This window comes from Bos mutus, chromosome 10 (genome assembly GCF_027580195.1).
Source record: "Bos mutus isolate GX-2022 chromosome 10, NWIPB_WYAK_1.1, whole genome shotgun sequence".
NCBI lineage: Eukaryota > Metazoa > Chordata > Mammalia > Artiodactyla > Bovidae > Bos > Bos mutus.
The window spans coordinates 31,438,855-31,697,359 of NC_091626.1; the positions used below are offsets into that span (position 1 = coordinate 31,438,855).

The window sequence follows — 258,505 nt, forward strand, 5'->3', positions numbered from 1 at the left end:
TATCACTAACATTGTTCAGGATTGCTAACACATGTTGATAATAGAAAGCAGACTGAATTTGTTTGTTTTATTATTGTTTAAAGTGTGCTACAATGTATCCCTTATTGCCTGTACACGGGATGGATGGATCCCCCTGTCTGTTCCACCCCAGTGCCCCACTGCTCAGATGAGCGCCAGGGGTAATTGCAGCCCCTGACCATTAGCAGATCAACCTATGAATCTTGCCTTCAAAATCTTACAAGGAAAGGATGGGTGAGAGAACTCACAAAGTAGAGGCCTACAACCAGGTTATAAACCTGTTTTCCCCCAGTCTATAATGTTAAAAACAAACGAACAAACATAAAAACAAAACCTAAGGTCTCTCTGGTCAAAGATATGCTTTTTCCAATAGTCATTTGCGGATATGAGAGTTGGACCATAAGGAAGGCTGAGTGCTGAAAAATTGATACTTTCAAATTGTGGTGCTGGAGAAGACTCTTGAGAGTCCCTTGGTCAGCAAGGAGAGCAAAGCAGTCAATTCTAAAGGAAATCAACCCAGAATATTCATTGAACGGACTGATGCTGAAGCTGAAGTCCCAATACTTTGGCCACCTGATGCAAAAAGCCAACTCACTGAAAAAGACCCTAATGCTGGGAAGGATTGAAGGCAGGAGGAAAAGGGGATGGCAGAAGATGAGATGGTTGGATGGCATCATCAACACACTGGACATGAGTTTGAGAAAACTCCAGGAGACAGTGAAGGACAGGGAAGCCTGGTGCACTGCAGTCTTTGGGGTTGCAAAGACTCAAACACAACAACAATGTTAAAGGAAAAAAGACTCCCAACAGAGTTAGTCAGTCAAAGTTGCTTAGTTATGTCCGACTCTTTACCACCCCATGGACTATACAGCCCATGGAATTCTCCAGGCCAGAGTACTGAAGTGGGTAGACTTTCCCTTCTCCAGGCAATCTTCCCAACCCAGGGATCAAACCTAGGTCTCCTGCATGAGGGCTTCCCTGGTGGCTCAACAGGTAAAGAATCCTCCTACAATGCAGGAGACCTGGGTTCGATCTCTGTGTTGGGAAGATCCCCTGGAGAAGGGAAAGGCTACCCACTCCAGTATTCTGGCCTGGAAAAGTCCATGAACTATCCATGGAGTCTCAAAGAATCAGACAAGACTGAGCAGCTTTCACTTTCACAAACAGTACTTCAATGTCTTCTCGTAGTGCATGTGCTTATAACTGGTCAGAGTCCCTACCACGCCCCGTTTTATACCCTGTCTAATTTGCCCACATAAAGTCATCTGCCCAGCCCTTGTATTCCATGACTGATTCTAGAGCTGTCCCAGTAGTAACCAAAATGTTTCCCAGTTAGTTTTATAAGATTTTCTCTGTCCTTGTTCACCCTCATTGATCATAGCTCATAGGCCTCTTCTTAACCCTTTAGCTCCACACTTCAGAGTTCCTCTTTCCTCTTGTTTAAACCTGGTGGTTTTCTTCCCTTACACCTCATTTCATGACTGCCACTCTGCTTCAGGAGGAAGGCACTTAGGCAGCCACTAAGTGTCCCTTCTGGAGCATGAATCAGGCAACTGCCTCCCTGTGAGTGGGAACCTTGGTCTTCAGCTTCATCTGCAACACTCAGAGAAGCCAACGATGCATGGTGAGCACACACTCAGCCTCCCCAGAGTCCAGCAAAGGGCTGTCTCCCCTGGTTGGAAGGCGGGGAAATAGGGGGAAAACCACTTCCAAGCTCTGAATATACATGCCAAGTCCTATCCATGGTTGATTTAACTGAGTATCATGCAAAACACATTCCTAGCCAAACTATTCCCCACCGACTTGAACGATTAATTTCAGCTAGTGGTGTGCTGGAGATTTGTTGTTGTTTAGTTGCCAAGTCATGCCCAACTCATTGTGACCCCATGAACTGCGGCATACCAGGGTTCCCTATCCACCACCATCTCTTGAAGTTCGCCCGACTTCATGTCCATTGAATCTGTTATGCCATCCAACCATCACATCCTCTGTCGCCCTCTTCTTTGTGGAAGGTGCTAGAGCTGGCCTGTGCCAGTTCCTGAGAAGCTATTGCTAAGCACTCTGGAATTTTACCAGCAAGTAGGTACCTTGAAATCATCCCAGACAGAAGTACTTACACACAGGAAATTGGCAAATGTTGACCAGCAAATCACTGCTTTTAGCCCATCCCAGCCTTTCCTTTGCACTCAGACAAGGACTAGAAACTCTCAGCTCTGTTTGGTTTATTTCCCTGACTGATGCTTTAAGAGAGACTGTAGAGTATAGTTAGGAGGTGAGACACACCACCTGGGTTCAAGTCTACCTCCCGCCTGTGTGACCTTGAGCACCCCGTGTGATCTCTGTGCTTCACTGTTCCCGTCTCCAGGGTCAAAGTAGTATTAGCACCTTCTTACAAGACTTCCATGGGCTTAAACAAGTCAATACATGTAAAGTACCCAGAGCAGTGCTGGCGCATAAAAGGCACTCCACAAATATTAGCTATTATTCTCAAACTGAAATATCCTTTAGTTCTCTTATTTCGGCTGTGTAGGTAGAAGATGCAAATATCTAGTAACCAATTTAAGCCCTGCACAGCTTGCTGAATATAAATGTCACTAATACATCACTCTTTCAGATAGGTGTATATCAAATCAACTTCTGTCCTCTTCCTGTCAAAATAAAAATAGCAATGACACATGGTTAAAAAGCCTATTAATAAATTACTCTAAAATATGGGTATTGGTTTTACATCTCCATACCAGAATTAGAAAAGTCTCCTCTGTTTTTTTTTTTAATTCCGCTTTTTTTAATGTCATTTTTTTAAGATGCACTGTATTTTTCACATGTTAATAATTATGGAATCAAGATAGGTGTTTGAACTGTTGTGTACCTATGATGTGACCATGTTTCTTTCCCCCTCAATAAAAGCAGTTATTAAAGTGATGATGGAGCTTATAATCAGTGGTGTCTGAGAATCTGGGAAATGCAGTAATAATAGTCAATGGCAGAGTTAGGACAGGACCCAGAGCTCTGGCCTCCATGTCTTCATGTCGTGTCCCCAAAGACACAGTGTTCCAGGGATGAGGTCTGTCATGTGTGTGGCTGCGGAGGCCACTTGTCCCTGCCCTTAGGCTCTTCTTGGTGGGGGCTTGGCCCTAGCTGGGACTTTTCTAAGTGTGCAAAGATTCATCCTCATTCTTCAATTAAAAACATCGTGCACCCTCCCAGGGGCTGGATTCTGCCTGCCAGCGAGGAACAGACTAAGACAACATGAAAGCAAAGAGGAAGTAGGAACAAGGCTTCAGAATAAGGGGCAGGCCCAGCTGCACCTGGCAGAAAACACACACACACACACGCACGCACACACACGCACGCACACGGCACAGGTGTCCGGTTCTGAGTCACCCCCTTCCTGATTTCACATGCTTGGTCTGCGCGCCACACTTTCTCTGTAATTTCAGTTTCATCCACCTGGTTTCCTCCCCAAGCAGCTTGTGGAGTTTAAGAAGAAGAAATCAACAGTCAACTCCAAGGGCCATGAGAGTCATTCTGGCTGTGGCGAATCTCACGTCACTCCACCCCAGCCCACCCACCACTGCCCCTTCCCAGCTCTGGTGGCATGAACAGCCATAACATTCACCACTCAGCATTCCTCTCACAGGGAGTAGGCCCAGCTGGAGGCCCCAGCTGCTGATCCCCAGAATCTACGCCCACACTCACTCTGAGACCACACTCCCCAGGCCTACTTCCAGCTGATGCTTAGTATGGAGGTGGGGGTGCTCCCCCCAGGTCCCCAGAAGTCCTCCAACGGGCGTCTTTGGCTCGAGGACTCCCGTCCACCTGCCTGAACCTTCAGAGCTGCAGTACTGAGACTCTTCCTACCTGTACAGTAAAAAATCTAACCCCAAAGAGGTCTGGGCTTTGCCCTTGGCTCCCAGGAGATAATCTCCATTTGCCTGGGGCCTTGAGTGACAGTGTGACTTACAGTGAGGGCAGGCCACAGAGAGAACCGTAGTATGATTTAGGGCGGGGCTTTGGGTCATGCGATACCGGTCGACCTGACAACTGAGAACAACTACACGGACAATCAATCAATCATGCCTACGTGACGGAGCCCCAGTAAAATCTCTGAATACCAGAGTTTCCCTGGTTTGTAATACTTCATGAAAACTGTTACACGTCAATGCAAGGACAGTAGCACACCCTGGCTCCACGGGGAGAAGACCATGGACGTTCAGAGTCTGGCACTGCCCTGGACTGCATTCTATGTACTTGTTCCCTTGCTGACTTTACTCTGTATCCTTTCCCCATAATAAACTGTAAACACCAGTATGATAGCTTTCAGTGAGCTGCATGAATCCTTCTAGCACATTATTGAAATGTGAGGGTGGTCTTGGGAGCGTTTAAACCTGCAGCTGGCGTCTGAAATGAGAGCAGTCTTGTGGCCACTGTTTCCTCTAAACGTCACTGTTGCCCTAAGTCTTTTTACTGCCCATCCCTTTCCTTCCCAGGGGCCAGATCTGCATTGGAGCCCAAGTTCACCTCCTCCCTGGGCTCGCACGCAGGCATTTCCCCACCAGAATCTCTTTTGTGTTCCATCCCATCTTGATATCTCTTTATCAGGGGACCTGAATGAACACAGGTGGTCCGTGAGCCACCAGCACTAGAAATGCAGAATCCTGAACCCTATCTCAGGCTTGCTGAGCCACACTCTCAGAGGTGGGGCTGGCAGGGCCACCTGGGGGTGAGCTGCCCACATGAGCCAGGGGCCACTGGCCTGGAAGAAGGCCAGTTCCTGACAGCTGCTGCTGTGAAGACTCAGAGAAAAGTCTACCACCTGTGGGAAGTGAGCTTCTGACGCACCAGCAGGCTGCGGCCCTCGGTGTAACACTAAGTTCTCAGCAGCAGGTAGGATGAGTCCTGTGGTAACCCCAGGGGTGGGGTGAGTGCGATGAGTGTGGGAGCTGGCCCCACATGTTAGGCCCCTCCACTCCTTATCTGACACATCAGCCCATCACCCTCACACTCAGCCTGCTCTTCAGGAACCCACACTTCAGAACATCTCCCTGCAGCACCTGCCACCACATCCTTTTCCACCAAGATTCTGGGGCCCCAGCTCCTCTCTAGGGCTTCTTGTAGGCCTGCATCATAAAAACTCAATCAAATAACAAACTCAGGCCACTTCTTCTTTGCATTTCCTCATACAGATCTCCATTTTTCACAACACTTCCATTTATTCCACAAATATTATAGAACACTTAGTTCATACCAAATACCTACTAGAATAAATGAGCCGTAACCCTCAGGTGGAATCAGCCCAGATACAAGGGACCAAAGAACCACAGATCTTGAGACTACAAGGTATTAGATCTCATAACAAGAATAATAAGGTGGTCAGATTAGTCACCTAGATATTGTCCTAGAAATAAACTACCGTGAAATCCAACATGTGAAGGCACTGCTATTGTGATTAAGGCGTCTCCAAAACTCCCCTGGGAGCTTGGTTGGTGTGAGTCAGTGCTCCTGACCTTGATGACCACATCTCCAATCCCTTCCTCCAAGACCTGAACCTAGATGGACAAGGACCATAGCCTAGCTTTTCATCTCTTTCGATTAGGGACCTTGTTAAGAATATGATGAAAGTTGTGGGCCCCTTTCTCCACAAGTAGCATCATACATGCAGACTTGTGTATACATTCCAGACAGTTCCATTCCCAGCTCACAGATTTAGCTTCCAGGATGTTTATCACAGCATTACTAGTATTAGCAATTAAAAGAAAAAACTGTCTCTCTACTCACAACATTTCTGACTCCAAATGTGTTTGGAGACCAGATATTTTTTATTGTGTCACAGTAATAAAAACATGATAAATGACCTAAATGTCTAATAATAGGATTAAAGTACAGAATGCACATATAATAATGTATTCAGAAGCCATTAATATATTTTTAAAATAACCTTGCTGACATGGTAAAGCTAACACATACTGCTTATCCTGTGACAGTCAAGATATAAGTTCTTTAATTATATTAACTCATGTGATTCATACCAATACTGTATCAGGTATATATATATATTTACTATGTCTGAAATTGTTTCTAACAAGATTTGCAGCTGTATACACATATTTTTATACACATTTTTTGTTGCATTGGGTCTTGTTGCTGTGCATGGGCTCTCTCCAGTCGCAGTGAGCAGGGACTATTCTTCATTGCCATTCGAGGGCTTCTCGTTGTGGTACCGTCTCTTGTTGTGGAGCACAGGCTCTAGACATACAGGCTTCAGTAGCTGTAGCACGCCAGCTCAGTAGTCACAGCTCCCAGGCGGCTCCCAGATTCTAGAGCACAGGCTCAATCATTGTGGCGCACAGGCTTAGTTGCTTCATGATGACTAGAGATTCTCTGTGATATTTTTAATATATGTCCTTTGTTCTTTTTCCAAAAAAATTCTTTTTCTTTCAAGAGTTGGAAGTTAAATCCTCTCCCCTTGAGTATGGACTTGACTTAGTGATTTTCTTCTAACAAATAAGAGTGTGGTGGAAGGGACAGGCTGTGACTTTCAAGACTAGGTCATAAATGATACTGCAGCCTCCTCTTTGCTCTTCCTCTTGGATCACTTGTTCGGGCAGAAGCCAGTTGCCATGCTGCGAAGATACTCAAGCAGTCCTACAGAGAATCCATGTGCGGGGGAACTAAGGCCTCCAGCCAACAGACTGGTGAGTGAGTCACCTTGGAATCAGATCCTCCAGCCCTAGGTTAATCTCATTCATATGGTTCCAACCTTATGAGAGCTCCTGAGCCAGAACCGCTCAACTAAGCTGCTCCCAAATTCCTGACCCATAAAAACGGCAAAATGATGAACATCTTTTGTTTTAAACCACTAAGTTTTGGGGTAATCTATTATGCAGCAACAGATGAGTAATACATCCCTAAAATGTTAGTCACAGTGAGATTATGGGAATTTTCAACTTTTTGTTTTACCTGTTTCTTCAAATAGTTCTTCAATGAACCTATATTAGTTGTATATCTAAACAAGCACACATAAAATAACATATTAAAAAGACTGCTGCTGCTGCTACGTCACTTCAGTCATGTCCAACTCCTAGCGACCTCATGGACTGCAGCCTACCAGACTCCTCCGTCCATGGGATTTTCCAGGCAAGAGTACTGGAGTGGGGTGCCATTGCCTTAAAAGACTAGAAAGAATAAACAAAAGGACAGCCACCCACCATCGTGGGTTACGGATATCCATCAATTACAACCACTTTGTGATGTTTGACTTGAAACTTCTGAATCACCTTCTGCAATGTGTGTTCACAGGGGATGAATCTGTGAGAGGAGACTTTGTGACTCTGCAGGCAAGTTTCTGAGGAGAGCAGGTCAGCCTGCACTCCTTTCTGACTCCTGACAGAGTAGGGCAGGCTGGAAAGAGCCCTGGATCTGTGCCCAAGAGAACTAAGATCTCGTCTTCTATGTGGCTTCAGGAAAGTCACAAAGTCAGTAGGTCCATTTTCTCGTCTGTCAAAGGAATGTTGCTTATAACAACAGGAATTTATTTCTCACAGTTCTGGAAACTGGAAACCCAAGATCAGAATGCCAGCATGGTCAGGTTCTGGTGAGGGCCCACTTCTTGGTTCATAGCTGGTACCTTCTCACTATGTCCTTGCACAGTAGAAAGGGCCAGGGATGTCTCTGGAGTCTCTGATAAGAGCACAAATCCTGTTCATGAGGGTTCCACCCTCATGATCTGAGCACCTCCCAAAAGCCCCACCTCCTCATACAGTACCATCATTTGGGGGTTAAGGATTTCAATATACGATTTTTGGCAAGACAGAAACATTCATATCATAGCATTTATATAATATGTACGACTCTATGCAATTATAAAATAGAAACATACTTCCCTACAAGAATGATTCTTGCAACATATGGTCTTGTGAATGTAATACCATGAACTAACAATTCTTGTTTTTAAACTTGTTTAATTAATGCTGAAGTATTTTGAAATAAATTATAGATATTATGATATTTTTACTCCCAAATACTCTCTTTAAAAAGAACATTTTCCTGCATAATTGCCTGACATTTTGGCCAACCAGACATCAAGAAAATTCATCCAATAAAATTTCAGAAATGACTGCCTTCCCCTCGCATACACCTTGCTTGTAAGCCTAGGTTATCTGGATCCTATAATTTAATGGCAATTACAGTTGATTGAGGGCTTGATTGACAGGCTTTTTGCAAATGAATTGAAATGGACCAGTCGAAATGGAGAAATATCCATACCTAGCAACTTGCAATAAAATAGGTTTCTACCCATCTACAAGTGAGGGAGGATCCAGCCTGGAGAGGTTATACAAGAAACAGAAGGGAGCCAGAAAGAGAATTCCAGTCTCTGCCAACCTGGCATACCAGGAGGGCTGCTGGCTCTCTTTCCCAAATCAAGGCCAGAGCAACTAGAGAGGAAAACAGGGATTCCAGGAATCAACAACAACAACAACAATAGCAGCAAGGCATGAGAAGCCCCCAGGGGGATGGCTCAGACAAGGGCCTGGCCTGCGCAGTTTCCTGTACACAGCACCAGACAGGCAGCCAGTGCTCCTGGGGGATGTGTGCTCCCAAACGGGACACTGTCACTCCTGCAGAAGGAAAACAGCAACCCACACACGCTACTACATGAAGCAGAAGGATTAGAACATGAGCAAACAGACCAACATTCAAAACAAGACTCAAGTAGAATGAAACATAGAAGATAAAAGTGATATTAACCAAGAAGTTCAAAGAACCAGTAAAAATGTTGCTGCTGCTAAGTCACTTCAGTCGTGTCTGACTCTGTGCGACCCCAGAGACGGAAAGCCGGCTCCCCCGTCCCTGTGATTCTCCAGGCAAGAACACTGGAGTGGGTTGCCATTTCCTTCTCCAATGCATGAAAGTGAAAAGGGAAAGTGAAGTCGCTCAGTCGTGTCGGACTCCTAGCGACCCCATGGACTGCAGCCTACCAGGCTCCTCCGTCCATGGGATTTTCCAGGCAAGAGTACTGGAGTGGGGTGCCATTGCATGTTAGGTGTGTGCTAAGTCGCTACAGTCAAGTCTGATTCTTTGCGACCCCATGGACGGAAGCCTGCCAGGCTTCTCTGTCCTTGGGATTCTCCAGACAAGAATAATGGAGTGGGTTGCCATGCCCTCCTCCAGGGGATCAAGCAATCAGTGTTGGATATGAAAGCTCTATTATTAAATAATGGCCACAGGTCCGGGGTGGGGTTGAAATAAGACCCAAGGACCAAGCCAAAGAGAAAATCAAGTATTAACAGACCTGGACAGGCAGATAGTGGGGCTGATTCACAACCTCCAATCCTTCCCCCACCCCAGTCTGGGTTTGCCGTGAGAGCTTTCTCATTAAAGGGCTTGATGGAGAAGCTGGCACCCCCAGGCTCCAGCGCCTTGCTCTGTGGTGCTTGCTTTCATCAGACCTGCACCTTCGAGGTCCCTCTCCCTTCCCATGGGGCCTTTTGGCCTAGCAACTCCAGGTGAAATTTCTCTTTTCTGATGCCCTACATGCGGGACTGGCTACACAATCTGCAGATCCCAGTGCAAAGTGAAAATGCAAAGCCGCTTGTCAAAAAAAAGTATTATGAATTTCAAGATGGCAACAACAGAACGTTAAACCAATGGTGTGGCTGTTCTGAGGGTGGGTCTGTGTGCAACTGCTCAGATTGCGTGATCACACACTCTACTCAGCCCACAGGGCCTGGGGACTCTGGGGCCTGCCCATCTCCACCCTTGCAGCTGGGGATGCATAAATTCCACTTTGTCAACATCGCCCCTGCCTCCCAGGTCATGTCTCCTTGCAGCATTCAGGCCAAACCTTACCAGAAATGTTGTCTTTTCTCACCAGCGTCTTCCCATCAGATGAATAACCTCAGAGCAGCAGTTTCTTTGGGAATCTCTTGGGGCCCTGAATTGCTCACAGGCAAGCACTCAGACCCACTCAACCCTCAGCCCCCAGCAACAGCGGTAGTGGGCTGCCAGCAACCGTTCTTGGGGGATCTCATTACTAAAAAGAAAAAAGAGAAAAAATTAGGATTCATCTCTTCCCCTAGGGCTATCAGTTCATAAAACTGCATTATCAAAAAATACCACTAGACTTAGAAAAATTTTGGGTCAGGCTAGGAAATTTTATTTATCTGCTGATGAATGATGAGGTAGTTCAGAGTCCTGAAAGCCCATGATAAAAACCTAAGGGTTCTGGCACTTTGTGGGTTCTGATTTGGGCAGATGTGAAAGCCTGTGTGCTGAGGGGAAAGGGAGGGTAAAATTTTTATGCAACACAAAGTTTAGCCATTTTAAAGTGTACATTCAGTGGCATTACCTACATTCACGCTGTTGTGCAACATCACCATTATCCTTTTCCAGAACTTTGTCATCATCCCAAACTGAAATTCCCACTAAACAATCATTTCACATTCCCTCTGCCCCCGGCCCTTGGGCATCTCTATTCTACTGATGGTCTCTATGAATTGTCTGTTCTGGGTATCTCACGTAAGTAGAATCACACAATATTTCTCCTTTTGTGTCAGGCTTATTTCACTTAGCATAATGTTTTCACTTATCATACATGCTGTGGCATGCATTAGAATTTCACTCCTCTTTATGAGTAAATAATATTTCATTGTATGTATGCATCCCATTTTTTTTTTATTCTTTCATCTGTTGATGGACAGGTGGGTTGTTTCTACATTTTGGCTATTGTGAATAATAAATAATATGTGAATATTAGTATACAAACATATGTTCAAGTCCTGGCTTTTGATTTCTTTGGGTATATACCTAGAAGTGGAATTGCTGGATCATATAGTATTTCTGTGTTTAACTTTTTAAAGAATCACCAAATTATTTTCCACCACACCTCCATTAGTTTATATTCCCATCAGCACAAGGGTTCCAATTTCTCCACATCCTCATTGACACATTATCTTCGGAGTTTTTGTTTTGTTTTGTTGTTTGTGTCTATAATAGATGTCCTAATGAGTGTAAAGTAGTATCACATTGTGGTTTTGATTTGCATTTCTCTAGTTACTGACATTAGCATTTTTTTATGTGCTTATGGTGGAGAAGGCAATGGCACCCCACTCCAGTACTCTTGCCTGGAAAATCCCATGGACAGAGGAGCCTGGTAGGCTGCAGTCCATGGGGTCGAGAAGAGTCGGACACGACTGAGCGACTTCACTTTCACTTTTCCCTTTCATGCATTGGAGAAGGAAATGGCAACCCACTCCAGTGTTCTTGCCTGGAGAATCCCAGGGACAGGGGAGCCTGGTGGGCCGCCGTCTATGGGGTTGCACAGAGTCGGACACGACTGAAGCGACTTAGCAGATGTGCTTATGGGCCATTTACCATTTCTGAATTGCACTTTTGTTGTTGCATTTTCAAAGTTTTTTATATATTCTGGATATTAGTCCTTTATCAAATATATGAGTTGAAAATATCTTCTTGCATTTTGTGGACTCCTTTTTCATCCTTTTGTTAGTGCCCTTCGATACATATAGTGGGGAGGTTTTTGAAGAAATAATACTCACATAGCAGACTACTTATGCCTAAAAAGGACGCAAGACATTTTGCATTGGCCTGCCCACCTCAGATCTACTCTCCAGCCTTTTCCACCCTGTGTCTGTCACCAGCACTGGCTTCTAGGTGCAGCTACGTTTGATTCCCTTGCCCTCTGATTTCCCAATTGGTTAGGTCAACAGGAGATACCATCAGGAGACCTGCAGGACCACATGTTGGCTGTGCCTCTACCAAAGGTGACAGCTCCTGTTGGGCGGCTCTGCTGTCTCTAGGTCTGAAGCTGGCTCACCCTCTTCCACCTTAAGGCCTTCCAGCTTCAGGTGCAGGAATGACTCCCTACCACTCCCTACTATGACTCCCTACTAGCTCACAGATACTGGACCATGCATATTAGTTTTCCTTAACCCTGTGTAGGGGAAGAAAGCCTCCTCGGGGACCCTCTCAGGGTGACTCTGAAAATTAAATTGACAAAGACAGATGAAGAGAAAAAGCATAGAAATTTTATTAAATTTTTACATGTACCTGGGAGTCATCACAAGAGGATCAAGACCTAAAGAAGTGAATAGAGCAGGAAGCTTTTATAACCTTTTAGATCAAGAAACAGTAAATTTGTCAAGATTTAACAAAGCATAGGGATTTGAGCTTGGAGTAGTAAATAGTGAAGAAGTAACTGGGAAGTAAGGGCTAGTTTAACAAGAGTTTTGGTACAGATTTCTTGGCCCCAGTTCCCATCTCTAGTGATAAAAATATTCCTCCTGGTACATGAAGAGTACCTTTCACATAGGACTTCAAAATGCTAAGGTGCCATATTTTAGGGTAGCTTGTCCTGAACCCCATCACCTGCCCACAGCTTTATAAGCAGCTCCTTTGTTAAACTCTCCTCAGTAACTCCATTTGAACATTTCCTGTTGGAACACTGACTGATAGAAATGAAAACACTTTGGAGACAGGAAGACCAGTGTTCAAGACTTGGCTTTACTGCTCAATAACCAGCAAAGAACCTTGCCTGGAGAATCCCAAGGACAGAGAAGCCTGATGGGCTTCCATCCATGGAGTCACAAAGAGTCAGACATGACTAAAGCAACTTAGCACACACCTAACATTTTTACTGGTTCTTTCCTGGGCAGGTTCAACTGTCTGAGCCTCCTCTTCTCCAGCTGGCAGGCGGAGGTAACGATCCCTACCAAATAGGGCTGTTGGGAGGATGGAATGAAAGAGCAAACGTGAATGCCCAGCATACAGTATATGCTCAGCAAATGTTAATTCCCTTTCTTTTGCTGGGCAAAGCTGCTCCTTGTCCACTCTCCCAGCCTCCTTCTGCTTCCCAGTTCTGCTGCCCTTACTTAAAGCTCCTATCTTGGTGCTTCACCACTGGTCTGGTCAGTCCTCTAGGTCTCTTCCCTGTCACCTAAATAGCCCCACAAACATCCTTACAGACACTGTTTAAAACAGCATACTCAATTGTGCCATTACTTTAGAAGTCTTCCTGCCTAATGAAGTGGGTGGGAACATGTTACCCAAAAATTCATCCCATTCCTTTACTCATGCAAATATGACAGTCCCAGGTAAGAAACGTGCATAACTCTGTTAAAATTTCCAACTCCATTAAGTGTATGTAAAGCCAAGAAGAAATGCTCAGGACACTTGGCTAGTAGTAATTCTCCCATAATCTGGCCTGTAACAACTTCTGAAATCCTGCCAGATCTGTGCTAGGGTGGTAGGAGGCAGCACAGGACTGAGAATGTGGCCTCTGGAGTCAGTCTACCTGGGTTAAATGCCAGCACCTCCATTCACTAGCTGTGTGACTTAGGCAAAGAACTAAATCACTCTGATCCTTCGTTACCTCACCTATGAAATCAACGGTATTCATGCCAACCTCATAGGGATGGGGTGGTAATTACATAAATAACCCACTATAATAATAAAGTGCTTAGTACAGTTCCAAGTACATGAGTCACACTCAATAAAATTTAGCTAATATTTCAATTCTATGCCACATTAGTGTACTTAGAAGGATTCACAGTGTACAGTGAAGGCAGGCACTACCAGCAAATGTTTTATCATACTGGTCTTAAAATAAGGTTCTTTTTGTTGTAAAAGTAATGACTATTCATAGTGTAAAGTTTGGAAACTGAAAACGTATACAGAAAAAAAACAAAAGTCACCTGTAATCTTACATATGAATATAACCACAGATTCTTTTCAGTGATTTTCCTTCAGGATCTATATACATTTATTTTCTTTCATGTGTATTTGTATTTACAGTTGGGTAGTTTTATAGACCAAGAATTTTTATACTGATTTATCACTGCCGTGACCTTTTCCCCATGTTATTGATCTTCTAAACCATGATTTTTAACTTAAACTCTATATTGGTTTAGTTGTACATACATCTTTAAAATCACGTACTGCATAAAACAACACACTAAGGTAGAAATATGACTTTCTTCCGCTCTTACATTTCATGACATAATGTATTCAAAATCTTCCCATGTCTCTTTCACATTAGCATCTCTATCTTCCCCAGAGCCACTTTTTGAGTCATCTCACCATTTTCTGGAGTACATTACCTTCTCTTCCATCCAAATTGTTTGAGTTATAGCACTTTTTGGATCTACTTTCTGTCACTGGAAATTTTATCCTAAACCACAAGTAGGACAGTTAGTTCCACCTAAAACAGTTCTGCTTTTCTTTTGAAATACAATGCTAAATAATAGAAGTTAGGTTTTTCACGTGCCATGTAATCTCTACAACATACTTATAATTGTTTTGTTTTGTTTCTTCGAATGTTACATTTCTAACAAGTATTATATGGACACAACAGTCAAAAAGAAAGGTGATTTTTAACTGATAAATGATTTTCCTTCTTAAGATAGAATATACTTAATCTGTCCCCTATTAATGGATAGTTAGATTGTTTTCCTTCTTTCATGGAGTTTATTTTCAAAATGGCTTGAAGAAGAACTTGGGGAGAGAGAAAAAAAAATCAAGATATACTTCAAGAGATAACCTCTATTTTTGACTGTTCTTCGCAGCATCCCTCTGACCTCCTCCTACCTCCTTTAGAACTAATGTTCTTTGACTCTCACTAGTGCTCGGGTGGCTGAAGCCCCAGGCCCAGGCATTGTTCAAGGTCATGGAAAGAGTGGATATGGGGCAGGGCAATAGTTTATCAAGCAGCTCTGCTCAACTCCAAATCCCCAGGAGCTGCCAGCAGCAGGGACACAGCCCAGCAGGCAGTTGCTCAAGCCTATACTTCCCCAAGTTTCTTCAGGCCAGTGTCCCACCCCTTTGCCCCTTCATCATGTTATACAAATCAAGGTCGCAGGCCTCCAGGGAGTCACCAACTAAAGGCAAGTCAGGACTGAAAAGAGAAAGAGACTAGAGCAGGGATAGTCAGCAGGGATAACCAGAGGCCTCTGGCCAATGATGTGCCACCTGGGATTGGAATATCCCAACACACAAATACACCACTGACAGGGGACAGTCAGGGACACTGACAGTTGCTAATTTGGGGTCTGGGGATGCATAGAAGAAAACAGATCATTTCTTTCCTAAAAATTCTGCCTAATATCTCCAGAATCTACACAGCCACATACCTAGTGGCACGGTGAGTTTTTCATGGTGATTGAGCAGTTAGAATGTTCAGAACCAAGTGAGAGTTCAGAAGCAGCTGAGAAAGTTGGGTTCTGCCCAGAGGCGTGCTGGTAAAGGTTTAACAGCAGGCTGTCTTGTGTGTGGAGTTTGGGGAGCAGGAGCCACGGTCAGTGGCATTTGCCATTTTCTATGGTGTGCATACTCCCATCTTGGCCAGTTTCAAGCTGACCAACACGATGTCACTGAATACAGAGTTGTAAAGAGATATGCATTATGTAGTGTCTCCACCATACAGATACAATAGACAGAAATAACTTCAAGAGCAAGGATAAAAGTATATATAGTAAAATAGTTAAGATGTGATCCTTTATGTATTTATTACCATTGCTTTTAATGTAACTTGTTTAATTGTAAGCTTACATAATTAACGTTTAATAATAAGTGTTTGATGGCTTGCAAAATTTCTGAAAATCGATCAGCTTTCATTAGCTTGTACCAGACAGCACACCATTTTGCCTGTCACTGGTGTTTCTTAGTCCCCACTTCACTGTAGACTTGGGAGAGCAGCCTTGGGCAGAGTTAAAAAGCCATGTTGAATTTGAATGGCATTTGGACTGTTCCCTCATATTCCTATTTCTCTGATGACATAACCTGTGTTAGTCAGGATTCTCCAGAGAAACAAAAACAATGGGATATACATAGATGACAGACAGAAAGAGTGAGAGAGAGTCGGGGGGGAGATAAGAGGAGATTTATCAAAAGAATTAGCTCACATAGTGATGGAGGCTAAGAAAACCCCACAATCCACTGTCTCCAAGCCAGAGAACCAGGAAAGCCAGTGATATAAGACAGTCCAAGTTCAAAGACTTGAGAATCAGGGTGGCCAAAGGTATAATCCCCAGTCCTAGGCTAAAGGTTTTAGAGTCAGTGGTCACTGCTAAAAGTTCCAGAGTACAAAGACCCAAGAACCTGGAGCTCTGATGTCAAGGGCAGGAGAAAATGGACATTCCAGATCAGGAAGAGAGTCAGAATTCACCCTTCCTTGGCCTTCTTGCTCATTCAGTTCCTCAACAGATTGGATGACGCCTGCCCAACGAGGTGCAGGCAGAGCCTCTTCACTCAATCTGCTCAATAAAATGCTAATCTCTCCAAGAAACACCCTCACAGACACACAGAAATAATGTTTACCAGCTATTTGGGCATTCCTTTATCCAGTCAAGTTGACACATAAAATTGACTGTCATACAACAAAACTCCTCTTTAAAATTTGTTTTAAGTATAAAATATAGCATATATACAAATAAAACTGCATAGACCATAATATAATGAGAATTTGCTAATTATACAGTTTGCAAAGATAAAACATTGCAAACTCACCTGAAGTTTTCTGTGTATCCTCCTCATTATATCCCCCTCCCTCTTCCTCAGAGGGGACACTGTCCTGAATTTGGTGATGAACATTCCCAGGTTTATCGTCATCATTTTAGTACATAGTATACATATGTACATGTGGATATACAGGTGTGTATACATATGTGTATATAGTATTGTTTCTAGTTTCTTTTTACAGATAGGAAAACAGAACTCAAAGTCCAACTTGCTTGAATAAAAATATATTTTATTAACTTTTTTCTTAAGTGTCTGAAGAAAAGAACTCACTCAAAACAGGCTTAGAGAGGGAGGAGGGAGGAGGGTTCAGGATGGGGAACACATGTATACCTGTGGCGGATTCATTTCAATATATGGCAAAACCAATACAATATTGTAAAGTTAAAAAAAAAATAAAAAACAGGCTTAGAGTGAAAAAATGAAAGTGAAAGTCACGCAATCGTGTCTGACTCTTTGCTACTCCATGGACTGTAGCCTGCCAGGCTCCTCTGTCCATGGAATTCTCCAGGCCAGGATACTGGAGTGTGTAGCCGTTTTCTTCTCCAGGGGATCTTCCTAACCCAGGGATCGAACCCAGGTCTCCCGCATTGCAGGTGAATTCTTTACCGACTGAGCCACCAGGGAAGCTTTATTTCTAGCCTAAGGACAATTTAGAATAGTAGGTGCACAACCGCCCATTTCTGGACTGGAATAAATGCTAACAAGCAAAGGGAAGTCTTCTTTAAGACTTTCAGATGATGGCCTGTCTTCTGTTTCCCTATGAATGCCATCAGCAGCAGACCATGGTTGTCACTAAAGATTTCACCTTCTGGCTTTTCATGATCATTCTTTATAAATGCCATTATGAAGACATCTTATTCATGATGCTTTACTAATAGCATTTTTTTGTCCAAGAGGTGAGAGTTTACAGTATTTCTATCTCATCCCTTTTAAAAAATGACAAATATTGACAAACATCAAGGCAGGAAGATGTTATTAACAAAGACTGTTGTAAGCTGAAAATCACAAGATGGAGATTTGTGATTCTTTATCGAACCTGATTATAAAAGTTTTTATCGAGCACTGTCAGATTCTAAGCTGGAGAGAGACTTCAGATTTATAACTTGGACCTAAATGGGCAATAACAGATATAAAATCTTGGAATTTAATATCACCTTTGAAAATGTTAAATTGAGAGTTTGAGCAGTTTTCACGTTATGAGCTGGCACACTGTAGAAAGCAGGGCTGTATTGATTTCTGATAGAAGAGGCCATCTCTCAAACAGATTTGAGCCTTTTCTTATTCCGTTTCATTCTAAAGACACATTTTAAGTGATGTCCTCTTCATTCCCATTTAGTGTATGTGACTTAATTGAAGAAGAAAGAAAACAGCTTTTCAGAGAAAGACCTCTTCCTGAGAGCCAGTTGGGGTCACTGCAGGGGTGGAGAATATAACTAAAACATCTGCTCAGTGACATGAAGTTCACATTGTAGATTTTTTTTCCCAAAATGTTCTAGTTCGAAGCAGATTCAAATCCGTGTCCTTGGGCTGTTTTTGCAGTAGAGTGCCAAGAGGAAAGGGGTCCTTTGTGTCACCCCTTCATTTTTTCACCACTCATCCCTGCCTGGAGAGGCCTCCTGGCCACCTCTGCCTGCCTCTCTTACTTGCCTCTCTGAAAATGCCATGCTCTCAACTCAAGGTCTTGGGGAAGGGAGTGCCCCAACTATCCCTGGCCTGGTGAGCAGTGAAGGACAAGGTCTGGGAACATGATTATCGGAGTGGAAGCTCACTTTAGCATCAACTATGCATGTTATGGGATAGATAACCAAGGTGACCTTTATGCTCAGGATTCCAGTCCAGTGGTGTCTGTGTAGAGACCCAACTCTGGTTGGCGAAAAAGTTACCCTAAGCGGTCTTAGTGTAGCCTGTGATCAAAGGGTGTTGGAAAGGAACCTCTACCCCCAGATATCCTCTGTGTTAGTTTTCTGATTCTAATATAAATAACACAAATTTAGTGGCTTAAAACAGCACCAACTTATTCTCTTACAGTTCTGGAGGTCAGAGTCTGAAATGGGTCACATGGGGCTAAAATCAAAGGTCATGCTGCTTCTGGAGGTTGTAGGCAAGAAGCTCTGCCTTTCCTGGATTCTAGAGGCCGCCTGAATTTCTTGGTTTGTGGACCCTTCCCTTCTGTCTTTCAAGTGCATCAATCCCACCTCTCGTCTCTCAGCTCGTGACCCTCTAGCCTCCTTTATACATGGATGCTTGTAATTCCATTGGCTGTACATGGATAAGCCGAGCTGATCACCACAGTTCATGATCCTTAGTTTAATCCATCTGCAAAGTCCCTGTTCCCATATTGTTGTTGTTCAGTCACTATGTCACATTCAGCTCTTTGCGACCCCATGGACTGCAGCACACCAGGCTACTCTGTCCTTCACTATCTCCCTATGTTTGCTCAAACTCACATCCACTGAGTCAGTGATGCCATCCAACCACCTCATCCTCTGTCGCCTCTTTCTCCTCCTGTCCTCAATCTTTCCTAGCATCAGACTCTTTTCCAATGAGTCGGCTCTTCACATACGTGGCCAAAATATTGGAATATTCAGCTTCAGCATCAGTCTTTTCAATGAATGTTCATGGTTGATATCCTTTAGGATTGATTGGTTTGATCTCCTTGCTGTCCAAGGGACTCACAAGAGTCTTTTCCAGCACCACAGTTTGAAAGCATGAATTCTTCAGCATTCAACCTTCTTTACGGTCCAGCTCTCACATCCATACATGACTACTGGAAAAACCATAGCTTTGACTATATGGGCCTTTGTTGGTAAAATCATGTCTCTGCTTTTTAATATGCTATCTAGGTTTGTCATAGCTTTCCTTCCAAGGAGCAAGCATCTTTTAATTTCGCAGCTGCAGTCACTGTCTGCAGTGATTTTGGAGCCCAAGAAAATAAAATCTGTCAGTGTTTCCAGTTCTCCCCCATCTATTTGCCATGAAGTGATGGGACAGGATGCCATTAGCTTTTTGAACGTTCTCATTTAAGGCAACACATTCTGGAGAATGGGATGTGTACATCTTTGAGAGACCATCTTCAGTCCACCACACCTCCCTACTGCTTCCCTGGTAGCTCAGCTGGTAAAGAATCTGCCTGCAATGCAGGAGACCTGGGTTCAATCCCCTGGGATTGGGAAGATCCCCTGGAGAAGGGAATGGCTACTGACTCCAGTATTCTTGGGCTTCCCTGGTGGTTCAGATGGTAAGAAATCCACCCGCAATGTGGGAGACCTTGATTCTATTCCTGGGTTGGGAAGATCCCCTGGAGAAGGGGAAGGATTACCCACTCCAGTATTCTTACGTGGAAAATTTCATGGACAGAGGAGCCTGGCAGGCTACAACCCATGGGATGACAAAGAGTCAGACATGACTTTCACTTTCTTTCATGCCACTTGAGAGACATTGCTTTGGGTCTTAAATTTCATTTAAGAATCTCTTTTAAAACACAGACACTCCTGGTAAAGGTGATGCCAAGAGTACTGGAGAAAGCCCTGGCCTGCTCTTGAGTTCCCTCTGCTCTTAATTCTGCTATCCAATAAGGCTGAATTACATTGGCTTATGGAAGCTCCCACCCTGGCCCTAAAAACCATGAGACAATGAAGAAAATAAGATGATAAGATTATATGAGTGAATTCATCCCTAAACTGATCAGATAGAGATGCCCAGAGTCACCTTAAAGAAAGAAAATGAGCAGGAAGCCCCCTGTGTAGCCAGATCCAAGGAATTACCCTGAAATGTCTCAAGTAGAAGCAAAGTGGTCTGACAAAGAAGCATGGGAATGAAGAGGCACAACACTCACAGGCCTTGTGCCAGGCTCACTGTCCACCCATCAAGATCCACTCTCTGCCTTCTCTGCCTCACTCTGTGATCTAAAAAGCTGGTCTTTGTCCAGCCTTTTGTCTTCCAGTTGTGTTCAGCCAACTGGAGGCCATGTGTGGGGTCAGAAGGCCACAGGAGACATGGGCAGGAGTGTTTCTTCTCCCAGTTCCCTCCCCACGAGACTGTTTTGGCAGGGACTCTCTTCCTTCATCAAAGGCCATGGATCATGTGGAAATGCTCCCCTTAGAGCTGCAGGTAAAGCTCTCTCCAGGTTCTGGTAACTGCTTCCAAACAGGAAGCAGTGGAAAACACCACTGGAGGCAGTCATTACTTCCAGAGTTGCCAGACTGGAGACAGACTAGGGGTGATTCATCATCGCTTGTTGGTTTTGAAATATGCTTGAAAAGAACAGTCCCTTCTTCAAACTCTCAAATTACTATTCCCTTTTGAGAATGCTGTTTAGTATTTTCTTCCTAGACCTTGTCTGATACCTGCCTTGTCCTACCACTGCCCTTTCTGATAAGAGGATGTGCCTAGCCATTGTGCCTCAGACTTTCACACTCAATGCCTTTGAGCTCTGGTCATTCTGTAGTCTCCCCTGTGCAGTTCTAGGAGACTTGAACAACCAGCCAGTCTCTTGATTCTCCATGAAGCTTCTCACCCTATTCGAGAGAAGGCACTGGTCAGGCTAAAGTCAGCTTAGCAGGTTTGTGTCTTATTATACATTAATAAATTGGCTTTTTTGGAGGGGGTTATAGTTCTCTTTGAGCTATGTTACTATAAGTCATCATTGCTGCATCCAATCAAATTTGGGGCATAAGAAGAAAGAGTGTCTGAACTGTTAAAGCTGGAAACAGACCACGCCAGACCACAGGGAATGCACAAAGGTCAGTGCCACCTTGCAAGGCCTCCTGGTAGCCAGGCCCTCCTCCAGGCGTCTCCTGTGATGTCTGTCTCAGCACACACTTGCTTTTAGAGTTCTACAGCCTTTAATATCCTCCCGGAGTTCACTGCTAACAGTGTATGATCCTCCCACAGACTGTTATCAGCTAACACCTTGCAGGGATTATGACAGCTGGCTCAGAGCAGGAACACATAGAAATGGGACATGGCTCAAAGCCTGGAGTGGGGAAGGAGGCAGGAGGGGAGAGGAGGGGTGAACTTGAGGCAGGATGAAGCTGACAATAAAGGGGTGGTCAATTTGACTCATGTTACTCTTTTGCAGCTGTTCCCTGGAGCTCTTGATCCCTGTTCCCTCTGTCGGTCCAGGTGTTAACCTTGGCTCTGCCACTAACTACCTGTGCAATCCTTATCTTCTTCAGATAATGGTTTCTTCAACTGAAAACAGAACGATGAAAATCCATGAGTCTATTCTACACATATTTAATGTTACATTCAAGTATTTTTCTTTTTTTTTTAATTTTATTTTCTTTTTAAACTTTACATAATTGTATTAGTTTTGCCAAATATCAAAATGAATCCGCCACAGGTATACATGTGTTCCCCATCCTGAACCCTCCTCCCTCCTCCCTCCCCATACCATCCCTCTGGGTCGTCCCAGTGCACTAGCCCCAAGCATCCAGTATCGTGCATCGAACCTGGACTGGCATCTCGTTTCATACATGGTATTTTACATGTTTCAATGACATTCTCCCAAATCTTCCCACCCTCTCCCTCTCCCATAGAGTCCATAAGACTGTTCTATACATCAGTGTCTCTTTTGCTGTCTCATACACAGGGTTATTGTTACCATCTTTCTAAATTCCATATATATGCGTTATTTTACTGTATTGGTGTTTTTCCTTCTGGCTTACTTCACTCTGTATAATAGGCTCCAGTTTCATCCACCTCATTAGAACTGATGCAAATGTTTTCTTTTTAATGGCTGAGTAATACTCCATTGTGTATCCATACCATAGCTTTCTTATCCATTCATCTGCTGATGGACATCTAGGTTGCTTCCATGTCCTGGCTATTATAAACAGTGCTGCGATGAACATTGGGGTACACGTGTCTCTTTCCCTTCTGGTTTCCTCAGTGTGTATGCCCAGCAGTGGGATTGCTGGATCATAAGGCAGTTCTATTTCCAGTTTTTTAAGGAATCTCCACACTGTTCTCCATAGTGGCTGTACTAGTTTGCATTCCCACCAACAGTGTAAGAGGGTTCCCTTTTCTCCACACCCTCTCCAGCATTTACATTCAAGTATTTTTCTAAATGTATATCCGAATAGCATCTTGTTGGGAAGTAGAGATTCAGTTTGATGTGGGTTATTTAGACTTCAGGTTTAGAGCACAGGTGGTCAAATGAATTCAGGCTTGGAACCCAGTTCCACTACTTACTGGGTGACCCTGAGAAAGTTATTTAATCTCTCTGATCCTTAAGTTCTTCATCTCTAAAGCAAGAAAATGCTTCCCAGCTTGCACAACTGTGAGGGTTATATGAGGTAATGTCTATGCATCCTGGATATAAGCCAGGATCTCACACCCCCCAGAGTCTGCACAGAGTTACAGTTGAAGACATTTCTAAAACCAAATGTAATTTATAAAGTATTCTAATCTCACTAGCAGCACTCAAAGAACATAAAAGGGGATCCAATTCACTTGAAGAACATAAAAGGGGATTCAATTTATGAACCACAGCAACATTTCTTAAAATAATATTTTCCTCTTCTGTCCAATTCCCCTACCTCTCACCCACTACTACTCCAGAATCTCAACTCTAGAAATCTCCCAAAATTCTCCATAACACTAGACTTCACAGATTTGGCAAAACAAAACAAACAAGAGAAAGGGATGCCCAGTTAAACTTGAATTTCCGATACACAACAAATCCCTTTTTCAGTACAGGGATTTCCCATGCAATATTTGGGACATCAGTTCAGTTCAGTCGCTCAGTTGTGTCTGACTCTTTGCTACCCCATGAATCACAGCACGCCAGGCCTCCCTGTCCATCACCAACTCCCGGAGTTCACTCAAACTCACGTCCATCGAGTCAGTGATGCCATCCAGCCATCTCAACCTCTGTCGTCCCCTTCTCCTCCTGCCCCCAATCCTTTCCAGCATCAGGTCTTTTCCAATGAGTCAACTCTTCGCAGGAGGTGGCCAAAGTACTGGAGTTTTAGCTTCAGCATCAGTCCATCCAATGAACACCCAGGACTGATCTCCTTTAGAATGGACTGGTTGGATCTCCTTGCAGTCCAAGTGACTCTCAAGAGTCTTCTCCAACACCACAGTTCAAAAGCATCAATTCTTCAGTGCTCAGCTTTCTTCACAGTCCAACTCTCACATCCATACATGACCCCTGGAAAAACCATGGCCTTGTCTAGATGGACCTTTGTTGGCAAAGTAATGTCTCTCCTTTTTAATATGCTATCTAGGTTGGTCATAACTTTCCTTCCAAGGAATAAGCATCTTTTAATGTCATGGCTACAATCACTGCAATCAGCAGTGATTTTGGAGCCCCCAAAAATGAAGTCTGACACTGTTTCCACTGTTTCCCCATCTATTTCCCATGAAGTGATGGGACCAGATGCCATGATCTTATTTTTCTGAATGTTGAGCTTTAAGCCAACTTTTTCACTCTCCACTTTTACTTTCATCAAGAGGCTTTTTAGTTCCTCTTCACTTTCTGTCATAAGGGTGATGTCATCTGCATATCTGAGGTTATTGATATTTCTCCCGGCAATCTTGATTCCAGCTTGTGCTTCTTCCAGCCCAGCGTTTCTCATGATGTACTCTGCATATAAGATAAATAAGCAGGGTGACAATATACAGCCTTGATGGACTCCTTTTCCTATTTGGAACCAGTCTGTTGTTCCATGTCCAGTTCTAACTGGTGCTTCCTGACCTGCATACAGATTTCTCAAGAGGCAGTTCAGGTGGTCTGGTATTCCCATCTCTTTCAGAATTTTCCACAGTTTATTGTGATCCACACAGTCAAAGGCTTTGGCATAGTCAATAAAGCAGAAATAAATGTTTTTCTGGAACTCTCTTGCTTTTTCCATGATCCAGCGGATGTTGGCAATTTGATCTCTGGTTCCTCTGCCTTTTCTAAAACCAGCTTGAACATCTGGAAGTTCACAGTTCACATATTGCTGAAACCTGGCTTAGAGAATTTGGAGCATTATTTTACTAGCATGTGAGATGGTGCAATTGTGTGGTAGTTTGAGCATTCTTTGGCGTTGCCTTTCTTTGGAATTGGAATGAAAACTGACCTTTTCCAGTCCTGTGGCCACTGCTGAGTTTTCCAAATTTGCTGGCATATTGAGTGCAGCACTTTCACAGCATCATCTTTCAGGGTTTGAAATAGCTCAACTGGAATTCCATCACCTCCACTAGCTTTGTTTGTAGTGATGCTTTCTAAGGCCCACTTGACTTCACATTCCAGGATGTCTGGCTCTAGGTGAGTGATCACAATTATAGTCAAAGATTATTTGTTATTTACCTGAAATTAAAATTTAACTGGAGTCCTGTATTTATATAGCAACCCCACCTAACACCCAACCCACAAAGGTGTTTTTTTTTTTTTTCTGCTGCTTTTCATTCCTCCCATCCCATGTTTGTTGCATAGGTTTGTCACGGTTAAAGCTAACAATTCCTAGAAAATAAAAATAGAATGTGAGTAATAAAGTCTAAAATTTTCCCCCCTTCTCCTTGGTGCTTCATTGAGTTTCCCTTGCTCAGAAGGTGCTGTGTGCAGAGGCCTCACACTCAGCACTTGAGGCCAGAATTCGCGGTGTGACATGGCTGCTCTGACACCTCAGCTCCACCTACCGTGTACGGAAGCCGCGCAACTGACACTTCAAGATGACGGCGCAGGCTGTGCGCAGACGCTGCTTCCACACTACAAGCTGTAACCTGAGCCGCCCAGCTGCACGGAATCCCGGGAGAACTTGGCTCCCTCCATACTGATGAGCAGCCCTGCCCAGGGTCTTTGGGGACAGCACGTGTGGTCTAGGGCAGCGCGACCTTTTGGCACCAGGGACCAAAGGTTTCATGCAAGAATTTTTCCGCAGACCAAGGCAGGCAGGGCAGATGGTTTCAGGATGATTCGAACACATTTCATTTATTGTGCACTTTATTTCCATTATTATTACATCCTCCACCTCAGATCCTCAGGCATTAGATCCTGGATCGTGAGGACCCCTGGTCTAGAGCTCAAGGTTATGCTGCTCCATTCTTGGATTGGAGAATAAGGCTTTCCTTCACTTCTGAACTGAACTCAGTCTGTTCTGTTGGCTCCAGTGACACGGGGCAGAGGGAATCCTTATTGGGTCCCGACTTGAAAAGGTCAGCAACAGGTTGTCTTAACTCGCTGTTTCTCTTCCTTCATTTTTTTTTTCCTTCTACACTTTACCCAGTAGCAGCCTTCTCCATGGAGCTGACCCAACAAGAAGCATCCTTTCCTTTCCCTCCTGCCTCTCCTGTCCTCCTTCTCCATATCCACTCCCCTGATTCTATGCCTCCCAAAGCTCAGTAGCCAGGAGAACCCTGAGAAGGCAGGAGAGTTCGCAGCTAATGAGCAAAGACTAAATTTTGGGGGGGTTAGGAAGTGAAGGCATCGCTCTCACACATGTCTAAGTAAGGTCCTTAACCCAGGGTCTGGAAGTATAGTAAGCACAGAACAAACACCTGCCCTTACTCCTGCCCTTCCTCGTTACTATTACTAGGTGGACAAACAGTCCCATCCACCCAGCCCAAATCCATGGCCTTGTTCTCTTTAGCAAAGGTCCCCAGTCTCCAGGATCTAACGCCAGGTGATCTAGGCGGAACTAACGTAATAATAGTAGAAATAAAGTTCACAATAAACGTGATGTGCCTGAATCATCCTGAAACCATCTCCACACCTGCCCCAGTCGATGGAAAAAACTATCTTCCATGAAAACGGTCCCTGGTGCCAAAACCTTTGTGGACCACTGCTTTATAGAACACTCCAGGGAGCTTAAAAGCCTCAAGGAGGCCTGTGCACCAAACTGGCCCCACAGATATATCGGTGATGATCCCAAGCCCCTGAGGACTGGATCCATACCAGCTCACAGTCTCTCCACTTCAGGAACGGTCTCTGTTCCACTGCTTGGAAGCCCCAGGTAATCGTTGCACCACTCTGCTCACAGGGTCACGTGACCCACTCTGCTGGCCACCCAGGAAGTTCAAGATTTCCAAAGCACCCAAGGAGCCAAGGGACCCCTCCTGGGACAGGGACCTCAGTTCTCTTTCCAGATGCTGAAGCCCCATTGCTGCTGACGGCAGTGATACCGCTCCATTCGGGGCCACCTCAGGGAGTTAAATTCCCATTATGAAAACAAAGCCCACTGAACTGGAAGAGAGTTGGTCCTGAGCGCCAGCAAGAGCCTTGCCTCATTCCCAAAGGGGTGCTGGGTCCATTAAAGCCTTTCACAGCTGATTGCCCACCTGTTCTTCATTTTCCACTTCACTAGGTGCACTAAACAGTGTCCTGGGGAGAAGGACCCAGCAGAACAAACCAACAAAATTGAGCATTTCCCCCTCAATCCTCTTTGAGGCAGACCCTTCAGGCTGACTGGATGAGAAGATGCAGCTTCATTTCTCTTTCCTTCTAAGATTGGGAATTCAATCTGGGACAGATCAGACCCAGGGCTTAAGAAAAAAATAAATGCCACCACATTCATTTCCCCTTATAACTACCAAGGGATTGCCCTACTGTTCTTTCTTCCTATATCATGGCTACTTTCCAAAACACGTACATTAAAAAAAAAAAAGAAGAAGGAAAAAAAGGCTTAAAAAAAAAAAACTGAGCTGCATGGGACACATTCTAATTTCAATTCATTTCAGCAAACATATGCTCTGAGGAACCAACCCAACTTGGGGGATGCAAACTAGGATAAAGCCAGCACCCACCCTCCTGATACCCACTGTTCTGTGAGACTCAGATGTAAGTGGAACAAAGCAGGCTGACCCCACATCACAGGGAGGACCTGTGTGTGCACCGGGAAGTGAGTGGGGACAGGGAGCAGATGAGAGCTGGATTTAAGGCCCCAAAATAGGAGCAGTGGTGTTGTGTTTCTGCTCTGTTAGTTTTGTGTGGTTTTGTTTTCTTTTGTCTTACTTTCTCTTCCCCATCTCTTTTGTCATCAAGCCCACCCGCCTGGCTGTGAGGATGGCTGAGCCTGAACTTCATAATCCTCCACACTCCTCAACATTCCTTCCACCTCTGACTCCAGAAAACAGACCATTTTATCTACCTGTTCCTATAGGTCACTCTGTCCATAAGAGGTGTAATATGCAACATACATATATATTTTTAGTTGAGTATTTACTGTGGTAAGCACGGAGAAAGTGGCTCTGGAAAACAGCCATGAGCAAAACAGCTAGACTCCACCTTCATGGAGCTTACAGAGAGAGCAGTTGCTGCACATAGAGTCAGGGTTTTAAACACACACACTTTGGAGTTGAAAAGAGTTGGGTTGCCTTATCTTGCATAAGACAGCAGGCCAACGCAATTCTCTGACTCAGTTTACTGATGTATAAAATGGGGACAATAATACCCAACTCAATGGCTTGTTATGAGGTTTAAACAAGATGTGCATAAGCACTCGGTGTATGTCAGCATTTACTACTAGTGTTTGTGGGGCTACTATCGTAACACATATTTCAGCACCAAAACAGTAATGCTGACAACATTATTGTGCTTTGCTGTTCTCAAATCGTTTCACATGTGTCTGTTTCATTTCTCCAAGAACATCATAAGTTTCTTGAGGGCATGACAGCACTCAGCATACAGTAAATATTCAACAAAGAGCTGTTGGTTTTAGGTTGCAGGAGAATGTGGAATTTTTCTGCAAAACCTCTGAAGTTTCCATTTTAGGCAAGAGCAAAGGGGTGTCAGAGAATCTCCATGGCTGAAATGCCAAATGCACGCGTTTGCTCAGCGAACAGGGCAGAAGGAAAGATCAAGTGAATTCCAATTGGGCTGTGACAGCCTCCTGTGACAGATAGCCTGCGGAGCAGAGGAGAACACAGCTGAATAAACCCGGGCACAGGGAGAAATGAGTGCAGCCAGGAGGAGGCTCGGCAGGATGAAGGATAGTGGGCCAGTGTGAGGCTGGAGAGGAAGCCTCATTACTTCCCAAAGAGACACAGGGGCTGCTCTTCAGGTGAAGTGGTGCTCAGGAAATTCCAGAACCTGGATGCATGATCCAATGAGACAGCTACTGATTGGCAACCACCAACTCAGAGGGAGGGAGGGAGGTGATAATAAATGCATAATTGAGCAATAGGATGCTTCTTTTCAACACCCACCCCCACCAACCTCCACCTCGGAGACCCGGGTTCCACCAGAGAGAGAAACCTGTGTGATACCAAGAGACTGGCAAATGTTTCTTTTCTGGGAGATCCCAGAGGTGCCTGGCAGATAAAACCAGGAAAATTAATGTTTACCCCTGACTATTTGAGTTCTGAGAATCAGAAACCTATTGGTTGGCCCAAAAGTTCATTTGGGTTTTTCCATAACACCTTGTGAAAAACTTGAAAGAATCTTTTGGCCAATCCAGTATGATACAGTGCTATAAGGGGCTTCTCTGGTGGCTCAGAGGTTAAGTAACCCACCTGGCAATACAGGAGAAGCAGGTTCGATCCCTGAGTCAGGATGATTCCCTGGAGAAGAAAATGGCAAACCACTCCAGTATTCTTAATTGGGAAAGCCCATGGACAGAGAAGCCTGGCGGGTGACAGACCATGCGGTCACAAAGAGTCAGACGTGACTTAGCAACTAAACAGCAACAACATAAGGGGATTATCTAGGCCTGTCCCTTCACTTTATTAGGTAGAAAACTAGTCGAGAGAAGTCAAGTGACCTGCTTCAGGCTGGGAAGTATTAGCTGGGAATCGTAGCTCCAACTGCCTGGGTCTGGGTTCATTGCTTGTTCTTTAGGCAAATTTATCCACAATTAGCAACATTTCTGTGTCTCGTGGCTGGAGTCTCAGCAGCACCTTGACCTTCATTCAAGCTAGAGTGGCTTCACCATGGTGCTTTCCTTTCCCCAAATTCTCCTCCAGCCTGGGTTACACGATTGCTTTGCCTTATTTCCTCCCTCCTGGTTCTAACCACACATCTTTCAAAGTGGGAGAAACCTTAGTGATGAGCCAACATTCCTTCCTTCACAGAGCAGAAGCCTCAGTCCAGCGTAGCTCTTGTGATTAACACTGTCATTATCATTACTATTATTGTTTGGGCACCAACGGCTAGCTAGGCCCAGGCAGTGACAGGCCAGCGACTGAGCTGGTCCCCCCAACCAGGCACTTAGAGCCCCTCTGTCCCCTGGCAGACCGTGCAGGCCTCCTGCAAGCCTCCCACAGCCAAAAACAGGAAGGAAATAAACAAACCAGTTGATGCTGGCCTGAGCTGAGTCATAGACTCAGACGGCAGAGTCTGAAGGAAGGTGCCTGGATTGTCTGGGCTTTGTGAGCAAACAACTCTGAGGCTGTAGGAAGATCTCTCCCTGCCCCTCCTGGTGACAGAGCCCCGCAGGTGATCCTCAGGGCCCAGGGTAAGCTGGGGCTCCTCAAACTGGCATTTTATTGCTGATTCTAAAAACTGCCCGTCATTGCCAATCCCTGTTTTATGTCTTTTAATTGTTTTTAACTCATGTGCTCTTTGCTCTGAGGTGGTTGGAACACCAAGGGCAGCACTTCATAAAATAAACAGATAACGAGCTGTGTTTGCTTTCCTGCAGGGTGGAGATGAAGCAAGCAGGATTCGGGGAGAGGAGACACAGAGGGAAGGCTTCTGAGGGTTTGCAGGCACAGGGCCTTCCCCTGGCAGGACCTTCCTTCCCTTGTTCTCCCTATAGTGTCATGCTGGGCTTCCAAGCACCAGCAGGAGCCAGAAAATTGGAGGACAGGAAGTTGCAGGAGTCATTTGGAAGCATCTATGGGCTTTGCCACTGCCTAGCCAACCAGGCAGAGCCAGTGTGAGAAGATGAGAGAAAAGGACTGTGTCTTTGTGGAATTTCAGAGAATGTAGGAGAGGAGACATAGAATTAAAAAGAAAAATCTAGGCCAGCAATTCCACTCCTTGGTATATATATCTGGAAAATAAAATTACTGATTCAAAAAGATACATGGATCCCAATGTTCATAGCAACACTATTTACAATAGGCAAGGTATGGAAGCCACCTAAATGCCCATCAACAAACGAATAAAGAAGATGTGGTATGGCAATTACTCAGGCATTAAAAAGAATGAAATGCTGCCTAGCAATGTATTGATAGATGAACCTAGAGAACATTATGCTTAGGGAAATAAGTCAGAGAAAGACAGATACTGTGTGATATCACTTACATGCGGAATGTAAAAAATAATACAAATAAATATATATAACAAAGCAGAAGCAGACTTACAGATACAGAAAACAAACTACTGGTTATCAGAGTGGAGAGAGAAGGAGAGAGGGACAAATTAAGGGTATGGGATTAAGAGATACAAATTCCTATGTATAAAATAAATATATAGATAGCAACAAGGATATATTATATAGCACAGAGAATTCCAGCCACTATCTTGTAATAACTTTTAAAGGAGTATAATCTGTAAAAATACTGAATCATTATGCTGTACACCTGAAATTAATACAGTATTGTAAATCGACTGAAATTCAATTTTTTTTAAATAAAGAAAAAGAATAATCTAGAATATCTTCCCCAACTCCAACTGAAAGGCCAAAACCAACCAGGAGTTGCTGACAGCCTCCACGTGTTCCTTGCAAAGGGGCCACTTCGGCCTGGTGACTGAGACAGAGCAGGTCTGGATTGCAGTCCCCTGCTCCACTACTTACTTGATGTGTCACTTCAGGCCAGTGGCTTTACTGTTCAGAGCTTTAGTTTCTTCATGTGAAAAGAAGAGAAGAGAAAAGCAAAGGAGAAAAGGAAAGATATAAGCATCTGAATGCAGAGTTCCAAAGAATAGCAAGAAGAGATAAGAAAGCCTTCTTCAGCGACCAATGCAAAGAAATAGAGGAAAACAACAGAATGGGAAAGACTAGAGATCTCTTCAAGAAAATTAGAGATACCAAGGGAACACTTCATGCAAAGATGGGCACAATAAAGGACAGAAATGGTATGGACCTAACAGAAGCAGAAGATATTAAGAAGAGATGGCAAGAATACACAGAAGAACTGTACAAAAAAGATCTTCATGACCCAGATAATCATGATAGTGTGATCACTAACCTAGAGCCAGACATCCTGGAATGTGAAGTCAAGTGGGCCTTAGAAAGCATCACTACAAACAAAGCTAGTGGAGGTGATGGATTCCAGTTGAGCTATTTCAAATCCTGAAAGATGATGCTGTGAAAGTGCTGCACTCAATATGCCAGCAAATTTGAAAAACTCAACAGTGGCCAGAGGACTGGAAAAGGTCAGTTTTCATTCCAATCCCAAAGAAAGGCAATGCCAAAGAATGCTCAAACTACCACACAATTGCACTCATCTCACACACTAGTAAAGTAATGCTCAAAATTCTCCAAGCCAGGCTTCAGCAATATGTGAACTGTGAACTTCCTGATGTTCAAGCTGGTTTTAGAAAAGGCAGAGGAACCAGAGATCAAATTGCCAACATCCGCTGGATCATCAAAAAAGCCAGAGAGTTCCAGAAAAACATCTATTTCTGCTTTATTGACTATGCCAAAGCCTTTGACTGTGTGGATCACAATAAACTGTGGAAAATTCTGAAAGAGATGGGAATACCAGACCACCTGATCTGCCTCTTGAGAAACCTGTATGCAGGTCAGGAAGCAACAGTTAGAACTGGACATGGAACAACAGACTGGTTCCAAATAGGAAAAGGAGTCCATCAAGGCTGTATATTGTCACCCTGCTTATTTATCTTACATGCAGAGTACATCATGAGAAACGCTGGGCTGGAAGAAGCACAAGCTGGAATCAAGATTGCTGGGAGAAATATCAATAACCTCAGATATGCAGATGACATCACCCTTATGACAGAAAGTGAAGAGGAACTAAAAAGCCTCTTGATGAAAGTGAAAGTGGAGAGTGAAAAAGTTGGCTTAAAGCTCAACATTCAGAAAACAAAGATCATGGCATCCCGGTCCCACCACTTCATGGGAAATAGATGGGGAAACAGTGGAAACAGGGTCAGACTTTATTTTGGGGGGCTCCAAAATCACAGCAGATGCTGACTGCAGCCATGAAATTAAAAGACGCTCACTCCTAGGAAGGAAAGTTATGACCAACCTAGATAGCATATTCAAAAGCAGAGACATTACTTTGCCAACAAAGGTCCGTCTAGTCCAGGCTATGGTTTTTGAGCGCCGAAGAATTGATGCCTTTGAACTGTGGTGTTGGAGAAGACTCTTGAGAGTCCCTTGGACTGCAAGGAGATCCAACCAGTCCATTCTGAAGGAGATCAGCCCTGGGATTTCTTTGGAAGGAATGATGCTGAAGCTGAAACTCCAGTACTTTGGCCACCTCATGGGAAGAGTTGACTCATTGGAAAAGACTCTGATGCTGGGAGGGATTGGGGGCAGGAGGAGAAGGGGACGACAGAGGATGAGATGGCTGGATGACATCATTGACTCGGTGGACGTGAGTCTGGGTGAGCTCCGGGAGTTGGTGATGGACAGGGAGGCCTGGCGTGCTGCGATTCATGGGGTCGCAAAGAGTTGGACACAACTGAGCGACTGGACTGAACTGAAAGAGGGTGTGTGTGTGTGTGTGTCTGTGTGTGTGCGTGTGCGTGAGTCACTCAGTTGTGTCCAACTCTTTGTGACTTCATGAACTGTAGCCCACCAGGCTCCTCTGTCCATGGCATTCTCCAGATAAGAACATTGGAGTGGGTAGACACTCCCTCCTCCAGGGGATCTTCCCAACCCAGGGATCAAACCCGAGTCTCCTGCAAAGCAGATTCTTTACCATCTGAGCTACCAGGGAACCCCCAAGATAAAAATACCTTATTCATATCATTGTTGGAAAAAGCAAAAGAAGACGGATAATCCAAGTAAAGTGCTTACTTTGCCTAATGTGGGCAAGTGGCAAACACTAAATATTAGTTATTATTGTTATTATGTATTTAGTGCTGTATTAGGCAATCATAGGAGAAGCAAAAAGAGCCAAAATAGTCCCTGTCACTGATAAATATATTCTCCAACATCCCATTCTGTCTCCTCTCTGCCCACCAAACCTGATTTATGCTCAGAAGCACCTCCAGGCAGTGCAGGGAGCCTGGATTTGTGCCCCAGCTCTGCTACTCTCCAGCCCTATGCCTCTGCACACATCACCTAACTTCTCTAAACCTCAGTGTCCTCTTCTGTAAAACGGAAATAATTATCAGGATTTTGCAACTTCATAAGATCATCATGAGGTTCAAATGCAATTATGTGAGAATATGCTGCAAAAGCTGTAAAATACTGCAAAAATAAAAAGTTATGATTCTACCCAACCTTATAGGTTTCACTCAGATGCCACCTTCTCCCACCTTTCTTATGAATGAAGTCCAACTCAAACTGTCTTAAGTGGGGATAAAAAGGATTTTCCTAGCTTTCACAACTAAAAAATTCTGGAGTAGCTGGCTCTGGTTTCCAAAAGATGACATTTTCAAAAATCTGATTCTTTCCTTCTCTTAGCTCTGCTTTCCTCTGTGTTACCTTTACTCTCAGGTAGGCTTTTCCTTTGAGCCTGTGACAAAGACAGCCACAAGCTGTCTGGACTTGCAATCTATCAACTTCACAACCCAAGTAGAAACCGTCCACCCATTTCTTGAATGTTTCAGCAAAAGTCCCAGAATTGAGTCTCTGGGGCCTGACCCATGTCCCATACTTGTCGGTGGCCCTTTTGCCTGTGGCCAGGAGAATATGTGTGCATTCTCAGTCACTCAGTCATGTCCTTTGCAACACTATGGACTGTAGCCCTCCAGGCTCCTCTGTCCAGGGGATTCTCCCAGCAAGAATACTAGAGTGGATTGCCATTTCCTCCCCCAGGGGATCTTCCTGACCCAGGAACTGAACTCACATCTCTTAAGTCTCCTGCCAGGAGAACAGAATATGCTAATTGGCCAAACATGGGTCATGTGCCAGGTGATGAGGTTATTCCACCCCCAACCACATAAACAATGGATGGAGGTGGTTCCTTAGAAGCAAAGCAGGGTGCTGTTTCTAACAGAAGAGAGAAGGAGACTCTGGACAACACATGTCCACCACACACAGATATACTCTTATATTTTCTGGTAGGACATAGGGAAAAGAAATGAGAGCCAGACAAGAAGTCACAAAGAGCAACCAAATATTTGCTTGGTGGTATGTGGTTGAATCAGCAGTTTCTTTCCCTGGAAAACTCTGCCTAGTAATATGACTTCAGGGAAATGAAGGTGCTGGCCATTTCAGGAAAGGAACCCTCCTCTTGCTGGGAAACACAATGGTGAATGATAGAGGGAAACAGAATCCTACTTCTTGGTTCCTTAAAGCAAGACAGCATTTAATAGTGCATGAATGCATGCTCAACTATTTCGGTCGTGTCCGACTCTTTGGGACCCTATGGACTGTAGCCTGCCAAGATCCTCTGTCCTTGGGATTCTCCAGGCAAGAATACTGGAGTGGCTTGCCATGCTCTTCGCCAGGGGACCTTCCTGACCCAGGGATCGAACCTGAGTCTCCTGCATTACAGGTATATTCTTTACCGACTGAGCCACCAGGAAAGCCCTTTAATAAATAGTATTTGATGATAAAGTTTTGGCAAGACCACTCAATAACCATGATGCTGACTCTAATTCTTATTTCACTTGAGAATCTGCATAAGTCCAGATTTCTGGCTGCTATAAATAGGGGTCATGTTGCGGGCAGGCTGCCTGAGGCAGGTTCTGTGTGCAAGAAGGCAAATCCTGGGTGGGTATCCCTTAAAAAACACAGTTATTTCAGTCTAAGCCACAACATCATTGCAATCCAATTCCATTTCCCTTAGGGACCTGGCAGACTTCCTACCATCCTATCACTACTTCCACCTCCTAAATAAAACTTCTTTTACTGTTTTATCATATTAGAAAAGCTATATACACATTTATTCAGGAAACTCAAATAGAAGCATAAGGTCCCCATATCCTACTCAATCTTGTTGCAAACCTTCATGTCCTTTTCCAGGCATATATAGATACAGTACATAAGATTTTTAAGTGAGATCAAATTGCTTCATAATATATACTGGGAATACCTCTCTATGCTTATGATACCCTTACATAGCATCAATTTTAATAAATTCATGCTTTTAATTATATGAATGGCTTCCCTGGTGGCTCAGAGGTTAAGGCATCTGTCTGGAATGTGGGATACCTGGGTTCGATCCCTGGGTCAGGAAGATCCCCTGGAGAAGGAAATGGCAACCCACTCCAATACTCTTGCCTGGAGAATCCCATGAAGGGAGGAGCCTGGTAGACTACAGTCCATGGGGTCGCAAAGAGTCGGATATGACTGAGTGACTTCACTTTCACTTTCACCATAAATTACTTTTGTGGTCCCCTACTGTTGGACAGCTAGATTATTTACAAATGTTACTATTATGGTATTCTCTGGAGACATTTAAAAGTAAAATGAATGTACCCCTGGATAATGGGGCTACAGTAGGGAGCTATAATAGTCAAACAGGATAGAAAACATGGGACCCAGTAAAGTAGAGGAACTATAAGAAAAAAAGAGCTGTTCTCAGAAAAATGTTATTCCTATCTGACATCACGTAGACCACAGCTGGAATCCTGGAGTTTTTCTGGGCTTCGCTCCCGGCTCAGTGGAATTTTTTATCTGAATGACATAAAGGTTTATCCATCTGGGATCCGTTGTTTCCATGCGGTAATGGTGGATTGGTCACTAATTCCATTAGCTTTGATTGTATATGCTTTAGTTAACTAACTAGATAATAAATCACCCCCAAAATTACTGGCTTAAATCGACCATCTTATTTGCTTATGGTACTCTAAGTCAGCCAACAGGGCTCTGTTAGGTGGTTGTCCTGCTCTATATGCCATTGGCTGGAGTCACTCATCTGGCTTCCTTTACTTGGTGACTGGGCAGGTAGGGCTAAAACAATCACTCACATGAGTAGCACCTCAGCACTTTACCCCATGGCCTCTCCTCTCTCCCCATGGTTAGCTCAGGCTTCCTAACAGCATGGAAGTCTCAGGGAAGCCAGACTTCTTACATTTCGAGGGCACTCTGTTTGTCAAAGCCAGTCTTAGGCTCAGTCTAGATTAAAAGAGGACACAGACTCTACTCTCGATGAGAGAAGAGACAAAGAATTTGCATCCATCTTTAACCTACCATAGTAAACATGATGAAAACAAAAGGTCATAGGGTTTATCTGTCAGGAAGAAGAAATGGACCATTATGATGTTGCAAATTGCCAAGTCCCAAGTGCAGATTCAAGAGGCTAAAAGAGTTTAGCCCAGGGAGACTTCCCTGGTGGTTCAGGGGCTAAGACTCTGCACTCCCAGTGCAGGGGGCCTGGGTTTGATCCCTGATCAGGGAGCTAGATCCTACATGCCACAACTAAGCATTTTCATGCAGCAACTAAAGAGTCTGTGAATTACAACTAAGACTCAGTGTAGCCAAATAAATAAAAGGTACTATTTTTTTTAACTTTAAAAGAAGAGTTTGCCCCAGTTCTGAGCAATAAACCAAAGAGACTATTACCAGGGTGGACTGTGGGAAATGAAATCCCTGGCAGAACTCACACTCAAGAGACAACACACTCATCCTGACCCACGGCGCCACCCACAGTGCTGGAGCCTTCTCCAGCACAATCACTGGGTCTTGGATTTAGCTTACTTGTTCCCGGACTCCAGCAAGGCACCTGCTTCTCCTTTTGCAGATCCCTGCTCATTCCTGAAGTATAGTTACTCATTCCTTAAATATAGTAATGTGAGTTCTGAGATCTTAGTGAGAAACTTTCTTGTTGAAATTACAAATACTGGTTCTGAAAGTGTAGATACGCTTCCTTAGATTAGCAAAATAAAAGAAGGTATAAGTTGTCCCATGAAAATAATGAATTTCCTATGTAACAATATTTTTTAAAATAATATTTTTCCATATGGGAGCCTTGAAAAAACTAAAATTCCCCTCAGGTCATTCGGTCCTAGAGATCCAAGTGAATCAACCAGATGGAAGGAGCCTGGCTCTCCCCATAACATTTATTGGGATGGAACAGGGAGTTTCTTGGTCACTCCCACCTCCATCTCAGAGTTAGTTTTACAGTTTCTTACAGGTCTGTCTAGTGCTGGTCTAAATTTTATATCAAGTCATTTATTGCCTGATCCCCACTTGATTGATAAAAAATGCTGCTACTTGGTGTACAGTAACTCTGAAACAAAGCCAGCCATTTGAGGTTAGTATGTGAACAAATGGGCCACACAATGGCAAGAAGTTGGAGCCTCTATAATTTATGCACAATCTTGGGCCCAGCCATGGAGGTCTAGCTTCTCTGCAGAAACATACAGACTGTGGCCTCTTTAAAAAGGTCTTACACATAGTGTCTTTACTTTTCACTCTAAATGGATCAGATTAGAGCTGACCAGCTCTTTAATATTTAAAGTTTCTTTTTCACAGTCCAGCCTGAAGCTTTGTGCCTATGTGATTTGTATAACTCATATCTGGCTGATGGTAGATTGAGACAAATATCATCTTTTCAGAACTTAAAATGACTCCATTTTTTTCCCTTCCCTGTGCCTCCCTCCCACCACAAGGCAGTGTTCTAAGAGCTAGGAGACGGACAGATGCCCACTTCCAGGGGCATCTATCTCTACCATCTACCCTACTTCCTCTCTACCCACTTCCATCTCTACCCCACCCATTCCTTAGGCTTTAGATTCTCTAGTTATTGTCCCTGGACCTCTGGGAAGAAATCAAGACATTATTTCATTTGATCAGGATCATTTAGAAACAGCAGAACCACTTTCTGCTCCACTGCCGCTCACAGTATTGAGATGAGTAAATTAAAGTAAATGGCTATTAGAGAAAGCAGGGGAGTGAATGTCAATGCAGCCCATGGATGACCTTCCTTTGGTGTCTTCCCACATCATGACCATTGTGTAGACACTGGGGTATGTGCTTTGGGACTTGTATGCCAGGTTTTGGCCCTGGATACAAGCTCTGGATGGGCTGGACCAAACGTAGGAAGATGGAGCACGAGGCCTCATGTGGTCCTCCCGTCCACTTTGCCACCTTCTAAGCCCAAAGCTAGCAGGTTTCTACACACTGAGCTTCCTTCCATGGCCTCAGGGGAAGAAAGTGCCCCCTTTTGTGGAGAGATGTTCTGTCCCTCATAGAAAGGGCCCCTTTACCAGTTATCAGGGTGTTCAGAAAGATTCTACAAAATAAGAGGAAAGAGATGGGAGGGGTGAGGAGGCATGAAAGAGAGAGAGAAAGAACAAGGATTCATTTCTGGGCTTTCTCACATCATAGGCTGGCTGTCAGCTCTCACTGAGCTGGGTCAGAACATCCCGCCCAGGCCACACCCTCAGAAATCTGAAAGGAGTCATCAAGGGGCCTTTGACTTTATTCCCTAGCCTGGTCTGGGCATTGTAAAATGACTTTCTCCTGGCTTCATGTTTGGCCTCTGGTGACACCCTGAGGGAGACGTTGCCTTTTCCTCAGTCACACACATGCGCGTCACACACCCTCCCTCATTATGGCAAGATTCCCCTGCTTTGTGCAGGAGCTGTGAGGACTAAACACTATCAGTGGGGGAAATGGGGGCAAGGAGAATGGGAGGAAAATTACTTAAAAGGACTTGCAGTCTGAAGATGGGCTATTTTTTCATCTTTATTTTGAAATCATTTCAGACTTAGAGAAAAGTCCTTTTTACAGAAAATCCAGGGAATTCCTGTAAACCACCTCATTTGCTTATTGTTTTCTATCATCTATCCATTTATCTTACATATTTTTTCCTGAACTGGTTGAAAGTAAGTTACAGATATGATGCCGTTTTATCTCTAAAGACTTGAGTGTGAGATTCCCAGAGGAGAAAATGGACACTTTCTTTTATGACATCAATACATGATCAAAATCAGGAAATTATTTTGATACAATACTAGTACCTAACCTACACATCTGTTCCAAACTTCATCAGTTTTCCTAGCAATGTTCTTTACAGCAGTAAACAAAAAAGTATTGGATCCAGAATCCAATCCAAGATCCCCTGTTGTCAGGTCTCTGCAAGTTTTTTCCAATTAGGTTAGTTCGTCGGTTTTTGTCTTTCATGACATTGACATTTTTGAAGAATAAAAGCCGCTTATTGAATAGACTGTCCCTTACTTTTAGACCTTCTGATGTTCCTTCACAATTAGATTCAGGCTGCGCAGTTTTGGCTGGAGTACCACGGAGGGGATACTGTGCCCTTCTTAGCGCATCACATCCGGAGAGGCACGATACTGATTTGTCCCTTGTGATGCTAACTTGGACTGTTTGTTTTAGGCGGGGACTGTCAAGCCTCTCCACTGCGACGTTACTGTATTTCTTTTTGAAATCAATGCATATTTTATGAGAAGGAACTTTGAGATTGTATAAAAATACTGCTTTTCATCAAATTTTTACCCACTGGCTTATACCTCCATTGATAGCTCTTGCCTGAACCAATTACTACTATGAAGGTTGCCAAATGGCAATTTGGCCAGTGGGAGAGACTTCCAGCTCTCTCCTTTGTCCTTTTGACATGTCCAGGCAGGGCTATTTTTGAGAGAGGATGTTCCAGAACTTGTCCAGAATATTCCTCCAAACTATGAAAATTTCAATATCAATCAGGAATCTCGTTTTTAACATTATGACAAAATACACATTACGAACCAATGAATTTTAGAGTGCCAATGGAATAACAAAATGTTTGTTAAAGTGCATTGAATTGTCTCTCTCTGTACCAGACTCATATTTTAAGTCAAGGCTTGACTCCTCCCATCTCCCGGGCAGTCCGTGTCACACTGGACCTACTGAGGAAATAGCAGAGGAGACAGAAGGGGCAGGGAAGTGGGGGAAAGAGAATGCCAGGTGGAGAGGTGAAGGAAAGGAAAAGAGAAGGAACGAGGCAGACTCCTCCCCTCCTCCATTCAGACCAGCCTTGTACCAACAGCCTCCTCACGTGCCCATCCATACTGACTCCTCCAGGAAGTCAGCCCTCTGCTGCCACGGGGATTCGTGTTGGCAAGATGCAGGATATTTTGTCAGAGGTTAGAAACAGTCACCTTCATCTCACAAAAGGCACTGGGAGACAATCTGGGTTGCAATGGAAGCAACTCAGGTTCCTTCACTACAGAAATACACTGGAAGGGATGGAGGGGAGAAAACACCGGATCAGTGATGTCCCCATCTCTCTCCTCACTGGGACTCCCACCACAGGCTGGAGGTGCTTCTGGCAGAACTGAGTGCTGGGGAAAGCCAGCAATAAATCAGCTCTGTCTTTACTAGCCGGGGGTTGCTATGGCAATAGGAATACACTGTAGGGTTTAAGAGATGTAATTTTCTGTGATTCACTGTATATTTTTAGCCATTTTTCTTCCTGTATTATCTCCCTGTGGCAATTGCCTATTAATGCTGGTCCACACCAAGATTGGACTAAATGGTCCCTTCTCAGAAGTGATGAAAGTCCTGGAGACCAGTAAGTACCGGGGAGTTATGGCCCTTAGACCAAGGGAAACCTAGGAGACAGCCAGACTGGTTAAGGAGCTGGGTTAATAGGCATGGGTCATGCTATGTCTAAGGAAGAATCATGGAGAATGAAGGACCCCAGAAATGCGGCGCTGGGTGGCTTGGAATGGGAAACTGAGTCGCAGTACTCACGGTAGTCAGGGTGCTTGCAAGGTGTCAAGGGTAAACCTTTACCAGCCAGGAACAAAAACCCTGAGGAGGGAAGCTAGGACCCCTAGGGAAGCTAGCAAGTTCTGGACATGGAACTATAAAAGCATACCAGTCTTCTGTCAGACTAGCTCAAGCCTTACTACTGCGTGTCATTCTTTCCTTCTCTCCTTCCTTTAACGTTCTCACTCTCTCACCAAAAACTATGGAGGAGCGACTGAGAGGAGCTGGAAAACTCTACTGGTCTACTTGGCTATCTGTTAATAGTTATATGAGGAGTCCTTTCATTTCAGGCAACAAAAATCCAACCTAAACTGTTGAAGCAAAATGAGAACTTACTGTCTCTATATCAAAAAGTTCCGGGCATTGAGCTAGCTTCAGGCACAGCTGTCCTCATGGAGCCAGATGACATCATCAACATCTGGGCTCTCTGTCACACCAAGTTCTTCTGATGTTTTGGTGTTTTGGCTGGAATAACATAAAACTCAGCTAATAGAGCCTTCAAGGAAGTGTGGTTTGTTTTTGTCATATGAGAAATCTGGAGATAGGTTTATTTTTCTCATCTAGTAAGTAGCCCAGAATAGGCATAAATGACATCACCAAGCAACAGTTCAGTAATATCATCAGGAGCTCAGCCTCTTTCTTCATTTCTATTCCACCATCTTTAGAGTCATAGGAGGACAATTTCAGTTCCAGACATTCAAGGCAGAAAGAAGAGACTGTACCTAATTCTTTTATCCAGAGAACAGCAAGAGGAGCACAGCCTGGTCAGGAAATGCCTCGGCTCTTGGGCTTCCAATCAGCCTGGCCAAGACTTTCTTGGAGCTGAGCTCCAGCCTAAGGTTCTTTCTACCCAAATCCTCTTTCCTGTCCTCTCTCCTTCGGCAAGTCTCAGGCCTGCCTTGTTGCCTGAAGGCTCTTCTCACCAACCTCTGCTCCCCTGCCATTTATTCTTCAAAGGTGTCCTGCCAGGACTTCCCTGATGGTCCAGTGGTTAAGACTCCATGCTCCCAATGCAGGCGGTCCACGCTCACTCCCTGGTCAGGGAACTAGATCCCACATGCTGTAACTAAGATCCAGCACAGCAAAATAAATAAATCAATGTTTGTTTGTTTAAAAAAAAAAGGTGTCCTCCCCAATACATCTATTGCATACTTCATTCTATCCTGGTGTCTGTTTCTCAAAGGACCCAAAATGACATGCCTCTTGTGCCTGCTTTGACTCACTGTACGGACTATACCACAGGTATGCATGTTTCCAAAGATTCTTGAGTGTTAAAACAAGCAAGCAATGAAAAGAATAATTCAAAGTTAGGAGTGGGGCAGATCAAATGTAGACCAATGAGGGGGGCTGTTGACCTGACACTCAAAAAGTGAAGCCTCCTTCTCTGAGCAAGTTTCTGAATAGAAAGAAGACAACAGCCACTGCTGATCTTAAAGGAAACTGCTGCATTGCCTGTATTGGAGGTGAGTGGGAGTCTGAAACTTGCCAGGAGTCACACTGCAGGGCTACAGATAGATTCTAATCATTCTAATTTTCATCCAGAAACTTTCAACACTACTTAAGCGAGGAATTGATTCTTTATAGAAAGAGCAAAGACTGCCACTTAACTCAGCCCAAGGGAGAAAATAATCAATTACGTGAAATACACTGGCTTTTGACAAGGCTCTCCAAAGGATTGGTCATGGGATTACCCTTGCTGCCCCCAGGAGCATGCGCCACAACCACCCCAGCCCACCCCCCTCACCCACTGCCTTCAGGCTTATCCAGTGATGGCTAACTGGTAGTACAGGTGGATGCAGCCTACAAACATGTTTGACTTGGTTCCCACAGTGTTTTGTTTTGTGTTGCTTTTTATAAAACTTAATTCATGTCCGTCAGATGGCATCATCGATTCAATGGACATGAGTCTGAGCAAACTTCGAGAGATAGTAAAGGACAGGGAATCCTGGCAGACTGCAGTCCACGGGGTCACAAAGAGTCTGACACAACTTAGCAACTGAACAACAACATCAGTTGACAAGATTTATCAATTGGGATATTGCACATAAAAATCTGGAGTCCCTGCTTCTCTTGAAAAATCAGATGATCTGGTTATACTCATTCTGCACATCTATTCCTGCGTCAGAAAGGGCCAGAATCCCCACTGTTTCTATCTTATTACACCTGTTGGCCCTGAAGTCTTTTGAGCTTATGGTGCCAGGGTTAAACTGCTCAGGACAGGAAACCTCCTTGATTTTGAGCACTCAGGTTCAGATCATGAGGCCTGGAGAGCACTGGGCTGAAGTTAGCTGTGAGTTCCTTAAGAAAAATGAGTTACTAAGCAAATCAATAGGTAATAAACCACTTATTACCTGCAAAACAGCCTAAGTACTTTATAAGTCTCCTCCCGTTTCACACCAACCTTGATTTTCACACCAAGTCAAGCCCCAGAGTTATCCCCAAGTACAGGAAAACTTCATGACCTGTCCAAAGTTAGAGAGTCCATAAGCAACACAGTCAGAATGTGAAGCCCAGACGCTGACTTCAGAGCCCACACATGTATCCACTACACTGTGATGCTTCCACCTGCCTCACAGGGTTGTCCGTGAGAAGTATACAAGATGGTGTAGGCCAGGTGCTTTTTGTAAACTTTAAAGTGCCAGAGCAGTATTCACTATTATCCATCACTTGCTCACTGCAATTTTTTTTCAAAATTGGTATTTCACCTAAAATTCACCCAGTCAGTTGGGCCCCTTTCTGTTTCTTTCAAATTATGATTTTTCGTTTAAAGAGAATCAGGAGCTATAGGTCAAACATCATTAGTCCTATAGTGCCCTCTACTGACCACAGCCAGGAAAATTGTGAAATTCTAACAGGTGATAGTGACTCCTTGGACCCCTTGAACAAATGTTTCCAGAGCATGTACTTTGCCTCAGGCACTGTGCTAGCTGCCATGTGGCCTAGAGAGACTAGGAACAGAGGACACAGGAGGTCCCTTTCCAGCCAAGCCTTCCCTCTGTGATTTAGGGATAGGAAAAGGAACGCCAAGGTCAAGGGTGACCCCATGTCCCATTGTAACATCATAGAGAGAAGCTCAGAGTCAGACATCACTGTCAGTGTCTCCCTTAAAAGGCCAAAGCAAGCCCAAAACCATGAGGTAAATGGTGCCCCTATCCAGGGGAATGCAGGTAAACCAATTCTCTGGCAGGGAGAAACTCTGATTTGTAGTGTTTGTCCATTTTCATGGTGGAAATACTCCCCCAAGACCAATGTCAAGCTGTTATCAACATGATGATTCACAAGATTCTTGAAAACAGAACAACTGGCCTCTTGAAAGCTGGAAGGAGCTGACTCCAACACACCACTTCTTTTATCTCTCGAAAAAACAGGCCTTCTCATCTTCCTTCCCAATCAACTGGACTTGAGAATTTTTCCAGCTGGTCCACACTGATGAGCGGGGATACACCAGCCTCTCACCCCAGCGAGGCTGACATCCAACAGAGAAGGAGGACTGCCAGCTGCAGTGTTCCCTGAGCACCCTCTGATGGCTCTGCCAATGGTCGCAATTTACCTTCCCTCTTTCCAGCTCTGAAAGAGAATCTGCTTCACCCTCCACCTCCCTGTCTTCATCTCTAAACTCCCTGCCTCAGCCTGGAGGCCTCTACTCCATCAGAGGGCATCTCCTGGCTCCTAGAGGAGCCCAGGACTAGGGTGTAAAGAGGCTGGCCAACCCTGGATCTTGTGCCTCTCACTTTGTCCAACACAAGGAAGAAGCCCTGCCTTGGGCCCAGGAAAGGAGGAAAGTATGGGGCCATGGGTGACTGCAGGCAGCAGTTCCCTAAATGTCTCCAACTAGAGTGGTGAGCTGGGCAGAGCAAAACCCAGCTGCTCGGAGCTCCAGAGGACCAATACCCTGAGGGCATGTTTTATACTCAGCTCAGAAATCATCACCAAATGAAACCAGAAGAATGATGGCCCCAGTTCTCCAAAGAGCAGCCGCCAATCTTCACCTCCCATGAGATTAGCATTTCCCTCTGCAGCCTTTCAATCCTCTCATCCCAAAATTCTGGAATCCTAATGGATGAGGGAACCTATTAAGAAGGCCAGGTTCCACTCTGGCTTGTACGTGTCCTTGAGAAAGTTTTTAAACCTCCTGAGGCTTGTGTTCTGAAGCTGAAATAGAAATCATCATCAGAGAGTGCTGTTGAGAGGATTAAATTAGAATGTATGTGAGAAGGACTTTACAAATCAGAGTGTTCTATAAATGTTTGTTATTTTTCTACCTGAGAGAGGTAGTTATGTGGGTTTTTTCCTCTCCTTATTAAACAAACACATATTCTCTACGGGAATTCTGAAAAAAAAAATTTAAGCATTAAAAAAAATTTCAAATCACCTACAATGAACCACCATGCACATTTGGTGTTTTCCCCAAGTCTTTTTTTTCTACGTGGATATAGATACACCATTGTTAAAAGAAAGGATGCAGATATTTATGACTCAAGGGTAGTGATCTCTCCCTTCTCCAGCCCACAGGCCTGACAGCAGTGTTTCTCTCCACCCCTACAAAGGGAAAGAAGGCAATTAGTCTCTCACTAGAAACAGGGCTTGCTGGGATCCCAAATAAGGAGACCTCGGAAACTGAACCTGTTCTTCCTGATAGAGGCTTTCAAACTTTTTGCCCTGCAAGCCATTTTGGAAAGACCACATGCCCTTAGGGGTCTCCTTGCCTGCTTACCCTGATTTGTAAAATCAATTTTTAAAAATTATCCACTGTACACAGGTTTGATCCCTGGTCTGGGAAGATTCCACATGATGAAGAACAACTAAGCCTGTGCTCCATGACTGTTGAGCCCGGGAGCCACAGCTACTGAAGCTGGACTGCCCTGGAACCCGCGCTCTGCAACAGGAGAAGCTACCACAATGAGAAGCTCGTGTACTGCAATGAAGAGTAGCCCCTGTTCACCGCGGCTAGAGGAAGTCCATGTGCAACAACGAAGACCCAGTGCAGCCAAAAATAGATAACTAACTAACGAATGAATAAAATAATGTATAGAACAGGGAACGCTACTTTAGTGCTCTGTGCTGACCTAAATGGGAAGGAAATCCAAAAAAGAGGGGATATATGTGTATGTATAGCTGATTCCCCTTTCCACACAGAAGAGATTAACACAACATTGTAAGGCAACTAGACTCCAATAAAAAAAATTTTTTTAAGCTTTTTTTTTTAAATTGGGAAGCCTTTCACCTAGTAAAGCATATACTGCTGCAGCTCTGCTGTTCAAATGCTCGTTCTTGGGCGCTTTTCAATGTGGAACTGAATTTGCTGTAGGAAATACTTTTGAAAACCTCACACGTTTTTCTGTGGCTGGCCCATGAATCACCAGAGGAACCCATGTAGAACATCAATGCAAATCTGTTCCGCTGGGTCCTCTCTCGGTATCAGACAAAATGTCATGTTTTCCTCAACATTACCAAGATCCTATCCCTCACTTCTGCCCTAAAACAGGTATTTCTCTGGCTGTCAGAAGCAACCTGGGTCTTTCCCTCTCCGTTATGATAATGCTCAGGGCCTTCTGAGTCACCTCACCCTGACTTCTCCAACATTACACTGAGAAAACCAAAGTGTTAGTCCTTCAGTCGTGTCCAGCTCTTTGCAACCCTGAACTGTATAGACTGTAGCCCACCAGGCTCCTCTGTCCATGGAATTCTCCAAGCACACTGGAGTAGGTTGCCATTTCCTCCTCCAGGGGAGCTTCCCGACCCAGGGAGGGAACCTGGGCCTCCTGCATTTCAGGCAGATTCCTAACCATATGAGCCACCAGGGAAGCCCCACAATCCACTTGGGAGCAGGAGGTAACTTCAGGTCTCCGAACCCTTAGGAGGGACCTCAGATGCTTACACAACTTAAATGCACTGAGACGAAGGAATATGTCCTAAGAGCCACGTCCCAAATGCCACTTCTCTGTGGTGTGCAGGTACCAGGAGAGCTTATGACTAAGTATTTCCAGATGTTTCAGGCTAGATAGTGTGAAATCCAGGGCAGGCACTCTTCCCTTGAGTGCCTATGACAAGCCCAGCAGCCTCTTGCTACTGCTCCTCTCCAGACACACATAAATGCAAGGAGCAAAGGACACCTCCTCCACTGGTCCTTTCTGCTGCTGCCACAACAAAAGTCTTGGTGATTTCTGTCTCCTAAGAAAATGTGTAGCCCCACCCAGAGCACAGGTCCTGCCATATTCCTTCAGGGTCCCTGTGTATGAGAGGTCCCCTAGCGTCCATGGTAAAAACCTGGGCTCTGGACCTAGGCATGAATCCTGTCTCCACCACTTCCCAGGGAGTTTGGCCTCAGGAGAGGGTCTCTACCTTGTGAGCTTGAAGAAGGGGTTGTGAGTATGTCCCGCGGTCATTCGTGAAAGACTGCTTTGCAGGAAATGGTGATGAGAGATACAGGGTTCCTGAAACAGGCAGCTCGACACTTCACTCCCAAGCACAGCTGCAGCAGTAGGAGCCTCTGGGCAGGCTCAGCAAGGGTGGTCTCACTGCTCTCACATGCCTGTTGCACCTGCCTGTCTCCACTGAACTTTCACAGTCCCCCCGCAATCCTCTAAAGTCAGCACCAACCAATCAGGACTTTCCTCTTCTCTCCAGTTGAGCTGTGCTTCTGAGTGGGTAACCCCAAGGCCTTTCCCACCTCTTAACCAGGACTCCCTTCCTCAGCAGGTAAAGGTAAAGGTGGGCTTTCTCCAGCTCTCAGGAAAGCACATCACCTATTTATGATCTCCTCTTTGTAGGCTCACTTCCCAGCGCCCAAGGACAGCAATTCTCTGATTCCAGTCCAGGGTTCCAGAACTACTGCAAAGCAGGGTTCTCCAGCTCCCCCTCTACCCACCAGCTTGTCCACAGCCTCGCTTCCAGGGGCAGGAGTCAATGTAGACGTGGGAGCTCCAAGCCCTAACACCATCCAGATAGCTTCATCTGGTCTTCAGCTCTCACCACCAGAACATGGGACACTTTCCATGATCCTGACTCTCTTCACTGCAAGACTCAGATGTCACCTGTCACTGAGGCCACCCCTGAAAAAGCACACCCCCCACCATCCCCTGTCCCCCATTTCCTGTTGAACGCCAAGCCTAATTTTCCATGTGGAGAAGTTTTAGAAAAGCACTTCTCCTCCCAAATTCTCTCAAGATGTGACTCAGACAGCGTCTCCCTGCCAACTTCTCAGAGTCCTTCCTAACTCTCAGGAAGCCAGACTTCCGGCCCCTCCCCCAGCCCTGGGAGCAGCCGGAGCCCTGTGGGTGCAGTCAGATCGCGATGGGAACCAGCCATCACATCTCTGGTGGGTTCACATCTGTGGGGCCAGCACAGCAGTTACAGCAAAGCACTCTCCAAACATTCTGATCTGATAAATGGGGAGCTCCGTGGGCCCGTGGAACAGTCACTAAAGTTAAGTTCTTGTTGGTTTCCCCACCCTAAACAGTCTCTTTCCCCCGATACAGACAGTCCCGCAGGCCTGCTGACAGGAAAGCTGCGGAACCAAGGGAAGCAGCTTCTGACTGGAAAAGTGAAAGGAGCCAAAAGCCAAAAGGCTCAGATTACTTGTAGGGGCTGGTCTGGGAGGCCCTCGTCCAAGCTCTCAGCTCAGAGGAGATGACAAAGAGACTGAAGACAAGGAAGGTGAAATCGAACCTGTCCTGGCAGTTGCTGATCCAGTCGCCACCGCAAGGAGGAAGTCACTGCTGCGTGTGCTTCTGAAACTTCCAGCCAAGACCCAGAATCGCAGAGTGGGGCCACAGCTTCTAGGCCAGCCAACAGGCAGCTGGGAACCATGGGCGTCAGCAGGCTGCCCTGGAGTGGGAGGCAGGGCCCCTGCACCTCAGGGCTGCCGGCAGCACCTGGAGGACGAAAGACATTGGTAAGAAGGACCAGGAGGCCCATCTGCTGCTGGGTTTGCCTGGACAGCTGAGCCAAGTTGAGGACTCCCACTCACATGGCCTGGTGGGTTTAAGGGAGAGGAAGGAGAAGGGGGTTTAACCTGGAGACGGACAGAGAGAGGGCAGGGAAGTGGGGGAGGGATGGGGAAAGGATGGAGGAGAGAAGGGAAGAGATGGGAGGGGACCCGGAAGGCAGTGCCTATTTTTAGTGGAGGGGAATATTTTCCCAGTGTAACCCACCACACAGCTGCCCATCATGTTCACACAGTTATCCTTAAAAGCTGTACAGGAGAAAGTCATTTTTTTCACATGGCCTGGTAGTTAAAGGTCGGGGATCTGGAGTTAGTCATATAGATTCCAATCCATGCTCCACTTCTTCTCCCAGGGGTTGACCAGGATAAACGTCTTAACTTCTCTAAACCTCCATTTCCTCATCTATAAAATGATGACAGTAGTCCCTACCTTTAGGGTTGTTGTAAGAATTAAGTCAGGTAATGTTTATAAAACATTTAACACAGTGCCTGGTACCTCGAAAACTTTCCCTTGCTACTATTGTCACAAGTGGTAGACGAGCATCTGGATAAACAAGGTTTCCCGAAGCAAAACCTTGTGGAAGATGCATGTCTAGCCCCAGGATCTCAAAGATACAAAAAAAAAAAAAACAAATTTCACAATAGCCAGTGGTAGGGTGCTAATGGTTCCATCTGTAGTGTTCGGTGGCTGTGGCTCGATCTATGAAGTGTGTAGGCAGATTCGTTGTAGACATGCTCCACCGTGACAACAGCAGACGATTTGATTTCCCTATTTCTTGTTTCTTTTTCTTATACAAAATTGTATCTGCCTCCCTCCAAGATGGGGTTTGCAAGGCCTGGGGACCTTTTAATTCACAAGGAGGGCCAACAGAAGCAGGAAGAGCACTGACCAGCATGGCCCAGTGCCCCCAACCTGTTCCTGACTGTACCTTGGGCTCTAAGCCTTCCTGGTCCTCCACAGAGTGTGCATGGAAGGTGTGGAGAGGCCACGACACAGTCCACATCTCAGGACATAACCAGTGGTGTCAGGAAAAGGACGAAGTGTAGCCAGCTTGAGGCCAACATTTTAGCTCAGTTTTCACAAGGTCACCTAATCTTTAAATCGGAGAGGATGGCAGGTGCTTGAGCTATCCAGGTGTGATCCTTGCTCCATGGCATGAGCTCAGAGGTGCTGCAAACCACGGCTCTCAAATCTCCCTTCTACACCCCTGTCCCAACACCTGACATCTAGACCAAGAAGGTCATTCCTTGAGTCACAGGGTTGGCAAACAGGTGTTATTGCAAGTGCCAACTCCAAGTTATTGACATTAGATTTTGTTTCAGAAAGATTCTCAGGCCTTTTCTGGTCTCAGCGGGATGTTTCCAATCAATTAGCAGTGTCTGCAATGGACACTGGAAAAGAAGTGCCAATGGTTTTGCACAGAATTACTGTCCTTAAAAAACACTTTGTTTTTATATTTACAGAGCAACTATATGGCCAGTAGAGAATGCGTGAACTTGTAATGACTAACAACCGTATCAGGGCCTTGAGGGCATAGGAGGCAGAACAGGGACTTTATTACTGTTATTATCATTCTAACTTTTATCTTACATTGCAATATAGCTGATTAACAATGTTGTGATAGTTTCAGGTGGACAGCAAAGGGACTCAGCCATACGTATACATGTATCCATTCTTCCCCAAACTCCCCTCCTATCCAGGCTGCCACATGACATTGAGCAGAATTTCCTGTGCTATACAGTAAGTCCTTGTTGGCTATCCATTTTAAATATAGCAGTGTGTACATATCCATCCCAAACTCCCTAACTATCCCTTCCCTCCACCCCCACCCCCATAACAATAAATTCATTCTTTAAGTCTGTGAGTCTATTTCTGTTGTGTAAAGTTCATTTGTATCATTTATTTTTAGATTCTGCATATAAGGGATATCATATGATATTTCTCTTTCTCTGACTTACTTCACTCAGTGTGACAATCTCTAGGTTCATTATTACTGCAAATGGCATTATTTCATTCTTTTTTATGGCTGAGTAATATTCCATTGTATATATGTACCACAACTTCCCTATCCATTCTTCTGCTGATCGACATTTAGGTTGTTTCCATGTCTTGGCTATTGTAAATGGTGCTGCAATGAACACTGGAGTGCATGTATCCTTTCAGACCATGTTTTTCTCCAGATATGTGCCCAGGGGTGGGATTGTAGGGTCATGCTGCTGCTGCTGCTGAGTCACTTCAGTCATGTCTGACTCTGTGCGACCCCATAGATGGCAGCCCACCGGGCTCCCCCGTCCCTGGGATTCTCCAGGCAAGAACACTGGAGTGGGTTGCCATGTCCTTCTCCAATGCATGAAAGTGAAAAGTGAAAGTGAAGTCACTCAGTCGTGTCTGACTCTTAGCGACCCCATGGACTGCAGCCCACCAGGCTCCTCCGTCCATGGGATTTTCCAGGCAAGAGTACTGGAGTGGGGTGCCATTGCCGTCTCCTTGTAGGGTCATATGATGGCTCTATTTGTAGTTTTTTAAGGGATCTCCATACTTTTCTCCATAGTGGCTGTACCAATTTACATTCCTACCAACAGTGTAGGAGGGTTCCCTTCTCTCCACACACTCTCCAGCATTTATTGTGTGTAGATTTTTTGATGATAGCCAATTTGACTGATATGAGGTGATATTTCATTGTAGTTTTTTAAAACGCTTTGTTTAGACATGATTTTCTTTTGGGAGGGCGGATATAACACTGAGTCTTCATCGCTCTGTGTGTGCTTTCTCTAGTTGCAGGCAGTGGGGACTATCATTCCTCTGTGGTCCATGGGCTTCATTATGGTGGCTTCTCTTGTGGAACATAGGCTCTAGGCACAAAAGCTTCAGAAGCTGCAACATATGGGCTCAGTAGTTTTGGCTCCTGGGCTCTAGAGCATGGGCTCAGTGGTTGTAGCATGCAGGCTTATTTACTCCATGGCATGTAGAATCTTTCAAGACCAGGGATTGAACTCACGTCCCTGCATTGGCAGGCAGATTCTTATCCACTGAGCCACCAGAGAAGTTCCCTCATTGTAGTTTTGATTGGCATTTCTCTATTAGTGATGTTGCATATCTTTTCACGTGCCTCTTGGCCATCTGTTTGTCTTGTTTGGAGAAATGTCTAAGAACACGGACTTTCTTAGAGGGGATTTAAGAATGGTATGCTGCCTGAGACCTGGTATTCATGGTTGAGGAGGACAAGCCCAGATAGGGGCACAAAAGGAAAGCTGGGATGACTATGGAGCAGTAACAGACCTTGGGTTTCTTGGGAAGGGACCAAAACATAGGTAACCACCTCCAAATGGGTCACCAAGGCAAATTCTAGCATAGCCCTTTGAGTTCCACCCTCCTGCCAGTCTAGGGCACCCCATACCCTCTGCCCAGAGAGAAGCATCCGATTCTAACTCCAGTGTAAGTAGCAGCTACCAGGTACCTACCTCTATGTTCCAGTGGCAAGCTTGGTGCCTTCACACACACTGTATACATTTAACCCACTCCCATGTGGTAGGATTTTCCAAATTCCACAGTATTATATGTTATTGATCTATTTATTATAAACATATCATGTTCTCATAGTTTTTTTTTTAATCAAATAGTACAGAAGGGTCTGAAATGAAAAGTAAGCCCAAGTCCTACTGTTCAGAGATAACTACTATTTAAAGTCTCTTTTTGGACACCCATGATTGTAACAGCATTATTCTCAATGTTCAAAAGGTGGAAGCAACACAAGTGTCCATCAACAAACGTGTGGATAAACAAAATGTGGCATGTTTGTACGGTGGAATATTATTAGATGATAAAAAGGAATGAAATGCTGACACATGCCACAGCATGGATCGACCTTGAAGATATTATGCTAAGTGAAATAAAACAGACACAAAAGAATGTGTCCTTATATGAGCCCACTTATATAAGCTCATCTAGAATAGGCAAATCCATAGAGATGGAAAGAAAGGTGGTTACCAGAAGCAGGGGGAGGGGCAGAAGGGGGCACTACTGATTAATGGGTGCAGAGCTTCAGTCTGTGATGATGGAAATATTCTGGAGATAATGGCTGTTCAACATTGTGAAAGTACTTCATGTAACTAAACTGAGTACTTAAAAACATTAAAATGGTTAATTTATGTGTATTTTACCACAATTTAAAACAACAACCAAAAAATGCTATTCTGTACTTTTCCAGGAGGAAGTAAAGGTAATCTTGCTTTGCACAGCAGCACAGGACCATAAACATAACCATGCAAGCTGACGCCATTCAAACTGACCTAAATAGTCAAAGGGAAGAATGAGGATTGTTCCATGACCTTTAAATTTGTTGTCAAAATTAAAACCCTCTTACTGTCAGTTATAAAGGTAGAGGGAAAAATAGTAACTCTATTATTTATATAATACATTGTTATTTAAAACATTAGGAATTTTGAGAGTGTGTTCTATTTCTTGGTTTAAGAAAAAACTTATCAAGAGTAGTTTGAACAGTGCTTGCCTTCTTTTTCTCTTCACATAATTCGCAATACAGGGCAAGCATCATTTACATGCCTTAGTGAATTTTCATGCTCCTTTGGATCTTTTCAACATTTATCCACTGAACTTTCAATGCTGTGAAATCGCTCTAAGGTTTTCTCTAATGTCAGATGTTTTTCAATATCACTTTTTCTGGGACATCCTCCTCCTTTTTGTCACAACCACTTTCCTCATTTATACCTTCACCAAATTCCTTTGTCCATACATCTAGTCTCAGTAATGGCAGGCGTGTCAACATTCCTGTGGCCACCTATTTTTTTTTTCCTACCTTCATTTACATTAGATTCAAATCCTGCAAGGTTATTTGCACAGTGGAGTAAAAGTTACTGCCATACTGCACAGAATCCAAAGCAGAAGTAAATGCTCCATTTCAACTATGACCAGCTTTCTGTTCCTAGTGCAATTTAAATGACAAGATGTTGAAGGAATTTGAGCCTGTATTTATATTCACTGGACTTTTTCAATACAATTTGCATCATGGCTATCCATTTAGATCTTACATCTTTGCTCTGATGTTGCCATTTTTCAGATCTTTTGGTCACACACAGTTCTACTTCCAGTCTTATCACTTTTCATTTATTTGCTGCACTTACATCTTTGTTGGACAGTCCTCTTTTTTGATTAACCATCTGTAAAATGGCATGTGGGTTTATCGCTGGAAGACAAAGAAGCCATATAATCAAGTGCTTTGCTGTCTGTGCGTGAACCCAATACAGGTGTGTAGTTACCAATACCCACTAGGCTTTAAAATAAGTGGCACAACTAGTCATTCTCTGATCGTGGTGTGTATCTGGTGTTTATGTAGTGATTTGTGGACTGAAGAGCTAGCAGCAAATTTGTACTTTATGCAGTTATATTTAATATACAATGGTAACTGAAATATGATCTGTGTTACTAGGGGACTAGTGTTTCTTAAAATGTGACAACAAGATTGTACATACTGGGGCTATGCAAAGCAAGGACTGCCTGTAGTAACAATGGGTGTTTGACAATTTGTTATATATCAGGTCTTATTCAGGGCTTCCCTGATGGCTCAGATGGTAAAGAATCTGCCTGCAATGTGGGAGAGCTGGGTTCGATCCCTGGGTTGGGAAGATCCCCTGGAGGAGGGCATGGCAACCTACTCTAGTGTTCTTGCCTGGAGAATCCCCAGGGACAGAGGAGCCTGGTAGGCTAATCTCCTAACTCCCACTATTAGTTCCCACTTTACAAAGGAGGAAACTGAGTCACAAAGAGATTTAATAGGACCAAGGTCACACAGCTGGCAGTGGTGTTTTAAGTTTATATGCTGTACTTCCTTTGGTAGAGATAAGGAAGAGTGATTTGGGCTAGGGCTGTCGTGTGGCTCATAAAAGGGGCTGTGTGTAGGCTAGTCCATCACAGCTGCCCCTCCCTCCCAATCTACTTGGGAAGATTATCGTTCCAACATGAGTGCCTTTCACCACCTACCCTGCTCACCGAGGAAGACACATGCACCTTTGTCTCTTCATTTTTCTCCATTTCTTTTGGAATCGGTAATACATTCACGTAAGCACAAATTCAAAAGGTACAAAGGACTGCATCATCCTCTCTCATCCTCTCCTTCAGCCATGACTTTCCTCCCCAGAGACAACAAAGGATACCAGTTCCTTCTCCCTCCACTCCAAAACTATCCCAGAATGTCTCACACCACCTGCCCCTCATTTCCTGTATCTACTAAGACTAAAGTTTGGACAGGACCAGAATCCTGGGTTCAGAGAAGGCGATGGGACCCCACTCCAGTACTCTTGCCTGGAAAATCCCATGGACGGAGGAGCCTGGTAGGCTGCAGTCCATGGGGTCACGAAGAGTCGGACACGACTGGGCGACTTCACTTTCACTTTTTACTTTCATGCATTGGAGAAGGAAATGGCAACCCACTCCAGTGTTCTTGCCTGGACAATCCCAGGAACGGGGGAGCCTGGTGGGCTGCCGTCTATGGGGTCGTACAGAGTCGGACACGAATGAAGCGACTTAGCAGCAGCAGCAGCAGCAGAATCCTGGGTTACAGAAAATCTTGGAATACAAAAAGTAATAAAGGCACTAAAATTCTTTAAAAATTATTTTGGATTTGTGTGTTTCCATGGAGTTGAGAACCATTTGGATACCATGAATAAAGAGTCTGTCTGCTTTGGAATCTGAGAAGGGAGGAGCAGAGAAGGACCGAGAACTCCTGGTAGGATGAATGGGCCCACGGGAGTGCTCGGAGAGGGCCCTGACTCCCGAGGGGAGGAGGGGGAGGCAGGGGGGGCCCTACCCTACCTCGAAGTCTGCCAATCGCTCATGTTCCGAGAGGGCTCCACATGCAGGCTGTGAATCTCACACAGTCTATTTTTAAAAGGATTTAAAGGGCAAAGAAAAGAATATCTTCATTTACTATGCTGGCTTTTTCAGGATAATACTGATTTCAATGGCTTCCCTGGTGGCTCAGTGGTAAAGAATCCACCTGTCAATGCAGGAGACATGGGTTCGATCCTTGGGTCTGGAAGATCCCCTGGAGAAGGAAATGGCAACCCACTCCAGTATTCTTGCCTGGAGAAGTCCATGGACAGAGGAGTCTGGCAGGCTACAGTCCATGGCGTTGCAAGTCAGCTCGACTTAGGGACTAAACAACAATAAAATTGATTGCAAATATTCTATCGTGATGTCCCCTTGAGGTACCACAAATGTTTTAGAAATTCCAACTTTGCAGTCTCTAAACCATACCTTCAAAACTGCCTCTCTCCTCTAAATGTCTTACCTTCTGCAGCACAGAAGCCTTTCTTTGAACATATATTTCAAATTTTCAGCTCAGATAATAAGGTAATCATAGAATATTTGAACAGAAGGAATTGGCAATTTAAAGGCAAAAGGAGGAATAGTCAATGTAAAAACAGACCCTAGCCCATCTTTATAGAGAGGCTGTTTAGTGTAGCACTGACAAGCATGGTTGCTGGAGCCAGTCCATCTGGGTTTAAATCCCAGCTTTGATGCTTACTGATTGTGTGTCCTGGACACAGTGATTAACCTCTCTGTGCTTCAGTTTCCTCATGTAGTAAAATGAGGGGATTGGTACTTATTTCTGAGGGGCTTTGAAAGGATTAAGTATGTTAATACAGGACAGTGCCAAGGGCAGTGGAGAAGGCAATGGCACCCCACTCCAGTACTCTTGCCTGGAAAATCCCATGGACGGAGGAGCCTGGTGGGCTGCAGTCCATGGGGTTGCGAAGAGTCAGACATGACTGAGTGACTTCACTTTCACTTTTCACTTTCATGCATTAGAAAAGGAAATGGCAACACATTCCAGTATTCTTGCTTGGAGAATCCCAGGGACGGGGGAGCCTGGTGGGCTGCCATCTATGGGGTCTCAGAGTCAGACACGACTGAAGTGACTTAGCAGCAGCAGCAGCAGCAGCGCAGGGGAGAGTATCAGGCTCTATGGATCTGGCTTTGCCACTGGGCCTTCACCCTGGGCTAATCTCTTTCCATGCTTGAAGTCATGTAACCCTCACACCAGCCCTCAGTATTTCTGATCAGCATTTGAGGAAACAGACCCACAGAAGCTGAGTCGCCCAAGTCACCCCCCTCAGAATAGAGAACAGAGAATTCAATACCAGCCCCCAGATGCAAGCTTTTGCCCCCACACTGTACACTATTATGAACATAGCGGGTGTACTGCAAGAGAGATGTTTTTAAGTAGACCAAGGCCCTGCATCTCTGCAGCCTTGCATTTCACTGCCTGCTCACCTGGTGTTGCTCAAAACCACTTTGGTTGCCTCAATTTGGTTGCATCTCAGTATCAGCTGCCGATCAGTCCATGTCCACCTGACCCCACTGAAACTGTCATCACATGGGAGAGTCAGAGGAAGGCCTTCTGATAGAACAGCATCTTCCAGCCACCTGAGGTCTGGGGGAATGAGCTTCTGAGGCTATCCTATTCTCTCTCCAGCACCATCTCCGGAAAATACTATGACAAAATATACCCACATCAGCTTCCAGGAGGGCGATGGCAATGTGGGAGGAAGAAAAGGCTGTGGGAATGTAGGATAGCTTGGTAAATGCTTTGAAGTCTTCGGAAATTCTTATTGTCCCTGTTTTGGGCCACCTTTCACTAATTAATCAATATGCCTGATTAACTGGGATCAAATTCAGGTGAGTTATTAAAACACACATATACAGTTCTCACACAGGCACTTGATGACTGTTGATAAGAATACTCATTGGACAATAAGGTAAACAGGATAACATAAAGACCACCAGACTTGGAATGGCCCAAACGAATTTAATGAATGGGCTGCATGTGGCTATATTGATGGCTAGGGGCTGTGTGACTTTGGGGAAGCCACGTAACATCTCTGTGCCTGAGAGCCTCATTTGAAAGGAAAGGGTTTGGCCAGCCTGTCTCTTTTAGCTCATCTTTTTCTACTCAGCCCAATCCAACCAACTGTTTGAATGTCTCTTACATGCCTGCCAGATAATGCTCCTCAAAGCACCCTGTTTTCCCTCCATGACATTTCTCACAACATATAATTATGTACTTGTTTTCATGTTTAATAACTGTCTACCCAGCCAGACAAATCAAGAAACATGTCTGACTCAATCACGGCACCTTGCACACTGCCTGGCACATGTGCCTGAGTCAGCTAATGAATGAAACATGGGGAAGGCTAGTCACTCTATTCACTAGGACATAACATGATATTTACTAGAGCAAGTATGTGAAGAGTCTGAAAGTGCAGAGGGCCAGTGATTAAATGTAAGAGAGGGTAGAATTGAAAAAGATTTCCTAGAGTTTTGTTTTAGCTGCTCTGGGTCCCACAAAATCCCTAGGCAGATGTGTATGAGTTTGTGGAGTGTGGGAGGATTAATAACTGGGAGGATGGAAAGGGGGAATCTTGTGTATTGATTATCAAGGAGAAACATCCTTGGTGGTCTAGTGGCTAAGACTCCGTGCTCCCAGTGCAGAGGGCCTGGGTTTGATCCCTGGGCAGGGAACTATTCATAGATTCCCCCAAGCCGGAACTAAAGCTCTTGCATCCCTCAACTAAAAGCCAGTACAGCCAAATAAATAAATAATTTTTTTAAATAAAAGAGTATCAAGAAAAGGCAGGAAATATAAAAATACATGTTTGGGGGAAACTTTAAGCCATCTGATATTTCTGGAGCATAGAGTGGGAGGCAAGAAAAAGCAAGGATAAAGAAAAAGCAGCAGCACTGATGACCAGGTTACCAGAGGAGACAGAGAGCGAGGATCTGTAAGTGGGGTTTCACAAGCCCGGGGCCACATCTTGCTCTGAAGCAGGTGGTAAGGAGGGAAAGACGGGAGAAGGAGCGGCTGAACTCTGAGGGGGAACAGCTCTGAATCTATCCCTATGTGCCTTTGACACAGAGGTCAGCAAACTTTTTCTATAAAAGGCCAGATAGCAAATCTTTTTGGCTTTGTTGACCACAAGGTCTCTGTTACAACTACTCAAGTCTGCATAGGCAAGGCAAAAGCAGCTACATATAATACTTAAGGGGTTCCCTGGTGGCTCAGATGGTAAAGAATCTGCCTGTGATGTGGGAGACCTGGGTTCGATCCCTGAGTTGGGAAAATTCCCCTGGAGGAGGGAATAGCTACCTACTCCAGTATTCTGGCCTGGAGAATTCCATGGACACGGGAGCTTGGCCCGATACAAGTATATGGGGTCACAAAGAGTCAGACACGACTGAGTGACTTTCATTTTCATAATACTTAAAGGATGTGTCTGTGTTCCAAATACATTTTACATATGGACACAGAAATTCGACAGATTTGAGAGATACTTCAATGATAGAGCCTAACCATGGCTGCTCGTGGAGCTTGAAGGGGAAGACAAATCCCAAGTTTCTAGGCTGAGTGTGAATGGCTTCTGTAGCCTCAATGAAACAGCAGGCAAGTCAGCCCAGAGATTTAGGTAGGAGACTCAGACTGGCTACTTGTCCCCTCTGGAATTGATACACTGCTACACAATGACAAGGGTGAGGTAGATGTGTTTTTTTGTTTTTTAATGGTTATTCTTTCAAGTCATTTTTACTTGTCCTAAAACAGCTGTTTATTGTGCTAGCTACCAAAAGTTTCAAGAATCTGACCACCAATCTCAAGATTTTCCTCAAAGCATTATGTTCTCCAGCATTTATTGAGTGACTGCTATATGTAACAATTGGAGAAGGAAATGGCAACCCACTCCAGTGTTCTTGCCTGGAGAATCCCAGGGACCGGGGAGCCTGGCGGGCTGCTGTCTCTGGGGTCGCACAGAGTCGGACACGACTGAAGTGACTTAGCTAGCTTAGCTATACGTAAGAACTTGAGGATAAAATGAGGCATGAAAGAGACGACCTCAGTCCTCGATCTAGGAGGGTTTTGTGTATGGGCTCAGTTGCATCCGACTCTTGATGGCTCCATGGACTGTAGCCCACCAGACCCCTCTGCCTGTGGAATTTTTCAGGCAAGAATGTTGGAGTGGGGTGCTATTTCCTACTCCAGGGGATCTTCCCACCCATGAACCCAGAGCTGTTGTCTCTTGCATCTCCTGCACTGGCAGGTGGGTTCTTTACCACCTGGGAAGCCCCAACCTTGGAGGTAAAACATTTCAAATCAAAGGAATAACATTAGATATCATGCCATCAATCCCCTTCACTATTTCACATCTCCTGTTAGGAAAAGTGATTTATCTTAGGTTACTATAATTAACAAAATATCTAAGCAGCTTCAGTACCTTCTGGATATGGACATTTAAGAGTAAGACAAAAAAAAAAAGAGTAAGACAAGTTTTACTATTCAGCAAAGGCCAGTAGAAATTCATTTTCTTAGACATGACTGACTTAGACATGACTGACTTTCTTAGACATGACTAGGTTGGGCTAGACAAGCACAGACCTGGGTTTAAATCAGAGTTCTGGCACTTACTGGCTGTGTAATTGTACATAAGTGTAACTTCTCCAAGCCTCAATTTGTAAAACAGGGGATAATGACCTGGTAGAATCTATTAAGTGAGATAGTACATGAGAGTGGCTTGGCAGAATGTCTGATATTTGACGAGTGTTCAATAAATAGTGACTGATATAAAGCTGGACTCTGTGGGAGAAGGCGAGGATGGGATGATTTGAGAGATATAGCATGGAAACATGTATATTACCATATGTGAAATAGATGACCAGTCCAAGTATGATGCATGAAAAAAGGCACTCAAAGCTGGTGCGCTGGGACAACCCAGAGGGATGGGATGGGGAGGGAGGTGGGAGGGGGGCTGGGATGGGGGGACACATATACACCCATGGCTGATTCATGTCAATGTATGGCAAAAACCATCACAATATTGTAAAGTAATTAGCCACCAATTAAAATAAATAAATAGTGACTTGTCAGTCAGTCCTGATTTGCTGAATGTTGTCAGCTGGTCAGGTGAGATAAATAATGGTCATTGCTTGTCATCCCATGTTCTCCATCACTCAATTCTGATCAAAGCCAGGTTGGCTGGGCAGAAGCAGCTCTGTTCCTCCTTGCTTTGAATTTTTTTTTTTTTTTTCTGGAAAAGATGCATTATATATTTTTTACTTGTTAAGAGTATGTCTTGGCCTATGGCCAGTTTCTCCCCCAAGTCACATGGGAGTTGAGGTATGAAGTAGAAACCACAACTTGAGTTAAGATCTATCACCATCCTTTGCTGCTGGTTTTTGTCACTAGTGATTAATAGTGATAAATTCAGGCAGCACAAGACCACAGTTAGATTTACTTCTAGCATAGGGAAATGCACGCAGTGAAAAATGGACTATTAAGTATCCTCAGATGATTTTTACATATTTTCACCATGTTCCCCGTACAGCATCAGTCATACTATGGGAAACCCAAGTGTGGGCCATCTGGCTGTTTCCAAGCCTTCCAGCTGGCTCTGGTCACTTGCATGGTTGGAAACCAAAAATGTCCGCATGCTCCCAGTGGGACTGTGTTCTCACGGCCACCTCTGGTCCAATTTCTTGTTTATGCTGAAATGTGAGTCTCCTCCTAGCCCTGCCTCCCGACTACTGTTTTGTTCCCTCCCCTGGCATGGACTCAAACAAGGAAATCAGTCCCTTTAGAATTTAATTTGCCAAGGCAACTGCTGACCCAACAGTTGGGTGTGGAGTGAAGGTGCGGAGTCGTTTCTTTTCAGAAAGTAGAAGTGATTGGGCTGCACCAGACCTGGCTTCACAGGGTCGGACTAAGGAGGCCCCACAGGCACCTGTGCTCAGAAGGGCCTGAGCTTCGGGTTTCATGCTTCGTGCTCACTGTCTTGAAATCCTTAAAAATTTTATCTCTGAATTTGTGCTTTTGTAAGTGAAGTCTGACAGGTCAACAGAGTATGTGTCTGGGACTCACACTCAGCCCTCTTGTCAACACCCTGCCTTCAAGGGGCAGGTTGTCTTGAAGGGGGGTATTGCACCCTCATCCCCTTGAACTACCTCCCACCTTTGCCTGGGACTCCAACCCCGCTTTCCCACCCTCAACCTATGACTTACCCAGAGCAGCTTGCCTGTCCAGGGCAGGTTGGGATGGCTGGCCAGTGGGAACTGGACTAGTCTGGTCTGACTCCCCCACCGTGGCTTGGGCAGGGCATTTAGCCTGGGGGCTGGTGGCAGAGGGAGCCTGCAGATGGTGGGCGGCATGCGCATGCCCAGAGCCAAATCCCAGGTGCCTACAAGGATCTGCCCTTGTGGAGTCCTTATGCCTGAGGGAACAGGAATTAAATAAATTAAAACCAGCATGACAGCGAGAAACACTGCAGTTGAAAGAAAAAAGCTTTATATTTTAGTGTCTCTAATGGCACCTTTTGCTGCATGTTGAACATTTTCATTTTGCAACGGGCTCCACAAATTATAAAGTCTGTGCCCAGCCCCAAACCCCAAGTTGTCCTCACTCTACTATGCGGAATTATTTTAACACTCTCTTTGTTTCCTTTTTCCACCTTCCAAATCGAGTTCTGGAACCTAATTTTGCATGGCTAAATGACCTAGAAAATGTTTTATGAAACAACAAAAAAAAATTTCCCTCTGAGAGAAATTCTTTTTCTAAGTAGCTGGATTTCCCCACCCTTGCCCCAATTGTGTATGTATAAATCCCCAATTACTTCTCATCAGTATTTACCAAGTCATGTTCCATGGAACATTAGTACCACAAAAGAGCCCTCTAAAGAACAAGAGAGAGAGAGAAAACATTCCAGGGACAATAAGTTTAGAAAACACCAAAGACTTTGCTTCTCTCTCCCTCAGCTCTTTTTTTTTCCTTTCCTTTTCTTTTTTTGGTAGAGTTGTTTGTCACATTAGCTTATTAAAGAACATTTGATTTTATTTAAAATAACATTTCCTGATTTGTCAATGGAACTCATTTCTTGGGGAAGAGCTACTAACTGCCTAATTTGCAAGAATTTCCTTAGAGCAGGCAAATTTTTTCTTAAAAGGGCCATTAGTAAATATTTCAAGCTTTGAGGGCCATTTCTTCTCTGTGCAACCATTTACTTCTGCAACGATAGACAATACATAACTGAATGAGCATGGCTGTGTGCCAATAAAACTTTATTTGTGGACACTGAGATTTGAACTTCCTATCATTTTCACAAGTTACAAAGCATTCTTTTGACTTTTATCCGCCATTTAAAAATGCAAAAACCATTCTTAGCTCAAGGGCCAAACAAAAACAGGAGGTGTGGGTGGTTCTTGGCCAGGGGGCAGTAGTTTGCCAATTCTTGACTTAGAGGAAGACCAAGAAAGAAAGTTACTTGTGAACACAAGTTGGGTACAGTTTCTCTATCTTAACAGTTATAGATTCTGAATTTTTTTTCTTATTGAGCATTTTATATTTGGGCTATTTTTTTTTTTTAATGTTATTGCCAGTTGTGGTTCGGATGGTTCCAGTTCCAAATACAGTCAGCTCCTGGTAAATACTTAATTACCTCCTGTCTGCTACTGTCTCTCAGCACACACCCTCTGGTCCAAGCTGGTTAGCTATCTGAAACACTTGCCTTCTGCCTCTTAAATTCACTCTTCATTCTGGAGCCACTCTCATCTTGTCAAGGATGGTGTCCAGATGCAGCAGAAGTCATGTTCCTTGAACTCCTCCCATTCGCACATTTTAAGATATGTATACTTCCCTGGAGCCCAACCAGAGCCAAGGAACTGAACCGCAAAGCAGACACCCACATGCTTTACAGAGTAACTCACTCATTCCCAGTCTTCTCATAATTACACCCACAGACACATGTTCTTGACTTCATGACATGTCCCATTCTCCCTTAGAGATACATGGGCACATCTATTTTTGAAATAAGGGTGAATTAACATTATTTTCTGAGAGGTTCATAATTAAGATTATCCCCTAAGATTACCGAAGGTAACCTTGGAGCTGCAAAAACTCAGTTTGAAATCACATTGCATGACATACACTTTGAAGTTCTAAATACATTTATGTTTTGTCTCCCTTTTAAAATTCCTTTACAGTGGGTATGTGATGGGAATAGAATCAAAGAAGAAATTATAGAGCAGCATATGTGGGCAATGATGAAAAGGAAAGATGCATGTGATTACTTCAGTGTTCATGTGACCACTTGTCTCTATTTTAGAAACAAACAGAAACTGAACGACAAAAAGTCACCTGTGAGTTTGAGAAACTCTATCAATTCCTAGAGGACAAGGGGGAAAGCCTTCTGTCCCAACCGAGGGAGATCAACAAAGCCGTTTTAAGAAACAAACATGAAAATATGAACAATGTCTTAAATGAGAAGTCACTCCTCAACTACCATAGTCAATAAAGTCTTAAGGGTGGGATGTATTGGAGGACTGAGAATCAGGATGGTGAAGCAGGTGGGTGGGTAGCCAGTGACACTCATCCTTGGGCAGCTCCAACCATGTGGTTTGGAAGATATATGAGGAAAGCCATCAAAGCAATACTCCAGGAGGAAAACCACTGGTATCATTCATGGCTAAAAGCTCCCTAAAGACTCAGGTCTCGCTCTAAGGAAGGGGAAGTTGATTATCTGACTCTCTGATTATCTTTGACATAACACTCTTAGGATAATTACCCCTGCAGCAGTCAGAGTCAGTGGCTGGGCATCAGGTGGCCAGTCTTCTTGGCCATGCCACAGACTTGCTGGGTGAGCTTGAATTTGCTTCTCCAAGTTCTACTTCTGCCACAATCATTACAAGCACATCAAGGCTTTAGAGTCCAGTGGCTGAGAACAAGGGCCCTGAAGCCAGACCACATTTGAATCCTGTCTTTCACCTGCAAGCTGGGAGACCTGCTTCACATTCCTTAACACCTATCTCTGTGATGAGTTTCCTCTTCTTGACAAATGTTACTTAGTGAATGTTAGTCATTATTGGGAAGTTTAAGAAATGTCCTGAACCCCTCTTAGCCCTGCCTCAGGGATGGAGAGGGAGCCAGGTCTAGCCCAGATGGCAGTGAAGATCTAGGGATTTGGGGAATGATAGCTGAGAACCCTCATCTGATGCAATGAGACACTGACAGTAAGGAGAAGACAATGTGCTTTTTGAGGACTGATGATGCTCTTCGTGTGTGGAACTATGTGCATGTAACAGCTCCATGAAGGCTATTATTCTGATTCTTATTAGCTCCATTTTGCAGATGGGTAAACTAAGACTTGGGCTTCCCAGATTCTTTACCACTAGGTGGCGCTAGTGGTAAAGAATCTGCCTGACAATGCAGGTGATGCAAGAGACACAGGTTCAATCCCTAGGTCAGGAAGATCCCCTGGAGTAGGAAATGGCAACCCACTCCAGTACTCTTGCCTGGAAAATTCCATAGACAGAGGATCCTGGTGGGCTACAGTCCATGGGGTCGCAAAGAGTCAAACATGACGGAGCGACTGAATAAACTAGAGATAGGGCAAGTTGTTCAACATCCCAGGCCTAGTAAAGGACAGAGCAAATATTCCAAGTCAGGTTCCTTGGCTCTAAAGTGCATAAACACTGCACAAGCTAAGGATCAAAATGCCAGGAGATGGGAAGTTATTGCCCGATGGGTACAGAAATGTTTGGGTGATGAAAATGTTCTGGAAATAGTGGTGATGGTTACACAACACTGTGAAGGTAGTGAAGGCCACTGACTTGCACACTTAAAAATGCATACAATGATAAATTATCAGTTACGTAGATTTTACACACACATGCATGAAAAATGCCAAGAGAGAGGTTTGAAGGGCCTTACAAACTCCCTGAGGTCAAAGACAGTTATGGAAATCAGGGACCAACCTAGGAGTCAGTGATTGAGAAAAGCAAAAACTAGAATGTACTATTGTCTCTCCCTTGCAAAGAAGATAGTTTATAAAACTCTGGAGCAATAATAAACTTGAGTTTATTCCTTGAAGAAAGCATTTTGCACCTTTGGAAGCCCACAAACTCAAACACACCACTTTTATGAGCCATTCCTAGGGCTTCACGGAGAAACCGTATCGTAAAAGCCAGAGAACCATCAAGGGGGAGAAACCCTAACTTGTAAATGAATAAAAACTGAATCAATATAATAATGGCCATGTCTGTTGGACAATATTTCTTTCTTATATGATTAAGACTTAGAATACAAAATGTTCTTGCCAAGTAATGAATGAATTTAAATAAATGTGTGAAAGAGCCAGGAAAATAGAACAGATGACACCTCTGTAAATCCCACAAGAGAGATTTACAATAAGCAGGTTATTTCCAGTCATAAAACAGCCTATAAAACAAAAGCACAGAATGGATGCTGGTCTGCTTTGTTAAGGAAGCTGTGGATTATCTAGGAAGTCAGGAGCCTCATGCAGGGCTGACTTGGGCTGGCATCTGGGGATTACCTGAGTCCTCTGTTTTCTTTACAGAATAGCAGGCATGTCTTAAACAGGCATGTAAAGGCAGGTGGGCCAAAGGGGGAAAACACTGTATCATCAGATGTCTTGCTTTTGCTTCTTTATCCAGAGAATAAAATGGTCTGAGGATGAACAATTAGCCTGGCAGGCTCTGACATAACAACACCACTCCCACCCCTGCCCATTTCCTTTCTCTACAAGGCATTTGGGTGGATCCCATAGAAGCTGGGAATGGCCATTTTTTTCTATTGGGTTAGTGGCTCCAATTGAATACGGTGGTCATTAGCAGTTGCTGGAGGCCTGGGAGTTGATAAGAAGGCGGTTCCCTGAATTCCTTGTAGACTTGGGTCCACATAGCAGAGAACTCTGGCCACTTTCTCCTTACCGGCCTCTTCTCTGGTGATGCAGAGCATACGGGAGGGCAAGGTCTTGGAGAAGACTCTGTCTGCACAGAAGAGGAAGGTCCTGATAGGAGCTGGTTATTCCTGGCAGCACTGCCCTTGCACCTGGTCATGTGAAAAGTCCCCTCTCTGGCCCTCCCTCGGGGCCAAAGTCATATTTTCACAAACACACACCCAAGCCCCAGGCCCCTCTTCTAGACAACAGTCCCAGAATTTCCTGCCCAAATAGCCCTGAGCTTACTTCCAGGGCCTGCATTGTCCTCTTTTCTGGGTAATGCTCGCAAAACCCAAGGGTGGCCAAGGGTGACGTATGCATGCAGCTCAGACATGCAGCCTGGGGTGTTCACACATGTGTGCACAGGCCCCTCAGAGTTCAGAGCAGAGCCATGACAGGAAGAGAAGGGGGTGGCAGGGGTGGGGGTAGCAGGGGCGAGGCAGGCACTCCCTGGACTGCGTGTCCCTGGGCAGAAGTCCAAGAATTCTCAATTTGAACTTAACCTTTTAGGTTATTATGAAAGTAAATGTATCAAGGTAGGAAGATCCACTTATTAGGCAGTTCCCTGTTTGAGGTATGACTTCTGAAGCCGTAGATCTATGACGTGTGGGCCTCCGTTTGTCCCCTCATCCCAGGCCTTGCAAATGTGAGGGGCAGGCTTGTCCCCAGGTTGCATCCCTCTCTCCCAGATGCCACTTTTGGGGAAGACAGTGTACAGTTTGCCCTTCTCTTGATTATTCCTGAGAAATAAATCAATTCATCCTTGCAAAAAAAACCTCTGTTTATTCCTAGGAGTGAAAACATTTAAGGTTAAACCATTAGTCTTCAAGTTAACTAGCTGGGCGAAAGAAACGATGCGTTCTCCAGGCGGGGTGAGCTCAGTGACCTCCCGCGCGAGTTCAAATGTGATGAGAGGTCCTGCTTCCCCCTGGGCCGTCACGGTTGTTCTACAAGCGGAGGAGGGAAGCAGGCTTCTCCCTGCAGCTGGAGAGTAGCCCTTCCTTAGTGTAGAGGGAAGCACCTGTTGGCTGGGAGCTCAAAGCCTTTCCCTTTTTCTGTCCCTAAAGAACCTGTCAACTGCCCTGGAGGAGACGGGAATAGCTCATGATAAGCCCGGTGATAACAAGCCCGGTGAGGCATCTGAACGGGCATCAGCCGGTGTGACTTATGGCAGGGAGAGGAGATAATACGTCTGGCAAACCCTGGAGACTGAGACAGGTTTGTTAACAGTCAACTTCCCTGAGTGTGCAGAGGGGCACCAGGAAGGGCCTCTGTTCACATTCCTGGTCATCTTAACGCGTTTCAACACACTTAAAGAAAGCATCTAGGTAGGGTTATTGACATTCACATGAAGAGGGAGGAATCAGGCCTGGGAGAAGGGAACAGTGAGGCGGGGAGCTCGGAGCAGTGGGTCTGGGCAAGCTGTTAGGCCAAGCTTGACCAGCGGCCTCAGGATGTCAGTAAAGCTTAAGCCTAAAGAACGCCAGCTCCTGAGCACACAGCCCAGTGCTGGGAGAGGGGCCAATAAGCAGGGAAGGGGGCATTTGCCCAACCTGAAGCTTGAGCGCCTCCTTAAACTCTATGCCTTTGGCATCTCGTTTACCTTGCCCTATCCAGGCCCAGCAGGTGTTTGGGGGCCTGTGTTGACTACATACTCACCAGCAACTGGGTCACATCTGGGTCTTCCAACTTTTCCCTATCTTGAGAGAGGAAGAGTAAGGCCCTCCACAGATATGGCGTGAGCCTTGCCCAAGCCCGGGGCAGGCAGGCTCCCCTTTCTTAGCAGAGATGTAGGGAGGCATCCCCCAAGCCATAGCTTCTCTGGGTTCCAGGCGGCTTCCCCAGAAGCTTTCCTCTTCCCTGCCTTCAGTATCCTGCCCAGCACTCCCTCTGGTCTCCCTGGCGATGTGACCCTAGACCCAGAAACTGCCAACCGTTACCTCCAAGCAGTAGGTAACATGAGCAGAATAAACACGGGCGAAATTAGCTGTGCCTTCCAACCCAGAGAGACTCTCCTTTCTCTGTGCCCTGGGCCCTGTGGGATTTTAGCAGGCAGGCACCGTGGGCCTGTGTGGCTACCGGGGCCTTGGTGTGGTCAAAGAATCTGGGAAGAAGAAAAAGGGGCTTACACCAAAACCCGAAAAAGACATCTGGGCTGTAAGGATCTACCAAAGTCACTATCAGTCTTTCACCCACCTCTGCAGTGACATCTTAAAAGACCCAGGAAGGTTCTAGTGTCTTCGGACTATGAACAGGGTCATGTGTCATTCCACAGTGTGGAGATTTGACTTCCATTTTGTCTTCTCAGCATGTTTACTGAAAAAATCTTTTTTTCTGGCTGCCCTCAAAAGAGGCCAGTACAACCCTTCGTCCCTAATAGGAAGCCCTTTCTGAGCATGTGTCTTTCCAAGAAATTCAGGATGTAGGGCAGAAACAGTTGGGAGCTGCTCCTCTAGCCGTCTTTGCTGATAGAAGCAGAGCATGGGACTTCAGCTGCTCGGTTTGTGTGGTCGACTACATAGTAGAAGTAAAATGAACAGGATAGCCTGAACCATGCGCTTTATCCTATTTTAGTGTGGTAGTCAAATTTTCAGAGCTCACACTTTCCTTCCATTTCTGTCTTTATCAAATGCCTTTAAAACTCCACTTCAGAGTCTCAGATAAAACCCAGCTCACCTGCTCTAAAGACTCTCCTCCACGCAGTAGTGAGGAGAACAGGTGAAGATAATTGTGTAGCCACAGAAAAGCCTTTACAACAAGGGCATTATCAGTAATCATATTTAATACATACATGTTATTTCCATAGTAAGAAGTAATGGGAGGACAAAAATTATAACTCTAAACATTCTGGCTACTGTCTAAAATATATTTCAGATAGACCTTGCAGCACGAGTGTACACCTCACAATAAAGGTTTTTCCTTCTCAGTTTCAGCATATGTGCAGCTGATGTGTTCAGTGTGGCTTTTTTAAGGACTGGCAAAATTAGAGGGACTACTTCTCCCTCTGGTCCAGATGGTGCTTCCATTTCCATTTATAGCAGTAAGGAAATTATAGAGACTTAAAGACAAAGAATGACCAAAAAAATCTTACTTTGCCTTCATTCCCTGTTAAATGCAGTCCCAAGCAATATCCACATTGTTCCCTATCTTCCGCCTGATGGTGGGATTCTTCCATCATCTGAATGATCTTTGACCCCCAAACTGGGCAGCTCACTGGGACTGGGGGTGGAAGACAGAGGGGCCGGCCCATATCCGTCGTGGGGCTTCTGTCAATGAGGGAAGATGATCTGCCTCTTGTTTAATACATTCCTCAGTGCAGAAACGGTCCTCCCACAGCACGATCCTGTCAAAATGCTCACACCCTGTTGGGACCTGAGAGGATGTGAGTCCTATTCTAACATATAAAGCATGTGTGATTTCTAAACAGAGAGTTACTTTAACAGGAAATGTGTGGACTTTGTTCTCTTTATGGCAACTATCAGCCTATTTTCTGGGAAGGGTGTTCAGATCTTGGAGTTCCACTGTTAATCCTAATAGATAAGCACCGCAATGCCAAATGTGAAGAAGACTCTGAAGTCTGACCAGACTAATGGGTTCCAGTCCTGACTCTGCCGCTTTGGAACTGTGAGATTTGGGGTACATCGCTCAGCCTCTAGGTGGCTCAGTGGTAAAGAATCCGCCTGCCAATGCAGGAGATTCAGGAGACACAGGTTCGATTCCTGGGTCGGAAAGATCCCCCTGGAGTCAGAAATGGCAACCCACTCCAGTATTCTTGCCTGGAAAATTCCATGGACAGGGGACCCTGGCAGGTTACAGTCCATGGGATGACAAAGAGTCGGACACAACTGAGCAGGCATGCATGCTCAACCTCTCTGTGCCTCAGCTTTATGGGGCTGATGATAGTCTTGCCTCAGAAGGCTGGTAGAAGGCTTACATGAGTTACTACTCATGGAATACTTAAGTACTTAGTAAGTAAAAGAGTTTGTGAAATAAATATGTAGTTATAAGTTGATTCATCTTATATGCCTACCATGATGAACATAAAATCATTTCTTAGTGGTATTAGGAGGTCTCAGGTCCCACAAGGGTCTTGCATGAAAGAAGCTCAAAGATTGATATTGAGCTGAGGCTCCACCTGAAGTACAAAATAAATTTCCCCCTTGGGTTAGCCCTATCCCAGGATAGCCCGAACCATGCACTTTTTTTCTATTTTAGTGTGGTAGTAACATTTTCAGAGCTCATACTTCCACGTCTGTCTTTATCAAGTGCCTTTTAAACTCCACTTCAATCTCTCAAATAAAACCCAACTCACCTGCTCTAAAGACTCTCCTCCACGCAGTAGTGAGAACAGGTGAAGCTAACTGTGTAGCCAAGAAAGCCTTAATAAGAAGCACATTATCAATAATCATATTTAATACGTACATGTTATTTTCATAGTAAGAAGTAACAAGAGGGAAAAAATTATGACTCTAAAGGTTCTGGATACTGTCTAAAGTATATTCCGGATAGACTGTGCAGCGCGAGTGTACCACCTCATAATAAAGGTTTTTCTTTCTCAGTTTCAACATATGTGCAGCTGATATGTTCAACGTGGCTTTTTTAAGGACTGGCAAAATGAGACGCACTACTCTGGTCCAGAGAGTAATTCTATTACAAACAGAATTACTTTAATCAAAGGAGTTTAAACTACTTACATATATTTTTAATTTTTTATTGGCGTATAATTGCTTTAAAATGTTGTGTTGGTTTCTGCTGTACAACAGTATGAATCAGCTATAAGTACACATATATCCTCTCCTTCTAGAGCCTCACTCCCACCCATCCCCATCCCATCCTCTAGGTCATCATAGAGCACTGCCTTAAGTTCCCCACGTTACACAGCAGCTTCCACTGTCTATTTTACACTTGGTAGTGTATGTATCGGAGAAGGCAATGGCACCCCACTCCAGTACTCTTGCCTGGAAAGTCCCATGGACGGAGGAGCCTGGTAGGCTGCAGTCCATGGAGTCACGAAGAGTCAGACACGACTGAGCGACTTCACTTTCCCTTTTCACTTTCATGCATTGGAGAAGGAAACGGCAACCCACTCCAGTGTTCTTGCCTGGAGAATCCCAGGGATCGGGGAGCTGGTGGGGCTGCCGTCTCTGGGGTCGCACAGAGTCGGACACAACTGAAGCGACTTAGCAGCAGTGTATGTATGTCAATGCTCTTCTCCCAATTTGTCCCACCCTCCCCTTCCCAGCCTGCAGGCACAATTTTTAAAAATAATTTATTGAGGTGGAATTCACTCAATTGTTTTTTTTAATCTTTAAACCACCTAATTGAGAGACTAGCCAGAAAGATGACCTCAAGCTTTCACCTGCTACAAAGCTACTCCCAAGTCTCCGCAACACGTGCCCTCCAGGCGAGATTTCACCACCTCACTTGGGAAGTGAGAATGACCTTACCCGTGCTGTAAATGTACTAATTCATACTGTGCGAATGGTATGTTCACTATGTGGTTATTATCGGGTTGTGAAACTATAATAGGCAGATTTTACAAGACCCTTCCTTGGTGTAGGGACTCGAGTGAATCATCACAGAATGTTTCCAAAGTAGGCAGAGCCAAAGATTTAAGTAGGAAGGGCTTAAAGATGTCCAACAGCATTGCCTGAGAGCTCAGCTGTGAGCTAGGTCTGCCCCTGTACTATCTTGGGCTAGGAAAGAGTAAGAGGCATCCAGAGATTCCAGCAGGTTGAGTTTTAAGGAGCTGAGATTCGCTCCTGCATGGAACAAGATGTATTTTCTGCACCAGCTTCCCTGGAGTAGGAAACGAGATGGCACCCAGAGAACACACAGCTAAGAGGCAGGCACGGGGAACTGGGAGGATCAGAAGCCAGACCAGATGCCCGCAAAGTTATGCTAGGACTTTAAGAGTTATTGTGAAATTATCTCAAGAGCAGGGAAACAGGGATATGTACAGATCTTTGATCTTTTCACAGAATTCTTTAGAATAAGAAACCAGATGTAAGTGGCTTAACTGTTTTTACATTGTACTGTCAGGCATTGTTTTCTTTACATATTCCCTAGGGTTTTCATAAAATGACTTATTTTTATTTACCTGTGACTGTGCTGTGTGTTTGTTGCTGCACAGTAGCTTTCTCTAGTCGCAGCCATCAGGGGTACTCTCTAGTTATGGGTGCAGGTTTCTCATTGCTGTGGCTTCTTGTTGCAAGGGCACTTGGGTGCATGGGCTTCAGTATTGCAGCTCACGGGCTCTAGAGTGTGAGCTCAGTAGTTATGGCACACAGGTTTAGTTGATCCACAGCATGTGGGATCTTCCTGACCAGGGATTGAACCCGTGTCCCCTGCAATGCAAGGTGGACTCTTAATCACTGGACCACCAAGTGAAAGTGAAAATGTTAGTCACTCAGTCATGTCCAGCTCTTTGCAATCCCCAGGACTGTAGCCCTGGTGGGGACAGGGGAGCCTCTGTCTATAGAATTCTCCAGGCAAGAATACTAGAGTGGGTAGCCATTCCCTCTTCCAGAGGATCTTCCTGACCCAGGGATAGAACCTGGGTCTCCCACATTGCAGGCAGATTCTTTACCATCTGAGGCACCAGGGAAGCCCCACCAGACCACAAGGGAAGTCCTATAAGCTAACTTTTGTTCACATTAACTCTTTTAACTCTATTAAGAGTGTTTTGCCAGGTGGGACTAGTGGTACTCAACCCTTCTGCCAATGCAGGAGATATAAGAGAAGTAGGTTCAGGCAGATCCCCTGGAAGAGGGCATGGCAACCCACTGCAGTATTCTTGCCTGGAAAGTCCCATGGACAGAGGAGTCTGGTGGGCTATAGTCCTTGGGGTTGCAAAGAGTTAGACATGACTGAAGCAACTTAGCACGCACATCCATGTTTTCATTGGAGTGAATGGGGGGTATGTTTTAGCCCTAGGTCCCTGAACAGTGGGGAAGTGAAGTGAAGTCGCTCAGACACGTCCGGGAAGTCACCAGGGAACAGTGGGGAAGGAGGAATCAAAAATGAGAGAAGTTGAAGGAAATAAAAAAACTCAGGAAAGAAAACTGCCTATCATGTCAGCTAAGCATCTCCCTCAGCTCCCCACTTGGCTCAGATCTCTGAACCAGGTACCCACTTCCCCACTCTCAGAAAACAGCCTTCCATCGGCTTCCCATGACCCTCTCTTCTTCAAAATCTATCACACAGCCAAGACCTTTCTAGTTGTGCCCTGTTCCATCTCCCCAAGTCCTCTATATCAGTCTTTCTTCTTTCTTATGTCCTCATTCTTTTTTATAGTTGCAGCTTGCCTCTAAATTTATATCTCCTCTTGCTAGATGTATTCTAGACCATATATGTAATTTTTATATTGTCCTGTTCATTTTGAGGTTCCTTGAAGACGAATGGTTTCTCTCTCCTTTTTAAGTCTCTACCATATTATTTATATTAAACAATTCTTCAAAAATAAAATATCTTTATTGTGTGTTTTTAATGATTCGCTCTAAGAAAAATCCAAACAGTAAAGGAGAAAATTCATAATTTCATCCCAAAGAGATAGTATTTTTAACATTTTGGAATATATCCTTCACTGCACCTGGTCTTTGTGTGTATAAAAATTGATGAGAAGAGGATATTCTATTCTATTTTGCAACTTTCTCCTTTTATTTTTGTGTCATAGAGATGCACTTCATTCCTCTGAATAGCAATATAATATTCCAAGGCATGGGCTTCCCTGGTGGCTCAGTGGTAAAGAACACATCTGCCAATTCAGGAGACATGGGTTTAATCTTTGGGTTGGGAAATTCCCTGGAGAAGAAAATGACAACCCACTGCAGGATTCTTGCCCGGGAAATCCCATGGACAGAGGAGCCTGGCAGGCTACAGTCCATGTGGTCACAAAAGAGTCAGACATGACCTAGCAACTAAACAACAACAATTCCAAGGCATAGATGTTTCTTATTACTGATCCATCATAGATATTTAGGTTGGTCCAAAAGGACTTTAACATTATAAGAAAGATGTCAAGGATGAGTCTCTTACTACAAGCTTGAATTTCGGGATAGATGATGGTAGCACCAATTAAGATGGAGAATACTAGAGAAGTAGCAGGATAAATAGTTGTTTCTTCTCCCTGATTATTTCTCTTCACAATAACCATCAAAATCAAGAACCAGCATCAATACATTATTACTACTGAATCTTCACGCTTTATTCAAGTTTCACTAATTATACCAATATCATCCTTTATAGAAAAAGAATTCAACCCAGGCTCATGCATAGTATTTAATTGTCATGTGTCTTCAACTTGTTTCAATATGAAATAGTTCCCTAGTTCTTTCTGGTCTTTAAAAGCCTGGAAACTTTTGAAGATTATAGGCCAGTTGTTTTCTAGACATTCCTTTTTGAGGGTTTGTTGTTTCCTCATAATGAAGTTTAGTTTATGCATCTTTGTCAGGAATATCACAGAAGAGCTGCTGTGTGCTTCTCATTATATTCTATCAAGAGGTGCTTGATATTGATTTGTCCCATTCCTTGTGATGTTAACCTTGATCATCTGTTAGATGGCATCTGCCCGCTTTCCCACCACAGTCACACTTTTTTTTCTTTTGTAATTATCAAATATTTGTTGGGAGGTACTGTGGAATTATGTAAATATTCATTCCTCATTCATCTTTTACCCACTATTACACATTCTTTTGTGCTTTTTGACTGCATTATTATTATTATTATTATGGTTGCCAGTGTGATTTTCTAATTCTGTCATCATTTCATATTCATTCATTAGCATCCCATGGTTAAAAAAAAAGCCTTTCTCCTCTCTCCATTTATTATTCATTTATTTCAGTATAAGCGCATCAACTCTCATTTTATTAAGTGGGGTATAGTCTATAACTTATTATTTACCTTGATGCTCAAATTATCCCAGATTTGGAAAGTGGCGGTTCCTCAAACTGGCTTCTCTGTTCTTTTAACATATTTCTATTATTCTTCTATAATTTCCTAAACTTCTGACACAGAAAGAATTCTAGGCTTATCTTGTACTTTCTTTGACCCAGCCCTGAAATCAGCCATTGCTTTAAAGCACCCTTGTTTCTTTTGTGGAAAATGATATTTAGAAGCCAAGATCTGGGTACTGCTGTCAATGCTATTAGAATGCTGCTCCTCTCTGAATTTCTGAGTATAGAGTTAAGGAGATCTATATATCTTTATCTTAGCTTCTATTTTCTGATAGGGTGACATCTGTTCTTAATCATTCTTGATACATTTAGTTGATCAAAGCCCCTCTATGTAACCAGTCATCTGTTGCCATCACACCCCTGCTCAGATGCCCTCATCACATCACCTGGCCCACCTTCACCCCTACACTGGCACAGAGGCCCTTCTCACTCAGTTTATATCCTGACAACCCTGTTGAGCCATCACCAACCCTCCATTCATAGATTATGCTTCACTACACTTGGGTTCCTATATCTATGACAGGCCACTGAAACATCCACTACCCACACTCCACTGGTACATACTTTGTTTTGGCCCAAGCTAATAGACCAAAATTATTCAGAAGGAAGGAAGGAGATAGGGCGAATTTCCTCCTGATTATTTTTCAATTAAAAAAATAATGCAAATATCATTAAAGATAGAGACTGAGGAATTTTTTTTTAAAGAATAGAAATGGAGGAGACATGACAACTAAATGCAGTGTAGAATCCTAGACCAGAAAAAAGGCCATTATTTGGCAAGTGGTAAAATTTGAATGGCTTCCCTGATGGCTCAGTGGTAAAGAATTCGCCTGCCAATGAAGGAGACCTGGGTTCAGTCCCTGGGTCGGGAAGATTCCCTGGAGGAGGACATGGCAACCCACTCCAGTATTCTTTTCTGGAGAATACCATGGACAGAGGAGCCTGGAAGGCCACAGTCCATGGGGTCGCAAAAGAGTTGGAATAACTTAATGACTAAACAACAACAAAAATTTTAATAAAATCTATAAATTCATTAGTAACATTTTATCAGTGTTAATTTCCTAGTTTTGATCATTATACTATAACTATGCAAAATGTTAACACTGGGGAATCTAGGTGAAAGGTATATGGGACCCCTCTGTATTATTATTGTACTACTAATATTTTTCATAGCTATAAAATTATTTTTAAAATAGAAATTTTAAAGTACAGTTGACCCTTGAACAAACTGGGGTGTTAATCCATGTATAACTTAGAGTTGGCCCTCTGTATCCACAGTGCCTCCACATTCACGGAGTCATACAACCATGGACTATGCAGTACTGTGGTATTTACTATTGAAAAATATTTGCATGTAATGCAAATGGATTGAGGCAGTTCACACCCATGTTGTTCAATGGTCAAAGGTATTATATTCTTTTTAGAAAAAAATTAAATGATATAGAAGTATTCAAACCAAAAAATAAGAAATAGTACACAAATTTACCCAGAAAATAAGGTTTTACACAAATTTTACCAGAAAATTTACACAAATTTACCCAGATTTTACACAAATTTTACACAAATTTACCCAGAAAATAGAAGAGGAGAGAATAGTTCTCCCCTCACTATCCTGATGCCAAAATCAGAAAAAGACACCACAATTTGAAAAAAAAAAAAAAAAAACTATGGACCAATATCCTTATTTCTTCTAAATGTGACAATTCTTAATAAATGTTAACAAACCAAATCCAAAAATTTTTTAAAAGCATAATACATCATGACCAAGTAGCGTTTATCCCTGGAATGCAAAGTTGGTTTAACTTTTAAAGAAATTGACAATGTAGTTCCCCATGTCAGCAGACTAAAAAGAAAAACCATGTGATCATCTCAAAAGATGATCAAAAGGCAAAAAACACTTGCCAAAATCCAGCATCTTTTTATGATTAAGAACACTGAGATAACTAGAATAGAACTTTCAAACTGATAAAAACATCATATTTAGTGGTAAAAAACTGAACATTTTCCCTCTGAAATTGGGGACATGGCAAAATGTCTCTTCTTACTCCTTCTATACAACACTGAACTGGTGCTCACTGCCAGTGCAATAAGGCAAGAAGTAAAAGGCATACATTTTGAAAAAAAATAAAAATACTATTATCTACATAGAAAATCCCAAAGAATTCACAAAACAGCAAAGAGAACAAATAAGTGAGTTTAATAAACTCACAGAATGCAAGGTCCATGTGCAAAAATCATATCTTAACATACTAACAATAAATAACTAAAATTGTAATTTTAAAAGTAACATTTAAGCATAAAAACCGTGAAGTTCTTAGGAGTAAGTCTGATAAAACATGCAAGATCTCACATTGCAAACTAAAATATTACTAAGAAAAATTAAAAACCTAAATTACTAGAAATATATACCATGTTCATGAATCAGAAGACTCAATATTGTTCAAATGTCAGTTCTCCCTAAATTAACCTAAAGGTTCAAAGCAATCTCCATCAAAATTCCAGCAGGCTTATTTTAGAAACTTGACAAGCTGATTCAAAGACTTATGTGGAACTTCAAAGGACACAAGATAGCCAGAAAAAGAAAAATAAGATTGGTGGACTCACGTTACCATATTTCAATTTTTTATGAGTCTACTGTAATCAAGACAGGGTGATTTTGACATCTGGATAGACGTATAGTTCAATGGAATAGAAGAGAGAGTTCAGAAACAGACTCACACATGTAAGTCAATTGACTATGGACAAAGCTGACAGAGTAGTCCAGTGGAGAAAAGATAGTCTTTTCAACAAATAGTAATGCTATAACAATTGGACATACATGTACCCAAAAAAATGCACTTTAACTCTTACCTTTTTTGCCTCTTCATACTGTTCACAGGGTTTTCTCAAGGTAAGAATGCTAAAGTGGTTTTACCATATATAAAAATTAACTCAATAGGCAAATCTGTAAAGACAAAAAATAGATTAGTGGTTCCCTAGAGTTGAGGGGGTGGGAGGGGAAATATGAAGTCACTACCAGAGAATTTGAGGTTTCTTTTTGGTTTTATGAAAACGTTCAAAATTAGATTGTGGGGATGCTTGCACAATTTTAAACATGCTAAAAACCAGACTTATACACTTTAAGTGGATTAAATGTGTATCATGTGAATTATATCTAAAGCTGTTTAAAAATCAACTCAAAATGAATCATAGACCTAAATGTAAGAGGTAGAAGTATAAAGTGCTAAAAGAAAATGTGAGAAAAATCTTTGTCACCTTGGGTTGGGCACAGGTTTCTTAAATATGACACAAAAAGGAAAAACTATTAATACATAAAAAATAAATTACATTTCATCAAAATGAAAATGCTTTGCTGTTCAAAAGACACTGTTCAGAAAAATGAAAAGATGAGTCACATACTGTGAGAAAATATTTGCAAAAATACATCTCTGATACAGAACTTATATCCAAAATATGTTAAGAAATCTTATAGATCAATATTAGAAAGAAAACCCAGTTTTTTAAATGGATGAAAAGCTTGAAGACACATCACCAGAAATAGTATACAGATGGCCAATAAGTACATGAAAAGATGTTCAATATTATTAGTCATTAGGGAAATACAAATTAAAACCATAATGAGATAACACTATCTGCCTTCTAAAATGACTCAGATCCCAAAATCTGCCAATATCTAAAGCTGTTGAAGAGGTGGAGTGGCTAGGGTACCCGTGGTGGGAATGCAAAATGGTATGGCCACTTTAGAAAACAGTCAGGCAGTTTCTTATAAAAATTAATCACATATTTAACACATGACCCTACAAACCTCCTAGGTATTTACCCAAGCGAAAACTTACATCTACACAATGACTTATACAAAAATGTGTACAACAGCTTGACTTATGATTACAAAAAGCAGAGAACAAGCCACATTGGTAAATGAACAAACTAAGGTACAGAGGAATACTACTCAGCAAAGAAATGGAAAAACTACTATAAGCAACCACATAGAAAACACTATGCTGCATGAAAGAAACCAGGCATGGAAAGCTACCGCTCACTATATGATTCCATCCATTAAGATTCTAGAAAAAGCTGAGCAATAAGGACAGAAATCAGATCAGCAGTCACCTGGGGCTGGGAGTAAGCGCAGGAGATTTGCTACAAAAGGGCAGAAGAGAATCTCTGGGGGCAATGGAAATAGTCTACATAATTATTGTGATGATGCTTACATGACTATGTACATTTGTTGAAATTCATCTAGCCATGCACTTTTAAAAGAGTGATTTTACCATAGTATATGTATAAGTATAATTACTATATAATTATATGCTAATTTTACTTAAATCTGACTTTTAAAAAATCATATTGTAATAAATGCCAAAGAATATTGGGGGTGAGTGGAAGCAATGCATTCTCTTTAGAAAAATTCAAGTAATCTCAAAGTATACATGATAAAAAAATGAAAATTCCCTCTCTGCCTTCTTCCATCCCATTTCTTTTGTTTGTGTATATTGCTCTTTTTTAAAGATTTTTTTGACATGGACCATTTTTAAAGTCTTTACTGAATTTGTTACAATATTGTTTCTGTTTCATGTTTCGGTTTTTCGGCTAAAAGGCATGTGGAATCTTAGCTCCCCAAACAGGGATTAAACCCTGCATTGGAAAGCAAAGTCATAACCACTGAACTGCCAGAGAAATCCCAACAGTTTGTGTATATTTTTCAGATATTTTTATGCATACTCATATTTGTAAAAATGCGTAAATGTGATACCATGTTATGCATTGTTTTGTAATCTGCTTCACACGTGTCACTTTTCATTGCTGTTTACCAGGACATAAAAATCTCCCATCTCCCACCTCAGCACACCTTGCTGACAAGGATACAGCAGGCTTTCCGTAACTGTTGTTGATCATCTCCATAATCGTGAGTCAACTTGCCAGAGAGGGTCGGCCTGACCGACAAGAGGAACAGACTTATTCCAGCAGCTGTCAGTGTCCAGAGGACACTATGTTCCTTGGACCTATTACCAAACCAGCCAGGTCAGTTTCTCCTCCTATTTCAAAGCAAATTTCCTCTCATACTTCTTGAATGGCCACGGCATTTGGCCTGTAACTATGCTGCAGGGGTGGGGGAAGAAGGGACTCTGGCCTAGAAGAAAATTTTCCTATAAACACAGAACATCATCATTCCTCATGATTTATTTTGATCAGTGTGCTTAGAGCTTAAACAACTCAATTGATCTTTGAGAGACTTGTTCGAAGTCAAATAAGCCACTGGCAGTGATGGGAAAAAAACAGAGTGAGAAGGCCGTGCTGACTGCAGCCAGCAGACTGGCCATGCCAGCACTACTATCCCTACCAAGCCCAGAGGGAAATGCCAGAGGCTCAGGGTTTGCTGTTGGCGGTTGGAAGAGACGGCTGCATTTTGGAAAAGCATAGGACAGCTTAGGCAATGTTTTCTCCACTTACCCTAAGAAAGAGAACCTGAGTTCTCTGGACACATGACTGTCTACTTCACAGCCTGAACCTCTCAGACGACTGCCCTTCATTCCCTGAATACCCTTCACCTCCTTGGTAGTCAAGTGCATAGCAACTTCAGACTGTACTGATCACAGAAGGGTCCCACAAAGGAGTTTGCAAACCAGCATTCTCCAACTCACTGTGCTACCAACTAGAAAGGACAGGGAGCTTATGTATCAATAACTCAGTAGAGGTAGCAGCAACTGTGCTGAGCTTGATTAAAAGGAGTGGTTTGGGGTCATTTCCAAAGTTTCCTTCCATTCTAAAGTTCTCTATTATGGTCCCAGCCAAGGCAGCAGTGCTGTGCTTAAGAGCATGCATTTCAGCATCAGAGGGGCTTCCCAGGTGGCCTGTGCGCTTATGTGTGCTTAGTCGCTCAGTTGGTCCGACTCTGCGACCCCATGGATTGTAGCCCACTAGGCTCCACTGTCCATGGGGATTCTCCAGGCAAGAATACAGGAGTGGGTTGCCATGCCCTCCTCCAGGGGATCTTCCCACACCAGGGATCAAACCCATGTCTTCCGCATTGCGGGTGGATTCTTTACTGTCTGAGCCACCAGGGAAGCCCCAGGTGGCATAATGGTAAAGAATCCGCCAGTCAATGCACGAGACTCAACAGACGCAGGTTCAATCCCTGGGTCAGGAAGATATACTGGAGGAGGAAATGGCAACCCACTCCAATATTCTTGCCTGGAAAATCCCATGGGCAGAGGAACCTGATGGGCTACAGTCCATGGAGTCGCAGAGTCGGACCAACTGAGCAAGCACACATGCATACAGGCCATCAGAGAGGCTTGGGTTCAGACCCTGGCTCAGCCCTTTATCAGCTAAGTGATGCTGGGCAAGAGACTTGACCTTGCTCAGCCTGTTTCTTCATCTTCACTGGGCTATTGGGAGGCTTCTGTGACACAATGCAGGACTCAGTACAGCACCTGGCACAGCAAAAATGCTCAGTACTGTGGCTGCTAGTTGCTCAGTGGTGTCCGACTCTTTGCAACCAACCCCATGGACCATAGCCCTCCAGGCTCCTCTGTCCATGGGGATTCTCCAGGCAAGAATGTTGGAGTGGGTCACCATGCCCTGTGGCTACCATCATTATTACTATTTTAAAACGTCTCTTTCTGGGAAAACACAAAGTTTTTCTAAAAACCAGGATCCTTCTTTTTGAAACTGAGTAGAATAAAAGAGGATGTGGCAATCTGAAGGTTCAGCTGGTTCTTTTTAGTTTTTACTTTAAAAGGTCAGAAGAATAGCCATAAGGAACAATCCTCAGAGGTAATTACTGAAGGAAAGTGAGAGGGGAGGTCAAATGACCACTCAAGGTCGCAAAGCTAATTAATTGGCCAATCTGCTCTTAATCTCAGATTTCTCCTGTGTTCCAATCAAGCATCCTATTTGAGCACCACACTGCCTAACTCCAACTGTGCTCTGAGATACCTTGGTATTAAAAGTATCACTCTGAGTCTCTGGGCTGTATTAGTATTAAGCTACCCTGGTGGTTCAGTGGTAAAGAATCCTCCTGCAATGCAGAAGACACATGCAGGAGAGGCAGACTCAATCCCTGGGTCAGGAAGATTCCTTGGTGCAGGAAATGGCAACCCACTCTAGCACTCTTGCCTGGGAAATCCTGGCAGGCTACAGTCTGTGCGGCTGCAAAGAGTAGGACACTACTTGGTGACTGAAAAACGATAACAATAACCATTTAGTAAGCACTTGCGATTTGCCTGGCACTGTACTTGAATTCAGTCCTGTTCATTCAGTCCTTAAAGCACCCCATGTATAAGCATCACTTCCCTAATTTATGACAGAGAAATTCAGGCACAGAAAGGTTAATCATGTTGCCCGAGGTCCCACAGCCAGTAAGTGGCAGAGTCGGAATTCTGGCAGTGATGTAATTCAGTGGATCCAAGGGAATCAGAATGCAACAGAGTCCCTGTCAGCTCTAAATCACACCATATGGATCTGAGGAGTTAGGATTCTAAGGCACTCTGAGGCACCTAACATTTGCAGCACAAGATAAGCTCCCTAAAACTGTCTCTTTGTGCCTCTGTGTGGTGTTGGGAATGACCCACATCAAAGCAAGAGCTGGCGAGAAAGAACCCGACCCGTGCTTGGCAGCAGACTCTCAGCCTGACCTTCTCAAACTAGAAGAGAAAGGTCATTCCATTGGACTTCCCCACATTCAATGGCAGGAGGCTTTCTTCCTAGAATATTCTCCAAATCTTCTCCAAAGACACAATGTGCAGCTTACAGCATGATTCAGAGGAAGCCAGTAAGTCTGAGAGTTGGGAGTACAGCCTGGGAGGGTAGACTCGTGGGTTTGGACTGAAGGAACAGCAGCGGAGCTCAGGGTTAGCTGGCAGAAAGTTTCATATCTGCCCATGTTCCAACCTGGTGTCTGTGTGCAAAGAAATGCAGAAGGTACAATCTGAGAAGCATTAATAACTGGTAGTAACTCTCAGCAGCTAAGAGGCTAGCACAGGGGAGCAGTTAAAAGGGTACAGTGTCTGGAATTCAGCATACTTGGATTTTATTGCCTGTGAGGTCTCTTATGAGCTGGGTTGTAATTGGTATGTCATTACCTTCTCTGGGCCTCATGTCCTCACGTGTAAGGTGGGATTGTAACAGCAGTCATTGTGAAAATGCATGTAAAACAGGAAGCCCAATGCCCAGGACATGGAAAGTGCTCAACAGTTGTCTGTCCATATTAACTGGGATTCGAAATAAACACTCTCCTTTGCAGAATTGCTCCAAATACTCAGTCAACCTTCTCAGCTAATTTCTGTGGCCTCTGTTTGCTAGTTTGGCAAACAGATTTAGAGTTGTCTCTGAAAATTCCTCCCAATACTGGGAAACTTACTTTATACTTGCCTTTAAAAGGGATGTATAGAATTTTGATTTTTCAAAATATTGTCACACAAACTCATATATTGCTCCTGGGGATGCCAAATAGTACAGTCACTTTGAAAAACAGTCTGACAGTCTCTTATAAAATTAAACATACCCTTACCATACGACCCAGCAATTCCACTCTTAGGTACTTATCCAAGAGAAATGAAAACTTATGTTCACACAAAAACCTGTATGCAAATGTTTATAGTGGCTCTATTCCTAATTGTCAAAAACTGGAAACAACCCACATGTCCTTCAGCTGGTAAACAAACCAGCATATCCATCAATGGAATACCACCTCACGGTAACAAGAACAGACTAGCAACATATGCAATAACTTGGATGAATCCCAAATGCAAAGCGAAAGAAGCTAGACACAAAAGGCAACATACTGTATGATGCTGTTTCTGTGATATTCTGAAACAGGTAAAATTATAGATATAGAAAATAGATCAGTCGTGGCTTTCAAAGGCTCGAGGTCATGGGGGTCTGTTGACTAGAAAGGCACAGAAGAACTTGGGGGAATGGCAGAACAGTCCTGTACTTGATTGGATTGTGGTGATAGGGTGCATGATGGTCTGCATTTGTCAAACTGGCAGAAATGTACACTAAAAAGTGAATTTTACCTTATATAAATTATACCTCAATTCTTAAAAAACAAAAGAGAATATTGGCACATGCATAATCTCATTTTATCTGCATAGCTCCATCCCCTAAGGCAGGTTCTCTCCTGTTTGCTCTGGGACAGAGGCTTGTAGAAGCCCTGGAGCTCCATTAGAATCAGGACCACCCCTTCACTTAGCTGCATCCACTCTGATTGTGGGGGACTCTGGGGTAATAGCCCCTACAGTCACTTCTTTCTCCCATCTTCCTTTTTCCATAAATATCTAATGTTTTGAGCCATCCTTTTAAAGAACACCAAGAATTAATCAATTTATTTGTTAATTAAATGTTTGGCGGTGGCTATTTAAATTCCACAAAGCTTCAGAGAGATATATTCCTTCCATGGTCCCCAGTTTTGTCACAGGCAGGAGACAAAGGACATCTCTTTGAAGAAACCACGTGCCCTGGGGCATACATGTTCCTCTAATGTAAAAGGAACTTGGAGTTGGTAGGCAAAATGTTCTTGCCACAGTCAGCAAGAAGCTGGATCAAAGTTGCAAAATCTGTCATATTGATAGTCATGATTTCCAAATTGCCTTGAGGAGTACATTTTTATTTTGAAGAGCCTCACAATGAACACTCTGACTGAATTGTTATTTAAAATAAAAGCTGTTGTCCCATTCAACCTCAAACATCTCCATAAAAGATCTGTAATTTCTGTTTGTTTACTCTTTTGAAATTGGGCTTTGATTATATGATCAAACATATGAGAAATATTATTCCATTATATTAAAATTTCTCTTACCTAATATGAAAAATATTATTCCATTATACTAAAATTTCTCCTACCTAGTAAACTATTGTATTCATATACCATACCAGTAGCCAAAGTGATCAGTGTAACAACTTCCATGAACAAATACCAACGTCTAAAAGGAAACTAACCCTAACAAACAAAACATCCTCTGCAGGCCCTTAAGAAAGCTGTGAACAGATGCCTTTGCTTTTCTGACAAAGGAGTCAAATTAGTTCAAGGACTACAAGTAAGGCACAGGCTAAACACAGATTGGCCCTTGACATAATCTCCTCCTCTCCATCCTGACCCCTAAGTCCTCAGAATTGTTGAAACACATTTTGAGAAGAATTCAGAGCAGGGCATTATTAGCAGGGACTGCCCTGCCAAGCACCATGTGTGGAGCAAAACCCAAACAAATAACCTCTTTGTTTTCTATCAGCCCCAGGGGTTCAGGTCAGGTAGGGAAGCTCTACTTAGCTTTCTGGCAAAGAAGAAACCATTTTCATAATTCTTTCTCCAGATACTTCTAAGAATGAATTAACATTTACCGATGGATTCTGTGGTGTTGGAGAAGACTCTTGAGAGTCCCTTGGACTGCAAGGAGATCATACGAGTCCATCCTAAAGGAAATCAGTACTAAATATTCATTGGAAGGACTGATGCTGAAGCTGAAACTCCAATACTTTGGCCACCTGAAGCGAAGAACTGACGCATTGGAAAAGACCCTGATGCTGGAAAAGATTGAAGGCAGGAGTAGAAGGGGATGACAGAGGATGAGATGGTTGGATGGCATCACGGACTTGAAGGACATGAGTTTGAGTAAGCTCCAGGAGTTGGTGATGGACAGGGAAGCCTGGTGTGCTGCAGTCCATGGGGTCGCAAAGAGTCAGACATGACTGAGTGACTGAACTGACTGACTGATGGAGTCTATAATGTATGATGACCTTGAAATAAACTATTCTTAGGTTCAGGCCCACACTATTTATTGTGTACTTGCCACAGGCCAGCTACCATGCTAGACGCCAGGGATATGATTAAGAGCAAAATAGGCATGGTCCCTGACCTCACAGAGTTTATGGTCTAGTGGGGTGATAATCCATAAACAAGTAAGTAAACATCAAATAAAAACAGATGGTGATTGTCTTAGTCGATTCATGCTGCTCTAACAAAATACCACAGACTGGATGGTTTATAACCACAGACCTCTATTGTTCATGGTTCTGGAGGCTGAAAGTTCAAGGTACTGAACAGTCTATTCTATTCTGCAGAGAGAAAAAAATATAGTAGGAATACTATGGCTCTGTGCTTCCTCTTTTATTACCCTCTAGAGGAGGAGTGAGTCATCAGCTTGGAGAACAAGAGAAGAAACTGATTGCCTGTGGCTCACTCCATTCCCACTAATCCAGCTCTGGAAAATCCAGGAGGACTTCCTGGAGGAGGTGATGGCAAAGTCCCAAAGGATGAGAAGAAAAGGAGAATAAGTGGGAATGGTTTGGGGGAAATACCAGAATGTAGAAATTCCTAGAGGCAAAAGAAAACATGGTCATTTGGGGGAAAGGCAAAAAGTTCTGCACAGTTGGAGTATAGAGGGTAAGAGATTAGGAGCTAAGAGATAACACTGGCAAAAAAGCCAGATCATGAAGAGCATTATGTGCCAAACTATGGAATGTAAACCTTATCCTGAGCGCATTGAGAGGGATTGTTGGCTCAGTCTCTCAATCGTGTCTGACTCTTTGTGACCCATGAACTATAGCCTGCCAGGCTCCTCTGTCCATGGGATTTTCCAGGCAAGAATACTGGAGTGGGTTGCCCTTTCCTTCTCCAGTGGATCTTCCCTACCCAGGGATCGAACCTGGGTATCTCACATGGCAGACTGACTCTTTACCGTCTGAGCCACCAGAGAGAGATAGAAAGGTTTAATGAAGAGAGTGAAGATATACCATTCCTAGATCAAACTGGCTGGAGGGCAGAAAACAGAAGAAGGATTGCAATTCTTCCACGCTCTCTGAAAAGGTGAGAAAAGGAGGAAAGGGTGCTTTGCTGCGCTGTGTCATCTTCCTTTGGCCCTCCACATCAAACTGTCCTGGGCCCCAGCTCTGAGCTCCTGTCAGAGGGCCCTCTGCATGCAGCCCTTGTCCCAGCTCCAATAACAGCTCCTTCCCTCTCCCCTGCAGGCCAAGGGGTGGCCACAGAGTCCCCACAGTACTGTGCGATTCCTTGCAGTTTCTTTACACCCTGCCCACATATTTGTAAGCAACTTTGTTATTAATAACCCCTCAAACGATCCTAATTTGAGTATGCCAGCTGGTTCCTGCTGGTATCTCTGTGGCTACACCCTCCCTCTCCCCTGCAAATAAAGAGAAAGCAAGCATAAGAGGCGTGGAAAAGGAGGAGGTCTCCTCCTCAAGATGACGGCTTGAGAAGTTTGCTGCTTGGGCAAGATAACCGACTTACTGAGATAGCGGTTGTCTTTTAATAGCCCTACTGTTTGGGTGAGAATGATGCTGCTCACTTAAAAGGAAAGAAAAAGAAAAATCTCCGGAAACCTCACCTCCCAGAGGCAAATGCTACTAACATTTTTGCTCAATATTCTTCTACCTATTTCTCTGTACGTACATACTCAGACAGATATATGCAACTTTATATAAATGAATTTTACTCCAAATGCTGAGCCAAACCTACTTTTTCTCATTCATAAGCCTCAGGTTTTGAGTTGCCTGTGGGTGATTCCGAGTAGACCTGTTGGGAAACAAACTGAATATAATAATCTAGAGTTCAAGTCTTGGGGCTGCCATCAGAGAGAAGACAGCCATGAAAGCCTCAGGAGGCAGAGGATCCTGTCAGGCAGAGAGTAGGAGGGGAAGAGGTGGGAGCCACCACAGAGCCACTGGAACTCAGACACTGACAGGGCAGGAAGAACCAAAGGATACAGAGAAGGAGCAGCTAAGGAGGTAAGAGGAAGCTGGAGAGTTCTTGGCCTTTGAGAAATAGGGGCGGTCCACAGTGAAGAAGGTGACTGTCAGCTCAAAGGAGGTAAGGGATTTGGATCTACCAATAAAAAGGTGGCTGGTAGCCTGGAAAAGAGTGCTTTTAGGTGGGAACTCCCGGGCAGTACCATGGTTAGGACTCGGTACTTTCACAGCCAGGGCCCAAGTTCGATCCCCAGTTGGGGAAGTAAGATCCAGCAAGGAGCACAGTGTGGCAAAAAACAAGAGAGAAAGAGTGACTTTAGTCAAGTGGTAGAGTGGAAGCCAAATTGAAAAGAGCTGAGGAGAAAATGGAGGTGATCTACTCCCCAATTTGCTGTCCCCTTCCCCACTCATCAGAGCTTTTCCAGACCCTATTGAGTTTGAAACTCTGTAAATTCACCTGAGTGTACTGTTACAGTTCAGATCTGATTTGGTAGGTCTGGAGTGGGCTCTATATTTCTAATAAGTTCCCTGGTGATGTGGATAGCACTGAACCAAACTTGAAGTAGCAAGGAGTTAGATTGGGCTGCCGAGTCAGCGTCAAGGCCCAGGCTTGATGAGTGCCTTACCAGACACTCACGTGTACAGAGATAAAAATGAATTCTTAGGGTCTTACATTATTATCCACACCAGAAAAATACTAAAAAGGAAAACAAGAGGAAATTTCTGCACTCCTATGTCTGGTTCTTTCCTGTATATGTGCCATGCTCATGAAAGTCCCTCCATTTGGGTCACTTAAAACTTACTAGGATTTTGTAGTTATTATTTCTATTTTAAATGCATTAGGCCCCAGAACATGCTAAAATCGCAATCTTTTGAAATTTGTTACTATTTGCTTCACAGCTCAAAATACGATGAATTTTTGTAAATGCTCCGTGAGTGCTTAAAAAGAACATATTCTGTAATTGGGTTCAAGGCTTTATGTCTACTAGGTCAAACTTAATAACTGGGTTTGACAGGTCTTCATAATCTATCAATTACTAAAATGAAATCTGTTAAAATTACCATTCTCTCTCTACCTGGAAAGTCTTTCCTCCTCACCACTCCAACTGGCCCAGTCTTCCATCCAACAACTGGGGATTCATGGTGACCAAAATCAGGTCTCTGCAGAACCAGTCCTTCCCCTCCTGGAGCTGACAGTCTAAGAAGGTTTATCTGGTCAACAATACCTCAGTTGTTGTTGTTCAGTCACTCAGTCGTGTTTGACTCTTTGCAACCCCATGGACAGCATGCCAGGCTTCCCTGTCTTCACCATCTCCTGGACTTTGTTCAAATTCATGTTCATTGAGTCAATGATGCCATTCAACCATTTCATCCTCTGTTGTCCCCTTCTCCTCCTGCCTTCAGTCTTTCCCAGCATCAGGATCTTTTCCAATGAATCGACTCTTCGCATCAGGTGGCCAAAGTACTGGAGCTTCAGCTTCAGCTTCAGTCCTTCCAATGAATATTCAGGGTTCATTTGCTTTAAAATTGACTGGTTTGATCTCTTTGCTATCCAAAGGACCCTCAAGAGTCTTCTCCAGCACCACAGTTTCAAAGCATCAATTCTTCAGCACTCAGCCTTCTTTAGGGTCCAACTCTCACAGCTGTACAAGACTGCTGGGAAAACCATAGCTTTGACTATACCAACTTTTGTTGGCAAAGTGATGTCTCTGCTTTTTAATACACTGTCTAGGTGTGTCATCTCTTTTCTTCCAAGGAGCAAGCATCTTTCAATTTCATGGCTGCAGTCACCGTCTGCAGTGATTTTGGAGCCAAGAAAATAAACTCTGTCACTGTTTTCTTTTTTTCCCCATCTATTTGCCATGAAGTGATAGGACCGGATGCCATGATCTTAGTTTTTGAATGTTGAGTTTTAAGCCAGCTTTTTCACTCTCCTCTTTCACCTTCATCAAGAGCTCTTTAGTTGCTCTTCACTTTCTGCCATAAGGGTGGTGTCATCTGCATATCTGGGGTTATTGATATTTCTCCTGGCAATCTTGATTTGCTTCATCCAGCCTGGCATTTCCCATGATGTATTCTGCATACAAGTTAAATAAGCAGGGTAACGATATACAGTTCTGATGTACTCCTTTCCCAGTTTTGAACCAATCCAGTTTTTCCATGTCCAGTTCTAATTGTTGCTTCTTGACCTGCATATAGGTTTCTCAGGAGGAGGTCAGGTGGTCTGGTATTCCCATCTCTTGAAGAATTTTCCACAGTTTGCTGTGATTCACACAGTCAAAGGCTTTGGTGGTGTAGTCAATAAAGCAGATGTTTTTCTGGAAGTCTCTTGCTTTTTCAATGATCCAACGGATGTTGGCAATTTGATCTCTGGTTCCTCTGCCTTTTCTAAATCCAGCTTGAACATCTGGAAGTTCATGGTTCATGTACTGTTGAAGCATGGCTTGGAGGATCTTGAGTATTACTTTGCTACTGTGTGCTGCTGCTGCTGCTACTAAGTCGCTTCAGTTGTGTCTGACTCTTCGAGAACCCATGGACTGCAGCCTATCAGGCTCCTCTGTCCATGGGATTTTCCAGGCTAGAGTACTGGAGTGGGTTGCCATTGCCTTCTCTGGCTAGCGTGTGAGATGAGTGCAATTGTGTGGTAGTTTGAGCATTCTTTGGCATTGCCCTTCTTTGGGATTGGAAAGAAAACTGGTCTTTTCCAGTCCTGTGGCCACTGCTGAGTTCTCCAAATTTGCTGGCATATTGAGTGCAGCACTTTCACAGCATCATCTTTTAAAATTTGAAATAACTCAACTGGAATTCCATCACCTCCACTAGCTTTGTTCGTAGTGATGCTTCCTAAGGCCCACTTCACTTCGCCTTTCAGGATGTCTGGCTCTAGGTGAGTGATCACACCATCATGGTTATCTGGTTCGTGAAGATCTTTTTTATATAGTTCTTCTGTGTATCCTTGCCACTTCTTCTTAATATCTTCTGTTTCTGTTAGGTCCATACTGTTTCTGCATGAAATGTTTCATTGGTATCTCTAAATTTCTTGAAGCCATCTCTTGTCTTTTCCATTCTTTCCTCCCTCCTCTGAGTTCTTACATCACTCACTGCCTGTGTAGCTAATGTAACACTCAGATAGTCTGTCTTCTTTGCAATGATTTGTGTTCATAATTTATTCCAGCTTTTAAATTCTAGGTAAGCCAAGATTATCCTGTGTTCTATACAACTGCTTTATTGAACTATAATTATTGACAAACCATAAGATTCACTCTTGTAAAGTATAAGATTCATCAGAAGAACATCTTATTTATCTCGGCATCCTCTGTGGCAGTGGTCCTCTATCTTGGTTGCATGTTGGAATTACCTGCAGATTTTTTTTTTTTAAAGAAACCCATTCTACCTGGTTCTCACCCCCAAGAGGTTCTGACTTAATTAATTTGGAGTGTGGCCCAGGCATCAGAATTTGTAAAACCCCAGAGTGATTTTAACTTGTAGCCTGGGTTGCCTTATAGTGCTTTGCACATAACTGTCACTCAATAATTGTAATCATGAATTAGTCCTAGGTTCCAGCTAATTAACTCGTCCAAGAACTACCTACCTTCCCTGTGTCCCTCTAGTCAAGCAGCTCTTATAATGATCTGTCTATCTCCTCCACTTGGTGTGAAAGGAAGACTGAGACAAAAGTATTTAGAAAAGATAAGTTTATTTGCAAAGATGTGCAGACTTCAAATACAACCAATATTTAAAGGAAAAATGTAAAGATTACCATGTTTACATTTATCTCTTAGGCATAGATAGTATGCTTAAATGGGGAGATATGTCACAAATGACATATTTCCAAATTTCCATATTCAAAAGTCAGGAATAAAATGGTTCTCATTGTAGATTCAGTAGCTGATAGGGAAAACTCAAGATTTCATTCATTTCAGACACCAGACATAAGAGTAGTTTGGTAAGGGTCTTAGGCTTGAAAGCGTCTTGCTCTTCTTTGTATTTTTTCCTCCTGTGGGATTTAATGTACACTTTTTTTTTTTAAGTCCTCTAGATACATTTTTATTTCCAAGGCAGTAATGTAACCATCTTATTTTAATTTTCAGTTGTCTCCATTGATGACATTAGACCACAAAGAATTTTTACTTAATCTTTCTTTCCACACTGCGTAAAAATAATCCTAAGATACAATGAAGACAGCTTTATCACAAAATCTATTTCCAAACTGTTTTCGACAATTTAAACATTCTAAGGTTTTTAAATTAAGGATTTATTGTAAAGGTACACTGTTAAAATTACAGCAGGGCAGTCTCACTTTTGCTTCCACAAGTGTGAGCGTCATGAAGACAGTGTCTGTTCTAGTGTTACACTTTATGTCGCTTCCGTGCTGGCACATGTTGGATGTTCAATAAATATTAGTGAAATAGATACGATCACACCTCATGCCACAATACTTAAATAAGATTTTAACTAGATAGGGAGCTGCATCAGTTTCCCCTTTTGGTACTTTTAGCAATTCTTAATTATGGTACTCTGAACTAGGGCACTCCTTAAACTTCTTACTCTACAACAAATTTAGAAGGCGCTTTTATTTCCATGTAAACGGTTGCTGAGGGTCGGGTGTCTGAAAGGATGACCCTCAAGTAAGGAGCAAGATGGTCAGTCCCGGATGAATGGACACTAGATTCTCGTGACTGGGAGAGGTTCCTCAGCGAGGCCGGTGGTCGGTCATTTTGCCAGGCCTGTGACATCATTTAATACCTGCCACTGACACCTCCCCACTGCCAGATCCCAAGGGTCTGCGTGGGCAATCGGAGCCGCGCCCCCTAATTCGCTGCTGTAGCATCCCCCAGCAGGAGGGTCACGCCCCAGGGCGCAACGCAGAGCGACTCAGTCATCCAGAAGACAGAGTAAAACCAGTCGCACCAAGGAGAGGCAGCGGTATTTAGGCAGCTGGCTACTTCTCCAGAGCCTCCACCCTGTCCCCTGGGCCCGGCGCCCGGCGCTCAGCCTGTGCCGGGCTCCAGGAGCCCCAGCTCCCTCCACGTGTCCTGTCTTCCCAGCAGCCACCTCTGCCGCCTCGGGAGGAAAATCTCCTGACAACTCGCGGTCTACGGACTACGACTCCCAGCAGGCACCGCGCCGCTTCTCTCTCCGCCCCCTCCACGGGGCACGCAGGCGCTCTGGGCTCCGTCAACAAGCCGGGCTGGCGAAGACTGGGGACAGTGCCTTCTGGGATTTGTAGTTTTTTTTTAGTTAGTTGTGCCGTAAGTCAAAGGGACAAGAACTACAAGTCTCGGCGGCCCCAGCGTGACGAGCTCGGTCACGTGGCAGGGGGCCGACCGGGCGTGCGTGCCGCCGTTGATCCGGTGCTGCAGTGAGGAGGTGGTTCTCGCCCGTGTTGTGTGTGTGTGTGTGTGAGTGAGAGAGCGAGTGAGTGAGTGAGTGAGTGAGTGTGTGTGGGGGGGGACTCGGCTTGTTGTTGTCGGTGACTTCCCCCTCCCCTCCACCCCTCCCCTTTCCCCGCCGCCGCTGCAGTGGCCGCTCCCTGGGCCGTAGGAAATGAGCGATAACGATGACATCGAGGTGGAGAGCGACGTGAGTCCTGGGGCTTCTTCCTTCCCTTGCGGGTTGTCAGGCTGGGACAGCGGCCGGGGTTCTCAGCAGGGCGACGGCGGCAGGGGACCGGGCAGACGCCGCCTCCTTCCCCTTCCCCCGCTGGGCTGGGACCCCCTCCGTCGCGCTCCCGGCTCGCTCTCTCCGGGCTCTTGGCCGGAGCGGCCTTCTGAGACTGGAGGTGGGGAGGAGACACGCGGCCTCTGGGACCCCAGCCTCCCCCGGTGGAGGAAGGTGCTGCGGCCTCCCGTTCCCATCCTATTCCGTTCAGGATCCGGGGGACAGGGACCGGGTGCGCCGGGGATCCCATTGTCCGGGTCCTGGGGAAAGGGGACTGCGCTTAGGACCATGCCCCGTCCGCGCGCGACCCCCTGCTCCCGTGACCCGCGGATCCTGGGGAATGAAGGAGGGCGGAGAGGGATTGGAAGTGCCCACATTGCCATGAGCTGGGTACGAGGAGAGGAGACAGTGCTCTGGATCCCCTTCTGTCCCGGGTCGGATCCCGGAAGGAGGGGCGGCGCTCGAGACCCCCCTGCCCCGCTACCCGATCCCGCTAGGGGGGATGGGGGCGTAGGATGGGGAAGGGGGGGTGGGTAGGGCTGACTCCCCACCCGCCGCTTCCTCTGACGCCGGCATTTTCTTTCTTATTATTGAATGTGAAGTGTAAAAATAACTTCTATATTTTCTATTTTTTTTTTCTCTCTTATTCCAGGAAGAGCAACCGAGGTTTCAATCTGCGGTACGTCTCCTACTCTCCATTTCATTTTCATTTCCGTTCAATTCTAGTCCTTTTTGGGGTCGGAGAGAAAAAGAGATTGTTCTATTACTTTTAATGTTGTAGTAAACTCACCTGTTAACCGCTAAGGTGAGGTGGGGCCTTGCTCTGGGGTTCTAGGTGGTGGGGGTGGGGGGAGGGTGGTTTGCGAATCTCATAATTTTGGAGTCTCAGGTGATAAGTTTCCGTGAATGTAGGTGAGTGAGAGAAGTTGTATGCAAGGAAATTAATCCTTCCGTAGTTTTCAGATGGGGGCTCTAGTTGTCACTATATAAGTGGGAAATGAGAAGTGCATCATGCTAAAGTAAGTTGTAGTATTACTTCAGGGAAAAGTGGTCAGATTTACTTAGGAAGAAGTAGGTTCTAAACCATGGCTGTGTGAAGTTGAAGCCACATGCAGTAATCACCTTTAACCAAAAGTCATGTGACTGCTGTAGACCTATGGAATCTCTCACAATCTGGTGTTATTCTAATGCAGACATTGGGAATGTAGAGGAGCCAAAGGTTGAATCTGAACGTATCACATTCAGCAGCTTATTGTGGTCTGACTATATTTTAGTTGAAGGAGCAGTATAAAGGCAATAAAAGAATTGCTGAAGAAAAGTGGCATTGCAGAGAGAGGTTTGCTAAGAGGTGATGGTTGAGACTATACAGTGTTGTCAGTAATTTCTTAAAGTTTTGTTATAAATCTTCTCAGTAGATGATTCTCTGGATTTAAGATAGACACTAATCTCGTGTCCTTGAGACAGTACTATGGGTGTTCCATGAATAGAAGGAAAAAATAGGTACAAATAAATCATAATCAGGGAGGAAGAGAAATAAGTAAATCATGCTGTCTAACATTTGACAGATGGGAGCAGTAGGGAGTGGATAGAATGGAGCCCCAAAATTTAGATGCTTCCAGAGGATCCAGGCAGTGAGATAGTCAGGAATGAAGTAGAGAGCAGAGGTGAGAACTGGGGGACTAAAGAACACATGTGTCTTCTGAAAAGGCAGCCACTGTAGTGCAGTGGGTTTTTACGTGAGAATCAGGCTGAGTGTTGTCTTATCTTCCTGTTTTGGAAGAAAGATTAAAAATCCAGACTTTTATGTTATTTTTCTGATTTTTAAAATGATGTGTGAGACAATCAAGTTGTTTAGGGGCTTGTTAGAATTTCAAGGATGCTACTTAGAGACCTCTGGTCTAAGAATTTATCACAGAGTAAAAGCAAGCCCTCTTGTACCTGCTCAATTCTGAGGTTGTCAAAGCAGTTAGGTATTGAGAAAAAGTGTACTTGTTGAGAGCTGATGTTTCCGTAAAAATCCAACAATGCAGTTGTTCCAAATAGTCAGTAAAGAAGAATTTATTTTTCCTTGGAGTATTTGAAGACAATACTTGGAATATTTGCAGTATTGTTTGATACTTAATATCTCTACATACATTGGAAAATTAAATTCCTTTTATTCAGTTACTATTATCCTTAATAATGTAAACATGGAATTTCATGTTTGAAATCTGGTCTGTTTTCCTCCAAGTCTCCAGTTATAAAATCTGCCCTAGGGCTTGATCAGAATTGGAGAATAGGGGTTGTTTGGGCTTCCTTTGAAGAATTATTATTTAAATTGAAATTATATCAGCTTTCCACTGTGAGAAAAATTTTCTTTATGAAATTTTGGTGTATAGTTCCTGAGAGCTTTCTGCTTTTCAAAATATCCATGCACATGGCTGTTGATGTAAATTGTTTTATTAAATTATTAAAATGTTTCCACTCTCCTAGAGTGCTAATCTCGTTGTTTTGTCTAGATATTTGAAGTTTGATGTTAAGGTACTTAGGATTTTCCCTTTGATTTTGGAGGGTGGGCAGAGGGAGTGGGTTTGACCCTTTGTTTTTAATTTGACACATCTACTTGCTGAGATGTTTAAATGTTATCTGTTGTAAGATAATCACATTGGCATAGAGAGAAGAAGCAGTAGACAAATTTTATAGCATATCAAGCAATTATTGTGAATACATAGGGTTAAAAGGATTTTATTTTTTTCTGGGTGTGACTATGTCTGTCTTTCTCCTGACATTTAGTATAGATATACATTTTTTTAATTTGGGGGGAAACTATTAAGCTTTGCCTTAGTTCAGAAAAGAATATGGACTGTGAACAACCAAATATTTAGGACTACAGAAGAACTTTTAAGAAGTTATTTTGAAAAGGTCCTGTGGGTCCTAATACAGAAAGAGAAATTCATTCATGTTTTATAACGTAACTATAATAGCTACAGCTTTACTGCATAAGAAATGTTGGATAGTCAGCAAGAACAGAGGCTTGAAGTAACAGAAAGTGAAACTGACTTGACGAGTATTTTTTATTGTTGCCTCAGTGCAAACGGAAACAACTTCTCCGGTGACCAATAAGATTTGTTAAAGTAATCCCAAACAATAATTTTTATTAGTAAATTCACTGTATCTCAGAATGTCACTGATACTGTCTTATTTTTATTATTCTTTGGAGGAAAATATTTGCATTTCACGAGTTTTCTGGGGCAGGGATATTTCATGCAGGGTATACTTGTTTTTTTTTCTGTTTGGGGTTTGTTTTTGTTTTTTTTTTTTTGAAGGAATGAAAGTATATGAGAAACACAGGGCTAGGGTTAGTGTGTTAGAAACCCACAGTCTTTTTCAGCTTATTCTTCGTGACAGCTGCACATGTTTCAGTTACAGCGTACCTATCTGGGGGGTGGTTAGAAACAGATTTCTGGACCTTTGTTTCTGGACCTTTCTGGTATGAAATATTTTTAACCTCTCAGAGCCCTTTGTTTTTTTATGATATGCAATGTATTCAGAGGGGAATGAGCTTGGTTAGTCACCTTTGAGATTGAAATTTAGTCAGGAAATCAGTGCCTTTTACCCTAATGCTACATGATACATGTACTTTGTGTCGGCTTAGAGTGTTCACACTGATGTGGATGCCAAGTTTGGTTCCTAAAAATACTTATGGAAGGGTGATCTTACTTATAAGTCGTTTTCCAAGATGCCAGTAATAGTAACATCGTTGATCAAGGAAAATGGCTATAGAATGATGGCATATTTATATATATGTTTCCCAAGTTTTTTAAGGCACCAAGTGATTTTTTTGAGTAGCCTGGAAAACACACATATGTATTGGATATTAAAAACGTATACCAGGCAGTTGGCTTCAAGCCGGAGAGGTGTTGGGAAGTTGCCATTTATATCTCCTATTAAGGACCTTAGTGAGTTTCTCATCCAAGCTGCCCATAGTTTCATGTTGCAGTTTTCATGTTGATTAAAGTGAATTAAGTTGCTTAGAAGTTCAGTTTTATTTATCCTATCTACTTCCCATCAGAAATAGTAAATAGATCTTTTCTGATGAGAATTTTGAGCTTATGTATTTCCATCATTAGTGTTTAATAAGAATACCTTATTAAGTAATCATAAGAAACACTATCTTCCTTCTAAAATATAACTTTTAAATTTCTTAAAGGCAGTAAATGTTTACAGAGCAACTCTTAATCCCGTATATGGTGGGAGTTTTCTATATTGATTCGAGAAGATTCCCCTTATAGACAGAATTAGGTGTCAGGTAATCTGCAAGAGATGGCATTACTCTGGAGAACCTTAGGCATCCTTGCATAATAGAACATTCATTTCCCCATGCGATTTGCCTCCCTAGAACTTGTGGGAAATAATGCTGCTGTCTGATGTAATGCCTCAAAGGAAGATGTAGTCTCTATGCAGTAAGTTGGAAGAAAATAATTTTTAAAAATCCCTCAGTTTTGAACAGCTTTCCTTAGCTTGAATGACCTGCTGCCAGTTTAGCAACTTCTTGGCTAAGGAAATAATGTTTGCCTTCAACATTTAACAACACTTAAGATAACACATGCTTGTTAGTGTCAGAGATGGACAAATTGTAGGTGAAGACTCGTGTTCTGGCTGCCAGTATGGAAAGTTTGGGGGAAATAATACTGAGAGACTGAATAAAAACCTTGGCAGAGATGTCAAAGCTGGAATCGATTTGGTGTTGGAGTTCCTGTTGAGCATCTGTGGGCCACTCTTCAGTATCACACGGCCCTTTAGTGTTTCTGTTAGCCTGGGATGCCCTGAAGGAGGGCTTGTCTGGCAGAAACTGCAAATCCAGCTTGCTTAAAGAGTGACAGCATCCAGCCACTGCTCCTGTAGGATGTATAGGGGAGGTATTTGGGGGACTGCTGTACAGCCCAAGAATTCCTCTTTTATCTTCTAGAATTTGTCTGGTAGCACCTGTTTTCATTATCAGACATCTTCCTCAGTATAGGTAAGAGAGAGCTGGCTCATCTGAGTTGAGCTTTATTTGTTCAAGACACACAATTGTTTGGCCCTTTCCCACCACCCCCCCCCCATTTTTTTTTTCTTAATTAGTTTTGCGTTTGTGGAAGGATCTCAGATGCCTTATACTGGGAATCTTCACCCAGTTTTTCATTCTCAGTTCTGAAATCTTGGCCCTTTCAAAAAGGGTTGCCAGCAAGTGAAGATAGTTAACAAGCAGTGATAAGCCTGGCAATTGGCCCTCCATTTGGGTGAATTGCGGGGGAGAGGAATTCATCCGGCTAGACATTTGGAAATTGTTTCCCAAACAGAATTCTCAGTCTTGTATAAAGGTTTTTCATATGGTCTTTCAAGCCACTAGAGGTATTATTTAATCAGAGTTGCCTGGAATTAGGCATGTTAGTTCTGCATGTTTTTAACTTGCTCTTTCAAATGAGGCTTGAGAAGAAGAAAAAATACATCATTGACATTGTCACAGAGAGCTTTAAAATGGCCTCTGGTTAAGTGGAGCAGCTTGGGGATGGACATGGCAGCAGGGATTGGTCTAAGATTCCACTCTTCTGCTGGTTAAATGGGGCCTGGAACCACCACAGAAATTGCATCCACTGCTTTGAGAACAGCGGTCCCCAGGCCAGGCTTTCTACCAGGCAGTGGACTGCTGCCTTTCCTTGTTGAGCCAACTTCTCAAAGTTGGCTGGCTCCCCAGATGAGAAGCCAAGATTTCTGCTGATGGTCCACAGCCAAGTTCACTTACAGTCCTCTAACCGAAAGACTTGTCCATTTGAGTCCTTTCAGGGCTCAGTGAATGGGAAGGGGGTAATGCATTGTGGGGATGATTTTGGTGTTAGATTATACTTAGCTCCACCCTTCTAGTGCAGGCCTGAGTGAAACCAAGTCCAACTTGATTCTAGCCATTTGAGATTTGCAGGGCTCTCCCAGAAAGAAAACAGACAATTAGAATTTTATTTGTATCAACAAGAAGGATTGTGGGTAACTGGTGTCACTGCTTCTGTGCACAGCTCTTAAGCTGGGAGGAGGGCCAGGAATCAGGGTGATTTAGTAGACAGGAGTATCTTGAGCTGCTGCTGGATACCAAAGCTGGACAATTAATTTGCATGTAAATAAACCATCCTAGGGAGTGTGTAGCAAACACAGGGGAGACAGATAAATGCCAAATGCCATCTCTAAGCCCTCTGAAGTTTTTAGTCTAAGAACCAGCCCAACTTAACTACCTTATCAATAGATGACTAGAGGGAATGGTAAGTTAGAAGAGGACTAGGTACTTAAATATGTTTAATTCCTTCAAGCTATCCATATAGCTGACAGAAGGTACCTGCAATTTTGTTGCTCTAATGCTGTATGATACCTTCTAGCCTCAGGTGATCTGGTCATTCCCTCAGTTTCCCTGTAAATTCCACGTTATCGCTGAAGTTCAGCAGACACTCATTTTTACAGAGTCCAGACGTAAGATTAGGAGAGCTTTAGCTGTGTTCCAGGCATCTGCCCTAAAAACGAGCGCTATGCCATGGAGAACCGTGGCTGTGATGGGAACCGTGTGTCCTGTTCAACAGAGCTGTAGGTGAGGTGCTGTGCTTGAGAGACCAGGAAGTGACTAAAATTACCACAGCTGCTCCCAGCCTCTTCCTCTGTCATGACTCAGACTTTTAGGATTAGATACTAGAATTTCAAGTCCTTTCATTCCCGTAACTCTTGTCTTTATAGACTTTTATCTGAACATCTTGTCTAGTACAAAGATTCATTTGAGGCTTTCTTGTGCTAAGCCTAGGTGTTCACTCCTGTTGCTTCATTTTTAAAATTGAGGGTTCTGTGTCTGGGTAGGTTAAAGCTACCTGAACTTCCTATGTCCAGACTTCCTCTTTAGGTTAGCTCAGTGCAGCCTCGTGTACTGGGGGTAAGTTCTCAGAGTACAGTATTTCCACTAATTCCCGAAGTGCAGATGTGACGTTCCTGCTTTAGGTTAAGTCAGCACTTGAGCTCCATTGGCGGGACTGCCCCTGTGATGGGGGTCTGCCGAAACTCCCTTGCAGCGTTCACCCGCACTGTCTTCATCTGAAGCCAGTGTGTTTTGCCATCCCTGATTTGTTGGCTGTCTTTGTCCCTCTCAGTTGATTGTTCTTTGTAATTCTAAGCAGGACAGGATAAGGGCTTTTGTCTGTGGGTATTTAGCTACTGCCAAATAAGCATGACCTGCCACAGGTGCCTGAAGAAATGTATTCAGAGTATGTGAGTGTCAGAAGGTTTGCTGTCTAAGAACTACCTTTCTGGCACCCTGTGAAGGGAAGGCCTTGGCAGAATAGCACTTGGATGCACTTTTAAAAAAAAATAGGAGCTCAGAATGCAGTTGGCATCATCTATATCAGCTTTGTCATGGTGATCTCAGATTCATGCATCTGGGTTTTCCAGAGGTTTTAGTTTCTCATATATGATTTGGCAAGCAGGTCTTAAAACTAGTACCCTTTAGCAAGGTGGAGACCAGAGCAGACTCACGGTGATGTTTTCACATGAAAGAAGCACTGTACTAGTGGCCTGACTCTCTTCCTGGGTCCCCGCCAAGGGAATCTCTTACAGTGGGGGTGATCACCTCTTATGAAGGGGCCCACTGCAGCCTTTCCCTGGCCACCTCCTAGCCGTGGGACTGGCGGCTGTTGTGTCACATAAGTAAGTTGTGGGAGAAAACTGATGTTCCAGGAGAGTCACACTTTGTCCCCATGAATAACTTTTATTTTACTTATGCATGAGCTGGATGCATCGAGCTACTTTGGATGTTCCTGTTGCAAGCCTTGCTCACCCTTTCTCCCCCTTCAGCAGAGCCTAATTCTGGAGACTCCTAACTGCCCACCTCGACAAATCCTTCCCAGTCCAGTCACCTGGGACTGCGCTGACAGCATATTCTTCCAGGCTGTACCCACTCAGCTGTGCACGCAGGAGGAGCGCCACTGCTAATGTGCTGTTTTCCCTTCTTCCAGGCTGACAAACGGGCTCATCATAATGCACTGGAACGAAAACGCAGGGACCACATCAAAGACAGCTTTCACAGTTTGCGGGACTCGGTCCCCTCACTCCAAGGAGAGAAGGTGAGTTTACTGAGAAAGCTGATGAGCCACCACTAGGTTAGAACACGCTGTGGGGCTTAGCAGGGTGCTCACCTTTCCAGAAAGAAATGGAGTCTGGGATATTTGGGTGACATGGTTTCCTTCATCTTTGATTCTTCAGGGAGTCATCACACACCTTACCTACTCTCTAGTTCATCCTTAACAAACAGTGTCAGATGTAATGGAGCTGCTTGTTAAGACATCAGTAGGAGCTATCTTTTAAAATTAATATTACATATAATTACTCATTCAAGAAATCATTATAACAAGCATACAGTAGTTTGGGATAATGCTAAGGATTTCTGAGGTCAATGATTCTCTGGACCTCCATGGGAATTCCTTTCGTATGGTTCAAAGTGGTACTTATTTTAAATGAAACCTCCCAGGAATGTATGTAAACCAATCTGGACACCAGTGATCTCCCAGTCTAAGAGTAGTTATTATTCCAAAGGCATATATAGAGAGAGCATTTTAAATGTGAATTTGAGTAAAGAGACATGTTCACACAAAATGAAAGAGAAAAATAACCACTCTTCTTCCCCCATCCCTCTACCCCATTGGTGGCCTTCCAGAAACTGTTTTCCCTGGAGAGGTAGGCACCAACTGTTTCTCCGTTTGAAAAACAAAGTCCAAAGCTTTGACTAAAAAGCCTATAGGTTAGGGTCAGTCCTTGAAATTTGGAGAAAATATGTGTTTGCACAGTTATCTCCATCCTTGACACAATATAACTGGCTACTCTCGGCAGCTGTTCAGTGGTGTAAGTGGCAAATTTGGAGGAGGACCTTTTTTTTTTATTTGTCTGTCTGTCTGGTTGTTTTGTTGGTTCAATAATGCAGTGTTTCAAGAAGCAACCATGTTAAGAAAAACCATTGCTCTCAGGTGTGCTTTGAACGGCTCTCCAGATTTAGCTCTGTGGTAGGAGTTTTAGGTTTGCTTGGTTATCCAGAATTAAACTTGGGCCAGTGAAACTGGATGCCATGATAGTTTCATTTTATTTATACTGCCACTCTGGTAAGCCATGTGCTGTATACCTTATCTGAGGTGTGACTGTGAAGCATGAGGTGGGTCTGACCTTGATGAAAAGCATAAAACAGGCCATGTAGATGCCTAGTATTGCAAAAGCAGAATTCGCCGTGGGTTAGGCGCACTTAGTGTGGACTGGGCTTGATGGCCTTGGTCCAAGGTGCTTACCTGGAATAACAGCATTCCTGGGTACAACACTGTCAGAGCACCACAGGAGATCTTTATGATGGGAGAGAGGCTCACCCTGTTAGTCAGAGTACACACATGCAAGGGATTATCTCTTGTGCTTACCTGAACTATTGACGTATTCATGTGCCATGATATCAATTAAAATGGCTTTGGTGAAGTAAACAGACAAGGGCTACCTTTTTCTAAGTCTCACATCTAACGAGTGGTACCAGGACAGTATATCCCAAGAAATGGCTTGTAGACCATCTGCCTCAGAATCACTACTGAGTCTGTCTTTCTGGAGGTAGGTAGGCCTGGAGATCTGTATTTATAACTAGCAGTCAGATGATTCTTAAGTTTGAGAGCACTTTGGGAGAGGTCAGTTCTTAAGAGCTCAACTCTACCTTTTTCTTACCTAGTCTTTTTTACATTATTGTAACATTCTTCCTTAGGTCCTTAAAAATCACATTACCATAATCCTGTTGTCTCATTTCTTCAAGGAAGTTGACAGTTTGAATTTGGTAACCTCACAAACCTTACAAATAGTTGTCGTTCATTGGAACCCATTCATTTACTCACCTACTCCATTCACAAATACTGGGGATCTGCTGGATGCTAGGCATTGTCTTTGATACTAGGAATACAGCAGTGAACAAAGCAGATGAAAGCAGCTCTTAATCTGGTGAGGAAAAGATTGAAAACGAACTAGTAATTACTTACAGTAAAAAAGCACTAGTAAATATATATACGTATTATGTCAGATAAGTGCTATTGAGAAAATTAAACAAGGAAAGAAGGGTTGCAGGTTTCATTGGAGCAGACCAAAAAAACACACACTTGCAAGGCAACAGACTTCAGCCATGCATCTGTCTGGTGATGCGCGTTCCACGCCAGGGGAGGCAAGTGGAATAGCCCAGGGGCGGGAGCCTGGGAGCGTTCCTGGGCCTCTCAAGGAGACAGAGGCGGGTGTGGCCAGAATGGAGTGAGTGAAGGGATAGTGGCAGGAGATGAAGTCAGCAAAGTAGCAGGAGTAGGGGAGAGGAGTGGTTGGAGCCAGGTTTCTTTGAGCAGATGAACGGAGCACCAGTGGCAGTCTGCCAGGTTCCTTCCCAATTTCAGGTGCTTCTGTGGGTTCTGGTCCAGATGTTCGTGTTGAGCATGAATAAAGGAAGTGGCTGTTACCTCTGGTTGAACCCCAGCCCTTTCCCACTAAGTTTCACAATCTGTTATTTTCCTTGTCTGCTGACACTGTTCACAGGTGCTGTGCTGAGTCTCACAGAATACTCTGGTCCCTCAGACTTCGGAGTTTTCACTAAATGTTGCAATTTTTTTTTTTTTAAAGTGGTATTCGAACCAAAGGAAATTGGCTAATTCTTGATTTGGATTGCAGCAGTCAAGGTTCTGACATTATGTAAATAATCCTGAAATGGTAATTTTGCTCTGAGAGTTGTGGGGGTGCTTAGATCAGTTTTTTTGAAGGGAGGCCCCCCGTCTCCTTTGATTTGTGCATCTGTATGTTCCAGGTGACTTCTCTCTCAGTATTAGGACGATTTGGCCTACCTGTTCTAAGCCTTTTGTCTTTTAAAGGGAAGCTAATACTGATTGAATTGGATCCTAACCAAGAATGGGGGATACTTATACTAAAAAACAGCCCCCCCCCAAAAAAACAGCTTTAAATGTGAGACCTAAACCCTATCCTTTGTTTCCTATATTTTACTATAAGATGTTCACCTTTTGCTTAAATAAAATGTCAGTATTAACTAATACCTGTATTGCAATATAAGATGAAGTCTGCATAGTAGTTCTCTGAGGTGAGTATTACACTGTCAAAATTGGACAATTATGCTGCTAGCTCCTGCCATTGTTACATATGGGAGACGAGGGAGCAGGCTCAAGATCCTGATTCTAGTCCATAGCTAGACAGGGACTGGAACTCAGGACTGCCGATTGCCGAGTTAGTCTTTCTATCACACCCTGGGGATAAACAGCTTTAGAATATTTTAAAGAAATTTCCTTAAATTCTCATACCTTGTCTTCATATTGGGAGCTTCCCCTGGATAGGGCCAGTATCTTGGCAGTGTGTCATACTAGGGTTACTACAAACGTTCTCCCGTGAAGTAGCATATGTAGGCAACACTGAAGTGCAGAGTTAAGCGTCACTGAAGTTTATAAATTTGTCTGGGTCTGCATTGCTGCTCTGAGAAATAGATGATTATAGTTGGCAGTCTGTTTGGGTTTTGCCATAGATCGAATTGTTTGCAAGTGGCCTCTTGAGCTCCTGTTGCTTGAGTCTTGTTTCCCATAGTTTTTCAGCTGGACTTGGAGCCCACAGGAAAGATAGAATGGAATTAGAACTATAAGCCAGTCAACCAGAGGAAGGAAAGTGAGTGAAAGTGAAGTCGCTCAGTCGTGTCCAACTCTCTGCGACCCCATGGACTGTAGCCTACCAGGTTCCTCCATCCTTGGGATTTTCTAGGCAAGAGTGCTGGAGTGGGTTGCCAGTCCCTTCTCCAGGGGATCTTCCTGACCCAGGAATCAAACCTAGGTCTCCCGCATTGTGATTGCAGGCAGACACTTTACCATCTGAGCCACCAGGATTAATGAAACAAGGGCGAAAACAACTGTGACCCCATTTTGCAAAGGAAGACACTACTGTTCTTGAACAGAATTATTCTTTGTTTTAAGGGTCCTTAGTTGGGTCCTAGGGAATGTTGCCCAAAGGCTTGCTGGCTCTGAGCTTACCCTGTTGTGTGTGTTTGGGTGGGGGGGTGGGGGTGGGGAATGGTAAACCTGGTGGTGAGCGTGTCAGTTTGCCTTTCATGGGGGCAGAGTTATCTGCCCCCACCCCCAATAAGTTAGCCCCAGTCCCTGCACCAGAGAGATTGCTTCCAATCACAGTGTCTGCTTGGGATGGTTGACTTTAGTGATACAAGGGTCTGTTTCAGCATTGCCATGTGTAGCTAAACGGTGGTTTATAGTAATTTCTCATCTTCTAAGTCTCTTCGTAAATGCCTGTTTATCATACTTCATTGCTCTCTTAGGTAGTGGTGCTCTGGATTTCTCCTTCTTGGATAGAGCTATGTTAAAAAGAGATTATAACCTAAGATGAAAATAAAGGAAAACAGTGTTTCTTCTGCTCAACAATTGAGAGTTCTTCTAGGCAGTGAGTCAGAGTCCCTTCTATTTGGGTGAGACTATGAAGGCACTGCCTCTGCCAGCTCCTGTCACAGACTCCGGCTCGTGGTAGGTCCCCAGAACGGAGCTGAGGAGCGAGCGCCAGAGGAAGCAGTGAGCTTGCTCAGCTCTGACAGCACAGCCAGCGTGGTTGTGCTCATGTGTTTACATATGAGCGTCGTAGAGGTTAATACATGGTGTCTACTCTTGAGCATCTAGCTCTCTTGTTAGGGGAGAGGATTATACGTAACAACAATAATAACATGCTGAACATCAAGTAAGAGGTCAAAACACGGAGCTAATTTGTTTCATCTTCATTAAAGCCCAGTGTCCTTAACAGGTAAATGTTGAAATCAAATAGCTCCCTTATACCAGGAAACCTAACAGTTCCTACAGCTGAAGGTCAGTATCCCTGTTAAACTCACTCGGCCCTGTGGCCCAGGCACTTATCCCAGGTGTACCTGTACATGTATTTGTGTAGTTACTTAATGGCTGTCTACCCATCTCCCATACTTCACCGTAGTAAGTACTGAAGGCAGGGAGAATATCTTTAGTCATATTTCTTCCCTTGGAGCCTGGCACACAGTAGGAAGCAGAGTGAGTGTTTATTAACTGAAGGAAGCCCCTCTCCACCTGGCCTTGTTCCATTGGGAGGGGCTCACTCTGGTGGACGCCCTTGGAGGCAGGCAGTTCATTTAGCAGCACTATTTCTACATCACATCTGGGCTGCTGAAAGGATTGTCTTTTAAGTGAAATGTAAACCACAGCCCTGCCCATTTCACCTGCTTACCCATCAGTTAGTATCTGACCAGACTCCAACCTGGGCATTCCTTCTTAAAATGTCTACGTCTTAAGTTGTTGTCCAGCGTTGCCCAGCGTTGCCCAGATCTCCCTTAAGCTCTGGGCCCAGTAACTGTAAATGTACAGTTTGTATCTGACTTCATACTTCTCCCCTGTGAAGCCTCCAAGGGTTTCTCAGTGCCCATCGAGGTAGGGACTGGTATTCATGTTCTCTAAATAAGGTTCCCAACTTGCCCTCCTGCTTTTTCTGCTGCTTCCCTTGCTGTGGAGCAGTGCACCCCCTCCTCTGTGCAGGAATGTGATCCTCAGGTTTATCTGAAATCTTTCCTTCCACCAAGGTCCCAACTCCAGCCCCACCACCCGGATGACATTGGGGTTTCACAATGAGGAGACCCACTTCCAGGACTCCCCAGCTCCCTGCGTTTCCTGCTCTTGTGCCTTCCTGCGTTTCTCCATGCCAGTCAGTCTCCACCTGTCCGTTGTCACGGCCCACATCAAATGCCTCAGCACCTTGAGAACCCTGGGTATCATGGTCCCTGACACCCCAGTGGATCTTCATGGGTCTCTCCTCTCTTCCCTTTTTTTGTGTAACAATCTTATCACCTAACTGGAGGGTGCACTCCCTGAGGGCAGGAACTTTGTCCATCCTTCTGGAAGTCTGTGCTACACAGTGCTAGAGGGCTCACTACGTGGAGAAGACTATAGAGCCATGAAACTCAGCGACTTGAAAGGATAGGAATTGGTTACTAGGCCTTCCCTCTAGCATTTCTTTTTCTTTTTTCCCCTCTAATAAAATTGCAAAAAACTTTGGGAAAATGAGAAGAAAAGGAACAGCCCTTCCATTCCTATAATAAAACTACAACCTTTGCTTTATTCTAAGATTCTAAGATAAGTGGTGTCCAGTGAAAGTTCAATGTGAGCCACAAATACATTTGAAATACAATTTAGTTTAAATACAACTAAATTTTCTAGTTGACAAAGTAAAAAAACAAAAAATACCAGATGAAATTAATTTTAATAGTATGTTTTCTTTATGCTTCCTGGGTGGCTCAAACATTAAAGAATCTGTCTGTAATGCAGGAGACCCAGGTTCAGTCCCTCGGTTGGGAAGATCCCCTGGAGAAGGGAATGTATTCTGGCCTGGAAACCAATACCACCAATTTCATGGACAGAGGGAGCCTGGCGGGCTACAGTCCATGGGGTCACAAAGAGTCAGATAGGACTAAGCAAGTAACACGACACAAAAATAAGTATTACTTCCGTATGTAATCAATATGTTAAGAATTACTAATGGGATTTTGTATTATTTTCTTGCACTGTTTTATAATCCAGTATGTTTTATACTTATAGCACTTCTCAGTACAGACTAGTCACATTTCAGTACTCATTAGCCACACATGGCTAGTGGCTCTTGTACCAGACAGTGCAGTTCAGAGATACATTCTCCCCATCCCATACCCCATTTTAATATGACCGAAATTTGACATCTCCAAGTGGATGTCAAACAAAACTGGCTCCTTTTCCCTCTCTCTCTCTAAAGCTGCTGTTATTAAATCTATGTGCTTACTGATGGAGTCTCAGAAGCAGGAGTAAAATGGTCTGCTCCTGCTCTTTTCGTATGCATACTTCACATGGGTAAATGCTATAGTTTGTTGCTTTCGCATAACATGTCCTTTCCCCAAGTGGTAGAATGTTCATATGTAGACATCAGGCATGTTCTTTGGACCATTTAGGCTTCCTCCAGTTTTTTAACTCAACAAGTAATGTAGTGGTGCACATCCTGGGCATGTGGCTATTTCCACAAAATAGCTTCCTACAAGTTGGGTTCAACAACCCAACTTGTCTAGTGGTAAAACACCTGATTTTTTGCTGTATGTTGCAGAGTGCTTTCCAGGAGGGTAGTTTTCATGTGTTCTTTCTTTTCATTTCCAAGTAAATTCTAAAGATTAGTCTTTCAGTATTGTTTTGAGAGTACCCATTTTGCCATCACTGGAGTTTTTTGTTTTTGTTTTTGTTTTTGAAGGGGGTGACTAATTTAGTAAGCCAAAGATAGTAATTAATGTTGTGTTTTGTCTGTCGCCTGTGAGAGTAAGTCCTTTTCCACATGTTTATTTACTAGTTGTATTTCCTCTTTGGAGGAGCCCTGTGCTCCTGTCCCACGTGATCAAAGTTGGATGGGACAGTGTCACACCTTCATTTCAAACTACCAAGGGCCCAAGATAAAAGAATACAGGGTTTGAAATGTGACTTGTGTTGACCCTTAAACAGATGAATGGCTCCCAGCTTTAACTAGGTCCTTTATGGGGTGCGATACCTTTGCCTCCTCTAGTAATCAAGAACATGGTCCCTTGGGCTAGGAGGGGCTGGCACAGGAGGCCTTGGAGGGGCCACACGGCTGTGCTGGTTCTGACCCCACAGCCTTCTAGCCTCCCTTGTTGGCACTGATAGTGGTTCCATTTTGGAATGAACTAGTTTACTGCAGACCCAAATTTATTGTGTGTTTAATTTTTGTTTCCAGAAAATGGCTTAATCAGTTGAAAATGTATACCAGCTTTGCCCTAGCCCTCCCTTTCTTTACCATGTGTAAAAGTTTGTGCAGTTTTCAGAAAATAATGGTTTTATTTTCTTTAATTAGTGAAAAATAAAACATGTCAGTTGATAAGTCAGCCAGTAGTTCTTCATTCCCCAGGATATGGGGTTTTGGTTCTTAGGACAGGGCAACCGTTGCATCAGCCCGGTAGGATCTGATTTTGACAGGAGGAAAAAAATGGTAAATTCAGCAAAGATGACAATTTCTCAGATCAACATTAAGACCCTAGGGGACAGCAGTGATGTTTTTGTTGCTGATAGTCTAGTACTACTCTTCTCTTCCTCACCTTTCCCCACCTGCTTTCTAAAGCAACTTGGGCTGGTGCAGAGACACAAAGATGTACAGCTCCAGAAATGTATGGGACTCTAGCCCTATATGAAAAGTTTTGAGAGCCACTGCCTTAACTGGGATTTCATAATCATGGGTGTCATTCTAAACATCAGTGTTAAGTACTTCAAGAATCATTTGGGACCTTTAAAAGGTACAGATTAGAATCAGACTCTTGGGTTTGGGGCCTCTGGTGAAATATGTAGTTGATTCTTGCTGCAGCACACAAGGTGAGTGTACTCTGTTCCCAAGCAGAGTTCTGTTCAAGTGGGTGCCTTTGGAGGCTGGGGTGGCCCTTTTCTCCATCTCCTTGCTGCTCTGGGCACAGATGCAAACAGGCAAGCAGCTGCAGACGAGCAGGAGAAGGCAAGAACCACGGGGCTCCTGAGCCACGCTGGGTTGCCTCCACTATCCATCTTAGGTTTCTCCTCTTAGGTGATAAAGCCAGAGCAGTGTGGGGAGCCCACATCTCCTCTCAGCCGTGGCCCGAGTTCACAAAGTTCTCTTCAAGCTAGCTTGCATCTTCTGGCTTTTCCTCTGTATTTGCTTCTTCTCTGCTAAGAGACTCTTTGGGTTTCATTTGCCTCTCAAAGAAAAAGAAAAACAATCTTCTTTCTGTGCTGCTATTATTATACACTACTTTTTTTTTTTTTCCATTTCTTACTTTTTCAACCTCATTGTAAAAACCAGTCTTCACCTTTGCTTCAGCTTCTAGTCACTTTTGCACCCAATGACCTATGTGAAGATGATTTACCTAAACTCACTTCTTCAAGGAAACCACCCTCACCAGGCTCTTCATTGATACCCTTATAGACAAATTGGGCGATTCTTTTGTAGTCCTTGTCTTCCTGCTCTGATTCTCCAAATTTCATTGACCTTCTTCCTTAGTTCCACAGCCTCCTCTCTGGTCCCAAAATAAGGGTGTCCTGGATTCAAATCTTTTGACTATATTATCTACTGGTTATTTAACATCAGGCAAGTTACAACTCTGTGCCTCAGTTTCCTCACGTGTAAAATAGAGGAACTAACACATCAGAACTAACACAACAAAGGTCCATCTAGTCAAGACTATGGTTTTTCCAGTGGTCATGTATGGATGTGAGAGTAGGACTATAAAGAAAGCTGAGCGCCGAAGAATTGATGCTTTTAAACTGTGGTGTTGGAGAAGACTCTTGAGAGTCCCTTGGACTGCAAGAAGATCCAACCAGTCCATCCTAAAGGAAATCAGTCCTGAATATTCATTGGAAAGACCGATGTTGAAGCTGAAGCTCCAGTACTTTGTCCACCTGATGCGAAGAACTGACTCATTTGAAAAGACCCTAATGCTGGCAAAGATTGAAGGTGGGAAGAGAAGGGGACGACAGAGGATGAGATGGATGGGATCACCGACTCAATGAACATGAGTTTGAGTCAACTCTGGGAGTTGGTGATGGACAGGGAGGCCTGGCATGCTGTAGTCCGTGGGGTTACAAAACGTTGGTCACGACTCAGCAACTGAACTGAACACATCAGAAGGTTGTGTGAGGGTGCCTGGCATTGTGTAAGTCCTCAGACGCTGCCATTATCCTCCTCATTGATACTGCTGTGTGCAGCTGTGGCTCTGGAACACCATCTGGCAAGGGTGTCCAGTGTCCTTTCGCGTGGCTCCGAGAGGGAAAGAGAAGCCTAAGTTGCTGTGCATTAACTCACACAGCTATCCAGAAGGCCGAGTGCTGCTTCGGTCCCACGGCCACATACCCTCCTGTGCTGGGACTGTCCAGACCATTGAAGGGTTCTGTGTCTGCTGAGAAAGGCAGAATAAGAATTAGTGCCTTCTAATTGTAAAAACTAGCAGGAAAGCTTATTCATTCAGAGCCTTCCTGGATACCCAAAGGCAACAGTTGATCTGTGGACATGTTGATCCTACCAGTGTTATCTGCTCAGGAACACGCACTTGAAGATTGCCGACTCAGCAACTGGGCACCGTTTAGAAAACAGAAACCGAAAGCCCGGGGCCACTCCATAGTCCAGGCCATGAGGCCCAGGATTCTTGCAGGCTTCATGTTTACTGTTCACAGTATAAACTCATAAAGGCAAGGTCCTGCCCACACCTTCCCCCTGTGGCTGGTCACATGATCTTTCATGGTTTGTTAAACTGGGGGGTTGGTTTGTAGAGAGGGGGTTTTCAATGAGTCTGTCCTGTTCTACCTTCAACCTTTTGCTTTTTCTTCCTGGACTTCATGCACTTGTAAATTTGGGGGAATTCTGTCATTTGTACTTCAGATTTTTTCTTGTGTGATTTTACTTCTTATTGAGAACACTGGAGAAGGCAAAATAAAGTTAACTGAACCATGCTTTTGGACTTGCTAATGGGGGCGTCAGGGACAACCTCAAGTGGCTTGGGTACTTCTGCTTAGCAAGGGGCAGGTATGGAAGAAGGGCGGTGCTTATTAGCATTCTAGAGGGTGCTGGGTTAATTCCAGTCTCTCCTTCAATGGAGACCTCTTGATCCCAATACATTCCGTTTTCTGAGCAGCTATGAATTGTATTTTAATCCAGAAACTGCCCCAAGGTAGAAAGACTTCCGTCTCTCATGGCATCTTTCTCTTTGGTTTGTTGCGCTATGCTCATGGCTCACATTTCACTTCGTGATTTCTTGTATGAACACCTTGTGATTTCATGTATGAACACCTTGTGATTTCATGTATGAACACCTTGTGATTTCATGTATGAACGTGTGAAGAAGAAAGTGGTAGCGTTCAGGCTGCTACTCAGTGTGGTCATTTGTTAAAAATCATCACTAAGCGTTTGTAAGTGCTCTCCTGTTCAGAGATTTTGCTTTTTTCCCTTGTGCTAGAGATGAATGAGGAGTTAAATAAGGTTAATGTTGCATTCTGGGAGCAACAGTTAGTCGGGGAAAAAAATGGCAAATTTAAAGAGAGGCTGTGATATAAATATGCATAGCAATTAGATCAGTGATGGAATGCATAGAATTTGGAAGGCTCAGTGGGGTCAGAGAGTGTCTCGTCAGATAAGAAATAGCCCCGCGAGAAAGACTGTGTCTGCGGTCCCAAGAGCACATTAGGGACAGGGCTCCGGAGGCAGCTGTCTGCTGGATTCCTAAACTCTTCTGCCCATCCTGCCACCTATCTGACTATACGTGTTCTTAATGCCCTCTCTAGCATCCAGAGAGGCAGGGTATTTTAATTAGTCCCTTCTAAATATGTGCCCTTTCCCCCCCCATTTTATCACCCAGTAAATAACCCTAATAAGTCTCCTTTGGCAGAAATGGGACACAGCCTCTGAAGTGGCCTTGTAAGGAGAGCTGCACGCCCCGCCCCCCACCCCCCACTGGTAGGTGCCCTCACTCTCTCTCCATCAGCTGACTTACTCAACTGAAGACAGAGACCTGGTCTTGTCTCCACCCTCGTGCCCTTGCCTACGCTGTTCTCCTCGCCCGGAGCAACCCTTTCCCACAAATTCCGCCTCAGTCTAACCCACCCTGACCCACTGGTTCAGATGGGGGCCTGTGTGTGCAGAGCCAAGGCTAATTCCTGGCACACACAAGGTGACCACCCCGGCCAAAAGCCGTCTTTCCCGTGGCCTTTGTAATCTGTACCACTCAAGTTACACTTGTTGGTACTGCCCTGTGATTTGTCTGTATATAGATATGTTTATCTCCTCAACTAGATAGTAAGCAAGCATCTGGGCAAAGAGGCCATGACTAATACATTTTGTTTCCCCACAGTGTCTGCTCTGTGCCCCACACATAATTCACACCAGATAAAAATGGTTGAATATGAACAATTTCCTTTTGAGGAAATTGCCTTAAGGATGCCATAAGAGGAAAGCCTGGAGACTCTAGTACTTGTGAGAACTGGTGAATAAACCTAGGTCTTCCAAACCTCTCTGATACCCAGCCGTGCTGGAGTCTATGAGTTGCGATTGTCAGGGTTTACTACAAGCGGGTATAGTTTTGCTCGCCCGAGTGTGGCTGTTTTCTTTGCCATTTAAGAAGCTTTGCTCCTGCTCAGGAGCCTCAGTGGCATGACTGCCGGATTCAACTACTAGACTAGCTTGTCTTGGGCTTCAGTTCTCTGGGCCTTGTACCATTCTGCCAGTTCCGTCTGTTGAGTGCTTGGTCCTGAGTAACTCAGGCCATGTTTGCAACCCTCCAGGGAATCTCCCAGACAAGTTTGACCTCCAGGGGCCAAGTAACCTGACATCCATTTTATTAGCTCATTAACTTGCTCCTCTGACAGGGCAGTGCCTAGGCTACCCTCAGCCATGGTAAAGGTGTGGTTGCTTCCTGAAATGGCCCAATCTCATGCCCTTCCTGTGTTGACATCAAGCTCTGACAGCTTTCACAAACGTCTCTTTAGCCAGAGAGGTTGAAATAATGACTCGGTCACATGGCTTAGTTGGAACTAGTTAACAACGGTCTGAGCACTTGTCTGAAATCTTGGACCTTGATGAAAACCTTTGTACCCATCCCCATCCTGAGCCAGCTTCAGCTGAGATCTTGATCTTGTCTTTCTGGACCAGCTGCCTATAGCCAGGCCCAGCAGAGAGTGAGTGACCTTAGCTCTCAGTTAAGTAGTATTTTAATTTTTTCAGAACAGCCTGGCCGAAGACATGAAAGCAACCTAAAGAAACAAAGGGGCTGGCTGGGAAACAAGTTCAGGATTGAGACAGACCTGAGTTTGATTCCAGGCTCTACACTCTTTCGCTGGTGATTTTGAATAAACCAGTAAACTTCTCAGAGACTCGGGTTCCTATGGAACCATCTCTCAAAGTGCCAGTGAGGTAAGCTGTGGAAAGCAGCTGGTGCCTTGACCGGCATAAAGAAGATTCTCGACAGCACTTAGCGCTTCGTGCCCTTCCCCTCCTACTTCTGTCCCCTCATGTGGCCTTTGCTGAAAGGAATGGTTCCTTGCTGCATGGACTAGGTCTTTATTTTGTCCCCTCTGCTTTTTCTCATATTGCAACAGGCATCCCGGGCCCAAATCCTAGACAAAGCCACAGAGTATATCCAGTATATGCGAAGGAAAAACCACACACACCAGCAAGATATTGATGACCTCAAGCGGCAGAATGCTCTCCTGGAGCAGCAAGGTGAGCAGTGGAGCTCGTGGGGCAGCTGGCCCTGCTGTGCGCCAGCCAGGTCAGGGCCTCGTGCCGGGGCCTGCAGAGTCAGAATCAGTGACGGAGCCATGCTCCTGAGCAGCTGCAGCCCTGCTGCTTGGGCCTGTAGTTGAGTGTAGCCATCCTGAGGAAGGACCTGAGCCCTCGGTGAGGGAACAGTGGAGTCTAAGGCTTAGACATCTGGAGACTTTTTTCTGACCTGCTCGCTCTCCCCTTCTTGGGGCTCAGGTGTTTCACTGGTAGTAGGGATTGCAGCTGGCCTTGGGTGCCTCAAAAGAGCTGCGAGGTCCTTGGATTGGAGTGTGCTGTGTAAGAGCCAGAGACTCCAGGTGTTCAGGGACAGTGAGCGCTCCCCATGTCAATGGTAGTCCACTCAGGGCAGCCCATGGGCCAGGCCCATGCTGTTCTCCAATGCTCACACCCGCCTTTTCCTACAACCACAGGGGAAAGCGAGAGCTGATCAAGTTCTTTGTTCCTGGGGAATTCACTTCTCTTCCTCCCTCATGGAAGATGCAAGTAAAAGGAAATGCAAGTAACCATCTGGGTTAGAACATCTCAAATAAAATAAACTAAACCAAAATAAATGGGTTGACCTTCCAGGCTCAAGACGAGCTGAACCGAGGGATGGGCAGCGGGAGGCGGCAGTGGGTTGGTTACCGGGCCGAGCAGCCTGCATGTAGGGGCTCCGTGTTGGAAAACCCAGGTACTCTGTGTATTGGTGACTTGCTTCCAAGTGTCCAGCTTGTCTTTCCAAGTGGATCTTGTACGTGAGAGCTAAGCCAAAACTTTTCTTTGGCTGGTACTTCTTCTGTCATCCTTCCCTGCTAATGTGTGACCCTCACACCCTTGTGGAGCCAGGCATTGCCGGGCCAGCTGTGCTGTTACTGCACTGCTGGGTCCCACAGGGAGCTCGTGTTCTCTCTCTGTACTGGGCTTCCACGGCAGGATGGTGACCTCACACGCCTTCTCTTTAGGGTTGGGTGGCATTGCAGAGTGGCTGGCCATATCCACTGAGCACTCGTGTCTGGCTGAGAAAGGTGAAGGGAAATGAAGTGTGCAGGTGGACCAGCCACCAGAAGGGAGTTACTTATGAGCCACCCTGAGCCTCGGGGGCCAGCATGCCCTTCGGAAGAACAGGCTGGACCCCAACCCAAGACTCAGTTCCTCCCCAGTCTCCAGAAGGCTGTAACCCGCTCGCTTGGTTGCCTTTCAGTCCGTGCACTGGAGAAGGCGAGGTCGAGTGCCCAACTGCAGACCAACTACCCCTCCTCAGACAGCAGCCTCTACACCAACGCCAAGGGCAGCACCATCTCTGCCTTCGATGGGGGCTCGGACTCCAGCTCGGAGTCGGAGCCTGAAGAGCCCCAAAGCAGGAAGAAGCTCCGGATGGAGGCCAGCTAAGCTCTGCGGGGCAGGCCAGCAATAAAAACTGTCTGTCTCCTCCGTCGTCTTATCCTCCTTTCAGTTCATCTTTAGAACCCTCAGAACCATTTAAGAGACTCTTGGTTTTTTTTTTTTCCTCTTTCTCATTTTTTTTTTAAATTTTATTTTTACGTAGAAGCTCTTGGACAACAGCTCTCGTTCTCCTTCCCTATTTCCACTTTTTTTTTTTTTTTTAACGTTTCCCTTCAGGGATTCCCTGTCCCCACCAGGAATTTTTAAACCAAAACACCCCAACTTGGCAGCTTTCTCTGTGGAGGACAGACGGCCGGCCAGACCTCTGAGCACATGGTGTCCTGACCACCCACCAGCTCCTCCAGCCCCGCTGGGCACATGCCCGGGGGACTCCTGCCCCACCCAGGCCTCTCCTTCCGGGCCATCCTCACCTCTGTTTGATAGACTTTGTGAATCTGTGGACTGCTCTACTTTCAGAAGATGACCAGTTTGGAGTAATCAGAATTATTCCCCCTTCTTTTTAAGGATTTTTCCCCCCCTAAAAGGCTATTTATCGCTCCTATTGAAAGACCAGATCCTTGGAGAAGTTTGTGGTATAAGAGGAAGTGGGGACAGATTTGCAGCACAGAGTCTCGGCCTGTTTCACTCCTGCTTCTCTCAGCTAGCCTTAGGGAGGCCGTGTGGCGCTTGTGTGGTGTGAGGGGATGGCAGCATGGAGCGGGAGTCTCCAGGGGGTGGAAGGGGTGGGTGGGCCGAGGAGGGGGCATTGGGTGGAGTAGAGGTTTTGTATTGAGGGCCAGTGATGATGTTTTGATATTTATTTCCTGCTACTGAAATTTGAACCTGAGTGAATTGTCCCTATGATGATGTCGGTATTGCAAAGCGACAGATTCATAAAGTAATGATCAAATCTTCCTTTCTTTCCGTGTGTATTTCTAAGAAATAGAGCCAACTGATTTTGTATGTAAATACCAAGAGCGGTTCACCTCGTACTAAACCCGCACCCCAGTGCGGACCCCTCCCCACCCTCGCCCGCCCCTCCCCTTCCGACTGTCCTGGAACCTGTCCCCATTATGTGATCCAGCCCTGGTTCTGGCTGCGGTCAGCAGATCCCAGTGAAGGGTTTTGTGTGTTTAGGCCTCATTTCTTTGTCTTTTTCCTACTCTGTTCCCGGCATTTGCTGATTTCTAGTGTATACTCTGTAGTCTCAGTCCGTGTTTGATTCCATTCCATGGAAATAAAAAGTATGTTGTACATACTGCTGAAGAATTGTCTTGCAAGTTAAGGCTTTCCCCTTTACTATAAGACTATAAATAAAAACTTATTTTATCCTTCTTGGTGGTGGTGTCTTCTTGCCCTGGCAAAGGCCAAGATGGTGGAGGCCACTGGGCCCGTGTGGGGCCTGAGAGAGGAGCCCGCGGGCTGGGAGCCACCATGCCGGAGCAGTTTCCTTTGTGTTTTAAGGACTCAGCTTGGCCCAAGCAGGGCGGGGGGGTGGATAAACCAGTGGTGGTGACTTTGCTCATTGTATGGAAGCTTTGAAAGTTCCAACAGGGATGGGGTTATCCAGGGCAACATTTCTGGATCCAGCTCCAGCTAAATAGATGACCCTTGGGGAACTGGTAGCGCAGAGCTGTGGGTTTGGGTTTCTTCTGGTAATGAATGTCACATCCAGTCTAGGGGCGACTGGTATTCTCTAGGACTTTCCAGTTTCTAGAGAGTTCCAACATAGTAACAGGAGGCAGCAGGGCTGCCATGGGCTGGAAGTCAAAGAGGCTTCAACAGCATCCAGTTAGCTCTCCTCAGGCTAGGGAGTTCTCCTGGCCTGAACTTGTTTGACCTTGAAAGAAAGGATTTATGGCCAGAATTACAGCTCAGCTTTAGTTTTCCTGTCTAGTTGACAGGAAATACTGCTGTTCCTAGACCAAGGGAGGGAGAGAAGTCAAATCAGTTCTTTGATTTGTCACTCTTTAGAGTGGTGGTGCCGGGGCTCCTATCTGTTGGATGTCGAATCTGTAGCATCTCTTGTTGGTTAACGGGAGTTGACAGGTGGTGGATTGTGTTTCTTTAAGAGGCATTTTTACAATGTTGTGTTAATTTCTGCTATACGGCAAAGTGACTCAGTTATACATATTCTTATTCATATTTATAAGAGGTGTTTTGTAACGTGACAAGCCAGCTCCCAAAACCGTGATCTCAATAAGGAAAACAAGGATGCGGGGAGAGAGCAGAATCCTGTTTATTAATAACATTCCTTTTCAAGACTAAAAGAGACGTGAATAAGGGAGAAAAAGTAGGGAATGAGCAATCTGGTGATTTCCTCAGCCTTCAAAGTGAGTGTGCTTTCTTTCCTTCCCGTTTATTGCCCTTTACTACATCCCTTTGTATATCCAGACTTTTAATTATAGATTCCATATTACACACAATGGGCTTGGTCAGGGTGGGCATTAGAACCAAAATGCAGGTGTGGCCGTGTTGGCGAAGCAAACAGTCGAGCCATCCTGGAAAGGTGACATCTCCGAGATCCAGTCCCCGGCTCCAGGACATTGGCTGGAAAAGGAGTTGAGTTTTAGGCATCTCAAAATTCCCGTAAACCAGTTGGAAGAAAAAGGCCACAACAGGATAGCAGGTTCACCTGGGAAAATCCAAAGCTGGCTGGTGTGCTGACAAGCCGTGGAGAGGAAGAGGCGCTACTGGGAGCAGCTGCCCGAAAAGGAGAACCAGGTAAGAGCCCCTGGGCTGGAGTCTGTGCTCGCTGAAGGGAAACAAGTGAAAGCCATGGCCAAGTTCCTTCCGGTGTGCGTGTCTAGGAAGCCGGTATATGTCCCCCAGATCACCAAAGTGACCACAGTTCACTTCCTGGTTACTCTGTGGTTGGTTCTTAAGGCACTGCACTCTGGACAGCCCAGCACAAAGCCAGAGAAACTGCTGAGGACTTGGTCCTGTGAAAAGCAACCTCTTTCTCTTGCCATGGGGAGAGCTTGATATTTTCCTCCCTTTACAATTTGCCCCAAGGGTAAGGGTATTAATGGCCAGGTTTTTAAAATTCTTAATATGCTAATCCCATCTGTAGAGTAGCTACCACTTCAGCAAAGAATTGCCTGAAGCTCACAAAGCTATCAACACAGAAAGACTTAAAAAGTGGACTAGAGCAGATGATAGCCCTGAGCTAGGACTGAAGAGAGCTGAATTCATTCTCTAATATTAGAGTTGTAGTGTATTAACTCTTGGGCTCTGAAGTATGCTTGCCTGAGTTCAAAATTCTGGCTCTTGTTGGTCGCTGGTAATTTTGGGCAAGTTACTTCTCTCAGCTCAGTGTCCTCATATCTAAAATAAGGATAATAATAGCTTTAACCTCACAATGTGATTGTGAGAAGCAGAGGAAATAATGTTTATAATGCACTTGACCTCAGGACCAAGGGGGAGACTCAGGTGCCAGCTGCCCTTATCTACACAGAACATGTGACCAGGGCTAAATCTGCAAGATGCAAAAAACCCAGGTCTTCCCTGGACTGCATGAGGGTGGACTTCGCCGTGACTCACAACTGCTTCCCGCCCCTGAGATGTGTCCTCGCCGTACAAGGCAGGGTGCATGAAGAGAGGGCACAGGCCCCCAGAACTGGTGACACAGTCCAGTGCTCAGAACCAGAGAACACACCTGAGTTCCGTTGTCACCCCAGGTGAGGCTGCGGCATCCCCTCCTGCTACTCAGTGGTGGCTCTAAACTTGGGACACTTGGTACTCTGGCTGGCAGAACTGCCAAGAAATGCCTGTGGTGGTGTTACTTAAAGTGGACCCTTGGGCCATGCCCCAAGGGTGCTTGTCAAGAGGATTCTCAGGCTCCTGCTCCCCTGACCAGCAGCCCACCATGGCCCACCAGCCAGTCGGGCTGTTTAACAAGATGGTTCTCGTGCACTCAGGTTTGACTCCCCAAAGCAAAATAACCCAGAGAACAAAAGGAAACTGTTCGGACAAGTGAGTGGGCTGAATTGAATTAGCCAGGTGGGTCTGAGACCAGGCTCTTGAAGGCTTGGGGAAAGGGGGCGGAGAGATGCTTGTTATAAGTCCGATGGATAGAACTACCTCCACGGTGTTTCCCTTCTCCCAGGGGGCTCAAACACTCATGAGGGCTGCCTTGCCACTTGTGGAAGCTCCAAGCAAGGGTGATATCATGGGGCAGCACCCATTTTTATGCCACACACTGACTGTCCTGTGTCACCAAGCTGGTTTATAAGCCAGCCGGAGCAAGGCTCTCTCTCAGGCCCGTTTGCCAGGCTCTGTTCTGCATAGCATGAAACTAGAGCTTTTCTTTGCTCAAAACAGTTTCTCTGGCCTGAGGAGGAAACCCACATAGGCAAGAGGAGTTTGCCAGCCTCTACATTGGATGCGCAGTGGAAAAATCATGTTAGGAACTAGGACCTTTGGACTCTGCTGGATCATGAATGGGCAAGACAGAGTGTCCTTCAATTTTGAGGTTCGATAGTTTGGGGTTTACTAAAGGCATGGGCTTAATTAATACCTCCCCACACTTTGCCTGAGAAGGAATAAACAAAAATATTTTCTAGTTTATTTCTCAGGTAGAGAATCAAATTGGCCAACTCATTCCCGGACCAGCTTGGAGAAGCAGGCTGAGGTGGACACAGGACTGACGGACTGGGCAGGCCCCTGCTTGCATTCTTTGGAGGCTTTCCCAGCAGCAGCATCACCCAGTGGGCAAGTGTCGTCATTGCTCCGTTAGGTCAAGCTAGGGACAAGGAGCCTGAGAGCTTCAGAACCAGAGCCTGGGTAGTTTAGGTCACAGGCTCTGAGCCCACCTGTCTGGACTGCCTGGCTCTGGATGACTCTGCCGTGGTCTCCTGAGGCATAACATGAGGACAGCAGTAGCACTGAGTGCCGCTGTGAGGCGTGAAGGCCTAAGTTGGAACGTCTGGCACTTTGGGAGGACATGCGCGTTAGCAATTCTTAGGTCTGTCTGCCAGCATAGGTCCTGGCTGTTCAGCCGTTTGAGTTTTGTTGCGGTATGGAGTGAATCAGCTTTCTCCTTCAGTATGTTAAAATTCTCACAAGGAAGGGGCAGTAAATACATGTTGAGTACCAAAGGGCATGGTAACAGGTTTTGTTTGATTTCTGAAGGGACCTCTAGCAAAACATGGTCTGCTATTGTTTGAAAATATCTCAACTTGGGAAATGAAATACACCCTTGCTGGCTGGGTCGGAACCATTAGCCATGACCTTTCTGGTTTCTTCACCCCGTTCTCCATCCCGGTTTCAGTTCATATTTCTCCAGTGCCTTCCTGATGACCTGCATTGAGCTAGCCACAGAGACACTGAGAACAGTTCTGTGCCTGCCCTGTTTCCTGATGGGGCCTGGTTACGATAAGGGTGGGACCTTGGTATTTACAGGGCCCCTTGAGCAGGGGTGAGGTGGGGACAGACTCACCTGCTGGCTCCATGCGGTCTGATGACTGGATCCAGGGCCCACGTGCTCTGGCTCTCCCTGGCTGACGTGTGTGCCCTGAGTGCGCACACACACACACACACACACCCAGCAGGACGGGTGTGTCTAGAAAAGAGCCAAACAGGTGGGCCTGGACAATTCACAACCAGCCGAGCCAGTTCCCTCCCGTGGCCATGTGGGATGCCAGCCGCACCAGCAGGCCCAGGTCTGACTGCCAGGCCCAATTTAGGGTTGTTTTCCTCTGATGTCCATTGCATGGGTGGGGCCCTTGTATACCTACAGCCTCCTCTGGGCCAAATTATCCAGCACAATCTCTGCTATTAATTTTTTCCAGTAAATTAAAGGCCAGAGGGGGAAAGAAAAGGAAACGAAGAATCAAGGATCCAATGTTAAGAAATCTGTGCCAGAACCTTCCACTCCAGCGCTGAACATGGTGAGGGTTTGAGCCTCCTGCCAAGAAAAGCAGAAAGCTGACAGCTCCACTGCAGGCCCAAAGGGAAAGGTAAGCCCTTCACAAGCCGGTTCCTGCAAGGCCTCCATGAGCCACGCAGAGTCTGGTTCAGAAAATAACCAAACAGGCATGGGGAGCTGCCGCCCACGCCCCTGGGCGCTCATCAGCAGAGAGGAGTCCAGCTGGCACTGTGGTCCCACGCGCAGGCTTGAGAGTCTCATTGTTTCGTATCTCCCGGAGGCATCAACGGCTAGGAGGTGGCAGGGACAGATCTGGGGCTAAAGGACAGTGGCCAAAGGCTTTGCGCCAAAAGGCCACAGCAAGGCCAGCCAGCTGAGAGGAGGAATGTCACGTCCACAGCAGATACCTCCCGCAGTGGAGACTTCGGGTACAGGAACTCTGGTTCGAATGACTTGACTATTTCCCAACCAGGAAGTGCGTCCAGGGCCCCATCCTTCTCAGAGAGCTGCCGTGAGCCTTTCGGCAGGCCTTTCCACCTGGTCGCTCCCATGAGCCCAGGTCTGGTCCTCGTGTTTGCTGCCGCACCCCGAGCACAATGCCTGGCCTGTCACAAGTACCCCATGCACACACACGGGTGTGTGGGCCAGTGGACTCCAGCTCTCTGGTGAGTGTGCGTCTCTGAGCACTGTTGGGTCAGTCCTGGGGTTGCCTCTGCATAAGTTCAGTCCATGGGTATTTGAGCAGCCTGTATTCTCAGCCCAGCACTGTGTCAATCACTGGGGAGGTTCAGGGCAGCTGATGAAGCCTGGGCCCTGCCTCCAAGCTTAGAGTAGGTGGAGAGCAGATTCATGCACATGGCTACAGATGCCAGAGGAGTTCAGGGGCTGGGGACCTCGGTCCAGAGAGGGTTGGCATGTGGGAGGGGCAGGGGACAGGGCCAGGTCATCACTTCTCAAGCTCTTGCTGTGCTCTCCTACCACAGTGCCAGCCTCAGGCCCCCGGTGCAGCCAGCAGAGGGGCAGGGTGGAGGCTATGGGGGGAAGGAAGTGGTTGTGAGCCTCTGCCCTGCACGGGCTCCTGGCCTGTAGCCCACGCCATCACAGGTATGGCAGATGGCAACATGAAGTCCCCCATCCAAGGTAACCAGCACGCAGTACCTTTTATTTTGAAAAGAATTTAGTTGTGACCAAAGATTGAGAAAGGAGTCTACTGAACCCTAAGGTACCCATTTTCCAATGTTGACAATTACCAACATGCAATACTTCTTGAAAGAAAAAGAATAGAAAAATGCATTATTATTAAAAGAAAGAATGGGTATGAAAGAGGGACACAGGAGCCAATTAAAAGAGCTCCTAATGGCCAAATCTGGAACAATTTGAGCAGTAAAATAAACAACACAGTATTAAAACATTGATATATAACCCAAAGTATAAAATAATTAATCATGATATAGATGATTGAATGAAGAAATAAAGAGAGCATAGATAAACTTCCCAAACAAAAGAATTGCAAATAATGTATGTAGCTACTCCGCCCTCAAGGATGTGGGGTATAACTCCCCACCCCTCAGTTGGGCTGTGCACATGGGCTTTCTTCTAAAGGGAACAGTGTGGGAAGGGGGAGAAAGAGGAGCCTTACTGGGGGACAAACCTCAGCCAGGTGGCCAAGGTTAACAACGTCAGTGAGAAGCCATGTTGATAGCACGTACCATTGATAGGATGGGAAAGGCACTTGACCTTTGTGGTCTTTCTCCCCAAAACCCAGTCTAATCATGAGAAAAAACAGACACAAATCCCAGTGGGTGGGCAGCCTATAAAACACTTGACGAGTCCTCTTCAAAACTGTCAAGGTCACCCAAAGCAAGGTGAGTCTGAAAATATCACAGCCAAGAGCAAGCTAAATGTCATGAGGTAATGAGGTATCTCGAATGGGACCCTGGGACAGAAAAAGGGCATAGGTAAAAATGAAGGAATTCCAAATAAAGCAACCCCCTGAACTGTAGCCTGCCAGACTCCTCTGTCCATGCCATTTTCCAGGCAAGAAACTGGAGTGGATTGCCATTTCCTTCTCCAGGAGAAGTAAAGTATGGGCTTTAGTTAATAGATCAGTATTTGCCCTGAGTTATGATGAATGTACTATATTAACATGAGATACTAACAAGAGGGGAGACTGGCTAAGGGGCAGAAGGGAACTCTGTGAAAGTTTATTATTGAAAATGTATTATTGTTGTTCTTTCTCACAGCTGTGTTTCTGCAGAGGGCAGAGAAAGTGTCCCATTAACCTGGTCTGGTGCTGAGCCCTCCGCCTGCCTGCCTGGTTTTGTTGTTGGACGTGCCCAAGAAGTAGGAACGAGGAACAGTAGCCACTGGGCCCTGTGCTCTGAACCTCCTGCATCAGCTGGTAAAACACAGAGCCAAGGTTACCTCGAGGAAGTGAAAGAGGATGTCCAGGAACCAGTTAGGCCTGCCGGGCTGGAGTGGAGAAGGCTGGCTGTGGTCAGCTCCCGGGAAGACTGACTCACCGTGCCTTGCCTGTGAGTCACGCAGCATCACACTGTGCGCCGGGTGGCCCGCACGTGGTGCAGAGCGCGCTGCTTTATGCCAGGGACTGACAGTTGAGGGGTGGGGATGGCAGGGGGGCTAGTCAGAAGGGTGAGATGACCCCGCCCCCACTCTTCATTATCACCACCCGCATCCTGGTGAAAGACGGGAGTAGGCATTCAAGGCCTCGGTCATCCACCCTAGGGGAAACTCATGCACGTTTAGTCTGCTCCCCACCTCTGAGACCACCCATTTCAGAGACTGGGAGTGGTGGGAGTACGTGGCCTTTGGAGGCAGCAGACCTGGGTTCAGGTCCAGACTCCACTACTTGATGGCTGGTAAGCCCTGGGTGAGTCATTCCAGCTCTCTGACCTGTTTCTCCAACTGTAAAATACAGATAACACACCTGCCCCACCCACCTCGAGACTGAATCAAGCATCAGATGACGAGGGGCAGTGACCAGGAGGCTGTCTCCCTTGGGTTCTTGTTTGGATGGAGGTGGCAAGGACAATCAGCGTTCTTCTTTTTTTATTTGGTTGTCCTGGGTCTTAGTTGCAGCACAGGGGATCCTTAGTTGTAGCATGTGGGATCTAGTTCCCTGACCAGGAATCGAAGCTGGGCCCCACGCATTGGGAGCACAGAATCTTAGCCACTGGACCACCAGGGAATCCCTGACAATCAGCATTCTTCAGGCAGCAGGTGAGGACTTTGTAACTTGGGGGCTAATCTGGGATAGAGTTTTGTGTGTGTCAGGATGCTTTTGGTTGCAAGCAATAGTAAATAATCAATCCAACTCAAATTGGCTTACCTAACTGAAAAGTCCAGAGGTAGATCCAGGCTGCAGGAGCGGTGTGACAGAGCTGTGGCTGTGTTTCTCAGTCAGTCTCTCAGGGAGTCTGTGTGGACTGGCCTCTAAGACAGCCTTCCTTCCAGGTAGGAAAATGGTTGTTGGAGTCCCAGGCCACACATTCCACCATCCCTAACAGGAGAGAGCTGCTTTCCCCAGTCATCAGATGTCCAGGGCTTCCCTCTCTTTGGTCTATTTTAGGCCACATCCTTGGCTCTAAATCAATCACTGAGGCTAGGACAAACCATGCTGATTGGCTTAGGCCTGGGTTATTATTAAACCTGAACAAGTTCCTGATGCAGAAGGATAAATTAAAATGATTGGCTTGGGCCAATCGGGACCTGGCCTGGACGGGGTTGGGGGGAACACGCACATAAGCCTTTTGGCTGCCACAGTTGGGGAGGGAAGGAATGGATGCCACAGTGTCCACGACAGGCTTCTAGAATCCACCGTTATGGAGAACATAGTGATTAGATCGCTAGCATCCATCTCTCCTTTTTAAGAATCCACCTGCAATGCCGGAAACCCAGGTTCGATTCCTGGGTCGGGAAGATCCACTGGAGAAAAGCTACCCACTCCAGTATTCTTGGGCTTCCCTGGTGGCTCAGACGGTAAACAATCCACCTGCAATGCGGGAGACCTGGGTTTGATCCCTGGGTTGGGAAGATCCCCTGGAGAAGGGAATGGCTACCCACTCCAGTACTCTGGCCTGGAGAATTCCATGGACAGAGGAACCTGGCAGGTTATAGTCCATGGGGTCACAAAAAGTCAGACACAACTGAGCTAGTTTCACACACGCTACTAATTTGTACTGAGGCTTCGTTCTTTCCCCATTCTTGGTCTTTGTGCTTCTGATGGAGCCCCATTTCCTGCTCATGGGAGAAGCATGTGATCAATCAGTTTACTGTGTAATCTACTGGCCATGGGATTGAGTCTCAGAAAAGCACTTGGCTTGATCAAAGCCAGTGAAATGCAATGATACTCACTGGGAAGGAAGTGCCTGCTGCTTTTGTCTGCTGAACTTGACCCTAAGGGTATGTAAAGTCTGGAGTTATTGCTGCTGCCATTTTAGAGTCACGTGGAGAGAGCCTGAGGCCAGAGCCAATATAGAAAGATAGAGAGAAACCCACTGAAGCCACTCACAAAGCTACGCTAATTCCTGAATGTTTCAGTTTATGAGTCAACACATTTCCTCTTTGCTTTAAGCCAGTTTGGGTCCAGTTTTCTGTCAGTTGCAACAGTTCTTTACATCATACAATTCTCCTTCCTGTTCAAGGGCAGTGAATGACCTGAGCAATGCACATAGGTGGTTAAAATGTTTGGGCTGAACGTTAGCAAGTACATTTTGTCATTTAACACTAATATCACGTACATGGAAAGCATCCCAGCCATGAGAGATGTGGAAGAATGTTGAATGGATGGGATTTAGTCTAGATTTAGCAGAGAAGGCAATGGCAACTCACTCCAGTACTCTTGCCTAGAAAATCCCATGGACGGAGGAGCCTGGTGGGCTGCAGTCCATGGGGTCACGAAGAGTCAGACATTTACTGAGTGACTTTCACTTTCATGCATTAGAGAAGGAAATGGCAACGGACTCCAGTGTTCTTGCCTGGAGAATCCCAGGGACGGAGGAGCCTGGTGGGCTGCCGTCTATGGGGTCGCACAGAGTCAGACATGACTGAAGCAACTTAGCAGCAGCAGGGGTAGGCAAATACAGCCCATGAGCCAAATCTGACCCACTACATTTTCATAAAGTTTTATTGGCACATAGCCATACTTTGCAGCTGTCTTGTACTACAGTGGTAGAGCAGAGTTGAGTAGTTGCTTGCAAAGCCTAAAATATTTTATCAATAGCATTTGGCCACCTGATGTGAAGAGCTGACTCATCTGAAAAGACCCTGATGTTGGGAAAGATTGAAGGCAGGAGGAGAAGGGGACGACAGAGAATTAGATGGTCAGGTGTCATCACCGACTCAATGGACTCAGTGGAGTTTGGGTAGACTCCGGGAGTTGGTGATGGACAGGGAAGCCTGGCGTGCTGTGGCTCATGGGGTCGCAAAGAGTCCAACACGACTGAGCGAGTGAACTGAACTGAACTTTGGCCCTTTAGAGAAATTTTGCTGCCCCCTGGTGTAAATGGTAGAAGAATAAAATATTAGCAAAATACTTCCCCCAAATGAATACCCACATCCTCAGATGGAAGCAACGCTGAATAGCCCTGAATCATAGACCCACTAATCCCATTCATATGGAGCCCTATTCAGGAACAGAGACGCAGTAGAGAATGGGCTTGTGGACACAGCGGGAGGAGGAGAGTCGGGCGAACGGAAACACTCAGTGACATATACACACTACCCTGCTGTGTAAACTAGACAGGTAGCGGGGCGCTGAGGGAGCTCAGCTCAGTGCCCGTGATGGCTTAGAGGGGTGGGGGGCAGTGGGCGGGAGGCTCAGGAGGGAGGGGATATGCGTGTACACCTAGCTGATTCCTGTTGTACAGCAGAAACTTAACAGTGTAAAGCAATTATATTTCAATAACAAAAAAAGCAAAGGGGAAAGGTCTCCAGAACAGAAGGGAAAAAACATGTGATTCAAGTCCTACCGTCAGCATTAGGAAAGCAGTTTCCCAAATTTATCCCCGAATGATATGTCCTGAGTCTTTGTTAAGATGTCAGCACTTTTATCGATACATCTGACTTTTGAAGCCAACGGATTCCATGTCTACCAACAATAAGCACGCTTAGGGAACTCAAGAAGCTCCATTTTTAATTCCCGGCTATCAGGCTCCTGCCAGAAGTGCGGCGTAGTTAATACTGATGAAAACAGCCAGGGCCATGTACGCCACCACCCTGCCAGGGGGTTTATAAACTCCATTTCTCTGCTAAATCACCAGGAGTCAACATATCAAGATCCAAGGCTAGACCTCCATGGAAGGCCAACACAGAAATATTATTTAATAGTTTTCCCAAGAAGGGACTTCATCGAGGACACTCCTGCATTGTTACAGCACAGTGGCCATAATCTAACTTGCAACTTCTCAGAAATTATACCAGAGGGCAGTTTAAGAACACTGTTGACTCATATTGTCATCTCAGTCAAGTTTGTGCTGGCTTATCCACAAGGACCCCTTTCTGCTCATAGTAGAGTCTGGCAGGCTTCCCAACTTACATAGCATTCAAGGTGGGTCTGGGATAAGTTCCAGGGGGATGTTGGGGCCCATCTGGAGATAGAGCTCTGTAGTCAATTTCTTTATTATCAATAGAGGAAATATTTGGGGCAACCTACCTTGAATGCTGTGGAAGTGCCTCTAATTTAAGGATCCATGATAAATCTGAGGAGCCACTTGGAATGCTCTTTTAAGTCAGGAAACCCTCCAGACCCAAATGGGAGCAGAGAGAGGTCTCATAGATACACCAGCATAGACTGTCCTGAGCTAAGAATACCAGTGAATGATCCTCTCTTTTCTACCTTGCCAAATTTCCCTACACTTTGGGGCCTGGCTCAAATCCTCCCTCCTTGGTATAAAGCCAGTGTAGACTGAAGCAATCCCTTCTCTTAACCACACCAATTACTACTGCAATTAATCTCTTAATACCTTGAGGCTACTGGTGTTAGAGGGTTGGCCTTTCATTGTAGTGACGGGAGGGTGCATTTCAGCATGTTGCTTTGCAGCCTGAACATTTGTTAGCCTGGCAGAAACAGCATGGGGACAAGAATTACAAGCCAGCATGTGGACCTGGTCGATCTCTATCTCTGTAGGCGCCTTCTTCTTTCCCATCAAGGAGGGACAGGCCACAGGGCACCCGCCTGCTTGGCTTCTCCTTGGGAGAGGGTCTCTGACCAGGTGAGGAACACCAGGTGACCACATGATGCCGACCTGCCCAACTCGCCAGGATGTCACCCACTGCCAAGTTCCTGCATGAGGACTCAGGAGCAAGGTCCCTGCTCATAGCCAGGCGAAGGAGACAGACACACAGACTGACACCTGTGTGTGGAATGCTGGACAAACAAGGGCTCCAGGGAGGTTGGGTTCTCCCCATCTTGGTTAGGTCCTCCCTGTCCTCGACTGGAGAAGGTGTGGGCAGGAGGAAGCCAAGTCACTCCTCTTTGTAAATACTGACTCGCCCGGTCTGGAATCACATACAGGAGACAGGTGACCCACAAGCAACTTGGAGAGCTCCTAACGCTGGACGCTCGGGAGTTTTCTTGGTACCAGTCACGAATGAGAGACATCATAGAAAAGGTTATTTTTTTATTATTTCAAGGAGGTAATACATAGCTCAATACACCAAAGCACTAGGGAATTAGAGGCAGCAGATGGCCAGAGTTTTTGAGATGAGCCTTACACTGCATCTCTGGGTCCCCATCTGCCCACAGCCCACGGCTGCTTACAGGAAGGCCAGACCAGCGACATAGAGCTTGCTGTGACCATCGGAGTGGATAGGTGAGCCAACAGCACCCCTACTAACCGAGAAAGAGTTGTTCTGTGTGGGCAGCAGGAGCCCTGCCAGGCTGAACACTCTGGGCAGCGCTCAGCCCTGCCCTGGCAGCATCCAGCTTATCTAGCACTAGGTTTTCTTTCTCTGAGCCTGGAGTAGGCAGGATGTGAGTAAATCCTGAGTCAGAAATGAAGGTGAAAGACTTAGTAGTGTTAATACTCAGGGTGAGAGAAGACAACACTGTCTTTCAGAAGGGTGAGCAGGGAGTCGGGGCAAGAAAGACGGAAACATAGCCTGGCCAAGGGCTGAAGGTACTGCTTCGCAGTCTTCAGAGGGGCTGTTCAGAGCACGTGATGGGGTGGCTCTGGGGCTGCTTCCTCTGGCTCAGAGTTGAACAAGAAGTTCGTTTTCCACTCATAATTGGTTCCCAGGTCTAAGCTACCACAACTGGGGCTGAGGCAAATCCTGCCCATGCAGCAGCTGGCCTTAGAGATGTGTGGTCAGTGCCCAGTCTGGAGAGGGAGGGACTCACACCTCCTGATCCCTTCTCCCCCAACCCTAGCTCCTTCCCCTTGCAAGTAACCAAGCTGGGAGGCGAGGACCTTGGGCACCTCTGAGTGAAGCCCCACCACGTTATCTTCCTGGAAAATTCATTTTGGTGAGACTCAAAGCCCCTGCCTAGGTATGGAGCAGACTTCTTTGCACCCATAGGAGGCCATCTTCCTGGTGACGCAGTGGTAGCACACGTGAGAATCGCAGCAACAGCTCTGAATGCTGTAATACTCGGACATCATTCATTTCAATGGACGGTCGCGCTGGCCAGCTGGCGGTGCGGGGCTGCTATTCCAGCATGCACTGCTCCCCAGTCAACCCTGGCCAGGCCAGAGCCGGGTCCAGATGCTACACAGCTGGTAGGTTTTGGTAGGACGGGAGTGGAAAGAATTTTTAAAAAACCACACCATTGTGTTCTCTGAACCAAGAGCCATCAGTTTTGTTCTGTTTAACAAAAAAGGACAAAGAACCAAGCTTCACAGCGGCCAAGGCTTGTGCAGCACAAAATGCAGTATGTATCGACACGTATAAACCTTGGTCTGACTGGGGAGATGGGTGAACGCAGAGCTGCAGGCCCCGTGTCCCCTAGTCAGTGGCAGGCTCTGCTGATGCCTCATCCTCATGCTCCTCAAAGCCTGGAACTGGCTTCTGCAGAAAGTGCATGGTAGCCTGGATCACTTTGTCTGGTCCAATATTGTACACAGGGTGAGTGGGCTGCTGCAAAGAGAAGAACAGATGCCAATCAATCACCCCATGGCCCTTGGACATGTGCACAGCCTTTGCCCATTAAATGCGCTTGTAAGAATATAACAAAAATCAGAGCTGCACATGGAGATTTATCTTACAAGGCCCTAAGGTTCAACAACAGGGTACTGGTAAAAACGTGTTCTACCACGTGGGACACAAAGGGATTATGGAGCCGTTAAAAAATACGCTTTCAAATATTTGATGATATTGGCAAATACTTACATTAAATGAGGGTAACATTATGTGTGCTATCCCAAACTTACTTTTTAAAGTGTTTGTAGATGTGATGTATATGGAATATTCCAAAATAGGAGCAGTGACATGACTATTTAAAATTTTCTAATTTATACTTTTTTATATATCTCAATTATTAAAACAATGACCATGCATTTATATTTATAATCAAGAAAAAGGTACACAACCCTAACATTGAAGTAAATGTGTCAGGCCATATATAAATTATTTTATCCCACTGCACCACAGAGACTCTGGTTTGAGACAGGGTACAGTCCTGGGCCAGGATTCAGGATTCTTCCACTCTGGGACAATGAAGAAGGGTACATAATTGCAAGAGATTTTAAAACTTCAAAGAAAATACCATGCCCAGTTTCATGCCAAAATATAAAAATTTTGATAAACTGAGCAGCTTTATAGGAGAATATGGATTTTCAAAATTGCTCAAGAAGAAATCCTTTAAAGCCTATATGAATAAGTTAAATAACAATTGTTTATTCTGCTACAACCATTTCCCCCACCCCACCAAATACTAGGTCTACCTGTTTTCTCAAGCAAGTGTTAGCTTATAATCTCTAACTTACATAAAACTTTCCAAAGAAAAAGAAGGGTAGGAAGATACCTATCTAATTTTATGAGGCTATATTATCCTGAAACACAAACTGGAAAAGAACAGTACCATAAAACAAAAATTGAGATCAATCTTTCTCATGAACACACATGCAAAAAAAAATCCTAAATAAAAACGAGCCAAAAACACCACCAGGGCAAATCAGCAGTGTGATAAACCAGCACACACACATACTCTCTATTATAACCAAGTAGGGTTTATCTTTCTAATGTAAAGTTAACATCACAATGTGTATTAACAAAACATAATACAGATTAAAGGAGGAAAACCCAGATGTGGGAAAAGCATTCAATAAAATTTAACACTAGATTATGATTCAAACAAAAAACAACTCAGCAGACCAGGAAAGGGGGCGGAAATATCCTTAACTTGACATGAAATATTTATCAAAACCTCACAGTCAGCATCTTCCTGAATGGTGGAATTATAGAAGCCTTTCCATTACAATCTGAACACTTTTTATTACCACTTCCGGTCAACACTCCACAGAGCGTTTAGCCAACATAGCAAGATAAATAAAATTATCTTACATGGCAAGATAAATAAAATTCTTAAGCATCAGGAAGGAAATGGCAAAACTGTCCTTATTTGAAGATGATATTACGGTCTAAATAAAAAAATCTAAGAGATTCTGTAGACAAACTATTAACAACTATTAGAATTCAGTGGGAATTCCCTGGTGGTCCAGTGGTTAGGACTCCAGGCTTCCACTGCAGGGGGCTGGATTTGACCCCTGGTCAGGTAACTAAGATCCCATAAGTTGATTGGAACAATAAAAAAAAAAAAAGAATTCAGCAAGGCTGCTGGGTGCAAAGTTAAACAACAATTATCAATAGCATTTCTATACATTAATAACAGCCAATTATAAAATAAAGTGGAAAAAATACTCCAGTCACAATAGACACAAAAACTGTAAATTTCTTAAGACATAAATCTAACGAGATATGCTAGTCCTTTGTGGGAAATGATAAAAGACCATTAAAATATAGGTAAAAAACCTGAAAAATATTAAGGGAAGCCTTAATATTAAAGTCAGTTGTCTCCCATTAATATTACATTCAATGCAATTCAATGTAATACAGATTCCACTAGCTTTTGTGGAACTTAATAAGCTGATCCTAAAATGCACAGGAAATCCTAAAATGCAAAAGGCAAAGGATAATGAAAACAAAAAAAAGAATGAGGTGGGTGAGTGAGACTTGCTTACATGCATTTAAGATTTGATAAGACAGTGAAGATAATAAAACAGACCCATGGAACAGAGTGTCCAGAAACAGAATCAACTCAGAAACAGAAACTTGAGTATGTAACAAACGTGATACACATCAGTAGGAAAGGTGGTAAACTTCAGTAAATGGTGCTGGTCAACTGGTATCCAAAACAGGAGAAAGATAAAATTACATCCAACCCTCACTACAGATGGAGATCAATTCCAAGAGAATTTAAAAAATTAGATGGGAAAAGCAAAATTTACATTGTTTAGAAGAAAATATATTTATGACCTCAGGTAGGAAAAGATTTCTTAAGTAACCCCACCCTCCCCAAACCTTTGAAAACCAAAAAGGCAAATAAAATTATTTACTTCAGAGTTAAAATCTTCTATTCAAGAAAAAACACTAATAAGGTGAAAAGTCACAAACTGGAAGAGATTCGCCACACACATACACATACCATTGACAAAGAACTCGCGTCAAGAACACACAAAGAACTGCAACATGCATAAGAAAAGAGCAAACGAAATTACAAATCAGAAAATGAGCAAAGGAAAAAAGTGGCTGGCGATTTACAGAAGACATAACACAAATGGCCCAAAAAATGTTTGAAAAGATGCTTAGCCTCACCAGTAACCAGGGAAATGCAAAAGAAAACTGAGACGCTGCTAGTCAAGTTAGCAGAAAGGAAATATCTAACTATAGCACAACTCAGCCTGGTGCTGTGTGAGTGAAAAACAACCCAGTCGCACAGGGGTACAGTTCAGGGCCATCTAGTGAAGATGAAGGCGGGTGTCCCAGAGAAACTTAACAAGAATGTTCACTGCAACACCTCATGGCACAGCACAAGTGAAACCGTCTCGATGCCGACCAACTGGAGACTAGAAAACTCAACTGGAGTACACCTAGACAAGGGGATCCCATGCAGTAGTCAAGATGAATAAATTAAAACAACATATGTGAAGTCGGCTAAACCTCAGGGTAACGGTCAGTGAGAAAAGTGATGCGGTAGATAGCCGTTATAAAGCAACGGAAAGCATACAAACAACTCTATGATTTGTGGATACATACCTCTGCAGTGACAGCACAAAAACATCTGCAGGCATGATCAGTGATGAACTTAGGATGGGGTTACAATGAGGAAGGAGGGAGGGGAAGGAACGGAAGAGGGCTGCGTAGCAGGCAAACACATGAGAAAGCTGAAGGGTTGTTACTTGGGTTTTCTCAATTGATTAGTGAGGCTGAGCATTTTTTCATCCACCTACTGGCCATCAGCGTTTCTTCTGCTGGAATATTTCATGACAGTCTGCATGGGCACATCATCTGACGGCCATGGACAGTCTTAGTCGGAGTCATGTCTCAGGCTCCTGACTAGGTTCAGAAGCATCGCCTGTGGCCAGGCTGGCCTGAGGCTGGATGCCGCCGTGAACAGCCTGCCCACAGGGGGCTGATGGTTTTTGAGGGAAGCAGACAAAAGCCAGTTAAACACACATGACAAATTGTGCTGGTGCTACGAAGGGCACAAATCATACTCTGGCCGAGTGTTTCCAGGCATCTCATTTATAGACGGTGGTCTGAGAGGGTTTCTCTGGATGCAGGGCTGCACGTTGAGAGCTCCAAGAGAAGACATCAGCCACACAGGGAGGGGCTGCTGCTGCAGATGCAGAAACCACTGCTCCCAAGCCAGCTTCCTCAGAGACAGGGACTATTGACAAGTGCTCTGGGTCCTAGACTCCGGGACACAGGCATACACCCTCCGTCGCAGGCTGGATTCCTGCTTAGAACCTCGAGTTAGCCCGGTCAGGTGCTCACAAATGGGGAATGGGCTGCAGACGGAGGGGGTGTGGGGACGGCGAGCTCACCAGCCTGTCCATGGGGGACACTCGTGTCGTCGGTTCTGTAGGCCCCACAGGGCTGCTCTGCCCTCCTGCCAGCCCCGTCCTGGGGGCCCTGTGGAGAAGCGGTGGTAAGCTCCCCCCCGCATCCCGCCTTACCAGGGCGTTTTCAGGTACACCCAAGACCACATCGTGCAACATGGCTCCGCTGCCGAAGTGCTGGGCTATGGACAGGCCACTCAGGCAGTAGCAGGTGTGGTAGAAGTCCCGGGACCTGCAAGGATGCGGCAGCTCTGAGTAGGTATCCTCTGCTCCCCACCCACCTTGGCACAGCCTCCGAAGACAAGGCCATAGATGAGGCCCAGGAAGCACTCAGGTGACCAAACCCACCCTCCACACGCCTAGAAGCCTGGCTTCCCCCATCAGCGTTTTTCAGAGCTCCACCCTGCCTGACCGCAGGAACTGTCTGTCCTCTTGACTTCCTTCTAGGAAGGGCTCTCCAGGGTAGTGTTGCTAAATCCAAAGAGTACATTAAAAAAAAAAAAGCCATAAAAAATCCCACACCAAAATTTCTAGAAATGGGTCAAATTCTTTCTTCAAATGGGTCAAAATTTACAAATGGGTAAATTGCTGGGGCCAGCCTTCAGCTGAGCCTTCCCCTGGATGCATGCAGGAGGAGGCAGGATGTGTGTGTGTGTGCAGGGGGCAGGGAGGGGGTCGGGTTGGGGGATGAGGAAAGAGAGCAGCAAAGGGAACAGGACTTGATTGGCTTCCCTTTTTCTTTCAGTATGGCACCTAAAGGTGTTCAATCTACTCTATGAAAGCTGTGATTATAATCTCTGTTTATGACATTCTTGAGAGCCCCTCAGACAGCAAGGAGATTAGTCAATCCTAAAGGAAATCAACCCTGACTATTCATTGGAAGGACTGATGTTGAAGCTGAAGCTCCAGTACTTTGGCTATCTGATATGAAGAGCCAACTTACTGGAAAAGACCCTGATGCTGAGAAAGATTGAGGGCAGGAGGAGAAGGGGACGACAGAGGATGAGATGGCTGGACGGCATTACTGACTCTATGGACATAAATCTGAGCAAACTCCAGGAGATGGTGAAGGACAGGGAAACCTGGCGTGTTGCAGTTCATGGGGTCGCAGAGAGTCGGACTCGACTTAGTGACTAAACAACAACAGCATGACACCCAGGAGTTTTAAAACCCTGTATCCTGTTCTATTTAGGTCAAGTTGGTTAAATAAAAAAGGAAAGAAATGTTACCCATGCAGCAATCTGTTTACCTAACTGGTAAGGGGGTGCAGGTAAGCCGGGAAAAGGAGGGAGCTGGAAGCGCAGGATGGACACATGGTGGACAGGGCTGCTCCATGCCCAGCTGCTCCCATGCCACGTGGGCACTAAGCAGCTGCACGGAAAGGGCTGCCCTGTCCGGGTCTGAGCAGGCCTGCGTGCTCAGCCCCCTCGCCCCGCCCCCCAGAGACAAGGCACTCACTTGCCAGGTTTGTCCAGAAGCCCCCCGGTGGGGCACTGGCAGCACATCAGGATGTACTCCTGCAGGGCCTGCTGGTGAAACATCCAGCGACTCATGCTGAGGGCAGGGTCACCTGCAGAGGACAAAGGGTCAGTGTGCGCCTGGGCCTGGGAGACGTCCGTGGAGGATCAATGCCTACTTTGTATTTCATGATCCAATAGGAACAGTCAAGGTTTCCCCACATTCTGCTTGGACTAATCTTGAAAATCACATTCTTGGGACACGTCCCTTCTCCGGAACCTTAAAATGGGTCAGAGAGCAGCAGGTCAGAGCAGCACTTGGCTTTACTTCTCCTTACCTTGGATGGCAGTTCTAAACCACATCCCTTGCAGGCACAGACGAGCTTTTTAGCCCAGCTTTCCACACTGACCTCTGCTGCTGCGCCTGACTGGGTTCATAATGCCTCCCCTTGGGCTTCTTAAGACTTTTTCTCTAGCACGTCTCTCTTGTCAACCAGACTCTTGATTAGCCGAGAGAACTCCAACAGGGGTAATACTGGCTGTTGCTTTAATCCATCTCTAAAGGGAATTCTCCAGCTAGTCTCTTGGCTCAAAAAGTTTCTCTAAGAAGAATTCTAATAACTGCCCTCCTGCATCATATGGTAGTCTAAGCAGAAATTGGGATTCTGGTGATGATACTAAAGTACTGGCCAGCAACCGAGCTTCTTCACTCTGAAGTTCAACCAGCAGTCAGAGAATCTGTGGACATGGTTATCAGGGGAGGAGGAGGGACAAATTACCACCCAGCAGGTGTGCATGGAAACATTTATATGAGAATTGTTTTTAAAAATACACATATAGGCTGTGCATTAAGTCTTCAGTCAATTTTATACTTTGATACACCAGGTCTATAAAGGTAGTGAACACCCTGTAAATGGCAACTGAAAGCTAATTTTTCTTTCTTTTTTTGTTTTATGCATTTTTCTATACAGGTATGATATTTCTGTATCTTATGTCTTTCATTTAACTCTAGAGGCATACACTTTTCTGTTCTGCTACATAATCTTCATAACCATCATTCTGAAAAGCCAGAGTATTTCGTAAGTGGACACATGTAATGGCATCAACATAGGCACTGGACCCAAACTCTCAAATATATGCATAGAGAATCTTCTATGGTAAAAATTCATCAAAGTTTATAGCAAATGTGGTACATAAAAAGAACTTTCCAAATGAGTTAATTTTGGAATATTCATCTTCATAGACGACTACAGAAAATAATCATGTTCAGATTTCTTAAATGAGAGATGGGAGGAGAGATGGGGGCAGTCAGAAAGTGACTGCTATCTCCCAGGTTGAGCCCTGGATGATGTGCATGGTCGGCTGATGTTTGGGGGCCGCGTACAAAAAACACTCATCTTCAACACTCAAGTCCCGCCCGGCCCCTGAGATGCTCACACTGGAAGAGGCACACGGGAACTGAGCCTAGGGAAGAGAAGCACAGTCAGGGCCCCCTTCTTGTGCCCAGCCCAGGACACATGCTTCCTGAAGTACAGTAATTCCTCACAGTACTGTAATTACTTTCCTCTTTGTTCTTTCTCCACCTGTGAGCACAGCACTGCAGGAGATACACACAGATATGATGGGACTTCTCTCTAGCGTACTTGTTGCCAAGGCTGTTTCCAGTTCCTTGCAATCATAAAAAATGCCGCAGTAAACACCTCTGTGAATATTCTCTATGTTTAGGATTATTTTCTTGAAATAGAGTCAAAGCAGTGGAATGATTCAGTTAAAAAAGAATAAACATTTTTAAGGCTTTTCATAGATACTGATAAACTGCTTTAAGACTTTCTATAGCTGCCAGTAAAATTTAAGATTTTTCCTGTACCACCTCCAGCACTGGTTACTTTTAAAAAGTTCTCGGTGATGCATGTGTAACTGAATCACTTTGCCGTATACCTGAAACTAACACAGTGAATCAACTATGCTTCAATATAAAATAAAAATAAGATAAAACATCGTATATGGAAACAAGTTTTCAGCACTTAAACTGTTAAAAAGAAAGGGTACTTAATTATTTATCTCACTTTTAATTACTAATTAGGGTGAAGTTTTTTCATAACTTGTTACTAGTTGTATTTCCTTTTGAAAGTATCCTTTGTCTTCTGAGATACAAGAGTCAGTTTTATTAACCTAACTTCTTACTGTATTTACCCTGTATCTGTATCATATGATATACTTATTTCTCCCTTTTTGCTCTACTTTTTGGCTAAATGGGTTTTTAAAATTACATAAATATAGTTTATCATATGCCATGATGACACTGTTGATTTTTCCTTTGTGATTTCTTCTTTTAAGAAGCACATTCAATGGTTGTAGGGATTGCGGTGGCGGGGGCCGGGGAGGGGGCCTGAAAATTCTAAAACTGATCACAGGGGTGGTTGCACAACTCTGAAAACACTAAAAACACTAAATTGTACACTTCAAATCATTAGATTGTTCAGCATGTAAATTATATCTCAAGAAAGTTGTTATTTTAAAAAGCGTATTTATCAAACTTTAGGATTAACTGTATGAAACATCAGTATAAAATATACCTTTATTTCATATCCTATAATAAATAAAAGATTGTTACCTTAAGGTAAATGATAACCTATCGCTAAAATTGGAATCTGAGAAGAAAATGCTATGTTTATTATTAAATAGATTATAGTGTTGCGGTTACCTCCTACATTCCTCAAAGTTCATAAACTCAACAAGAACTTCCTGAGATCCTGAATTCGCACATCAACACACATAATCACAGAGGGATAAAAGGTGATATGATTACAGAGTAATAACTGTGCCTTTTAAATCCTTTATCCCTCTCCCTTAAAATACAGATCCCCATTATAATGTCATTTTGCATTTCAAAGGTTCCTTTTATCTGAGAAATCAGAAGTTTTTCCAACAGTAACTGATAGGTACAGCCACATGGAGCTCAGTCTTGCAGGTGGACAGCTATGGAGTACGTCCCAAGCCAGCAACTAGTAACTATCAATCCAAACAGAAACTCACAGGCCTGCTGTGATCTTACTGCTCCACAAAAAAAAAGTGACTTAGCACTGGACGTTTTAAATATATTAATAATAATTCATTCTTCTACTCAAATACTTTCTTCTATGCCTAAGGCAGCCACGTCATGGACTACTGACGGCCTGACGACCACTCGCCAAGTCAGGGATGGCCTGGGTTCACGTGCCACGTCATCGTTTTAATTATCAGTGTCAGCATCATCACCTTCAAAAAACATATTTGTTCACTTACTAAAATAAAAGTAATATACATGGTAAAAGAACTGTGGTGTTGGAGAAGACTCTTGAGAGTCCCTTGGACAGCAAGGAGATCCAACTAGTCCATCCTAAAGGAGATCAGTCCTGAATATTCATTGGAAGGACTGATGTTGAAGCTGAAACTCCAATACTTTGGCCACCTGATGTGAAAAACTGACTCATTTGTAAAGACCCTGATGCTGGGAAAGATTGAAGGCGGGAGGAGAAGGGGACGACAGAGGAGAAGATGGTTGGATGGCATCACCGACTCAATGGACATGAGCTTGAGTAAACTCCGGGAGTTGGTGATGGACAGGGAGGCCTGGCGTGCTGCAGTCCATGGGGTCGCAAAGAGTCGGACACGACTGAGCGACTGAATTGAACTGAACAGTGGGATATAAAACTTTAAAAGTATGTTTCCTGGAACTTCCCTGGTGAATTGCATACATACTGCTTTGAAACCTAACTTTGACTACAGTATATTGTGAGTATCTTTCTACATCGCATCTCCTTCTGACTCTCAACATCAGTACTTTGTCCACCACTCAAAACTTCCTCCCAGATCCCTGCCTGGTCCAAGTCCACTATTTGCTGAGAACTGAGCTGCAGGCCTAATATGGGCCTCCTCCCAGGGAGTGAAAAAAGCTGGAAGTACCAAAATTCACAGACAACTGACTTTCTTCCACAGGCAAATGTGGAAATATGACCAGTCCTCCATAACTTGTGCTATAAAAAGCAAAATGGAAAGCAGGGACCCCGTGAAGACTTGGGCAGGTAGGGCTCCTCTTACCCTCTCACCAGATTCTCCCGGCAGCTACAGAATGACTGCATCTTATCCCTTCCAGGGACAGGCTTGTGAAAGGCGGAGGGTGTTACCAGAGGTTTGACCTCACCAGTTCCAAAAACAGAGATCACTAAAACCCTAAGTTATTTCTCGTTTTGAAACATTGGACTCTCAGGGAATTTCTGATTTCCTACTCTAGTGTCCAAAGCAGAGACCATGCAGGCTCCAGAGTCAGCGGGAGGCCTCAGCTCAGCACCTTGAAACCGGGGCTCTAGGCAGAGGAATCTTAGGGTAGGCTGTGACAGGGAAGGTGGGGTGACGGGGACACAGGAGAGAGCCTCTGTTTACTTCAAATAAGGAACTAATGCAAGGGACTCAGGAAAAAACAGCCAAACAAGAGAAAGTTGTGTGTCCGGCAAGCGGGTGGGCGGGAGGATGGGGGGCAGTAGAAAAGAATTGTATCTCTACATTTGAGCAAAGAATAACCCAACTACTAAGCTTTCTTCTGGGCCAAGGGCTCATACTCCGAGACTTGTCAGCATGCAGCAGGGCCGCCATGACCTCCCCTCTCCCATCGGTTTCCTTCCCGTCCTCACATGAAGTAAATGAGAAAGATGATTCAGGAGGCGGCCTGAGATTTTGAGAGGTAACAAGGCAAGGCTCCCAGAAATTTGCTCTCTATTTCCCTGCTTGGATTTGCATTCCCATCTGAGGTCCCACAGAGATGATGAACCCAGGTCTCTCTACTCCAGTGGTGGGGGGTTGGGGGTGGGGAGGCAGTACTAACCTGTGTCCAGGATTCTTCAGCGAATTTAAACTATGACACTTGTAATGGCGGCCGCCATGCAGCCAGCCTGGCATGGTGGCTCTTTGCTCCAGGGGTTCTTTCTGCCTTTTTGGCACTGTTGTGACCATGGACACAGTGTGGGTTTTCAGTCTGGCATGACTCACACAAAGCTCTGCATCGGAACCTGTGGCTTCACACTCAGCTGAGGTGGCAGTCACCACGCGGCCAGGCGCCCACCTCCCCCACCTGCCACAGCCGGTGTGAAGCAGCAGTGACCTCTGAACCCAAGGACGAAATCCTAGCTGGCACACGCGTGCCTAGGGCGGGAGGGTCCACACTGGGTACTCAAAATCCAGGATGGACAGAGCCTGTTTCAACCCCTCTAACCAAGCGCCCTGGCCTCCGACTCGGTCAGCAGCCGAGGGGAGCCGCCAGCCCCGCCAGCACCCCGGGCTCACCTTGGGCGTGCAGCGCGCGGTGAAGCAGGGGCAGGAGACCCGCCTGCCAGAAGGAGTAGCAGCCGTCTACCAGCTTGTTGCAGCGGCCCTGAAATCCACCTTCAAACCTCATCTGCCGGCTTGTCACCCATTGCTGAGCGTGAGACAGAGAAGAGAGAGGCGCCAGAGGTTAAGAGAGGCATGTGATCCAGCCAGCTCTCCAGAGGCAGGTCTGGGAGGGAGCGCTGCCAGGTTTTGGCTTCTCAACTCCCGTTCCCTTGCTTTGACCTCAGACTTCCTCGCCCTCAACGTCACAGAGGGCTCTACACTGCAACAGCTAGTTTAACCCTCTGGAGGCAACCAACATGAATTCCTGCTTGGGGCCTAACAGACAACTATCCGCCTGTCCTGGGTTCCAAGAGGGTTCTGGTGCTGAAAGAACAAAGGGGCCAACCTGGCCTGGAAGGAGACCTGCAATAATGCCTCTTAATAAACAAGGTGTAACTGGGAAGTTTCAGGCCAGACCACCGGTGGCTCGTTTCTATTCACTTTACTTTCTCAGGGAAGTTTATTAAAAGCAAATAAATGGAATTTTGTGCCACAAATCGTCAGATGATTTCACACCATTTTTGGCAAGGAAATTCACCCCAGGTTTCTTAGCACAGCCTCGGCCCTTGCAGAACCAGGGGCAGAAGCCACTAGCCCTGGTGAGTGAGGATGGCTCTGTGGGCTCTAGCCACTCTGCTGCTCCAGGGCAAACTGGCTGGCTGACAACAGCCTTTACCGTGAACCTGTAAAATGGCTCTTGGTGTCACTCAGTGGTCACACGTGATACATTCCTCCCTTATCTCCAAGTTTTCTAAACACACTCTACTTCAAACATCAAGATAGTCAAGGGCTTGGCCTCGAGGAATGAGCAGACCAACTGGCTGAGCAGATAATACTTCCATGTCCCTCCCAGCCCCTCAAGACAGTTCCAGCCACCAGCCAGGATCTCAAGGAGCTTCTTCACCAAACTGAAAGGTACAGAAGAGGGCGTTCCCCTGGACCTACGTTTTACTACACTGAGTTCCTGAAACGAGTCACTGAGGACCCCCTTTGGAAGAACCAGTCCAGCCCTCCTTTAATGAACAATTGTAGAGTTTAGATTATATCCCTGTTCAAGGCAACACCACCCATAGAGTCACAATCCTAAAACTCTTAGAACGACACAAAACACACTGCACTGCAGGTATACACACTAATATATCCCCAGTCTTCCATGAGCCAGTGCTCTAGGACTGATGCCATCTAACGAAAGCAGGCGAAGCACTGCTCAAGCTAACAGGCACTACAGTAAGGAGTCCAGTCTTCATTTTTGCTTACCCCACAGATTACGTGTTTATAAGCCAGACTAAATAATTTTTTTCAGTGCCTAAGCCCATGGATTTATTCTGTTTCCCGTGGCTATATGAATTCATAAAATCCTTCAGATACGGGTCCTAGTTCTCCCAGAGCAAACAGAAGGGAGGGAGTAGCTTGGGTAAGAAGGATGCACCTACTACATTCCAGGCTGTTTCATGTATATTATCTTCTCTGACCTTCAAAGAACTATTACCTCTACTTTATGGAGAAAAAGAGTTGAAGTTAAAACAGATTAGACAATTTTCCCAAGGTCACATGGCTATGAAGTGGCAGAGAAAGGGTTCAAATCCAGAACACGGTTACTGGAACTGAGACATCTGCTTATTTCTTATTTCTGCCTGGGAGGTGGGGCTTTCATGTTTCACACTTTGTTAGTGATCAGGGTTTTAAATGTCTGATAAACTCTAAGTCTATGCATAAAGTTGGCCATTTGGGCATAAACCCTTCAGGCTTTGAGAACCTTCAAGAAGAGTACGCTACAGGAGGCTTCCTAAAGGCCAAGACAAAATGCCACTGGTCGTATCTGTACAGGGAAAAATATAAACTCTCTTGGGACCCCATGATGGGTCTCACAACAGTTCCTACAATGGCAACCTGACATCTGAACTTAGGGAGAGGAGATGAATGTCAGTTGCAGCTGATTTGCTTTGAGGTCATGATCAGGGAGTAAAAGCTTCACCAAAGACAGTTTCTTGGTGGCTGTGTGTGTGTATACCAGGCCTCCAATGATAATTTAGCTACAATTTAACAAGTCCCTGAAGCTGACTGCACTCTGGATAATGAGTTCACTCTGAATAATGGGCAGGAGCTTGGAGTTGAGACATAAGTGCCTGGGCCACCCGCTCCGTGTATTCCCAGCGGTGACCAGCTCGTGTAAAGGTAGCTACGAAACACTCACATAGTGCAGAGGGTAATAAGAGCTCTTCTCATAACTTCTTCTCCCAGGAGAATCTTTCTAAGACACGTGAAAACCTCTAGTTTTAAAAGACTGAAGCTATACTCTCCTAGAAGTAGGAGGCAGGTACTGTGGCCCTCCCCAGATGTCTGAGGGACTCAAGAGGGCGCTGGGGTTGCCCTAACACACGATGTAGAAGGTTCAGAGCAGGAAGAAGGAAAGGCAGGAGGAAGGGAGCCGAGACCGAGAGCAGATGTTCACCCCCTGCACTCTCTCCTAACAGTGCTGGGCGATCCAACAACTGCATCTGAAGCTTTGTTACACGACTGTCAGCCCAGAGCTCAAGGTAGGAACTGCTAGCTCTTCACACAGACAAACGTCCCTGAAACCAGCACGTCTGAGCAGTCACATCCCAGGGCCCTGGGGCCTGAGGGGAAGACAGATTACCAAGTACTTACTAGTAAGCTCTTCAAGTTCAAGGAGCGCTCCTTCTTGAGGATGACCAGCGCAGCCAGGCCACAGAACGTGTAGCCGCCATGGGCTTCCATTCCTGGTACCCCGCCAATCCCACCTTCCCAATTCTGACACCTGGGGGGAGGTCGAGAAAACCCGACTGAGTGTCAACCAGTGAGCACCCTGGATGGCAAAGAGTGAAGTGGCTCAGCTTAGGGCATACACTGCTGCAACTATATTCAGTATCTTGTGATAAACTATAATGGAAAAGAATATAAAAAGAATATATATATATAAAACAGAATATTTATATTTATATATATATATAATGGAATTAATTTGCTGTACACCTGAAACACAACTTATAAATCAACTCTTCTAATTCTATTTTAAAAATTGAAACTATGAATGGAAACATGCCAGCTAATTAACTTTTAGAAATGTCTTTTCCTCCGCCTGCAATGTGGGAAACCTGGGTTTGATCCCTGGGTTGGGAAGATCCCCTGGAGAAGGGAACGGCTACCCACTTCAGTATTCCGGCCTGGAGAATTCCATGGACTGTATAATCCATGGGGTTGCAAAGAGTTGGACACAACTGAGTGACTTTCACGCTTTCCTCAAAAAAATAAAGGAAACATAGTCTACTAATGAACAAACATAGAACCTCAAATCATTACTTTTTGGAAAGAGTTATAAAATCATATGTTTGCTGTGATAACCATCAGGTTAAAATAAAATTGAAAAATAATTGCTAATGATGGTTATCTTTTAATACAAATCTACTGCTGATACCTTTCCTCTTCATTTTTCTGTGTTTTCAAAAAGCTTCCAGAATGAACATATATACCTTTATAGCTATCCAAAGTAAATTTATTTCTCCAAATTACAAATTCCTATATTTTCAAATTATTACTATAATAATTATTATTGGGATTATAAGATAATTAGATAATGTAAGATAATATAGAAAATATGACTGTATTTTCTAGTCATAAAAACTTAATACTCTTTGGCCCAGCAATATTAGGGTCATTTCTAGGAATTAAAGGGATTCCCTGATAGCTCAGTTGGTAAAGAACTCACCTGCAATGCAGGAGACCCAGGTTTGATCCTTGGGTTGGGAGGATGCCCTGGAGAAGGGAAAGGCTACCCACTCCAGTATCCTGGCCTAGAGAATTCCATGGACTGTATAGTCCATGGGGGAGCAAAGAGTCAGACATGACTGAGTGACTTTCACTTTCCCTTTCTAGGAATTAATTCTACAAAGTAAGTATAAATGTGTTCAAAGATCAGATTATAAGAATGTTTATTGTATCCCCATTTATAATAGTGAAATGTTAGAAACTCAATAGTAAGGGACTGGTTATATAAATTATGATGTATCCATATAACAGAATACTATATAGTCATTTAAAATGATATTACAGAAGTATACTTTAAAATGTTCCAAATACATTACATGAAAAAGTCATAAAATGATAATGTACTGCATGATTTTTCTGGAATTCTGGAAAGATAAGAAACATGAGTGGTTGGTGACTTTAGATTTTCTTTTTGCATGTCTTAATAAACCTGTTTTATCTGTGATATAAAGAAATTTTGCTTCCTGTATATTTTCATATAACATAGAACTTTACTTCCAATGATCTACAGATATGTATATAGAGTCACATTCCCTGCAGGTGTATCTGCCTCACAAATCCTCACAGGTGTACAGGTCAATGAGCACTTAATCCAACTTCCGGATGGAAGAAAAGGGAATCTGTAGTACTTCTTGTCTTCCAGGCACCTCTCATTAAAGGAGAGGCCTTGGGAATTCAGAGGCCTTTTTCAGAGAGGCCTGATAACCTCAGATATGCAGATGACACCACCCTTATGGCAGAAAGCAAAGAACTAAAGAGCTTCCTGATGAAAGTGAAAGAGGAGAGTGAAAAAGTTGGCTTAACACTTAACATTCAGAAAACTAAGATCATGGCATCTGGTCCCATCACTTCATGGCAAATAGATGGGGAAACAGTGGAAACAGTGACAGACTTATTTTGGGGGGCTCCAAAATCACTGCAGATGGTGACTGCAGCCATGAAATTAAAAGACACGTACTCCTTGGAAGAAAAGTTATGATCAACCTAGCTGCTAAGTCGCTTCAGTCGTGTCCGACTCTGTGCGATCCCATAGACGGCAGCCCAACAGGCTCCCCCGTCCCTGGGATTCTCCAGGCAAGAACACTGGAGTGGGCTGCCATTTCCTTCTCCAATGCATGAAAGGGAAAAGTGAAAGTGAAGTCGCTCAGTCGTGTCCGACTCTTAGCGACCCCATGGACTGCAGCCTACCAGGCTCTTCCGTCCATGGGATTTTTCCAAGCAAGAGTACTGGAGTGGGGTGCCACTGCCTTCTCCGATGATCAACCTAGACAGCATATTAAAAAGCAGAGACATTACTTAGCCAAAGGTCCATCTAGTCAAAGCTATGGTTTTTCCAGTAGTCATGTATAGATGTGAGAGTTGGACTATAAAGAAAGCTGAATGCTGAAGAATTGATGCTCTTGAACTGTGGTGTTGAAGAAGGCTCTTGAAAGTCCTCTGGACTGCAAGGAGATCCAACCAGTCCATCCTAAAGGAAATCAGTTCTAAACATTCGTTGGAAGGACTGATATTGAAGCTAAAACTCCAATACTATGGTCATCTGATGCGAAAAGCTGAATCATTTGAAAAGACCCTGATGCTTGGAAAGATGAAAGGCAGGAGGAGAAGGGGACGACAGACGATGAGATGGTTGGATGGCATCACCGACTCAATGAACATAAGTTTGAGTAAATTCCGGGAGCTGGTGATGGACAGGGAAGCCTGGTGTGCTGCAGTTCATGGGGTCGCAAAGGGTCGGACATGAGTGAGCAACTGAATTGAACTAAACTGAGGCTCAGAGAGTTCACTGCAGAGTCAAAAACTGGCTGCTGCCCCCTGAATAGCTTCTTCAGCATCCTCCATCTCTCAACCCCATGGCCAACCAAAGACACACAATCCAAATTTTCTTTCCAATGCATCTGGCTTCTTGGAGCATATGAACAGCTCAAGTTTGAAAGGTCTGATGAGTGAAGAATATGCAAGGGACCTCTTAATTTTTTTTTCTTAACTTTTCTTAACTCAGCTTTAAAACACACACACACACACACAATATGCATTTATTTACACATTCCACTTTCCATCCCTTTGTTTTCACATGCGTGAGAGCAATTTAGCAAAATTCTTTGGGAGTTTCTTCTAGCTAAATATAATGGATTGAAAAGAGCCCAGTAAAATGAAAGTAAAGGAATTTTTAAAAAGGATAAATCCATAAGGATAAGGAGAATAGGAGAGGATATGAATACAGACAGGAAATAACAAAATCGTGAAAGCTGGAAAAGGATGAAGATAAGAAGTAACTGACTTAATAGAGCCGAGAAACCTACACCAGCCCTGGGAGGAAAGGAGGGCTGAAGCAACAGAAAGCAAGGTGATGTTCTCCAATGACAAGTTGAGCGATGTAAGCTACCCCTAAAATGGGAAGGTTTTTAACTGAGTTGACTGGTGGTAAATTGATAAAGAGACTCAGTTAGACCTCCAGGTACCCAGCAGATGGGAGGTTGCAGGGGCTTAATCAAGAAGTGTGAATTCCAGGATTTCCAGCACAGCTGAGAGCAGGCGGAGGTATTGTACTGAGCAGGAGGATTCAGTGGAAGTCTATGACCTGAGCAAAAGCACTCCCAACCCCTTTCTCTACTGTTGCTGTTGTTTAGTCACTATGTCGTGTCTGACTCTTTGCAACCCCATGAACTGTAGCCTGCCAGGCTCCTCCATCCATGGGATTTTCCAGGCAAGAATACTGGAGTGGGTTGCCATTTCCTTCTCCAGAGGATCTTCTTGACCCAGGGATCAAACCTGCATCTCCTGCATTGGAAGGTGGATTCTTTACTGCTCAGCCACCAGATAAGCCCCCTTCCCCTATTAAGAGTTCACAAAGTTGGCTGCCAGCTTCATACCATAACCAGGAATCTGGAAGGTTCTCCACAGAAAAATCCTATGGATACTGATATATGAGAATTCCCCATGAATGGCTGGATTCCAGGCCACTCTGGCAAACATAGCTCTCCATCAGCTTTCTAGCACCTGACTCTTAAATATGAACATCAAACATTTAAGCAAAGGCTCTTACGTGAAAGAGAGTTTTATGTAAACATGACATAGAAATAAAACAAATAAAAATAAATTGGAAGAAATAACATAAGGAGCAGAAGTAAACTTTCTAAACACTGCAAGGACAAAATATCCCTGAAACAAGAACAAGAGAGTACATAAAAAAGAAGTATCCGTTTTTTATATAAATGGAGATTAAAAGTAAGCTTTGAAAAATTTTACATAGAATTACAGAAATAAAAACTCAATAGAAGGATTAGAAGATAAAAGGTAAGGGAACCTCTTAGTAAGTACGGAAGTAAAGTACACGCAATTCTAGACTGAAGATACCTGCTGAGTACCCAGCACCATGAACAACAACAAAAAATCCTATTATGGCTCAACATCATGAATTTTCCAAACAGCAAGAATAAGAGAAATAAGACAGAAACAGACAATGGATTGGGAATACAGTGGACTGGGAGGCAGTAACGCACAGAGGATATTATAACAAGTTTTACCACTTAAATACCTTTGTATTTCAGCTTAATATCAAATTCAATATCCCATCATTTGACACTTATGGAGACTATGACATGGAGAAGTTAAACAACTTAACCAGGGCCACTAAGCTAATAAATGACAAAACTGGGCTTCAAACCCAGGCAGTCAGAATCCTGCAAATATTAATAACTACATGCTCTGGACAAAACACACTAAAACTACTTCCTGAAGTCTCAGCAAACAAAAAAGGTGAGGATTTGAAAGTTGGAACAGTCAGTCCCTCCTCTCCCCCATTCCTCCCTTTTCTTTTTTTCTGATTTGCCCTGAGGATGGCTACAGTTGCCCAACAGTGGCAAGCAGGTCAGTGGAAGGCAGCTGAAACTGAAAGCCCCATATTTCTGGCAAGAAGAACCAGAATGACAGAAATTGATGAGGAATCCCAGAAAGAGGCGAGTCAGAGAAGGAAAATACCAAATTCCATGTTTAAACTTCGCTCAAGTTTCTACCTGATCCTGGATCATGTCTGCACTGGACCAGCTGAAAGCAGTTTCTAACCAAGAACTGAGCCAAAAGCTGGGCCCTGCCCACTGCAATCAGCTCACCAAGATGACTGAAGAAAAAGATCAGCACTCTTTAAAGCGATCTAACGACTCCAATTTCTACAACATAACATCACAACATCCAGTGATGTGAGCTAAGTCATTTCAGTCACGTCTAACTCTTTGCAACCCTATGGAACACAGCCCACCAGGCTCCTCTATCCACGAGATACTCCAAGCCAGATTAGTGGAGTGGGTTGCCATTTCCTCCTCCAGGGCGTCTTCCTGACCCAGGGATTGAACCCATGTGTCTTATGTCTCCTGCATTGGCAAGTGGGTTCTTTACCACTCGTGCCACCTGGAAGCCATAATGTCCAGGGTACAAGCCAAACACCACGTGACACAGGCACTCAGGAAAAGGTGGCATGTCAACTCCAAGAGAGCCAGATGTTGAAATTTCCAGGCAAGAATTTTAAAACAGATATTATAATTTTATATTTATCTTTATGAAGAAAAATATACGTGTAATGAATGAAAAAATGGGAAATCTCAACTGAGAAACAGAAGGTATAAAAAAGAACCAAACCCAGGCCGTCTAGCTCAAAAGGTTATATTCTCAATGTTTAAACGAGAGCTCCCTTACTATTAAGTATTACATACCAAGTCCTCAGTAAAGGTTGGCCATCATTATGACCAGCCTTTTTAACAATGACGCTGGACTCCATAAGATAATGGAGCAAGGCTTAAAAAATCTGAAGGAATACAATTTATAGTTTTCAATTTAGAAGTCTCTAACCAAATAAACTAGCCATCAAGTGTGAGACTAGAATAAAAATAATTGCAAAATCTTAAAAATCTATCTCCCAAGTTCTCTTCTTTGGGATCTGTTGAAATAAGTGATTCATTCAAATGAGAAAGTAAACCAGGAGAAAGGAGGACTGGGGCTTTAACAAAGCAGAGAAGTGAAAGGAAGCTTCCGGATGCCTGCTGTGCAGCAAGCTGAGATCAATATTTCCAGACTGAAGCAGGAGGGCAGAGGCCCAGGGGTAGATGACTCAAAACACAAGGGCACACACATGTACACAAACACACACACAAAAGAGAACTGATATATCACCTGAACTGTTTGGCCATATTGAGAGTAACTTTATAGCTCTGGCAGAAAATGTGGGAATTAGGAGGTAATGATTAATTCCAGAGGGAAAATAAGTCATACAAAAAAAGTAAATATGATCATAGTATATCATTTCGTTTAGCTGAAAATTGTATTTTCATAGCAGTAAGTACTACTTTGATAAAAACTAAGATATAAAAAATAAAACAATACAGCTTGGATATAATTCCTCAATAGTACAGATAAGCCTACTATACCTTTTTTTTTTTAAATTATGAAATAATTGGAAGGATCCAGGAAAGTATAGCAAGTAATATATAGAACATATGTGTATCTAACACCAACCTTTGATTTAGCCATATGCATTTCAGGTTTCTTTTTTTAAAATTTTAAACAAAGTTACAGATACAACTGAAGTCTCCTGAGTACAAGTGTGCCTGTGTGCATGCTAAGTCACTTCAGTCGTGTTCAACTCTTTGCGACCCTACAAACTGTAGCCCACCAGGCTCCTCTGTCCATGGGCTTTTCCAGGCCAGAACACTGGAGTGGGTTGCTGTGCCCTCCTCTAGGGGATCTTCCCGATCCAGGGATTGAACCTGAGTCTCCTGGCAGGTGGGTTCCTTACCCCTAGCGCCATCTAGGAAGCCCAAGTAGAAGTGCAGGCTTTCTGTAATTTTGTTTGCTTTCTTCCCAGAAGTAACTACCATCCTAAACCTGGTGCTTATTCTTTCCAGCATGTTTTTATATTACTACATGTGATTCTTCCCATAAACAATACAGAACTGTTTTGCATGTTTTCAAATTTCCAGTCAATGTGTTAACCTGCATGTTTTCTTTAACATTCTTTTTTTTTTACACTAGTTTAACACTATTAAACACAATACTGTTCTGAGATTCACCCATATTGATATATGTAGCTTTAGTTCATTCATTTTCATTGCTATATTATATTCCAATGTGACTACATCACAACTCATTTATCCATCTCGTGTTTATGAACATTTAATCCGTTTCTAGCTTTATTTACTATTACAAATGAGTCCTATGTCAGTCTCTCTCATGCATGTGTGTGAGTTTCTGGAGGAGTGGAATTTTGGGGTCATCAGCAAGGACGTTTTTGAGACATTTCCAAATTTCTCTTCAAACTGGTTTAAATCCATTTAGACTCTGACTAATACTGTTTACCCAGAGTTTTGATCCTTGCCAATCACATAAAGAAAACTGGAAAAAAGAAAACTTTCAATTTTTGAAATGTAAAATGTACTTTTGAAATGTAAAATCTTTCAACCATAACATGTCTCTTATAATTTTACATTCCCTTCTGGTTCTTCTGCACTTCCTTTATTTTTCAGAAGTCTTGACCGCCTGCTGTCTAAGAAATGGGACAAGTCCCAGCATCTCTCACCTTGCGATCCATTCAGCAGTGCCCTCAAACAGGTCTGGGGTGATGATGTTGGTCAACGAAGCTACCGAGGCAGCACAGTATGCACTTCTGGAAGGACAGAAATAGACGGGCAAGGGTCACACTCTCAGGAAGAGCTCAGACAAGGCTCACTGAACTTCTTGGGCGGATTGCTCTCTGCCTCATAAGCTGTAATCACCACCTGTCCTCACTCCTGGTCTCCAACCAGGAGCTCCGACATTCCATTTGGATCAAGTTCCTCACAGCATGGTCTCAGAGAAAGAACATGACATTCTATTCTCCCTACCTCCACACAGTCAAATCTACACCAGACAAAATAACAGCCATATCAATTTATGTCAACAGTGAATTCAGCTCTTCTAAAGACCTACAATGCCTCCCAAAATTCCATGCTGCCATTCAGGTATTTCTGAGATGCTCATTCATTCAGCTGTCAATACTGTTCTTAGATCCAGGACTTGCCATGTTTATGGCATGGACACATTAAAGGTTAACCATATTTCTTTCAAACAGACAACCTCCAAAGCAGGCTGCCAGACCATATGGCTGCATAGACCAAGCAAGAGGGACCAGAATAGATGAGCTACTCAGATCCATCCCTTAGACTTCTAGAGCGAGAAAAGAGTTTTGATTTCAAGCACCCCTCCAGTACACGCACACGCGTGCACGAGCACGCACACACACACACACACACACTTTAAATAGAAAAAAGAACATATTCTACTTGATTTGGAATAATTATTGCCATTCCATCCTGCCAGCCCTAATTCTTCTCAGGACACATTTTATTTCAGCTTCTCCCTCTATTATAGAATACATCTACAAACTGTCTCTTCTTTTCCACTATGGGCTTCCCAGGTGGCGCTAGTGGTAAAGAACCCGCCTGACAATGCAGAAGATGCAACAGACGCAGGTTCGATCCCTGGGTAGGGAAGATCTCCTGAAATAGGAAATGGCAGCCCAATCCAGCATTCTTGCCTGGAGAATCCCATGGACAGAGGAGCCTGGCAGGCTACAATTCATGGGATTGCAATGAGTCAGACACAACTGAAGTGACTTAGCACATGGTCTTTTCAAACATCCAACATCTCAGCTTCATTTTATGTTGAAGACAAAACTGTTTGTTCTAATTTTCTTTCAAGATCCTTTATCTAAGGGCTCCTAAGGAATATAAAAGAGGAGAGAGAAGAGTCTGGCTCCCATATTGTTTAATACGGACATAATACTGAGTCAAGCACACTGAAGCATTCCAGTGAGCTGCAGGTATTATTCTCCTCCCAGCATTTTAATCAGCCTGCTCACACTGGCCGAAGGCACAGCAGAGGCTGAGTTAAACCAGCAGGCATCAGAAGCATGCAAGAGTCCTTTCTGCCAAGTGTTATCATCCACCGTAAGCTAACTTCGAAAGTCTGACCTAACTCCTCTCGGGTCTTGAGTCTCACAAAGGGCTTCAAAAGTACTTGCTCTTGAATGTGAATATAACCTCTGAGGGAGGGAGGTAGTCAGCAGTGTGGTCTGTTTCATAAATGGAAGACCTGAGACCTGCTGCCAGATCTCACACCGAGACAATGAGTGAGCAAAACACACTTTTCTTGAGCATCAGCTTCCTCTGTCCCTCTGTCCAGTCGTCATACCTCTCAAATTCGTCAGCTGCCCTCTAGCCTCCTGCTGTCACCCAAATCCAAGTCATCCTTAATCTGGGTCAGTTTCCTGTCCAGTCTTCCTTCCTCCAGCCCTGAAACCAGAGGATTTTCACTAAAACACTATAATGCATTCACTTGTTCCTTTCAGTCGCTAAGTCGTGTCTTTGTGACCCCATGAGCTGTAGCCTGCCAGGCTCCTCTGTCCATGGAATTCTCCAGGCAAGAATACTGGAGTGGATTGCCATTTCCTTCTCCATGGGATCTTCCCGACACAGGGATCAGACACAGGGATCGAACCCAGGTCTCCTGCATTGGCAGGAGCTGAGCCACCTGGAAAGCCCAATGTATTCCCCATAGAACTTCTAACAAAACACAAATCAGATCATGTCACTCCCTAAAACTTGCCAGTGGCTTCCCACTACCCTTAAAATAAACTCCAGACTTCTCAAGGAGACTGCAGTGCTCCTCGGACTATTCCCAGCCTGGCCAGCCAACTTCATTCTCTGCCTGCACCCCTCTGCACTTCAGCAACACTGACCTCCTCCTTCCCCAAACACACTCTACACTCTGTCGCCAAAACTTTTGCAAACTCTGGGTCCCTATCTTCCCACTACCCTCCCAGAATACTCCAGGTTATATAATCTAGATTAGGAGGTCAGGAATAAATAATTGCTCCTTTCTTAAGAACTGAGGGGAAAGACGGTGCTGGCTACAAGTTGACTTGGATTAGCGGCTGTCCATGGGAGCTGTGAATGTCTGAGTAAGCTCATCTTAGAAACGAGGACTTGGGACAGGCCTGAAATATCAAAAGAGGTTGGTTCTAACCCAGAAGAAGACAGGCTAGCCTCCAGATGTCCCTGTCAACTGCTGCTTCTCTTCAGGTCAAATCCACCTGGCAGCATTCAGGAGAAACTGCTGATGCTCCAGGGCAAAGACAATTAAAGGAAAATCAAGTGAAAAGCGATGGAACTGGGGCACGAGAAACCATGCTGACCAGGGGAACAGGACGCAGCCTGCCAGGTTACATCCATCGTTCGCATCTTTAATCTTCTGCAAATGTAAAGCATGGCTCACATGGCAGGATGTTACCAGAGGAAGCATATGGTTGAAGAGCTCTTCAGAAACAAACCTATTTTATTGGAGGAGCTTCCTAGCATTTGTCTGGCAGATATGAATAAGAACACAGAAGGAAACCCGCACCGGAATGAATAAGTTAAGAGAATAATCATATCTGAAAAAGGTAAGCAATGAAATGCCAAACCGATCTTGCCAGTTTTTGCCTGCTTTCACCTATAATCTCAGGAAACCTTAAAAAGCTACATTTGGAGTATCTGCAGAACAGGATGAAAATGTAGTGACCAAGAGGGGAAAAACATTCTTTAAATTTTTTTCTAAAGATGTCAACACAATACTGCTTCTCTTCAATAGTTATATTGGCTTCACTGGCATTGTGATCAGTTGCTAAGCTGCGTCCGATTCTTTCAGACTCCACAGACTATAGCTCACCAGGCTCCTCTGTCCATGGAATGTTCCAGGCAAGAATACTAGAATGAGTTTCCATTTCCTCCTCCAGAGGATCTTCCCGACCCAGGGATCGAACCCACATCTCCTGCATTGGCAGGTGGGTTCTTTACGAATGAGCCACCCGGGGAGCCCTCACTGGCATATGCAGTGCTAAAAAACAAAACAAGAGGCCCCAAAAGGAGTCCCTTATGCTAAACTCCACATCACCAAACCAAGACTTCATTATGGTTTCCGCTCTCCCAGAAATGGGATCTTTAACCAGTCAGTCAGGAACCACCTCATCAGCGCTAGTGAGATGCTCTGCTGGTTGACCCCTGCCGTCCCCTCAAGGAAAGTGGCCTTGCAACAGCCAACCCACTCTTTAAGCGCCTGATGTCACTTCCTTGTCCCTGCTCCCTTCTGCCTATAGAAGTCTCTCACTGTGCACAGCTCTCCTTGGGCTTCCTTCCTATCTGTGGGATGGAATGCTGCCCTATTCGAATCAATTTTTGCTCAAATTAGTTCATAAAGTTTTTAACATGCCCCTGTTTATCTTTTAACAACAGATACTGGGGTATTACGACATAATAAGAAACATATATTTGGTCTTTTCGGCACAGAGATCATAAAACTAGTGGAATTTCCTGAGTAATGGGGTGAGAGTCCTGTAATTCATAACAAGCCCCAGCAGGTGACTCCTGGAGGATGGGGGCTGGCTGCCAGAGGAACCAACCATGGGATCAGAGGGTTGGAACTTTCTGTCCCACTCCCCAGAAGACTGAGTTAGTCACCAATGGCCTATCAGTTAATCAATCGTGCCTACATAATGGAACCTCCATTAAAACACTCTGGATGAAGAAGTTCAGGGAGCTTTTGGGGGGATGCACCCAAGTGCCTGTCAGGAGGGTGTCACACCCCAACATCACGGGAACAGAAGTTCTTAGACTCTGGACCTTTCCAGCCCTCATTCTATATGTATGCCCCTTCATGCGGCTGTTCATTTGTGTCTTTATGATATCCTTTATAATAAATGGTATTAGAAAAATGTTCTCTGAGTTCTCTGAGCTGTCCTGAAAAATTACTGAACTGAGAAGGAGGTCATGGGGACCCCCGATTTACAAATCAGGCAGAATTGGTTAACCTGGGAACCCACTACTTGTGACTGCTGTCTGAAGTGCAGACAGTCTTGTGGGACTGAGCCCTTAACCTGTGGGGTCTGTGCTAACTCGGGTACTTAGTGTCATTAATATGAGGATAAACACCCCACATTTCAGGTCAGAGGTGTTGTGAGCAGAGAAACAGTTTTCCATGTACCCAGGTTTCCAGATACCTAGCCTTATTTTATGGTTTGAACAGACAGGTTACAAATAGACAAAAACCCTTCATGAAGGTCTCTGCAGATAAAGGTTACTTCCCTTTATCTGCAATGTGTTTTGTGCTCCACAACCTTCATGTTTTTTCTTGCCCTATATTTTCAAACCAATAGTTAAGCCAGAGTATTTATCAACTCGTGTAGAGGACAACACATTTACAAATAGGCAGTAAGATGACTTTGCTATAGAAACCTCATAACGATTTATTTATCAGACTAAACAATAATAATTTGGTATATATCTCAATGATCCACTGCTTGTGAGAAATGACTAATTCAGTAAATTCCCTAGATGTTTTATAGGGAACTTCCTGCCAGGTGAGTAAACGACTTGCTAGGTATGTCAGACAATTCTTGAGAAAAAAGTATTATTTGAGCCAACTGGTTCCAATCAGTTAATGCCACTGTTTTTCATAGACTCCACTGGCCCCTAATGGTTTCTGCATTGCCCAAAGCAGTTCTCACACAGGTGTTAAACATTCTCACGCTTTCATCAAATACATTCAGAAAATATTTACTAAGTCCCCACTGGGCATTCTCCTGCCTTCCCATGCCAGAAAGATGAAAGATTATATTACACTATACAGTTATATCTATGGTATATCATCTCATGCCAAACGAATGTTATTTTTCATTTTTAAAACAAAAGCATTTGATTTTGTTTCTGTGTTACTTTATTTGGCATCTACATAAAAGAAGTCAAGTGACAATGAGCCCTGAGGACATCTATCCCATATTTGCAGGGATTATGAACCATGTCACTGACACGTCTCTCTGTGTGACATTCGGTGAGACAAGGTGGCGATTTCCTGTCTCCTTCCCTGGGTTTGGCATCTCTGATGGCAGATAAGCCTGAGAATCTGCTCATGCAGCAGCCTGAGAAAAACCCCACTCACCTCACGTCCACCTCACCTCCATCGTGCATGAGAAAAGAGCCATCGGGTTGCTTCAGCGAGTACAAATACTGGAGAAGCTTCTCTCTGAAAAAGGAGGGAGGTGATGGTCAGCGCAGCGTCAGCAGATGGAAGCCCGGCTGGGTGTCCAGCCCTGCTGGCTTTGGCTGTACCTGTTAATGACGTCATAGGCCTCCTCGGTGCCAATGATGCACAGCGCGTTGACCGCTGCATACGTGGGTGCAAGGTGTGGGTACTGGCCAGGGCCCCCTCCAAAGCCGCCTTCTGGGCTCTGACACAACTCCAGGAACTGACACACGCTAGGCACATGGCCAAAGGGAAAAACAAAGACAGCATTAGTTCCAAAACACTGAATTCTACCAGAGTCCAGGCCTTTCCAAGGCTCCGCCCTGCCCGAAGAGAAGACACACCCTTCCCACCTAGTGAGTATATACTGAATATATCTGTAAAGGACCTAATTCTCCACCCTGCCTCGATCAGCTTTGTAGTTAAGCATGTGCCCAGTAGTGAAGCCAGGAACAGAAGGCCGGGCAGAAACATATAGCCCTTCACAGAACTGGAATGAGTCTCATGCTTCTTCCCATACTTTTCTCTCAATTTTCTCTCAATTTTCCACCCCAGAGCTATGGAACCAGTCCCTTCTCCTTGCCTTTGGGGTAGCTCTGAGGTTTTGCATTTTGCCTAAATCGTGGTGATGCTCAATTACTTTTCCCCCCACCAACTATGCTGGTCTAGAGCCCTCACATAGGCTTATCAGAAATATTTAAAGAGGTGCCTTCTCATTCTCGTTGAAGCCTAAGCCCCAGTGGGCTACTGATATTTATTCGTATCACTGACAAGAAACAAGCTTCCAATGGAGTCTGCCTCCATGGTTAGGAGAATGAGAAGTGGGCTTCTGCACACTGAGCTCATGATGGCAGACTTAAGCACTGCCAACTCCTATCACAAGAATGCATGCCAGGGACTTCCCCGGTGGTCCAGTGGCTAAGACTCTATGCTTCCAATGCAGGGGACCCAGGTTCAAACCCCGGTCAGGGAACGAGATCCTGCATGCCACAACTGAAGGTCGAAGATTGTGTGTGCCACAACTAGGACCTGAGGCAGCCAAATAAACAAGCAAATACTTTTCAAAAAACAAAAGAAAAGAAAACAAGAATGCATCCCCAGCTGTGGGCTTTTGAAGAATTTTTCAGAAACTCCAGTGCCTTCACTGAGGGAAACTGCTATATTGAGGGTTGGCCTCTAAGCCCTTCCTTCCAAGCATGGCCTCAGTTTGCCCAGAAGTTATCTTCTTGCTCTAGATGAAACCAAGAGAGCCCCTCTTTGTCAGAAGGTCCTCTGAAGTTCATCGGAAAGGAGACCCCAGGAGAGTTCTCAAGCTGTTTCCCCAACATAGCAGGATCCCAGCTTCCTATTGGGACAAGGCCTCAATTAAGAGCATGCGTGCGTGCAAGCTCAGCTGCATCCCACTCTTTGTGACCCTGTGGATTGTATGTAGCCCTCTAGGCTCCTCTCTCCATGGGATTTTCCAGATAAGAATACTGAGTGAGTTGCTATTTCCTTCTCCAGAGGATCTTCCAGATCTGGGGATTGAACCCGCATCTCCTGCATTGGCAAGTGGATTCTTTACCACTATGCCACCTGGGAAGCCCCTCATTTAAGAGAACCAGGGGCAAATTTGAGTTCTTCTAGTGCTCAGACAGCCTTCTTTTCCTGGGCTTTTCCATCTCATTCCTTCTTATCCATGCTGCTAAAGAGATCACACAGTCTTCTTGATCTCAACTAAGACGTGAGTTAATGGCTACTCTCCCAGGTCATATTTGATTACTTTTGATTTCAGACCTGCTACATCACCTGGGCAGGGACAGCCATAGAAAATGCTGCTGATTTCCTAGTAGAGTCCTGAAACTGTCATAGGTTAAAAGCAATACACACTCACTTCATGTTCCACCCACAATTTTACTGTAGGAAGCACATAGATTGAAACTAAAGTTGATGATCAGAGAAGGAAGACAATTCTGTGGCATGTTTTTAATAGCAGTTAATTTTTGCAAAGAAAATGAGCTTGTCACTAACCTTTCCCAAACCTTCATCAATTCTTATCCTATTTCCTGGAAACAAATGGCAAAGGAACTCCTGGTCTAACAAAAGTTGGCTGCACAAAAAGTTTTCTGTATCACAAAAACAAAATTTTTTGACTGACAGGAAACAGTACATGTTAAAAAAAGAAAAGGAAAAGTCATCTAGTTACCCATTCCCTTCTCCAGCTCCCATGACAAAATTATACCAAATGCAATACTCCTGACCCTGTAGCCTAAAGTCTGGAGTAGGCTGGGATCTGAATGTACCAGAGACGTTATTAAATCAACCCTCCACGCCAACTGTCCCCAGCTGACAGGCTACATCTGAGTGACTCCGGGGCTGTGTTGGGGAACTGGGCTCAGCTCTTCTCAACTCAGAGGCACTTCCGAACTACAGAACATTTTGATCCATGGGCTTTCCAACTTGTACCTTAAGGAACTGGCAGACTGACCACGAAGCTACCAGCTGTCGTGGGCGCAACTCCGAGCAATTCTGAAAAGCAAAATGTGAATGACACTCTAACTATTCAAAGGGGGAAAAAAACTTAGCTTAGAGACCAGAAATTCACCAACTTAATTTAAAAAATCACAAGCGGGAAACACTGAGCCAACACCAAGAGGGGCACACTCTGTGAAAAACAACTATTCATAGATCACGCGTCCGCTCACATGACTAGACAATCCAGTAGATCAGTTTTCTTTTAAGTCAGCAAGGCATTTCGTTCTCACTTACATGACAATTTCCAACAAAGTGGGAAACTGTCTCCTAGATCGGGGTTCTAAATAAACCCCAAATGTGTATATTGGAATCACTGGAGGGCTAATGAAGAACACAGAGACCCAGACTTGCTGCAGCAGGAAAGAGCTGGGCCTCTGTATTTTTACAGGGGTCATTCCCAGGTGATGTGGATATACACAAAGTTTGAATACCACAAGTCTTTGCTGTGTAATTAGAATCACTTTGGGGATGTTTAAAAAAAAAAACAAAAACCCCAACACCCAGGCCATACCTAGTACCAATTAAATGAGAGTCGCTGACGGTGGGCCCGAGTGGCAATAGTTCTAAAAATTCCCCATGTGACTCCGTGTTCAGCCAGGTTTCAGTGCTTCTCTAACTTGAGTGTGTACAGAAGCCACCCAAGGATCTCATCAAACTGCAGATCTATTTCAGCAGAACTAGAAGGACCCGAGATTCTGCACATCTAGCAAGTTCCCAGGTGACAGAGATACTGCTGGTCTGGGGACCACATTTTGGGTAGCAATGTGATACATCTGCTCTGTCCAACAGGTAGCCACTAGCCACATGAGGCTATTTACATTTTAATTATATTAATTAAAATTGAGCTCCTCAGTCACACAAGCCGCATTGCAACTGCTCAATAGGTACATGGGACTAGTGGCTGCCACAAAACATAAAACATTTCCATTGCTTTAGGAAGTTCTATTGGACACTACTGCTCTATCATCCAGCTAATAAAAAGTACATAAAACCTATAAGAGGATCAAGTTCAAAGCAAGAGTATCAACGATTTACTCAGACTTTTAGGGGATGATTAAGGACAGATCTAAAGTGGTTGATTCTGGACATCACTGTCACCAGTGTGGATGAAGGACTTAAAAGCATGCATAGTACGTAAGCAAATCATCAAAACAAGCAGGGAAATCTCTACGGGGAGGAAGTCCAGAATAATATTAAACAAATCAGAAGTCAGCAAGAATAAAGCAAATGAGGGAGTTCCCTGGTGGTTCAGTGGCTGGGAATCCTCCTGCCAATGCAAGGGACAAGGGTCTGATCTCTGGTCCATAAGGATCCTGCATGCCATGCAGCAACTGAGCCTGTGACCCGCAACTGTAGAGACCCACATGCCCTAGAGCCCATGCCCCTCAAAGAGAAGCCACCACAATGAGAAGCCCGTGGACTGCAACGAAGAGTGGCCCCTGCTCTCTGCAACTAGAGAAAGCCCGCATGCAGCAACGAAGACCCAGTGCAGCCGAAAATAATAAATAGAGAATAAAACAAATGAAACAGATATAAGTAGCAAGTAACGTACTTAGGGATGGCAGGAGTGGGGGACGAACAAAGCATATAAATATAAGGTGGGAAATAACAAGGAACACAGCAGAAAAAGGACCAGAGGTTAGGGTTCATGAGTTGTGAACAACAATGAAAATGCTTCTTAAAAGCATCATAAACACAGTATTGGTCAGAACTATAACTGGTTCAAGACTCTGTTTTCCAACTCAAAGGAAATTGAGAACAGAGTTGTAAAAATGTCTCAATACAGAAGTGATTCCAAGGCTTACTATTACAGAATACCACAGTGAGGGAGCTACCCAGCGAAATACCTCAAGTATACAAAGGACAGGGCTTCCCTGGTGGCTCAGATGGTAAAGAAACCACCAGCAATGTGGGAGACCTGAGTTTGATCCCTGGGTCGGGAAGACCCCCTGGAGAAGGGAACAGCTACCCACCCCAGTATTCTGGACTGGAGAATTTCATGGACAGAGAAGCCTGGCAGACTACACAATCTGTGGGGTTGCAAAGAGTCGGACACGACTGAATGACTTAAAAAATAAAAAATACAAAAGATAATTACACAAATTTTTGGTAAAGAAATGAGAATTGAAGCTACTCTGTAGCAAGAAGAATTTAGTTTAGAGATAAGAAAAATTTAGATTTAAGAAAAACTGAAGTTGGTTATTTTAGAGCAGAGTTTCACCACTGTGGCACTATTGATATTTTGGGCTGGACGATTCTTTGTTGTAGGGACTGTCCTGTGGAGAACATTTAGCAGCATCCCTGACCTCTCCCAACTAGATGCCAGCAACACCTGGCCAAAAATGCCCAGAAGACAAAAGGAGACATAAGCTATCTTCATTGAAAGATAAGGAAACAGACGGATTAAATTTAAAATTAAAAGGAGAGATATTTTAGGAACTATTCAAGGGACAAGCTACTGATAAACTTTCTAAAGGGAAATAAGAAAACACTGGCACCTGAAAATTTAATCTTTGGGAAAACTTTACAAATGGAAAGGTCCTAAAACAATTTTTAAGTTAAAGATAATTTTCAGATCTTATAGAAGCTAAAAGACCTAACTTAACACGGCCATGGTTTCCCTGGGGTCTTCATTTTACTCCATGTGTTTCATTAAGTAGCTTTCAATAACGAAGCAAGGGATTCTCATTTTTTAAAAAATGCTTCCTTCAGTGCTAAAGTCATTAACAAAGCAAATGCATTTAGTGTGGTTCCAAAATATTCATTTCTTTAAGGTAAACACACATATAAATTTATGGATACAATCTCTTAAGAAGGGCACACTTGATTCCTATAAATATATTATTATTGAATACATTATTCTTGAACTGAATATATCATTCTTGAAAGGTCTGACACCAGCAGTAAAAGCCTGGCCTTGCTGGCTCTGGTCAGCAGTCACAGGAGCTGACAAAAGCGGTTTGTCCACTAGAGGGACCTCAGCTTGTCACATTGTTCCCAGGGCAAATGGAAGCACAAACGTGAACAAAACAGGAAAGAGAAAGAAACCCATGTGTGTGAATGTGCGTGCGTTGCACACTAGGTCGGGGAGCGGAGAGAGAGGACAGTAGAAAAATAAACTCCAGAGCTAAACACACCCTCTATGTCACCTTAACATTGGTATAAAGAAGAAGAAGAAAAAACCTGACCACATTTTCAAAGCATTTCTTCTCCCTGTGCAAAATAAATAAAAAAGCAATCTCCAAAATTAGGTAGTCTTTAAAAAAAAAAATCCCCATATTTTAATAGAAGTCATTAAGATTTCTCTATTTCTTACTAAAAAGAGTTTATACTCTTATAAGCCAAGCTACTAGGCTCTGTTCATAACAAATATTATTGGCACCTACAATTAATTGCCTGCTAGGCATAAAACAAAGTTCATTATTGGAAAGTCTAGGTAATTCTTTAAAAGCTTGTTAAATCAATGTTCAGAAGAACCACAGGTAAAGCTTTGAAGGTGGGTGTGATACAGAAAATTTCAGTCATGAACTATCAAGGGGCTCTTGCAATCAGGACAAATCAGCTTCTAAATTTTAAAACAGTCTTTTGATTACAAAACAATAGATTCATTGTAGAAATTTTAGAAAATGCAAATAAGATTAGAAAAGAAAAAAATTACCTTTAACCCCATCATCCACACAAATAACTCCTATCATGTGTATATATACATCCTTCTGTTTTTTCCTATGTGTAGAACCACCTTTAATTTTAATCTATAAAAAATGAATCTTTAACTACCTTTTTTCATTTAAATCATGAGTATCTCTATCAAACACACACATTTTTATACATAAATACAGTACAGTATAGTGAAAGTTGCTCAGTCATGTCCAACTCTTTGTGACCCCATGGACTGTACAGTCCATGGAATTCTCTAGGCCAGAATACTGGAGTGGGTAGCCGTTCCCTTCTCCAGGGGATCTTCCCAACCCAGGAATCGAACCCAGGTCTCCCACATTGCAGGTGGACTCTACCGTCTGAGCCACCAGTGAAGCCCATATATAAAAACACACAATTATATAGATACAAATTTGTAATTGAGGTATAACTGACATGTAACATTAGGTTCCGGTGTACAATGTTATGATTTGATATTTGTATATACTGTGAAATGATCACCGTAGGCCTACCGAACACCTGCTAACTTTTTAATTTTTAAGTGGCTGCATAAGATTTCACTGTATGTATCACGACACAGAGACTTCACCTAAATTTTACACTTACGGCATCCCCAACTGTTGATATTTAGGTTGTCTTCAATTGGTCAGTGTGAAAAGCCCTTCAACGGGGTCCTCTCTTCCTAACTGATGTTGTCACAAAAGCTGCTCCAACATTTATTTCCTCAGAAAAGCTTTACCTATACAACACCATAAAGCATCGAAGAATTGATGCTTTGAAACTGTGGTGTTGGAGAAGACTCTTGAGAGTCCCTTGGACTGCAAGGAGATCAAACCAGTCAATCCTAAAGGAAATCAGTCCTGAATATTCATTGGAAGGACTGATGCTGAAGCTGAAGCTCCAGTACTTTGGCCACCTGATGCGAAGAGCTGACTCATTAGAAAAGACCCTGATGCTGGGAAAGACTAAAGGCAGCAGGAGAAGGGGACGACAGAGGATGAGATGGTTGGATGGCATCACTGACTCGACGGACATGAGTTTGAGCAAGCTCCAGGAGATGGCGAAGGACAGGGAAGCCTGGTGTGCTGCAGGCCATGCGGTCACAAAGAGTCGGACACGACTGAGAGACTGGACAACATACAACACCAAGTGCAGAACCTAGGAAAAACTCAAAATTGATGCTGATCCAAGTTCTTCCACTTCAGGAAGCCCTTTATCATTTTCCCACTTCAGATCAGTCTACATCTACAGGGGGCCTCCTTCCTGCTCCAAACCACTGTTCCTCTAGGGGGCGTCTGTACTTCACTCTCGCCGACTCCTCCAGAGTCTTCTGTCTTCTCTCACATCCGATTTTCCCATTCCATCTATCCTGACTGTGTATGTGACGGGTGGGGGGAACTTCCCAAACAACCCGCAACCCCCAACTGGTATTTCAAAAACACACAGGCCTTTATTTTGACAATTAAATTCCTGTTACTGCAGAAACTGTGTCCAACTCTACATCCAGGGCTAGAAGCAACAAGGCTTGCAGCAGCTCTGTGATGTGGAAGACAATGCGTATTTTTCCTCTCCCTCTGAAAGCACTGTACACATCACAAGGGTTAATGGCCTAATTCTTTATTATCTTTTCTATCCACATTCATCACAAGACACCCTGCCCAGGAAGGCAAGAATGAGAGGTTATTGTTAAGACGGAATGAATGAGACAATGTGTGGTTCTGTTCTTCTGACCTGACAGCGTGACCCAGGCAGAGGGACTGTGGCCAGGGAGGCGCACAGCCTGGCCTCCACGCATCCCGGCACAGCTGCCCCTGCGCACCGCAGGCAGACAAACATGGCTCCAGGCCTCCCTCTGACCCTCTACCTTCGGAGAAGCAGGGGAAGCAGTTGAGGTCAAGATGCTGCTGAGAGAAGGTGCTCTCTTTCAGTGAGAACTAAGGCATCAGAGCCAATTCCTGGCAGCCCCGTCCTACCTCGGGTACCCCTCAGACTAGAGTGATGATCAGTTTTTTTTTCTTTAAAATAGAAACTGTGGGGCTTCCCTGGTAGTCCACTGGTTCAGAATCTGCCTTGCATTGCAGGGGACACTGTTTGATCCCCAGTCCAGAAAGATCCCGCATGCCGTGGAGTAACTAAGCCCATGGACCACAAGTCCTGAGTCTGTGCTCTAGAGCTCACAGGCCGCAGCTACTGAGCCCCCATGCTGCAACTACTGGAGCCCAAGCCCGTGCACAGCAACGAAGACACCCAGTGCAGCCAAAGATAAATAAAATCTTTAAAAATATATATATAAAGTGTGATGAATTTCTAAGGATGAGGAGCCACAATGAGGACACCCTCTGCAGAAGCACTTCGGGAAGAATCTTTTTCAATTAGTTGCTTAGATCTCTAATCATTAATGAGAAGTTTAGGAAAACGATGTCCTGACATCTGTACACCAAGCCGGTAACATATCCACCGCTATCAAGAGCCATATCACCCCCCAGGCACTGGTGAGGAGGGACTTCCAGGCAGCTCTTTATGGAAAGCAAAGGCATTTTTGTCCACGGGGTTGCCACGTGCTTCCCCACAGAAGCTATTCAAATGTATACTGTACTTTCTGGAAAAATCAGGTTTCTCTGGTGTTGATGAAGACTTTTCTCAAAGACCAGAGCAAGAGCCCAGAGAAAAGGCCACAGAAGAAACAGAATCCTTCTCTTGGAAGTTCAAAGTCTCGTTCTACCCACGAGCACACAACGGGCTTCTGAAGTGGAGGAGTTTCAGGAAGTTACTGGAGGTCAAGAGAAGGGCAACGGTTTTCTTTGCAGCACTCTCGTGTTTTTCATTCAAAATAAACAGAAACTGAACAAAAAAACCCCTCAAACTCAAAACCCAATTTCAGGGGACACCCGGGGCACCCCAAAGCCAGACTCACTCTGTGGCCACCATCTGGGGGATGGGCTCATCCAGGAGTTCCAGGCTATGCAGGATCCAGTAGCAGAGCCATGGGCGGCTGGCATCCAGACACTGCGAAAGGAACAGGGCAGAAAACACACCCCTTATTCAGAATCGTTCCAAGACCCTGCTGACAAGGCGACATCTGTCTCCCTCCCGGCCGCCTGGCAAGGAGGAGAAGGGCCACCTCAGAGGGATGAAGGACACTTTGCCTGGAGGCCTTAGCCCGGAGCTGAAGTGACCATATGTGAGCAAAGGACAACGGGACAAAGGCATTTAACCTGAACCCAATGGGTCCTTCCCTGACAGGCATTGAAAGAAGCCAAGCAGAGGACTTCTCATACGGCAGAAACTCAAGTGCTACTGTTTCCTCAGTGTAGACCCAAGGAGAGCCACAATTACAGGGAAGGATTTCCTGCATTCACTCGTTTATTGATTTAACAAATATTTAATAAGTATCTCCTCAGGCCCAGCACTAGGGTCACAAGCATGAATAAAATTCAGTTCCTTCTCTTGAGGTGCTTGGGTTAGAATGTGTGTGGTTATCTGTAGAGGAGGAGGGCATTAGACAGACACGGAAGTACTAGTGCATTTCTGGAATAAGGCAGAACAAGACAAGTGCATACACAGAGCTGGATAAATGCTATAACGGGCACATGGAAGAAACTGGCTAATTCTGCCTGAGCAGCTGGAAAATGTTTCCAAAGGTGACCTGTGAACAGGTCTTGATCCTAGTTCAAGCCATAAACATTCAAGCATTCAAGCCTAGGCAGGCTGGTAGTATTATTGCCCCAGTTTTATGAATCTAAAGTGTATAAATGGTGTATAAATGAGATCCAGAGAGATGAACTTTTTCCAGATGACAAAGACAGTAAATGTAAGAAACAAGAACCCAGGTTTCTAGACTCTCGATCCAGTGCTCTTTTCCTTGGCCTAAGCTGCCGTCTTCATAAACGTGCACATAAATACGCCTGCTCACCACCTAGGGGCAGCTGGTGTGCTGACAGAAGACGTTGCTGTGGGTTTCAGTGCCAGCTCCTTCTCTCATTAGCTACGTGGTGGTGGTGGTTTAGTCACTAAGTCATGTCCAGCTCTTTGTGACCCCCATGGACTGTAGCCTGCCAGGCGCCTCTGTCCACGGGATTCCCCAGGCAAGAACAACGGAATGGGTTGCCATTTCTTCTCCAAGGGATCTTCCTGACCCAGGCAACAAACCCAGGTCTCCTGCTTGGCAGGTGGATTCTTTACCACTGAGCCCCTTGGGAAGCCCCTCGCTAGCTACATGCCTTTGAGAAAATTAATCAATTAATCTTGCTAAGCCTATTTCCTAATCTAGAAAAAAATACCTACCTCCTGGACTAGCTGTGAGGATTAAATGAGACATTGAATGACAAACTTTAGCACACTATTCGGTGAGCTGTTAGCTGTCATGGTATTAACTGTATCAGGACTAACTTGACCCTAACCATCGAGGATTGAATACTGAAAGTCCACAGGCCAGATGTAGCCCGTGGACATGTTCTGTTTGTTCCCTGTAGTGTTTTGTTTGTTTAATTAGAATTAGTTGTAACAGCTACATGTTGAGAGATTCATAAAGAAATCTGAATTTCTGGCTTCATTTCAAAGAACAAGAAGAGATCTGGCAACCCTGGGTCTGCAGTGCTGCTTGACAGCAGCTGGCAGGAACAGAGCAAAAGCATGGTCCTCCAGTTTGCCTCAATTCTGCTCCCCCGACCATCACCCACCACCGCAACCCAGCCCACATCCCTGGCTTATGCCACCTGCTTGAGTCTATAGGCCCAAACCCCTGCCATAAATAATCAAATGTGGGCCAAAGAAAAAGCAAGTGAAAAGCAGAGCTTCTCTGTGGAAAGTGGGGCAGGCAGATTGCAGCCTCTGGTTCACATTTACCCTCTGCCTGTCACTCAGCCCCTAGTCCCAACACCCTTCCCCTCCACTTCTGATGCCCTCCCCTGAGCCCCTCTGTGGACCCCGAGGGCTCTAAGGAATATTGACTTAAAGTCCACTTCATGTCTGAGCATTTTTACCGTGTTCAATTGCAGAGTACTTTCTGGGACTTATACACTGGTGCTCTGGCCAGTAGAGAAGTTAGATCTGCTTACAGGGCAATGGGGTGAAGATATCTAGACTCCCTTTTAGCTAATAGTCAAAGAGCATCTAGAAGAATGCACATGAACCCCCCGCAGCCACGATGTGGGTGGAAGGAAGTCCCCCTGCCCCGAGCTGGGGGCTCCAGTAGCTCTGAGCAAGAAGAGACTAGAGCTCTAGTTCTGTCCTTTCAGAAGGAGGCGTCCCAGCTCTGTGGGGCCAGGCGGCTGTGCACCTGGATCCTACCAGAGCCACGTGGACAGTGAGTGAGTCTGCAACAGGCCAAGCCCACACATGCCTTTTACATCAAACAGAAAAAAGAAAAGAAAGATTAAGGCAGATAATCTGATAGAGAGAGCTCCTGGGAGAGAAGTTTACCTCGTAGGCATCTGTCAGCTGTCGGAGGCCTCTTTTCAGATAATGGAAGTGCTTCTCTCTCTGCAAAACAAGCCTGGAAAAACAAAGAGCTTTAGTAAAACTACTCTCACAGCCCCTGCTTCCCCAGTACAGAACACACGTGTGCACGTGGGCACACCTGCACATTCACACCCGCACACGCACTCTCACCTTCTGGTCACCACCCCCCTGCAGTCAAACCTGTTCAGCTTCCCAGGACACCTACCCCGGAGAAAAGAGGCCAGCCTCTGAATGCCCCTCAAGTGTCTGCAAATCATGCTGACAAATGTTTGGGGGGATCCTCTCCCTTGTGGCTGGTAGCTTTGGGCGAGAAACACCACCATAAGCACACTTAGCCAGGCAGCAAGAAACCATCCAGGAAGTTCCTCTGGGGTCCAGCTGAGAACAGATACGTTATGGCTCTCCATCCTGAGCCTCGCCGCGTCCCTGATTTGGTTCACCTCTATTGTTCCAGGCATTTCTTCTGGGGTCACTTTTCTGAGGTCTGAGGTTTGTACTCTGCCTGCTCCTCACTCATCCGTCTGTTACTGTGCTATGCTGTGCTAAGTCACCTCAATTGTGTCCGACTCTGTGACCCTATGGACAATAGTCTGCCAGGCTCCTCTGTCCATGGGATTCTCCAAGCTGGAGTGGGTTGCCATGCCCTCCTCCAGGGGATCTTCCCAACCCAGGGATCAAACTCGCGTCTTTCATGTCTCCTGCATTGCCGGGCAGGTTCTTTACCATTAGCACCACCTGGGAAGCCCTCAGTCTATTATTCCCTCCCCCACATCCCACCTTCACGTGCTGCCCCACAGTCCTGGCTGGAGGATAATATCTGTATGCTGCAGCCAGTCGCTCTCCTTGGCCCTGATGTCAGCAGCACTGGCTCTAAGATGGACTGTATCTGCCGTGACCACCTGCACAGGCAGGCCAAGGGCAGGGGGGTGTGTCTTTTGCTGGGTCTTACAGAAGGGGTCTGTGTGTGTGGTTACAGACGGAAAGAAAAAAGCAAAGAATTTGAGACATTCACTGTGCTTGCTGATTCCAGAAAAGAAACGAAAGAAGAAGCATTCTCTTCCCTAGGTATTCAATTCAACAATTGTTTACTGAACTCCCACGGTACTGTGCACAGAATAAGTAGTCTTTACTTCAAAAAGGCTTCCAGTTCAGTACTGGAAATGAGATAAGGACATAAGTGGCTACAAGATGATGAAAAAAAAAAAAAAGGGTAGGCTTCATAAAGAAAAAACATATAAAATGTTCCTGAGGCTCTAAAGAGGTTGGGGGAGGCTTCTCATTCAGAAAGAAATGATCAGGGGAGGCTGCGCGAACAGGTGGAACTTGAGGTGGGGGCCCTGGAAGAGGGAGAATGTTTTTACAGGTAGAGGAGAAGAGGAGGTGAAGTGATGGTGGGAAGGCAGTTCAGTCAGAAGAGAAACAACAGGAACCAAAACAGGACCATCCAAGAGAACGTAAGAGTCTTTGTACTGTCTAATAGGAAGCCACAAGCCACATGTGGGTACTGAGACTTGCAACGTGGCTACTGTAACTGAGCAACTAAATTTTAAACTTTGTTAATTTACGTTTAAATGGGTGCAAGTGGCTAACAGCTTTACTACATCCTACAGATGAATATAAAGCATGCAGGGGAACTGACAAGTCAGGGACTTGGCCTGGCTGTTAGCAATGAAAGAGGAATGATCAAGAAGGGATCTGGGATGCCAGCTGAGAAATTTAACTCAATGTAACACTCAAAGGGAACCTGCAGTAACATGGGGAGACTTGGAGGACATTATGTTAAGTGAAATAAGTCAGACAAAAAGATGAATACTGTACAATCTCACTTGTATGTGACACTCCAGGGCTTCCACCAAAAAAAAAAAAAGCCCTGAGCTCACAGATACAGAAGACAGACTGGTAGCTGCCTAAGGTGGGAGGTGGAAGGGGATGGCAGTGAAATGGGTGACGGGGGTCAAAAGGTACAAAGCTCTAGTTATAAAATGAGTAAGTCATGAAGATGTAATGTGCAGCACGGTGACCTTAGTTAATAATACTGTATTGCGTTATGTGGCAGCCTGAATGGGAGGGGAGTCTGGGGGAGAATGGATACATGCGTATTACAGCTGAGCTGCTCTGCTGTGTACCTGAAACTATCACTACACTATTAATCAGCTATACTCCAACATAAGATAAAGTTGTTTTTAATGTAAATAATAATACTGCATTGCATATTTGAAAGTAGCTACCAGAGAGGATGTTGAAACTTCTCATCATAAGACAAAAAATTTGTGAGTACATATATGCTTAATGGGCTTCCCTGGTGGCTCAGATGGTAAAGAATCTGCCTGCAGTGCAGGAGACCTGGGTTCAATCTCTAGGTCAGGAAGATCAAGAAGGAAATGGCTACCCACTCCAGTATTTTTGCCTGGAGAATTTCATAGACAGAGGAGCCTGGTGGGCTACAGTCCATTGGGTTGCAAAGAGTCAGACACAACTGAGTGACTTTCAATTTCACATGGTGCTGAATGTTAATCGGACGTACTGTGGTGACCGTACTGCAGTATATACAAATACTGAATCATTACACTGCACACCTGAAATGAATATAATGTTACGTCAGTTATACCTCAATAAAAAAAAAAACTGGCACAAGAAACCTTTGAGGATTTTCAGCTGAGAAAAAAGTAACTACAATCATGGCTTTAGAAAAATTATCTGACCCCACTAGGTATTCGGTATGTGTTTACAAACTGGACTGATGAAAACACTTAAGTGGGAATAGATGAAGCAGGAAGACAGGGTAAGACACTGTTAATGTCAACCAGGGGGCGGTGGGGTGGGAGCTAGGTTCAAGAGGGAGGGGACATATGTATGCCTATGCCTGATTCACACTGGTTTGTTACTAAAGAAGGTAAATCTGTAAGCATGTGAAACAGTGAGAATGACTAACCAGAGGGAAGGAAAAATTAACTTTTATGGGAAAGCAGGATGCTGATACACAAAACTGTTCGAAGCATGGTCCAAAGGCTTCTTGGGATGGACCACCTCACTCCAGAGAAGATGCATGTTTCACAGTCTGAGAGCAAGGAAAACCATTTCTGGGATGAGGAATAAATGGTAGGATGTAACAACATTCAGCTTCAGCCTTGAATTTCAGCCAAATCTTCTACTTGGCAGTGGCTCCGAAAGGCTGAAGAGACGGATGCCTCCTCGGCATCATTCCTGACACCCCTGGACCAGGGCATGGTCAGTGGTCTGGGGAGCATGTGTGTGTTTCTCTCACATCCAATCAACATCATGACCTCAGAGACACACGCGAGCTATGTCACCCAGATTAATCGCTAACATCTGAATATTCACTTTAGCTAACAAGGAAGGTTTGTTCCTGCAATATAATACCAAAATTTTTAAATTTGACTGATGAAATGTTAAATACTGTAATTGTGACAGTAATTTAAAATGCTGATTAAAGTTTCATATCTCTTCTTATGTCCCAGAAGTTCATTCTACGGTGAAGATGTTCGGCCCCAGCCTTATATTGATAAGCTGATTTATATTCTATTATTCACCCACAATGTGTAATGTCTCTATATTAATTAGCATGCTGTGACATAAGATGCTAATTAGCATCCTTTAAAACACTCATTTTCATAGGCAACAATGATAAAATGGGAAATGTCAGATTCCTGAAATAAACCCAGAGCCCTGATGTATTCTATTTCCACAAAGGAGGAACATTTTTTGTTTTCTACCCACATCTGACCTAAAGACCTATGAATCAAGGGACTTCCCTCCTTTACTGCCCTCCACTGCTGCTGCTAAGTCTCTTCAGTCGTGTCCGACTCTGTGCGACCCCATAGACAGCAGCCCAGCAGGCTCCCCCATCCCTGGGATTCTCCAGGCAAGAACACTGGAGTGGGTTGCCATTTCCTTCTCCAATGTACAAAAGTGAAAAGGGAAAGTGAAGTCGCTCAGTCGTGTCCGACTCTTAGCGACCCCATGGACCACAGCCTACCAGGCTCCTCTGTCCATGGGATTTTCCAGGCAAGAGTACTGGAGTGGGGTGCCATTGCCTTCTCCGTGTCCTCCACTACCACTCCCCAAACACAGCTTCTTCTCAGATTATAACCTCCCAATCTCCCTCCCATCTCAGTAAGGATAAAAGGAAAGCCTAAGACCTCTACTCTTATGGTGGGTGACAAGGGAATGTCAAATGATCAAAGGTCCTCTGGGAACACAGAGGACCTATGTCCACAGTGGATAGAGACTCAGAGAACAACAGGTGAGTCATCACAGTGCAACTCTAACCACAAACCCCTCCTGAAGCCACCGTGCCCCACAGCGTTACCAAGTCCCACTACCTCCGGGAAAACAGCCTGTACTGGCCAGAGGGCTCCTTCTCCCCGAGCTGTTTACATAAACAGTGTCATTTGCTAAGCTCCAGCTGCCACTCATGACAAGAGTCATAATTCATTTTCTGAGGTCGGGGCTTTGGGTTAATGCAGAGATTTAGGTTAGCAGTTTGGAAAAAGACTTCTCTGCTTAGCTGATGTTTTCCTTTTCCAGGGAAGGAAGATGAAGAGAATTTTTCCACCTGGCTTTCCCTTTTTCTGACTCTTTTTCTGTCTTGGTGAATCAGAGTTTTCTAGCTAAACTTCTTTTTTAGGGAAATAGGGACAAAAAACAAAGACACAAAGTTAACTGAGGCTAGAAATATTTGTAATGCTCCAGTAACTCCTGCCTGGAGAATCCCGTGGACAGAAGAGCCTGGAAGGCTGCGGTCCATGGGGTCGCTGAGGGTCCGACAGGACTGAGCAACTTTACTTTCACTTTTCACTTTCATGCACTGGAGAAGGAAATGGCAATCCACTCCAGTGCTCTTGCCTGGAGAATCCCAGGGATGGGAGAGCCTGGTGGGCTGCCATCTATGGGGTCACACAGAGTCGGACACGACTGAAGCGACTTAGCAGCGGCAGTAAGTGAAAGACAGACTGACCCAGAGACTGACTTGCCAGGAGTCAGTGCGTGAGGAGGCGTCAGGAAGTTGGGAGACGTGAACAAGATCAGGCCAGATTTTAGACCCATAAGCTTCCCACCCAGAGAGAACCAGCCCAGCCAGTGGCCCAACTACTCTACGTTCAGAGATTGTCTAGGAAAAGTACTGTAACATCAATGTAAAATGATGAGCAAACACAACTTGAACTACTGATGAGGAAAGATCGCACAGGGTGGTTTCAGAGAAGCAATCTGTGATTAGAAGAGAAATGCCCTTATGAAATTCTAGTGTGATACATTACAAAACTGGGGGAGGGAAATGAAGGTTCAAATTAATAAGTTTCTGTTTATAATCCCCCTTTTGGAATTTCTGCCTCAAAAGAGCTTAGAAGGCTTCAACTTGCTAAGCACCAAGGAAAACAAAAGGCATTGTATCTCTCACTTAAAGTGTGGCCCCAAGAATCTGCTGCACAGCCACCAAAAAGGGCCAGGCTAGGAGAGGCTCAAACGCCCCACATTTCCCAGTCAAGTCATAACACACACCAAAGGAATCCATCCTTTTCCATCCCCCTGACTCTATATCTGTTTCAAAGTGTTACATGAGAAAGAAAAACTTGAGAGTTCTGAACACCAGTGCAGAGGGTCAGAACTAAGCTACAGGATCACAAACTTTTTCTCTCTCTCCATCTTCAAGGCTCACAGTTCAGGCTCTGAGGGGGATCCCCATGTAACACCTGATGGCTCAGCTCCAGTGCACAACTCCTCCAGTGGGTATTCTAACAGTGGCAGGAGCTGGGGTCAGGAGCATCTTCTGGGAGCCACAGGTGAGGAAACATCAACCTCATAGCTACAATACCCCGAGGTTGGACAAGCTCAAGGAGGAAAGAAGAAAGGCTCCCACGGGAGATGGTACTTCCCAGCTCCACTCAGACTGCTAACCACAGCTTACCTTGGTACAAGGTGGTTGAACTTGTAAGAACTGAAGACCTCTTGGATCTTTTCTTCTACTTTTGCCTGGTAAGGATGTAGCAGATGGGAGAAAGAAAACAAAAACAGGTAAGACTTTTATCAGCTTTTTGTTCCTCTCGCCACAAATGCCTACTGGCTAGAGTTCCTTGGTGTGGCTTTGAACCTAACAGCATGATATGACTGCATGCAGGAGCTCTGCAGGAGGACAGGTTTGGGACAAGGACAGAAAGAATGATCTGCACCACATTAACATCACAACCCACTTCTCCAGTAAACTAATCCGTAATATCCAAACGAATGGCGGTTCTGTGGTTTGGCATCCCGACACCAGCTACTCGGAGATAAAGACAGATCCCTTTTGCTTGATCTGTTCTTGCCTGCTCTATGAAGTTGTTTAGGTGTTCGTTAACTGGTCATTCTCAAATACTCAATTTCTGCCAACGGTCCTACTTCTTACTGTCAGATTTAATAATTTAAATACAGATTGAACAGTATTAAAATTCCTGAAGGGATTTACAAGAATATCGATCGTGGGGACACCAAAGAAACAGCACACCTAATCATCAGACCTGTGTCACACAGCAACTCCACAGTCCCATAAAACATAGACTCTCAGAAAGTCAAGTCACAAAGGAAATGAGATGACCACTCTCCTCTGAAGACCACAGCATGACGTGGTCACCAGCACAGCTTCCCTAAGGAAAGAGCACAGTAGTGCCGGAGGGGACTGACCAGCAGGACACAGGGTTTCAGCTTCACAGCCATCCTTGCTTTGTGAGGCCAGTCCTTGCTGAGATTCCAAGATACGTAATAATGTCCTCTCGTTGCGGTTGTTCAGTTACTAAGTCATGTCCAGCTCTCTGCGACCCCATGGACTGCAGCACGCCAGGTTTTCCGGTCCTTCACTATCTCCCACAGTTTGCTCAAATTCATGTCCACCGAGTCGGTGATGCTATCTAACCATCTTGGGAAATATAAAAAATGCATTATTTAATATTTCTGAAACACCCACTGAGTTAGAGGTTCCAGCTCCTTTGACAAGTGTGCAAAAATCAAGATGAGGGGAGCAGTGATGTGTATCAGCTAAAACGGCAGCCAATCTAAAATTTGCTTATATTTGGTTTCAGGATATGCTTTGGTATTTGCCTTTGAACATGAGTTTGAGGGACTGTCTGGCTAAGAATTTACAATACTTCAAAAAACAGACTGAAATCACTGTGAGATTGTCTCATGAGGAGTAAGAAAGTCGTCCCAGACTCCTCAGGACTCTCTCCCTGCCAGACACTGATATGAGACTAATGCAAAGCACCAGACTCGGCGGAACACAGACTGCGTTGTGAGCCATGCCTCCCTTGGTATATGCTGAACAAGATTAAAAAGAAAGAAAGAAAGAAACATATGTCAGGAAGATCATTAAATAAAAAGATGTGTGTACTATATACTGGGGGGTTGCTGTTTTGTTTTTCTATAATATACTGTTATAGTTCAAGTGAACTGATGGATTCTGAATAAAACAAAAAGCAAGTAGGAGGAAAACTCACTTCCTGTACCTAAACACAAATCAATTCACATCCATATGACTTAATAATATTCAGAGGCTAATGGATGAGCATTCTAACTGACACGTAAGACCCCCAGGAGGCAAAGCTTCCAGCTGAGAACTTCTTAGGGAAGTCCCACCATCAGTCACCATTTGGGCAACATAAGCAGCCAGGAACCAGGTGATGAAAACCAAGGTTTATTTCTAAAGTAAGACACCTAACAGAAACACAGGTATGTCATACCTGCAAAGAAGAAACTGCTTAAACCATTCCCAACATAGTCTCATTTCTCTTCTGGTTTCCTAATTACTCCTCTTCAGAATGAACAAGTGACAGTCCAGTGAAGTTAGTAACTGACTTGTGTCTGAAAATATACATTATAAATTCTAATAAATACCAGAGTATTTCAGATCAGCTGTTCATGATAATGAACAAATAATTCACTTTATTTTCTCTTAAGAATGGGTACGTTTTTCCAACAGTTTTATCAAGATATAATTCATATACCATTCAATTCACCCATTTAAAGTGTATTATTCAGAGGTTTTTAGTATATTCACAGAGCTGCGTATCATCACCATAATCAATTTTAGAACACTTTCACTACTCCAAAAAGAAACCCATACCCCTAAGCAATCACCCTCAATCCTTCCAGTCCCTGTCAATCACTAATCTACTTTCTTTCACTATCCATTTGGCTATTCTGAATATTTTATATAAATGGAATCAGTTGACGAGCATTTAGGTTGCTTCTACTTTTTGGCTATTATGAATAATGCTGCTATGAATATTCTTGTCCACGTTTTTGGATGGATATATGTTTTCATATGTATATACCTAATAAAATTTCCCAGGTGGCGCTAGTGGTAACGAACCTCCCTGTCAATGCAGGAGACAGAAGAGATATGCATTCAGTCCCTGGGTTGGGAAGATCCCCTGGAGTATGAACTGGAAACCCACTGCAGTATTCTTGCTTGGAGAATCCCATGGACAGAGGAGCCTGGTGGGCCATAGGCCATACAGTCACAAAGAGTCAGACACAACTGAAGTGACTTAGCATGCACGCACGCATGAAACTGAGAAGGACCCTTTGGGCCTCCTGGGCACAGAAGCCTTTCTCTGCCAGCACCCTTTACTCATTCCTTGTTTGTAGGGAACAGACACCAGTCTTCATGATCTTCCCTGATTTCCAAAGGGCAGATTCAAATACTTGCTAATCAGGGAAGGGAGGGGATGCAGAGATAAGGGAGTGTTAGCCAGGAAAGGACAGTGCAGCCTGGGACAGGGTCCTGGTGCTGTCTCAGCTCAGTTCAGTCACTCAGTTGTGTCTGACTCTTTGCAACCCTTGAACTGCAGCACTCCAGGCTTCCCTGGCCTTCACGAACTCCTGAAGCTTGCTCAAACTAATGTCAATTGAGTTGGTGATGCCATCCAACCATCTCATCTTCTGTCATCCCTTCTCCTCCTGCCTTCAATCTTTCCCAGCACCAGGGTCTTTAACAGTGAGCTAGTTCTTCGCATCAGGTGGCCAAAGGATTGGAGTTTCAGCTTCAGCATCAGTCCTTTCAATGAATATTCAGGATTAATTTCCTTTAGGATTCACTGATCTCACAGCTGAGAAAAGAAGAGAAGCTAAAGGCAAAGGAGAAAAGGAAAGATATACCCATCCGAATGCAGAGTTCCAAAGAACAGCAAGGAGAGATAAGAAAGCCTTCCTCAGTGATCAATGCAAAAAAATAGAGGAAAACAATAGAATGGAAAAGACTAGAGATCTCTTCAAGGAAATTAGAGATACCAAGGGAACATTTCATGCAAAGATGGGCACAATAAAGGACAGAAACAGTATGGACCTAACAGAAGCAGAAGACATTAAGAAAAGGTGGCAAGAATACACAGAAGAACTGTACAAAAAAGACCTTCATGACCCAGATAACCATGATGGTGTGATCACTCACCTAGAGCCAGTCATCTTGGAGTCTGAAGTGAAGTGGGCCTTAGGAAGCATCACTACCAACAAAGCTAGTGGAGTTAATGGAATTCCAGCTGAGCTATTTCAAATCCTAAAAGATGATGCTGTGAAAGTGCTGCACTCAATATGTCAGCAAATCTGGAAAACTCCACAATGGCCACAGAACTGGAAAAGGTCAGTTTTCATTCCAATCCCAAAGAAAGGCAATGCCAAAGAAAGTTCAAACTACTGCACAGTTGCACTCATCACACACGCTAGCAAAGTAATGCTCAAAATTCTCCAAGCTGGCTTCAACAGTACATGAACTGAGAACTTCCAGATGTTCAAGCCGGATTTAGAAAAGGCAGAGGAACCAGAGATCAAATTGCCAACATTTGTTGGATCATAGAAAAAGCAAGAGAATTCCAGAAAAACATCTACTTCTGCTTTACTGACTATGCCAAAGCTTTTGACTGTGTGGATCACCACAAAAATTCTTGATAAGATGGGAATACCAGACCACCTTACCTGCCTCCTAAGAAATCTGTATGCAGGTCAGGAAGCAACAGTTAGAACTGGACATGGAACAACAGACTGGTTCCAAATTGGGAAAGGAGTACATCAAGGCTGTATATTGTTACCCTTCTTTTTTAACTTATATGCAGAGCACATGCGAAATACTGGTCTGGATGAAGTACAAGCTGAAATTAAGATTGCCAGGAGAAATATCAATAACCTCAGATATGTAGATGACACCTCCCTTATGGCAGAAAGCAAAGAGGAACTGAAGAGCCTCTTGATGAAAATAAAAGAGGAGAGCTGAAAAAGCTGGCTTAAAACTCAACATTCAAAAAACTAAGATCATGGCATCCAGTCCCATCACTTCATAGCAAATAGATGGGGAAACAATGGAAACAGTGAGAGACTTTATTTTCTTGGGCTCCAAAATCCCTACAGATGGTGACTGCAGCCATGAAATTAAAAGACACTTGCTCCTTGGAAGAAAAGCTATGACCAACCTAGACAGCATATTAAAAAGCAGAGACATTACTTTGCCGACAAATGTCCCTCTAGTCAAAGCTATGGTTTTTCCAGTAGTAATGTATGGATGTGAGAGTTGGACAATAAAGAAAGCCGAGTGCCGAAGAACTGATGTTTTGAACTATGGTACTGGGAGAAGATTCTTGAGAGTCCCTTGAACTGCAAGGAGATCAAACCAGTCCATCCTAAAGGAAATCAGTCCTGAATTTGGAAGGACTGATGCTGAAGCTGAAACTCCGATCTTTAGGCCACCTCATGTGAAGAACTGACTCATCTGAAAGACCCTGATGCTGGGAAAGATTGAAGGCAGGAAGTGAAGGGCATGACAGAGGATGAGATGGTTGAATGGCATCACCAACTCAATGCACATGAGTTTGAGCAAGCTCCAGGAGTTGGTGATGAACAGGGCAGCCTGGTTTGCCACAGTTCATGGGGTCTCAAAGAGTCAGACATGACTGAGCTACTGAACTGAACTGAACCAATCTCCTTGCTGTCCAAGGGACTCTCAAGAATCTTCTCCAACACAATTTAAAAGCATCAATTCTTTGGCACTCAATCTTTATGGTCCAACTCTCATATCCATACATGACTTCTGGAAAAACCATAGCTTTGACTATATGGACCTTAGTCAGCAATGTGATGTTTCTGCTTTTTACTACACTTTCCAGGTTTGTCATAGCTTTTCCAAGGACTAAGTGTCTTTTAATTTCATGGCTGCAGTCACCCCATGATCTGCAGTGATTTTGGAGCTCAAGAAAATAAAATCTGTTTCCACTGTTTCCCCATCTATTTGCCATGAAGTGATGGCATGAGATGCCATGATCTTTTGAATGTTGAGTTTTAAGCCAGCTTTTTCACTCCCTTCTTTCACCCTCCTCAAGAGGCTCTTCAATTCTTCACTTGCTGCCATTAGAGTGGTATCATCTGCATTTCTCAGGTTGTTTATATTTGTCCCAGCAAACTTGATTCCAGCTTGTAATTCATCCAGCCCAGCATTATTTTCTGCTTCACCCAAAACTCTGCCTCTGAGATTCGATTTGGCCCTAGTGCACAGAGGCCAAGTTTTTGGCATGACTAGGAGTCAAACTGCTGGATCATATGATATATTAATGTGTAATCATTTGAGGAACTGCCAGACTTTTCCACAGCAGTCATACCATTTTATATTCCCATCAGCAGTATATGAGAGTTCCAGTTTCTTCATATCCTCAGCAACATGATATTATGTGTTTTTCATCATAGCCATCCTAGTGTTTGTGAAGTAGCAGATGAAAGTGAAGGAGGAGAGTGAAAAAGTTGGCTTAAAGCTCAACATTCAGAAAACGAAGATCATGGCATCTGGTCCCATCACTTCATGGGAAATGGATGGGGAAACAGTGGAAACAGTATCAGACTTTATTTTGGGGGGCTCCAAAATCACTGCAGATGGTGATTGCAGCCATGAAATCAAAAGACACTTACTCCTTGGAAGGAAAGTTATGACCAACCTAGACAGCATATTCAAAAGCAGAGACATTACTTTGCCAACAAAGGTCCGTCTAGTCAAGGCTATGGTTTTTCCAGTGGTCATGTATGGATGTGAGAGTTGGACTGTGAAGAAAGCTGAGCGCCAAAGAATTGATGCTTTTGAACTGCAGTGTTGGAGAAGACTCTTGAGAGTCCCTTGGACTGCAAGGAGATCCAACCAGTCTATCCTAAAGGCGATCCTGGGTGTTCTTTGGAAGGACTGATGCTAAAGCTGAAACTCCAATACTTTGGCCACCTCATGCGAAGAGTTGACTCATTGGAAAAGACTCTGATGCTGGGAAGGATTGGGGGCAGGAGGAGAAGGAGACGACAGAGGATGAGATGGTTGGATGGCATCACTGACTCGATGGACGTGAGTCTCAGTGAACTCCAGGAGTTGGTGATGGACAGGGAGGCCTGGCATGCTGCGATTCATGGGGTCGCAAAGAATAGGACACAACTGAGCAACTGAACTGAACTGAACTGAAGTCACTATAGTTTTGAATGCCTTTCCCTGACGGCTAATGATATTGAGCATCTTTTTATAGGTTTATTGGACACTTGTAGATATTGTTTGGAGAAATGTCTATTCAGATCTTTCTTCATTTTTTAAACTGGGTTATTTGTCTTTTATCAATGAACTGTAATAAATCTTTATGTATTCTAGATACAAGTTCCCTGTCCTACTCCCATTCTGTGGGTTGTTTTCAGGAACTGGTGTATTTTTTAATAGAAAACAATCACTTCAAAGCACAAAGTATGATTTTCAGAGTACAACTTTTAAAATAGTACTAGCAATAAGCCTACAGTTTTTTGAACAAATAGTAGTGGATTAATACAGAAATGAAAAACTAGTCATCTGAGGATGAGAAAATGAAAGTAATCGCCAAAGCATGCAACATCCTTTTCTACTTCCCCTTCTCTGCATGTCATCTGCCAGTGTTATATAAATCTGAGTAATTTTGTCACTGGGAAGATATAAGCATTCTTTCAATGTTCTGATTTGCATAGCAGAAGGAAAGGAAAAAAGCTAGTTGTATATAAAAGAGTTAACATAGCGGGCCTGAGACTGCTATCCTTAGGAAGGCCTCCTTGAAAGGTAGATCCTCGCTGGAGTCTGGGAGCCTAGAATATGCCAGGGTTCCCACCATTCCCAGAGCTGATAAGACTGGCTCACTAAGCCTAAACTGTAGAAGCAAGTTAGTTTATGCTGAGCAGCTATTTTCCTTCTGGGAGCCTGGAATTATTCTAAAAAGAGGGTGCTGGCTTTTAGTGACCAGACCCACTAAAAACCATGAGCAACAAGTCTCTAACGGGCTTCCCTGGTAGTTCTGCATGTGTGGTCACAGTTTGATACTGGAGAAATTAAATTCCTTCTCTGTGACTCCACTGGGAGAGGACTCTTAGACACTTGTCCTAGATTCCTGCAGACTCCACCCATGAGTCTCTCCCTTGGCTGATTTGCTTTCTAGCCTTTTGCTATAATAAGTCATCACCTTGAGTACAGCTATATTCTGAGTACTCTGAATCTTTGTGTAAGCAGAAAAGGCAGAGGTCCGCAGAGAAAGAAAATCCAACCTGACTTTCCTGACATAAGAGAAGCCATTTTTGGCCTAAGCCACTCTGGGATCTAAGCCTGGCCACAATACTTGCCCTTGAACAGGTCTTAGTAATCAATGATCTTAAGACACCAAAGAATGCAGAAACTATCAGGCAAGAAAAATAACAGTAACAAAGACAACACATGAGTTGTGAAAATTCCTAGTTCTCTTTTAATGGTAAAGAGCAGCTTGAGGCCTCAACCACCAGATCTACTGGAACCAGAGGCTGACGATGGTGATCTTTACTGATGCTTCTGACTTTAACCAACTAAAGCTTGGACTCAAGCCTAATCATGAATATGCATATACCCTAGTAAAACTTCCCCAGCTTTGCTGTTAAGGGAGACACTGCCTTGGGAAAGATTCCCCAGTGTTCTCCCTATTTGTAGTAATAAATCTTTCCTTCTTCCAATCTTTGATTTGACTGTGTCTTTTGGCTCAACATCCATCAAGAGGGAAACCCAGTTTTCAGGAAACATAAGTAGTGCTCAAAATTCTCTAAGCCAGGCTTCAACAATATGTGAATCATGAACTTCCAGATGTTGAAGCTTATTTTAGAAAAGGCAGAGGAACCAGAGATCAAATTGCCAACATCTGCTGGATCATTGGAAAAGCAAAAGAGTTCCAGAAAAACATCTATTTCTGCTTCAATGACTATGCCAAAGCATTTGACTTTGGATCACAACAAACTGTCGAAAATTCTGAAGGAAATGGGAATACCAGAACACCTGACCTGCTTCTTGAGAAATCTGTATGCAGGTCAGGAAGCAACAATTAGAACTGGACATGGAACAACAGACTGGTTCCAAATAGGGAAAGGAGTACGTCAAGGCTGTATATTGTCACCCTGCTTATTTAACTTATATGCAGAGTACATCATGAGAAATGCTGGGCTGGGTGAAGCACAAGCTGGAATCAAGATTGCCAGGAGAAATATTAATAACCTCAGATATGCAGATGACACCACTCTTATGGCAGAAATTGAAGAAGAACTAAAGAGCTTCTTGATGAAAGTGAAAGAGGAGAGTGAAAAAGTTGGCTTAAAGCTCAACATTCAGAAACCTAAGATCATGGCATCTGGTCCCATTCAGTTCAGTTCAGTTCGGTCGCTCAGTCGTGTCCGACTCTTTGCAACCCCATGAATCGCAGCACGCCAGGCCTCCCTGTCCATCACCAACTCCCGGAGTTCACTGAGACTCACGTCCATCGAGTCAGTGATGCCATCCAGCCATCTCATCCTCTGTTGTCCCCTTCTCCTCCTGCTCCCAATCCCTCCCAGCATCAGAGACTTTCCCAATGAGTCAGCTCTTCGCATGAGATGGCCAAAGTACTGGAGTTTCAGCTTTAGCATCATTCCTTCCAAAGAACACTCAGGGCTGATCTCCTTCAGAATGGACTGGTTGGATCTCCTTGCAGTCCAAGGGACTCTCAAGAGTCTTTTCCAACACCACAGTTAAAAAGCATCAATTCTTCAGTGCTCAGCCTTCTTCACAGTCCAACTCCCACATCCATACATGACCACATTACTTCATGGCAAACAGATGGGGAAACAGTGGCAGGCTTTATTTTGGGGGCTCCAAAATCACTGCAGATGGTGATTGCAGCCATGAAATTAAAAGACACTTACTCCTTGGAAGGAAAGTTATGACCAACGTAGACAGCATATTAAAAAGCAGAGACATTACTTTGCCAACAAAGATCCCTCTGGTCAAAGCTATGGTTTTTCCAGTAGTCATGTATGGATGTGAGAGTTGGACTATAAAGAAAGCTGAGTGCTGAAGAATTGATGCTTTTGAACTGTGGTGTTGAAGAAGGCTCTTGAAGGTCCTTTGGACTACAAGGAGATCCAACCAGTCCATCCTAAAGGAAATCAGTTCTAAATATTCACTGGAAAGACTGATGTTGAAGCTGAAACTCCAAAACTTTGGCCATCTGATGTGAAGAGCTGAATCATTTGAAAAGACCCTGATGCTGGGAAAGATTGAAGGTGAGAGAAGGGGGACGACAGAGGATGAGATGGTTGGATGGCATGACCGACTCAATGGACATGAGCTTGAGTAAACTCCGGGAGCTGGTGATGGACAGGGAGGCCTGGCGTGCTGTAGTCCATGGGGTCGCAAAGAGTTGGACATGACTGAGTGACTGAATTGAACTAGTACTAGTGAATCAGTAAACCTAAGAGTGGTCTTGGGGGTCTCCAAACATTAGTAAAATTAAAAATTTAGCCTTTGGGACAGAGTTAAGAAAAGCAGTCACAACAACTGCATATTGTCTATAAAGCAAGAATTATAATTAAATTCCTTTTTAAAATTTTATCAAAATTCTCAGAATTGAGGGTAAGTATTTAAAAAGAAAGTTACCTAAATCATGAAGAACTCTAACACTGTATAGCTCTCAAGTCAGAATTAGGAAGGAAGGGAGTAAGGAAGAAAGGAAGGAAGATTCAGCTTCAATATAGAGATGCTAAAGTATGTCCGCTTTCCCAGGACTTTGATTTTATCTTGAATTTTATCTTGAATTTCCATGTCTCCTTTTTACCTCAAAGCAAGAGACTATCCTGTTCTAGTTAATCTCTCCTTTCGGCAGGAGAGGCCCACAGGCAAGGCAGCTACCAACTGGCCGCAATACAAAAGGTTATTAACAGCCCTACAGTAAGAGATGACTTTCTCTTGTATAAACAGCAAAAAGCCCATAGGTTCATTTCTCTTGAGCACAAAGCACACAGTCTGTGACCATGTTAATGAAAGTGATTTGGCTCTCTTCGGAGGAGGATGACATCCGAAAGCATCTGTTTCAGAAACACTGCTACATGAAATGTTACAAGAAAGGTCATCAAGATTAGTCATCAGAAAATTTAATCCCAAGGGATTAGCTCTTCAAAAATGTTAAACAACTTGAAATAAAGGATCTTTGATTGGCTCCAGATTCAAAACATACCAGAAAGATATAAAAAGAATCTTGAGAAATCAGGGAAACTGAAAAACAAATGTGAATATTAGATGGTATTAAAGAATTATTTTTAATCTTCTTAGTCAGTCAGTTCAGTTGCTCAGTTGTGTCCGACTCTTTGCAATCCCATGGACTGCAGCACACTAGGCCTCCCTATCCATCACCAACTCCCGGAGTTTGCTCAAACTCATGTCCACTGAGTCGGTGATGCCATCTAACCATCTCATCCTCTGTCGTTCCCTTCTCCTCTCACCTTCAATCTTTCCCAGCATCAGGATCTTTTCAAATGAGTCACCTCTTTGCATCAGGTGACCAAAGTATTGGAGCTTCAGCTACAAATCAGTCCTTCCAATGAATATTCAGGACTGATCTCCTGTAGGATGGACTGGTTGGATCTCCTTGCAGTCCAAGGGACTCTCAAGAGTCTTCTCCAACATCACAGTTCAAAAGCATCAATTCCTTGGCACTCAACTTTCTTTATAGTCCAACTCTCACATCCATATATGTACTGGAAAAACGATACTTTTGACTAGACGGACTTTTGCTGGCAAAGTAATGTCTCTGCTTTTTAATATGCTGTCTAGGTTGGTCATAGCTTTTCTTCCAAGGAGCAAGTGTCTTTTAATTTCATGGCTGTGGTCACCATCTGCAGGGATTTTGGAGCCGCCAAAAATAAAGTCTCTCACTGTTTCCACTGTTTCCCCATCTATTCGCCATGAAGTAATGGGATCAGATGCCATGACCTTAGGTTTCTGAATGTTGAGCTTTAAGCCAACTTTTTCACTCTCCTCTTTCACTTTCATCAAGAAGCCTTTTAGTACTTCTTCAATTTCTGCCATAAGAGTGGTGTCATCTGGATATCTGAGGTTATTGATATTTCTCCCAGAAATCTTGATTCCAGCTTGTGCTTCACCCAGCCCAGCATTTCTCATGATGTACTCTGCATATAAGTTAAATAAGCAGCGTGACAATATATAGCTTTGACGTACTCCTTTCCCTATTTGGAACCAGTCTGTTGTTCCATGTCCAGTTCTAACTGTTGCTTCCTGACCTGCATACAGATTTCTCAAGAAGCAGGTCAGGTGTTCTGGTATTCCCATTTCCTTCAGTATTTTCCACAGTTTGTTGTGATTGGAAGGACTGATGCTGAAGCTGAAGCTCCAATACTTTGGCCACCTGATGCGAAGAGCTGACTCATTTGAAAAGACCCGGATGCTGGGAAAGATCGAGGGCAGGAGAAGGGGACGACAGAGGATGAGATGGTTGGTTGGCATCACTGACTCAGTGGACATGGGTTTGGGTAGACTCTGGCAGTTGGTAATGGATAGGGAGGCCTGGCACACTGCAGTTCATGGTATCGCAGTCAGACACGATTGAGCAACTAAACTGAACTGACACAGTCAAAGGCTTTGGCATAGTCAATAAAGCAGAAGTAGATGTTCTTCTGGAACTCTCTGCTTTTTCGATGATCCAACAAATGTTGGCAATTTGATCTCTGGTTCCTCTGCCTTTTCTAAATCCAGCTTGAACATCTAGAAGTTCACGGTTCACATATTGCTGAAGCCTAGCTTGAAGAATTTTGAGCATTACTTTACTAGAGTGTGAGATGAGTGCAATTGTGCGGTAGTTTGAGCATTCTTTGGCATTGCCTTTCTTTGGGATTGGAATGAAAACTGACCGTTTCCAGTCCTGTGGCCACTGCTGAGTTTTCCAAATTTGCTGGCATATTGAGTGCAGCACTTTCACAGCATCATCTTTCAGGATTTGAAATAGCTCAACTGGAATTCCATCACCTCCACTATCTTCGTTCATAGTGATACTTCCTAAGGCCCACTTGACTTCACATTCCAGGATGTCTGGCTCTAGATGAGTGATCATACCATCATGATTATCTGATTATTAATCTTCTTAGGTGTGATTTTATTGTCTTTATGTAGAATGTTATTCTTAAGAGACGCATGCTTTATTGTTTAGTGGTTAACTGTCAAAATAACTTCATCTTCTTTCAAAATCCAGGGGAAAAAATAGTCATATACATATAGACTTATACACACACAAACACGCGTGCACACACCATGTAAACATACAGACACAACCCCCAAAGGAAAACTTGTGTCCTGGCTAGATGATTCATTATTGGGTTATCTCTACTAGGTTATCTCTAGTCTAGTTGTGACATTAGACTATCTCGTAACTCTGTAGAGATAGAAGTTAATTTGCAGAAAACTGACAGTAATGCAAATAAATTCTGTCCACAGAAATGCAAACTGTATCTAGTAAAGTGCAACTATCACTCTATGACTATTGACCAGTTTTGCATCCATTTGCAAATCTATTTCCGCATTCCTATCTGACTATAAATGTATGGCATGTTGAGTTCTTATCTGAAGTACTGGGTTCATCAGTCAAATAAAGTCTTTGACAGGTGCTCATTTTATATTTGTATGAGTCATGATCTTATTATCTTTTAAAATTTATCCTTGAACAGTTTATGGGGGTCGGGGAAATTAGGTGGAAGGCAAAAAAATACTATCAATTTTTCTGTATATTTGAAAATTTTTATAATAAAAAGTTATAAATTATTATGAATTAAAACAGAACACTTAATATCAAGATTCTGGGCTTCCTGGTGGTGCTAGTGGTAAAGAACCCACCTGCCAATGCAGGAGACTGGGGTTTGATCCCTAGGTCAGGAAGATGCCCTGGAAGAGGGCAAGGCAAACCATTCCAATATTCTTGCCTGGAGAATCACATAAACAGTGGAGCCTGGAGGGCGACAGACCATAGGGTGACAAAGAGTTGGACACGACTGAAGTGACTTAGCACGCACGCACCAAGATTTCACCACAACTACTTTTTTGAAAAGTCAAACACATCTGCCCACACACACTGTACATGTATTTATATGTATAGTAGTTAAATAGATGTTGAAATCAATTAGAGACTGCTTCTGTCAATTTAGAAGCAAATATTCTACAATGTAACACTGACAGAGACTATTGTTGTTGTTGTTCAGTCACTCAGAGGTGTCCAACTCTTTGCGACCCCATGGACTGCATCATGCCAGACTTCCCTGTCTGTCACTATCTCCCCGAGTTTGCTCAAACTCATGTCCACTGAGTCAGTGATGCCATCCAACCATCGCATCTCTGTTGTCCCCTTTTCCTCCTGCCTTCAATTTTTCCCAGCATCAGGGTCTTTTCCAATGAGTCAGCTCTTCACATCAGGTGGCCAAAGTACTAGAGTTTCAGCTTCAGCATCAGTCCTTCCAATGAATATTCAGAGTTGATCTCCTTTAGGATTGACTGATTTGATCTCCTTGCTGTCCAAGAGACTCTACTTAATGAAACTTTAATTATGCTCCTCTGAATCCTCCTCCCAATCAGGCCTTGACTTTTGTACTTCTGTGTCCATCTTTGCAGTATGAAAAGGCAAAAAGATAAGACACTGAAAGATGAACTCCCCAGGTCAGTAGGTGCCCAATATGCTACTGGAGAACAATGGAGAAATAATTACAGAAAGAATGAAGAGACAGAGCCAAAGCAAAAACAACACCCAGTTGTGGATGTGACTGGTGATGGAAGTGAAGTCTGTAAAGAACAATATTGCTTAGGAACCTAGAATATTAGGTCCATGAATCAAGGTAATTTGGAAGTGGTCAAACAGGAGATGGCAAGAGTGAACATCAACATTTTAGGAATCAGTGAACTAAAATGGACTGGAATGAGTGAATTTAACTCAGATGACCATTATATCTACTACTGTGGGCAAGAATCCCTTAGAAGAAATGGAATAGCCATCATGGTCAACAAAAGAGTCCTAAATGCAGTATTTGGATGCAATCTCAAAAACGACAGAATGATCTCTGTTTGTTTCCAAGGCAAACCATTCAATATCACAGTAATCCAAGTCTATGCCCAAACCAGTAATGCTGAAGAAGCTTAAGTTGAACGGTTCTATGAAGACCTATAACTTCTAAAACTTATACCCAAAAAGATGTCCTTTTCATTATAGGGGACTGCAATGCAAAAGTAGGAAGTCAAGAGATACCTGGAGTAACAGTCAAATTTGGTCTTGGAGTACAGAATGAAGCAGGGCAAAGGCTAACAGAGTTTTGCCAAGAGAACACACTGGTCATAGCAAACACCCTCTTCTAACAACACAAGAGAAGACTCTATACATGGACATCACCAGATGGTCAATACCAAAATCAGATTGATTATATTCTTTGCAGCCAAAGATGGAGAAGCTCTATACATTCAGCAAAAACAAGACTGGGAGCTGACTGTGGCTCAGATCATGAACTCCTTATTGCCAAATTCAGACTTAAATTGAAGAAAGTGGGGAAAACCACTAGACCATTCAGGTGTGATTTAAATCAAATCCCTTATGACTATACAGTGGACATGACAAACAAATTCAAGGGATTAGATCTGAGAGACAGAGTTCCTGAAGAACTATGGATGGAGGTTCGTGACATTGTACAGGAGGCAGTGATCAAGACCATACCCAAGAAAAAGAAATGCAAAAAGGCAAAATGGTTGTCTGAGGAGGCCTTACAAATAGCTGAGAAAAGAAGAGAAGTTAAAGGCAAAGGAGAAAAGGAAAGATATACCCATCTGAATGGAGAGTTCCAAAGAATAGCAAGGAGAGATAAGAAAGTCTTCCTCAGTATCAATGCAAAGAAATAGAGGAAAACAATAGAATGGAAAAGACTAGACAACTCTTCAAGAAAATTAGAGATACCAAGGGAACATTTCATGCAAAGATGGGCACAATAAAGGACAGAAACAGTACAGACCTAACAGAAGCAGAAGTTATGAAGAAGAGGTGGCAAGAATACACAGAAGAACTATACAAAAAAGATCTTAATGACTCAGATAACCACGATGGTGTGATCACTCACCTAGAGCCAGACATCCTGGAATGTGAAGTCAAGTGGGCCTTAGGAAGTATCACTATGAATGAAGATAGTGGAGGTGATGGAATTCCAGTTGAGCTATTTCAAATCCTAAAACATGATGCTGTGAAAGTGCTGTACTCAATATGCCAGCAAATCTGGAAAACTCAGCACAGGACTGAAAAAGGTCAAATCCCAAAGAAAGGCAATGCCAAAGAATGCTATCAATTCCCAATTTTCCTTGCTGTATTCAGACTTGAGCCCAATCTCTCTCCCCCACTGCAAAACACCATCATAGTAGTCCTCCTTGAATACAGTCTTCTTTAACATGTGTCATGAATAATTTTTTCTTTAACAATATCCCTCCACATCCACCAGCAGAATGACTCAAGTTGAAAAGAGGGACAACACCAAATGTTGGCAAGGGTGTCAAGGAACCAGAGCCCTCAAACACTGCTGGTGAGAGTGTAACATGTATGATCACTCTGGAAAAGGCTAGTGGTTTCATTTAGAACTAAACATACACCTACCCTGCGATTCAACAATTCCACTTGCAGGTTTTTAACCCATGAAAGCACATGATCGTAAAAAGGCTTCTACGAGAATGTTTATAACAGCATTATTCATTATATCCAAAATCTGGCAACGGCCCAGTTGTACGTCATTAGGAGAATGGATTTAAAAAACCAACAGTGGAAAAAAAAAAACAAAAACACAACAGAAACCTTTAGAGCAAGTAGCTCAGAGGCAGTGTACCAAGCTGAGCTTGTTAAAAATATAAATTTTCAGGTCATAGATTTATCGAATTAGAAACTACTAGGATGGGGCCCACCCAGAGGATTCTTTTTAACAAGTCCTCCAGAGGATTCTGACGCATGCTTATGTTTGATAGATCAAAAAGGTTTTCTTTAATAGTCACAGTGGATTTCAGCTAAGAGGCTGATGCTTGAGTTTGACTCCAAATAGGACTTTCTTAATTTATAACTATCTTTTTTTTCAACTGCTCACCACACTTTTCTTCTTCTTAACTAGTAAAGGGTAAACAAAGGTGACAAGGTAAAACATTTCTTCTGAACAAATATCCAAATACTTTGAGTACAAGATTCAGCGGGCGGTCAGAGTTGACAGAGTCTCTGTAACCAGCTGGCGTTCCTCTCTATCAAGGCTGAGATCCTTTATGAACCCTTTATGAACCATGGGTTCTCAACCCTGGCTGCCTATTAAAAGAGCTTAAAAATACCAATGCCTGGGTCCCACCCCCAGGGGTTCTGTTTTAATTGGTTGGGGGTACAACCCTGGAGGAGGGGATGGGGAGGCCAAAGCTCCCCAGCTGATTCTAATGGTCAGCCCGATTTGAGACCACTGCCCTCACTGCCGGAGAAGGCAATGGCACCCCACTCCAGTACTCTTGCCTGGAAAATCCCATGGACGGAGGGGCCTGGTAGGCTGCAGTCCATGGGGTCACTAGGAGTCAGACACGACTGAGCGACTTCACTTTCACTTTTCACTTTCATGCATTGGAGAAGGAAATGGCAACCCACTCCAGTGTTCTTGCCTGGAGAGTCCCAGGGACGGAGAGCCTGGTGGGCTGCCGTCTATGGGGTCGCACAGAGTCGGATATGACTAAAGCGACTTAGCAGCAGCAGCAGCAGCCCTCACTGCCAATTCCTTGTTTAGAAAACCTTGTTTTAACATCAGGTGTTCCAAAGTAATGAAGGAAAATTAAGTTTAAATCATAAATGAAAATGAAAAGAAATCATTAGAAAATGAAATCACTAGAAAAGAGTTCCCAATGGCCCACAGATCCGCAGCTATGTTATCAGTAGTAACCCGCATCATTCAAAGGTCAGGCACACAGCATTACTGTGCTAGAATGTTCAGGAAGTGTCCTCTAGTAGCTTTTTTTTTTTTTTTTGCCATGCCGGGTCAGGTGTTAGTTGTGTTTAGCTACTGCATGTGGAATCCAGTTCCCTGACCAGGGACTGAACCTGGGATCCCTGCATGGGAGTACAGAGTCTTAGCAACTGGACCACCAGGGAAGTCCCTTTAGCAGCATTTTTCATTAAAGAATTCCTAACAGCCCATATACATACGAAAACGTGCTTTAAGGCAGAGATGGGAAAATCCAATATTAAAGGAAAAAACATGGACAGTAAGTGTTGCTAATAAAAACTGCCTTCCGACCTCACATCCCAAAAGTAAATAAGTAAAATCCAGGTTGATTAAACTCAAATATGAAAAACTTGAGTCAAGTGATTAAAACAGCATATAGGAGAATATCTTTATGTTCTTGGGATAGACAAAGATTTCTTCTAAAAGCCTAAACTATAAGGAAAAAGACAAAGAAGAACATAAAAATAAGCAAGATTAAAGGCAAACAAGAGCCTAGGGGAAGATATTTGAAACGTATGTAAAAGATACTATATTTTCCAAATTAAGACTGCTGACAATAAAGTCTCAGAGAGGGTGATGGCAAAATAGAACTCCGCTAATTACTTGCTCAGTCATGTCCATCTCTTTGTGACCCCATGGACTGTAGCCTACCAGGCTCCAGAAAATCCATGGGATTTTCCAGGCAAGAGGACTGCAGTGGGTTGCCATTTCCTTCTCCAGGGGATCTTCCCGATCCAGGGATGGAACCCGGGTCTCCTGCACTGTAGGCAGACGCTTTACCGTCTGGGCCAGCAGGGAAGTCCCACTAATTGTAGTACACCACTGCTGCTGCTGCTGCTAAGTCGCTTCAGTCGTGTCTGACTCTGTGCAACCCCACAGACGGCAGCCCACCAGGCTCCTCTGTCCCAGGGATTCTCCAGGCAAGAACACTGGAGTGGGTTGCCATTTCCTTCTCCAATGCATGAAAGTGAAAAGGGAGAGTGAAGTTGCTCAGTCGTGTCCGACTCTAGCGACCCCATCGACTGCAGCCTACCAGGCTCCTCCGTCCATGGGAGTTTCCAGGCAAGAGTACTGCAGTGGGGTGCCATTGCCTTCTCCAGTAGTACACCACTAATTAATGCTTAAATTGCTAGAGCCACTGTGGAGGGCAACACAGTAGCAGGTAATAACACTGAAAAGACACAGACCCTACAACCCAGCAATCCTAACTCTGCAATGGAGAGATACCTAGAGAAACCCTTGTCTGCCCTCCCAAACCTCTTTAATGTACAACATAACTTAGTCCTAACAATACATCTCTCACTTTCTCCAGTCATGAGGCAATTGGTCACTTAGGATATGGCAAAAAGGGAACATAAGAGTTCGGAGTTAAGTCTACTCATTTGTCAAAAGTTTACCCCTGCTTCTGACAGGGCACAGGCTAAGTGTTTCTATGGACAGAATGGTTTTAAGTTTACTGAAGTCAGATTACACATATTGAGGAGTCCCAGAATATGCCATCCCAAAACAGGCCTTTTTGGTATATGGATTATTTTAAGCTAAAGGCCACTGATAACCAGGAGATGAAGAAAAAGCTCTAAAAACAAGGCAATTGTAAAGTAATTAGCCTCCAATTAAAATAAATAAATTTATATTAAAAATAATAATAAAAATAAATAAAAACAAGGCATTAAGTTTCCTTTTGTAAAGATGTCTCCCTCTCCATACCAGGGGGTGGAGGACTCCTAACAACTCTAATCAATGGCGAAGGCACTGACTTAAATCTGAATGGCAAACCTAACTAAACAACTCTTGTTTACCATACTTTTCCTGGATCGTTCCCATGAGTTGTCTCCCCAGCCCCAAAGCCTAAAACCCTTTCTTTGTTTTAGCCTAAGGTGGCATATAAGGACATATAATTACCCTTTCAATGGGTGTTCCCATGTGTACATACACAATGCACATGTCAATAAATTTGTTTATTTTTCTCTTGTTAATTTGTTTTTGATCAGTCTAATTTACAGGGCCCCATCTGGAGAATCTAAGCTGGGTACTGGAAAAGATTTTTTCCTTCCCTACTATATATTTAAATGGATATACAGGAGAAGGCAATGGCAACCCACTCCAGTACTCTTGCCTGGAAAAATCCCATGGACGGAGGAGCCTGGAAGGCTGCAGTCCATGTGGTCACTGAGGGTCGGACATGACTGAGTGACTTCAACTTTCACTTTTCACTTTCCCACATTGGAGAAGGAAATGGCAACCCACTCCAGTTTTCTTGCCTGGAGAATATCAGGGACGGGGGAGCCTGGTGGGCTGCCGTCTCTGGGGTCGCACAGAGTCAGACATGACTGAAGCAACTTAGCAGCAGCACAGGCACATGTAACTTTATATAATATGAACTATTAAATATACGCGTGTGTGTGCATAGTCTATGTACACGATATAAACTAATATGTGTATCAGTTTGTGGTTTTCAACAAAGGAGAGACTACATGAGAATCTTGGGGTCAGAGATGCAGTGACTGCCCCCAAGTCCCCAAGACTTAGGTGCCATGGCAATACAAATGCAGATCTAGCCATCCGCCTGCATTCTTGACAGCTCTGTTTAAAAGACAGCTCATGGAATTTTTCTAGAAGTTCAATCGGAAGCACAGAATAATTTCCATTCATAGCTGAGTGGTTAAAAAAAAACAACTCATACATTTGGTACTTTTTCTTTCACAGCTTCTATCTAAAGCAAATTTCATGCTGCACCAACTTTCATATCATAGATCATCACTTCCCTGCTCCCTACATCTCCCCCTCTCTCCCAGAGAAGGCCCATTCCAGAAAGCAGAGTTGCTGCCTGAGATTCACGCAAATACTGAAGAAGTGGTAAAGAACCATTAATAGATTAAATATAAGAAAAGGATTCATCCTAAAACAATTATCCCTCAGAAAAAACAAGTCACCTTATAGGAAATACTTACAAAGTAACTCTTGCTGTGGGGAGTTCTTTCAATTCTTTATTTTGAATATGAACCAATTAGGGTTGATACATCAGCCTAGAAGAACCTCAGTTAAGGTTGGTTTCCGCTGTCTACAGAGGTCAGCTGATGGTATCAATGAAAGAAGACAAACACACATTTAAATGCCTGGGGATATGAGCTCACACTTCCATGTGTAAACTGCCACTGTAAACCCTTTCAAAGATCCCTTTAAAAAGTAATAAAGTGTTTAAATTGTGAAGATCAAAGATATGCATCAACTGGACACATCGTAAAATAATAATAATTGTAACTTGTGATAAAATATTCAGTTATCTTTTCCATATTCAAAAGGGATATATCTCGAAAAACTAAAAGTGTGGCCTGCAAAAACATATTCATAGGGAGGGAGGAGGGAGGAGGGTTCAGGATGGGGAACACATGTATACCTGTGGCGGATTCATTTTGATATTTGGCAAAACTAATACAATTATGTAAAGTTTAAAAATAAAATAAAATTAATTAAAAAAAAAAACATATTCATAGATCTAAGATGTAGCTCCAATGATAATAAAAACATTAAGGTCAAAGATGGATATTAAGAATTTGAAGACAATGTTTTATGAATATGAGGAGGAGAAAGAACAATATTTCTAAATTAGTGTGATTTTAATAATGTGATTTTAAATAGTATAGATACCTAAATTTATTTATTTATTTATTTTGATACCTAAATTTAAAATGTAAATCTTGTCAGTAGGCTTTTGGTTTGTTTTGTTGTCCAGTTGCTAAGTTGGGTCCAATTCTTGGCGACACCATGGGCAGCAGCACGCCAGGCTTCCCTGTCCTTCACTATCTTCTGGAGTTTCCTCAGATTCATGTCTCTTGTGTCAGCGATGCCATCCAATCATCTCATACTCTGTCATCCCCTTCTCCTCCTGCCCTCAATCTTTCCCAACCAGCATCAGGCTCTTTTCCAATGAGTTGGCTTATCCCATCAGGTGGCCAAAGGATTGGAGCTTCAGCTCCTACAAGTACGTGCATACAAGTATACTCCAAAAAGCACTTCAGGGAGCTTTTTAAAAGGAAAACTGGGAGATTTTGATACTTGCACTTTCTTATAGTTGAGCAATGTGATATATGCTGAATTTCAATAAAATAAAATTGATTCACATAACTAGCCTACTAAGCATTTAACAAGCAAAGCTCTGGTTCCTTTTATCAGAAGCATAAAAAACTAGTTAGTCTGACCATATGTAGGAACTTGTTCCACTTCCATTTAATAATCTTTCAGAGACTAGAACTTGAACCATGTCATCAGCAGGAGTCGAGGATTCGCCCCTGGATTCCCAGTGCTCCCTCCTTTAGGATCTGCAGCAGTACAATGCCTGTCACTTGCGGCCAGCTCTTTGGCCTGGCTCTCTTCATCCCATTCTACCTTCCCCTCTTCCCCATCTACCATTAGATCAGCCGCCTCATCCGTTGACCTAATTCCCTACCACAGCCAACCTGTAAGTCTTCCCTCTTAAGGGCTCCTCAAACTGACATGGCTGTCCCTCAAACTTCATCTTTACAGCCCGACCCCATCCACATCCTCCATGAAGTTGTTCTGACTCCCTCAGCCCACAACAGATCAGCTTCCACTCCCTGAAACCTCGCACAATGCAGTCAGAATTGAGCACTTCATTATATGCTCTTGTGAGTCATTCTATGATTGCTTCAGGAGTATTCTTTTTTTTCCCCTCTAAGAGAAAAGAATTCATCACCGACTCAATGGACATGAGTTTGCGCGAACTCCAAGAGATGATGAAGGACAGGGAAGCTGTATATTGTCACCCCGCTTATTTAACTTACATGCAGAGTACATCATGAGAAACACTGGGCTGGATGAAGCACAAGCTGGAATCAAGATTGCCGGGAGAAATCTCAATAACCTCAGATATGCAGATGACACCACCCTTATGGCAGAAAGTGAAGAGGAACTAAAGAGCCTCTTGATGAAAGTGAAAGAGGAGTGTGAAAAAATTGGCTTAAAGCTCAACATTCAGAAAACTAAGATCATGGCATCTGGTCCCATCACTTCTTGGGGCTGACAGTGGCTGACTTTATTTGGGGGGGGGGGCTCCAAAATCACTGCAGATGGTGATTACAGCCATGAAATTAAAAGACGCTTACTCCTTGGAAGGAAAGTTATGACCAAACTAGACAGCATATTAAAAAGCAGAGATATTACTTTGTCAACAAAGGTCCGTCTAGTCAAGGCTATGGTTTTTCCAGTGGTCATGTATGGATGTGAGAGTTCGACTATAAGGAAAGCTGAGTGCAGAAGAATTGATGTTTTTGAACTGTGGTGTTGGAGAAGACTCTTGAGAGTCCCTTAGACTGCAAGGAGACTGCAAGGACTCCAACCAGTCCATCCTAAAGGAAATCGGCCCTGGGTATTCACTGGAAGGACTGATGTTGAAGATAAACTCCAATATTTTGGCCACCTGATGCAAAGAGCTGACTCATTTGAAAAGACGCTGATGTTGGGAAAGATTGAAGGCAGGAGGAGAAGGGGACGACAGAGGATGGCATCACTGACTCAACAGACATGGGTTTGGGTGGACTCCGGGAGTTGGTGATGGACAGGGAGGCCTGGCGTGCTGCAGTTCATGGGGTTGCGAAGAGTAGGACACAACCGAGCAATGGAACAACAACAAATAATTCTTCTAGATTTCCGTCAGAATTGACTGTTACTTGACTGAATGTTGTCTAATGACATCATGCCATTTTAAGCAGAGAATGCTTTTGCCTCTGTTCAAGGGCTGTCTAAAAGGAAAATGAGAGTAGTATCTTCAGTAACAACTGCTTTTGGTAAGCCTGCTACCTCTGAGACTGTACTGGTATTACCCTACCAGCCTGAATTATGGAACATTTGCAATGGGGTGGCTGCAGATGACACAAAAAGGAAGACAATCACTAATAATACAACAACATCTTGCTTTGTGGTCATAAAAGGTCCTCTGAGCATCAGGTTCGTTGAGAAGTAAAACAGCTTGTCAAGACAGAGACCTCCAAAAGATACCCAGAATTTCAGCACTGCTCATTACCTCCACCACCACAGCCCTGAGCAAAGCCATCATCAATTCTGCAATAGCCACCTAACTGGTTTCCCTGCACCCACACTGGCCTCCTCACAGCCTACTGTCGACAGTGACCTAAATGGGCCTGCTGAAATCTCAAAAGATTGTGGCCAAATCCTCCAGTTACAGATCAGTCTGACCTCTGGTAGGAAACAGATGGCACATTCAAAGTGGGTGATCTGAGGAGAGTTCCTATCACGACACGGGGGCTAGCAGCATAGGGGTCCTTCACCCCCTTCTAAACCTGAAGAATGAAGAGAAGGAGTGGAGGAGGAGGCAGAGCGCTCCATGGAGGAGACAATTAGGGATTGATCTTAAACCTAGAGACAGCCCCACCCAGACAATTCTTTGAGAAGAGAATACAGACGCCCATCTCATCCTTCTCTCTCACTCATCCCCTACTAATACTCCCTGTGGGTAAATGCAACCAGAAGTCAGAAAGCAAGGCTGCCTGTCAGTGCAGGTCTGCCTACTGGGACCTACAGAGCAGGTTAGAAAAGGGTGGAGTGGCTCTGGAGAGGTAAATGGAAGCTATTCAGCCAAATGGCTTCCCATCTCAATCAGAATATCTGAAAGACAAGATCCAACCTCAGCTCCTATTCCATTTGCTAACCTCTCTGCTCAGTGGCTCTCCACTCACCAGGCATACCCCTGCCTCCGGTACCCTGTACTTGCTGCCTTCTCTGCCCAGAATGCTTTTCCCCCAAATACAGGCATCGCTTGTCCCCTCACCTACTTCAGGTCTCAGCCGAAACATCACATCAGCAGCAGCTTCCTTTATCACCACCATATATAAAACCTCCCTGCTCCTACCCTATCCATCCGACACATTCCATCTCCCTTATGCTGCTTTCTTTTTCTCCACAGCATTTCTCTCTAACATTAGATAGAGATGGATGGACGGACACTTTTTTTTCTCTCCTTTTTAATTTACTGCCTTCCCAGCCTAGAACAAAAGTTTCATAAAGGCATCAACTCAGCTTCTTTTGTTCACTCCCTTATGTCCAGCATCTAGAATAGTGCCTGGCACAAAGAAGGCACTCAAGTATTTGTTGGTAAATAAAAAAATGAGTGAATGCAATGAAAAACCCAGAGCTAAGGACTCTTTCCACTGTTTAGAAGTTTAACTTCTATTATCAAAGTATTGTTAAGCAAATAGTCTCCTGATAATCAGATGGGAAGCAGGTGACAAGGACTTGTTTTTACTGGCAATGGCACAAAATTGAGCTCTGTCAGTAAATCCTTAAATATAAATGGAATCTTCAAGCAGAACCAAAGGAATAACAGTAGTATCTTCTGTAAACAACTCCTAGCAAGGTTGTTTTTTCTATGACTATATAATCATTAACCTACCAACCTGGTCCTTCTCTAAGACTCGGTCTTCTCATTCATTAAATGCATAAGAATTGAATGATATATTGGGTATGGAAAATATATGCCCAATAAATGGATACTAAAATGATTATTAAAACTACTGAGGCAGCTATGAGAATGAGATACTATGTTATCTTCCCATGATCTGGAACTGTTTATCCTAGACTTAAAATGTGAGCTGGAACAACAACATGGAAAAGAAATGTAAGATGCTTTACTCTCCACCACACAGTTGGGCCTAGATTTGAAAGACATCCTAATAGTACCCATGTTCCATATCAGAACCTAGTTTCCACACCTGGTCCAGACACTGGCCAACACTTCTGTAGACCAGAACTGTGTTGCATCCATTTCTGCATCCTTCATTATACCTAAGCACTTAGAATGTAAGTGCTGGGTTTTCCCTGATAGAAACTAAGCAGGGCCTCAACTGAAAAAAAAAAAAAAAAAAAACGTAGTGCAGGCAAAAGGGAAAGAACAGATCAGTAAAGTCCCTGATAATGTTCCTTTTTTTGACTTACCCCTCTAACCCTGGACGTCTCTGTTCTCCTCTGTAAATTAGACCAAATTCTGATGCCCTTTTTTCCACTAACATCTTATCTATCCATAGCCTTATCTGCTGGGTCAATTCAATTAACTGTACAAAAGGTGATCCTATAGTCTTAGGTCAGATAATAAAAAAAGGGTTGACCTGGATCAATTCAACAATCCATTACTTAGGAATACTGCCAAGATCCTGGAGCTTTTTTGTTGATGGGAGATTTCTCTGCAATCCTTTGCAAAAGACTTCTGTAGAAGGACACACTGGTGGGCTAAATAACCTGGGATGCTAGATTCAAAAGGTAAGTTCCCTTTCTACCCTAAAACCCACGAAGCTTAGATCTCCAGTTAAAATATTCCCTCTCCTACTGAATGTATAAGTGTGTATTCAAACCCTTGTTTTGTTATTATAGTCAATACTTATAGTCAATACAATATAATACTTATCATTACTAATTTTACCAAAATTGAGGCTTCCAACCTCAGGTATGAAAATCAAAGGTTAAGCCTGGAGACTAATGTTACTAAGAGATCTTATTTTTAGTAAGCAGTCTAATGCTTATTTGTTGGTGCTAAAAAGAATCGTTCTGATCATTTCTAGTGACAGATGGGTAAGCATTTCCACAATAACTTACTTGGGAACAATTCCAATTGGAGGATGAGAAGAAAAACAAAACCATAGTTCACTACTCATTCCCCAGATACATTTCAAAGTGACAGGTTCTATCTACTTCGAGGCTGCAGTGAATGGCAAGAAGTTCAAAATGCATAGTCTTATTACAGTCTTACTTCCCAAACTGTATTATTTTCCAGTCTGTCTACCCTAGCCGGGTTCTGCAGTGCTCAAGATCAGTGACTATTTTATTTCTTTGTATTTCCAGCATTCAACATTTTGTCCAACACATTGCTGGTGCTCATATGATAGAAAAACTACTAAAATGCCCACCCATGATGCAGGCCTCAAATCTGGCACTGCAGCTCAGAAATTAAACAGAACCTGGAACTGTTTAGGTAACTGTTGACCGAAACCACCCGCCTTGGCCAAGCCCACTTGCCCAAGCTGTCTCACAAAAGGAGGTCCCATGGTGCTTCGACCAAAAACTAACTGGGAGAATTCAGAAGGGGCCAAAAGAGGAAGGAGATGACCAATCTCCCAGAGTCCTTCTCCCTGGAATCCATCTTGGCTGAGAGATGCACGTGCCACCAGGAAGGACCCTGAATCAGACTATGCGGCAAGCGAGATGATTAGCCAGACAACCTGGAAACGAATCCCATGACCATAAAACCTGAGACCGGTCGCCACATGGCAGTGAGGCTCTTCTAGGCTCCCTGACCCTGCTACTCTCCACCCAGAGGCCTCTTCCCAGTAACGCTTCTTGCTTTGTTAGCAGATGTGCCTCCTCCAACTATTCATTTCTTGGTGGTAGACAAGAGTCCACTCTCAGGCCCTGGAAGGGATCCCCCTTCCTGTAACAACAGGCAATTCTGGTGGGACCCCTTTGCTACGACTGACCGCCTAACCACTTGGGGAACTCAGGGACCAGCTCACTCACCCACAGACCAGACCCAACAGCTGCTACCAGAGCCCTTTTGTCCCCGGCCTCCCCCTGATAGAGATGACTGGCCAGAGTGCCCCGACCAGATAACAAACAAGAGACTTTGTTGACCTTTTTTCCCTTCCCTCTCTCTTTTCAATCCCTCCTATCCTACCCTCCTTTCTTCTGTCCTGGTACTGGACACAGAAGTCTGATTGAAGGGCCTCAGCCTGAGCTGAGGGACGGAGCCTGATCACCTCTGGTGGGCAGAGAACTCCAATGATCTTACCTGGTTTCTGATAGGGCCAAGTTCCCATCCTTCCTTCCTATAAGCCCAGGAAAAATCCCTCTAATGCCTGGGCATCTGTAGGTGTCAGGAGACGTCCATAAGGCCACCCCTTTTTGTCCCGCCTTCTTCCTCTCTTCTTTCAATCTGTCCTCCTTTCCTCCCTTTGAAATCTTTGGCAACCTGAGATATTCCCATTTCCTGTTTGTCAGTACTGAGGTTTTGTGTCTCTGTAGGAGGTTTTCTGAGCGACTGCAATCTTGTGATGAAGGAAGTGTCTGATTACAAAACGGTGCCTATATGTGTGCTCTACTCTGTGTCCTGGGTTGTGATTTATGATGGCCATTCTGCTTTGTGACATGGGAAAGTCCGGTTCTGTCCACTGCAGAGCCCTCTTAGATGAATGCTGTCTGACTAGAAGGATTTTACCTATGAGCCTATGAAGAAGATGATATTTTATTAAGAGATTAAGATGATACTTTATTATAGTCCTGTGTAGCCACAATATGGGAGAAGGAAATGGCACCCACTCCAGTACTGTTGCCCGGAAAATCCCATGGATGGAGGAGCCTGGTAGGCTGCAGTCCATGGGGTCGCACAGAGTCGGACACGGCTGAAGCGACTTAGCAGCTGCAGCCACAATATTCTTCAGGCTCCAGAAAAACTGGTTTGGTGAAACTCTTAAAATTCCAGAACTGGTTATTTTTGTATATATGGTTAGAAAAAAAGAAAGCTTGATGAAACATCTTTTCAGAATTCTGACTTTGTGGGAACAAATTCTTCTAGGAGAACTTGCTTTTCTCACCCTGTACCTTGAGACCATGGCTCTCAGGATTATTTATCTTATCTAGATGATCACTAATTCTTGAGACTTAGGGGGGGAAAAAAAAGAGGAAAGAAGCTACTGAATTTTATGTTGTAATAGCTGATTCATGATTAAGTTTAAAAAATGAATCTATGAGTTCTCTGGTTGTATCTGTCTAAATGTCAGTGTACATTATACATATGTCCTTACCTTTGGATGGTGTTATCAAATACCATCCAAATTATCAAATGGTATTATCAAAATTAATTTGTCAATGAGCTCTACTTAATTGGCTTAAACAAAATTAAATGCTTATGTAAGTTCTCAAAAATACAGAAAATTACTGGTCAGAATTAATTTCAGATTTACAAGTACTGGGAAATATTCAGTATGAAATTAGTATCTGGTATTAAACCTTGTTTGTTGATTTAATTAACACAGACAAGTCTTTAGAGTTATTAAAGTATAATACCCTTATTGTACCTAGGTTTGATAGAAGTCAAATAAATAATAAATACATAAATTTTTTAAATAGATATTTTAAAAAAGCAAATGTTTTTAGAAACTATCACAGGCATTTATGTTCACCAATCTACAGAATATTAATTTAGAAGACATCATAATTGGTTACTTTCTCAGTTTTCACTAGAAATTAACGTTTTTAAGAGTTGAGAACTCTATAATTTAAATATGTAATTAGGGAAGAATTTCAGTATATAGTAGGAAAATAGGATGTGTGTTTTCAATGAACAAGGTATGAGGAATGGAATTGCATTTTATTAGGGGAAAAGACATAGAAGGCAATGGCACCCCATTCCAGTACTCTGGCCTGGAAAATCCCATGGATGGAGAAGCCTGGTAGGCTGCAGTCCATGAGGTCACCAAAGAGTTGGACACGACTGAGAGACTTCACTTTCACTTTTCACTTTCATGCATTGGAGAAGGAAATGGCAACCCACTCCAGTGTTCTTGCCTGGAGAATCCCAGGGACCGGGGAGCCTGGTGGGCTGCCGCCTACGGGGTCGCACAGAGTCGGACACGACTGAAGCGACTTAGCAGCAGCAGGGGAAAAGAAAGTGAGTCTGTCTTAGAGCTGGTTGTTTCTGTACGGAGAAGAGCATGGGGAACAGATTAACATGGGGGATACAGACCATGGGGATACAGACCATCCTGAGGATGGTCAGGATTGGCTACGGTTAGACTGAAGTTAATTGAATTTTGTTGTTAAAGGCAAGCTGGTGCAAGACTAGATTTGCTTTTCACTCTCCATTAAGAAAACAAAATTTCCTTTGAATGTTGTTTTGATAACAGGTTGTGTGAGTTTCTGTGCCTTGCTGTTGAGATCTCTTGCAACTTTGGTTAGGGAATAAGTATTATCTGCCAGTGACCTATGCTCTTACTTGACCAAGTGTTTTGAAATTTTTGACAAACTTCCCACATACCAAATTTTGATTAAAGTTCTTTTGACCTCCAGCTAACTTTGGGACATTTTAGAGGGTCTCTGAGGCATCTTGGAGAGAAGTATTTAACTAGTAGTATTTGATATATTAGATTACACGGACAGCATCATCACATGAGTGATAAACCTACTTAGAATATATGTATATGTATATGTATGTATAAATATTATTAATATAGACATTCTAAAAATTGTATAATTCTTTTAAATTTGGGTATGTCCTGATATCGGGCTTCCCAGGTGTTGCTAGTGGTAAAGAACTCGCCTGCCAATGTAAGAGACGTGCGTTCAATCCCTGGGTATGGAAGATCCCCTGGAGGAGGGCATGGCAACCTATTCCAGTATTCTTACCTGGAAAACCCCACGGGCAGAAGAGTCTGGCGGGCTACAGTCCATGGGGTCAAAGAGTCAGACATGACTGAAGTGACTTAGCACAACATCCTGATATCATGTTATAATTTAAGCTGTTATTTTAAAATGTGTATCACAGCAATAACTAAGTTTCTCTCATCAATTACATTGTGATCAAATGTTTAACCATGACTTTTTAAGTCTTTCTCTCATTTATAGACAATTATTGTACTCTGATAAATCTCAGATTATACAGGGGAACTGGGTAAGAGAAAAAAATCCTAATTAAAAAAATCTGATGGCTTCATTAAAAGTTAACAAAAAGGATTAGTTACATAGATTTGAGTAAACTAATTAATGTGGTTATAATTTTTATGGTTTCTGTCTGAAACATTATTAGTTTTTAATCTGTGTTTTCCAGATGTAAAGAAACACTCTCAGACTTCTCTGGTGGTACAGTGGATACGAATCCGCCTGCCAATGCAGGGGACACAGGCTCAGTCCCTTGTCCGAGAGGATTCTACATGCCATGGAGCAACTAAAGCCCATGTGCCGCAACTACTGATCCTGTGCTCTAGAGACCACAAGCCACAGCAAATAAGACCTAGCACAACCAAAAATAAATTAATTAAAAAATAAGAAACCCCTTCAAACTAATTATGACTTACAGCAAATTCGTAAATTATACCTTTATAAGCAGAATTAAAATATTTCTCTTTTCTCTCTACCTGAGCTCTCTGGAGATTGGAAACTCTTAGGTTCCTAGCAACTTCATCAGATAAATTAGGAAGGCCACCTCCTAACAGGTACAGGAATCTCAAGGTATTCTGTGGACCTCAAAAAGGGAGGAATTCACTTAAATCTACAAGGCAAAATCTGTGATAAAAGCCCTCGGTGTGGCCTTCCTGGCCTCGGGAGGACTTTTATCAATGAATCAGATTTAATTTGAGGACAAATTAATTTTGATTTGGCTATATTTGATTAAAAAATGAGTGTGATTTTAGAGAAAAAGACGTTCCAATAGACACTAAAGTCTGTTTATTGAGGCCTATATTCACTAAGATCCATTTATCACATAATTCCTTGCTGTTACAATGTTACATTGCTGCAAAGTTTAATTGAATTATTAAAAAGGCACACTTTGTTTCTGAAGCTTAACTCAGTAATCTATCTTTGGATGATGGTAAGATGTTCCATGATCTGCAACCAGAAGGTTAGCATATGGTCATTTAAACGTAAAGGCTCCCTTATTTTGGTAACAATTAAAGGTTTCCGAGGTGGTGCAGTGATAATAAAATCTGCCTGCCAATGAAGGAAACATGGGAGACGTAGGTTCGATCCCTGGGTCAGGAAGATCCCCTGGAATAGGAAATGGTAACCCACTCCAATATTCTTGCTTGGAAAATTCCATGGACAGAAGAGCCTGGCAGGCTACACAGTCCATAGGGTCGCAAAGAGCTGGACATGACTGAGCATGCACACAACGCATCACCAAACCACTAGGGACAACCAGACTAGTACTACTAGGAAATCCGGCTGGGTGCTTTAGGGACAATGCCAATATATAATTTCCCTTGAAGATAAAGACTGATACAAAGCAGATTAAATCAGATGACCTGGGATATACCGGGCTGCACCTAATAGAAGCTCTTGACTTAAATTTTAATTTGTGACCTTACTAATACTGCCAGCTGTACTATTTTTTTTTTTATATTGCCTGTTTTACAAAACTGTTGTTTCTTGCATTTACAAATGTGTGACTGAGCCCCTGATAAAATGATGATACGTAGTTCCATGTGAGATCAATGATTATAAAAGCATAACTCTAGATATAGGAAGAAGCAACAAGAAGGAATATTGTCCTGGACCATAAGAGACTAAGGTGGCCTAGAGACTTCTGGCCACTGTTAATAAGGCCTAGGCCAGTAATAGCACACTAAGTGGCCCATCAGTGAAACCTTCACCAGACCTGGAAACGAGCATTCCAAGCACTGTGGGACAAAATGGTCATGAAATGCCCCCCAAACTATGATCGAATTTATGACCCTGAAGGGGCCCTGCCAACTGAAAGTTGGCACTTGCCATCTGCCTCTGCAACAATGCGGTCACTGGGCACTTCGGCCACTGACCTTCAACACATCCCGAAAGGAGTTCAGTGTGGAGATCAAGGATGAGATGCTCTGTGCGCTGGAAAAACTGACAGAACAGGCCTTCAGATAGTTATAGTTTCAAGAGATTTTATGAGCCCAAATTCTTATATCATCTCATACCTAGATAACACTAAAATTATCAGTGACACCTACTTTGGCCAATTAAGGAGAAAAATGAAACTGAAAGTCAAAATGGAGTCGCTGTGGTTGAGACATTTAAGGTTATTAATACTAGGAGGCATTATGGATGTGATTTCAGACAAGGCCATGTACTGCTGAGAACTTGAGTTTTCTGAGCTGTGTCAGACATGGGATGTCACTGGCATTTCTCAAAACAATGTCCGCTGGTGACTGGTAGGTGCAACCTTATGGTTTCAAGGTATCCTCTTGTAACTAAAAAAATGAAAGTGCTTTAGATCAGATATTAACAAAAAGAAGAAATATATGTGTAGTGGCCGATAGCTCCTGTTACATTAATGCTACATCAGAAGTTAAAACTTACTTAGGTACAATTAGACAACTGGTTTCAAGTCTCCCAAAGGTGCGAGGTTCAGAAAGGGTTTCAAGCTTATTCTTCTTAATACCTCAGGGAATGAGATTTATTTTGTCTAGTCCAGGTTTCATTCCTCTAATTACTTCTAATTAAGTCTGTTACACCAAAATGGTGGAACAAAGGATTGAGATCTTAATAATAAGAGACTCAGATCCAGTACCTGGAACTCAGAAACATTTCCAATTCAGTGTCTGGTCCGTAAATTGAGACAAGACTATGCCCCATTTTAACAGGAATTTGCCAGTGCTATTGTTGTCCCATTCCCTGAAAGACTAAGAAGTATCAAAGAAGGGACTGAAACTGAGCAGGAATCTGTGAGGCTCCCCAGTACAAATCCTTTCTGTGTTTCCTGTTTGTAGGTTATATAGGTTTCATTCAGCCTCCAAGACCTTCACTGAGTTCCAAAGGGCAGATTCAAACAGTTGCTAATCAGGGAAGGGAGAGGATACAGAAATAGGGGAGGAACAGCCAAGTGGTGGGACAGCCTTGGGGCAGAGTCCTGGTTCCTACTCTAGGAGCATGCATAACTGTATCTTTGAGTTCTTTTGACAAACTGCCCCCCCTCCCCAACACACCAAAGTGGAGGATGGTAACTTCAGGCTGAGCCCAAGATTCCTGGCACACCATACCTCACCACCCACCAATCAGAAGAAAGTCACACACTCGGCAGCCCTCACCCCAAATGTTGCCTTTCTTTCCCCCCTCTCCCCCCTGCCCTGCAATGAACATCCTGTTAGGCCTCCTGTTTAGCCCCTGTTTCATCTGCTTACAAGGTTTATCTCTGACAGAGTCCAACAGTTTCAGGCCAAATTGTTACTATAAGGGTGGAAGTCAGTTTTAGACACAGAATACCTAGATTTAGATCAGGCAGAGAGAGATTTCTACTCTAGAAGGAAATGGCAACCCACTCCAGTGTTCCTGCCTGGAGAATCCCAGGGACGGGGGAGCCTGGTGGGCTGCCGTCTACGGGGTCGCACAAAGTCGGACACGATTGAAGCGACTTAGCAGCAGCAGCAGCAAAGAAGGTGCCCACTCCCAATAGGAAATAGCTACAGAAGAAAGAAACCTCTGCCCCAATTCCCAAGAAGTATGTTGAGTATGAAGTGTCTCCGGGGGAGTTAGGTAAGTGTTGACCAAAATAACCCAACTTGGCCAACAAGAGGTCCCCATAAGGAACGTGGTGCTTCAGACAAAAACTAACCAGGAGAATTCAGGAGAGGCTCACCGATAGATAAGACCAACCTCCCAGAGTCTCCCTGGAATCCATCTTGGCTGAGAGATGCATGCCAAAAAAGGACCCTGAGTTAGGCTATGAAGCAAGCAACATGATTGGCCAGAGACAACCTAGAAACTAATCCCAATACCATAAAACCTGAAACTGTGAGCCACACGTGGCAGACCAGTTCCCCTGAGTTCCTTTACCCTGCTGCTCTTCACCCAGGCACCGTTTTCTCAGTAAAGTCTCTTGCTCTGTCAGCACATGTGTCTCCTTAGACAATTCATTTCCGAGTGTTAGGCAAAAGCCCACTATCAGGCCCTACAAAGGATCCCCCTTCCTACAACAGAACGGCATGACCACATTCTTGCCAATTCTCTTCCCCTTCTTTGTCCCACAACTACCATCAGGCTGTAGAAAGTGAACTCTCCATCAGAGAACCTCCCAATGTCAGGCAGAAAGGAGTGGGCTGTAAATCCGCTTGGGCTGCTTCAGTCCTCCAGGTACAGAACAAGATTCTCTCTGCTCCCCAAGGCTTAGGTACTGTTCTCTCGCTCCAGCTTTGACATCGACCCCTCCCCAACCTGGGCCAAAAAACCTCCACTCCCCCAACCCAAGCCTGGGCGCCCGGAGCTCCCCAAAGGGGAAGCGCCGCGGTGCACCGTGGGAGCTGTAGTTCCCAGGTGAGTTCCGCGCCCCAGCAGCCCTGAGGACCGGACTCCCGCTCCCAGAAGCCCGCGCGCGGGCGCCTCGCCCAGTCAAGCCACCTCACCTGTTCTATGGACGTGACTGTTTCCACCGAGTCGTCCTGCAACCGCTCCCGCGCGTGCTCTGGCCTCAGACTGTACAGCGGTTCTGACCAGATAGGGGAGGAAGATGGAGGGCAACAGTAGGTGAAGGAACTCGGAGAAGCCATGATCCGGAAAGCAGCAGGCGGTGTATAGGGCTCAGCTTCGAAACCACAACGCGCATTGAAACTCGAGCGGGCTAGGGCGCTACGGTGAGCGGGTAGAGTCAAAAGATTCTGAACGCGAATTGCTCCTGCCACCTACACATCTTCAGGGAGTGGGATGCTGCCGCCCCCCTCTGGGCAAAGGGTTTGCTGCAAGAGGCTCAGTTTCCAAGCGGCAGGGAAGAATGTGTACGTCCGAATTTCATTTCACACACACCCCTCTTTTCAACATTCTGCTCATTCTCACTTAATTGTTATGTCAGTAGTTTGCAGTTGCGGGTGCCCAAGAGCCCAATGAGTGTAACTCTTAAAGCATTTCTGACAGCTCTCCTGACTGTCTTAATCATGCTATTACGAATAGAATTATTGTTCACCTTCGGGTACATGACAGCCGCCCGGGAGAAGCCAGCGAGTAGCTTCTCCACAAAGGCATCACCATCTCCGCATGCAGTGATGGAAGAAAGGGGCACTATAATTTTCTCTATCTCATTGGGGTTACAGTGCGGTAGCAGAAACTAAAACGCAGTAGAAGGAACAAGTATAAGTCAAACAACCAAGAAATATTCACTCATTTATTTAGAAATTTCAAATGAAGTACCTACTATATGTCAGGGCACCCGTGCTAGGTCGCAGGAATACAAAAGTGAGCAAAACAAATCAGGTCCTTGCCCATGGGAATCCTACAGTCTGGTAGAATTGACAGAATTAAGTGAATGAACACAATAAATACATGAAGACTTGTGATAAATTGTATGAAGGAAAATAACAGGATCTGTGAAAGTAAAGGAGGAGGGGACTGATTAGACTGGCTGGTCGCCCCAAGCCTCTCCGAGTAAGTGACATGTAGAATGAGACTTGAAGGATGACAAGGAGCCATCGCACGTGAACAACATCCAAGAAGAGCCTCACAAGAGAAAGGAACAGCACGTTTGAGAGAACATGCAATAAATATGCTCATGTGTGTTTGTATTCAATCTGATATTTAATCTGAAGGTGTTCCAAATAAAAGAAATTCCTCTTAAGTGGGGTCAATCATCATATACATCTCCATTAAATGTTCAAGTTGTGATTTTAGGAAAACCCTGCTACCTTTGGGCAAGCGATAGAAGAGACCCTCTTTCAGGGACCCACAACAAAAAGACTACTCCAAAATTATAATACCAAGAGGTTAAATTATTTAGAGTCGGGGTGGGGGCTTGGAGGTTTGAGATGACAAGATGATAACAGACTTTCCAGATAGACTTGGACACAAGATCCATTTCCGGCTCAGAGGATTTTACTCTGTTCCCACTCAATTCCAAGTCACATGTCTAGGACCCAGGAAACCGTGGTATGATATTTCACAACCAGCCATCCCCCTGTTCTCAGTGTCTAAAGATGAGGCCGGGAGGCCCAGAGGCCCAAGGTAGGTAAACACTATCACCATGTCCATTTTAGAGGTGCTGTTGTTGGGTGAAGTCCTGGAGGTGCCAGAATATTTCTAAATCTGGGAATAAGTAGGACTGTGTGGGTTAGAGTCATGGATATAGCTGTACAACATGAAATGGTCCCTGTTCTTCCCTCTGTATTGGCATCTTATTGCCTTTTATTTCTGTTTTGGAAAAAAAGATCTGTTAAGGTCTGGGTCAAATCTAAGAACTCCACCATCTTTGTAAAGAGTTGTTTTACTACCTAAAAATTTAAATTGAGCTACTGGACGAGTTACTGGAACAATTCTGTAACAAATTATAACATCTGTTGCAAGTGCACCTAAAGCAATTGCAAATTGTATTCAAGAAATAGAAATCTATTTCTGAATGCAGTCTCCTGCACAGTGGGATCTGAAAGAGGTTAATAGGGAGGAAGCAAGAGCCTCCTGAAGGATAGTCTCTTTATGTGCTGCTCAGTGAACTAAGTGCTGAGGAGACAGTGGTGAATAAGCCACACACGTGCTCAGCCCTTATGGGTCTCAATATTTACCAGAAGAAACAGACATTAAACAATCATTACAGAACTGACTTCTTATTGCAGTTGGGGGAAATGGCATGAGGGAGAAAAAAGCACAGGATAGGGTGAGACTGCATGGCAGGGGATGGAGAAGGCGATGGCACCCCACTCCAGTATTCTTGCCTGGAAAATCCCATGGATGGAGGAGCCTGGTAGGCTGCAGTCCATGGGGTCGCTAAGAGTCGGACACGACTGAGCAACTTCACTTTCACTTTTCACTTTCATGCATTGGAGAAGGAAATGGCAACCCACTCCAGTGTTCTTGCCTGGAGAAATCCCAGGGACAGGGGAGCCTGGTGGGCTGCCATCTGTGGGGTCGCACAGAGTTGGACACGACTGAAGCGACTTAGCAGCAGCAGCATGGCAGGGGAGACTGAAGGTAGTCTGGAAGATCATGAGGAAATGATGACGGTGGGAGGACAATCCCAGGTAGAGGAAACCCAGTGGCAACAAAATCAAGTGACACAAAGAATGGAAAATACGAGGAGTTTATACTCTACGTAGCATTGAGAAGACTTTTCAGCCTTGGATCAGCGGTGGCCTACAAGTCATCTTTCCTCTGAGTTTAATAAAAACGATTTGTTCAAGAAGCAGAAGGTACATAAATATCGGCAGTATGGCAGAAAATGATATATTTACAGGAGAAAGTCTTAGCAATGATAATAGCAACTCCAACTTGGACTACAGATGGTTTGGGTTTATTTAACTCAAGTGTATGACATTCTTCTAAATTAAACTGTGAATTGTAATTGTTTCTTTTAAAAATAAGATGTGGATAGTGCTATTTTGTATTCATGTTTCTATCTAGAGCAAGAAAAAAGATTAGTGGTCTAAATGAACCACTAGAGGGCGCTTCTGCTCCTAGAGTAGCTTCCAGCTGCTGCTGCTGCTGCTGCTGCTAAGTCGCTTCAGTCATGTCCGACTCTGTGCAACCCCATAAGCGGCAGCCCACCAGGCTCCCTGTCCCTGGGATTCTTCAGGCAAGAACACACTGGAGTGGGTTGCCATTTCCTTCTCCAATGCATGAAAGTGAAAAGTGAAAGTAAAGCCGCTCAGTCATGTCCGACTTGCAGCGACCCCATGGACTGCAGCCTACCAGGCGCCTCCGTTCATGGGATTTTCCAGGCAACAGTACTGGAGTGGGGTGCGGTTGCCTGCCGGGGTCCAGCCCCGGCTGATCCAGGGAGTTCGAAGCGGGGACAGCGTCGGCGAGGATCAGGAAACAATAGCTTCAATTAGATATTAATTAGAGATATAAAGAGTAATAGACTGAGGATAGCTCAGTAGGAAAATTCAGTGGAGAAAAGAGGCTGAGTAGCTTGGTTTACGCGGGAGACCAATAAAACTTCAAGACAAGAAGCTTGCACCACTTACGTAGGCCGCAGACGTCCTTCTGTTCTCCCGGAGAGGAGACACTGAGGCCTCCCCGGTCAGATCTTAGAAGCCCAGGCATAGTTAGTAAGCATGGTGGGTTCCACGCTCCAGATGGAGACTCAGCCAGAGTTTGAGAGAGAGAGCGACATGGGGAGACCAGTATTTCGAGAAACTGATCCCAATTCTTTATTTTCCATGGTCTACTTTTATACACTGAGATGTTTTGCAAAAGTCATGCAGGGTCAGCAGTCCTGACTTTTATCAAAGTCAGGTGCTTCATACAAATGTATACAGAGGTCTTAGGGGTGTTACATCATCTTCTGGCCAGGGGGCCTGCTGACAATTTATGACCCTCTCCTTGTGACAGCAGTCAGTCAACCAGGACACTTATTTCTCCAGGGGTGATTATTCTCAAAACAGACGCCACCCAAATAAAGTTACATTCCTACAGGGTGAGGGTGTAGTGGGTTTTGGTTAAGGAAAGAATTTACTTAGCCTAAGGTCTAACGTGATTTATATCAAAGGTTAATACTTATTTCTTCTATATATTCATTAATGTGTGTAAGGGCAGGGGATGTGGAGACTTAGCAACAAACATTGGCTCAACAAATGAAAAATCCTTCACCAATACAATTTCTAATCAGCCCACTATACTTATACTAATAATTTTCTAACTTCTCTAAAGAACCTGTTTTTAGAAGGTTTAAAGCATCTCGTGCCTCTCACGGTTGGGAGGCTGTGAGCAATCACATGTGGCCGGACAAGCCTGTGAGGCAGCCTAGAGAAACTTCAGAGGAGTTTGTAGGTTAAAACACTCTTGTCATGCCCAGGAGTTTTTATTATTAACTGGAGCTCTAAGTTAACTCCTTCTCCAAAAGAGGTGGTGGGGGACAGCCCCCCGTAAAGTCAGAGGTGTAGGTGAGAGCACAAAGTAGTAAAGTAGGCAGGCTCTGGTTATGGGGGTAGATGCTCGAGGATTTCCAGGGGGACTCCTGAGGCTCGATCCCGCCTTTTCGTATGTCGAGCCTCCTTCCTCATGACCTTTGCCACGGGCGGAGTGCCTCCCGCCGGCTCCCCACAGTTGCCTTTTCCCAGAGTAGCTTCCAGAGAAAGCTTTAAAACTGCTCTCACTACATTACTCACAGAAGCCCATATGTCAGCATGAATTGTTTCTTTTAATATCTTGCAAATCTATGTTGTAATACATATTTTGGAAAGAACTCATCTATTATCCTGCTAGGTAATTAATTTTCTTCCCCACAATGACTTCTCTACCAGCATCTGCAGTCTCCTGTTCTGCCTTCCCTGTCCCTGGCCCTCCTCGGATGAAAGGGTTACCCAGCTCTTCAGCTCAGTTCAGTCGCTCAGTCGTGTCCGACTCTTTGCGACCCCATGAATTGCAGCACTCCAGGCCTCCCTGTCCATCACCAACTCCCGGAGTTCACTCAAACTCATGTCCATCGAGTCGGTGATGCCATACAGCCATCTCATCCTCTGTCGTCCCCTTCTCCTCCCGCCACCAATCCCTCCCAGCATCAGGGTCTTTCCCAATGAGTCAACTCTTCTCATGAGGTGGCCAAAGTATTGGAGTTTCAGCTTTAGCATCAGTCCTTCCAAAGAACACCCAGGACTGATCTCCTCTAGGATGGACTGGTTGAATCTCCTTGCAGTCCAAGGGACTCTCAAGAGCCTGCTTATTTAACTTATATGCAGAGTACATCATAAGAAACGCTGGGCTGAAGAAGCACAAGCTGGAATCAAGATTGCTGGGAGAAATATCAATAAGAGCCTTCTCCGGCTCTTACCCAGCTCTTACCTAGGGCCAAACCCTCCCTCTCCCCTCATGCCCATCCTCCCTTACCTCTCCTAAGACATTTAATTGTTCCTGTACTTGATCATGTCCATTACCCACAAACAGGCTACTTCTCCATTCACTGGAGGGAAAAAGACACTTTTAAGCCTCTTGATTCCACTCCTCCTTCAGCTACCTCCCCATTCTTCCTTCCCTCTCTACCAATGGCTCCAGTTCCTCTCCTCCTACTGTCTCCTGAACCCATTCCAATCTGGCTTCCCCACTGGCTCTTGTCAAGTCCCCGTTAAACTTTTAATTGCTAAATCCAAGGGCCAGTCTCAGCTTTTATCCTGCCTTCCTACCTGACCTCCTAGCAGCATGTGACAGGGTTGATCATTCCCTTCTTGAAATACCTTCTTCTTGCAGTGTCTAGCACCAGCCTTTTCTATTTCCTCATCTCCCTCATGCTGTATTTGGAGTCCCTACACTCACCTGTGAGCTCCGTCAGGTTCAGTGTTGCAAATACTGCCAGTAGATTGAAAACACCCTCATTTATATCTCCAACCTGGATCTCTCTCCTGAACACGTGTTTGTATCTAACATCCTATTTGCATTTCCCCTTAGATATCTAACATACATCTTAGCACGGTAAATGTGTTCACAACAGAACTGCTGGTTTCTCTTCCAAACCCGTGCCCTCAGCCTTCTCCCTTCAATTACCATAAGTAACTCCATCCTCCCACTTTCCTACAAATCTCTTACAGCCATCCTTGATGCCTCTCTTTCTCTCATTCCCCATAACTCTTAGTGAAAATACATCCAGAATTTAACCCCTGCTTACAAAATCCCACAGCTGAGGTCCTGGGCCGAGCCACCACCATCTGCCACTTGGATTCTTACTCTCATCTCTTAACTGTGCTCCCTGTTTCCACTCTTGTCCTCCAACAGCTTAATACAAACTCAAAAGCCAGACTGAACTTCTTCAGTGTAAACATCTGAAGACTTCTGATTCTCTCAGAGTCAACCTCGAGGTGCTTATCCTAGCCTAGAAGGCCCCACAACTTGGCCTTTTCTCGCACTTGCCTGACTGCTCACTCTGTCCACCACACTGGCCTCCTGCTGTTGTGTGTGCACCCCAGGGCCAGCCTCCCACACGACGCTCCACCCCCAGATGCAGACGCAGCCTGCCCTGTCACTCCTGCTCTTTACTCAGATTTTAATGCTCTGTCCCACTCTCCTGGTTTCTTTTTCGCCAGAGCACATATCGCCAGCTGACAAACTATGCATTTGTTCACTGTTTGTCTTCCTCCCACTAAACTGTAAGCTCTCAGGACAGGGATTTTTATATTGTTTATCGCTTATGCTCTAGAACATAATAGGCACTGGGTAAGTTCAATGACTCAAATGATTTCCAGTCATTGTAATAAACATTTGCCTGCTTATTTGTGTAATGTACTGTAAAGAATGATGACAGTGAACATAACATTATACTAGTCTTATCCTTCAAGAGCTCACTAGCTAATAAATACAGAACCTGTGTAAATACACACAAATATAAACAAAATACATAGATATATACATAAAATAGGACGTAACACATGCAGAATTCAGTGAAATAAAATAGCAAAGGAATAATTCGTTCTAATCTATGAAGATGGCCTTTTAATATATAACATTAGTGTTTAGTTATATTTTCAATAGAGTATTCTCTGGTAAATATTTTAAATAGTTACATTAGAATGTGGAAATTGTGAAATTCTAGTTTTTATTCTTACTTCCTGTAGCACATGGCTCCCCTGATGACTCAGACAGTAAAGAATCTGCCTGCCGTGTGGGAGACCCAGGTTCAATTCCTGGGTTGGGAAGATCTTCTAGAGGAGGGCATGGCAACCCACTCCAGTATTCTTTCCTGGAGAATCCCCATGGACAGAGAAGCCTGGCGGGCTACAGTCCATGAGGTTGCAAAGAGTCAGACATGACTGAGCGACTAAGCACAGCAACTTATGTCTACGAGCTCCCTTGGTAGCACCATGGTAAAGAATACACCTGCCAATGCAGGAGACACAAGAGACATGGGTTCAATCCTTGAGTCGAGAATCCCATGGACAGAGGAACCCGGCAGGCTACAGTCCATAGGGTCACAAAGAGTTGGACACGACTGAAGCGACTTAGCACACACGCATACGTACAGCATGTACAAATATTTAATTGTTTTGCTGTGCACCTAAAACTAATATAATGTTATATGCCAATTATATTTCAATAAAACAAGGAAGAGAGGACGGGAGGAGAGGCTCATTCGATTTAGAGCAGGCTGCCACTTGCTTTCTTCGATGGTGCTTATTACATTCACCTTCCCATATCAGCCCTCCACCCTCCCCCTAGTTCCTTCTAACCTCTGCCTGGCCTCTGCCCCATCCTAGATTTTCCATCTGCAGCAACAACACTACCCTAGCAGATGCTTGCACCTACTACTCTCTGAAATTTTGGAAGGGGAGCACTGAGGCGAAAGAAGTTTTTCAAATCACTCCAAAAAGAATAGCTTTCTGAACAATGATTTTTGTGGCATTGAGAACAACTGTGAGCTTCTCAGAAATCAATATATCAGCAATCATACATACTTGCACCATTGTGTCAAATATTGAGGCAAAATTAACAACATTATATATTACTAATCATTACATAGACTCTACTACTGAAAGCCTGTACAAAAGTATTGACTTTTAGTCCTACTTGGGATTTATTATGGCGAAAACTACTTTACCAGCACATACAGAATTGAAGCCAATTAGCATTGTTCACACTGAGAAATCAGAGAAATGGTTTTAAAAACTGTTGAGAGGCAATGCCAGACACATACGCTCCAGAGTTAACAAGAGACCGTCAACATCATCTGTGCCTTTAAAAATACAGATATTCCTGGGCATCTGTGCAGACCTACCCAATCAGAATCTCTGGGGCTGGGTCCCAGACACGTGCATTTTTAAAGCTCCACACGTGATGCTGATACACAGACAGGGTTGGGAGCCACCCCAGCCTTCTTTTTATGTGACAGAAATGCTGGCTATTCACTAGAGTCCTGCTTCCCTTCCACAGCGGGCATTGCAGCTGTGAAGTGACAGCCCAGCAGTCCCCAAATGCATGCAGGCAGAGCCTTCTGATTGAGTTCTGGCCAATAGAACGTGGGCAAAAACAACATCCACCACATCCAGGCCTGGCCCTTTACCACCTTCTACTCACCCTGTTTCCTCTCTTGCCCTCTCTGCAAGCAGGCGGTTGATGCCTGGGGCAGCCCTCCCTAGGCTGTTAAAACTGAGATTTTTTTTAACTTTCTAGGCCCTCCATAGAAAGTTAAAAATCTCAATTAACAAAGAGATCTTCATGTTTTACTCCACTAGATAATGGTAAAATAGAGTCAAAATTATTTTCTGGATGAACGTTGTGACTTCTTTCAAATGTGTATTAAATATTACCACTCCTTCCAAACAGCCTTTCTGAAGCTTGTTAATTTATGACTGGGCTTTCCTGGTAGCTCAGCTGGAAAAGAATCTACCTGCAATGCAGGAAACCCAGTTCAATTCCTGGGTCATGAAGATCCCCTAGAGAAGGACATGGCAACTCACTCCAGTATTCTTACCTGGAGAATCCCCATGACAGAGGAGCCTGGTGAGCCACAGTCCACGGGGTCGAAAAGAGTCAGACATGACTGAGCAACTAAGCACAGCAATTTATGGCTACAAGCTCCCTTGGTGGCACTGTAGTAAAGAATCCTCCTGCCAATGCAGACACAAGAGACATGGGTTCAATCCTTCGGTCTGGAAGATCCTCCGGAGTAGGAAATGGCAACCCCCTCCAGGCTACAGGATCAACTAACTCTTCCTGCATCTGTTGAATGTCCCAAAATTTCACCTTCCCTACCCGAGTGTCACAGAGCCCCTCCTCCCCTGCCGTCTTAAGGCAACCTCAGAAGGGGTTTAGGTGCACATGCACTTGTCTCTGACAGCTTAGCTTGCCCTGTCCCCTTTCCCTTGTCATTTCAGAGTCTCTTCCTTTTTCTATTTCTCAGAGACAGAGAAGGAAAAGGATGTGAATAGAAGACGGTACTGAGACGGAATGAGGGGATATGGGGTCTGTCTGTTTCTTCTGATCCTGAGATAAGGCAGAAATCCTTCTGCTAGGTGAGCACAGTGCTTACATTCACCCAGAGTTGGGAACCCGAATGTGATTCTGGAAGAGGCATGGGATTTTGATAACCTGGAGTCCCACGGCCCACCTGTGTTGAGTCTCGGCAGCGGGCTGCCTGTTGGCGCATTTCTCCAGTTAATTCAACCACTGTTACAACAGATCCCACAGCGGTGCCCTTGCTGGCTGTTTAAACACAGAGCATGCTCAATGTGGCTGGGGTGGAGGTGGCGGGGAGCGGGGAAGGCACTTGTCTCTCTGGTAAAAGAATCAGTTCAATGTACTTGAGAGACTGATTCTTGGAGGCTTTTGGCAGGAGGAACATCCAGCAACCATTCCTCAGATGTCACCCAGCTCTAGTAAAGACTGCCCCGGTCCAAACTGACTTCCCCTGGAGAGGATGTCAAAATGTCCCACTGAGTGATTGCAGTAAGGGGAGAATTAAGTATTTTCTTTACAAAGACCATGGTTAAAGCAAGCTTTGTTGTCCTCTCTAGTTTTGTGGTTCTTTTGCTAACATTGTCCCCAAATCTCAGCTCTTCCACCTCAGTGTGTGTACACAAGGGTGCATGCCCATGTGTACACACACACAGAAAATAGAGATCTCTGACAGCTCTGAAAATAGGTGAGCTAGAAGTTTAGGCTTCTACACTATTCCACTACTGATTCTGCTTTTTTAAAAAAGAAATGTAAGCTACCGAATTTGAGGTCAGCCTAGTATGATGAAATCTCTTCTGTTTTTTTATGAGTCTGGGCATTCGTTTCCCTGGATTTGTTTAAGAAGCCGCACTCCCTTGCCTGTCTTAATCTATGCAAAGCCATTTCCTTCAAAACGAAGTTTCTTCTTGGACAAGGAACTTACCTCAGGCTTCATTTTCCTTCCCGTTCCCTTAACAGAAGCAAGCAGAGAGCCACTAACGTCCCAGTAAGGAGGCCTGTGGAAGTACTGACCATTGCAGTGCCCATTCATTGATGGGAGGGCAGCTGCAGTGCCCAGAGGGGGCCAGGCTGAGCTGAACCTCCCCACCACCACCTCCACTGGCCATGTATGGTGGTATGGGTAAAAATCACAGCAGGACGACGGGAGTGCCTTGGAAACATCCCTGACCATCTATGGGATATGCTTACCACCCACGTGGTGGCTCAGACCGTCAAGAATCTGACTGCAGTGTGGTAGTCGGGGGTTCGATCCCTGGGTGGGGAAGATCCCCTGGAAAAGGGAATGACAACCCACTCCAGTATTCTTGCCTGGAGAATCCCATGGACAGAGGAGCCTGGCGGGATACAGTCCATGGGGTCGCAAAGAGTCAGATAAGATTGAGTGACTAACAAAAACACACACATACGCACATGGAAATCAAAGAAGGGTGATTTCCATCCTTCAGCATTTACTGAGTACTGGGGTTCAATAACATGCTCAAGACTGCACAGCTGCTGAGGGGAAGAGCTAGAACTGGAACCCAAGTGGGCCCAACTCCAGAGCCCACAGCATGTACTTGAAACCCAATGTAAAGCCAGTGAAGAGAATCACACCTGGACATCTTAGAGGATTCTGCAAAATAGGTTTCCTTGGCTTCTAATGCCATCTAAGTAACTGTCAGTTCGGATTTTTTCCGTCTTTATTATAAATTTATACCCTTTGCCTGAAATATAGCTCTTTAAGCCAAGTAAACAGACTTACTGCTTTCCTTGACCTACTATTGAAAAACACATTCACATCCAATACTCAGCCTGAAAACAGTCAAACACATCCACTTTTTCATCACTTTTTAAAGATCTAATGGGCTAGACGTGTTCTCCCTTTGTACTTATTCTCAGGAATAGGCCATTTTCTAGACTCCAGAGAGCATTTATTTGTCTCTCTCTGGTGCTAACACATTCAGTGGTAGTAAATTGGGTCTTGAACAGAGGTCCATTCATTCTTTGAAACCATTGGTGTGCACCAGCAGAAATACTTAGTGGGTTGAAATAATATATTGGCATCCTGAGCACCGACCCTAAGCAGCTTAGACTCAAAACAGAGACTTGCCTGCACAACACTTCCGAAGGATTGTGCATTTGGAAGTGTTTTTATGATCCGCTGCCTTTTCAGCCTGGTGAAGGTCAGCAGACATTTCCCCCGTTTTAAGAAAAGCTGGGATTAGTGGGGGAGGGGTAGGTTGGAGGGAGGACACAGTCACGCAAGGTTATGGAGAAGCCAGATGGCAGAGAGGGAGAATTCTAGCAATACTCTCCAGGGTTTCTAGAGGCCGCGACTTCTAAGCGAAGACGCGCGCTTTAATCCAGACCCAGACCGAGGCCTTCCGACCTGGGGTGAGCCCAGGTGAGGACCAACCACTGTTGCTCTCAGCCCCTCTCCCCGGGCCGGGTAAGCTCCCGCGGAGGGCGGGCGCTCGGCTAGGGCGGAGCTATCAGGGCCAGGTTCGGGATGGGATTGGGGGACAAGTGAGGAGTTTGGTGGAGGTGGGCTGGGTAGCTCATCCCAGCCTCCCAGCGCACTCGGAAGATCTACAGGAAAACAAAAACGTTCCCCAACCCCCTCACCCCTGCGTCTCGGATCCCCGCCCAAAGCGGGCGGGAGGGCGTCGGGCCCCGGCTGGGGCAGAGCACCCTGGGGACGGGGAGCGCGCACTGGCCTCGCCCTCGCCCCCGCCCCCGCCAAGGGGTCGGCTCCCCGGCGCGCGCTCCCCGCCTCTTCCCCAGGCGGCGGCGGCGGCGCGGGGGAAGGGGCGGGCGGGGGCCGACTCTCTCCTCCCACCGCGCTCCCGCCGCACACGCTTCCCAGTACCGAGCCAGCGGCGGCCAAGCGGCGGGGACAGCCCAGCTCCCTTCTCGCCGGCGGCGCCGTTCTCGGCCGGGCGAGCGCGCGCCGCGATGGCCCCGGCGGAGCAGGGCTGAGCCCGCCGCCCGCAGCCCCCGGCCCTCTCCGGCTCAGCCATGGCGAAACAGTACGATGTGCTGTTCCGGCTGCTCCTGATCGGGGACTCTGGGGTGGGCAAGACCTGCCTGCTGTGCCGCTTCACCGACAATGAGTTCCACTCCTCGCACATCTCCACCATTGGTAAGGGGCGATGGCCCGGGGCGCCCCACCCTCCCCGCCGCCTCCACCTGTCCGGGCGGCGGTGGCCCTTCTCCATCCCGGGAGCAAGGGTCCGCCCCTCCGGCTAGAGGCGGGGGCTCCGGAGGCAAGGGCGTGGGATGAACCCCAGGCTGCTGGATCGCCGGCTGGGTATTTAAGCCTGGGTTCCTGGAGATAACAGGCCGCCTACTGCTGTCGGTGACTAGGGTAGGCGCTCGGGCCTCAGGCTGGGGCGCTTCCCCGCAGAAGCCGAGAAAACGGGGTGGCCTAGGCCTGGGTACTCCAAGCTGGGGCAGTGGAGAATCATAGCCACCGATATGACACCCCACACCCCCAGGTGCAGAGGGGGAGGGGAAGGAAAGCTTGTGCTCAGGGTGAGGGGGTTCAGAGTAGGGGGAGCCGAGCCACTGGGTACCCCTCAGTTCAGGGGTGACCCAGTGTGGAGCCAAAGCGGGGAAGAGAGGAGGAAGGGAGGGGCCAAAGGGATTGAATTGACAGGACGCAGCTGTGAAGGTAAGCCACAAGGTGGGACATACCTGGAGGAGGGCGTAGGTAAGGTGCGAGCCAGTGTGCGCGGGATGGGGCATGGCTAGCCAGCTCCAGAAAAACGTCAGTGGGGGCGTTTGTTTTGAAGGAGGCTGAGGGGGATGAGGGCCAGGAGGGTTACTTGCGAGGCAAGGGACTCAGAATACATCTCTGCTCCGGCAGTGCCCGAGCCGGTGCTTAGAGAGGACAAGGCCTGTGGCATATGCTGCACAGGATTGTTATGGAATCACTCATTCTGGGAGGGAGTGGGTGGCCGCCCCTCTGAGCCGTCTTTCGCCCTGAGTGGCCGCCTCCTCTGAGAGGCCTGAGTTGAGGGCGTTTCACCCACGTCCAGCAGGTTCTCTGATGACGCCCTGGAGTGGCCTCAGCACTGACCAGGTCCTTCTCCCGTCAGGAAGGGCCCACACTCGGCTTCCACTTGAGACTTCCACCCTCCCTCCCCACACCCGCTCCTTGCCAAGAGAGGAGAGGAGGCAGGTAAAGCCAGGAGGAACAGAGCCCTGGGGTTCAGAGGCAGCCTTTGTTGTCAGACAGACCTGGGAACCTCACTTGGGGGCAGGGCGACCTTGAATACCATGTAAGCTTCTCATCTGTAGAATGGGGAGGATAACACATTCCTGCCTCTCCAGGTGTTGTAAAGATTAGATGAGGTGATGTTTGTAAAAGCACTTAGAACAGTCAGACATGGGACCTGGAAAAGGCTGGTCATTACTACTGTTGTCGTCATCATGGAGCTCCTAGGATCTCATTCTCTCTTTGCTTCACTATCTTCAAGGGGCTCAGGGTCAGGTGCATTCACCTTCCTCAGGGGAGCTGTTAGCCTAGCTCCTTGGATGTCCAGGAGCTTGGGCTGGGCTGCTGTTTGAATGAGAGACATCTTAGGAATGGGGAGGGTCTGGAGGCCAAGGGAGGGCTACAGGACTTTGGGGAAGGCTCAGGGAAGAGGAGATGTTGGGGAAATGCCCAGGAGCAGCTGAGGAACCAGATGGGATGTGAGGACAGGTTGCAGCAGGTGAGGACTCTCTCTGTACTCAAGCTGGGCCTGCCTTTCCCTAGGATGCAGAGGACTGTATAGGAGTTTGGATTCTACGGAAGAGAAAGAAACCTGCCTTTCTTCACACCAGCCTTTTAAAGTCTGCCCCACTGGGCTTCTTGAATGCTTCCTTGTTTAAAGCTTACTGTTGCGTTTGTGATTTTGCGTTGTCTTGGTCATGTTTTTCAGCTGTAACTAAGAACCTAGGGAAAAGTTGGATGGTCAAGAAAAGCTTTCCCTTTTGTGATACAGAAAGGTCCTCAGGGAGGTGGAAGGGGTAACCAAGAGACAAATCAAGGAGCCACAAGGATGGGTACTACCAAGTCCTATTCATTAGTTTATCCATCCCCCCCCCCGACCCCCCACAAAAAAACTGTGTCCTGTAACTAGGCTCAGCACTGCGACCTGAAGATTCTCAGATGAATAAAACCTGGAGTCACCTCTCCCAAGCTGCTCCTTGTCTAAGACACATTCTCTTACCGTCATGGACATTGATCTCGGCACCTTTCCCAGGGCTGCTTCTGTGAATAGGGAAAATGGGGCAATTCTCCAGTTACTGCCAAGATGGAGTTCAGTTCAGATTCTTGGACCATGTCGATTTGTGATTCACTGTTGAGGTCACTTACTGTAAGAGCATGTGACATTCCAGAGAAGAACCTGCAGGGGGTGATGAGGAGACCTCCCACCACTCCTCTTTCGCAGATGGGTAGGTGGCCCTGAGCTGGCATTTCTTTCCCATGCAGCTCTGCTGACCTGGAAGGGGGCCCACGCAGAGGAGGGCAGTCAGTGCCATGATGTTCCCTACTATTTCTTCACCTGTTAAACCAATTCATTAAGCATCACCACGAAGTACCAGGTGTGTTAGAGACAGATTGCAATCCACCTTTGCCTGCCCACAGAAGGCTGTGATCCGATTGGGGAAGCAACACAGGCCAAAAAAGCCTTGGTCACAGGGAGAGAATCTATCTGAGAGCACGTGGTGAAGCATTCTTCAAATGTAGGGGAGGGATGACGATCCTTATCGTTACTAGTAATGAAGGTATCACCTTCGGTCCCAGCAGCTAAATAACCCTGGAAGACTTGCCTGAGGCAGCCCATGGATGGTGAGGGGCCCGTGCACAAGCGCTGATGCTCCCCGAAGCACGCGATGGAGGAGGTCACAGAAGGAGAGGCGGCCGGGTGGATGGGAAGCGGCAGGAAGGCTCAGGGAGGAGGGGAGGCTGGAGCAAGGCGTTGCAGTGTGGGCTGCTTCTCAGTTCCTCCTGCAAGGGAAGGAGCAGATGGAGTGGCAGGAGCGGAGATGACAGAGGTGGGAATTCAGTGGGTGTTCGCAGAACTCTGGGCAGTCTGGCTGGAGCTGAAGAGAGGGAAGGAGTGAGAACATTCCTCTGTTTATCTCTCTGTCTCCCAAACTGTAGTTCAGGTGCCTTGAGGGTCAGACCAAACCTCATTCCTCGTTGTTTGCATGTCCTAGTACAGGGCCAGGCACGCTCTCCATAAACGTCCCACTGGTGAAGGAAGGAGGGTAGAGGGCACCGTGGGCCTGGCTGAGGTGCTGGCTGAGCCCCTTTGCGATGGTGTCAAGGGTTTCTGAGCAGGGGGATGACAGGGAGAAGGGAGAAAATGGCATTTAGGATGTTGGTTGGGAGACCAGTCAGGGGAGACCAGCGGTAGTGTCTGGGCACGTCAGACCCTCTCATCTCATCCCTTCTCTCTCTTCCCCTCCTCCCCATCCTGTGGCACCAACACCTGTTCTGGAGCCCCTCACAGTCACCTGTTCTTGTGTCCCTCCAGAAGTGGGGAGTAGTTCAAATACATCAACCTGGCCCCTTCTGAGAGGCCTCGTGTGGCTGGCGCTGCCTGCCCAGCAGGGAGACAATGTCCCGTCCCAATGGACATCTCCGTGCAGGGACCTTTGACCTCCTTTCTGCACGGCGGCCAAGTGTCAGCTAGGCATGGAAGCTGTCGGGATGGCCCATGAGTTGGCATTCTCCCTCCAGTCCTTGATCTTCCCTGAGTAGACCTGCCACGTGGTCTTGAGACTGTTTTTTCTTAAAGGCCACCTTCTGGGCTCATAGGAGGCTTTGGCCTATGATTTTCCGGTTTGACTGGTTGAATGGCTGTGGCTTCAGGCCTGGTTCCTCAGCTGGGTTTGCTGATGCCATATCATCTTTCTCAGGAAGTTCTATTCTCTCCCTGCCTGGGGCAAGGGCTTGTGGCTAACTGAAGAAGGGAAAGTGGGCAGGGGAAGGACCAGTGGAGAGAGATCTGAGCCTGCTATCGAGTGGCCTAACAAACACGGGGACCGATGCTTGGGCACCACAGTCCCGAGGTCTCTGGGCCCCCAGACCATAAGGCCCTGTGTATACATGCTCTGTGAACTGTGGGAAGGTCAGGAGGGTCTCTGTGCACCCCAGCTCTCCCAGACCCTGAAGAAGGGGAGGTGAGAAGCTGAGTTGAACAAAAGCACATGCCTGAGATTTGCCATGGCCTTACAGACAGTTAACATCTCTGTCATTAATTTCCACATCTGTAAATTGAAGATGGTAACAGAATCTGCCATAGTGCTCGTTGTGAAGATTACAGGGGCTAACAGATATAAAGCACTTGGCAGAGCTCTCAGAAAAAATGGCAGCTGCCCTCATTGTGTTATTATGATTATTCCTAGTTCACAAGAACGTTGGAGATGAACGATACGTGCTCTGAGGCCCTCCTGTCCATCACTCATGCGTTCGGTCATTCAGGCACTATCTGTGGAGCACCCGCCACTCCAAGCCAGGAGCCAGGCGAGGAGCTGGGGAGACATCAGTGAGCAACACAGGAACTGGGGAGCACATGAGTAGGCTCTGGGTTTTACTGCAGTTTTGGTGCCGGTTTCCCCCTTGCCTTGGCAGAGCCAGGGGCTGAGAAGGAAGAGTGAGTTTGTGAGGACATGCAGAGGTGGAGGAGTGGAGCGAGAGGTGACCTGAGGGGACAAGGCGGCTCCGCCTTAAGGTTCCGACCTCAGCCACGTGCTGCTCGGCTCCCTGGCCCTGTTGCACACACCCCCTCCCCCAAGGACGTGATCCCGGAGCACGGCTCGAAAACTCTCCTTTCGGCTGCTCTATGCTCCTATACCACCTGCACAGCTCTGCAGATTCACCCATGGCTTCGAGCACCCCAGTGCTGCCTTCTTCCTCCCCCTCTCCTCCTGCCTGCTTCCCAGAGAGCTGGGTGATGAGCTTCATAACGTCCAAATCAATATTTGGCCATTACCCTTCCACCCTGATTGCCAGCTCTTCTCAGAGTGCCTTCTGCTGTAATCTAATATTTATGCCTGTTTCCCTGTAAAATTGCCAGTTTTCTGCACAGGCCCCTGACCTCTCCTTGGCTGTTGTGCCCTGGGCAATGTGCTTTGTCAAGCGGATCACAGAGCTTCCTGGACACTTAATTCCTCCCACTGAGGAGGAAAGAATGAATCATCGGCCCTATTTTATTACTAGGAAAACTGAGGCCCGAGAGAAGTGATGACTCATGCCTTACACGCTGGTGACCCCGACGCGAACCATCGCCTCTCCTCCACTTGCCCCAAACTGACTGGGCATGCTCTTGCTCACCCCAGAAGGCACTCCAAAGCAGACCCTCTCTCCTGTGAGCCACAGGGGAGACAACAGTGCCTCCCTCGCCTGCTCTGAGTGCTCCGGGCTGGAGGGCCAGTTGTGCCTCCGCTGTTGGCTGAGTCTGGGGGACTGTCAGGGGCCGTGATTGAGGAGTCTGGCTGGGGGCACCTCTGAAGTTGAGATCTGAGTGTTGCTCTCATGGTACTGTTCTGAGAACATATTTATGGAGAACTCGGTGACTGGAGCCCCCTGTTCCACAGAGAGGGCCAACAGTTGTCTATAAAATATGGGTCATTCCCTGATCCCTCTTCTCTGATTAAAATTTTCTCTCTACTTATCTTTTCTCCTAGAACATAGTGACTTCATTCATTCACTCATTTATTCCCTCACACACCTACATATCCTCTTTTTTTTTCTTTCATTTATTCAATTTTGTTGAATAATATATACTGAGTGGACATCCCTGGTGGCTCAGATGGTAAAGAATCTGCCTGCAACGCAGGAGACCCAGGTCGGGAAGATCTGGAGGAGGGAATACTCCAGTATTCTTGCCTGAAGAATTCCCCGGACAGAGGAGCCTGGAGGGCTACAGTCTGTGGGGTCGCAGAGTTGGATACAACTGAGCGACTAGCACACACACACATGTATACTGAGTATCTGCCTTCTGCCAGGCCATGAGAATATAGAGTGAAGAAGATGCTGTGCTGCCCCTCTGGGAGCTCACAGTGCTGTTGAGGAGTCAGACATCCAGACAGACAACCAGAATATCATGCAAAAGCAATATCAGAATGCTTTGGAATCACAGAGGAGTGATACATTCCCCCTGCGTTGCTTGGTGGTGGCTTCACAGAAAAAGTGACATTTGAGTGAGGCCTCTGATCTGAGCAGGGTTTCCAAAAGGATGAGGGGTGGAGGAAGGGTGTGTGGAAAACACCTCACGACTTGGGGCTGCTACTCTTCTGTCCGGACGGCCCAGCTGGCAGTGGCTGGTCATGGTTTTGTCAACTAGGCCCTTGCTGGGAGTTTGCTTTGTGGGCTTTGTGTGTGGGCAGACATGTCTAGAGGCCCTGTCCCCTCTGAGATGTTTGCTCCTGAGGCCCCAGGCCCTTGTTTCTTCCCCCCTTTGCCTTCTGCTTCTAAGCCACATTGACAGGCCCAACCGGGAAGAGGCTTGGCAGAGGGTGGAGGAGTGGGTGGTCAGAAGCCTGGCAGACCTTGGCTGCCTCAGCAGTACCCACCGACCACTCGGCAGTCAGCTGCCAGAGCCAAGCCCAGGTCATGTGAGAGTGGGGCAGGATGGGGTTGGCTGGAGCGCATGGCCCATGGCGCGGAGGCCCAGTGGGGGCCTGTACATGCAACAGTGGGGATGGCAAGGGGACCGATGTTTCCTGAACACCCACTCTGCACAGGAATGGGGCACTTTACACACATGAGCCTTTCGGGTAGAAATCTCGTCATAAAGTGGGCGTGAGGAATCTCCAAGTGGGCCTTGCCAGCATTTGAGGGGTTTCTCAGTGCGTCCTTCAGTTAGAGCCTCCAGATGAGTTCCTGTGTACATGAAGGTGTGTGCACGCATCACGTGTGCGTGATGAGGGTGGGTCCCCAGGAGCCCCCTTGCTGAGCTTTCCCTCTTTATCACAGAACAGAATGGTGTGGCCCCTGTGTTTTCCCTCTTCTGAGGAACTGTGAGTTTCACTGAAATGTGTTCCAGCCTGAGGGATATTTGCCGCCTTCCCTGCCTCGGCCCCGACCCTTCAGACCCTCTCCGGGCACATGCCTTCCCGTCATTCCGTCCTCAGCTCAGGTGTCACCTCCTCTAAAAGGTCTTCTCTGACCAGCCAGTCTAAAGCAGGCCGTACCTGGGTGTCCTCACGCTCCACTCCATGATTCTGCTTTTGCCTCAACACTTCTCACTGTCTGGAATGACCGGTTTCCCTATTTATTATCTGTCTTCCCCACTGTAATAGAAGTCTACTAAAGACAAGGATGTTTCTGTGTTATTCAAGTCTGTGTCCCCTGGCTTACTAGTTCCTGGCACATGAACTAACAACAGTTTGTTATGAATGAATGAATGAATGCACACATTTCCGAGAGGACTTCCCTAGAGGGAATCTGCAAGTGATATTGGTTTTGGGGGGACTCAAAGACAATAAGAAACTCACTCTGTACTCATGTGTTTGGGACTGTGAGAAGATGGGGAGAGTTCTGTAAGTGGTGAACAGTTTCCAGTAAGTTCTCTGCTCAGATACCTGCCACAGGAGAAGCTCAGACATAGCAGGGAGCAAGAAGGCAGCTCCTGTGATCCCTGTGTGAGTGGGGTCCTCTCTGGTGAATGCACACATGAGAGCTCAGTGTCTTAGACCAAGGTCAGTATTGTCTGTTGCTCAGGGTCACTGCTGGTGTCGGATGACGCCCAGCAGCTTAGGCTGCTGAAGTGACCCTCCAGGACTCTGGAGTAGGAGCTCCCAGGGCTCAGGCACTGGGGCATGCATTCCTCCCAGCATCACGGGAGTTCATGTTTGACTGGGAAACCCTCCTGTGTGGTAACAGCCCTTGGGTTCCTGCGTTGCCAGAGAATCTCAAGATCTGTTGTGAAAATAGTAGCCTCCAGAGTTGCCCCTATCATCACGTGCACTGCATCTGATTGTGTCTTAGAAAAGAGAATGTTGTTCTGACATCACCAGTCTGCCTTGTGGGTGGACAGCTGAACCAGGGCCTTTGATCTCAGGTTGAATCACAGCCTTGGGAGTTAGAAGATCAGGACTCTGCCAGAAGCCCTGCTTCCCACTCCTCCCGGAATGTGATGGTTCAAATGCTGCCTGATGCCCTTTCTCAGAGAGCCTGGGGACACCTTTTCCCTAGCATGAGGGACAGTCATCCCAGATCTGGATAAGGGGAAGTCAGTGGCGTGCAGCCCCACGGACAGGGAGGCTGAAGTCCCCAGACAGAAGGGAGGGAGGAAGAAGGATGCAGCAAGTGGCAGGTTTGGGGCACAGAAGCTCTCCCCTGCCCTGCACCTGACTGGTGTGAGGCCCATTGTGTGGCCCGAGCCTCTGTTTGGAATCTTCTTTGAGCTTTGTCTCTTAGCTGTCCCTCATCTTCCTCCTCTCCTTGTTCTTCCCCTCACTTGTCCCTCAGCTGGCGGGGACATGGCGTTATACTTTGCTCTCTTGCTGAGGGAAGGGCATCACTCTGGTGCCTCGTTTGGGTGGCAAAGTCAGAAAGCCACAGTCCCACAGTGTCTGCCCTTTCCTCCAGACGGTGTTGGGGTTTCTCAGGGTGACCTCCTGCCCCGTCCCCCAGGAGCACCATGCACCCAGTACATGCTGGTTTCCTGCAGGGAACGGGGCTGGGGGGCCTTCCTAGGACTTGAGCTTCGTAACTGGAGCCACCACGGCTCCAGGGATTGGGTGTCTGCCTTGGGTTTCAGGTGTATTAAGTGGTTCCTGTGGTGGCATCGCATTGCTGAGGAGAAGGCTCAGGTCCCCAGGCTGCCGGGCCTCTGGGCTGTGGTTGATCACAATGATAGCATTTGGCACAGAAAAACCCTGTTTCCACCTGATGCCCGTGGCACCGGGCGGGCAGGCAACCTGGCACCTGACGTTAACCCATGAGGTGCTGGCCCGCCGACAGGCACAGCTAACTTCCCTGTCCTTCTCTATCTCCTGGAGTTTGCTCAAACTCAGGTCCATTGAGTTGGTGATGCCATTCAACCATCTCATCCTCTGTCGTCCCCTTCTCCTCCTGCCTTCAATCTTTCCAGTGAGTAGGCTCTTTGCATCAGGTGTCCAAAGTATTAGAGTTTCAGCTTCAGCATCGGTCCTTCCAGTGAATATTCAGGGTTGGTTTTCTTTAGGATTGACTGGTTTGATCTCCTTGCTGTCCAAGGGATTCTCAAGAGTCTTATCCAGCACCACAGTTCAAAAGCATCAATTCTTCAGTGCTCAGCGTTCTTTACGGTCCAACTCTCTCATCCATACATGACTACTGGAAAACCATAGCTTTGACTATATGGACCTTTGTTGGCAAAGTGATATCTCTGCTACAGACAAGCAAACTGAGGCTCCGAGAAGTTGAAAGTTCCTCAAAGTCACACAGCAAGTGCCAGAATCAGGATTCAGACCCAGGTCTTTCTGACTCCAGTGCCAAGGATAGCTTTTCCACTAAATTAGAACCCTCAGATTTTCCTCTCTCTAAAAATCACCCATGGGACTTCCCTGGTGGCCCATGTTTAAGAATCTGCCTTCCAATGCAGGGGACATGGGTTTGATCCCTGGTCAGGGAACTAAGATCCCACATGCCACAGAACTAAGTTGGCGTGCCTCAACTAGAGAGAAGCCTGCACGCCCCGATGAAGATCCCACATGCTGTAACTAAGCCCCGACACAGCCAATAAATACATAATTTACAAAGTAAAATCACTCATAGTCCTGTTATAAACACAAGCTTCAGCCCCTTGCTTTCAAATTCTGATTCATCAGGTCTAGGAAAGCCAAAGTATTGGGTTGGCCACAAAGTTCACTCAGATTTTTCCGTAACATCTTATGCTACCCACCAGTGTCATTTTGTTTAAAAAAAAAAACACTTCAGGTGATTCTAAAGCTGAGCTGCAGAGTAGCTGATCTTGAGAATCAGAGAATTCCTATGCTGCCTCCCTTGTGGCAAAGGAAATGCTTCACATGCAAAGCTTATTTCAGATGGAATCCTCAGTCTTCATTCAGTGTGTACTAGAATCACCTGGAGAGCTTGTTAAACCACAGATTCCTACCCACCCCCACCCAGAGTGTTGGACGCTAGAGATCTGAGGAGCTGGCATTTCTAACAAGCCCTGGCTGAGGCTGAGGGTTTGGGGACCACATTTTGAGAACTGCTGTCCTGAGAAGCCTGCTGTCAAAAGTGTGATCCGTGGGCCAGTAATATCTTCCTCACCCCGAGGCTTGTAAAGCATCTTTCGGGCGCATCTCACTCCCTGACTGAATCAGAATCTGCATTTCAACACGGTCCCCACGTGATTTGCATGAACTTTAAAGCTTGAGAAGCGCTGCCTTAGAGGAGCCAGAGTGAGAACACTCCGGGGTGGAGGCAGATAAAGAATCTGTCTTCTCCCAGGAGAGGCTGAAGATGCGACACAGGTGAAACTTGGGAGGTTCACCCAGAGGGGGCTGAGGACAGCTGAGAGGTGAGACTCCAAAGGATAGAGGACTGTCCCCCCAGGGAAGGTGGAGACGACAGGACAGCCTGAGGAAATGACGTGGGCTTCAGAAGAAAGCTGCATCGGGCATTGGTCACTTTGCCCATAAGACAGTGGACAAGGTGTTCTCTTGGATACTTTTAGCAATAGGGGAGGGGAGGGTGGGTGGACCGGGTCTGAGCCCTTCAGCATGAAGGACAGTGGCTGTGAGGAATGTGGTGGGTGAACCACCTCGAATAAACAGCTTCTGAGCAGCAGCGAGGGCTGGCTGAGGTGGCAAGGCATGATTTCCTGGGTGACTGAACAAGGCCAGCATTTTGACTCTGCCCTGCAGTGCTCAGCGGTGGAAAAAGCCAGCAGCCACACGGGGCAAGGAAGGGGCCACGGACGGGCACAGGGGCCAGGGCTGACTGCAGGTGGACAAGGTGGAAGGCCCCGGGAGTGGGGAACAGAGCAGAGGAGCAGCTTCCAGTGCAAGATCTCTGGGCTGTTACTTTTTCCATTTAAAAAGGAGGTGTGTGGGTGGGAGAGGAAACCCCTCAGAAGGCTTAGACTGTTTCTTCCCTCCTGCAGGGGAAGAGCTGATTTTTTTTTTCTTCACTTCTCAGAGGTGTTACAGGTTTGATGGGTGGTCAGGAGGGCCTCGGTTGCAAGATGGTGGGGTGTGGGGGTTGCTGTGAGCCTCCAGAATTCCGCAGACTTGCTCCCTGACCACACGGCCGAGAAGCGAGGGAAGAGAGGCGGCGGCCAAGCCCAGGGCGGCTCCCTGTCTTGTCAGCCCTGCTTCTCCTCAGACCTGCCTTCAGTCTCAGGGGGAAGCTTCCCGGCTCTGGGGGCTCCTCCCCTCGCTGAGTGCTTTTCCGTTTTTTCCAGAGAGAAACAGAAAAGCATAGGTAAGACCCCTCCGCCTGGGTAACACACAGCTGTCCTCTCGTTCCCCGAGAGACAGGGCAAGGGCCCTGCCCTCCAACAGACCCTGGCTACTTGCTCTGCTGACCTTGGACTCCTTATCTCACCTCCCTGGGCCTTTGTCTCCTTGCCAATAAACTCTGTACGGGCAGGGGCCATCTGTCTTCTTGGCCACTCTGTCTGCACCTAGCACTGCACAGAGCATGCAGTTCCCATGGAAGTTTCTGGAATAAAGGAAATAGACCCCTCTCTCTCACCAGCCCCACCTATGTGACCACTTGCGAAAGGCACTGTCCTTGGACTGAGCTGGTATGAGGATGAGCCAGGTTTTTTATAAAATGAACAGCATCACCTCTTCTCCTAGGAAGAAGGCGCTGTAACAGGAAAGGTTTCTTGATTCCTTTCCATACCACGTGTTGCGGAGAAGCAAATTCTTGACAAATATTTGTTTAGGGAGCGGGTGAGCACGCTTCTGCCCCCGCTGCCACCGAGGCCAGGGGCCCCCTCTCCTTCCTTCTCCCTCTCTGCTTTTCTACTTTCTGGGCACCCTTGGAAGAATGGCTGCCAGATGTCGCACATTCGGAAAAGTACAGCTCAATAGATATGAATCAGCTTGGGCAGGTGAAAAATGATTTATGTCCGACCAACTTGATTTAGTTCAGGTTGTCTGGTCTGAGTCTTTTCCTCCCTTTTAATTAAATGATGCTTGGTCTTCATGCTGAATTTAATCTGTCTCTGTTTGTAGAAAGCTGGGGGCAGGATGGATAAGCGGAGAAGTTACTCATAACGAGGTGGGGTGGCGCTGGGGATTTCAGCACTTTGGGGCCGTGCTGTGCAGTCCAGGGACTGTGGTCCAGATGTCTGCCTTCACCCTGTTCCCAACCCGAACGCCGGTTAATGGTGCCCCTTCCAGAAAAGAGTCGGACACGACTGAGCGACTGATCTGATCTGATCTGATCCAGACTTGTCTCCAGAGAGTGCATAAAGACCACAGCTTAGCCACCTTACTAGACGTAGCCTTTGAATCACTGGGCATGGCACCTCGCATGATTAGGGCTGGGGAGAGGCACCCCATCTCTGCTGTCACCAGATTGATGCCTGCCTGCTGCTGGTGGTGCTGACTTCTGTCGCAAAAATCCCCGGATATATTTCCTCCCTGGGCTGGTTTGCCAGACCCCTTAGGTTCCCTGTGTCTCGCGACAGCTTAGCTTCTCATGCCCCTGGGCAGGTGAGAACCCTGTCTATCCCTCCCTCCCCGAGGACATGCTGTGCCACAACCCCTTCACGTGGTCACTGGTAGTCACCCAGGAGCAGTGGTGTGCACCAGGGCTGTACTCGGTACAGGGATAGCTGTGGCCGAGTGAATGGCCACCAGGTGCCAGGCACAGGATGTCATTTGGTCTTCTCAGTGACCCTCTGAAATGACTGGTCATGTCCCCATTTTACTAATGAGGAAATGGAGGCTCAGAGAAGCAAGATGCCCAGGGTCCTAGCTATGAATTACGTGGTCAGAGTCAGGATTCAAGTGCAGCCCTGACGTGCAAGCCCATGCTCCTTCTGGTAAACAGCAGTGCCTCTTGTGGCCAGACCTAGTCAAAAACGCATGCACTGGGCCATCTCCTTGGCAGTCCTTTGCTAGGTGCCGGAGGCTTCATACACACCATGGGGCGAAAGTCCTCTCTTGCCACAATCTCTGCCTTTTCCACATTCATGACAGCGCCGTTAACCCCTCCTAGTTGCTCATAAGGCAGAGAGAGAAACAACCCAGGCAAATGAGGTAGACTGCTGTTCCTAGGGAACACGGTTCCAGGAGAGATGAAAACAGGTGGTTCTGTGCAGAAGTAGAGACAGGAAGACCTCTCACGGGAGTAGAGTTAGACACGCTTTGGTGCGATGTAAGACAGCAATGGAGTGGATTCTGACTTGCTGTGTGTCCCAGCCCCTTTACTCCTGGCAACTCAAAGCTCAGGTAGGAAGGGAAGCCTCATTCAAAGCCCTGGACACTCCCCAGGCTCTGTTTTTGGTTCAAGAAGGCCTTTCCCTCATGCCATCTTTCTGCCAAATTAAACCCAAAAGAGAATCTTCAGGTATGAGTACCCTGGGCCTTACTTCAGGTCTCAGCAGGTACCCTCGCTAACTTCCTCACTTGCTTCCTTTCCCCAGGTGTCGACTTTAAGATGAAGACCATAGAGGTAGATGGCATCAAAGTGCGGATACAGATTTGGTGAGTTGGGTGGGAGGAGAGGCCCCAGGGCTGCACCTGAGCTGCCATGCACCAACCCCAAGGCTGCATCTGGAGAAATTGGCCACCTCTTTGATGGAAAGATGCAGGAGTCTCAGAGCCCATCTCCTGCTCACATGAGCCTTAATCTCTCATCTTAGTTCCCCGACCAGGGATTGAACTCGGGCTCTTGGCAGTGAAAGCACAGTCTTAACCACTGGACCACCAGGGAAGTCCATCTCATCTCTTTCTTAAGAAACTTTATGGGATTGACTGCGAGTCACCAAAAAGCAAGAATTAGAAGGAATTGGCAAACTAAGCACTGTGGGTTTGTCTTCGAATAAAGCTTCTCCGTTGGGGCCAAGCCCCTCACTGCACTGCACTGCGGTAGGATTAGAAAGAAGGAGGGCTACTCCCCATCCTTGCGTGAGAGTTCCTCGCGGCAGCACAGTGCAGTTCCCACAAGTAGCCACAGGGGGCCGCTGTGACTCTAGCCTGGTGCTCTTGGAAGCACTGCCTTTCCAGCGTTGGGAGCAGCCTTCCAATTTCAGAGCGAGAAGGCAATGGCACCCCACTCCAATACTCTTGCCTGGAAAATCCCTTGGACGGAGGAGCCTGGTAGGCTGCAGACCATGGGGTCGCGAAGAGTCGGACACAACTGAGCGACTTCACTTTCACTTTTTCCTTTCATGCATTGGAGAAGGACATGGCAACCCACTCCAGTGTTCTTGCCTGGAGAATCCCAGGGACGGGGGAGTCTGGTGGGCCGCCGTCTATGGGGTCGCACAGAGTCGGACACGACTGAAGCGACTTAGCAGCAGTAGCAGCATGGGCGTTGCCTTTAGAGGTCCTGGAGGGACTGGAGGTGGAGCCGTCCCACCAGTCTGGCCACAGCGGCCCAGATCCTAGAGACAGTTCTCCAAGGCTCGCGTATGGTTGTGGCTGCTGGTGCAGGTATAGTTGACAAGGCCCCACAAGCCCCATCAGCACCTATGACCAGTCCTCTCTCCTGTAGAGTCAGACACGTTTGGATCTACCTGGGGACCAAAGCGCCACTGATTTTTCACCCGCAGCTCTCTAGTTTCTCCTGCAAAGGCACAGGGTCTCCCAGCTCCTGTTCCTCCCCTCCCCACCAGCTCCCACGGTCCCTGCCTTTCTGACCGGCTGCCTTTCTGTTGCAGGGACACGGCAGGGCAGGAGAGATATCAGACCATCACAAAGCAGTACTATCGACGGGCCCAGGTGAGACTCTGTTCTCAGCGTTTAGAGGTGGAGTGCTGCCACCCACATGCCTGGCTCTGGGCGTTTGAGATGTTTGTGCCACTGATGCCCAAGTGGGCCCTCGGATTGCCTCCTGGGGAGTGAGGTGGGGGCGCTCAGGGCAGTCTTTCAGTCACTTATTGATCATTTATTCATTCATCAGCTCCTCTGTGGGCACTCAACTACAGGCAGGTCCTTACCCTCAACTTCCACCCTCCTCCCCGGGCCAAAGAGCCATGTGCCTTCCTGCCTGAGAGAGCTCTGTGATCTAGGAAGCAGTGGCTTTGGGGGCTGAGAGAGAAGGAGATTTTTCTGGGTGTTTATGGATCTTTATTATGTTGAGCAGGGAAGGGGGAGATGGGGACCCAGCATGTAAGGTGCCCCCCCACGGCGGGGACCCAGCATGTAAGGTGCCCCCCTCCCCCCTCTTCTGGCCCCTTGACTGCACTGTCTGTGTGCGTCTGCCTCCCCCATCTCTCTCTCCTCTCTCTCAGGGAATATTTTTAGTCTACGACATTAGCAGCGAGCGCTCTTACCAGCACATCATGAAGTGGGTCAGTGATGTGGACGAGGTAGGTCACGCGGCCTCACTGTAGTGGGGGAGGGTGGCGAGGGCTGGGAAGGGTCCTGGGAGGGGAGAGCATGGCGAGGCCCACACAGGAAGGGCTAAGGTGGTCAGAGTTGGCAAGCAGACACTACCAGGAACTCTCCCCTTCCTCTGCAGCCCTGGCTGCAGCCCCCGTGGGTAAGACATGGGGGTGAACCCCAGCAGCCATGCCCTCATGCTCTGTACCCTGCCAGGCCTCCATGGCTGTGTCTTCCCCAGAAACGAGTTAGTACAGAGCCTCCCCTGTGCATAGCTTCCTACCCAAAATCTCAGGACCAGGTGGAATTGGGAGATTGGGGTTCCAGTCTTGGCTCTGCCACCACAGCTCTGGAGCCTTGGGCACGCCATTGGAACTCTGAGTCCCCAGGTCCTCATCTGTAGAGTGAGAGGTTGGACTTAAGTCCAGGATCCTTTCCAGCTGTCCAACCCAAGGGAGCACCAGCATCTTCTATCCTCGCCGGTCCCCACGACATCCCTCTAGGACCCCTGGGGTCAGCCGCGGTACTTGGAGGAGCCTGGCACTCGCACCCCATTGGCCCCTCTGTCCCTGGGGCTCTGAACTTTGGTGCTGGCTTGCACGCCCATGGAGGCTGTATGGTGGGGAGATGGGGTGGGATGCGGAAGGCCGCACTCACTGGTGGTTCTGCCTTCCTCTGGCCCTAGTACGCACCAGAAGGTGTCCAGAAGATACTTATAGGGAATAAGGCCGATGAAGAGCAGAAACGGCAGGTGGGAAGAGAACAAGGGCAGCAGGTAAGTGGGAGTGAGCTGGCCGAATCCATCCCTGGGTTTTCCACGGGCTTCCAGGGCCAGTCCTAGGAAGGAGGGCCCAGGGTTCTGTCACTGTCAGGGACCCCTCCCTCCCGCCTCCCACAGCGGCCTAAGGCATTTGGTGAGTTGCCATCCTTGAGGACAGTGACTTGGGGTCTATCCTGAAACAAAGCCCTGTCTCAGCTCCAAGGCCCCCAGAGTGGGATTACCTCTGCCTGAGAGCCTATCCTGTTAACGAAGAAGAAGGACTTCAGGTTGCTGCTTCTCTAGCAGCTTCAGGAGCAGCTTGGTCCCACCATCACCTCATCCCACCCCCACCCATCCCCAGTCCCTGTCCTCCTGACACCTGGACAGAGGTTGGAAGGAAAAATGTGGGAATGAAGGACCCACAGTCAGAGAAGCCACGGCAGCAGAGAGGGCGGGAGGATAGTGCTGAGGGAACGTCTGCATAAACAGGGGGACCCCGCTCCCAGAGAACAGGAGGAACGATGGATGCCGCTGAGGCCAGAGTCACCCACTTACTCTGAGGGGTCTCAGGAGCTTTCCTGTCCCTTTTCAATCAATAGCATCCATTAGCCCTTGAAATAAAATTGTTGTTTAGGATATTAATAAAAAAGAATACATGGTCATCGAAAAGTTTGAAAGTAGAAGCTAGCTCCTACTAGAATATTTGTATTTGTTGAGTACTGTATGTGTGGCCCTGTGCTAAGCAAGTGCTTAGAGATAGATGCATTTAATCCTTCCACAGCCTTGGTTGATAGACACAGTCATCCCCTTTGAGCAGATGACAAAGCTGGGAGGCTTAAAGGGAATCAGTACGTTGTCAACCAGCTCTTAAGTGACAGCACTGGTATTCAAGTCTGCATCTGTTTGACCGCCAAGCCCATGTTTTTCATTGATTCGCCACAACTTTTTGGGCCTCTCTGTCTCCTGATACATGATGTGTGCATGCTGGGTGTGTACGTGTGCCTGTGTGTAGCTGGGTGGGGTGGGGGTGCATGGGTGGAGCACCTGCTCCCCATCTCTGCTGGCCTGTGTCTTCGGAGCTCCCAGACTCATCCGAGAAGTGATCTACTTATCTCCTGAGAAATGGTCACGACACAGCAGGGGCCCTGAGTGCAGTGGCAGAAGGATGTGCCAGGTGCCGTGGGACACCTCCCTTCCCTTGCTGACTCCCTTTCAGGAATGTCCTTCTCTTGCAGCTGGCTAGGGAGTACGGCATGGACTTCTACGAAACAAGTGCCTGCACCAACCTCAACATTAAAGAGGTGAGCACTCCCGGGCTGAGTCCAGTGGAGTGGTGAGCCAGCCGAGGGGCCAAGAGCAGATGAGCCCCGCTTGGGCAGGGGGTGGGGCGGGGGGGCGGCCACAGGGGCGCCGGGGAAGAGAGGGAGACGCCCGGCCAACTGTGCCCCTTGCTTTCCCAGTCCTTCACGCGCCTGACGGAGCTGGTGCTGCAAGCCCACAAGAAGGAGCTGGAAGGTCTGCGGACACGTGCTAACCACGAGTTGGCCTTGGCAGAGCTGGAGGAGGATGAAGGCAAACCCGAGGGCCTGGCAAACTCTTCAAAAACCTGCTGGTGCTGAGCATCCTGCGTGGAGCACCCCCGCACAGCCCCGCTCTCCCCGCAGGAGGTCTGCGGGCACAGGGAGCCTGGGCCTCGCCCCGCTGCCCCTCTCCTTCGGGTGACCCTGCGGCATGTTGGCCGCTGCTCCTCCTCCCCTGCCTGGCCCCGGGGAGCAGCCTCCACCCGGGGGGGCCCCACCAGCCTGTGTCCCCAGCCACAGGCCTGCTGCGAGCCCCCCGATGTGTGACGAGCACGTCTTCACTGCCTGGAGCTCCCAGGCGATGCCCAAGCCTGGAGTCAAGGCCACTGTAGGCTCCTTGTCTCTCGGTGTGTCTGGTCTCCTCTCCGCTGTTTCTCGCTTCTTCCCACTTTTCTGTCTGTCCCTTCTGCTCGGCTGTACTCGTACGGAAGCCCTCACCTCCCTGCGCCCGCGTGTCACTGCTGGGGCAGCGCCTTCCCCTTCCTCCTCACTCAGGCCCAGGGCTGCACTCCCCCTGCTCAGCTCCCGGGAGAAGCCTCACCTGCAGCCCCCGGAGCTGCTTCCATCTCCCCCCACCACCACCTGCCCCTTCTTGTGCCACGGGCCTGCCTCCCGGGTGACCAGGCAGAGAAGAACGCAGGGGAGGAAGGAAAGCCCTAACTGGTGGTCCCCACATCTGGGACTCTCCTCCCTCCCACCCCAGTTTACCCCGTGCTTGGCTGCCCGCCCACCTGCCTCCTGGGGGACCTGAGTTTGGAGACAGGTGCTTCAGAGAAGAAAGAAAAAAAATGATGAGGGGTGGCAGGGATAAAAAGTCACCTCCATTCTCTACCTCCCATACCCCCTGGGCTCCTGAATTTCAAGATGTGGATCAAGGCCTGTGGGCACTGCAGGGGTGAGGAGAGCCCCCCCTACCCCAGAGCCAGCCACACGCTGCAGGAAGGGGAGTGTTTGGAAGAGAAGGGCCAGCTCCTGCAAGTTAAGAGCTGGGACAGCAGTTTGCAAACCAGAGGGGAATTGGGCAACAGCAGGGATTCCGGGGCCCCATCTTCCATTTCTTATGTAAGAAGGGCATTTCCCCAACACCCCCTGGCAGGTGACGGGGGACAGAACCAGGCTGGTGGTCTTTCATTGAGCCCAGCCTTCGGCTCTTAAGGTTCTCCCGAGACCCAGAGTCTGTGGGAGGAGGGCGGGATCACGTGGGCAGGAGGCAGGCGAGCCCTGGGTGGGAATGCGTGGTGCTGTCCCTTCAGCCTTCAGGACCAAGTGCTCATCTTGTTCCTCGAGCTCCTGAGTCAGAGGCTCATGGGTGTGCCAACTGCCCTGTGGCAACAGGTAGGGGGAAGCCGATTCCCTCCTCCAGGGCCCTTTGTTTCAGGAAGAAGTTTCTTTAACTCCATACAGTACAGAGTAGTTTGCAGGAGGCCCTTTGAGGGGGAAAACATGTCAGTTAGCAGCCCTAGGAGGGTTCTTCCCCTCCTTCCCAAGATGGGAGAAGCTTCGAGGGGAGGATCGGTCATAAGCTATGAGGCATGGCTGGTGCTGGAGCAAAAACAAAGAACTAGGAGTTGCACATTCACCAGTTGTTAATAAGAACCAAAGTCCAGGACACATGTGTGAAGGATTAAGAGCCCCACTGACTCCTCTGGAAAAAATGGTGAGGATGAAATCGCCAAACCTTCCCTCCTGACTCTTAATACCACATCAGGAGAGGGCAGCTCAGGATGTAGGGACGTGGGACAGGTTATATGGAAGGAAAAAGAAAGCCAGAGTAATTGTCGGCTGATGAGAAACGTAAAGAGCTGACTCTCTAGGATGAAGTCGCGACCACAGCTGAGAATGTCCTTGAGGACTTGTCTCCTTGAACGTCTAGACATAGCCAGCACCAACTCTGGGGTGGGGGGTCAGCAGTGCCAGCCCTTGGTGTGCCCTCCACCAGGGAATTGAGGGAGGGGGAGTTTATGCTGGCCATTGGCTCTGGTCTGTGGATCAGTGTCGCCACTTCCCTGAAGGTCTGGCCGAGCACCATTGCCTTCCTCTCCTAGCCCCCTCAGGAAAGGGACTGTATTTTTACTGTGCCCTAGGGGTTCTGGAAGGGAAACCTTGGGGTTGAGACTCTATGGCCTGAGAAGCCGCATCCGCGGGGCCACTGCTGGGGAGAGGTATGGGGCAGGAGGGGCGCTGGGATTTTAGGGTGCAGCTAGGCTCACCAGGTACCAGAGTCGGCCTCTCATCCCTGAACTCTGATCCAGGAGGCGGCCTGGGCCCCGGCCTTAGACTGTTGAGCAGGCGTGCCTGCCTGTGGACTCCTGACCACATCTGCATCTGCCGTCTTGAGACTCAGCGCCACCCCTGGCACCTGCTCGTGAGCCCCACCTTCTTCCTGTGATGGGTGAACTTTTGTGTGCTGTGTCTCGGGTCCAGTAGAGGAATTGTGAGCAGGGTTCATCTATTTTAAACACAGATGTTTACAAAATAAAGAATATTTCCAATCACAGTTGTGACTGCCTGTGTGAATCCCCGAGAGTGGGTCTCCATGGGACCCTGGTGGTTCAGGGGAAGGGGCAGTGCCGGTAGAAGAGGCTCCAGAACCCTAAAGCAACAGCAGTAGAAGGACATTGTAGGCAGCAAACGTCTTCCATTTGGTGCCTCTCCTAATGCCACCTGCAGGGGAGCCCAAGCAGAGCAGCCATTGCTCTACTGTGGACACACACTGCAGAAATAAGATTGAGTTGTCATAGGTGGGGTGGGGAGTGGGGGGAATGCTGAATATCTAAGAGCTAAGAAGGTTCTCATCTCTTGGAATGGAACAGGTCTGTCTTCCTAAAGGCATGAGGCAGGATTAAGTAATCTTTCAGAAGTTCATCTTAGCCCTATGCTTGGATGGGCTTCCCTGATAGCTCAGTTGGTAAAGAATCCACCTGCAATGCAGGAGACCCTGGTTCAATTCCTGGGTGGGGAAGATGCCCTGGGAGAAGCAACAGGCTACCCACTCCAGTATTCTTGGGCTTCCCTTGTGGCTCAACTGGTAAAGAATCCACCTGCAATACAAGAGACCTGGGTCTAATCCCTGGGTTGGGAAAATCTCCTAGAGAAGGGAAAGGCTACCACTCCAGTATTCTGGGCTGGAGAATTCCATGGACTGTATAGTCCATGGGGTCGCAAAGAGTCAGACATGACTGAGCGACTTTCACTTCACTTCTTTACTATGCTTGGATACCCCCAGAGAACGAGACAGTCTCGAGTCTAGGGGTCTGGGGGCTGTTGAATACTATACTCTGGGGTCTGGAGTTGATGGAAGAGGCAGAGAATGTTTGGAGGTAAAGCTAAAATAAGAAGGAAGGAGTAAAACAAGGCAGGGCCAATAGCAACCTAAAATCATAAATCTGTATTTTCCAACTTGCAGATAACTCATAAACCTTTATCCCATCTATTGGAACAATCACTTCTCTGTGAGATAAGGAAGGTGATTATCCAGGTTCAAGGGAAAAGGGAATGGGTGCTTAAGGGCCCCAAGGAACAATGGTAGTCAAGCTGAAAAGGACCAGCCGGAACTGAAATCTCTGGAGGGGAAGCTTGGGATTTCTATTGAGAAAAATCTCTACTAGCAATTCTCATTTGCAGCCAGAGTTGGGAGCCGCTGACAGAGGCTTTCTGCCTATTAAGCCAGTGCCGTTTCCAGAACAACTGTCCTTGTAGAAAGCTGCGTTAGTGCATGTCCAAAATTACAAGCTTCTGAAAAATGGGACAGTTTGAGGGAAAGTTGGAAACAAAGAGCTACCTTAGCAGAGCTTCATCAATTTTCTTCAATCATGTAAGGTGAGAGAGAGCCCGGGTGACTCAAAGTGTCCTGGAGAAAAGGGATGGCGTGTACCTAAGGAAGAGAGCACCCCTACCTCTCATCTCAAGATTTGCATGGTCTTCCTGGAGAGGGTCCCAGAAGGGCAGTCAGTAAGAGGCGTCTGGAAGCCTGAGAGTACTTGGGGAGTGCCAGGCATGCAGGTGAATCTGGCAATTTCATGTTAAAGTTTAGCCCACTGTCAGGGCCAAGTTCTGACTCAGTGGCTTCGGGGGGACGTTTATTGGTTTTTCCCAGGAATTCCACCCAGCCTCAGCAGGGAACATACTTCCCTCGGTGTTTCCTGCCGCCTCTTCTAGTGGCAAAGGATTCCCTCCCCACTTAGGTAATGGAGACTTGTTTGTGGGGAGCAGCCCGTGGAGATATATGGGCTTCCTTGTTGCCAAGAACAGCCATGAATAGGCTACAAAACACAGAAAAGCCAGGCACTTCCTGGAGAGTTGCTCCATCGTCCCAGCAAATCAGATTCTCAAGACCAGCTGCTCCCCAGCCTGGTTTCTTCTTGTTCTTGGAGATGGTTCCCAAGGGACACATACCTGTGAGCACACTCTCTAGTAAACAACTGCACTGCTATTGAAATTTCACTCTAAAATCCCCAAACCAGGTAAAGCCTAATTGCCAGCTTTACTGATGGAAAAATCCAGGCATTAAAAAATAAATAAGAAACAAAACAAACCCCTGATTTGTTGCATCCATGGGCGTTTGGAAGAATAAAGTATTAGGCCTTTATAGTTTCTGTGGGCTTCCGGAGCTCTGCTCCCCTGAGAGCCCTTAGGAGGTCCCCAGATGTGTTGAAAAACTGAGTGGCTTAGCTGGGTCTAGAACCACAGCAGCTTCGACTCCTTGCACACTTTCTTCTGTGGAGAATGACCAGCACAACTGCCTCTGGAAAGTCTTCAGGACCTGAGCCTTTGTCTGAAAAAAGGTAAACCCCCTCCCCAAGTTTACCCACCTGCTCTGTGACTCCTCTCTGTTATCCCAGCCACAATCGACTGCATCCTCCTGACCCTTTGGGAGCAGGGTGAGGGGTATTAGAGGAGATGGCTCAGAGCAGGGGCAAGGGCAGATGTACCCTCTGGGACAAGTACCATCATTCACTGAAAGACTTTTCAAGACAAACACAGCCTCACCTCTTCAGACTGGGTGCAAGCTGAAGCACCAAAAGCCATTATTTTAGAAAATCACACAGCATCCTCCCAAGGGTCCCTTTGATTTTATGCGTGTGGAAGGTAATGGCCAAAGAGAGAAATGGAAATGGTAACGTGTATTTCGATGGTAGTCTGAGTCAAGGGGACATGCACCCAATTCCCTTCCTTATCGTTCAGCCCGAGGCAGACCCTGGCCTCTCGACTGCACAGTTCACAGCTCAGCACTCAGCAGGCATGCAATAAACGTCTGTGCCAAGTGAAAACCACTTGCTGGGGCAAACAGGAGTCAGTCTTGCTTCCCTCCCTCCCTTTTTTCCTCCTCTCCGACCACTGGGGCTCTGGTTTCCCGCAAGCAGTGAATTATTGATGTCTACTCAGAGATAACACATTGGCCCTTCCCAGGTTGCCAACGGGGTGGGGCAGGGAGGTGGCTTTGTTCAGAGTCTGTAAATAGGAGGAGCAAGTTTCTTGTTCAAACAGCACTTACAGGTAGGTGACTATTTTTGCTAAGTCATCCTGGGGATGCTCAAAGCCCCATTGTGAGATCCTTCCTGGCTCCTCCTTCCTCCCCACCCCTTTAATCGACCCTTAAGTGGGCTCACAAGGCTCTGCCACTCACTCTGCACGTCCATCATGGCTTACATTGCCAAGTCCTTCTACGACCTAAGTGCTATCAGCCTGGATGGGGAGAAGGTAGATTTCAATACATTCCGAGGCAGGGCAGTGCTGATTGAGAACGTGGCCTCGCTTTGAGGCACAACCACCCGGGACTTCACCCAACTCAATGAGCTGCAATGCCGCTTCCCCAGGCGTCTGGTGGTTCTTGGCTTCCCTTGCAATCAATTTGGACATCAGGTGAGAGGTCCCTGGACTTGGACTGCTGAAGCTCTAGAGGACTAAGGAGAGGGGGAGAATGACTGTGTGCTGGAGTGTCTGGAATTATGGGGTATGTTTTGTTAAGCAAGGTCTATAGGTACAGGTGAGTACCGGGGGAAGTCAGTATGAGTCTGTCTGTGACAGCACACCAAAGATGTGAACTTCATGGTTTCTTGTCTTCCCACTACACTCACTCCATGAGGGTTGGTACCAGGTCTGGTTTTCTCTGCACTGTGTCCTTGGTGCCTAGGGTATAGAAGACATTCATTAAATATTTGTTGAATGAATGATGGAGGAAACAGAAGATAAAGAATCAAATTAGGATTGAACTGACTCAGGAGACCGTTGTTCTCACTAGACTTGATTCTGCTATTTAATGGGTCAGTGCCCACTCAATTTTTCTGTTTTGGTTTCCTCATCCATAAACTAGGGATAATACCACTTGTCTCATATAGGAGGGCTTCCCTGGTGGCTCGGCAGTAAAGAATCTGCCTGAGTGTAGGAGATAAGGATTCGATCCCTGGGTCGGGAAGACCCCCTGGAAAAGGAAATGGCAACTCGTTCCAGTATTCTTGCCTGGGAAATCCCATGGACAGAGAAGCCTGGTGGGCTACAGTCCATGGGGTCAGAAGAGCTGGGCACGAAGGATTATTGTGAGGTTGATAGTGTAAGAGCTACAAAAGTAACTTGGAAAATATAAATATGAAAAAGCAAGCAACTTTATTATTTAGATTGAAAGGTTTTGTTTGTTTGAAAGCAGCCAAGTGGACAGTGAATTTGGGGGAAGGCAAAGGGTTTATAAAGTGCGTGTGTTGCCTCTGGGTATCATATGCTCCTCAATGTCCCTGATTAATGGGTCAAGTTGTTACACATCTTTAGCCCACACAACTCAAGTTATCTTTTAGGGATTCTTCTATTTTCACTTAGGATTTTAATAGCACAAGCAGGCAGAATGTCCCTAAGTGAACCCTCCAATTATAATCCCTTTGGTTCAATTCACAGAGGCCTGAAGGCAAGGAAGAGATTGGCAGAGATACAGGCAGGAAGGCTGAAATGTCACTGGTTGTGACAGACCTGAGCCCAAACCATGAGTGCTCTCACTGTACCGTCCCCGTCTCAACTCCGTTTCTAGACGTGGCCAGGACAAGAGAGATACAAGAGGCAAAACCTCCTCACAGGTACCTCCAGCCACCACTTCAGGCCAGCCAGTTGCTGGAGGGAATTCATAATGTACCAGTAGCCAGCCAGCCATGTGCATTAGGAGATAAGACTTTAATAGCCATCAACTCTGGGCTCAAGATGTCATGACGGCCTGGAACTGACTGTACTAATCGGTTCTAGTAGGTCAGAGGCGGGAACTTTTTCCCAGAGGGAGATACCGGACTCTTAGACTTGGGGGTGGGGGTGGAAAATAAGGGTTTCCATGGGCCTTTGAGGGTTGTCAGGGGTGGAGAATCCTAAGCAGGGATAAGACAGGGCTGGCAGCAGGGAGAGAAGACAGGTAATGGGTTGAGAGCTAAAGCATTCTAGCTGAGGGTGAGGTCTAAGAGGAAGGAACCATAAATACACATGCACAACTTTTGCCCTTCTTGCACTTATTTCCGTAACTTCCCCTTCCCCTGGCCGATTCCAAAAGCCTAAACCCTTTATCCTATTTAATTCATGCCTGGTGGCCATGAAGTAATTTCATATACAGTACATTCATTGTTGGTGCTAATCTATTTTATCTTTATATGGCACCTGAAAGCTAGTCTTCCTTGGATGGGGTTCTTCTTCATCAAAGTTTTCTCCTACTTGTACTTCAGATCTAGGACGAGGCAAGATGAAAGGAAGAAGCTATAAATCCCATTCTTCTAGACTTCAATTTCACCTTTAGTTTGAGGAGCTGAGTAGGGCAGAGGCCGAGGCTATATTCAACACTCACAGGTAATTAGAAGAGAGGCACAATCAGGACAGAAGGAAAGGGAAGGTGGTGGCAGGCATGTGAGTGTGTGTGCATGCAGATGTGAGTGTGTGCAGGCTCTGTGTATGTGTGTGTGTGCCTGCAGCTACATAAGTGCAAGAAGGGTTCTAGGCAGTGTGACCTGAGCCATCTTTCCTTTTCTACTTCCCTGAGCTGAAGGTTCCTTGAAGATTCAGACATACCCTAAGAACTGCTCAGGGTAGATCGAGAGAGAAGCAACAGCTCAAAAGCGCTAAATCTTCAGTACAAGAACAGCCAAACTAGGATCTTTGAGAACTTTCAGAAACAACAGCAAACCATCAGGACAATAGCTCTGAGAGGGAAAACTCTGAGTCAATAGTAGGGCAAAACGAATGAAGAAGAGACGGAATAGGAAGGGGGATAGTCTGCAGCCTACCAGGCTCCTCCACCCATGGGATTTTCCAGGCAAGAGTACTGAAGTGGGGTGCCACTGCCTTCTTCAGGAAGGGGGAAGATACCTAGAAAGAATGACCCTGTGGAGTACAGAAGAGTGAAAGGCTGTGTAGATTCTCCATCTTCCCCTTGCCTTTTCCAAGCTTTGTCTCTTTGCTCCCCCAGGAGAACTGTCAGAATGAAGAGATCTTGAACAGCCTCAAGTACGTCCGCCCCGGGGGTGGGTTCCAGCCCACCTTCACCCTTGTCCAGAAGTGTGATGTGAATGGTCAGAATGAGCATCCTGTCTTTGCCTACCTGAAGGATAAGCTCCCCTACCCTTATGACGACCCGTTTTCCCTCATGACCGATCCCAAGTTCATCATTTGGAGCCCCGTGCGCCGCTCAGATGTGTCCTGGAACTTTGAGAAGTTCCTCATTGGGCCGGAAGGGGAGCCCTTCCGCCGCTACAGCCGCACCTTCCAAACCATCAACATCGAGCCTGACATCAAGCGCCTCCTCAAAGTTGCCATATAGACACTAGCAGGTCTATCTCCTCCCGCCCTGAGCGTCTTTCCTGAGCATTCACTGTGCCCTCAGAAGACTGCTGGGCCCAGGCTTTCCCTTCAGAACATCCCCTTCACTGAAGAGCCTTGCCTTTCTGGTCTGCCTGTTTCCTTCCCCTACCCGCAACCTTCTGGTTGGTGACTCAACCTGAGGCTCCAAGACATGGGTGGGCTCTGTGTCTTCACAGAATGATGGCACCTTCCTAAATCTGTATGGGCGGTGTTTGAGAAGAGTGAAGGCCTGGAGCCAGCCTGTGGGCTGAGTCCAATAAAGGGTGGGTGTGGAAACGGCCAGGCTCTGTGTGTCTTTTTCCTTGACCAAGTGGGGAGGGGTGGCAGGGCTGCAGGCAGAACTGGGGGTGGGCAGCACGCAAAAGCTGAGGAGGGGGCCTCTGATCAAGGGGACGCCCCAATTCCTGTCCGGAAAGCAAGCTCTGGTCAAGGTCAACAGTGGCAGGTGGTTTCGGGAAATGTGAACTGTCTTATTCCTTTATGGCTCTTCTTCCGGACTGAGGAAAGGTGATAATGAGAAGAAAGGGGAAGTGGCAGAAGCACTGGGAAGGTGGTCAGAGGATTCCAGTTAGGAAGACGTCAGTTCCTCTGTGGGTACTGGGCTGACCAAACGTTATCTGCATCTTGAGACAGTGAATTTGGTCCACTTACTGACAGAAAGGGTGTGGCAGGGACAGTTACAGGGAACACAAAGAGCTCTTTGCACATCTCCTGAGCACTTAGTGGAGTAATGTTTGTTTTGGATGCATTGTTAGATGGACTCGCCCTTCTTTTTAAAGTTCGCATTCCACCCCTATCCTTCTCACACGCCCACATTCACAAAAGGGACAAGTTTAGGCGTGGACGGTTGGTTTCCCTTCCTGTGAGGGCAGGTAAGGGAGAGAGCCTCCCTTCAGACAGTCAGACTGTTTATAACCCGACATGATAGCTGTTCTCTGTGAGAACAGAGTTCTGCCGAATGGCTTGGAAGGATGGTGCCCTCGATTCCTCACCTAGTGCAGGTGCTCTCAAAAGCACCACCGAGGCCAGGCTCTGTCATACTCTAGAAAAGAAGAGTCACTGCCCCCAACTCTGTCCCACAAACCTCTTCCTGGAAACCTCATTTTGCCTCTCCTTCTTCGATCACTATATGGAATATTTTACTTCTCAGGGACAATTCTCCCAGCTGGACACATCAGTTTGAGAACCCCACGCGGAGGGGAAAATGCTTTTTCTAGGATGTTCCCCATAACTGTTTTCCAAGCACTCACATCATCTGAAAAGTAAATGTGGGATAGAGGTTAAGGATCCCCACTGCCTGACCTTCTACTAAAGCTGTCATCGACGGTGCTTTATTTCAAAACGGTAACCTGAGTGGTACAGTGGGAATCCCCTGGCATGTTTCTGAAGGCCTCCTGCTAAATTAAGGTCGCCCTTAACTTGACTCTTGAGAACTCAAGCCTTTTAAGATTTCTACTGTCAGAGCCAACAGCTAGGGTATGGGTTCTATTTTTTTCGTAGGGGGCAAGATTAAGCACTGATTCTAGAGTAAAAACTGCAGAAATAAAATGGGACTTCCTGTGGAATGCCGGCATGATTTGTTCATCATCTTCACAGTGCCATTGCCTGCTGTGATGTCCAACAGCAGAGCCAGCTTTCCTGGGCACGGACACTATGCCATAGGCGACTGGGGACCTCATATGCCAGAACAATGTCTTGGGTCTTCCCCAGGAGGCTCAAGTTTAGAGAATTATTTAGAGAGTCCCAAAGGAATGTGAATTACACTATAAGTGATTTTGCAGAGTCAGAATGGGCCATGGTGCTAGAAGAGGGCTCCTCATTTGGGCAGGGAAATGTTGTTTGCTTCAGAAATGAGGAATTATTTCCTTTATTCCTCATCTTGTTTGTCCCCTTTACATCCTCAGATGTATCAGTTTATGGTCATAAACAGCCATGGCAAACCTTAATGTAATCACCCACTTTTCTAGATCAACATGATGTTTTAATCAAATTTCCCCAGGGGCACTCAGGAAGCAAAAGTCCTATAAATAGGCTTTCCCAGAAGTGCTGAAATAATGCTACTTTAGAGGAGGGACAGAGAGAATCATTCCTCTAGGGCTCTTAAAAAAATACAGTTTAGAATAAGTGATTTTAGGGGCCCATATACATAGACTGAAACTGATGGTTATTTCCATGACTATGTTCCCATAACTAAATCTCCTCACTTTAAGATTAAGAAAGTCCAAGCCAAATGTTTACAGGTGATTTCAAATCTAGTGATTTCTTATAATCACCATCACAACCATCATCCAAATTACCATATACCATACCCCCACACTGCCCTAAGTACTTTCTATACTCTAGGTTATTTAATCCTCATACTGATCCTGAGGAATATTTATCTCTATTTAAAGAGTTGGTAATGGAAAAAGAAACTTTTCAAGGACAAAGGTCTAGTGAGGGGCAGGGTTGAAAGTTAAACCCAGCTCAGTCTGACTCCAAAGCTTCTACAATTAACCATGACACAACCGTGCTTTCTTCTATCTCAGAGTTCCTGCAGACCCCTGACAGCTGCCTGTACACAGACTGTATGACCTAATGATGCTTTCACTTAACATTATATCATGATTTTAAAACTCTGTGAAGGAGGCATGATTGTGTCTACTTTTCCACTGAAGAAGTCAAGGTACAGAGAGAATGACTTGCTCAACGTCCCACAATGAGCAGGTGGCAGAGCAGGTTTCAAACCCAGGTCTCTTGATTTCCCTTCTACCCAACCACAGCATATCTCACAATAGAGACTTGTACTATAGTCAAGAAACATACATTTTAAAACTGACAGCCTCAAATTCTGTCAAGTTTAACTTAGCTTTGCTTACAAAAAAGAATGAAACTGAAAAGGATTCTTGTTACATTGAAATAAACGACAGTGAATGTATACTTCTTAGTGATGACTTACAAGCTAACAAACCATATCTGGCTCTGTCTAGACTATATCACATGTCAATTAATTAGCATTTGGAGAACTCAAGACCATTTGAGTAAGATAGAGCAAATTAAAACTATAGCAAACATGCTGAGCTTTAAGTTTCAGGAGCCAGACTAGGTCGACCCCAGCCTGTACATCATGAAGCAGGGAGAGAAAGAATGAGATGCCAGCACAAGTTCATGTTTCCCACTACACTCCCACGAAGGTCCTTTCTTCTTCTTACATCTCAGAGAAGGAAGTAAAGAAGACAAATGCTTTTGCCTGGTTCCCCTTTACTTAAACAGAGAAATACAGAAGTAGAACTGCATTTAAGAGGTCTTTGTTCTATTAGATCCACCAAAAAATGCTATAAGATATATAAGGAAGATCGCCAAACACAGTACAATGCTGGTTTAATAATAATGAAATATATAAGTAGGATCTTACGTTTAAATTTTTTGTAATATATTGTCCAAAAACAGATAATTATAGACATGAGGATATCGGGAAGGGCATATAAATTCATACTCTTGAACTCCAAAAGACTTAAGTTGGAAGTAATAGCAAACTCCAAGAAGGGACAATTCAGAAACTATAATGGGCTTAGTGCTGCTATTTAAAGTAATGAAACATTTTCTCTGCTTTCTGGATTCAATTCACCAAATGATTTCCTCAGCAGGTCAGATATAGATTTGCAGAAAGTGGAAAACATTTTCCAGGAATAAAACAACTGATCCCTAAGAACAGCTGCGTTACTTTTCTGAATAATAAATCTTAGTCTGACATGCCCAGATTCCTCAGAGTGCTGTCACTGATATTCTCGACCTCTTCCTAACCTTGCCAGACTCTCACACTTCATGTGTACTGAACACTATGACTGTGAGAGCATCACTGTACTACGTGACCTGGACTCAGTTGCTTAACTTCTTTTTGCCTTAGTTTATCTGGCTCTAAAACTGGGGTAACAATAGTACCTACCCTCATGGAATGGTTAATGAGGACGAAACAAGTGCTTAAAATGGCCTTGGCACGTAGTAAGTATTCAGTAAACCTCAGCTATTATCATTATTCCTGTTACATAACAAAGCTTTCTCCTGATATCAACAACTTGGCTCACTCCGTTCAGAGGGTCTGAGATACGAACAAGAAACAATTCTGCTTTAATGCCTGACGCTTAAGTTTTGATTTCAGAATGAGAACTAACTAAAACAATCTCATCCTATCTAGTACTTTATATGCCTTCCAAAGCATTTTACATTTACATGATTTTTGAATCTTCTAACAATACCATGAAGTATAATATCAATTTATACTACAGCGATTCTATAGAGACAATAAAGTCTAGCATGACACTTTGCTTAATGGTTATACTGCTACCAAATGGCAGAGGCCTAAATGCCAGGTTTTACAACACCCAAGCCAGTGTTCTTTCAACTATGCAAGGTAAGATCTCTTTAGAGCAACTGAAACCATTCTACTTTATTAACTAAAGTCTGTTCTTTATTCAGATTTCCTTAGTTTTACCAAATGTCCTTTTTCTGGTGCAGGATCTCATTCAGGATACCAGATTACATTTAATAGTCATGTGTCTTTAGGCTCTTTATGGCTATGAGAGCTCCTCAGATTTCCTTTCTTTGACGACCTTGACAGTTTTGAGGAGTACTGGTCAGGTATTTTCCTCAATTGGGATTTCTCTCTCAACTGGGATTTATCTGAAGTTTTTCTCATGATTAGACTGAAGTTTTGGGTTTGGGGGAGGAAGACCCCAAAGGTAACATGTCATTCTTATCACATATCAAGAGTAATGCTATCAACATGGCTTATCATCAGTGATGTTAATCTTGATCACCAGGCTAATGTCTGTCAGATCTCTCATTGAAATAAAAGTTAAAATTACTTTTCCCCCTTTCCATACTCTACTCTTTGGAAGGAAGTCATGTAAACCCATAGTTAAGGAGTTAGGAGTATCTACATACATTATTTGAAATTTTCCTATGTGAGGGACTTAACTATTCTCTCCAATATATGTATTTATTCAGTCATTCACATAGGGACTCATGAATATTTATTTTACAGTTTGGGTTATAATCCCATACTACTTTATTTTGTTGCTCAGATTGTTCCAGCCTTGGTCACTGGGAGGTTCTTTGGGGGGTTCTTCCGTCCCTTTGACATACTCCCAGTCACTGTGATTTCCCTTCAAGCACTTCCTTTTTTTATGGCTCAAGATACTCCAAGCTCACCTTGTACATTTACTGCCCCAGTCCTAGACTCAGTCACTTCTCCAGGGAGTCCTAGATTCCTGTTGTTGGAACCGAGATGTGGGCACTAGTTGTGCTTTCTATCCTAGTTCTTTTTCAGCCACTTACAGCTAACAAAGATGCCTCATCCTGGCTGCACTGATACGCACTGGGAACTTTAGCAGAAGAGCTCAGCAATCTCCTAAATTATTTCTGTTGTGGGGGCAGTGGGGCCTGCACTACACAGCTTGTGGGGTCTTAGTTTCCCAGCCAGGGACTGAACGCTGGCCACAGCAGTGAAAGTGCCAAGTTCTAACAACTGGACTGCCAGGGAACTCTTTTTCTTTCAAAGAACAGGTGAGTCTAAGCAGCAAAAAATAATATGCAAATAATTTCCATTATAAACTAAGCAAATTATCAGGCTTGCTGTATTGTAAACCAACACAACAGTGTTATTACAGAACTGCAGAAGGATGCTTAGAATAACAGAGTCATTTGTCGGGGGTCGTCCGGGAGAATACTGATAGTATCTTCGGCTTTACCACATAACAGACACAGCATGGTATATTCCTGGAACAAGAGAAAGTGCACAATTACCTTGAGGAACCAGCAGAAACAGCCTTCATAACTTTCTCTGGTGAACCTGTCCTCTGTAAACTGTCATGGATATACTATCTGTACAGTAGATCAATTTCTTCAACTTTCTTCCTATAAGTGAAGTCTTAGGTTTAGTCTGTGTATCCCACAACATTTTGTTTATATAAATTTAATACATGCTGATGCTCTATGCTATATTTACTATGTTTACAAGAATGTCATCTTGGAAAGGCATGGCTACTTCCTGGATTTGGAAAACACATATACTGGGCTTACTCAGTGCTGCTATTTAAAGTAATGAAACAATTTGAGTGTGCGCCCCTGAGGACAAATTTCTGTTCTTAGAGCTGTTCCTTTCTAAGATATTCAACACTAATACGCAACAGAAACAATTTTTAAAATAAACAATTATGTTAAATCCACTAGTATCTCATGTCTCATATTTAGATAGCTAGTTTTCTAGAATTTGATCTTTTTAAGGAGTTTTATGTTTCCTGGGCTTAACAAATGTCCAGACTGGCGACAGAAGGTATTTTGTTTTAAGCAAAAATCCTCAGGGCAAAGTTGTTTTTATAGCTGTTCATTTCTAGAATTTGTAATATGGTCATAAACTATAGAAACATATTTCTTTCAAATCTTTTACTTAAAAACCTTTTATCTTCTTTAGGAAAACAAGCATCTATACTAAATCTATTAGTATTTCCACACTTGACATTGAGATTGCTGGCTGCTGGAAATTGATCAGTCAAGGCAGTTTGAGTTTCATGGGTCTGAACAGTCACTAGAGAGGGTCAGAGAGGTAAACAGTGACCACAGTACGAAGACTCAGAACCAGCAACTGCTACCATTTCTTGCTAGAGAGTTCAGCAGGAGGACTTAGTTATAGCAGTAGAAACACTGTTTCCTGAAAGACCACATTTAATTTTAAAGTCTATTCCACTCACACAGTAGAAATAGAGGCTAGAGCTCAGCAAACAAATAAGAGTCTCATGAATCAAAAATAGTTAAAACCCACTCTCTCCAAGGTTTTACTGCTTTCAAATTCTGCTTTCACGCACTAGACATTACTAGTAGAATGTCAACCTCTCACTGGAAAAGAAGAAGAAAATAATAATAAACCCAATATGGGAAAATATGTGAAGCTAGACAACTATTTAAATTTTCAACCAACCTACCCAATGACAAGTTTTCATTAAGTGCCTAAAGGCTCTGTAATATGCCAGGCACACTGGCAGACATGGGAAAAGGCGAGGACAAGGTCTGACCTTGCAAAATTTACAGTGCAACTTGACAGAAAGAAAAAACCTAACATATGGTATAATCTGGAAAAACTGTTAAATCAGTAAGACTGATTATACCTATAATCTTTAATTTATAGGCAGTCTGGAATCCAAATTTCATTGCAGGTCAATTATTTGGAATGCAGAAACAGTTTCCCACAGAAGTAACATTACACAATGCAGTTAGGTTCCCAGGGAAATCCAGGGAGTCTTTTAAATTTATACTGCACAACTCCTATAGAATCTAACCACACAGAGAAGTGTTTCTGTGGGAAAATATGTCTAGAATTCTCACTTGGGATGCCAGGAACATATCTTCTTGTGCTGCCAAGAATATGGTGGGATCAGGACACTTTTTACCCAAATTGGCCAAGTTAGGAGAATCAGAATTCCTCCTAGTCATTCACGGAGATCTTCAAAGGCTCCACCTGGGCAAAGCCTGAGGGGAGTGATCTGGAAGAAATGGTGGGGTGGGTGGAATTCCCTTTGGGTAAGATCAGATCCTGTGTTTTACACTGAGGGTCCCACAGGGCTCTTCCCTCTATTACTACCTGCTAATTCTGACCCTCGGTCCTCTCCTTCCCTGGTCCACAGACAAAGAAAAAGCAGTCTCAGTTTCCCTCTTCTTTACTGAGGCAAATATATAGCCCTTTTAATGGATTTTAGGGTGATATAAAAAATACAGGATGCCTGTAATCACTTACAACTTATTTTCCATTTAAACTCTGTACTTATGTCTCTACTTTCCCCTCAACACTTGCCATAAGAAAATCTTATTTTAACAACATTGTTTGTTAAAAATGAATCTACTTAAAAACAGAATCTTTATCTTTTAGAGCTTCATATTGAAATATTTACAGAAGTAGTAAATGTTTGGGATTTGCTTCAAAGTAATCCTGAGAGATACAAATAAAGCAAACTGAAGCTGGGAACTGAAGATTAATACACTATTCTGCCTTTTTCTCTTTTGACCACACCCCGTGCCATGCAGAACTTCGGGGTGTACCTGAGGGAGTATACCTGAGGCCCCTGCAGTGGAAGCATGGAGTCTTAACCATGGGACCTCTGGAAGTCCTAGTCTGCCTACTTCTGATTTAAATTTCTCATAAGACATTTCAAACAAAGCAAAACATTACCAACAGTGGGAATCCCACCCTGAACCTGAACTACTGTTGGAATAAGATGGGGGCTGGAGTGGGAGGCTGAGGAAAGTAAGTCACAGCAGCTGAGAATGAGGACTCCTTGGGGTCATCAGGCTGAGATAGAAGTTACCAATTGACTAGTTACGAGTCGGGGGCTGCAATAGATACAAGAAGAGTTCAAAAAAGGGCTAGATTACTAAGAAGCAGAAGGAGACACAATTTAAGTACAGCTTAAAAGAGGTAAGATTTAGTTAGCTTGAACACAGTGAAAGGGACAAGTTAAGTAAAGGAAACAGCACGGATAAAGACAGTGATATGGAACAGGGCAAGTACACTGCGTAAGGAGCAGCAGAGGAGTGTCAGGATGGGGTGTTTCCAGAAGATTAATTTGAGGGCAGTGTGCATGACTACAGTGTGGAGACTGCTGCAGTATTTTAGGTTTGAGCGGTATGGTC

The 258,505-nt window shown here is 45.1% G+C and overlaps 6 protein-coding genes across 17 annotated transcripts in view; 3 read left to right on the forward strand and 3 right to left on the reverse strand.

Moving 5' to 3' along the window:
* The first annotated feature begins 93,933 nt into the window (after positions 1–93,933).
* On the forward strand, positions 93,934–118,333 carry MAX (MYC associated factor X). Of its 7 annotated transcripts, none has more exons than XR_011465612.1 (6): positions 93,946–94,196; positions 94,927–94,953; positions 102,272–102,379; positions 115,451–115,574; positions 116,048–116,148; positions 116,818–116,956. XR_011465612.1 is itself a non-coding variant. In XM_070377714.1 (5 exons), exons 1-5 carry the CDS (start codon positions 94,161–94,163, stop codon positions 115,970–115,972), a joined length of 435 nt encoding a protein of 144 aa, XP_070233815.1. In that variant the 5' UTR covers positions 93,939–94,160; the 3' UTR covers positions 115,973–116,029. The 7 variants fall into 7 exon arrangements, 4 of the variants coding, with proteins under 4 accessions (XP_070233816.1, XP_070233815.1, XP_005909829.1 ...); XR_011465614.1 differs by having other exon boundaries at positions 116,048–116,136; XR_011465613.1 differs by having other exon boundaries at positions 116,048–116,132.
* Positions 118,334–130,493: 12,160 nt separating this feature from the next.
* FNTB (farnesyltransferase, CAAX box, subunit beta) lies at positions 130,494–210,985 on the reverse strand. 2 transcript variants are annotated; one of them, XM_005909765.2, is made up of 12 exons: positions 210,751–210,983; positions 176,238–176,302; positions 170,273–170,345; positions 167,766–167,857; positions 158,767–158,913; positions 158,597–158,680; positions 153,165–153,251; positions 145,460–145,589; positions 142,724–142,856; positions 137,406–137,517; positions 136,065–136,179; positions 130,494–131,964 (listed from the first exon to the last, which is right to left on the reverse strand). In XM_005909765.2, the coding sequence occupies exons 1-12, from the start codon at positions 210,892–210,894 to the stop codon at positions 131,833–131,835; spliced, it is 1,314 nt and encodes a 437-aa protein (XP_005909827.1). In that variant the 5' UTR covers positions 210,895–210,983; the 3' UTR covers positions 130,494–131,832. The 2 variants fall into 2 exon arrangements, 1 of the variants encoding a protein (XP_005909827.1); XR_011465611.1 differs by having other exon boundaries at positions 131,825–131,964; positions 135,603–136,179; positions 210,751–210,985.
* Positions 210,986–222,804: 11,819 nt separating this feature from the next.
* On the reverse strand, positions 222,805–223,203 carry LOC138989564 (putative uncharacterized protein SERTAD4-AS1). The gene has a single exon (XM_070378555.1). It carries the CDS (start codon positions 223,201–223,203, stop codon positions 222,805–222,807), a length of 399 nt encoding a protein of 132 aa, XP_070234656.1.
* RAB15 (RAB15, member RAS oncogene family) lies at positions 222,942–243,524 on the forward strand. Of its 2 annotated transcripts, none has more exons than XM_005909764.2 (7): positions 222,942–223,325; positions 236,785–236,845; positions 238,024–238,084; positions 238,597–238,674; positions 239,373–239,462; positions 240,683–240,748; positions 240,908–243,524. In XM_005909764.2, exons 1-7 carry the CDS (start codon positions 223,202–223,204, stop codon positions 241,064–241,066), a joined length of 639 nt encoding a protein of 212 aa, XP_005909826.2. In that variant the 5' UTR covers positions 222,942–223,201; the 3' UTR covers positions 241,067–243,524. The 2 variants fall into 2 exon arrangements, with proteins under 2 accessions (XP_005909826.2, XP_070233810.1); XM_070377709.1 differs by lacking the exon at positions 222,942–223,325 and adding an exon at positions 233,573–233,700.
* A 3,125-nt stretch (positions 243,525–246,649) lies between these two features.
* On the forward strand, positions 246,650–249,814 carry GPX2 (glutathione peroxidase 2). The gene is made up of 2 exons (XM_005909763.3): positions 246,650–246,889; positions 249,453–249,814. Exons 1-2 carry the CDS (start codon positions 246,668–246,670, stop codon positions 249,801–249,803), a joined length of 573 nt encoding a protein of 190 aa, XP_005909825.2. The 5' UTR covers positions 246,650–246,667; the 3' UTR covers positions 249,804–249,814.
* Positions 249,815–253,187: 3,373 nt separating this feature from the next.
* The window catches only part of CHURC1 (churchill domain containing 1), an 18,343-nt gene continuing 13,025 nt past the window's right edge, over positions 253,188–258,505 (reverse strand). For all 4 annotated transcript variants that reach the window (XM_005909762.2, XM_070377712.1, XM_005909761.3 and 1 more), the window contains one exon: positions 253,188–255,601. In XM_005909762.2, the coding sequence (XP_005909824.2) occupies positions 255,509–255,601 (93 nt within the window). In that variant the 3' untranslated portion in view covers positions 253,188–255,508. The remainder of the gene's footprint in view (positions 255,602–258,505) is intronic.

Coding starts and splice junctions, on each gene's coding strand:
- MAX (XM_005909766.2), top strand. CDS start 94,161: ATGAGCGATAACGATGACATCGAGGTGGAGAGCGAC. Junction 94,954..102,271: donor AACCGAGGTTTCAATCTGCG/GTACGTCTCCTA, acceptor CCCTTCTTCCAG/GCTGACAAACGGGCTCATCA. Junction 115,575..116,817: donor TGCTCTCCTGGAGCAGCAAG/GTGAGCAGTGGA, acceptor GTTGCCTTTCAG/TCCGTGCACTGGAGAAGGCG.
- FNTB (XM_005909765.2), bottom strand. CDS start 210,894: ATGGCTTCTCCGAGTTCCTTCACCTACTGTTGCCCTCCATCTTCCTCC. Junction 170,346..176,237: donor TTCAACCACCTTGTACCAAG/GTAAGCTGTGGT, acceptor TTGTTTTTCCAG/GCTTGTTTTGCAGAGAGAGA. Junction 136,180..137,405: donor CTTCTGGACAAACCTGGCAA/GTGAGTGCCTTG, acceptor GCATCCTTGCAG/GTCCCGGGACTTCTACCACA.
- RAB15 (XM_005909764.2), top strand. CDS start 223,202: ATGGCGAAACAGTACGATGTGCTGTTCCGGCTGCTCCTGATCGGGGAC. Junction 223,326..236,784: donor CTCGCACATCTCCACCATTG/GTAAGGGGCGAT, acceptor TCCTTTCCCCAG/GTGTCGACTTTAAGATGAAG. Junction 238,675..239,372: donor GGGTCAGTGATGTGGACGAG/GTAGGTCACGCG, acceptor CTCTGGCCCTAG/TACGCACCAGAAGGTGTCCA.
- LOC138989564 (XM_070378555.1), bottom strand. CDS start 223,203: ATGGCTGAGCCGGAGAGGGCCGGGGGCTGCGGGCGGCGGGCTCAGCCC.